The sequence below is a fragment of the Microtus oregoni genome, unplaced genomic scaffold (genome assembly GCF_018167655.1).
Source record: "Microtus oregoni isolate MIOR12 unplaced genomic scaffold, Mior012 000001F_ref0000356, whole genome shotgun sequence".
In the NCBI taxonomy this organism is placed as follows: Eukaryota; Metazoa; Chordata; class Mammalia; order Rodentia; family Cricetidae; genus Microtus; species Microtus oregoni.
The window spans coordinates 9,523,077-9,752,570 of NW_024543060.1; the positions used below are offsets into that span (position 1 = coordinate 9,523,077).

The window sequence follows — 229,494 nt, forward strand, 5'->3', positions numbered from 1 at the left end:
GCAATTCTAAGAAAACCTCTCAGTATTATTAATTTTTTTATTTATGTGTGTTCCACAGTGTTTGTATGGCAGTCAGAGGATCACTTCTGTGAGTTGGTTCTTTCTCTCCTTCCACCATGTGGATCCTGGGGATCAAACTCAACATCAGCCTTAGCCATCTCAGTTTTTAGGAGGAACTGTATTAGAACCATTAAAATGAACCTATGAGTGGAGGTACAGCTGAGTGGCAGAGGACATTCATGCCATGTGTGAGGCATGGGCTCAATCCTGTGTATCACAAACAAACAAACAAACAAAAACCTCACACTCATGGAACTGAAGAGTCCAAAAGTAAATTATTACAGAAGCCAGTCCCACCTGGATCTTAAAAATCATTAGATTAAGTTATTCTCTTGGAAGTTCAAGTTTCCCTCAGAACAGAAGCAGTTTTAGCTACTGCCACCTGAGGTTTTCTTCAACGGTACCAAACAGAAAGGGGAATGAGAAGACATGCTGGAGTTAGTAAAATTACAAGTCTTCAATGAAAGAAATCCCCTCCCCAGACAAGAGAAGGGCTAAGTAGTAGCCTGAGTCAGAAACCCAGGGTTGAGGCTTTCAAGTCCCTTTTTATTAGGGGATAGTCTTCTTTACAGAACAAAGCTTCAACACACACACACACACACACACACACACACACAGACACACACAGACACAGACACACACACACACACACTGACTGACGACAATCAGATCCACGAGGGGAGCGGGGAACAAAACAGAAGTACTTTTTATATATATTGAACATAAATTAAAAGAATTTATAAAATGGTCATCTTTCTTACAGAATAAATGCGGCTGAATTACAAATGCACCTCCAAGTTTAAGTTGTTTGAGTTGTTTCTGTTTCATTTTCAATAATAAATAAATATGATTTGATCGCAGGGTTGGAACTCATCTGTGCTGCACGGGGCTCCAAGTCATTGCAGGGCTTTCTTTCTGTGGTCGCCCCTTCGTGCAGCGTGTGAGTGGACCATCTTCACTGGCCCATCAGGATGGCCACCCTCTCTTCGGGGTGGCATGCGCTCATTAATTCGGTCTAGACCTCGGGCTTCTTCAAAACTCCGGATCTTCTGTGGATATCCTCTGATGGCTGCAGAGAAAAAAAGGGGCGGGGGGAGGAAGTGCTCAGGGAGGTGGCAAAGTTAACAGCTTAGATCAAGTTTCTAAGCACACAGCTATCTCCTAGGAACACACAGGAGGTGGCACAGAGCACATGTCTGGTGACAAGCAACACGTGATTAAATCAGCCTTGTCCACCACCATTGCTTCCATACAGCTCACAGAGCGAAAGAAACCGTCATAGATTAAAAATTCTGGCAAAAATAATCCTGATAAGAAAGATTAGCTCTTAATTAGCCTTCACACATTTGAAATAGTTTCTTAAGAGAAACCTGCTCAGTTCTAGAAAAGGGCGACACCAGGAGAACCCTGCACACCACACAAATGGTTGCTTTAAGCACAAGCATCACCCTGACCACACAGAAGCAACAAGAGAGCTATCTGTTCAAAACAGCTTTTTATCTTTACAGTCAGAACATAGGATAAGATCAGTACAGCTTCTAGATACTGTCAATCTGATTCATCTTTGAAATTTTTTTCTTGTGGTATTGGGGATTGAACCCCAGGCCTCACACACCTTAAGCAAACATTCTACCACTGAGCTATAATTCCAGCCTGACTCAATTTTGAATTGTCAAAGAAATCACCTTATCTAATAAAATCACTAAATCTACAATACAGGTTTATCAATTCCAATGGTATTACTTAAAATGTGTCTCCATAGAAACAAAGATACTTTAGTCTGAATGCAACTTCAGTTCGGTCAACTTCAGAAATGAAGCATCCAAGTTCTACCTATTTTTGCCTCCATGCCTGCTAGCCTTTTGAGTCATTAGGTAACAAAGCATGCCTATCTAATTCTCTTAATAAAGAAAAAATTACTTAAATCATTTGACTTCTGTCATTATACAAAACTGACAGATTTAGAAAGGACATAAACTGTGTGAAGGTCATCTGAGAAACAGGCCGACACGTGGCCACACTGAGGGCCATCCTCTCCTTTTCTGTCACAGTTCTGCAGATACAAGTGAGTCTGGAAATGCTGATGAAGCTTTGTGACTGGCGCATAGACACAGGGGCGTTCCAACAGAGTGACATGACCATACCTTTCTGTGCCTCTGCCGCTTGTACTGTGGCTGCAAGAAGGCAGGAGCAGTGGCATGAAAAATGAAGACAGAGAAAGAGTGAGTGAACCAACAGCAATGCTGCCAGCAGACATCCCAGAGTCCCCCGGCCAGCACACCCACCCATAACTGAAGTCGGTTCTGAGTTAAAAGAAATTAGGGGATTACTGCAAAGAGCTGAAGGAGGGTGTGCACATGAAGTGGGGAGGATCTAACGTTTCCAGCATTTCTGGTGGCACGGGACTGCTGCTCTCTTCATTCGAAACTAGCAGCTGGCTAGTTTATGTCATGTGATCACACATCAAAATGACTTGTCAAATCAGATAATTTAACATCACAACTGTGTTTGGGTTTATAACTGCACAGATCATATCAGGCGAGCTGCTATTGGGTCTTATTTAAAAATCCTTCTTCTTAATGTTTTCAAATGACTGATGTATAATCCAACTGTCCTTAACCTTTTAATAAACAACAGCAATATGGTACCCCTTGGAAAGCTCTGGCATTTGGAAAGGGAGAAAAATAGGTTATAGATGAGATGTTACTTCCAGTCTAGGGGTAAATGACTAGGCACTGATTTGAACTCAAATTCATACACCCATCTGTGATGGAAGTTATGCAGAGGCTCACACTGACACTCCATATATAGCTTCTGTTCTTGTGTAGGAGAGCAGGTCAATTACTAAGAAACCCATCTTCCTTCCCCCTCTCAGCGACAGAAATGGAAGCAATTTAAAACTGACCACCAACAAGGAAACTTCCTCCTGCCTTCTCTATCAGCCAGTGAAACACACAAAAGGTCCAGGGTGCAGCAAGAGAGACTCCATCTCTCCACAGCAATCTTCCCAGGGAAGGGGCAGACCACTGGGAGGCTCTACCTGTCACTACAACAAGGGGGGAGCTGCAAAGCGACCTGCCCTCCCACATCTGCTGGCAACCCAAGTGCTTGGGATGCCCCTGGAAGGCTCCGTTAAAAGCACTCCACATGCATCCTCCCTAACCTCAGATGGCCCAATAAGCCACATAAGTAAATGACAGCAGCTTCTCACAGAGCAGGGCATTGCTCAGGCAGCCGTGAGGACATGGGAGCCAAACCTTTGTCTAAAATTCTATGAATCGTGCTGGCCTATTTAGAGTTTGAATTTCTGTAGTACATAGCAGCATCAAATTTCAAAGAAAAGTATTTTAGATTTGTTTATTTCATATGTATGAAAGTTTTATCTGCATATATGGAGGTCAGAAGAGGGTGTCAGGTCCCCTAGAACTGGATGGAGTTAAGGATGATTGTGAGCCATCGTGTGGGTGCTGGGAACTGAATCCAGGTGCCCTGCAAGGATAACAAGTACTCTTAGTGGTTGAGCCATCTCTACAGGCCTCCAGTATCACATTTTTGGGGTTCTCATAGGACCGTTCTTTTGTATTGGTTATTAGCACAGCAGTCTGTAACAAGGGACGTGGTAAGAAAAAAAAATCATGAAACTGTTAACTAACATACAATTCCTTTTTTTTTTTTTTTTAAGATTTATTTATTTATTAAGTATACAGTGGTCTGCCTGGCCTGCAGGCCAGAAGAGGGCACCAGATCTCATTACAGGTGGTTGTGAACCACCATGTGGTTGTTGGGAATTGAACTCAGGACCTTTGGAAGAGCAGGCAGTGCTCTTAACCACTGAGCCATCTCTCCAGTCCCCTAACATATAATTCCTATATCATAAAATTCAATTGTTTAGAGTGTGTAAGTCAGTATTTAAATTTTGGTTTTTGTTTGTTTTTCGAGACAGAGTTTATCTGTCTAGCCCTAGCTGTCCTGGAACTAGCTATGTAGACTAAACTGGCCTTGAATTCACAGAGATCCTCCTGCCCTTTCTTCCGAGTGCTGTGATTAAAGGCATGTGCCACCATCTGACTTTAGATTTATTTTTATTTATGGGTATGATTGTTTCTCCTGGGAATCAAACCTGGGTCCTCTGCAATAACAGCTTTTAACTGCTGAGCAATCTCTCCAGCCCCTTAAATGTTCCAATTACATTTTTATTTAGTGTGTCTGTGACAGAGAGAGAGAGAGAGAGAGAGAGAGAGAGAGAGAGAAAGTGTGCGTTCACAAGCATGCCACAGCACACATGCGGAGGTTAAAGAGTGCAGGAGGCAGTTCTCTCCTTCCACCATGTGGGACTGAACTCAGGTTATCAAGTTTGGCAGTAAGCATCATTTATTACTCACTGGGTCATCTCACAGGCCCATAAAATATGCACCCTCAACCCAATGGTTGCAGGAGTTTTACACATACAATGTACATATCCACCTCCTCTCACCTTTGTAACTCACTGAATCTATTTAGTGCTGCCGCTTGTGAACATGGCTGTGAAGTCATCCACTGAAGGAAGCATGGTCAACCTAAGGCCACTCCTAAAGAAACGTGCCGGGTTTTGTTGGTTTTAAAGACACTTATCCTCTTTGATTTGTTACTTAGTCATGTGAGATTTTCTGTGAACAGCGCTGATGAGGGGGTTTTGGGGTAATATGGGTAAAAAAGAGAGAGACTTGTTTATATAGCTTCTTTACTTGAAAAGTTTTGAAAATTTACTAATCCACAAAGTTGCTTTAATCTACTTTTTTTTTTTTTTTAGGTTTTTGCTAGATCTCGGAAGAGCAAATCTTTCAAGGGCAGCAAACCAAGGGCAGTAAGAGAATTTTATAGATATGCTAACTTGTAATGTACATGTTTCTTCACACCTTTTTGGACTTGGTTCCAATATATTTTGTGCCTCTTCATTTCTGGTGTGAATCGGTGTTTTAATCAATTTAGGATGACTTCTGAATTTCAGAGCTCATTACTCGTTTACTGATGGACAGAGCTTCTGCTCTGAAGTTAAAGCAACAGGACCAGTGGGTGAGCAACAGCCCATCGTATCAATATAGTACAACTTACTCACTAGCAACAGGTAGGGGAGCTGCTTCTGATTTGGAGCTACCATGATAAAAACCATAGTAAACATCCTTATGTAGTATCCTTTCTGATAGACACGCATACTAATTCCTCTTGGATATTCTTGGTATGGAGTTTCACACTGTGGGTACAAATATGTTTTCCTTTACTGGCAATCAGCTGGTCAAAGTGGTTGAGTCTAGTTATAAGCCCACTAGCCTATATCTAGTCCAGTTCTTCAGAGACACTTGAGCTTGTCGATTTTTTAATTTCAGTCATTCCTATGGGTATATAGTCATATTTCACTAGACTTTACATTTATCTTCCAGATGAGTAACTACGTTAGGCATCTTCATAGATGTTTACTGGCCATCTTGAAATCCTCTTTGGTGAAATAAACTGAAAAGATCATTGGGCTATATTTTAAATTTATTTTTTTCTTATTATTTTTTGTCTATCCTAAAACAAGGCCTTTGTCAGACATAGATAACGCAGAAATATTCTTATGGCGAGCCTTTTTGTTCTCTTATGTACTTTCTTTTTTTTTTAAATATTTATTTATTTATTATGCATACAATATTCTGTCCAGACCTCATTACAGATGGTTGTCAGCCACCATGTGGTTGCTAGGAATTGAACTCAGGACCTTTGGAAAAGCAGGCAATGCTCTTAACCGCTGAGCCATCTCTCCAGCCCCTCTCTTATGTACTTTCATAAGCGTAATTTAATTTTAATAAACTTTACTTTCTTTTAAGGTCAGTACTTTCTGTCTCTTATTAAAGACTCTGCCTACTACAATGCCTATTCTCTACACTTTCTTTTAACTGAGTTTGTTTTAACTTTTGCATTTAAAGGCCAACTACTCTGAAATATTTTGTGTGTGTGTGTGTGTACAGGAAAAAATAAGGGTCAAGATTCATCCTCCCTTAGATAAATATCCATTGCTCTAGCATCAGGTTCTAAATACGTTCACTGATGGCTGGTAATGCGGCAGGCTTTTTGGAAGGGGCACGTTCATACTCACCAGTCTCAATGGTCTGCTTTCCTCCAGAGAGGGCCCCCAAGGGGAGTGTACCTGTGGGAGTGAGGCCCTTGAGGGTTAGCACACTCTCACTCTCCTCCCTGCAAAGGAACATGGAAGCCCTGGTTAATGCCAGGGAGCCTCAGCACAGCCAGGCAGTGACATCTGAAGAAGAGTAACAGAGAGGCAGCAACAGATGAAGACAGGCCCCGACCTGCATCTGACCCAGGGTTTCTGCAAACACTTCAGATGGAAACAGTTAGCCAGGCACTGTTTCCCACATTTTATCCCATTTGACTCAGCTAACAACACTTGACCTAGGACCTATTATAATCTCTAGTTTATAGACAAGGAAACTTAAGACCCAGAGATTAAATCCAAGACAACATAGGTAAGGAAAGCCAGAATTTGAACATGGGGAATCTGGCTCTAAAATCCACATCAAACCTCTACATCTATGCCAGTACCAAATGAATGGTTTCCAAACACTGTTACTTTCCCATGGAAGTTTGGTTCAACCTGCACTCAACCAGAAGTACTACACTCAACCAGAGGACTCGCAGTTCTAGCACCAGACGGCAACCTTAAAAACACCACTCTAAAGCTATCTTCTAACCTACTTTCCAAATGCCTTCAGCCCACAGTGTAATGACAGAACCTTACCGAAGAACCGAAAAGACCCGCGCCATTTTCCCAATGGCTCTGATTTTATTCTTGATGACTTCTTTTCGAACTGAAGTGCTTCCTTAGAAAATACAAAGAACAAGTGAGTTAAAGGGATGTGGTTAACAGGACAGCTTTTTAAAATGCAGGATGGAGTGTCTTTTGTAGTTAAATTAAAGAGAAACCACAACGACAAAAAAGAATCAAAGCCTAATTTTTTTTTTTAAAAAAACAATAACCTGGAGGTGGTGGGGCGTGCCTTTAATTCCAGCACTCGGGAGGCAGAGGCAGGCCATCTCTGTGACAAAGAGAGTTCCAGAACAGCCAGGGCTACACAGAGAAACCCTGTCTTGAAAAAAAAAACAAAACAAAAAATCCCAGGAAGTTGCAAGGAACAAGAGGAACACACCAGAAGATAAGAATTGAAGAATGAATAAAGGGGCCACAAAAAGACACCGAGTCATCTATGGGGGGAGCAGAAAGTTGTGTAGGTCTGAAATGCTGAACACAGTGACTGATGAAACAAAGACACAAAGCTCACAATGACAAGCCGCTACAAGCCACGGTCTCTTTTGAGAAAGCTACGTGCCACCTTTGGATGCAGGTCTGGTCTGCCAAAGGGAGCAGCTGTCCTGAACTCAGGAGGCCGCTTTCATCTCTCATCTCCACCCATCACACCAGTCATTATCTGTTTCTTCGGGATCTGCCAACGACTGTGTCACACAGATTCCCAGGATGGGTAAGGCATTTTAAAAAGCAACACTGAAAAGTTAAGGTAAGACTGTATGGCCTTTTCTTACTTAAGATTTCGGAAATAGCCCAAACATGAAAGGTAAGATCCAGGCGAACACCAGGAGATGGCATCCAAAAGTCAGATGGAGAAACACAGGCTTTCCTCCCTCTCTCCCACCTCCCGATGCTGCTGGATCAAACAACTGGTTCACAGGAACCAGCTGTTCCTACTGAGAGGGAGGGTGGGAAGCCATGTGAAACTGCTCCACTACCAATTCAAAACGACTAGCCAATCAATGGCGGCAGAGCAGACAGCAAGGATTTAGCTCACAGCACATTTCCATTGGATACCTTTCGGACAGCTTGAAATGCAGTGATCTTCACAGAGAAGAGACACCAAGAAATAAGGAGATGGAGACAGACACATGAGAGGAGGGTGCGAGTTCCATGGAAGAGAAGAAAATCGGAGTGAAGTGCACGGAGAGGAGCAGGCTCCATGCGCGCTGATGCAAACTCCTTTTCTGTCCTTTCTTCCATTTCTTAACAATTTAACCGTTCATACCAATTCCCATCAAGTATTATCCAACCTCCCCCATCACGAAAATAACACAAAGATACTATTTGTGGGACAAAACAAAGGACAAAAACAACGGCCAGAACAGTTTGCAGATCTAGCAGGAACACTGCACTGCTGTCTGACATGCTAGCACGTCTCATTTTCAGGAGACATTTTCCTTTTTTTTTTTTTTTTTTTTTTTGATTTTTCGAGTCAGGGTTTCTCCGTAGCTTTTGGTTCCTGTCCTGGAACTAGCTCTTGTAGACCAGGCTGGCCTCGAACTCACAGAGATCCGCCTGCCTCTGCCTCCCGAGTGCTGGGATTAAAGACATTTTCCTTTTTATAGGTGTAAGCCTTCAGGGTTCCACCTTGCTCTCTAAGGCTACTGTCTCCTAAAGACTTTGCTTAGGGACCTGCTGATCCTCGGTATTCACTCACGATTAAGACAGGGAGGGAATCAAAAGCTTTTAGAACTGGGAGAAGGCAACTGATAGCTCCGAGCATTGCATGCTGGGCCTCTGTTAGGGAAACGAGTTCTTGTTGGGTCATTTATGCTCCAGAACTCCTTTAGTTTTAGCGATCAGCCTCAAGACTTGGAGAGGTCACCAGAAGCAAAGGGGATCAACAGCTCTTTCAAAGGTTCTTGCCTATTTCACTTGGGTGAGCTCAGTGTCCCTGCCTGCTCCTCTATTTTCAGTTCTAGCAACTGGTACTGACATTCAGCACCCTCTAATTACTAAATAGGGTGTTAGTGCCTCCAAATAAACTACGTGAATTCACTAATGCATTTAAAGAATAACTTGTTACCTTGCTCCATTCCTAGCCTTAACAGTGGATGCACCTTTCTTTACAGCAGGAAAAGATCTTTGGTTTGTTTTTGTTTGTTTTTTCTAATTAGCTTTTTAAGTTACCACCACATGAAGTAGCAGGTCTCATCCAGGCATGTTTATACATGTGCTGTTACATGTTTTCTAACTTGCCTCCTTCCCCACTGTCTTCCAATGAATTTGTTTTCTCAGCTCCCAAAAGTTCCATCTTTCCCTTTTTATAGGCATATAATTTTTCAGTTTTTTACTATGAAGCACAGTGAGTTTTCTGTACTTTACACTATATGATTTGTTAAGAAGCACATGCCTGTAAGACTCATCACTTAGGGCAGTCACCAATGTTGCTAAAACCCACAGCACCTCCGAGGCCTGCAGCCTCTCCTGTCTAGATGACACCATTCTTTCACTTTTCATGGGGATTTTTTTCTTCCTGCTCTGTGAAAGTTTTACTATGTAGGAATGCATCTATATGCACTATAGTTTTTATTGTTTTTTAGAAACTTCTATTTATCTTCTCTTGGTGTGCACACTCAGCAAGAGGAGATCAGATGACAAATTGCAGGAGTTGTTTCTTTTCTTCCACTATGTGGGTCCCAGGCACTGAACTAAGGTCCTCAGGCCTGGCAGTGGTTTTCAGGTTTGGGATTTCACATAACTGGACAATTAAGTATTGGGGCAGTTGGCTTATTTTATCCAACATTATGTTTGTAAGACTCATTCACTTAGGGGCTGGAGAGATGGCTCAGAGGTTAAGAGCATTGCCTGCTCTTCCAAAGGTCCTGAGTTCAATTCCCAGCAACCACATGGTGGCTCACAACCATCTGTAATGAGGTCTGGTGCCCTCTTCTGGCCTTCAGGCATACACACAGACAGAATACTGTATCCATAATAAATAAATAAATAAATAAATAAATAAATAAATAAATAGACTCATTCACTTATTCACTGTGGCCCATTGTTATTATCACATATGGTTCCACTGCAGCACTATGCTACAATTTTGTTGTTTTGTTTTTGAAACAGTCTCTTTACATAGCCCTGACTGTTCCAGAACTAAGTAGACCAGGCTGGCCTCCAACTAAAAGAGATCTGCCTGCCTCTGCCTCCCAAGTGTTGGGATTAAAGATATGTGGCACCATGCCCATCCACTATGGCACAATTTACCACCTGTACTGCAATGATCATTTGGGTTGTTCTAACATAACCGCATGTGGTGCTCTTGCACGTATTTCAGTGCATCTGTCTTTGCTGCACATAAGCACATTTCTGGTCTCTTCTTAGGATATAAGAATGCTCAGTTCTAGACCATGTGTATTAAAGTGGAATTTAACAGACCTTCTATTAAAGTGGAATCTACCGAATTATACTTTTGTGTATGAACATTCCAATTACTACACGTGCTGGCCAACACTAGACAAGACTCATCTTTAATTCTGGCCAATATGGTAAGTATGAAATATTATCTGTGGTGGTTTGAAAGAAAATGGCCCCCAAAAGAAATGGCACTATTGGGAGATATGGCTTTGGTGGAGTAGGTGAGGTCTTGTTGGAGGAAGGATGTCACTGTGGAGGCGGGCTTTGAGGTCTCATATGCTCAAGTCAGGCCCAGTATCTCACACCACTTCCAGTTGTCTGCAAGATGTGCTCTCAGCTCCTTCTCCAGCACCATTGTCTTCCTGTACATCATCATGTCCCACCACAATAGACTGAACCTCTGAAACTGTATGCCATGCCATTAAATGTTTTCCTTTATAAGAGTTGCCATGGTCATGGTCTCTTCACAGCTACAGAAACCCTAAGATATATGCCATGATTTAATTTGCATTTTTATGATTACTAACATGACTATCTTTTCATATTTTTTGCTAACCATTTGGAAATTCTTTGTGATGTGCCTATTCATACCCCATCATCTTAATTGGTGGTAATCCAGTCTTTTGTCAGTGGGCCATTTGTTGGCTTACTGCAAATATCCTGTCCTTCTGGGCAGCTTGCCTTTTCATATGTTGACAGAGTCTTTGAACAAACAAAAGCATTTATCTTTATTTTATTTTTAAAAGATATTTTGTTTTATGTGTATGAGTGCTACCTGCAGATATGTAGGTGTACCACATGTATACAGTGCCCTCAAAGGCCAGAGGGAGCCTCACATAAGATCTCTGGACCAGAATTGGATCTGGTGGTGGCTGCAACCATGTGGGTATAAGAGCTGCTAGTGTTCTTAATCATTGAACCATCTCTCCAGTTCTAGTTCTTGCTTTTAATTTATCCAATTTATTAATAGTTTTCTGGATGGCTATTTTTTTGCATCCCATTTAAAGAAATTTTCTCATTTCAAGGTTATCAAGTTAATTCTATATTATAAATACTACAAATTTCATTGCTTTGCATTTCATTTCTTAAAACTTTTGTTGTTTGTTAAGAAAGGGACGCTGGGCAGCAATGGTGGCACATGCCTTTAATCCAAGCACTTGGGAGGCAGAGGCAGGCAAATGTTAGTGAGTTCAAGGCCAGCCTGGTCTACAAAGAGAGTACCAGGACAGCCAGGACTGTTACACAGAGAAACCCTGTCTTGAAAAACAAAAAACAAAAAATAACCAAACCAAAAAAACAGTCTTTCTGTGAAGCTCAGGTTAACCTGAAATTCACTACATAAGCCAGGCTGGCCCAGTCCTGAGTGCTGGGATGAGAGGCATTCATCACTAATTGTTCTTATTTATCAGTTTGTTGCTGTGATGGTAGCAAATCTAGATAGCAGCCCAGGAACTCACAGGTGTTAGGAAAGTTCTCCACCCTGGAGCCACATCCTCAGCCTGCTCTACCTTTCATATCTCAATGAAATAGAAAGCCACAAAAACAAGTATTCTGGATATACAAAATAAATTCCACATAGATTTTTTTTTCAAAAGTGGGTGTTCACTAAGTATTAATTTTAATACCATTATTAGCCAGGTATTGCTGGTACACACCTTTAATCCAGAGTTCAAGTCTAGCCTGGTCTATAAAGTGAGTTCTAGGACAGCCAGAGCTACACAGTAAGACCATGTCTTAAAAAAAAAAAGAACAGGAGAGAGAGAGAGAGAGAGAGAGAGAGAGAGAGAGAGAGAGAGACAGTCATTCTACAGTACCACCTCTGATAAAAATCAAGGTTTAATTCTGGATTCTCTAATCTGTTTTAATGCTTATCTACCCTTGAATTAATCATTTTAATCACTGTAGCTTTACAGTAAATCTTGACATCTATAGAGCAAGTGCCCCTATGCTATTCTTTAAACCTTTAGCCATCAAATTTGCTAATTTGTTATCTTATTTTTCAGTCTTATAAATTTCATATTTGACACTTTATCAAATCTGCTACACTTTTCAGTTATCTACCAACATCTTCAACCTGGTCTTTTAAGTACTTAAACCAAGCCAAGGATGGTAGTACACACCTTAATCCCAGGGCTCAGGAGGCTAAGACAAGTCAATCTTAAATTTGTTTTTGTTTGTTTGTTTGTAAGTTTGACCTGATGAAGCCAATGTCTGTATAATCTGGAAGGCCTATTTTTAATTTCTGCTGCTCCTGAAAATTCTTTGAGACAGGACCTCACTGTGTATCCCAGGCTGGCCTGGAATGCACACATACTCATTTGCTTCTGCCTCCTCTGAGTAGAAGAATTAAAGGTATATGCCTTTAATTCCAGGTTTGGCCAGAATTAATTTTTTTAATATTTTATTTATGTGTATAGGTAGTTTGCCTTCATGTTTGTACACCACTCGCAGGCCTTGTGCCCATGAGGAGGTAACAGAAAGTTGTTGAGTCACCATGTAGGCACTGGGTGCTTCTAACTGCTGAACCAGCTCCAGCCCCTGGAAGTTTGTTTTAAAAGATCCTATTTCTGTTACTATTATTGCCCATGCCTGTGTGCTGGGGAAGGTTGTGTCACAGTGTGAACACACAGTCAGAGGACAGCTCCGTGCAGCGGTTCTCTCCCGCCTTTCTTTATGTGGGTTCTGAGGATCCAATCGAGGGCCACAGGCTCCCGAAGCAATCCCTTTTGCCCACTGAGCCAAACTGCCAGCTGTTTCGGGGAATCCTTCCTCTTCCTCATTCTGCTGTTGTATCTCCTTATTTGCTTGGTTATTTCAGTTATGGCCATATACTGTATTGACAGACTGCTTATTAATATCTGACATGCTGCTATCCCAGGGATATTGTCAGAGGTTGGACTTCATGTCAAAAGCTGAAATGATGAAGAAAGACAATATATTTCCTTCTAGTTTATCCTTGCTCTCACAGATACACCCTTCAAGGTCCCAAACTAATGAGTAGAAACTTATGATCATGTACATCCTCCTTGGGAAGTCATAAAACCCATTTTTTTAAGCTTAGCTACACAAGACTATAAAAATTGCTCTTAAACTTTTTACCTCCTCCTTTGAAATTCATGAGTTTTCAAGAAAGAAATGGTCTCAAACACTGGTTCAACTGTCTGTATTTTCTATTCTCATTTTGTAATTTTTTACTTTTTTGCCTGCTTTCATATGGATTTAAAGACTATTCAAGCCAGACGGTGGTGGCAAATGACTTTAATCCTAGCGCCTGGGAGGCAGAGGCAGGTAGATCTTTGAGTCTGAGGCCACTCTGGTCTACAGAGTTCCAGGATGGCCAGGACTACACAGAAAAGCCGTTTCAAAAAACAACTAGCTTTTCCAGCTGTCTTAACAGGCGAGACTAAAGTAGAAATCCTTAGATTGTATTGCTTATTTAAAATCCAAGTTTTCAGACAGTGAGATGGGTTCAGGGGGTAAGGGTTCTTCCCACAAAGATGGATGGAGTCAGAGCCCCAGAACCCATCTGGGGAGAAGAGAGCACCAGCTGCACACTATGCAGTGGTGTGCGGAGGTCAGAAAGCAACTTGTGGGAACCAGTTCTCTTCTGCCATGTGGATCCCGGGAATGGCACTCAGGTCATCAGGCCTGTCAGCAACGGCCTTTCTCAGCAAGCCACCTCACCAGTCCAAGAAGTTTATAATCATTTCCATTTCTACTTAGATTTGCATATCAACTTAATCAAGTAATTTTTTTTACATATTTCATCGTCCCTAACTTAAGCTCTTCTTTTTAAATCTTCTCAAAAGGTCTGGCTCCATTCAACAATCTCCAGTCCAGAAAAGGAACTCACACAAGCTACACTCTATCTGCTCACAATTCCCCATGAAGAATCTAATAAAAATCTGTTTGGGCAGTTGCTCTAGATTCCTAGCAGGCGCTATGCATTCTATACCATCGATGTTTTATATAACAGGTAAGTGAATTGCCTTGGCACAGGTCTGTAAAAAATGTGACTTGGAGGTTTGTGATCATGTGACACTGTATTTCCAGAATCTCCTGTATCCTCAGAAAAAAGTTAGAGCCTGTCTTTCAGATCAAACCACTGACAACACACTAGAAGCACCTGGCTACAAATTAGTTCAAACAGTTCTTCTAAAGGTAACAAATGAATCCACAGTGATAGAAATCATGGGGGAAAAAGCACTTAGCTACACATATAACCAATGTTACTATTCACAAACACAATACAAAGATATCTTACACACCAATATGGGAAGTAAAACGTGCATATAATCCAGTAGAACTAGTAATAAATGAATTGATAATCACAAAATAGAAAAAAAACATGAGGAATAAACACAAGAGAATTGTTTATTAGTTACCATAAAGTATAAATGTTAATAAAAATATGTTGGGGCAAAAAAGAACAAATTAAAAACTAGGGCTAGGGATTCGACTCAGTGGTAAATGCTTGCCTAGTTTGCACAATGTCTGGGTTCTAGTGTTGGCACTGCGAGTGTGTGTGTGTGTGTGTATGTGTGTGTGTGTGTGTGTACGCACACACAAACTGTAACAAGAAAAATAAACAGTACTAGAGGAAGCATGAGAACTATGTATCACAGAGATACAAATTTACATAGCCTTTTAAAAGGCTATCTGTATCAGATTAAGCTTTACATACTAACTGATATACATATGCAGTTTCTAGACATTTAACCTATAAAGAAGAAAACGTTACTCTCAGGTTTACTAATATTGTATTACTTCTTCCATAGCAAATATCAGTAACTGCATCATATTTATTTCTTGTTTGTCTTCCTTATAATACAGTTAATTTATTAAGAACAAGACATAAACAGTATTTGGCACACATCAATCATATAACAAAGACTGACTGTCCATAGAACGTGTAATGATTTATCTATAAGAATTTGAATTCTTTCCCCCTTCCCCCCCGAGACAGGATTTCTCTGTGTAGCCCTGGTTATCCTGGAACTCAATCTGAAGACCAGGCTGGTCTCGAACTCACAGAGATCCACCTGCCTCTGCCTCCTGAGAGATGGGACTAAAGGAATGCACTACCACTGCCTGTAAAAAAATTGTAGCAATTTAAAAAGCTCAAGTTGAAGGGGGAAAAAAAAACTAATATCCAGTAGCATGTGATTGATTAGCACAATGAATGATAACATGAACAACTATGTAACTATGAGAAACTAAACTCCAAAGGGAAATGAGAAATAGATATAAAGACATGACACCATCATGTCACCTCATTTTTGCAAGTGACAAAAATGAAAAGGAAAAAAAAATCTATGCAAAGACAAAGAGAGTTTACACAAACACATTAGCAGACCTCTGGGGTGGCAGAATAATAGTGATTATTTTCTTCCTGTCTGTGAGTCCTACAGTTATCAAACTTTTTCTACAATTAACATAATTCTTTTTAGTGAGACCAAAAAAATTTCAAAATAAATCAATCAAAATTCATTAGTTTCTAGTTTGAATAAGAAGTTTACCTTCTGCGTCGTCATCTGAGATCAGCTCATCATTAGAGCATATGTTGAGAATATTGACCAGCATCTCTGTGACTGTATGACAAGATAGTGCATTTGTACACAGTTAATATTTTTCAAAGGTACATAAATAAAAATACATTAAGTAAATGCTGACAGAAACAACTTATCCTATTATAAATAGCTACGTGAGGAGCATTAAAAGTAGATCATTAGGTTCCGAGAGAACTTATGTCCATACTTGTCTTGGTTAGATGAAAATCTGACAATTCTATCACAGAATTACTTGATTTCATTATTAGATGGCTGTTCAGAACCTTTGGCTCAGTTATGCAAGTAAAAATTTCTTCTCATTTTACAAAGAAGTTACAACAGGCCTATATCCAATAGACTTGTTTTGTTTGTATAGCTCACTGTGTAACTGTTTTATTCTGTACAGCTCACTGTGTAACTGTGTTTTATGTCTATACAGCTCACTGTGTAACTAGGTGTTATGTTTGTACCGTACACTTGTACAGCTATACACATAAAACTCAAAGACAACAAATCCTGTCTAATTCCCTTTAGCATTGTTAATTCATAAAAAAGTAGAATAGTGACCATATTACTTTAATAACTTGATCGCACAGGACAGTTGCTTTAAATTGGTGTTTCAGATAAGAAAACAATAATAGAATACTAATGTCATTTAAAAATCTCTCTGAGAGCTCAGTGGATCAAGGTGTTCCTGTGCAAACCTGGTGACCCAAGTTCAATCCTTAAAACTCATGTAAAGGTGAAAGGAGAGAACCAACACCACAAGTTATCCTCTGCCCGCCACACAAAATCTTCGTAGAAAGAAAACAACAAAATTTAGCGCCCGTTTCTGATAAACTTCAGGAATGTAAAATATCTCGTGGCTGGTCAGGAGAAAGCTGGCGGTGTTCAGATGCATACTGGGATTCTCTTACCTTTTTCTCCAACGAAAGGCAAAGACCATGTGAAAACATCCATGAAATTTGGAAGCCAGTAGGGGTGTGGAGAACAGTTAAACTGCCTGATGTTCATGACATTGTTTTCGTATTTCAACACTGCAGCTAAAAAGTAAAACACAAGACACTTGGGCACAGAGAACCACGGCATAGCAGCTACTGTGCTTTGCCCAGCTGTGGGCTAGTTACAGACTTCAATAACTTATTTCCCATTTGTAAATTCAGGACAAGGTCGGGAGAGCTTGACAAGTTTAAAGAATTGTGCAGGGTTCATTCTCGTGGGGATTATCACAAGGAATAAAGTTACCTGAGGAGTTGACACGGTCAAAACATGGAAGACAATGTGTTTGCTGTACATTAGCTATTAAATAAACCTCAGGTTCAACAAAGAAAAACTTCCCATAATTTCCATTTACTGGCCAAACAGCTGTAATCACCTCTAAGCGCAAATATCACCCATTGAATAGACAGACTTGTTTAGCTAGTCATGAGCCACTGTCAAACCCTCTTATAAACCCTCTAGAAATTTATCAATTCACAGTGGGAGGCTATAAAATTATAAACCTTGAGCAACTTATAATTAATGTTTAAGGATAAAATCTCTCCTCACAGTAAATTTTAAAAATAGCAGTTTCTTGTCAGGCAGTGGTGGCACATGCCTTTAATCCCAACACATGGGAGGCAGAGGCAGATAGATCACAGTGAGTCTGAGGCCAGCCTGGTCTTACAAAGCAAGTGCCAGGACAGCCAGGACTGTTAGAGAAACTCTGTCTTGAGAACAAAAACAAAAAAACAAAAACAAACAAACAAAAAACCTGGCAGTTTCTGCCAGGTGGTGGTAGTGCATGCCTTTGATCACAGCACTAGGGAGGCAGAGGTAGGCAAATTTCTGTGAATTCAAGGTCAGCCTGGTCCACAAAATGAGTTCCAGGGCAGTCAGGACCATTACACAGAGAAATACTGTCTTGAAAAAAATCAAAAACACCAAACAAAACAAACAACAATAAAAAACCCAACAAAGCAAAACAACCAGTTTCTTCTATTCTCAGAATTCTGAGGGTGCCTATGGACACTTAACAGTACCCTGTCACACAGGTGCATGCCTACCTGTACCAAGCTGATTTTCTGTACATTTGTTCTGTTTTTGTTTTTAATCAGCTCTGGCAAAGTTTTATTAAAGAAAAACTTTCCAGGTTTACTTTTCAACCAATCTGTTCTGGCATGCTTCTAATATCAGAATCACTTGGGTTAATGATAGGCAATGTGCAAACTCTGTAGTATTTCCCACATACTGTGTCCAATTTAATGCTATTGCCACTGTAGTGATGGGCACCAGTTTCAGCCAACAAAGCATGGTATTCTATTTCAGATTTCCTAGGCAGTTGGTGAGGATAACCAATTTCATTTTGCCCTGTCAGACTATCTTCAGAGTCTGTTTTTTTTTTGTTGTTGTTGTTTTGTTTTGTTTTTCCGATATAGAGTTTCTCTATAAAGCCTTGGCTGTCCTAGAACTCATTCTGTAGAATAGGTTGGCCTTGAACTCACAGAGATCCAACCTGCCTGTGCCTCCTGAGTGCTGGGATTAAAGATGTGCAGCACCTTCGCCTGGCTAGAGACTTTTTTGTCTTTGCAGCCACCATCTTGCTGCCTCAGATAAGGGACAACACCCAACCAAAAGCTGGGCAATGAGAAAGCCTTCTTTATAGTTTTAAAAGTTCCTAATTCCGCATGAACACATATTCACATGAAAAGTAATAAATAAATGTAAAACATTTTTAAACTTACTGCTAATTAGAAATGCAAATTAGAACAGCACTTTTCATCGGTGAAATTATGAGGAAAAGGTATATGAAGGCCAGGCTGTGGTGGCTCACACCCTTAATCCCAGAACTTGGGAGACAGAGGTAGGCAGATCTCTGAGTTTGAGGTCAGCCTAGTCTACAGAGTGAGTTCCAGGACAGCCAGGGCTACATAGAGAAACCCTATCTCGAAGAAAAGAAACCAAAACAAAAAACAACAACAACTACAACAAAATCAAAAAACACCAAATGTTGAGCCAGGTATAATGATAAATGTCTAAATCCCAGTACTGGGGAGGCCAAAGAAGGATGGTGAGTTTGAGGCTGCCCTGGGCCACACAGCGAGTCCCCATTTTAAAATACCAAACAAAATAAAGTGTCATCAAATGGTAACTATTTTGAGGTAGTATTATTAACTTACACTAACTGTTCTAACATGACTCTGTTATGTTACAGTTTTCCACTATAATCAGTATTTATACACTAAAGATCTCTTAGGAGATGAAGGCCAAGCAGTAATTTGTACTCTAAATTTATTGACCTTTGTTCCAATAAGATATCTTCTTCAAATGTGGTACATTTACACAATGGAGTAAAGAAAAACAATGACATCTTGAAATTTGCAGGCAAATGGATGGAAATAGAAAAAAACCATCCTGAGTGAAGTAACCCAGACCCAGAAAGACAAACATGGTATGTACTCACTCATAAGTAGATATTAGACATAAAGCAAAGGATACCAGCCTATAGTCCACGATCCCAGAGAAGCTGGGGAACAAGGAGGACCCTAAGAGAGACATACATGGATCCCTGGGAAAGGGAAATAGACAAGATCTCCTGAGTAAATTGGGAGCATGGTGGGGGGGGCGGGGGTGGGAAAGGAGGGGAGAGGGAAAGAGAACATGAGGGAATGGGATGGTCAAGTTGGGGGAAGGACAGAGAGCGAGAACAAGGAAAGAGGTATCTTGAAAAAGGGAGCCATTATGGGGTTAGCGAGAAACCTGGCACTAGGGAAATTCCCAGGAATCCACAAGGATAATCCCAGCTAAGAATCTAAGCAATAGTAGAGAGGGTGCCTGAACTGGCCTTCCCCTGTAATCAGATTGATGACTATCTTATTTGTCATCATAGAACCTCATCTAGTAACTGATGGAAACAGATGCAGAGATCCACAGCTAAGCACTGGGCTGAGCTCCCAGAGTTCAGTCAGAGAGGAAGGAGTGATAATGTGAGCAAAGGGGTCAAGACCACGATGGGGAAACCCACAGAAACAGCTGACCCAAGCTAGTAGGAGCTCACTGACTCTAGACTGACAGCTGAGGAACCTGCACAGGACCGAACTAAGCTCTCTGAATGTGGGTGACAGTTGTTGGCTTGGGCACTTTGTGGAGTCACTGGGAGAGGGATCAGGATTTATCCCTACTACATCAACTGGCTTTTTGGAGCCCATTCCCTATGGAAGGATACCTTTACTCAGCCTAGATACAGTGGAGAGGGCCTTGGTCCTGCCTCAACAGACTTTGTTGACTCCCTATGGGAGGCCTTATCCTCTCTGAGGAGTGAATGAGAGGGGGGTGGAGTGTGGAAAAGGTGGGGAGAGTGGGAGAAGGGAGGGGGGAACTGGGATTGGTATGTATAAAAGGTTGTTTTAAAAAAAATAAGAGAGCTCTTCTTCATCTAGATATGGTAGTGCATGCCTATGACCTGTCACTTGGGAGACTGAAGCATGAGGAGATCAATGCTAAGATCTTTCCAAAGCCAAACACATGCTTTACCACAGAGCCACATCTCTACCCAAGACCTTTTTATCTGACTGAAATTTTGTACTTAAGAATAGATGTTGAGGATATGGCCCAGTGGTAGAGTGAGTGCTTCAAAAACACAAGGTCTTGGGTTCAACCCATAGAACCAAAAAATAAAAGTAAGTAAATTAACACAATAAAATAAAACACAAAATTAAACTAGAGCTCATAGTTACTAACAAATTCACATATAAATATTGTTGGGCTTCTTTACCTTTATTGTTATAAACATCGAGGTAATTAGGGGCAGAGAAAATCGTGATGAGTGACGGAAAGCCCGTTGTTTGGCTCTTCCTGTACATTCGGTACCTGGAAAAGACATGGGAGCTCAGGCATCTTCACACTAAAATAAAATCTCTGCGGGGATATGTGAAAATTTTAGCGCAGCTTACCCAGCATCCTGGGCTTCATGGGCTCTGATTATTGATAATAAACTGTTGTTTTGTAAAAATTCACAAACCGCAGGGTAACTGAAAAAGAAAATGAGAATACAGAAGTCCAGAATTCCAGCAGTTAGGTTTTAATAGAAATAAAGGGAAAACCCAATCTCAGAGTTGTTTTAAGATTACAAATACTACAGACTATTGAATTTTTCAAGATTTATTTTATATGTATGAGAGTTTTGCCTGATTGTATGTATGTGTAACTGGTGCCTGCAGAGGCCAAAGGCAGGGGGAAGATCCCCTGGAGCTAGAGTTACAACTATGAGCCAACATGTGGGTGCTGGGAACTAAACCCAGGTCTTCTGGAAGAAGAGTCAGTGCTCTTAATCGCAGAGCCATCTCTCCAGCCCCACCACTGCACTTTAATTAAAAGTCCAGAAATCAATAATTTCTATTTCAATAATACATATTACTATCAAACCTGAAGAGGATACCTTAGAATAGAAACAGTTTACCCATCCTTTAATCTATTTTATTTTAACACTAATGATACAATCAAAACTTTTCTTGGTATTTTGATATAAAAACATACTACAACAGCATGTCTGCATGTGTCTGTATATAGTAAATGCTACAAAATGAGTGCAGACTTTCTTCAATCATCAAACCTTTAGAGAAGTTTTTTTTAAAAGAATCTACTTATAGCTTTATATGTAATATCAACACTAAGATAATACTATGCATGTCTATTTTAGGAGTAGATATTAATATTATAGACCACCATATTCTTTTCTAAAGATTTATTTATTTATGTATTTTATGTATATGAGTGCTCTACTTTCATGTATGCCTGCACAACAGCAGAAGGCATGGGGGTCCCTCTAGAGATGGTTATGAGCCTCCATGGGGTTGCTGAGAATTGAACTCAGGACTTCTGAAAAAGCAGCCAGTGCTCTTCACTGCTGAGCTATCTCTTCAGCCCTAGAATACCATATTCTAATGCTATCTGCATATAATCCTAAAACAGCCTTATTATTTTTACTTTTCTGGATAACAAATAGGAGGAACTGGAGAATATAAAATTATCCTGAGTGTGTAGATGTTAATTACTTATTTTTTTTAAGTTGTTTCTTGAATTAGGACAGTGCTTGCCTAGCATGCACAAAGTCCTGGATTTAACCCCCCCAAACTATATACTAGGGGTGCTACACACACTTATGATCCCAGTGAGACAAAAGAATCACAAGTTCAAGGTCATCTTTTCCTACATAGTAAGTTTGAGACCAGCTTGGGATGGTCTGAAAAAGAAAGGGGGCAACTTTGCTTTTCCCTATGTTCAATGGAAAAAGTTTAATTTTTGGATAAACATTTTCACCATTGTAGGAATAAGTCCAGCCCCTTAGAGGGCGTGTTTGCCTCGGGCGAATGTTTACTTATAAATCAGGCGAGTGTGCCCCTTCTGCTTCCTGTTCTCCGCAGAACCGTGGTACTGTAAGTCTATTTCCCCATTAAAGCTGTATATATTTTTTACAATCTGTCTGCATTCATTTACGCCCGTTACACACCATTGCAGAACAAGAAGTCCCTGCTCCTGTCTGTCATGGAAACAATGGCCTGTCAGCCATTCATAGACTGTGAAGTGGTTTTATGGAGGCTCTAGCAATGAGGTAGGAGGTTATAAAATCTTGGAAAAGCCTAAGACCCAGGAGTCATTCCATGAGGCATTGTTCCTGTAGGCTAAATGTACTTTAAGATTCCTAGGAGCTAGCCAGGTGGTGGTAGCACACACCTGTAATCCCAGCACTTGGGAGGCAGAGGCAGGCGGATCTCAGTGAGTTTGAGGCCAGCCTGGTCTACAAAGCGAGTTCCAGGACTATTACACAGAAAAACCCTGTCTCGAAAAACTAAAAAGATTTCTAGGAACCTTTGGCCACAGTATTTTCATCAACCACTTATGTGTTTCAGATATTCTTTCTGTATAAGGACATTTTATGTAAATATGCTATGGAATCTTTAACATTTAACTTATGGCCAGTAACACAGCTCACACCTGGCAAATCCAGTATAGACCTACTTTCTGTGTAAGTTACATTACCCCATGTGTGCTCACAAACACTGGACAGCACTTTGGCACGGTGCGTGAGTACCACTGCCAACACGGAGACGAACAGCTGACAAAAGTACAAAGATAGGAACAGAATGCAGGACAGGGCTGGAGGGGGAGTTCAGTCATCAAGAGAACCTCCGGCACTCGCCTAAGACCTGGATTTGGTTCTCAGCACCTTCCTCCAAAATTCCAGTTCCAGGGGATCGGATGCCCTTTTCTGGCCTCCATGGACACCAGGCAGACATGGTACATAAACATACATGTGAGCAAAACCACTTATACACATAAAACAAAAGAAATGAAGATCAGGGAAAAAGTCAGAGCGTGTTCTGTTGTTCTGCAGTTTATGTTCATGAGAGCTTGAGAGCTCTGTGAGGACGGACTGGGCAACAGTTATCTCAGGTGAGTGGGGATTCACTGCAATCCCCAAGACAGATTATAGAAAGAGGGTTCTGGGGTGGAAGGCCTAGGTACTGTAAGAGGTGCTGGCAAGTGACCACAGGAACTGTACCAAATGACATTTACCCAATGATGCTAAGTTCTTTTTTTTTTTTTTTTGATGCTAAGTTCTTAAGCAATGTCAAAAGAAGGAAAAGTTAAATTGTTTCACTAAATAAGTCACTAGAAAGGTTGGCAGAGAAGAATACAAAAATATTATTTCAAAAATGTTTAAAGGCAAATAAATCAAGGCTTCTTTTGTATATGCTTACTTCATTTAGTTATTGCATTATCTTAGCCAATCAGCAAATGTTTTAGGGAACAAAATAATTGCATTATTTTTCATGATAGAACACTGGAATTAAAAATAATTTACATTTCAACCTTCCTTTTTTTATTTTTATTTATTTTTTTTGCTTGGCAAACCACACCAAAAGCTCCCATGTGAGCTTTAGGACAATAGCCAATTTCCAGGAAATGTCCTAAGCTTAGATCACAGTGTCCTATTCATTTTTTTTTTTTTTTGAGAGGCAAGGTTTCTCTGCAGTTTTTGGAGGCTATCCTGGAACTAGCTCTTGTAGACCAGGCTAGCTTTGAACTCACAGAGATCCACCTGCCTCTACCTTCTAAGTGCTGGGGTTAAAGGCATGCACCACCACAGCCCAGCCCTATTCATTTTTTTATTTTCATCTACGCCAGACATTCTAAAAGCTGGGGAGCTTCTCACTACATAATAGGATCCCCTGGCCCAGATCTTCAGAATCACACTCTCTGTAGAAAAAGTAAAGTCATCTACAAAGTCTTTCTTTGTAGTCCTTGGTAGGCGTGGCACTTACTATGTAGATCAGTCTAGCCTCTGACTCACAGAGATCTGTATGTCTCTATCTCTCAAGCACTGAGATTAAAGGTTAAAATAAAGCCGCACAAAGATGGAAAATACACAGAGAATCTTGATACTGTATGCTATTATGCTCTCTTTGAATTGTTTGAATGCTGAGGAAGGAGCAACAGCTGCTAAAAGATATTTGTTTATTAATGCTGATGAACTAATCCAACATAGATATTTTGAAAATACTTTGACTTTAAAATTTGGATCTAAGGACATGATGCTTTGGAAAGGAGTTTCTTCTTTTGTTTTCACAGAGGATGAGACCTTGTGGATTGCTTCTATCCCAATATGGTATGATGGACCATGCCCTCCTGAAGCTAGTTACAGGACAGCCAGGGCTACACAGAGAAACCCTGTCTCAAAAAAATTTTTTTTTCATAAAATCAGGGCTGGAGAGATGATTCAGTGGTTGAGAACACTCTCTGTTCCTTCAGTGGACCCAGATTCAGTTTTAGCATCCCACTTGGCTGCCGGCTCCACAACTCCAGTTCTAGGGATCAGACCTCAGAGAGCTCCAGACACACAGGTGGTCCAGAGATGGATATGCAGGTACAACACTTATACACAAAAACTTTTAAAAATATTTTTTAAAATATTAATTTCATAAAATAGATTGTGTATACTCCTCTTGCAGAAGACCCAAGTTCAGTTTGGAGCACCCACATTGGTGGTTCACAACTGCCTATATACCCACAGACATACACACATACCGGCTAGAACCCATTTTCTCAGCGCTCTCCCCTCCAAGGACCGGCTTACCTGAAGAAGTAGGAGCAGCCGCGGACAGTGTTGTGGGTATAATGCTCCAGGGTCTTCTCACTGCCATACTCTTCTGAGGGGTCAGACCAGAGCAGGTCACACACCGGCCCAAAAGCAGGAGGCTCAGTAAACCTATCTAACTAGAAGACACACAAGAGCCAAAAGAGGGGGAAAACATCAGGAAAGCAAAAGGGTTCCTGGAAGCAGACAGGTCAAAAGTCCTCTCTACCTAAGGAATGCACTAACGATGGGGCAGTGAGCCCGAAGGATGGTCCTGGGAGAATGAGTGCTCTGTCATAAAGGTTTGCAGTGTCCTGTTTCTGTCATCTGAGAATCCTGTAGAACAGACCTCCTTCTGTGCTAATCTAGTGCAGCAGGCACTCAACTCAAACGTGAAATCGGCAGCCACAAACTCTTAGAGACTAATTTAATTTCAGTTTAGGAATGCTTGACAGTGATTCTTACACTGTTTACTTTATTTCAAAGGAGAGGTTTTCTTTACCACAGGCTTTTTATTCTTCCCACTCTATGCAGTGGCAACATTTCAATATTTGTTATTAACTTCCATATTTAGTCAATGCTGCTTTAACTTAAAAACAAACACAAAAGCCGGGCGATGGTGGCGCACGCCTTTAATCCCAGCACTCGGGAGGCAGAGGCAGGCGGATCTCTGTGAGTTCGAGACCAGCCTGGTCTACAGAGCTAGTTCCAGGACAGGCTCCGAAGCCACAGAGAAACCCTGTCTCGAAAAACCAAAAAAAAAAAAAAAAAAAAAAAAAAAAAAAAAAAAAAAAAAAAAAAAAAAAACAAACACAAAAATCAAAGAATATAAGTACTTAGGTTTTTTTAAAAATATTTATTTATTTATTATGTATACAATATTATGTCTGTATGTATGTCTGCAGGTCAGAAGAGGGCACCAGACCCCATTACAGATGGTTGTGAGCCACCATGTGGTTGCTGGGAATTGAACTCCAGGACCTTTGGAAGAGCAGGCAATGCTCTTAACCTCTGAGCCATCTCTCCAGCCCCCAGTACTTAGGTTTTGAACAGACGGGAACATCTGAGAGTCAAGAAGAGGGCTTCTGCTGAGTGAGAGGGGAGCTTTTTATCACAATTGACTCAGTTGTTAAATAGCACTGCAAACTTTGTATCTGTGTGAGAACTGAGAGGGTATGAGTGTGAGGAGGCGCCACAAGCAACAGTGCAAGCACACAAGGCTGCTCCTTTTCCCCAATCACAAAGACACAGAATCTTGGAAATAGTCACTGTGTAAATCAAATGGAGCAACCAACCCATACCATTTAGACGTTAAAGTCAATGTATTTCAGAACTGGCAGAGCTTAGAGCACTTATTCAAATTTCCTCATTTTGCAAACACAATGTACTAAATACTAAAGGTTAAGGGATGGTCAAGGACACTTTCGTGTTCCTTGAACACTGGAATATAATTTAAAGTTTTCAAGCTAGGCATGGTGGCATATGTTGAATAATTCTAGCATTTTAGTGGATGAGGCAGGAGAATTGTCTTAGGTTCAAGACTTTACAGAAAGATTCTGTTTAAAACATACAAATAATTTTAAAGTTTCAGAATTATAAAAATAGTATATTTTTAGTCATTAAGATTTAATTTTAAGACCAGCTGGTGGTGGCGCACGCCTTTAATCCCAGCACAGAGACATAGGCAGGTGGATCTCTGAGTTCGATGCCAGCCTGTTCTATAGAGCAAGTTCCAGGACTGCCACAGCTACACTGAGAAATCTTGTCTCAAAAAAAAAAATTAATTTTAAAAAGAGAAAGAAGTAAGAAATACATGTATCTCTGTAGGGCCCTGGTCTCCCTTATTCCTGTGGTGCATTCGCGGGGACAGTTTATGATCAACTAACTAAGCTTCCTGTGTGTTTCTGTGCTATGCCTGCCCTGCCTGGTGGTTAGCTACAGGGCATTCGGCTGATCTCCTTTCGAATGACCCTGGTCTCTCTGTGTCTTCTTTTCAACCTCCAGGCCTTTGCCCGACTCGCGTTCGGTACAGTGGCGCGCGAACTGTACTGAGGGTGTAACACCAAATCGGGTGTTACAATTGGAGGCCCCAGCAAGATGATCATCGGCAACTAGACCCATCTGCGAGATCGGGAAGTAGGGATCCCTGAGAGGTCGCCCTCGGGAAGGCTGGCCAGCAGGTAAGAAATTGTGCGGCGAGGGTGAATTGGTTATGGGTGCAAGTTATTCTGTTCCAGTGTTAAAGGGCCGGTTAACAGGCCAGTTGTTAGGTCTTTTGGAAAATAAAGGCACCGGTATTAAAGTTGAGACAGCACAAGAGATTATTAAGACAGTTTTAGAGTTTAGTCCCTGGTTCCTACATGCAGGGGGTTTTAACATTACTGATTGGGAGCAGGTAAAGGCTGATCTTCAAAATGCACTGAAAGAGCGAGGGCCACAAGAATTCCCCATGGCGATATTTTTACTATGGCGCTTGGTCAGAGATGGTCTTCTCAGTGATGATGTTAAAGTGAAAGAGCAATTAGAGAGTTTAAACAAAACCCTTGAGGAGATTCAGGAAGTAGATTCTGTGAGTTTTGAGGAACAGGAAGTTTTAGGAACAGGAAGTAATAGAAAGGATATAGAAGAAGAAGAAGAATCGCACTGATAAAAAAGAAGTTAGAAAAAGAGGAAAGGAAGGAAGCAAATGGAGATGTCACCATGAGACCTCCTCCGCATAATCCTTGCACTACTGCTTCTGCCCCTATGGACTTAGAGGCAGAAATCCGAGAGATCCGGTACAGGTTAAATAATCTAAGTGGAGAGAAGCAGATTTATCCTGTTGTGGAAAAGATTGATCAGCAGGGACAGAGGGCCAGGCAACATAACCCTCTGGCCTTTAAGGATATTAAGCAGTTAAAAGAAGCAGTTTTGGACTATGGAGCTCATGCTCCTTTCACTGTAGCTTTGTTGGAATCCTTTGCAGAACTCAACCTTATACCCAGTGACTGGATGCAGCTTTGCAGCGCTTGTCTTTCAGGGGGAGATTACTTGTTATGGAGAGGTGAAATGGAGGAAAATTGCAAAAAGACTGCAGGCAAAAATGCTGAAGCAGGTTTCCCCCAGAATAACCTTGACATGTTAACTGGTGAAGGACAATATGCTAGCTTAGAAGCACAGATTGCTTATGATCCTGCAATTTATGCTCAGATAGCTGCAGTAGCCGTTAAAGCTTGGAAAACTTTACCTAACAAAGGATCATGAGAACAGCTTTCTAAGATCCTTCAAGGATCTTCAGAACCTTATTCTGAGTTCATTGACCGCCTTCTACAGGTGGGAAGTCACATTTTTGGGGATGTGGATTCAGCTATGCCAGTCTTTAAAACACCTGGTCTTCGAAAATGCAAACAAGTTCTGTCAGCAAGTTTTAGGCCCCCATAGAGATGGAGAATTTTTTTTTTAAGATTTATTTATTTATTATGTATACAACATTCTTTCCATGTATGTTTGTATGCCAGAAGAGGGCACCAGATCTCATTATAGATGGTTGTGAGCCACCATGTGGTTGCTGGGAATTGAACTCAGGACCTCTGGAAGAGCAATCAGTGCTCTTAACCTCTGAGCCATCTCTCCAGCCCACAGAGATGGAGATTTGAATGACTTTATCCGATTATGCAGAGACATTGATGGCACCCACGTGATGGGCCAGGTCATCGTTTCTGCCCTTAAGAAAGGCCAAGATGGTGCTAGGCCTAGGAATTGTTTTCAATGCAGAAGGTCAGGACACCTCAAAAGGAACTGCCCTGCTGGTAAAGGAGCAATTAATCAGCCTAGAGGAAATCCAGGTGTTTGCCCAAAATGCCAAAAGGGAGTTCACTGGGCCAACGACTGTCACTCTAAGACGGATAGTCAAGGAAATCTTATCCCCAGGTCAAAAAACGGGGGGAGGGGCCTGCCCCGGGCCCCCAAAACATAAGTGTATGGGGCCATGAGCCCCCGTCAGATTCATTCCTCAGAGAAATGCCTCACTGTCAACGACCTTGTACGAGGTAACTCAGGAAGTGCAGGACTAGATCTCTGTACCTCCGCCCGAATAGTATTGACCCCACAAATGGGTGTGCAGACCTTGGGGACTGGAGTATTTGGACCTATCCCAGAGGGTTCAGTAGGTATAGTTTTGGGTAGAAGTAGTTCTGCGCTCAAAGGAATCAAAATTTTACCAGGAATTATAGACTGTGATTATACTGGAGAAATTAAAATTATGATTGAAGCTGGTATGGGAGTCCTTGTCATCCCTCAAGGAGCGAGAATAGCTTAATTAGTGCTTTTGCCCATGTTTCGCTCTACTAATCCTTTCTTTAAACAAGAACGAGGGGACAAGGGATTTGGCTCCACAGGATCCCCTGGAGCTTTTTGGGTTTCTAGTTTAGAGAACCGCCCCACACTCACTTTAACAGTCAATGGGAAAAGGTTCCAAGGCCTTCCTGATACAGGGGCTGATTCTTCAGTGATTGCTAAAAAGCACTGGCCTGCAGCCTGGCCTCTACAACCTTGCAGGGAGTAGGAACAGCCAGTTCTCCAGAGTGCAGTACTCAATATTTAGATTGGGAGGACGAAGAAGGCCATAAGGGGGCTGGAGAGATGGCTCAGAGGTTAAGAGCATTGCCTGCTCTTCCAAAGGTCCTGAGTTCAATTCCCAGCAACCACATGGTGGCTCACAACCATCTGTAATGAGGCCTGGTGCCCTCTTCTGGCCTGCAGTCATACACACAGATAGAATATTGTATAAATAATAAATAAATAAATTTAAAAAAAAAGGCCATAAGGGCATTTTTAAACCATTTGTCCTGGAACACCTTCCTCTTAATTTGTGGGGAAGAGATGTTTTGCAAGCTATGGGAGCAGTTCTGACCACTGAACCTGTGCAGCATATGCTATCGAAGCAGAGCTTTGTCCCTGGTCAGGGTTTGGGCAAAAATCTGCAGGGAGATGTGCAGATTTTAGCAGACAAGAAAATTATACAACAGTCACCTGGACAGCATACAGGGTTAGGAAATTTTTCCTAGGGGCCATTCCATAGCAGCCAGAAAGCATTCCTATAAAATGGAAAACTGAAAAACCTGTTTGGATAGAACAATGGCCCCTGAGTAAAGAGAAATTACAGGCTGCTCGGACTCTAGTCCAGGAACAGCTAGAAGCAGGACACATAGTGCCATCCACTTCTCCCTGGAATACCCCTATCTTTGTTATTAAGAAAAAGTCTGGTAAATGGAGGTTATTGCAAGATCTTAGAGCAGTAAATGATTGCATGGAAATTATGGGGGCAACTCAACCTGTGTTGCCTCAGCCTGTAGGTATTCCTGCAGGATATCATCTTTTAGTTATTGACCTGAAGGATTGTTTTTTCACCATTCCCTTGCATCCAAAAGACTCTGATAAATTTGCTTTCAGTATACCGTCTATAAATTTCAAAGAATCATACAAGCGCTACCAATGGGTAACATTGCCCCAGGGTATGGCCAATAGTTCTGTAATTTGCCAAATGTTTGTGGCACGGGTTATTGCCCCTATAAGGTATAAATATTCTCAACTGTATATAAGTCATTATTTCGATGACATCCTATTAGCTGGACAGGACCCAGAAATAGTCCTTGAGGCTTTTGCTGACTTGCAAGAATGTCTAGCACATGCTGGGTTAGTTATTGCTTTTGAAAAAGTACAACAACAGTTTCCATATCAATACTTGGGGCATCAGCTGTTGCAGACAGGAGTAAAACCGCAGAAAGTTACTCTTCGCCTAGATAAACTACAAACTTTGAATGATTTTCAAAAGTTGCTTGGAGACCTAAATTGGGTCTGGCCCAGTCTGGGAATCCCTACTGGAGACTTAAAACCACTTTTTGACATTCTGCAGGGGAATCCAGACCCAACCTCCTTTCGTGAGTTAACACCTCAAGCAAGGCAATGTATTACTTTAATTGAAGAAAAGCTTGCCTCTGCTCATATTAATTATATTGACTATAGTCAGCCACTGCTGTTGATAATTTTCCCCTCCAAGCATAGTCCTACTGGAGTTTTTTGGCAGCAAGGACCCATCCTGTGGGTGCATGAACATGTGTCACCTGTAAAAATTGTTATCTCATATCCATCAGCTGTGCTACGTGTTATTCAGAAAGGATATAAGCTTAGTTTGCAAACTTTTGGAATGTTACCTGATAAGGTTATTACACCATATACCCAGGCAGAAATAACTTGGTTGCAAAATTTTGCTGAAGATTGGACTTTATTTTTATGCACTAATCCCTGCAAGTTAGACAATCATTATCCTTCTGATAAGTTAGTCACCTTCTTTAAAAGTCATCCGGTATGTTTCCCTAAAATTATTTCTTTGCAGCCTCTGGCAGGGGCACGAAATGTGTTTACTGATGGATCCTCCACTGGGAGAGCTGTAGTAGCCTCCCCTCCTGATTTTGACATTCAGTCTGTTAATACTAACTCTGCTCAGGTGGCTGAATTGGTTGCTGTCTAGATGGCCCTAGAGAAATATGCTGATATTCCATTTAACCTTTTTACTGACAGTCAGTATATAAGCAAAATTCTTGCACCGTTGGAAACTGCAGCTTATATTGCCTCTGTATCTCGAGTCCAGATGCAGTTATTGGCTATTCAAACTTTGCTTTGGGCCCGATCTGTACCCATTTACGTAGGGCATTTGCGGGCTCATACTGACCTCCCTGGTCCTTTGAGTGAGGGAAACGCTTTGGCTGATCAGCTTACTCGTCAAATTTATGTAATGAGTCAGGAATCTTATGAAGCTGCAGAAAAAGCTCATAATCGTTTTCATCTCAGTGCTGGATCTTTAAGATTTCATTTTAAGATATCTCGAGAGCAAGCCACTAATATTGTTAAAAAGTGCTTTCTGTGTACAGAACTTTTAACTGTTCCCCATTTGGGAGTTAATCCTCGTAGGCTTGCCCCTAATCATTTATGGCAAATGGATGTCACCCATGTTCCTTCTTTTGGGCACATGCAATATGTTCACGTAACCGTGAATACATATTCTCATCTCATTTTTGCCTCAGCTCACACAGGAGAAAGATTACGAGATGTTAAAAGTCATTGTCTCGCCGGGCGGTGGTGGCGCACGCCTTTAATCCCAGCACTCGGGAGGCAGAGGCAGGCGGATCTCTGTGAGTTCGAGACCAGCCTGGTCTACAAGAGCTAGTTCCAGGACAGGCTCCAAAACCACAGAGAAACCCTGTCTCGAAAAAACAAAAAAAAAAAAAAAAAAAAAAAGTCATTGTCTCCAGGCTTTTGCCTACATGGGAGTTCCTGAAACTGTTAAGACTGATAATGGACCAGCCTATACTAGCACTGGCTTTGCTAAATTTTGCTCTGAGTTTTCTATTTCTCACAAAACGGGAATACCTTATAATCCTCAAGGACAAGCTATAGTGGAGCGAGCGCATAGTACGCTCAAAGCCTATTTGCATAAAACAAAAAAGGGGGAATATGGTTCCACCCCCAGAGATCATTTATCTTTTATTTTATACATTTTAAATTTTTTGACTGTTGATGCTCAATCTCATACCGCCGCTGACAGGCACTGGCGGCCAGATTCTTCCGGGATGCCTCATGTCAAATGGAAGAATCTATCAGATGGCACCTGGCATGGTCCAGATCCTGTACTGGTGTGGGGAAGAGGGGCTGTTTGTGTTTTCCCGCAGGATGCTGACAATCCAATATGGGTACCTGAGTGGCTGGTGCGTGCTGTGGATTTTCCTGTCCAGAAGCCTGAAGACAGGACAGAGCCGAGAGATCAAAGAGATTCTGGCTTGTCAACTGAAGAGTTGCTGGTTTCCTGAGGAGCTGGCTGCGGTGGTCCGAGTGCCAAGGATTGTTCCTCGCCTGTCTACCCATCTACCCATCCCATGATATCGGCAGCCACAGCTGTTGCTGCCACAGCAGCTAAAGCTGCTGGATTTTCCATTAGTCAATCAGTTGCTTCCTGCTAGCATAAAGGATACTTTCTCAGGGCAGGTTGCAAATGCCGTAGCATTCATATTGAGCTAAATTTACAAATAAATATTACAGTTAATTTTGCTCTTAGTTGTGGTTAAAGACCACTGCTAGATGTTACAGTAATAAGCTTATTGCGGTTATTCACGGACCCTGAGGTGTACTATTTACAAATTGGCTCTTAAAATTATTCTAGTTAGCTATACCAGGGTTATTTTCACCAGCGCTGAGACCTTACTTAAAGGGCTCCAATTTGGGCAGAAATATTAAGGATTGAGCAAGCACAGTCTCTTTAAGGGATGCTTACATGTGCTGGAGCATCATCTTCATGGTTATGATGCCAGAGCCAAAGGCAAGCTCAGGTCAATGTTGCCACGTGGCAAGTCCTCTTAGCTATTGCCCCAGAGAATCTTTCAGCACAAATCTGGCTGAACTCGGTGATGGATGACTAGTGAGCCAAAGACGGAAAAGGCTTTTGGGGGGCTGCCTCAACCTAAGACAGGAAATGTGTTTTGACCTGGATGATTTCCCATGATGGGTAAGGGGTATTGCCTGACGTCCAATGCCACCCAAGACAGGCCTAGTCATAATTTATACAAAAGGGGGACCTGTAGGGCCCTGGTCTCCCTTATTCCTGTGGTGCATTCGCGGGGACAGTTTATGATCAACTAAGCTTCCTGTGTGTTTCTGTGCTATGCCTGCCCTGCCTGGTGGTTAGCTACAGGGCATTCGGCTGATCTCCTTTCGAATGACCCTGGTCTCTCTGTGTCTTCTTTTCAACCTCCAGGCCTTTGCCCGACTCGCGTTCGGTACAGTGGCGCGCGAACTGTACTGAGGGTGTAACACCAAATCGGGTGTTACATATCTCATGTGTTACTAAGAGCTATGCAGCAATGACAAGATCATGGGTAAGTTCTGTTTTTCTACTTTTGATTGTATTTTCTTTTAATTTCAGTTATATTATATTAAATAAATATATATATATATATTTAACTGGCTGGGATAAAGAACAGAAATGTAACAACATCCCCTGTGAAAACAATGAACAATTACTTACTTTCCTTATGTCGTCTAAACAAGTGATTTCAGGTGACATTCCTCCGTGCACACAGAGAAACTGCTGGTTTAAGAGAGCAGCGAGAGGAAGACAGTCGAATGTGTTCATACACGCTTCGTACACCAGTTCTGAATACTTAATCCGACCTACCGAAAGAGGACACAGTCAAAGGATGAACCTTATCACACCCACAGACCCTGAGTCAGAAAGGGAAGCCATTGGTTCCAGGCAAGTCTGAAGATTCCATCCATGAGAACTTCCTTCCATTTCTAAAGTGCGTCTCTGGATTAACTTTCTAGCTCTGTAGCCCTGGGAACCTGAAAGTGCAGCTGGCTGCCAGCTGTCAATTATTAGGCAACATCTTATTTCCTGATGGGAGGCTACAGCTTTGGGCTCCTCTGAGGGTCCTTCTAGGAACCTCAGATTGTGCCAGTAAAGTTTTTATGATCCATGGGCTTCTAGGATAGAGTGGTTCCAGGTCCCTCCTCATGTGGAACTGTCCCCACAGTACTGAGAACTATTTCTGTATCAGAAACCTTTCTGCTCATTTTGTTCTATTCTTCTTAAAAGCTTTATTACTTTTATGTGCATGAATGTTTTTCCTGTGTGTATCCACACATATGCACTGAATACATGCTGGTGCCTCAGGAGACCAGCAGAGGGCACTAGATCCCCTGGAACTGGAGTTGAGGAGAATTGTGAGCTGCTATGTGGGTGCTCGGATCTGAACCTGGGTCCTCTACAACAACAGTTTTAAGCCACTGAGTCATTTCTCCAGCTCTTTCTTTTCTGATCATTACTTTAGAGATGTGTAAGTAAATTATTATTATCCTAGTTTATGTAAAAATGTTTGGATTATTGAACTATTTTGTATTTTTTAATTTATTATTTTGTTGTTGTTTTGAGACAGTTTGTCTGTGTAGTCTTGGTTGTCATGGAACTCCCTCTGTAAACCAAGCTGGCTTCTAACTCAGAGATCCACCTGCCTCTGTCTCCTGAGTGCTGGGATTAAAAGCATGTTCCATCACCGTCTGGTTAATTTTGAACCTTCTTATAGTTACATCCTTACACTGATATTTCAAAAGTAGGTCCAGATGTGAGTATAACATCTGTTTAAAATAAAAGCAAACAAAAAACTTTAATAAATGCTCCTAAAAGCCCAAAGGCAGATTCCCTTTGTTACCAACATCAAAAGAAATTCCTTTAATTAAAAAAGTCCTAACTCTGAGTATAGGTTAAGAACTGAAGGGGCTGGAAAGATGGCTCAATGGTTAAGAGCACTGTCTGCTCTTCCAGAGGTCCTGAGTTCAATTCTCAGCAACCACATAGTGGCTCCAAAACCATCTGTAATGAGATCTGGCGCCCCCCTCTGGCATGCGGGTATACATGAAGGCAGAAAGTTGTATACATTAATAAATAAATAAATTTTTTTTAAAAAAAAAGAGAACTGAAAAGGCACAGGATGTCACGCTGTACACCACCATCTAGTTCTGGTAACTTGCTTTTCACCCTTGCAATGACTTGGGAAAAGTCCTTAGCTTACTTCCAAACAGATGCCAGATCTGGGGAAAGCCATTTTTAAATCAAAACAGGAGCCCAAAATCCAAATTATGTGAACAGAAATTTATGGTGCATTAATATCTGAGTAAAATAAGAATCAATACATTACCTTTTTCTCCTCCTGAGATATTAGACCAGAGACAGTATCTATAACCCTATCTTGCCATATTTTCCTAATTTTATCGAATGTATACATAGCTATAGGTATATAGTGTGTATACATAAACATAGTCACACACACACACACACACACACACACACATATATATATATATTTCAGTGAGCTAAACGCCTTGACCCAGCACAGTGGTCAGATAAATTATCTGTAACCTAACTCTTTCGGTTTGGATTTCAGATCTGTTAGCTTTTAGCTTAGAACCTTGGACAAATGTGTTCATTTCAAGTGCTATGGTTTTCCCAACTATCTAATGGAAGTGATAATCCTTACAATAATGCTGCTTAAGGACTGAAGTGCACATGTAAAGTGTATTCATGCCTGGCACACAATGGCTGTAACTGTGTTAACTGACCACCTTTATAGAATCTCTATGAAGTAGATACCATTTCTATGTTCACTTAAAAGCCGAGGAAGGCAGCTGGAGAGGTGTTCAGCTGTTAAGAGCACTGGATGACCTGGCATAAAACCAGAGTTCAGTCCTCCACACCCACATGTCAGCTCACAACTGTCACAGCTGTCTGTAACCCCAGGTTAATGAAACAGCTCTGGGTCAGCTGCCGTTCAAAAATAAATAAAAACAGCTCTAATATTACATAGCACCCAACAAGTGACAAGAGAACAAGTGATCAGTATTGAAAAGAAGCTCTAGAAGGATGCATGGCTGTAGGAAAGAGATTGTAATGAGAGGTCCACAGGCGAGAAAACATAACACATTTCACTATGTGAAAAGGAAGGAACACAGGGGCTGGAGAGCTGGCTCAGCAGTAAAGGCACTCATTGCTCTTCAGAGGCCCTGGGCTCAGTTCCCAGCACCCATGCGGCGATTCACAACCATCTAAAACTCCAGTTCCAGGGCATCTGATACCCTTTTCCGACCTCTGAGAGCACCAGGCATGTATGTGGTACACAGATATACAAACAAATACAGATATAAATATAAACACAATTAAATAAAAGGGGAGGGCACTGGGCCCAGTGTCCAGAACTGCAAGCATGTTACACATCCTCACAAACTCTTCCTAATCACAGTGCAGGAATTAGAACCCAGGGCCTTGAGAATGTTGGGCAAGTGCTCTACCAAATGGTTACCTCCTCAGCCTGTGAACTTTCAACATGAGGTCTTGCCATGAAGCTCAGGCTGGCTAGAACTAGCAGCCTCCAGAGTGCTGGGATTACTGATGTGCCACCCATTCTTTTTAAGTTTAAATTAAACAGAATCTAAATACCCAAATTTATAATTCCTGAAGGTCAAATTAGCTGACTCAAGAGTTTTATTTTCATGAAAAATTAATGTCTATACTGTAGGCTAAGACTTGTCTAAAATAAAGGAGAACTATCACAACCGCAGGGCCACATTTAAATAAGTTTTCATTGTTGCCAATAATGCAACAGGACAGAACAACATTTTATATGTAATTAAAAGGTCTCATAGCCCAATCTGACCTTAACTCACCTCCTAAGTGCTGGGATTACAGGCCTGCATCACCCATGGCCAGTAGTAAAACAAAATTTTAAAAGAATTCTAGAAAGAGTTTTGAGAGCATTACTTATAAGCCTATCCACCGAGCATTATTTCCTTAATTTTTATTTGCATTCACTAAAGATTCTCCCCGTCTCTGTCTTTCCTCTCTGTCCCCTCCCATCCCCACTAGAGATTTGCCGCTGCCTCCTGTGCTGGGATTAAAGGTGTGCACCATGCCAGGCCAATTGAATTTTCTAGCCTAGCTGAAAAATTCTGAGGGTAAGGTAAACTTCTGTCATTCCTATAAGAGCAGCTTAGTAATTAAAAAGAAAACAAACTACACAGCACTTGACTCTATGGATATGCCATAATCTAACCAGGTCAAACTGCTACTCTAAAATAGTGTTGCAATAAACAGTATTTGTTCTTTTAAAGTCTGTTATAAGAGTACTATTTTCATTAGGAAAGTACAGGAATTTCTGGGACTTGTCAGTAAGCAATCAAAACAAAACAAAACAGTTCATGAAACAACAGACTAATCTGCTTGAGAAATCTGGACCCAGAACTACGAGATGGGATCAATACACAAGGCTTCTTGCTTTCTAAGTACATAACAATAAAAGGACAGTATATAAAAATTAACTGCTGGGCCGGGCGGTGGTGGCACACGCCTTTAATCCCAGCACTCCGGAGTCAGAGGCAGGTGGATCTCTGTGAGTTCAAGGCCAGCCTGGACTACAAGAGCTAGTTCCAGGACAGGAACCAAAAAGCTACGGAGAAACCCTGTCTCGAAAATCCCCCCCCCCCCCAAAAAAATTAACTGTTAGCCAGGCATGATAACACATGCCTGTACTCTCAGGAGGATGAGGCAGAGGCGCACTGAGAGTTTGAGGCCAGCAGGGTAGCCTAATAGGCCCCGATTTTAAAACCACATCTCCCAGCTGAGCAGTGGTGGTGCACACTCAGGAGGCAGAGGCAGGCAGACCTCTGTGAGCCAAGGCCAGCTTTGAACTAACTGGTCTACAGTTAGTTCTAGGACATCCAAGGCCACACAGAGAAACCCTATCTCAAACAAAGCAAAACAAATAAAAAAAGCATCTCTCCCAGCCAAGCAGTGGTGGTGCACACCTTTAATCCCAGAGGCAGGTGGATTTCTGTGAGTTCGAGGCCAGCCTGGTCTACATAGTGAGTTCTAGGACAGTCAGGGCTACACAGAGAAACCCTGTCTCAAAAACAAAACAAAAATTCAATCTCCTGTTATAATTAAGAAAGAGTGTGATGCAGGCCTAGTGACACAGCCTGTAACCCCAACTAGCTAGGAGATACAAGGGCAATCTGGGGAACTTAGACTCTGCCTCAAAGTAAAAAGTAAAAATAGCACTGTTTCAAAAAAAAAGAAAAAAAAGCAAATATTGATATGAGACAAGAAAAGCTTCTGCCCACATTCCTTAAAAAAGCAACAAGCCTGCAGCTGCACGCTCTGCAACTGATGTCACTTAACATTAATTACACGGTTCTGATCCTAAAAGCCTCAGTAGCCCATAGGCAAGATCGGCTTATCAGTGAACACCCAGGAAACACACACATGCTCTTTCCTTATATAGGAATAACATTTATATTTTTATTTTAGTGTGTATGCTTGCTCCAAGATTTATTTGCATCTTGCATGCAGCATTAGAATGAAACGGGAGGTACTATACAGGAGAGTAAGTGACTGGGCTGAAGTATAGCTAGAAGCACACTGAAAACAAATAGAGACACAAGCTAAGAAATGCCGGGCAAAATAAGATGCTTAAAGCATTTCCTGAACCTACTGTTCTATCTTCTAAAGATAGAACCAATTATGGAACCAATTATGCTGATCACAAAAGAAATCTACTTCACTCTCCAGCACCAAAGTCCACAAAAAGAACAAACAAAAACTTTAGCTTAAAAGGGCAAACAGGTGGGGAAATTACAGTAGATGTCCCTTAAAAATCAAACCAAACAAAAAGCCCGAGCCTAGGTCTAATGAATTGCTGTTCTTAGCCTGGGCAATGTAGAGGACTCTCTGTCAAAGTCAAAACCACAACACCACAGCACTCGGAACAGGACATCCACAGGCAATTTTCTTGCCACCCACTTAACTCTAAGTATCAGCAGCTGACTTCCATCAAGTGTATTCCAGGGCCTTTGCCGGTTGTTTCATACATATTTAATTTTCTAGGCAAAAATAGTAATGTTTTAGAGAAACTGCAAAGTATTTCAAAATCTTAAAGGTTAGATGAAGGGGACAAACAGAGAGTGAAGAGTTTTCAGACACTGGCACAGCATTCTTTTATTTCTTTTACACTGTCTATGCACATGCACCTATATACATAATATCAAAATGTGGAGGTCAGAGGACAACTTTCAAGGAATCGATTCTCTGTTTCCTGGGGACTGAACTCGGTCATCAGGCTTAGGAGCAAGTGCTCAGCCATCTCACTGGACCTACAGTCGTTCTTATTCAACTGCATACAGCCGAGTTACTAGAAATGCTTCAAAAACCTATTCATGAGTCAGTGAGATGGCTTAGGGGACACAGCACTGTTGCTGAGCCCACACCTGGATTCAATCCTCAGGACTCACACAGAAAGGAGAGAATCGACTCAAGGGCCTCCACATAAGCCAGGGCATATTCACCCCATGCACATACACAGAATTTAAAAAAAAAAATCAATGTTAAAAAATATTTAATTACAGTGCTGAGGACTGAACTTAGGGCCTTTCACATACTCTACCACTGAAGTATACCCCAGCCTTAAAACACACATACACACACACACACACAAAAAAAAAAAAAAAAACCAATAAAAGCCTTGCCTTCAAGAGCCAGGAGTGGAGGCACACATCTACTCGAGAGACTGACAGATAGCCTGTCTATACAGGGAGTTTGAGGCCATCAAGGACTACATAGCAAGATCACATCTTTAAGAAAGCAAAAAAATTAAAAAGCCCTTCAAATAAAAGTCCCCAACTGAGTAATTTTTAGATTAGCAACTTGAAAAAAATTACAAAAATAGTACATAATGATGGCAAAAAATAATTCAAACAGTACTAGAAAAATATTAAAATAAGACCTTCTGACTCAGCACTTCAGAAGTAAACACTAGTGCCAGTTTCTTCTTCACATAGTGTGCACAGTTAGCAAATGGCTTCTCTAAGCCAACAGCACATCTGGCCCTGCTAAATATGACAAGACATATGTGTGAGCTCACTAACATACAGTCTGCATGATACATTCTGACAAGTCAAAATACCGAGAAAAGGGAATGTATATCTGCGATTTTCACAAATATTGTGAAATTGCTGTCTAAATACTTGACACCAATTCAAATACCTACCAAGAGTAAATCTAAGTTGATAAGTTCCTGGTTATTATGGTCTAATGGTATCTTTATTTCAGAAAGTTTCTGGGGCTGGAATGATCTGAAGATCCTGCATTTGCAAGAGAATTTAGTGTCTGACCAAATCTGTTGTTGTTGAGAGAGCCCAAACTGACCTTGAATTCACCACATAGCCAAGGCTTGCCCTGAATGCCTTATCCTCTTTCCTCCACCTCTCAAGTGCTGGGATTATAGACACGAACACTAAACCTGGCTTACCATTTCCTTTAATAACTCTGACCTTTCCTTTCAGGCTCTCCTGGGAGGAAGGCTGCCATTATAACCACCCCATGTCCAATACAGGACACTACTGGCAACAAGACTCAGTATGAACACACAGTAAAGTGACATGTGGGTGTTGAATAAACTCATTCTCTGATAACAGTGTAGGAGTACCCAATTTTTCTTCTTCGTTTTCTTTTAAACAAGGTCTCACTCTATAGCCCAAGTTGGCTTCAATCTTGGGGTAGTCCTACTGCTTCAGCCTCCCAAGTGTTGAGTTACAGGCGAGAGACACCAAGCCTCACTCACTATTTTTATTTAGAAGGTATGATATTAAGTGAGCATGGCAGCACATGAAACAGCTGAACAGTCCCTGGAGATGCATACTTACATTCCTGTTTGAAGGTGAAGTACTCTGTGAGATGCCTGCATTCATGATTTCCTCGAAGCAGAAACAATGTTCTAGGATAGTTAATCTTTAAACTCCATAAATACAGCACACACTAGGAGACACAAAGGATAATGTTCTTCATGACCACAACAGTACATAAAGACAATTTAACTAAAATGAAATGACGTGCTCTATGGTATAGCTCACTGAAAGTCCCAAACTGAAAAATGCAATCTTCTAGCTTTTGAAAGTTACTCTTAAAGTTGGTAGAATAAGCAGCCTTCATAAAAAATCTCTCCCAAATATTTAAACACTGAGAACTCTCTGGGCAAAGCTACCCACATACATACCAGAGCCCTAAAATCTGCATCACTATTTTACAGTGGAAAAAAATCTAGGACGAGGAACAAGGCAAGATTATTAACTGTCATTCTTCAACATTACAATAAAGGTGTTAGCAATATAATTAGACAAATGAGATCAAGTAAAGGCTTCAGAATGGGTAAGGAAAAATGTAAAGTATCGTTATGTGCAGATGATATAATTGTATAACTGAAGAAAAACAAAAAAACAATGATAAAAGCAGCATAAATAATAGAGCTCAGCAAAATAGGATATAAATTTGAATATATAAATAAACAAGCTTTTATATAAAAGTATGAAATAGAGTAACATAGTATAAAAATTTCATTCAAAGCCGGGCATTGGTGGCACATGCCTTGGCACTTGCCTTTAATCCCAGCACTCAGGAGGCAGATGCAGGTGGATTTCTGTGAGTTCCAGGCCAGCCTGATCTATAGAGCAAGTTCCAGGGCAGCCAGGAATACAGAGATACCCTGTCTCGAAAAACAAAAACAACAAAAAAATAAATTATAAAAAAAAGTTCCATTTAGAACAGCAACAAAAAGGCTAGGGATATAATATAGCTCAGTTGGTAGAATATCTGCTTAGCATGCACAAGGTCCTGAGTTCAAATCCCAGAACCCATAAAAAACAAAACATAATGACCCACACCCATAATACTAGAACTTGAGAGGTGGAAGCAGAAGAATCTGTGAGGAACCAGTAGTTAAGGTCAACCTTGTCTACACAGTAAATTGAAGCAACTCAAGCTATGTGACACATTGTCTCAAAAAAACAAAAACAACAATGTTCTGAGTCAGACATGAAGTACAGACCTCACATTCTTGTACTCAGGCAAAAAGATCATGAATTCAAGGCTAAGTCAGACAACATAAGGAGTTCTAGATCAGCCTGGTTACATAATAAAACCTAAGTTCATTAAAAATAAAATAAAGAAACTGTGTCCTACCATATGCCACAATACAGCAGTATTTTACCACAGTTCAGAAACGGATCCAAGCTCATGGGACAGACATCTACAGTAAAAGTGGCATCTCAGGTCATTGGGTGAAAGCTGTGCATGGCAGCCATGACGGCAATTCCAGCACTGAGTAGACTAAAGAGGAAGACTGCCTTCAATTGGAGGCTAGCCTGTGCTACAGTATACAATCTTGTCTCATAAAAACAAAAATAAAATAAGGTCACTGGGGTAATGATGAGCTTTTAAATAAACGTCTCTGGGGTTGGATGCCATTTCAAAAGAATAAAAACAGCTCTAATATTACATAGCACCCAACAAGTGACAAGAGAACAAGTGATCAGTATTGAAAAGAAGCTCTAGAAGGATGCATGGCTGTAGGAAAGAGATTGTAATGAGAGGTCCACAGGCAAGAAAACATAACACATTTCACTATGTGAAAAGGAAGGAACACAGGGGCTGGAGAGCTGGCTCAGCAGTAAAGGCACTCATTGCTCTTCAGAGGCCCTGGGCTCAGTTCCCAGCACCCATGCGGCGATTCACAACCATGCAGTCCCAGAACATCTGATACCCTCTTCTGACCTCTGGGATACCAGGCACGTACATGGTGTACACATATACATACTGGTCAACACTAACATACATAAAATAAATAGAGCTAAAAACAAAGAAAAAAATTACACAGTAAAGACAATACAGCAAAAACTGACAAAACTACATTATTAACTTAACTCTTGACCCATTTTTAAGTCATGTATTTTCACCAATATGAAAAAATATACACATACTACAACATTGTCATAGCAAAATACTGGCAATAACATATACATACATACACTAAGCAACACCATGATACTATAAAAAAGAATGAGAAAGAACTGTGTAAACTGTTTTGTCTGTCACTGCTATCTCTTATCCATATCACAGACATTATCAAATTCTAAAATCTGAAATACTCCAAAATCTGAAACTCTCTCAGTGCCAACATGATACTTCAAAAGATCTGACTCTGGAGCATTTCAGATTTTACTTCTGGATGAGGGATGCTGCACTGGTAAAGTCTATGCAAATGCTTTGATGCCCAAAAACCTCTGCAATAGAAAACATATCTGTCTCAAGCTTTTCAGATACAAAGACTCAAACTCTATTATGACTCCTACCTGGGGTCTCTCTGCCTGTCCTCAGGCTCTAGCAGTCAGTCACTACATAACAGAGTAATTGTTCTAAGACACAAACATGGCTATGATACTCCCCTCAAAACCCCCAAAACATTAAAATAAGAGCAATTGAAATAACAACCCAGTGGCTTCATAACACATTCAGAACAAACCTAAACGCCCTGCCAGCACCTAACCTCTGCCCGCCTCCCCGCTACATCCCCACATCCCTATGCCTGTTCTCACCACCCCAGCCTTGTTACACTTCCCATTTCTCTACACCAGCTCTCAATATCATTCCAGTTTCTACCCAAAGGTTACTGCTTCTGAAAGTCTTGCCCTGACTGATTCATCTAAATTAGTTGTTCCTATTTCCCTTTATCCTTTTATTCAACTTCATCTTCATGGATAGTAAACAAACAATATGTTCCTGCACCTCAAGAGAAAAATCAAGAACTTAACTTTTAAGGATTTGATTTAAGGAAAAGTCAGATGTGCTATTAAAGATGTATTAATGTGAGGTGACCAGTGGGTAAAAGAGCCTGCTGTCTAAGTCTGGTGACCTGAGTTCAATCTGGAGAATTTACATGAAGGTGAAAGGACATAACAAACTCCATAAAGTTGTTCTCTGACCTCTACAAGTGCACGGTAGCATGCACACACCCCACCCCCATATAGTAATTTTTTAAATTAAAGATATATTCAACAAGACACTAGCTTCAGCAATTTACAGAACAAAATGGAAAATGAGCTTGTACCACTTTCAGTGCAATGATACAAAATCTAGTTAACTGAGCCTGAGAGATAATCCTGGGGGTTAAGGAATTTGCTGCCTAGCCCAACAACCTGAGTTCAATTCTTGGGATCCACAAAGTGGAAAGAACTGATTCCTATAAGTTGTCCTTTGGCCTCTATAGGCATGTATGTAAACACACGTGCACGCGCGCGCCCACACACACACACACCAGGACACAGCCACAAAGCCATTTAACATTCTAGAAGGGAGGACAGACTGTTAAAGTTAAAACCTTCCTTTTTATTTAAACAGAAAAGGGGAAATGGTGTGGGAAGTCCTTCTGGATATGTGTTGCTTTTATTGGCTAATGAAAAAAGAAGCTGCTTTCAACCAATATAGGCTTAGCAGAATATAGCCAGGCTGGAAAAGATATAGAGAAAGTAGGTGGAGTCAGTGAGAAGCCACATAGCCACCACAGGAGACAGTTGCCTCCGCCAGAGCCCACTGAAACTTTGCCAGTAGGCCACGACCTCGTGGTGATGCACAGATTAATGGAGATGGGTTAGTTTACGATATAAGAGCTAGCTAGAAATACGCTTAAGCTATTGGCCAAATAGTACTGCAAATAATATAGTTTCTGTGTGATTGTTTCGGGTCTGAGTGGCCAAGAACAAACAAACAACCTCTGCCTACAGGGACAGATGTGTGGTGATGGTCTTAGCACTGTCACAGAGAGACCAGCCCCTCTCCTGCTATTCATCAGTCTGTGACTCACAGAGGTCTGCTTTTCACCCTTAGTCCCACCACCTCACAGTCACCACAGTCAGGAATTGGCTGCCTCAGGACACACCTCCAAATTTGAAATGATAGGGTGGAATAGATGTCCAAAAGCTTTACCCTGTACCCAAAGCACAGGGAAGGCAAACACAGAAGAAACAGGAGTTCAAAGTCACCTTGGCTTCACAGTGAATTCGAGGCCAGTCTGGACTTTCTGAAATTCTGCATCAAACAAAGTAAAACAAACCTCAAAGTTTTAACTTTTCCAGAGCCTTTTTATATAAGAAAGATGTCCATAAAACAGACAAGCAAACAGAAACAAGAATAGTGCCAGAAAGCTATCTCTATGATGGTGGGTAGAAGAGGCCTTTGCTTGTCCCTTACAGATGGCAGGAAATAGATATGCCTTAACAAGTTCAGACCAACCAGAAGTTGTTCCCCGGCCTGGGATAAAAGCCTTCCTTTCTTGAATCTGAAATTCTCCTTACAATTCCAATTCTACTTTCTGGAGCAAAAAAGGGGTTTTGTTACTAAGGAGGAAGTAGGAAAAGGTGCTAAGCAACCTTCTATAAGCCTATTTATCCAATACTAAAGGAATGTTAAAAAATAAATTATATTTGTGTCATTAATTATACGCCTTTGTAGAAAAATTAATGACAAAATGCTTTTAGCATGAAATTGAATGGAAAAGACTACAAAAGGAATACTCATGATAGTCTAATTTCTTTTTTAAAATGCATACAAGGGACTGGAAAGATGGCTCAGCAGTTAAGAGCACTCTCTTCTCTTACAGAGGACCCAGATTCAGTTCCCAGCCTCCCCATGGTGGCTTACAGCCATCTGTAACTCCAGTCCCAGGGGTCTGACTCCCTCTTCTGGCTTCTGTGGGCATTTACACACACGTAGTACACATACATGTAGGTAAAATAGCCATATACTCATAAATAAATAAAATCTTAAAAAAGGACTTGCAATATTAGAAAATACATATAAAAGATTATAACAACAACCACAAAAAGTTGAGGGTAAGGGAATAGCTCAGTAGTACAGTAGATAGCTGTGGTGTATGAGGGACTGGATTTCCTCTCCAGGTCCAAAAGAAAAATAAAAAATAAAAAGACAGTGGCTTGAGAGACACCGCTCTTCAGAGAACCCAAGTTCATCTTGCAGCTCAAAACTGCCTGTAACTCTGTCTCCAGGGGAATCTGAAACCCTCTTCCACCCCATAGGCACTTGTATACAAGTAGCATAAGCTCCCTCCCTCCCTCTCTCTCATGCACAAAAGCACACAAATTAATTTTTTTAAATAAAATAAAAAATTAGAACATTTTGAATCACGAGTTTATGTGCATTGAGGTATGACATGTACATGTAAGGGGTCAGAATTTTGAGCTGGGTTACAGGCTTTGTGAGCCACCTGACATGGGTGCTGGGAACAGAACTCTGGTCCTCTGCAAGGGCAGTACAAGCTCTGAACCACTAAGTAATTTTTCTAGCTACTAAAATAAAAATTTTAAAGAAAATGCCCTAAAAATAAAAGTCACATAGTGGTTTATGCCTATACTCCCAGCACTTGGGAGGTGGAGACACACACATAACAAGTTTGGGGCTTTGGCTATATAAGATGCTATCTCAAAAAACTTGGAGGGGTGGTAGCTGGAGAGATGGTTCAGCAGTTAAGAGCATTTACTGCTCTTCTAGAGGACCTGGGTTTAGTTTCCAGGACCCACACATGGAGATTCACATCCTCCTTGAACTCCAGCTCCAAGGATCTGACTGCTGTCTCTAGCATCCTTTGCACCAGGCATGCACTTAATTACAGCCAGGCAACATTTATACACATAAAATCCAAGTAAATAGAATCTTAAAAGGAAAACACCTTTTAATTAAATCACCACTGTACCTAAAACTTTCAAGTTATTAAAAAAAAAGTCAATATAAAAACCCATCGCCGGGCGGTGGTGGCGCACGCCTTTAATCCCAGCACTCGGGAGGCAGAGGCAGGCGGATCTCTGTGAGTTCGAGACCAGCCTGGTCTACAAGAGCTAGTTCCAGGACAGGCTCCAAAACCACAGAGAAACCCTGTCTCGAAAAACCAAAAAAAAAAAAAAAAAAAAACCCATCAAATAATGTCAAACACAAACTACAATTTGTTAATATTCATTTATTCACCCAACCAGGTGCCTATTATATATCAGGAGACTATCAGGAGCTCCCTAAAATTCATTTCTATTCTTTTTAATTATGTGTGTATGCCTGTGTATAAGTATAAGCACATGAGGGCAGGTGTTCAAAGAGTTATTTGGATCCCCTGGAGTTGGACTTATAGGCAGTTGTGAGCTGCCTGATGTATGTTGAGAGTCAAACTTGGGTCCTCTACAAAAACATTACATGCTTTTACCCACTAAGCTACCTTACTAGCCCTCTGGGTAAGGTCTTAATATGAAGATTACTACTTCTAATGACAGGAACACTTCTGCTCTACAGAAAGACACGCTCAACAAGGGAACCTTTTGCTAGCTCCTCCAGAGAATATGAATCTTATTCTTTCTGTGTGAAGATGGGGATGCTAGGCAAGTGTTCTAGTGCTGAATGACATCCTCCACTGAATCTTAGTCTTGATTTTATCTCTACAGCCTGCTATGAAGTTGGTACTCAGGAACTTATTGATAAAGGAGGGGAAGAGCATGTAACACAAAGTTTCCTGAAAATGGCATATAGGTGTAGTGATATTTCAATTGTATCCTAATAAATAAAGACTGCCTGAAGATCTCAGAGTAAAACAGTCCCACTGGCCAGCCTTACAGACCAGGTTATGGTAACCTTTAATCCCAGCAGCCACAGTGACACACACCTTTAATTCCAGTAGCCATACTAGTTGCCATAGAAACTGGATGGCGCACGCCTTTAATCCCAGCCCTAGAGAGGATTATAAAATGGGAGGAAACAGCTCTCAACACACAGTCTCATTCTGAGATCCCTGGAGGCAGAATGGCCATTTGAGACTGAGGTCGAGGTAAAAGCCTGGCTGGCTGCTTTGCTTTTTGCATCTTCGGGCTGAACCCCAATTTCTGACCCTGAGTTTTTATTAATCATGTTTCATATAGGCACAAAGCTCATTGTGAATTTTAAAATGTAATTTAGTAATTGTATCAATGAATTGAAACTATTTAAAAACCAGGAATTAGAGCCAGAGGAGGGCATACGCCTGTAGTTCCAGCTATTTGGGAGGCTGAAGCAGAAATTCAACACCAACCTGGTTTACACAGCAAGCTCTAGGAGAGCCAGGCTACAAAGAGAAAACATATCTCAAAAGAAAGAAAAATCCTACTTGGGTAACATAAAGACACCTGCCTCTAAAACAAAACAAAAGCCCAAGGGCTGGGATGTTGCTCAGTGGTAGAATTCATGCTGGGTTTAATCCCCAGCACCTAAATTTTAAAAATAAATTAAAGCTTTAAAAGGCTATTTTTAAACTATATAAATGATAACAATAAATAATTAGAAAATATTTTGTCACATTTAAAATTTTATTTTTTCAAATTATGCATCTATCTGTTCTGTGTGCATGAGACCAGGTGCTGAAAGATGCCAGAAACATCTCCTCTTTCCTAGAGCAAGAGTTAAAGATGGTTGTGATCCACAAGCAGATGTGGGTGCTAGGACCTGAACTCAGGTCCTTTGTAAAAGCAGTCTGTGTTCTTAACGACTGAGCTATCTTCCCAGCCCCAATATTTATGTCTAATACGTTGTTCCAGGGAATAGGGATGTAGCTCAGTTGGTGGAGCATTTCCCTAGCATGCACAAAGTCCAGGGCTCCATCTTCAGTTCTAAGTAAATATCAAGGAAGCACGACACAGAAGGATCAGAAGTTCAAGGTCATCCTCAGCTATACAGCAAGTTTGAGTCTAAGTCACATGAAACACTGCTTAAATAAAAACAAAAACAACAACAAAAATGCATTTCATTAAGTAAAACAATGAATAACTGAAAACATTCTATAGTCTTTCCTTCTGTCTCTTAAATCATTTCATGTTAACAAACCCATAAAGAAAAACCCAGTGTGCCTTTTGAACACCCACCCTTTTGAGATGATGTGCTGGCAATAGGAAGGCTTTCAAGGACAAAGTCTAGAAGCATGACCTCCACTCATCCCAGTACCTAGTTAGAGGACATGTGTGAGTGCCACTGAGCAGCAGGACAAGGCACAGCAGTGAGACGCTAGGCAAACACTGTGCCACCGAACTGCATCCCTAGCTCCTGACACGGCCATTTAACTGAAGAGTAAAATAAAAATAAATAAATAAATAAATAAATATAAAAATACTTTGTTGTTCATTCTTCCTGGGACTTTAGACCTGCCTCTTCTTCGAACACTGGGGTAAGACAGACAAATTATATTTAAGAACAACGCTATGCTGGGATTAAAGGTGTGCATTACCATCACCAGGACAGAGGCAGAATTCTAATACATATTGAGTCTAAATGCTATTAGCAAATGAGATTCTGCATTTAGTTTTTGGATTTTTTTTTCTTTACAGAGAAGCTCATGCAACCCAGGCTGGCATCAAACTCATTTATGTAGCTGAGGATAACTTTGATCTCAGAGGCAGGTGGATCTCTGTCAGTTGGAGGCCAGCTTGGTCTAGAGAGCAAGTTCTATGATGGTCAAGTCTACACAAAGAAACCCTGTCTCAAAAAAACAAAACAAAACAAGAACAAAAACAAACAAAAAAGAATTCTGGCTCTGCAAATTACAAGAAAAATCAAACAAGTTCTTACTTAAATTACTGTTTTTTTAAATGTATAAGGTTAATGATTTAAATAAAATTAGATGGAATGCTACAAAGGAATATATATATATATGATATCTTATTTTCTAAATAATAAAGTTGCTTTTGTAAGAAAATGAACATTTTGGAATCAAATGTGTTGAATTTAGTATAAAGGTTTCTTTGGATTGTTTCTGTTTCTCTCTCCTAGAATGGCAACATTGTAATCTTGAGATATCGAATACCATGTGCAATTTTATGAGAAATAGACTTTACTTGTTGATTGTTACCTATATTTTGTGAAATAATGGCATAACACAAACCTTCAGTATCTGATATCTACCCTTCTCTGTTTTAAGCCAATACCTGTACAGCTGCTGACAGTGAGCAGAGGTGCAGGTGGTCTCTGAGTCCATCGACAGTATATTTAGAGTAACTGTGTTCTTCCTGCCATTAGGTTACATCGCTGCCAAAATGTAAAACGTCATAAATCAAATACTTTAAAAGAGTTTCCTAGAAATAGCTTTACTCTAGATTCCGTAACATTAACATCCTTTTATCAATGAAGTTCTTTTGTGCTCGTTTACCCTCGTTTTGTTTTCTTAATAAAACCTCTCAGTGTGGAATTGCTATCATATGACAAAAGCATTTGTTCAACTATGTTCATAGCAGTATTATTTGTAATAGCCAGAACCTGGAAACAACCTAGATGCCCTTCAATGGAAGAATGGATGAAGAAAGTATGGAATATATACACGCTAGAGTACTACGCTGCGGTAAAAAACAATGACTTCTCGAATTTTGCATGCAAATGGATGGAAATAGAAAACACTATCCTGAGTGAGGTATCCCAGACCCAAAAAGATGAACATGGGATGTACTCACTCATAATTGGTTTCTAACCATAAATAAGGGTCACGGAGTCTACAATAGGTGAATCTAAGGAAGCTAAGTAAGAAGGGGAACCCAAGGAAAAACATATAGTTATCCTCTTGGCTAAGGGAAGTAGACAAAATTGCCGGGGAGAAAATTGGGATCTTGGGGTGGGGTGGGTTGGGGGTAAGGGGAGATGGGGAGAGAAAAGTTAGAAGGGAAGGAGGTCGGGCCTTGGGAAAGCAGGAGGATTGAGATAAAGGAAGGTTGGACAGGGGAGCACGGAACCACAATTCTTAGTTAAGGGAACCACTTTAGGGTTGGCAAGAGACCTGACCCTAGAGGGGCTCCCAGGTGCCCAAGCTGAGGTCCCCAGTTAGTTCCTTGGGCAGTTGAGAATAGGGAACCTGAAATGACCCTATCCTTGAGCAATACTGACGAATATCTTGCATATCATCATAGAACCTTCATCTGGTGATGGATGGAGATAGAGACAGAGACCCACACTGGAGCACTGGACTGAGCTCCCAAAGTCCCAATGAGGAGCAGAAGGAGGGAGAACATGAGCAAAGAAGTCGGGACCACGAGGGATGCACCCACCCACTCCGGACCACGAGGGATGCACCCACCCACTGAGACAGTGGAGCTGATCTATTGAGAGCTCACCAAGACCGGCTGGACTGTGACTGAAAAAGCATGGGATAAAACTGGACTCTCTGAACATGGCGAACAATGAGGGCTGATGAGACGCAAAGGACAATGGCACGGGGGTTTGATCCTACGTAATGTGATGGCTTTGTGGGAGCCCAGCCAGTTTGGATGTTCACCTTCCTAGATATGGACGGAGGTGGGAGGTCCTAGGTCTTACCACAGGGCAGAAAACCCTGACTGCTCTTTGAACTGGAGAGGGAGGGGGAAAGGAGTGGGGGGAGGGGGAGAAGGGTGGGAGGAGGGGGCGTAGGGGGGGAGGAGGGGGAGGGAAATGGGAGGCTGGGAGGAGGTGGAAACTTGTTTTTTTTTTTTCTCCTTTTCTCAATAAAAAAAGAAAAGAAAAAAAAAGAAAAAAAAACTCTCAGAATTTAAAAACAACAACAAAAAAGACCAATGCTATGAGAAGAAGAAGGAGAAAAAGAACCTTTCTCTACCAGGAGCAACCTAGTGCAGCAAAATTCTCACACTGTGAAGAGCACACAGCCTAAGGCACCACAACACTATACAATCTGTGGTCTCATGTTCTTCCTGTATTACAAACTTGACTATGAAGACTTCTTCAAAAGGATCCTTTACTTATAAAGCCACAGATACACATCAAGCCAGGCGGCAGTGGCGCACGCCTTTAATCCCAGCACTTGGGAGGCAGAGGCAGGTGGATCTCTGTGAGTTCAAGACCAGCCTGGTCTACAAGAGCTAGTTCTAGGACAGGCTCCAAAGCTACAGAGAAACCCTGTCTCAAAACCAAAAAAAAACAAAAACAACAACAACAACAACGACAAAAAAACCCCAGATACACATCAAACATGAATGTGCTATAACTGCATGGTACTCAAGTGTTTGAATTAAGGCCTAAAATAATGTTATGTTTACATACAAAAGCATATAATTGTTTTTAATTCTACTCATGTTCCCATCATTTACTTCTTAAATATATAAAGGAATTCAGTTTTTATTAGCTCCACCTCATGTTTTGCCTTCCAAAGAACATACTGTCTGCCATGTGCAACAGGACCAGAAATCACTCCAGTAAGGAACTCCCGATGCCAAGTTCTCAGAGGAAGACAACCTAAAAGTCAACTACAGTCTTATAATTAAGGTTAGCTAATCCAGACACTGTTTAACATGAAGAGTTATGTATGTGCCTTCTATATAGCCCAGACAGCATCTTCAAAGTGGAAAACTTAGCAAATACTTACTTTCAAAATTAGCAAGTTAAAAAAAAGAACAGATTTTTTTAAAAAATAAAACAATTCTCTATTAGTTAAATGTCAAATGTAAGAAAGTGGATAAATTCTACCAGTGTTCACATCTTAAGCTGCTCTCCAGATGGATGGAAAGCAGATCTTAGTAGAAGGTGGTACAATAGGGGAAGAAGAGCCAAGGTAATCTTACCTCTATACTGAAATAGCCTCTGTCCACATAGTCACCCAGAAAGAGGTAGCGAGTAGTACTAGGTGATCCCCCAACTTCAAACAACTTCATCAGGTCAAAGAATTGTCCATGAATATCACCACACACTTCATAAGAAAGACAACAGATAAAAATTATAAATTAGAAGGAAAACGACATTAGAGCAACAGGGACCAAATGTAACTTTTAATTTAATCACTTTGGCTTTTGACTAGACTTCTGTATAATTAGTTAGTCGTACTAAATATTACACAGTTAAGAGTGAACTTTTTTAAAAAAAAGATTTATTTTTAAGTGTGTGTGTGTGTGTGCGTGCACGCGTGCGTGTGCATGTATCTGTCTGTGTGGGGGTATGTACATGAGTACAGGTGTCCACAGAGGCCAGAGGTGGAGGATTCTCCCTATAGCTGGAGTTACAATGGCTGTGAACCACAGAACAGATACTTGGAATGAAAATCTAGTCCTCTGCAAGAATAGTATGTTCTCTTAACCACCAAGCTTGAGCCTCTAATGTTGGTTGTTAAGGAACAAAAGTCATTCTAACCAATGTCTAGACTACTTTTAAAATTCCTAGAAATATTTATTACACTCATTTTAGTTGGCTTTTTGTAATCATTTCTCAGAATAAGTGCAAATCTAAGGGCCCCATATAGGTGCACTTCATACCTGTGACTGGAGCATCCACTTCTATCATAGTCTTCTCTTGCCTCAGGATGGCAGCCCCATCGTTGATTATCTTTAAGGCCACCTCCTCTTCTACCCGGCCCTCTTTGACCAAATGGTTTTTCAAAACATCCATTTTAGGTTTCCCATTCTCAAATACTTCCTTCAAAGTTAGCCGTTGGGTTGGAGGAAAGGGGACAGCTAAAAAGACAAAAAAAAATTTTTTTTAAATATTTAAAGGCACAGATAACAATCAAAAACCTACTTTTAAAAATAAACTAAACCTAATAAGCAATTATAACCTCACAGTATTAGAATGTGAAAAAATTCCAAGATACTACATATCAGAATTGATAATTCTAATTTTAAAATAGTCACAGTTCAAATCATATCCTGTCTATACATTTATTTCAACACACACACACTGAATAAATGAATGGGTGAATAAATGAATGAATGCAACAATATAGGTTTTGATAAAGCAGATGACTGAAGATGTAGCTCAGTTGGTGGAGTTGTTTCCCTTGAACGGACAAAGCCCTGGGTTCAGACCCCCAATATTACATAAAACAGGCTTTGTGGCCCCCACTTGTAATCCCATCACCTGGAATGTGAGGCAGTTGGGACAGAAGTTTGTTGCAGTAGGGCCCACTTGTTTGTCCCGGCCGCCCAGCTAGCTTAGCCCTGAAATAACCACACAGAAACTGTATTAATTAAATTATTGCTTGGCTCATTAGCTCTAACTTCTTACTGGCTAACTCTTACATCTTAATTTAACCCATTTCTATTAATCTGTATATCACCACGAGGTCGTGGCCTACCAGCAAAGTTTTGGCACATCTGACTCTGGCAGCAGCTCCATAGCGTTGTCCTGGCTCTGCCCTTTTTCCTCCCAGCATTTATTTTCCTCTTCCCCGCCTACCTAAGTTCTGTCCTATCAACAGGCCAAGGCAGTTTCTTTATTTATTAATGGTATTCAAGCGTACAGAGGGCAATCCCACATCAGAAGTCAAGGTCATCCTCCTATGCAAAGGAAGTTCAAAGCCAAATTGGGTAATATAGGGCCCTGCAGCCATTTAGTACCCATTCCCAATGTCTGTCCTAACATAGCTTTCAACTCTCAGGTAAAACCTTTGGGCTGCATTAATTTGACAGTCTGCTAGCTTTCACCAACCCCAAAACTAAGAATTTCATTCAGATAACATCTCAGATCTATAATCTTTTTTTTTTCTTTTTGGTTTTTCAACACAGGGTTTCTCTGTAGCTTTGGAGCCTGTCTTTGAACTAGCTCTTGTAGACCAGGCTGGCCTCGAACTCACAGAGATCCACCTGCTTCTGTCTCCTGAGTGCTGGGATTAAAGGCATGTGCCACCACCACCTGGCTATAATCTTGTAACCTGCTAACCCGATGCCTTGATTTTGTAACTTTCTTTTCCGACTCCAAAAAGTCCACATACCTCTTCCACGTGAACACATTATTCAGAGCACAAAGGTTGATTCTATCAATTTGGCAAGACTTAAAATCACTTAGAAGACAGACCTCTCAGTGTATCTGTGCTTCCAGAAGAGACTGAGGGGGTACAGCCCATCCTCAAAGTCAGTGGCACTCTCCAGCAGGAAAGTTAGGATAAAGCGGCCCAAGGAAAAGGTAGTCTGCAGCTGCCTTGCCCACCTGGCTACTGCCACCATCAGATTCCAGCTTCCTCAGCTTCCCAGCACTGTCTCTTCCATTGGTACTACTAAGGCATCTAGCTTCATGGACTGAGCAGCTACTGAGTTCTCAGACTCTCCACCATACACATGGCCAACATCAAGAGGGACCTATTACGTAAATAGGGACCAATAGGAACCTATTACGTAAATCAACCTAATCTCCTTTTATAATATATATTTTGTGTGTGTATACACACACACACACACACACACACATTTTACTGATTCTGTTTTCTATAGAGCCAAGACTATATGAAAATTGGTGCTGAGAAGTGGAGTTGTTACTATGATTACTTGGCCGTGGGGTTTTTAGACCTCAGAACTGGTTTGCAAGAGGAATTTAGAAGAGTTTGGAGCTGTGAGCTACAGAGATCTAGAGTGCTGTATGCTGAGCTTTAATGTGGAATGTGGAAAACCAGAGTGTTGATAGAAATGTAGTCGCTAATATCTCAGCTCTTGAGTTCTCAGAGAGAAACAAGGACTTAAGCAGGAACTGGCACTGGGATAGAGGAGGATACAGTTTCTGGTCACAATACATTCTGGAGGGGAAAAAAAATCTGGTTGCTTTCTTCCTGTGTCCTGAGAACTTTGAGTAAGGATGAATTAAAAGGTAATATACTAGAGCTGGAGAGATGGCTCAATGGTTAAGAACACTTACTGCTCTTGCAGAGAACCTGAGATCAATTCCCAGCACCGACATGGTGGCTCACAACCATCTATAACTCCAGTTCCTGAGGATCTGATGCCTTCATTTGACTTCCAAGGGCACTAGGCATGCATGTGCACATAGACCTTTTTTTTTTAATAAAGGCAATATGCTAAGAATTTTCTAGTGGAGGAAATTCCAAGACAGATTAACATCCAGGCTACTGTTTACTGTTCTTAGATCTACAGTGAGAGAAGAAACATGAAAAAAAATGTGCTGTCTGCTGAGGAAGGAGTGATGTGGGATGCCCTTCTGTATGCTGAATATGTTTTATTGCCACTGGTTAATAACGAAGCTGATTTGGCCAATAGCCAGGCAGAATAGAGTCAGGTGGGAAATCCAGAGATATAGGGAGAAGGGTGAAGACAGAGAGACACTATCCAGTCGCCCAAGGAACAACATGCCAGAGCACCACTGGTAAGACATGGGCTACATAGCGACATGCAGATTAATAGAAATGAGTTGGCTAATTTAGTTGTAAGAGCTAATAAGCCTGAGCTAATAAACAGTTTGTAATTAATATTAAGCCTCAGAGTGGTTATTTTTAAAAGCGGCTGCGGGACCAGGTGGGACAAAAAGCTTCTAGCTACAAAGGAGTATGTTCAAAGTTGCAGATAAGGTGGTGCACACAAAGTAGCTGTAATTACTGTAAGAGATTAGCATCACTAAAGAGAAACCTTACAGTTTGCACTGGGACAACAGGAAAGATACTCAATAGCCCAACTTAGAAAAATAGAAAATCTTTTGAAAGAAGAGGCTGAACCAAGAATGCAGCTGAAGGGGTTCTCCCCTCAAAAACAACCAGAGAAGTGTTTCCCAGTTCAGCCACAAAAGGGCACAGAATCTATGACAGCTGCAGGAGCAGCTGGAGCTGCCAGAAGAACACAGCAGCGCCATCCACACAGTGATGGTTTTGCAGTGAAGCAAACTTCAAGAGTGAGGAGACCTCGAGGCTTACAGCAGAGGGCAGAAAGCTTCTATCACTAGCGGCTTTCCCTCTGCTTCCTAACTGGACAAAATGGGAGCGGCTGCCAGCCACACTTCTGCCCCAGCTCCTGCCGCCACGTCTTCCTGCCGTGGCACACTACATCCTCTACTGGCAGCCGAAATGAACCCTTCCTTCTTAAGTGGCTACTTGTCAGATACCCGGTCACAGCAATGAGAAAAGTCACACAGAAGCAATCTGGATCTTTACTTCTGGACCATGAGCACCATATTTGACTCAGAATCAACTATCTCTTATTTCCTTTGACATGAGAGATGGATTTTATGTTAACAGTGGGCTAATATAGGAAATAAAATAATAACAACAATAATGTAAAGGAGCTATATTGAATAAAAATAAAATACAAAAGTTTTGCAGAAGTTTAGGACAAAGGCCCTGACTTGAAGGTTTACAGCAGAGTAGGTCTGGCCACCTGTCCCCAGATGTCAACTGAAGACAGATCAGTAATGAAAGGCAGACCAGAGCCGTGTTCCATGGCCACATTAGGAAGCGGTCTTATAGAAATGAGGAGGCGCTGTTTGCACAGCTGACAACACAGGCAAACTTGATCAGGGTGGTCTGGTTGGTCATTATCTTGGTCTATCCTGCAAGGTTCTGCGGGCTACAAGGAGGTCTTTACTGCTTGAGGAGGGCAATAAAAAATCTCATCAGGAGATCATTCTTACATAAGAGAGCAGCTTCAGTTCCCTTCACGGGGCAACTGCTCCCATTTAGCACTTACTGGGGTAGTGTCATCAGTGTGATCTGTCTACAAAATTCTAAAATTAAAAAAAAAAGTATCTTAGACGCCTGTGTCTTCATTCTTGTATTTTACAGAGAGGTTAGGTAAATTTAAGACTAATAATAAATTTTATATTAACAGTTTTTAATGTGCGGAGCTGAGCAGGAATCTGACTTGAAGTTTAAGAAAACAAAAAAAGACATACCAAATGAAGTCAGAGATGCCAGCACTTTCTGGCTTTCATTATCAACTGTGCACCTACAATGAAGCGTTGGTGCTTTTTAGCAAAGCCAATCTTTTAAGTCCCTATACAAAGTAGTTCAGATTCAAGAAGCTCAACACTGGTCCACGGGGCTTGGTGGAACATGTGTGAGGCCCTGGATTTGAGTTTCAACATTTAAAAAGTTAGCAAGAACCAGAGTCAGGATGGAGAAAATAGATCCAGAGAGCACTTAGACTGAACACAGTGGAGAGGGCTGGCACTTCTGATACTGTGTGCTCTGGACAATCTGCACAGATCTTTAGTTGTTCAAAATCAAACTGGTCTAAAGAGGAAGACTTTAAGAAATATGAAACCATGGTTTTGAAATAAGATAATTAGGGCAATTTCCTTCGTAAGTTTCCACTAAACACTCTCTCTCTCTCTCTCTCTCTCTCTCTCTCTCATGCCGATAGCTCTGAGCTGAAGCACGACTGTATTGATAAACTTGTTAGTTAATACTTTCCAGCTAGTATGTGTCAGGTCACCTTGAGCCCTCCTCTTTCTTACTTGTTTATTTTGGATTCTGGCCGTGCTGGGGATCAGTTCAAGGCCTTGTCCCTGCTAGACCTTCCTCTACTGATGAGCTACTTTCTCTAGACCTCCAGTTTTGTTTTGTTCTTAATCATCTTTATTTACGTGTGTATCCACTTTGACCCATGTTGAAAATGGTTTTGACAAAACTGACTACAAAGAAATTAAAGTTTTCTTTTGAAAACAGAAATTTTTCTTTATGAAAAGTGTGTATCATAATTTATCCAAACATTTTCTTACTGTTGGATACACTATTTTAAAATTTTTTTACTTATTGTTACAAATTTACATTGCTATGAACATCCTTGCTTCGTTGCTCCTTTTGAAAAGCATCTCTCTCTGTAGCCCAGGCCAGCCTTGAATTCTAGACCATCCTGTTTGAGTCTCCTAAGAGTTTGAGATTCTAGGCCTGGTCCACCACACCCTGCTAACCTCCTTGTATATTTCTGTCCCAAAATCTTTGATTTGTTACCCTTTGATGGGTATTTAAAAGCCAAATATCAATTATTTAATGTAACCTAACAAAATGTTCCCAAATACAATAAAACAATAGCCCCGTATTCTCTCATAGACTATGGACTGTGAATGCAGAAGACACAGCAGGACTGACTGCCTGTCTGTCTCAGTTGACACTGGTCATCCCAAGGCTAGAATCTTCTGAATGCTGCTCACTCACTCATCCAGTATGCCTGTCAGCTGAGGCTCAGTCCGGGTTTTTGATGAGAATACCTGCATGGCCTTTCATGTGACAGAGTTCCAAGGACAAGCATCCAGAAAGAGCAACCCAGAAGGAACAAAAGGAAGCTGTGTGCTTCACACCACAGCCTCATGTGCCACATCACACCATTCCCAACTCAATGTCCCAGTATTCTCAAGCCCACCCGGGTTCAAGAGGAAGAAAAGCAGATTCCAGATATGTGGTCCAACTCTGTGAAAGCCTGAGGCCAGTGGCTGTGGTTCAGAGGAAGATGAGGCCCCCAGTTCAGTCCCCAGTACTGCCTAGCCCTACTCCCAAAGGCTAATCCTTGAGGTTAAATTTTTCTTTTTATAGCCTTTAAATAACTGTGAATATTTACTTTTGGTTTTGATTTTGTTTGGTTGGTTGGTATTTGTTTGGTTTTTGAGTAGCGGTCTCATGACAATATAAGTTTGGAGGTCTGATACTCAATACACAGACCAGGCTAGCTTCAACCTTGCTTTGACTCTCCTGTCTGCCTACACAGTCAGGGATTACCAGCATGCCCAGCTGACAAACAGTGTTCTGTTACAAGAGGTGGAGCCAGACTGATGCACATTCCTGCAGCTGAGCATTAAGTATGCTCAACCATGAGATGCTCCCCCAACCTCACACATACACAAGAAACTAACACTGGCTGCCTTTTTAAATTAAAAGAGAAACCGCAACTTGTACTACACAATGACTCATAAAACAGATAAAGTAAGCACACCAAACCAAATGTGCATCACAGATTACAAGACCCCGGGTGGATCCTTCATGTCCCAGGAGAAAACAAATGAACTCAAAGGGAATTGCAGGAACCAGATTCAACCTAACACTGGAGCTTGCAATGTCTACCAACTCCCTAGCATACACGCACACTAGTTCTACCTAAAACCCGACAGCTGCTACTGTTCTAGCAGCAGCATGCGATGGGTGCCTGCTCCTTTCACCTGGTGGGTGCCTCCCTTTTACAGAGACTCAGTTTCTTCTGGATCTTTCTGATTGTTGAAACATGTAAAGTAAATCTGCTCCCCCCCCCCTTTTAAGATTTTGAGAGAAAAACAACAGGGCAAGCAAACTGTCAATCTCGTCTCTTTTGCTCTCTTCCCTGTGGTTCACGACTCTAGATCAGCATAGACACCCACGCCTTCCTTTATTGTCAGCACTATCAAGACCTTTACCCATGGCCATCACCAAATACAGAATAGTTACTTTTTCAGATATTTGTAAAGGTAAACAATGTAAATCAAATTAAAATTATAAAAATTTAAAAATTATGGACTGGGCTGGGCGGTGGTGGCGCACACCTTTAATCCCAGCACTCAGGAGGCAGAGGCAGGTGGATCTCTGTGAGTTCGAGGCCAGCCTGGTCTACAAGAGCTAGCTCCAGGACAGGCTCCAAAGCTACAGAGAAACCCTGTTTCAAAAAACAAAAACAAACAAACAAACAAAAAAATCAGAAGTAAAGACAGAGAAAGAAAAGAGAAGCCACAAGCTGCTTGAAATCCTCTGGACATACTAAGACTTGCATAACAGACAAATTGAACTAATGCAAGTCCCACTGTGTAGGGCAAGCCACACAAGCTCAAGCACTGTTCTTCAGCATCAGACCCCCAGACTTCTCAACTTTCCTAATGTTGTTATCCTTTAATACAGTTCCTCATGTTGTGGTGACCCTCAACCATAAAATTATTTCCATTGCTACTTCACAACTGTAATTTTGCTGTTATGAATCACAATGTAAATATTTGGTATTCAGTTACCTGCTATGTGACCCCTGTGAAAGGGCTGAGACCCACAGGTTGAGGACCACCACCCCAGACACTCAGGATCCTACTCCACAAACTCATCTGCAACTTCAAGGGAGCTCTTGCAGACTAAAGGCAAAACCACTCCAATCCGATTTTAACCACCCCCGCCCAGACTACTAACTTTACTTCATATAAAAGGTATAAACTCCTTTATACCTTTTACAGACTTCCTGACTCCGCCTTTCAGGGAATGGCATTACTTTCTACAATAAGCTAACCGAATAAAGCTCGTTTTTCACCACCCCGTGTTCTGGGTTTTCTGCAGTGGTGGGCTTTACACTTCTAAGAACACAACAGATGAGAGAGATAAGAATTTTTACTAAATACCTTTTAAAATTATATAAGAATATAGTTATTAATAAGACAAAAAATAGGGCTGAAGAGATGGCTCAGAGGTTAAGAGCACTGACTGCTCTTCCAGAGGTACCGAGTTCATTCCCAGCAACCACTTGGTGGTTCACAACTATCTGTAATAAGATCTGGCGCCCTCTTCTGGCATGCAAGCATACATGGAAGGAATGCTGTATACATAATAAATTAAAAAAAAGACAAAAAGAATAAATAACTTTAGACTCGTATTTCATTCCATTGTAAGTGAATCAATCAACAGTAATGCTACTAATATTCAATCTAGCTGTAATCAGAGTACTGCTGGATGTCCGAAGACAGGAAATTCACTGTTTCTATAAGCTTCAATTATCAAGTAATTCGGGGTGGTAAAGAGCGTGAGATCTGTAACTTACTGGAAGCAAACTGCAGGTCTGGTGAGATGCTCAGTACCTTTCAAGCACAAGGTCCTGAGTCCAGTTCTTAGAGGCCACACTGAAAAGGTGGAGGGCAGAGACAGGTGGATCCCTGGGGCATACTACCCAGCAGGCATGGTCTATGTGGTAAGCTCAGGGCTACTGGGAGAGTCTGTCTCAAAAAGTAAAACCAAAGCTTTATGTGGTGGTGCATGTCTTTAATCCCAGCACTGGGAAACGGGAATGTGGGTCTCTGAGTTTGAGGTCAGCCTGGTCTACAGAGTGAGTTCCAGAATAGCCAGGGCTATATAGAGAGGTGCTACCTCAAAATAGTAATAATGATGATGATGGAGGCTGGAGAGATGGTTCAGTGGTTAAGAGCACTGACTGTTCTTCCATTGGTCCCGAGTTCAATTCCCAACAACCACATGGTGGCTCACAACCATCTGTAATGAGACCTGGTGCCTTCCTTGCCAGCAGTACATTGTATGCTAAATAAATAAATAAATAAATAAATAAATAAATAAATATAATGATGATGATAACAACAATAATAGTGTGTGTGTGTACACATGCACGAGCAGTATGAGATTTAACTGCTGAGTCATCTCTCCTGTTCCCAAAGATTTCTTAAAATCACAGATATTTTATATTGAGCAGGAGATACAGCTCAGTGTTAGAACTCTTGCTTAGCATGTACAGATCCCTGAGTCTGATCCTAGTACCACACAAAACACACACACACACACACACACACACACACACACAGAGAGAGAGAGAGAGAGAGAGAGAGAGAAATGTAAAACTATTTTTTTTTAATTAAGGAGCATCAAAAAATACCACAAACCTCTTCAAATCCCACCAATTAGAATGACCACTGTTAATATACTAGTATATGCATTATTATGTTTGTTACTTGAACATATTGTTTTATAGTCAGTTATGCTGTAGACATATCATCTTTAGTTTAGTAGTAAGCTACTCAAATTTTCTTGTGCAAATAACAATTTATAATCCTGTGGTTTTCAGAGCTGGCATCATCTCTTTAGTTTGCTGCTGTGAGATACTAAAGTGTTGGTTTTATTAATAAGAAACAATGTGTCACCAAGCTAAAAGTGACCAGTGTAGCCTGCTCCCTTCTGAATAATCAATAAGGACTTTGGTATCTTTGGCCTACTTTTCATACATATGGCTAATTTACAGTTCTTTAAATATGGACAACAAAAAATATAGTCACATATTAAAGCTAGCTGGAACCCTGTTATATGTAGTATAAGTGTTTCCCTAAAACATACTCTAAAAGAAAGAATTTCAACCTGGGCAATATTCAAAGCACATCTTACCTTTCTAAAGCAATCTACGTATTATCTCCACAGGAGGGCTGTCTGTCTTTTTCTTTCAGCTAAATTTCTCAGTAGCCTATCATTCCCACAGCCTTGTTTTAACCAAAGTAAATTATCTGCATGAAATCTGCATTAATTTTATAGTATAGCCTCCACAAATACTTTTCAAAATAATTTTTTGCTGTTTAAGGACCTATGTGTCTGATAATAATTTTTTGCACATGTATACACTATCTTTATACAAAGCATTCCCATCACTTCCCAAATCTCTCCTTCTAGTAAGGAATCGTGGTTTACACCTGTAATCCCAGCACCGAGAGGGCTGAGGCAGAAGGCAGAATAATTAGGAAAGCTTTTGGCCAGTCTGGACTAAATAGCAAGACCCTTTCTCAAAAAAAATAAGTAAATGGATAGGGCTGGGGAGATAGATGCAGATGTCTAGATGTCTCAGTGGTTAGGAACACTTTCAGAAGGCCAGAGTTTGGTTCCCAGTACCCATACAGGGAGGTTCACAATTGCTCGAAGGGATCCAGTGCCCTCTTCTGGCTTCCTTGGGTGTGTGCATGTGTCCCAGTGGATACAAATGCTAGCCAGCACACTTGGCCTTTTACAGGAGTGCTGGGAACAATCTCTGGTCCTCGTGTTTACATAGCAATCCTTTATCCACTGAGCCATCTTCCAGCTTCCTACTCCCTAATACATAAATTATTACATTACGTTATGGCATGGGCTGGAATGAAAATAACCTAAGAGATCAGTAAGGTCTAGTGTAAGCAACAACTATATATACAAAACAAGACAAATAGTTCAATGCAAGATGCAAAGTAACAGGGAAGGGCTTATATGTCATAAACCTGAATCCAATCCAATTCTTACAGAAACTAAAATAAAGTTCAGAACTTAAACTATTACTAAATTATTTCCAATATACTTCATATCTGAGTTACACACACAAAAAAAAAAACTGTAAGAAACTTGAAGCTCTAGTTTAAGAGAGAGCCAAGATAAAAATAATTAAACCATTACATTTACCTTTCTGGTGTCGACGTCAGTATGTGAAACAGGCCACAAACTCAATGAACCCTTTGCTATAATAATGGGGCATGTATTCTTCTGCTATTTATTTCCAGACTCACACTATTGACCTCATCAATTTTATTTAAAAGCAACAGATCTGATCAGGCATGGTGGCACACCCTTGTAAGTCCAGGGAGGTGGGGGTGTAAGAATCAGTTCAAGAGCCTCAGCTACTAAGCTAGTTTGGGGCTACCCTGGGCTATGTGAGACTGTCTCAAAACAAACCAAAAAAATGCAGCAAGTTTTGAGGAAATGAGTCCACTGGCCACCAACTAACATCATATTCCTTACTAAGAAGAGCTAGGAAGGGAATGGTGCGTGGGATCACACTCCGTTTTTCGAGACAGGGTTTCTCTGTGGCTTTGGAGCCTGTCCTGGAACTCGCTCTGTAGACCAGGCTGGTCTCGAACTCACAGAGATCCGCCTGCCTCTGCCTCCCGAGTGCTGGGATTAAAGGCGTGCGCCACCATCGCCCGGCTTTTCTTTTTAATATATAGTTTATTTACTATGTGCATTGGTGTTTTGATTACATGGAACCTGTGTGAGAATGTCAGACCCCCTGGGACTGGAGTTTCAGACAGTTGCGGGTGCTGGGAATTGAACCCAGGTCCTCTGAATGAGCAGCCAGTGCTTTTAACTGCTGAGCTATCCCTCCAGTCCCCATACTCCATTTCTTTATGAAGCTTAACCATTACATTCTATCTCCTACACCAGGTGGAAAAACTAACAATTCAATTCCAGCCATCCAGTGTCATCCTTTTAAAAGCTGAAAGATGATACATTACTAACATAAACACTCAATACCTCATAAAGCTACGTTTCTATCCCCAGCCAGGAATGCTGGGTAATAATGATGTTTGTTAAAAGTGAAGTTCTAGAGTCGGGTAGACAATGAGCTAGAAGGGTTGTTAAAGTAAAATCTAAAATCCTAAGGAAAAACACTAGGGAAATAATTACATTAATGTTAAGTAGTTACACTCACTGCGTGGTAGCATGTGACATAAGACTAACACAGGAGTCTCCCCTGAAGAACCTTACATTCTAGTTAAGATAAAACAATTCACATACAACAAAACAGAAAAGCCCATGACCATGTATGATAGAACATGCCTATAATCTCAGCACTTGGGAGGCAGAGGCAAAGGCAGAAGGATCATCTCAAGTTTGAGGCTAACCTGGCCTATGTAGCAAGTTCAAAGTTCCCTACCAAGAGGCTACCTGAAAACAAAAAGACATAACCACAAATGTGAAGCACACACGTGCAGAAGACCACACAGAGCCCCTCAGCACAGAGGCAATGCCACCCCTCGGCAGTCTAGCACGGCCTGTGAGCTGGGAAAAGAAGACTACCCGAGAGCACCTCAGCACAGCAGTCAGTGCCACCATTGGGCAGACTAGGACGGATGGTGAGGGGGAGAGCTGATGGCTGCAGGAGCGCTGGCTGTCGGCAGCACCATGTTCATTTACTATACTATAAGGAAATCTGTTTAGATGTCCTTCAACTCTGACACAAAAGTTAAAAACAGATACACTAGAGGGGAGAAAAGAGAAAATTCTGGACACATGTAATACACTGTACATATGGAGATTTTAAAATTTTTTATTTTCTTTTACACATATGAGTGTTTTGCCAATAGGTGTGCATATGCACTATGGGTGTCCCTGGTGCCTGCAAAGGTCAAAGAGGGAGTTCAATCCCCTGCAACTGGAGCTATGAATGGCTGTAAGCTACCATGCCAGTGCCAGGAATCAGACCTGGGTCCTCTGTAAGAACAGCCAAGACGCTTAACCAGTGAGGCATCTCTCCAGTCCCGATATGAGTATTTAAAATAAACCACTTTTAAAAACAAAATTTGTTATAAAGTGGCACAGCAAAAAATATAAATACCACATACCAACTGTAAAATATAAAATATTCAATTTTTCCATACCCATTTCAAAGTTTTGATTTCATTTTATTTATTTATTTATTTATGTTTTTGACGTAATTTCTCTATGTAGTCCTGGTTTAATTTTATTTTTAATTATATGTATATAGGGGTATAAATGAGTGCAGTCCCCTCAAAGGCACCAGATATCCTGGAGCTGGAGTTATAGACAACTGTAAACTGCCCAATATAAGTGCAGGGAATTGAACCTGGGTCCTTAACCATTAAGCCATCTCTCCAGCCCTCATTTCAATGAAGAGAAACCCCACAATGCTATAAATATATAGCTCAATAAGTCTTCTACTCCTTCTTCCTCCCCACAGGTTAAATAGGACCTTAAAGTGGTATATTCTTCTCATGTGTATATAACTTTGTTACTAATGTATTTTGAATTTTTACACAAATACCTTTTGTAATCTAAATGGTACTACATTATGCATCCTTTTGCAACTTATATTTTTAGACTAACCAGTGCTTTCAAGACTTCTCTGGAATGGGGCCAAGGTGCCCGTGTTTTTCGTCATGGTTTTTACTAACTCCACAGGAAACCCAGCTTTTAACACACCTGCCAGTTTCTGTCACATTACTTCAGTGCTTCCAACTCAGAAGCAAAATTTTTTTTTTTTTAATAATTTTTTTATTAAGAAAAGAAGAAAAAAAACATAAACAAAAAACAAGTTTCCACCTCCTCCCAGCCTCCCATCTCCCTCCCCCTCCTCCCACCCTTCTCCCCCTCCTCCCACCCTTCTACCCCTCCCCCCACTCCTCTCCCCCTCCCTCTCCAGTCCACAGAGCAGTCCAGGTTCCCTGCCCTGTGGCAAGTCCTAGGTCCTCCCCCCTCCGTCCATATCTAGGAAGGTGAACATCCAAACTGGCTAGGCTTCCACAAAGCCAGCACATTAAGTAGGATCAAAACCCCGTGCCATTGTCCTTGGCGTCTCATCAGCCCTCATTGTTCGCCATGTTCAGAGAGTCTGGCTTTATCCCATGCTTTAGCAATCAGGGAAATGCAAATCAAAACAACTTTGAGATATCATCTTACACCTGTCAGAATGGCTAAAGTCAAAAACACCAAGGATAACCTTTGCTGGAGAGGCTGTGGAGGAACGGGTACCCTCATCCATTGCTGGTGGGAATGCCATCTTGTGCAACCACTGTGGAAGTCAGTGTTTCGGTTTCTCAGGAAATTCGGGATCAACTTACCCCTGGACCCAGCAATACCACTCCTGGGAATATACCCAAGAGATGCTCTATCATATGACAAAAGCATTTGTTCAACTATGTTCATAGCAGTATTATTTGTAATAGCCAGAACCTGGAAACAACCTAGATGCCCTTCAAGGGAAGAATGGATGAAGAAAGTATGGAATATATACACGCTAGAGTACTACGCTGCGGTAAAAAACAATGACTTCTCGAATTTTGCAGGCAAATGGATGGAAATAGAAAACACTATCCTGAGTGAGGTGTCCCAGACCCAAAAAGATGAACATGGGATGTACTCGCTCATAATTGGTTTCTAGCCATAATTTAGGGCCACGGAGTCTACAATAGGTGAACCTAAAGAAGCTAAGTAAGAAGGTGAACCCAAGGAAAAACATATAGTTATCCTCTTGGCTAAGGGAAGTAGACCCAATTGCCGGGGAGAAAATTAGGATTTTGGGGGTGGGGTGGGATGGGGGTAAGGGGAGATGGGGAGAGAAAAGGTAGAAGGGAAGGAGGGGGGACTTGGGGAATCAGGAGAATTGGGATAAAGGAAAGGTGGATAGGGGAGCACGGAACCACAATTCTTAGTTAAGGGAACCACTTTAGGGTGAGCAAGAGATTTGACCCTAGAGGGGCTCCCAAGTGCCCAACATGAGGTTCCCAGTTAGTTCCTTGGGTAGCTGAGGACTGGGAACCTGAAATGACCCTATCCGAGAGCAATACTGACGAATATCTTGCATATCATCATAGAACCTTCATCTGGTGATGGATGGAGACAGAGACAGAGACCCACACTGGAGCACTGGACTGAGCTCCCAAGGTCCCAATGAGGAGCAGAAGGAGGGAGAACATGAGCAAAGAAGTCGGGACCACGAGGCGTGCACCCACCCACTGAGACAGTGGAGCTGATCTACTGGGAGCTCACCAAGGCCAGCTGGACTGTGACAGAAGCAAAATTTTAATCAAACCAGACTTACAAAAGACTCAAACTATAAAGCTGAAGTTTTGGTGGAGAAAGGTGTTATTGGTGTCGCTATAAAAAAGAAATAATATAGTAAGTTTTATGTTGATGGTATTGTTGAATAGCATTTTACTGTTTTACATATGCAAATGCCAGGAAAGTCATCTACCACTGAGCTAGGCTCCCAGCCCATTACACATCTTGATTGTGGTGATCTGTAAGCAAGATCATGAGTAAGCAAGGCATATAATGAATATATAGACACACACAACACACACACATGCACATGTACACATACACACACACACACACACACACACACACACACACAAACAGCAGGGGATCATAAAAAAATAACCACCTCTGGATTTATGCCACTCTGTTGTTTAGGATATAGGACTGGGGTGGTGTGTTAAGTTAACACTATGGCAAAGGGGGACTTAGTAGAGGGGTGTGGGGGGTTCTTCTATACATTTTCTTGTAACATTTATGTATAATTATCAAAGTGAAAATTAAATTTAAAACTAAGTTTTTAAACTAAAGTACACTGAGAAAATTCTGCAACCTTTTTGTCATAACTTAAGTGGCTATAATATATACCTAACACAGAAACAGTGTAAGCAGTATAAGCAAATAAAAGTAAAATCTAGTTAGACTGCATCAATGACAAAAGGCCACACTGGAGATGACCACTGTAATCTAAGGTATGAAAGATAAATCTACAAAGCTACTGGCCTATAGGTGGCTATTTTTAGATTACCATATGTTCGTACCTCATGGGACAGGAGGATATGTCTAAATAGCTATCTCTGTTCACCACAAACAACTCCGCTTCGTTTCTATTTTAAGCGGGCAAACCTGCCCTACATTTGCATGCTTGTCTTCTAATCTACTCACCTGTCTTTCCAATCATGAACTAGGAGGCTAGCTTAAATACTGAAAATCACATGTTCTTTTTAGATTCTTACATAACTTACTGAACAAGGAATTGACTGACTTCAGTGACCTGACAGGCATTCTTGGAGACCACTCCCTCTGTTGTGATGCTCACAAAACTCACTGTCAAAGAACAGCTTAGAAGTGGCCCTCCGAGAGCTAATCAATCGGTGACAGTCAACAGAAACAGTAACATTTTTCTAGAAGGCATGAAGAGTATTTATTTCTTAGGAGGCTAAGACAGGAAGATAATGAATTTGAGGCCAGCCTGGGAGACTTAATGAGACTGTATCTCAAAAAGAAATAAAAATAAGAGGAGGGGCTAGAGAGATGGCTCAGTGGTTAAGAATGCATATTGCTCTTACAGAGGACCCAAGTTCTAGGGCCAGCTACTGAGTAGCTTACAACTGTCAACAAATTAAAGCTCCAGGGATCCACTGGCACCTGCACTCACACATGTGCTCTCTCTCTCTCTCTCTCTCTCTCTCTCTCTCTTAAAAATAAATCTTTAAAAAGGAAAGCCATGTTTGAGTGTTACAGTGTTACAGGCGGTGTAGTTATTTAAACAAGGGTGTTTGCACGTCTGAGAACTAGGCTTGCTGGGAGTGATCCCCCATCTTTGTAACTGAATGCCTATCTATACCTCTAGCACTTGAAAGGCAGAGGAGGCAGAAGGCAAGAGGATATCAAGGTCAAGGCCAGCCTGAGACTGCTAGTAAGATCTTGTTTCAAAAAGGCAAAGATAAGAGTCGACAAGATGCTCCGCAGTCAATGCTCGAGCTGCCAAGCCCGAAGCCCTGAGTTCCATCCTTGGGATTCCCACAGTAAGAGAGAACCAAACCCTTCAAGGTTCTGATCTCCAAAAACATGTCCCGGCCTTCCTGTGTGCACCCCCTCCCACCACCACTAGCAAATAAATACACAGATGTAACACTGTTAATTTACTGCAATCACCCTGGTATGCAACACCCATCAAAAGACCCCTCCCGTCTCTATCTCAAACTCTGTACCCTCTGGTCCACAGCTTCCACAGCTCTATAGTGACACCATATTTTCCAGAACAGTGTAGGATGGTCAAAATACCCAACGGGGGTCGAGGGAGGGGGGACAGCTCAGTCAATAAAGTGCTTTGCTTTGGAAATCTCAGTTTGATCCCCAGAATTCATGTAAACCCCTGTGTGTGACTGGTAATCCCAGCACTAAGGAAGCTCTCTAGGGCTCACTAGCAAAGCCAGTCTAGCCTAACTGGGAAGTAGCAGGCCACAGAAAGACATTGTCTCAAAGAAGGATGATATTTCTTTCTCAGGATACCAGAGATTATGCTCTGGCCTCCACATGCATGCAAACCACATCTACATAGACCTTACAAACACATGAGTCTCCACATACAACAAGAACAACATAGTAGTAATAATGATAATATCTTTACACCAGGCAGTGGTGGCCCACACCTTTAATCTCAGTATTTGGGAGGCAGAAGGCAGATCTCAGAATTTGAGGCCAGCCTGGTCTACAGAGCAAGTTCCAAGACAGCCAAAGTTGTCACTAACAATTTTATAATAGCCTTGTATGGCTAACCCCACCTTTATTATGCCAGCCCACCCCACTTTACTTTTAAACAAAGCCTAGCCATCATGTGTCACATACAAATTAAGTCTTATCTTTTGAGCCACTGATCATCATCCAAGTTTAAAAGATTATCAATTTTCAGAGTGTGGGAGCAAACCTTTCATACCAGATGTGATCTAGCTTAGTCATCCACTTTTCCACAGGCATTAGTCATAGGCAGCTCCACGGTTCTAATGTGTTACATTGTGTGGAAGCTATAAGTGCTATACTCCCATGAGTACATTCCAAGCAGTGTTTAAGCTTCTAAATATAACCAAATATGTGTTCAACATAGTAAGAATTCATCAATACTTGTTTATGAATAGACAGATTTCCAAAATTCTATGTATACTACAAAAAAGAACATTTCACCGTTTTTGTACTTAAGTATTTTAAGTTATCTCACATGCCAGTTTCCATAGAACAGTTTTCCTGTCAAAGTTCATCAAGATTTATGATCATCACCCACCTCTGTGCTGGGACCTCAAATATGCTAAGCAAGCTCTACCAATAAACTGCACCCCCAGGCAAAATGAACTTAAAGAATAACTGCCAGCATTTACCAGGTGCCCACAATGGGAACTGTCTTGAGCTATTCACATACACCCTTCTTTAAATTCTAAGGTCAGTTCTAGCTCCTTTTTTTTTTCTTTTCTTTTTTTTTTTTTCTGTTTCAAGACAGGGTTTCTCTGTAGCTTTGGAGCCTGACCTGTAGCTTTGGAGCTCTTGTAGACCAGGCTGACCTCAAACTCACAGAGATTCTCCTGCCTCTGCCTCCCAAGTGCTGGGATTAAAGGCGTGCGCCACCACCGCCCGGCTAGGTCCTAGGTACCTACAATGGGAACTGTCTTAAGCTCTTCACATACACCATTCTTTAAATTCTGAGGTTAGTGCTGGCTCCTATTTTAAATCTACAGCAAGGAGTAATAACTAACAAAATCAGCAGGCTGTAGTGAGCCAAGCACATTCTCTTTCCTACACTGTTATCCACAACTAAGATTCTTATAGTTGCACTAGAACATTTCCTAGGGACCCAACCATATTCTGCTTTAAGGATAAACAATTAGTGTGAAAATATGGGGAGGGGGTGATGGTGGTGGTACTGAACACCAGACCCAGGGTTACATACATACTAAGCAAGCAGTCTACCACTGAACTACAGTGTGCTACATTCAGCATGAAAACACTCCCAGTGTTTGTAAACTGGGGCTAGGGAGAAAGCTCAGTGGTTAAGAGCACTTATTGCTATCGATGAGGACCTGGGTATAGTTGTCTGTACCCACTGAGTGGCTCACAGTGATCTGTGACTCCAGTTCTTTTTTTTTTTTTTTTTTTTTTTTTTTGATTTTTCGAGATAGGGTTTCTCCTTAGCTTTTTTTGGTTCCTGTCCTGGAACTAGCTTTTGTAGACCAGGCTGGCCTTGAACTCACAGAGATCCGCCTGCCTCTGCCTCCTGAGTGCTGGGATTAAAGGCGTGCGCCACCACCGCCCGGCTTGTGACTCCAGTTCTAAGGGATCCAACACCCTCTTTTGGACACACATGGTGCGCACACACACACATGCAGACAAATGCTCATACACATAAAAAGAAATAAATCTTTTTAAAACTTTTGTGGCATTCATAGGAAATAACAAATAACAGCCAGCAATGGTGATGGCAACGGGGGTGGTAAAAGCAACATCTGAATATATATATATATTTAACTGTGCACCTGCCACGGCACTTTGGAGAGTCTATTAATCTTTCCAATTACCCTATAAGTTCTTCATTATCCCTCTTCCAGACAAGCAAACTGCCCAGCCGGTTTGTCCACGGCCATACAGTCACCTACTAAAAGGAAGAATTTGAATACAGGTAAATATGACTTTGAAGTCATGATCTAAAGTCATTTTGCTTTCTTGTTTTTGTTTCTCGAGACAGGGTTTCCTTGTGTAGCCCTGGCTGTCCTAGAACTAGATCTATAGACCAGACTGGCCTTGAACTCAGAGAGATCCTCCTGCCTCTGTCTCCAGAGTGCTGTAATTAAAGGTGTGCGCCACCACCACCTGGCTTAAAGCCATTTTTCTTTTCTTTTTTTTTTATTTATTTATTAAGGATTTCTGCCTCCTCCCCGCAACCGCTTCCCATTTCCCTCCCCCTCCCCCGATCAAGTCCCCCTCCCTCATCTGCTCAAAGAGCAATCAGGGTTCCCTGACCTGTGGGAAGCCCAAGGACCGCCCACCTCTATCCAGGTCTCGTAAGGTGAGCATTCAAACTGCCTAGGCTCCCACAAAGCCAGACCCAAAAAGAGGAACATGGGATGTACTCACTCATATTTGGTTTCTAGCCATAAATAAAGGACATTGAGCTTATAATTCATGTTCCTAGAGAAGCTAAATAAGAAGGTGAATCCAAAGACAAACACATAGGCATCCTCATGAATATTAACCTTCATCAGGCGATGAAAGGAGACAGAGACAGAGACCCACACGGGAGCACCGGACAGAAATCTCAAGGTCCAAATCAGGAGCAGCAGGAGACGGAGCACGAGCAAAGCCATTTTTCTTTACATCCATCTAGTAGAGGATAAACTTATCAGAAGTCCTCTCAGCTGAATCTTGAAAGATAAATGGGCGAGGCAAGTTGTAGAACAAATTCTGCACGGATGCACAACACCCAGGACCCACAAGCAATGGTTAACAGGTTGGAGAAGAGAGATAATGAAGAGGAAGTGGAGAGAGAGGTTGTAGAGGTTTAGCATGCAGGGTGGTACTGTTCACCGACTTAGAACCAATCCTCCAGACAGGAAGTACTCAGGAAAGAGCCCCGGCTTGAGAAGAGTCTTTACATTAGTCACAGGTCTAAACAGCTGGTGTAAAGGGTTACTCAATGAGTAGGAAGAGGTGAGAGGGAGGAAGCAGGCTACTCAGAAATCACAAGTCCAGCTCATCTCATCCCTGGGACTGGCTCTGCCATGAAAGGAGAGTGACTTCAATGACTGTGAGCTTGTCACTTAAGCCAGTGACTAACTGGGTAAGTGGAGTGCTAACAGGACAGGAAATAAGCTTAAAGAATCCTTTCTCCTCTACTCATGAACAGTTTTAGTATCTATCTCAATCATTTGCCCTTCACTGCAGTCTAATAGAATAAAAAAATTACCACTGCATGTCATTTATGTGATATTTTAATATTTTTATTATTATAGATTTTTATTATAGATATCCTTGCTATCCTTCTTAAATTTGTTTTTAGTTTTTAAAATTTTATTTTATGTGTATGATTGTTTTGCCTGTGTGCATATATGTGTGCCACGTGCATGACTGATGCCCACAGAGATCAGAAGCAGGTGCCCTGAAATGGAGTTACAGATGGTCGTGAGCCACCATGTGGGTGCTGGGAACCAAGCCTGGATCCCCCATAAGAGCCACAAGTGCTCATAACTGCTGAGTCACCTCTCCAGCTTCTTATTGGAGTCAGTCAGCTGCCCTTGCACTCACCTCTATCTCTGGCTTCTGCTTTACCTGCCTTCTCTCTCCTCTTTGGTGAACTGCAGATGTTTCTTCAAGCACTGAAACTTGGAAACTGTTATATTCTACAAGTGGCTGTACCATGAGGGTAGGAAGGAGACAGTGAGCCACGTGTTCATTTCCACTAGTCATTTGCAATTAAGTAGTTCCAAAGAAAGACGCCCCAAAATGACTACAAATGGCACAATTAGCTGAATAATTCTCTTACAGATTGTGCATCTAAATATTAAACTTTTTCCAAAAATGTTACCCTAAAGGAAGTGTTCTATTCCTACTACCAAATATGGCCTAAGAAAGGACTTCAATTATCTGACACTTTGAGTCCTTAGTACTTCCCTCTTAACTCATCTGGTAACTTAGAGACTTCATGTGATCCTAAGTTATTAGAGTGGGCACATAGCTCAGTGCCACAGAGCTTGCCCAGCATGTACAAAACTCAAGGCTCCATCTCCAGAGCTGAAAATAAACAAACAAGCAATAATGTTGCTTTGTAGAAAGCTGTACCATCCATCGTCACAACCAATAACATAGGCTAAAGAGAGCGGCTTGTCCCTGCTCAAAAAGGAATTAAATATCTACAATGTCCTTTCGAGTTTTATGCAGAGGTATGATTCCCAATAGCGACAACTTCAAGAGTCTTAGAGTTTGCAGTTAGTAACTACAGCTGCAAAGCAAGCACAAAGCAAACCCTGCTGGCAAGTACAGGTGCATACTAAGTCTTATTTACCTTGAAAATTCATAGATGATGGTTTTCAGGATTGGTATTGTGCTACCCCACTGAAAATTTAAGGAGCCAATAATATGTGTGATTTGTTTTCTTTTTAATTCAAAATTCCCCAGAGATTGAAATGAAGAAGCATATTAAAAGAAGCTGTTCTGAGCATGAAGTTTTTGTTCTTTTCACCTTCCAAATTTCATGATTAGCACGGTTCAGACTACATTTAAAAGAAAAATATACTTAAAAATCCCTCATGACATAAATGAGGAAGACACCAAGAGAAAAAAAAAAAAACTCCAAATAAGAAAAGAAACTTGAAAATTGGAGGGGTGGTAGTGTCAAATGGATATAATTTCATAACTCAGTTATTTGAATTCCTAGATCTCTGCCCCAGATATCAGCATAAAGACCAGTTTGCAGCTTCTGCTTTAGAGGTTCAGAGAAATATGACTTTCAAAGAAGAGAAACAACTGAACACAAGGTACACTGTAGATAGCACCTAATAACACTTAATAAGTTAGTGAAATCCAAAGAGCTTTTAAATATAAAATAAAGCACAGAAGAACTCAGCCACCAAACACTGGACAGTTCTCCTCTTCATCCTTACAGACAGGATTCCACTCATACAAGCTCTGTATTTTGAAACAGGTGTTTCCAGACTAGGGTAAGGTTGTTTCAATTTGTTTTTTACAAGAAAATTCTGTTATATAAATTCTGTTATAATTTCATCTGCTTCCTAACCTTGGCCTTTCTCAACTGCTAATGAATTCTCTCCTAACCAGTTACATGGCTGGAGATCTAGTACGAAGTGGGGTACAACGGCACACACCTGCAGTCACAGCACTTAGGAGGGCGAGGTGGGGAGACTTCAACAATTTGAAGGCCAGGCAGGGCTCCATAGCAAGATCATGGGGCAGGTGGATTGATTATGAAACTGCTCTCAAGCTTCTCAATATTATCTTAAGTTTCCACAATCATTTTGTCATTTATATGATGCAGGCTAGACAAGAAAATGACTATAAATGAGATTATTAATCAGAAACAAGTGTCACTAAAAAAGCAAAAAGTTGGGTGTGACATCAAATGTCTTTGATTGAAACCCTGGAAGGCAGAGGCCAGTCTTGTCCACATAGTGAGTTCCAGTCATGGCTCTACAGTGAGAGCCTGTCTCAATAAATAGACAGATAAATAAATAAAGTTATGATGACAGGCTGGGCTGGAGAAAGGGCTCTTCTGTTAAAGGCTAAGGCTTACAACCAAAGGATAAAATACTAAAGTGAAAACCATTATTTCTGATCCTAACCAAGAAAACCACTAGTACACACACACAAAAGGCAACTCCCCAAATAAGGCCAGAAGCAAGAGCAAAGCAGGTTTTTCTACCTCTTCCGGTTTCTGAGAGGCGCATTCAAAGGACATTTAAAATACAATCACGCCCACCCACCCACTCTTCTTCAAGAGTTGCTCTCACAGAACAATTAAGCAGACTTTAAAGTTAACAGGAAATAACACAACCAAAAATAACGAGTGTGGTGTCGCCTGTGACACAGCTTTGGAGCTGTGAATAAGTGCAGCCCAGCTGGCCAGGCACAAGAGCATCAGGTCAGACCTGGAGCCCAACAACATAGGCCTTTCCTGTTCACATGGCTTGCTTTTCTTTCCTTCTTTCCTCCCTCTCTTTCTTTTTTCTTTCTTTCTTTCTTTTTTTTTTTTAAGATGGGCTCTCAAGCTACCTACACTAGCCTCGGTCTCACTTTGTAGCTGAGAAAGACCTTGAACTCCTGATCCTCTTGCCTCCACCTCCCCGGTGCTGGGATTACTGGCAGGCATCACCGTGCTTGGCCTCATGCCCAATTTTGTTAAAAGCAACTTCAACTATTTTAAACTTCAGAAAAACCAAGAAAAAGTTACCCAGAGCTGGTCGGTGGTGGCGCACACCTTTAATCCCAGCACTCAGGCAGCAGAGGCAGGCGGATCTCTGTGAGTTCGAGGCCAGCCTGGTCTACAAGAGCTAGTTCCAGAACAAGCTCCAAAGCAACACAGAGAAACCGTGTCTCGGAAAACGAAAAGGAAAAAAAGAGAAAAAAAAGTTACCCAGAATCCAACATTGCTGAGGTCAAGTGCTTATGCCAAAGTTATTTTATTTATTGGATTTTGGTTTTTTGAGACAGGGTTTCTCTGTGTAGCCCTGGCTGTCCTGGAATTAACTCTGTAGACCAGGCTGTCCCAGAAATCACAGAGATCTGCCTGCTTCTCCCTCCTGAGGGCTGGGATTAAAGTTGTGTACCACCACAGATCCAGAACACCCAAAACTACATAGAGAGACCCTGTCTTTTTTTTTTTAAAAAAAAAAAAGGCTTAAAGCCGGGCGGTGGTGGCGCACGCCTTTAATCCCAGCACTCGGGAGGCAGAGGCAGGCGGATCTCTGTGAGTTCGAGACCAGCCTGGTCTACAAGAGCTAGTTCCAGGACAGGCTCCAAAACCACAGAGAAACCCTGTCTCGAAAAACCAAAAAAAAAAAAAAAAAAAAAAAAAAAAAAAAAAAAAAGGCTTAAACTAGGTATGAAGTTTACACCTGTAATCCCAGCACTTAAAACTGCAATAAGAGGGTAACCATGAGTTTGCCTGGCTGGACAACAGAAGGAAACACACAGAGAGAAACAGGTCTTGAAGGTATACAGCATGTGGTAATTTGTAATTCTGCTAAAGAACAGGTTTGTATCATATCCTAGACTATGAAGATGGCATTCACTTAGCTGTAAATACACCTAGCAATAAACAGCACCTGCACTTTAACTACCTTTCATTCCACTTCTGCTTAAGAGTCCTTTTAAAGCGTCCTTTATACATTGTGGTGGAAATAACTGGTTCAAAAAGAGATTAGACTTTGAAGGTCTGAGGGTGCCCCTAAGCCTTGTTCAGGCCTCATTTATCCTGACTTGACACGGGATTCAGGTTTAACTGGTTTCCTTGCCGACTTCAGCTGAGAAGCAGGCACATTTTGACAGAGAGCAGTGCTAGAAAGAAAAGACCGGATGAAACACTAAAATGGCAGAGTGGGGAGAAGTCATTCTAATGCAGGAGGAAACTGCCAACACCCTTACACAGTCGACTGCACTGGCCACATGAACAGTACAGTTCAGAAGTTGATGTACGTACGATGACCTTATTCCGTCAGAAAAGGTTGTGTAAGGTGATGTCTGTGTATAAAAAGAGGCATATATCCCCTTCATGGGTTAGATGCTATGAAGATTTACACTAAAATGGTCAGGGCACTCCGGGACTAGTTGTTAAAGGACTAACATCCATTATATGAACAATTGACTTTCCCTACTGACATCAAATTCTAAGGACATAAGTCTCAAAAGTGACATATGTACTGTCCGGCAAGGCAGATAACCAACATTTATGACATTAATACTGCCCTTCTCTCTGTGAGCACTCAGTAGCGCCCCCCCCTTTAAAAATTATCGTTACTAATCTTAGTTTCCTTTCTCCTAATATCAAAATGAAACGGGGGAAGAAGGTATCTTAATAGTTTTTCTCCCACTGTGATGAAACCCACCTCGCCCAGAAACAGCTGGTCTAAGCATATTACCTTCTTAGAAAACAGTGCTTTCGAACCAACTATTAATACAAAGCGAGAAGGAGGGAGGTCTTACAGTCGGACAATAGAAGCATATCGGTGGTTACGTTTGACAGGTTCTCGTGGGTAAAGGGCAGAAACTACACCACAAAACTCCGCAAGATTGAGGAACCAACACTTTTATATTTTCTTCTCATAGTAACAATGAAAATAAGATATAATGGTAGACATCTCAATCAGAGGTTATTATTCACCAAGTCCCTACAGCCAAAGCGAAAACAGAAGACCCACATGTCAAGAAATCTGTCAGCTCCTTTAAACATTATTAAAAAGATTTGTGTTGTTATCACAACTATGTTTCTTTTAGTAAAAGCGGTGACTTGTGATATCTAGAGAGAGTGGGCCAAACGTGCACATTCTACGCACCACACCCCTCAAAAAAAAAAAAATTTAAGGGTTAGGCAAGGAGCTGTCAAAGAGAGAGCTGAGCCTAAGAAAAGGCACGACTGGGGGTGAGTCAAAAGAACTCCCTGCTCACACATCCCCAGACAGCCGTCTCTAGACAGGAGACGAGGAAAAAGGCAATCGGGAGAGAGCGCCTGGATGCTGTTGGGAGTGGATGGCGGGCGCGGTCGCTCTACCCACCTCCCGCTAGGTACCCGTCCAGCAGTCACCGAGGACGCCGGCGGACAGCCGCCCGGTCCTCCCCGCGCCCTGCAGCGCCTCCCGCCGCTGCCTCCATCCCCGCTCCTCGAGTCCCCGAGCCGTCGCCCGGCAAGGGCCGTTCCCCGCGGCGCGCTCGGCACCTTTGATGACGCGCTCGGTCGTGGAGATCTGAGGGCGCCTCTCGGACATGGTCTCCTCCCGGCTCCGGCGGCCCGCACGACGCGAGCCGCCGCCTTCCTCCCCAGCGGGCTGCGCTCGGCGGGCCGGCAGCCACCGTGCCGGGCCCCGGAAGACGGGGCGTCCTCGGACGGCGGCGGCCGCAGCGCTGCTCCCTCTCTGAGGCGGCGCCCGGCGGGGACGACCGCGTCGAGAGCGACGGCGACCGCGTCTGACGGACACAACTAGGGAGACCGCGGCTGCGCGCGCCCGGGGCCCCCGCGTGCGCGCCTCCGCGCTCACAACTTCCCGGCGGCCCCGCGTGCCGCCGCCGCCGCCCTGCGCACGCGCGCCTCTCGGCTTTCCGCGCAGGAAACTCCCTGCCCTAAGTCAGCCTTGCAATGGGCAGATACTCTTTGCCTGCTGCTGGCCATCCTCACCCCGACTTGTAGCGTCTCAAACCAGCCCCTGGGGCAGCTGCGATCTTGGAACCAGGCCGGCGTCCTGACTCTCGAAGGCACCGAGCCTGTGTCGCCTCATCAGAGACAGTCCTGTCTTCTCTGAATGCTTGCCTCCTTACCACTGGGTCCCCACCTACTTTGTGTCCAGAAGAAATTATCCATTCTACCCCGCTCTTCAGATTACTCTCTTCCATTAACTACCACCCCGAACCTTGAAATTCCCTAAGTCAACTTCATGTTTGTTGCAGGCAGCTTGTACTTAGTATCCTAAAGACCTTCACGCCCATCCTAGTTCCAGTCCAGCCCTTGGAAGGACGGGAGGGACTGTTTGTACTTCCAAGAGAAAGCAGCCTCTGGCTTCTAGAACGCTAGTCCAAACCTCCTTGATTAAGGGAATTGACTGATCTTTCCTTACTGGTCACCTGCCTGTCTGGACGCATTTATTCCACCGTGGTACAGTTAACACCGCATCTCCCCATCGTGTGCGCGTGCATATGTGTATGAGTGTGTGGATGCGTGATGTGTTTGCATTTGTGTCTGCTAGTGGGCTTGCCCATAAGAGCGCAGGTGGAGGCCAGAGGTCGAGGTTGGGTGGTCTACAGTGGTCAATAAGTAATCACATGTGGCTATGTAAATTAAAGTAGTTCAGTTTCCTCTGTGTACTAGCCACACTTCAAGTGCTGGCTCCATTATTGTCTGTGATAGGACAGTCCCATCATTGCATAAAGTTGTTTTGTTTTTGTTTGTTTGTTTGTTTGGGGGATTTTGTTTGGTTTGTTATTTGAAACAGGTCCCGAGTCCCTCAGGTTGTCCTGGAACGTGATATGTAGTCAAGAATAATCCTGAACTACTGGTCCTCCTGCCTCCACCTCCCAAGTGCTGGGATTACTGGTATCTACCACCATGCCCAGCCATTGCAGAAAGTTCTACCGACAGCTTCTTGCTAAGAGATTGGAAGATAAAGACTAAGTCTCCCCTAGCCCAGATTTACACAGGGAAAGGCGGTCTGGAGATACGAACTAGAATCAGACCCGGCGGGAGGGTGTGATTACATGAAGTATATGAAAGAAAAAAGAATTTATATAAAATTAAGAAATTATCCTGCATGTAGAGTCTAGCCCTAATGAATGCCAGTAGATGCTGACACCTCATCCTTCCATGTGCGCATTGAAGCCCGGCGATGGTGGCGCACCCCTTTAATCCCAGCACTTGGGAGGCAGAGGCAGGTGGATCTCTGTGAGTTCGAGGCCAGCCTGGTCTACAAGAGCTAGTTCCAGGACAGATGCCAAAGCCACAGAGAAACCCTGTCTCGAAAAAATCCAAAAAAAAAAAACAAAAAAAACCCAAAAAACAAAAACATGTGCGCATTGACCAGCTCTAAGTAAACTTAGCGGTGCAGTGGTGGTGCAGTCCTGCACTTGGGAGGCAGAAGCAGGTGGACCTCTGTGAGTTCGAGGCCAGCCTCATCTACAGAATGAGTTGCAGGACTGCCAGGGATACCCAGAGAAAAACCTTATCTGGAAAAAACAAAAAACAGAAACAAAACAAACAAAATAAACTCAGTCCCACCAGATGTGGTGGTGCACACCTGTAGTCTTAGCACTCGGGCTAGGACCAGGAGTTCAAGATCATTCTGAATACTTAGCAAGGTTGAAGGTAGCCTTGGCTCCGGGAGATCCACTCGCAAGTAGCAACGAGCATTTGACTAGTATAACAAGACCAGAGTTGGAGCCAGAGTGCCCTGAAAACAAACAATAGAACTAAGGATGTGGTTCAGTGGTTGTCTACCATGCAGGCGATCCTAGATTTGATTCACACACACACACACAAACAACTCAGTGGTTTCAGATAAGGATTTCCTAAACACAAAAGTAATTAAAGTAATAAAAGATTACTATGTTTGACTACTTGAAAAAGACAAACATAATTAGAATGCATAAAACAAGAATGTATTTGCATATTATCTGTCAGGATAAATAATTTCCTGTTTAAAAAAAAAAACCATAACGTTGCACCGAAGAACAAGTGTGGAAAAGGGCCAAGGCCAAATGATTCATAATATTTTTAGTCACGACCATGTGCAGCTGTAATCCCAGCACTTGAGAGGTGGAGAGAAGAATCGCCAGAAGTGTGAGGCTCATCTACACAGCAAACTCTAGGTCAGCCAAGGCTACATGGTGAGAGCTTCTCTCAACAACAACAACAAAAATCAAATCAATGAAATAAAGGGTTGGGGAGATACCTCAATGGTTCAGAGAATTTGCTATGCAAGAATGAGGACCTGAGTTCAAATTTCTAGCCCCCACATACAAAAGCTGAGCATGCTACATGTCCCTATAACTCCAACACTGATGGGTGGAGACAGGAAATCCTGAGACTTCACCAACCTACTGGCCTAGCCCTAATGGCAGGCAAGTTCCTGTTCAGAGGGAGACAAGAAAGTGGGGAGTGATAAAGAAAGACATCAAATATCTTCCTTTGGCACCCACAAGTACACATTCATTGTATACACCATACACACACACACATACACCATATGCACACAAAAGAAGAAGAAGAAAAATAAAAATATGTAAAGTACTAAAATGTAAGAATGGGATCTGTTGTGGAATATTATCTTAAGATGTGTTACATTTGTTTATGCTGTAGACTATTTCTTTAATGATGCAAAGATTCTTTTATGCTGTATTTAACTCTGTGAAGCTGTGTTACTTTGCCTGTCTAAAACACCTGAGGTCTAATAAAGACCTGTTCATAGCCGGAAGAGAAAATAAATAGGAGAAATCTGGGGACAGAATAATCATGGAATGAGAAAAAAAGAGGATTCCAGGGGCCAGCCACCCAGCTACACAGCAAGCCATGGAGTAAGAAGTAAAGAAAGGTATATAGAAATAGAGAAAGGTAAAAGCCCAGCGGCAAAAAGTAGACGGGGATAATTTAAATTAAGCTGGCTAGAAACAGGTGAAGCTAAGGCCTGGCATTTATAAGAAAGCCTTCTTTTTTTTTTTTTTTTTTTTTTTTTAGTTTTTCGAGACAGGGTTTCTCTGTGGTTTTTGAGCTGAAAGACCCTCTGGACACCCCCCCCCTCCCAGAACCCGCAGCTGGCCTGCTCCCATGAGAACATCCTGTTCACTTAAGACCCTCAGGACCCTCTCAGGACCTGCAGCTAGCCGGCTCTCATGAGAACATCCCGTTTGCTTAGGGAAACAGGATGCCTATAGTCAGCACATGTGCCCAACTTAGAATATCAGTAATTCACAGAAGAGACAACTCCCCCTATGAAAGATCCCAGCTTGGCTGCTGTAACGTCATTTCACAAAGCTTTTGACGAACGACTGTAAGTGCAGAGTAAGGTCAGGGTCCCTGGCGGCAAAACAGGATATTTATATCCATAGATTCGGACAGGACATCAATTAACAGGATGTCTGTTCCCATACATCTGTGCTGGGAAAAGGAAAAACCCCCTGTGCCCCTTGCCCCATTCCAACTGACCACTAACAATGCATTTGCTTCTGTAATCTGCTTCTGCTGCCCTCTTTCCTATAAAAAGACCTTCCCCCAGTCTGCAGGCGCGCTTGTCTTCCGAAAGACTAAGTCGCCCCAGGTACCTGTGTACTTAAGTACTTAATAAAGCCTCTTGCTATTTGCATCCGAAGAGTGACTCGCTGCTCCTTGGGAGGGTCTCCTCAGCCTGAAAGACTGCCCACCACTGGGGTCTTTCAGAGCCTGTCCTGGCACTAGCTCTTGTAGATCAGGCTGGCCTCGAACTCACAGAGATCCACCTGCCTCTGCCTCCCAAGTGCTGGGATTAAAGGCGTGCACCACCACCGCCCGGCCGGAGAATTTTTTTAAAAAGCAAACAGGACGTTCCCCCGGGAGCAAGCTAGCTGCGGGTTTTAAGGAGAGGGCCTGTAGGGTCTTTCAATATAATCCCAGCACTAGATGACTGAGACAGGGAGGAGTTTAAGGCCAGTGTCAGCCACACCATGAGTTCAAGAACAGTTTTGTCTCAAATCACACAACAAAACAAAAACAAATCAAGGCAAGAGCTTTTATTTCCAGCACATGAAAACAGGAAGACTGCTAGTTCTAGCACAGCCTAAGCCGCACAGTGAAATCCTGTCTCAGACAAATAAGTAGATGATTTATTGAGCTCCGAGCCACCCGGGCCTCTTTCTTAACTACTTTCCGCCTGGGACAAAACTGACAAATACATTTGAAATGACCAAGATTAACATGCAGTTGTTCGTGGTGATGCCTGCCTGCAGTCCCAGCACCTAGAGCAGTGGTTTTCAACCTGTGGGTCGAAGCCCTTAGAAGCCAAATGACCTTTCCACAGGGGTTGAGCATCAGATATCCTACATTATGATTCATAACCGTAGCAGAATTACAGCTGAGAAGTAGCAACAGAATAGTTTTATGCTGGAGGGGTACCACAAGATGAGGCGCTGTATTTAAGGAGTGAAGCATTAGGAAGACTGGGAACTACTGCCCTATAGGCTGAAGCAGGGAGGTCAGGAGGTCAACGCCAGAGCTGTGTGTAGTGAGTATGCATGCTACAGCTTTGGAGAAGGAGACAGGAGGATAAGGAGTTCAAGACCACCCCCAGGTACATGTCGAGAAGTCCAGCCTGGGCTACACTAAATTCTGTCTTAAAAAAGAAAGAAGGAACAAAAAGAAAGGAGGGAAAAAGAGCCTGAGAGCAGACCAAGCTGCACATTGAAACCTCATTTCCAAAACCCAGAAGGGATTCAGGTTTCTCTGGATTTCTATTAATTACCTTACGTTTAGGTTTCCACCTCAGGGCTTGTGAGACTTGGAGAATTCCCATAGGAACTCCCTAATCACTGTATGAATCTTAATTAATGACCTCCCTCTAAGAAATAAATGATTATGAACTCCTTCAATTTCACCAAAGCACAGGGAGTCACTGTTCCTACTGCCCTGTAAAACTAACCTGGCCTCAGTTTCCACGTAAGTGAAGCCATGAATCTCAGCTAAGCGCAGGCCAAAGAATGAGGAACACTGTAGAAGCTAATAAAACAAGCATTTCCGGCGATTTTTTAAAAATGTGCATTTGTGTGTTGTGTGAGGGTGTCAGATCTCCTGGAACTAGAGTTACAGACAGTTGTGAGCTGCCAGGTGGGTGCTGTGAATTGAACCTGGGTCCAGGCAAAGAGCAGTCAGTGCTCTTAACCACTGAGCCATCTCTCCAGTTCCCTAAACAAGCATTTCTAAAAGAGCTTCATTGTAGGGCCCTGGTCTCCCTTATTCCTGGGGTGCATTCGCGGGGACAGTTTATGATCTGCTAACTAAGCTTCCTGTGTGTTTCTGTGTTCTTCCTGCCCCGCCTGGTGGTTAGCTGCAGGGCATTTACTCCATTGTTAATATGGTAATTTCCCACCTACCTGGGCGGAAATCCTTGTGCTGCAGTTAGGTAGATAAGGACTCCCCCAATGCTGAATAAACTGGCATTTGGCTGATCTCCTTTCCAATGACCCTGGTCTCTCTGTGTGTTCTTTTCAATCTCCAGGCCCTTGCTTGACTCGTGTTCGGTACAGTGGCGCGCAAACTGTACCGACGGTGTAACACAAAATCGGGTGTTACACTTCACAGCTATTTTGTAGTGCATAGCCTTTGGTTTGTGTGAAAAGTACTCTGTACTGTGTGGTGTACGCACACATATGTGTGAAAAGTACTCTGTACTGTGTGGTGTACGCACACATATGTGTGAAAAGTACTCTGTACTGTGTGGTGTACGCACACGTATGTGTGAAAAGTACTCTGTACTGTGTGGTGTACGCACACGTATGTGTGAAAAGTACTCTGTACTGTGTGGTGTACGCACACGTATGTGTGAAAAGTACTCTGTACTGTGTGGTGTACGCACACATGTGTGTGAAAAGTACTCTGTACTGTGTGGTGTACGCACACGTATGTGTGAAAAGTACTCTGTACTGTGTGGTGTACGCACACGTGTGTGAAAAGTACTCTGTACTGTGTGGTGTACGCACACATCTTATTCTTAAAAAATATCCCTTGGGGTCCCCCTGCCCCGCAGCAAACTCCGGCGGGTCCCAGCAGTGCCGGGCACCGGTGCACCCGAGCAAGCGACTACAGTCAGCGGCGGTGGCGGCGGGTCAGACATATAAACACAGGAAATAGCCATAAATGTTTATTAAAAAGGGGAAGGGAGAGAGAGAGAGAGAGAGAGAGAGAGAGAGAGAGAGAGAGAGAGAGGAGGAGGAGAGAGAGAGAGAGAGAAGGAGAAAGGCAAAAGCCCCGTGTGAGAGGAAAAGCAGGAAGAGAGCGGGCGGGGCGGAGGTCAGGAGTTAAAAGGAGTGGGCGTGGCTAGGGCAGGGACCAAAAGAACAACAACACATACGTGTGAAAAGTACTCTGTACTGTGTGGCATATGCACACAAGTGTGGGTGCAGGTGCACATATGCAGGTGCACATATGCAGGTGCATATACAGAAGCTATAAAGGACATTGGGTGTCGTTCCCTAACCCTCTCCGCGTGAGGCAGTGTGGATAAAAATGGCCCCCATAGACACATAGGAAGCAGCACTATTAGGAGACACGGCCTTGTTGGAGTAGCTGTTGTTGGAGGCACTGTGATTTGGGGTGGACTCTGAGATCTGAGAGGCTCAAGCCTGGCCACTGTCAGTCTCTTCCTGCTGCCTGCAGATTCGGATGCAGAATTCTCAGCTCCTCTCCAGCACCATGTCTGCCTACGTTCCCGTCATGCTTCCTGCCATGACGAGAATGGACTGAACCTCTGAAACTGTAAGCCAGCTCCAATTAAATGCTTTTCTTTATGAGAGTTGCTGTGGTCATGGTGTCTCTTCACAGCAATAGAAACCCTAAGACAGCACTGTATTCCTTTGGGCCGGAGTCTCTAACTGAACCTGGAGCTATGCTGGCCACCAGCAAGTCCCAGCAATCTCGGGATTTGAATTTAGGCCTTCATGCGTGCACAGCAAGTACTCTGGTTGACTCCTCTCCCTAGTCCTTTGTGTTGTTATTTAACTTTTCTTTAAAAAAAATTCCCAAGGAACAATATGGTTTCTTTTTTAAGTTTAATTTTGTGCTTTCCCCACATCTATGGATTTGAACCCCGTGTGTGCCTGGTACCCAAGAAGGCCCGAGGATGGTGTCAGGTCCCTTGAAACTGGAATTATAAAATGTTGTAAGCTGGTAGTCAAATTCCCATCCTCAGAGCAGCAAGCACTCTAACCACTGAGCTGTCTCTGCAACCCTAATATTATTGTTTGAAGTCAGCAAACAAAGTGATGTTTCTTTAAGGTATCTTCGTAAACATGTATCTTTACATTTTGTTCTAATCCATCTCCCTCGTCCATTTTACTTTTTATTTTGAGGCAGGATCTTCCTTAATTTCCTAGGCTGGCTTTGAATCTACTCCATACCCCAAGCAGGCCTTAAACTTTCAACACTAACTGCCTCGACCTCCTAAGTAGCTTGGATTATAATAAACCCGTGCCCCAAGGTCATGTTAAAATATATATTCTTGGCAATGGTGATGGTGCACGTCTTTAATCCCAGTACTCTGGAGGCAGAGACAGGCAGATCTCTGTGAGTTCAAGGCCAGCCTGATCTATAGAGCGAGTTCTAGGGCAGCCAGGCTACACAAAGAAGAAACCTGTCTTGAAAAGCAAAGAATTGTGCACACACGCGCCTGCATGTATGTGTGTGCAATTAGAAAAATGTGTATGTGGTGTATATATGTGGTGCACATATATGTATATATGTGGGGGGCAGGGCTCACGAGCCCCTGCATGAGTACAGAAGCCAGAAGAGGACATCATAATCTACCTTATTTTTCTGGAGCTTGGATGGCAGCCAACAATGCCCAGTGAGCATGGCCCATGCCAGTAATTCCAGCACTTGGGAGACTGAAGTCAGATACATTAGTGATCTTGAGGCCAGCCTGGGTTACATACCTAAATCTTGTCTTTACAAAAGAGAAAGAAGGAAGGAAGCCAAACCTATTTAGATGGTTCTAAGAAATGAAAAACCGAAGAAAGCTCTTCCAATTGGTAAGCATATATTTTCAGGTTGACATCCTGGCTGTTGTTTCTGGGGTTATGTGAGAACCTTAGCAGCATGTGATCTATTGGTCTTCCTGGGAGAAACCCAGGTATAGGTTTGCTTTCTGTTGCTGAGATAAAATACTGACCAAAAGGAACTAGGGTAGCCAAGTGCGGTGGCACACATCTTTAATCCCAGCATTCCAGAGGCAGAGGGAGGCAGATTTCGGCGAGGTCTACAGAATGAGTTCCAGGCCGGCCACTGTATGGAGGAGCTTTTTTGGCTTACAGGATACAGCTCATCATTGAGGCTAGCCAAGTCAAGAACTCAAGGCCAGAACTTGGAAGCAGAAACTGAAGCAGAGACCACGGAGAAATGCTGCTTACTGGCTTGTCTCCCCACACTTGCTCAGCTACCCTTACGCAGGCCAGGTCCACACACCCAGATATGGCACTGCCCATGGACTGAGTGAGTTAACAATCAGAAAGTGCCCCACAGAAATGCCCATATACCCTGATGGAGGCAATTACTCACCTGAGGGTCTTTGCTCCCAGGTGACTTTGTGTCAAGATGACAAAGCCAATCGTAGAGGACCCTTTTCCTTCCTGTACTGTAGCCTGCCAGCCTAGTCCCACAGCAGTCCATTTTTACGTCTGCAGATATTTCTAACAGCATAAAGCAGATTTGCCATTTTGGCTTCAAAGTCTCAGATGGCAGCTCCCCCTTCTGACATCTACTTCCCTCTGGGGGTTGTTACAGTCAGGGCAGCATGGGCTTCTCATACATCTCCCTGTCCCACTTCCTGCTTCACTAGCCCTTCAGCCTGGGACATCCTTCTCCTAGGCTTTCACGGAGCTACGACTCAAGTCAACTGTCCTCTTCTCTGGACCCTTCCCTGATACCCAGTGTGAGGATCCGAGTTTGAACCCCTAGCACCCTAGTAAATAGCCAGGGTTGCAAGATGTGCCTATAACTCAGGAGTGTGGGGGGACAGGAGCGGGTCACTGGGATTGCTGGCTGCCAGCCCCGCTCCAGGCTCCAGGTTCAATAATGGAGGCCATCTTAAGAAAATAAGGTTGGCCGGGCGATGGTGGCGCACGCCTTTAATCCCAGCACTCGGGAGGCAGAGGCAGGCGGATCTCTGTGAGTTCGAGACCAGCCTGGTCTACAGAGCTAGTTCCAGGACGAGCTCCAAAGCCACAGAGAAACCCTGTCTCGAAAAACCAAAAAAAAAAAAAAAAAAAAAAAAAAAAAAAAGAAAATAAGGTTGACTGTGATGTTCTCTTTGGGCCTCTGTACTCGTGCAGGGATTCATAACACCCCCCCCCCAACACACACACACACACACACACACACACACACACAAAACCAAAAAAAAAAAAACAACAAATAATTAAACCATCATCATACCTAGGAAAGAAAAATCTAAATCCCAGTCCTTCACTGTTCACTCATTTTCAGGACAAGAGGGACCAGATCCAGTCATCCAAAACCAATGAAGCATACACTACTTGGCCTTATGTTATACACTGTGCCTTGGGCCTTGTGTATAGGACACCAGTATCTGGTTTGTGAACCTTAAGGTACAGGGAGCAACAGAGAGGACAGACACGATCAAAGCACACATTACACGCATGTGTCAAAGTGTTTCAACGAAATCCACTGTTTTGTACAAAGAGTAGAGACTAATAAAAAAAGAAAAAGACAGTGGCAGGGCACTTGAAAGAATTTGGGGGAAGACATGATCAAAAAGATTTTTTTCTTCCCTATTAACATCTATAATTAATGACACCCACCCCAATCAAACTCACTACGTCCCTATCATAATTGCTGATCCTCCTCCTCCACCTCCCAAATGCTGCAATGCTGGAATCACAACCTGAACTACATATATCACCAGAAAAAATACATATTTTAAGAGAAAATACCTCGTTTACAATGACTTCTGCAGACGACCTGATGCGTCTGTGAAAACCCAGGTGGACCCAGTTTGTTCCAAACCACAGTGTCCGGAGTATCTATGAGCAAACCGCAGGCACAGAAGTAAACCCCAGAGTCTAGGGAGAGAAGTACTTCTTGGCTTATGATTACCAGGGTCAGAAGACTTCTAGTTATCCCTTAACTGTAACTGATGTGACAACCATCCTGGCCACCTACCTGCTGCCAAGGTCAGAGATTGCCGTTATACCAGAAGAATCTGTTAACTCACTTCCTTCCCAGTGAACCTGGAGAAGGCAATTGGTGAGAGGAGGCTCTGATGTGAAAGAAAACACAGGGCAGGTAGTTCTGGTAAGGGCCTTTGCATCTTTCCCAACTGATGCTGTTTTTACAAACACACACACACAACACATATATACACACAAACACACAATTTCTTTGGGGGTGGCTAGGGCATGGAGACTCTCTCTCTCTCTCTCTCTCTCTCTCTCTCTCTCACACACACACACACACACACACACACTTCTTTGAGATTGGCTAGGGGATGGAGAGTGTTCTGCTCTTGAAAAGGACCCTCAGTTTCTAGCAGCTCACCACCAACTCCAGCTCCAGGGGATGATGCCCTCTTGTGGCCTCCGAGAGCATCTGCATGCACATGTGCAAAACCCCCTCCACATAATTAAAACAAAAATCTTCTAAAACTACTTAAAATTGTATCTGTATGCAGGAGTGTTCTTGCTTGCTTGTATGCATGTGCAGGGCATATAGGCCTGGTGCTGGGTGTCTGCAAAATCCAGAAGAGGGGGTCAGAGCCTTTGAAAACGGAATCACAGATGGCTGAGAACCACCTCGTGGATGCTGGAAAACAAACCAGGATCCTCGCCGGGATGTCCCAAATTGTTATTTACTTGGGTGGGGGGAACTCACATATGCCATCGCACTTTTGTGGAGGTCAGGGGATAACGTTCGGGGGTTGTTTCTTTCCTTCCATCATGTGGGTGCAAGGGTCCTAGCTCAGGTCAACAGGTGTGGAGGCATGCTCTTTACCTTGAGTCATCTCACGGGCACATATACATACATACGTGTGTACATGTACGTGTGTGTGTGTCTAGAAGACACAGGTTGCATGTAACTCAGTGTATTCCAGAAGAATGAAGAAATTGACTTCCAATGGGTATTGTACGGGTCAGCCTGCAGTGTAGCCTAAGCTAGACCACAAAGAGTACGTGCTCTTTAAAACAGACAGGTATTTTGTTTTTCCAATGTGTCCTCCTAGAGTATCTTTGCTATTTCTCAGAATGGATTTTCCTCAAATCAGATCGAAATATCACTGATTAGAAAAGCAGCAATGAAGGAGGAAGCCTAATTAATTACTTTAGAAGACACTTCCAGTTTTAGGGCATTTCCTCCCCTCCCCCAAGGGGCTTAGCTGGCTAAGAGTATTACAAAGAGAGGTCTCCGCTGACAGAGTTAATCATCTTAAAGCCTGTTTACTGCTGTGCCATACACATTGTCTTCTATGCTGTAATCTCACCTCCTTCAAGCATGTTTCTAAATGAACGTGGGCCAGATGAGGAGAAAGCCAAACCACCGCTCAGAAACGCAACCGCGCCGCCGAAAAGAAAAAGAGAACCCTGAACTCACAGATGTATCATTTGGTCCTCTCGTTCATTCTTTCTGCATAGTAGGTGCTTATGTATCAGAAAGCAACTGAAGCCTCCACCCAGGAGTTTGGTGTGCTAACTTCAACCAACAACACAAGTCCTAGAAATGAGCGATGCAAAGAGGAAAACCAAAGCCAGCCCGGGGAAAGTGGTAAGAGCATCTGGAGGAAGAGTCCCAGAGAAGGGGTAGATGCTGGCGCTGTGGCCAACAGCATCTGTGACAGCACCGGCAGATGGGTAGCGAAAAGACCAACACGAATTGGAGAGAGACACAGGTGGCTCACAACCTTTCCTTCGGACCAGGGTCCCAGGGAATCTGATGCTGTCAACCCTCAGGCACTGGGCATGTACGAGATAAACCTGTAAATGTAGACAAAACACCCAAACACGCAGGAAAAAAATTAAAGACCAATATAATTTGTAGATGTTGTCCTAGGATGGGTGGTTTTGCAGAGCCATACTAAGCTCAGAAAAATATGGTTTTCCCTCAGGCAAGGTCAGCTACTGCAACCCAACCAGGCCAGAACAAACCTCGGATAGGCTCTGGCTAAAATCCTAAGGTGTCAGGAAAAAGAGGTTCCACTCGTTACAGAGCCAACTCAGATCCTCTGGATACTGCTAAGAACTCATGACAATTCACACGGTAAGATTTTAAAAAACGATTTATTTACTCTTGAGTGTATTGATGCATACATGCATACCTGCATGTGTATCTGTGTGAGGATGTAGGGTAAGATCCTCTGGAACTGCGTTTAGACTTTGTGAACTGTCATGTGGTTGCTGGTAACTGAACCCAGGGCCTCTGGAAGAGTAGCTAGTGCTCTTAACCGCTGAGCCATCTTTCCAGCCCCTTTACACTGGAAGGTTTATCAGCAAACTATGATGAGATCTGTGTGACCATCAGCATACGAGTCCCCCGGAGGTGTCTCATCCTAAACCTGAGCAGTGTGGCATTTAAACACCGCCTCCTGACCTACACAGAGTAATTATCAAGAAAAACAGCTCCAGCCGGGCGGTGGTGGCGCACGCCTTTAATCCCAGCACTCGGGAGGCAGAGGCAGGAGGATCTCTGTGAGTCCGAGACCAGCCTGGTCTACAAGAGCTAGTTCCAGGACAGGCTCCAAAACCACAGAGAAACCCTGTCTCGAAAAACCAAAAAAAAAGAAAAAAAAAAAAAAGAAAAACAGCTCCTCGCTTTTTAAAAAGGGTCAAGATGACTCAGTAGGTAAGGTTGTTTGTCATCAGGCCTGATGAGTTTAATCCCCAGAAACCACACAGTAGGAGAGAACACCAGCACACACGCCCAGGAATGCATGAGCATGCTCACTCAAACACACATACACACAATGACGGTAGAGAAAAAGCAACATTAAGTGGAGCTCTAGACAAAACTCTATAATAGTCTTTCCTCTTCCCAAGGACTCATCCACAGCTACGCGCTTCGTTCCTAAGCTACACACTTGGCCCAAAGTGAATCTTTTTTTGGGGGGGGGGGTAGGGGGTGGGCGGAGACACACTGGCAGGGGAGGGTTTCCAGTGTTTCTTTACCTAACAGCCCTGGCTATCATGGAACTCACCCTGTAGACCAAGCTGGCCTTGAACTCAGAGATCCACCTGCCTCTGCCTCCTGAGTGCTGGGATTAAAGGTGTGCACCATCACCACCACCTGGCAGTGGATAATTTTTAAAATAAGTGCATCACACATAGGCATCCTCAGGAATATTAACCTTCATCAGGCGATGAAAGGAGACAGAGACAGAGACCCACACGGGAGCACCGGACAGAAATCTCAAGGTCCAAATCAGGAGCAGAAGGAGACGGAGCACGAGCAAGGAACTCAGGACCACGAGGGGTGCACCCACACACTAAGACAATGGGGATGTTCTATTGGGATCTCACCAAGGCCAGCTGGCCTAGGTCTGAAAAAGCATGGGATAAATCCGGACTAGCTGAACATAGCGGACAATGAGGAATACTGAGAATTCAAGAACAATTGCAGTGGGTTTTTGATCCTACTGCACGTACTGGCTTTGTGGGAGCCTAGGCAGTTTGAATGCTCACCTTACGAGACCTGGATAGAGGTGGGCAGTCCTTGGGCTTCCCACAGGTCAGGGAACCCTGATTGCTCTTCGAGCAGATGAGGGGGGGGGACTTGATCGGGGGAGGGGGAGGGAAATGGGAAGCGGTTGTGGGGACGAGGCAGAAATCCTTAATAAATAAATAAATTAAAAAAAAAGTGCATCATATGACATACAAAGTCCCTTCTAAATTCCCATAGCCAAAATGTAAACCAGACCTGGCAAAAGAACCCTTTGTAAATCAGCAACACAAGGGCGCCACCTTGTGTCAAAGATCTTTCCTTACACCCCAGATCTTTAGGCCAAAGACCACACTTGGGACTCTCACCATTTCTTACAGAATATAGCTTTATTTATAGAATCTTACAAATAAAACACTTACAGTCCACATGACATAAGTTATTTTATTTTTTAATTCTTCTCATAACACCTGAGTTATTTTTTTTTAAAAAAACACTGTGATGTAACTGTCAAGGGAACTTCGAATAAAATCCTCTTTCTTTTTGCAAAAGTCACCCAGCTTATCTGCATCTCTTTGGAAGAGGGCTCATTAAAACTGGATCCGAGGCGATCCAAACAGAGAAGCTGCTTAAACCCAGGGTGAACGGTGACTGAAGAACACTCCCCTCGCTGACACCAGACACTAAATATTGGGGGGAGGGTTGGGCGACAGAAGGTACGGTCAGGGATGAGGTGTGAGGTGACAGAACCCTCTAAGGGTGTGACAAACACTTTCCTTGCTAGCCTTAGCAGGAGGCGGAAAACTACGGGCAATAAGGCCAGTGGGGGAAAGTCCGCTAAACAACTCGCCACCCCTTGGACTTCTAATATGCATAAATGCTTAAAACAGCAAGTTCAACATTTGAAAGTCAAAAAAGTTCAGTGGGCACAACTTAAAATGCCGGGCAAATCTGTTGCCAACAGCAACTGATCATCAGCTGGCCTGGAGCAAACCCCCACCATGCCCCTCCTGAGTCTGAGGGATGCGGCCTTCTGCTCTGAAGAGGATTTCCCTTTAAAGTCAGCTGTCTGCACAAGAAAGTTCTCGAGCTCCTGTGACGCTGCATGGCAAGCACCCTCTCTTACATGTAAGGCTCTATTTTTAAGCTCTTCTGAACAAACTAAGCCACCGTCCTCCTTCAGCGTGAGGGGTACTCAAGGAATATCAGCATCTAGGGGGGAGTCTAAAATTTAATTATAATACACAAACATGAACTAAGCAAAGCAGAATCTTTCAATCTTTTTGCGGGGTGGTGGTGCTGGGAATGAAATTCAGGGTGTCTCACACACACACACTAGGCAAAAGTTCTGCTACTGAGCCACACCCTCAGCCCACACATAAAATAGGATTAAGTTTTATGTTTTTATCCTCCTTTTGTATTGCTGACACAAGATCTCACTACATAGCCCAGACTGGCCTGCAATACACTATGAAGCCTGGATTGGTGTAAAACTTGCCTCCTAAGTGCTGAGATCACAGGTGTGAGCCGCCACACCTTGCTCAGGCTTAGACTTTGTCAGTTTCTGTCGGCTCCGGACAGCAGTTGTTGGAAAAATGAAACAGAAAAGACAGAGACTCGTCTTCAAACAGCAACAGCAATGACGGTGACAATAACATAAAATATTAGATTATGACATTGAAGGAATTGGTTCTTTGGTAAAAGTGGACCCTAATCCTACCAGGACTTGGTCCTGACATTTAATCTAGAACCTTAACTGCTGAAGCTTCTCCTTCCTCTCGCCTCTTCTCAAGAGCGGGAGAGACACCCAGCAAATCTCTAAATTTCCCAGTTATGTTGTCAGGATTCCTGGCTTCAAGCATGTTTCCCCAAGAAGAGGAAACATATATATACATATGTTCACACACACATATGTTCCACATATGTGTTCATATATATATATACACGCTGTTTTTAATGGACAGTTTTCCTGCGGTAAGAACAGAAAGACTCAGGCGTTGGCAATGAACCAGTACTGTCAGTCATGTGAGCAATGGCCCCTGGGCTGTTGACGGTGGGCACCACTAAGAAAGGCTCCGGGAGAAAGTGGCTCCCCAAAGTGGCTAAGGAACCCACGTTATCAATATGATAATAATAAATTAATTCACTTAGTGAACCTGGAGATTAGCTCCCCTGGAAGCCAGAGTTCTGAGGAGAGGGCCCCACAGTGTCTGAGGCTGGCCTGTGGCATGAAATGACAAGCAGAACCATCCGTTTTCCTGGGGTAAAAGAAAGCAGTGTACACTCAATTCAACTCAGGATTAATCTGGGGCCAGGGAGGAAGTGGGAGCTAGACAGTGTGCCCTTTAAAACCCACTGGCAGCAGGGACGTCTGCAGCCCTGACCTGAAGGTCTGACCTCAAGGTCTGGAGTTCCTTGGTATACAACTATTATTTCTGCAATTAGCAAGTCCTAAGTTTGGCCAACACGGACTCCATTTCCGGTTATCTTTGTCACAATAAGGCATAAACAACTGCGTCCCGATACTGGGCCAGGTTCTACTTGGCAGACCAGGGGAGATTAAATGTGCAGTTTCCCCTCTAATGCAAACACCTTAAATGTGCTTCTAGTGAGGCATCTAAAAAGTATCTAGAAAAGGAAGCCAAGAGGGTGTGTGTGAAAATCAGGGCAAAATGAATGGGTTTGGTGCAGACCTCGTGCCACTCCAGAGGGAATCCACAGTGGCTCGTCTGGCCGACTCCGTGACATAGACGCTGCACACATCAGCATGCAGCGTCCTAGAGGGGACCAGAGAGCACCAAGGAGACAGTTCTCCCTGTCCCTCAAGGTGAACCCCTGCCTCGTCTGCTCAGCATGCCAGTCTCTTTCAGAGAAGAGTTAACTGCACAGACTGAGAACAAACGAGATTCCTATCTTCTGTCCTTTCTCTGTAAAAACATGTCAAGATGGACCGACTTCAAGCCCAGGGTACACACATTCAGAATCACGGGCTCCAGAGCTGGAAACCACCCTGATCTTTCTAACCACACCATGACTTTTGGCTTTGTTTTTACATTGTAAAAGATTCAACATCTCTCAGTGCTTCCTCCAAGAGAAAGAGACAGACGAGGGTGATCAGAAGGAAGAGAGGCGTGTCCTACACGAGGCATTTCAGTTCCAGAATCATCTATGGAAAGGGTCGGGGAGACGGTTTGAGGCACTACCTAGAGAGTCCCAGGGCAGGACGTTTTGAAATAGCTGACATCTGAATGCAGGCAGGCAGTGTGTGCCAGTTTGTAAAGAACTGCCTCACCCATGATGCCTCATGGATGCTGAGTCCTCAGGCCAGGGACATAAGGCCCAGAGTCCGATGTGCAATGCCACTGGCTCCCCACCGGCAGGGTCCTACCCAATCTGAATCTGCCCTGAATACATGGTGAGGACCAGCATGATGGAGAAGCCGGTCAGGAGGCCAAGATTCTGGATGACAAAGGGGACCAAGAAGCTGTTCTTCCTTTCGTCCTCTTGGCAGACCTCGTTCATCTCCGGGAACTGAGAAAGGAGAGAAAAACGCGAGAGTTACGGTTTCTGCTGTCATCTTACCAATGGCGCCGACTGGAACAAGTTATGGTTCGACTCCACCCCGCCCCCACACCCCAATTTCCGGTGGTGGTGTTTAAGGTTCTGGTGACTTCTCTGGAGGAAGCTAAGTCATTGGGGGCATTATCTTTGGCCGTTCCCTGTAGCTTGACAATGTGGCTGCCAGAAACAAGACCCGAACAATGCCAACACCAACGGCTGTGCCAGCATGGATTGGGGGAAACCTCACAAAGCCCCATAGATGAAGAATTATGGACAATGACTACTCAGAGAGGGAGAATCAGACTTCCCCAGGGATGAGCCCTCTAATCGGATATCAAATGCTCATAATACACACAACACCACTAAATGGACGCAGCAGTTTGTACGTGTTTGTGTGTGTATAATATATAAGTGTTACATATATATAACGTCTCAATAATAATTAGCAAAAAAGAGGCTATGAATTTGAGAGAGGGCAGGGTGGAGAGAACTACACAGGAGGAGCTGGAGGGAGAAGAGGCAAATGATGCCAATATAGTGCTCATGTATGAAACTGTCAAAAAATTTTAAAACTTAAAAAAAAGCCATAGTTTACTATTATTTGTGACAGATTATTGGTGTAGGAGGTTCTTCTGTCTATGTGTTGCTTTCATTGGTTGAATAAAGTAACTGCTTTGGCCTTTTGATAGGGCAGATTTAGGTAGGCAGAGTAGACAGAACAGAATGCTGGGAAGAAGGGGACAGAGAGCCGCCATGGAGCTGCCAGGTCAGACATACTGAAATGTTTCCCGGTAAGCCACGACCTCATGGTGTTATACAGATTATTAGAAATGGGTTAAATCAAGATGTGAGCGTTAGCCAATAAGAGGCTAGACATAATGGGCCAGGCAGTGACTTAATTAATACAATTTCTATGTGATTATTTCAGGTGTAAGTTAACCTGGATGACAAGCAACCCGCTCGCTCCTGTTACAGATTATAAGTAAATTCTTTCTCTTTCACTCTTTCTTTTTGCCTACACATTATGCCTCTTCTACCAAATTTAAATAAGTACCCTGGACTGAGCACAATCAATTTTCCTTAGTGACATGGTAAGAGGGGGACCAAAGTTCTCCCTTTAAAATCCAATGACATGGGCTGGAGAGATGGCTCAGTGGTGAAGAGCACTGGCTGTTCTTCCAGAGGTCCTGAGTTCAATTCCCAGCAACCACACGGTGGTTCACAAGCATCTCTAGTGGGATCTGATGCCCTCTTCTGACATAATGGTATACATGAGGATAGAGCCCTCATATACATAAAATAAGTTAATTAAAACAAAACAAGCAAACAATGACTCACTGGGGTAGTTTACAGCTGTGTACCCAGCACCTGGGCGGCTGGGGCAGGACTGCAATGACTTCCAGGTCAGTCTGGACTGAAAAGAGACTCTTGTTGCAAACACAAAGAACCCTAATGCTACCTTGAAAATGTTGATTCTATCATGTTAGAGTTTTAAAAATTTACTTGATGTGTATAGGTATTTTGCCTTGCACGTCCCTTGGGGGACAGAAGAGGTGGGATCCCCTGGAACTGTGGCTGCAGATGGTTCTGTGTCACTATATATGGAGGCTGGGGATCAGCCAGTGTCGTCTCTCCAGCCCCGAACTGTTACATCTTAAATCAGTGAATCGTGTGGCAGGTGAAAGAGACCTCAATAAAGCTGTTATTAAGAACAAAAATCATGGGCCGGCAAGATGGCCCAGTGTAAAGAAAGAGCACTTACTGCCGAGACCGAGGACCCGAGTTCGACCTCAGGAACCCATAAAGAAAACCAACCCCCGCAAGCTGCTTTCCACAAGAATGAACTTGCACCCATACAAAAATCAACGTAAAAGGAATTAAAAAAAAAAATTCTAATGTGTGCCCTTTCCCTCCTATTCAAGAGTCAATCATAAACCACACGGCACACTTACCATATCCGCAAGAGCAATGTACAAGAACATTCCTCCAGCCAGTGCAAAAATCCAGTTGGCAGAGAAGTGACTTCCAGCCAGGATGCCAAAGGCCAGACCCACGTAGCAGCAGCAAGCAGAAAGGAAGTTGAAGAAGAGAGCCTGCTGGATGCTCATGCCAGCATTGAGCAGGATAACAAAGTCTCCTACAACAGGGATGGGCATAGGAAGGGGGTTGAGTCAGGACACGGAACACCACTGGATGAGACTGCTTCAACTGTGGATGAAGTGTGGGTTAAAAATCACAGACTCAAAGATGGTCCTGGGATGAAGGCACCTTCTCTTCCAACCCTGGCTATGGCCTCCCAGCACGGGAACTGGAAATAATTCATAAAGTTTGGAAAGTACATAAATAACCAGTAGCGGCCTCGTTGCTCCCCACATAGAGGCTGGAAATAACCCACGGGATTTTAAAAGTAGATGGCCAACTAGCAATGGCCTCGTTTCTTTTTTGACTGAGAGAGCATGAAATAAAAATAGCTCCCTTTCTCCTAAGGGGTGGTACACTCAGGAAACAAGACCAAGAGAGGGAGAAGTTAGTCACAAGCCAGTAAATGCCAAAGTTAGGACCCTGAGGTATCGCTGAGTCTTGAGTCCCAGCTTGTAGGTCTTCCTTGGTAAAACTAACACATCCTTACGCTCTGGTTTTTCTATTTCATTCACCTGCCACACTTTAACAGACTCCCAGCTTCTGCAGGAGGACGAGGACATACAATATGATCATCTTCACTGAGTATCCAGAAAGGTGTATAGCACCTGGTAAGTCCCGCATTGGCTTGCTTATGATATCCTAGATGACTCTTATCCCATGAGCTCCATATATTGTGGCTCAGTTTTCTCACCTGTGTAGTGTAGTAGCTGCTCCTGCCTTTCTACACTACAGAGGTGAGAAAAATGAGCCACAATATATGGGGCTCATGGGATAAAAATCTTCCTGTGAAAATCTTCCCCATTCTAAGCTGTACTGTACCCAGCCGTTTTATTTTGGAAGTCAGACGAAACACAGCTGAGGTGAAAGAAGAGACAACAAGGGACAGGACACATGAAGGATGTCGCAGACAAAAATGGAGACAGCTGACCCAAAGGGATAGGGAGTGTGCGCTCACCCAGCTCGTGTGGGAATTCCTCACAAAGAATGGCCACCGACGTGCTGATGCCTTGGAAAACAGACACGGTGAAGGAGGCACCAATAGCCAGGCCATCGATGAAATTGTGGAGACCGTCGCTCAAGGTGATCATCCAAGCCAGGGTACCAATATCAGAGTATCGGACCCCCTTGAGCCAGTAGCAAGCACTCTGAGATGCCTGCAGGTCCTATGAGAAAGCATATCCCAGTGGACTTGAGATGACAGGTGACTCCGGTGAGCCTGACTCATCAAGGCTGTGGCTTCCTAGAGACTGCCCGAGGGGCTGGCCGCTACTGACCTGCACAGACATGGAGCTTACGATGACCTTCTCGTCCGTGCCAGGCGCCTTGCCGTCCAGCTCACTGTTGCAATGCTGAGGAATCATGTGGTCCAGGTCCCCATTCTGCAGCTTCTCCATCACACCCTCCTCCTGGTCCTTCTTGGAAGGCAGAGTCTCAGAGGTAAAATGGTTGTGTCCGTGATGGTGCTAGAGAACGGAAAGGGATCGGTGTCACTGAGCAAACCTCCAGCCCAACACAGCACCCATTCAGAGGAAGCAAGCTAAGGCCGGCCGGGGAAGATCTCAGTCCTACATCCCAAGGAAACTGAGCAGGCCACACGTGGAAATACGGAAAAACGACAAGGACTTCCTATTAGACAAAGAAGTAGTGTCCCAACGCCACTCAATCCAGTGAGGTGACCACTACTTTCAGTACTTAGATTCCTCCTTCAGGATGACCACTTGCATTCAACTCTAACAGGCAGTGACCCCATGCCAGGCACCGGAGGCCTCTTATGGGAGTTACACCAGTCAGTGCTGTTCCTGGATGTATGTTACCAAGCCTCTATACTGGCTTCCACAGAGAGACTGCCGGGCTTACCCTGTAGTGCCTTTATACACTGCGACACCCTGCTGACCCATGTCAGTGTTTTCTGAATTTAGAGTTTCCCCCTAGAACATTCCATCACTACTCCCTGGGCCTCACCTCATTTTTCTGCTTCAGGAGCATCTTCAGGATCTTCTCTGTAAAAAAGAAAAGGTAGAAGCCCCCAAACACCACCGCAGACTTGGAGACATAATTGTCCTGAGGGTTGAAACCAAACGCCTGTGGGCCCAGGAAAAAGAGAGTGAGTCTAAGGAAACAAGTTTGCATCGCTCCCCGTTACCTGCTTACCGAGCTCCCCACTCTAGGAAAGAGGCAGCCTAGGGATCTCTGCTGTCCCGCCAGCAAAAACCTAACCTTGACCTTCCCCGGATCTGCCAGCACTAGCTGGATGGGTTGGGTATTCTCTTCTAATAACAAAAGACAGGCTTGGAACCAGGACCTTATGCATGCTAAGGTCTAACACTCTACCACTGAGTTACATCTCCAGCCCATATATATATGTGTGTTTGTGTGTATGTATGACATAAATCCTATGTTATCATATACACATGATATAAACCATATATACATCCATATGATATATACAATATGTGTGTGTGTGTGTGTGTGTGTGTGTGTGTGTGTGTGTGTGTGTATGTGTTTACAAATGTACATGTGGGTGCCCGAATAGGCCAGAAGAGGGCATCAGGTCACCTGAGCCTGGAGTTGTAGGCAGCTGTGAGCCATGTGTATGCTGGGAACCAAATTCTGGTCCTCTGAAAGAGCAGCAAGCACTCTTAGCTGCTGAGCTATCTCTACAGCCTTGAGCTGGAGAAAAGACACTGCAGGTGACTTTCTACTTTGTTTCTGTTGTTGTTTTGGTCTCTTTTGAGATGGGATCTCATTCCCTAGCCCAGGCTAGCCTCAAACTCACAGCCATCTCCTACCTCAGACTCATAGGTGCAGGGTTATAGACATGCGCTACCAGCCCAACTTGACTTTCCTTCCTTCCTTCTTTTTTTTGACTAGGTGTCACTACGTAGACCAACCAGTCCCAGACTCAGACACCAGCCTGCCCTACTGCCCCAGCGCTGGGAACTGGAGGCTGCTTTTCTCTTTTAATGAGGACACTGCCTTAATTTCTAGCAGTACACACAAGCACTCAGCCATCAAACTCCACATTTAAAGAAAGGCCACTTGCATTTATTTTTTTGCCTCATCCAATGTCCCTGGTTGATCTGCCCAACAATACAACGGGAAGTGGTTTAGCTATGATTGGTAAAAAAGGAAATCCATTTCGGTTCCACAGCAAGAACTGCAGCATTTTCCTGACCACAGAGCCTTGAGAGGACCACAAATCAAAAAAAAAAAAAAAGCAGCTACACCCGTGCAGGCAGGCATCCATCTTGGGGTGGTGTAAAGCTCACACATGCCTGCTGTCTCTGCAGTTCAGGAGGATGAGGTGGGAGGATCCCCTGAGCCAAGGAATTTGAGGCTAGCCTGCCCAACAAAGATTCCATCTCTTTCAAACACAGTAAAAATAGTTTTTCAAAAGAATGAAGTGGAGGGTATGTTTCTTTGAGTTCCTGCTGGAAAGGGGGCAAAGAATCCGTTGACACAGAAGACAGGAGTAACCAGAGACCTGCCCTAAGCCCGGCTCCTGGTTTATGGTGCCAAGCGTGCAGTGGCCTGTTTGTCTCTTCTCTAACAGAGAACAGTCTCAGTAAAAACATCGTTCCCAGCACTCAGGAGGTTGCAGCAGGAAGACAGGACATCTGAGACCATGGAGTGAGGAAAAAACTCCAGCTGAATGGTGGTGGCGCACACCCTTAGTCCCACCATTCGGGAGGCAGAGGTTGGCAGGTCTCTGAGTTTGAGACCAGCCTGGTCTACAGAGTGAGTTACAGAACAGCCAGGGCTACTCAAAGAAACCCCGTCTCAAAAAAAAAAAAAAAAAAAAAAAACAGAAAACAAAAACTAATTAATTAAAAAATGAAAAACCCTCCAGCTCTTTCTGGAACAGGACACAGACAGACGCTGCTCCTCCTGATGGGGAACTCCAAAGGCAAGCCCTTTTCCTTTGGGTGTTTAAAGCCCCTCACTCAGTCCCAACCCTCTAGCACCATCTAAGAAACCTGGAGGGCAAACGCCAAAAGCTCTGCATTCAGGTGAGCTCTCCTGGAGAAGATGTATGGGGGGGGGGGGGGGAGCCCTCTTCTCAGGTCAGGCTCTGTGGGTAAAACAGGACTAGGTATGGCAGATATCACGGCTGCTCCACTAGGAACACAAAGCAATGCTGTGGAAAACAGTGTTTAGAAGCATGTGAAATCGTCTCTTGCCTTTGCTCAGGCCTGTCAGACCACCTACAGTGAGATGCCTTGTGCTTATTATATAATTAGCAGGTCTACTAAATCAGATGGAATGTCTCCGAAGCTTCAATGTCTCCCAGGCTTCAAAACACTGACACCCTTCTCTTCCGTGGAAGATCACCCACATGAAGGTGTCACAGACATTCTGTTTCCGCTGAGTTTCTTCTGGTCTCAAACTCCCTACCAAAGTTTTTGCTGAGACCTGTGGATTCTGTTGTTTTTATGTTTCTTGAACCAAAGACCCACACTGAGAGTCAGAGCTACACTACCTTGCTTTTCTTTAAAATATATATATATATGTTATGTGTATGAGTGTTTTGTCTACGTGAACATATGTGCACCACAAGTGTGCCCGGGGCCTGCAGAGGCCAGAAGAGGTCATCGAACCCTCTGGAACTGGAGTTAGTTTGTAAGCTCTGTGTGGGTGTTGAGGATCAGACTAGAGCCAGGTCTTAACCACTGAGCTGTTTCTCCAGTCCCAAGTGGCACTGGCTTTGCACTCAGTCCCAGCACTTTGGAGGCACTCCTGCTTTTGAGGTCAATCCTTCTGTTTGCCATTATATACAGAGAACAGAGAGGAGAGTGGCTAGTCCCGGGTGTAGGATCCGGAGACAGGAAGGATGAGGATGATATTTCAACCTAGTTCTTCAAGCTCTCCTAGCGCCTGCCTTGGCCCCAGCTTTCCTTTCCAAACAGAAAGGACCTTGGGGGCTAGTCCCTATGCCTTCCGTGTAAGCAGAGGGGCCTCCCCTGTGCCTACTGTCCCCTAGCAGACAGGGGATGCTTTGGGACGAGAGCTGCAGCTTGCCATACCTCGGGGATGAGCTGGAAGAGGGCGTTGGAGTAGAGGGTTCCAATCGCCAAGGCTATGAAGTAGAGCAGCAGCCTCTTGTAAAAAGTCTTCTTCATGAAGGGCACCACGCTGGCCCCCATGAGGGAGCAGAGGGAGATGACGGTAACGCAGAGGATACCGTACCCCCATACTGCCCGCCCACCCAAGACAGGGAGCAAGGCAACCACCATTAGGGAAAGGAGGTGGAGAGGAGAGTGTGGGTATTAATGAAGGGACCCAAAAAGAAAAACCAGAGACAAGTAGGGAGGGAGAGAGAAATGGGAAACTTGTTAGCGATTCGAGTCCGATGCAATTTCCTTTAATCAATGCAGGAGGGTATGAGGAGGAATCTGAGGTGGCCTTGGAACCCTGTGACTACTGCCCCTGCTCCCGATGTGGCCTGGGTCATACCCATCAGTTGGTGTGACCGGAAAACGGCAGAATCACACACCACCCTGTGCTCAGGGCCAGCACAGACTCTGGGCTCAAGGTCTTCTAACAGTACAGAGGCAAATGGAAAGAAAATGTTGGGGGTGTCACTGGCTTTGCTCCTGCATATTTAAGCCATGTCACAGAGGCCCACGTGACACTACCCAGGAATGGTTTGGTTTGTGCAAGATATAACGAAGTCATGTGCAGGGCAGAACAGGTAAGACTTGCTGCCCATCAGATTTGGTTCCTGAGCACTTGTGTTTGTTTCTGTTTGCTTTGGGAGATACTCGGTGTAGAAAGCAGAGTTCCAAGACCAACCCCTCCTAGAAATTTATTTCAAATGCATTTTCCAAGGCGACACACTCCGGGTTGTGAGCACAGCCCTCAGGAAGGACTGGCACAAAACCGTACCAGGATAGCAACCCTCGTGTAACCCGAATGGCGGGACACGGACAATGGCAGGAGCGCCAGCCAAACAGGCAATGAAACAGTTCATTTCAAATCCTTAAAAAACAATTAGTAAATTCAATGAATGGAGCTGAAAAAATAGCCCAAGATGAGGTCTCCCTCGGGAAGAACTTTCTAGATCCACGTGGACTTTTGAAACCGTTAAGGGAGCTGACCTGCTCAGTTCTCCCTCGTGATGAAGGAGGAAGAGGTTGGAGCAGGGCATCTCAGGAGGAGGCTTCCCTGGGTCAGGCTCTTGGTTGAGGAGGGTGGGCTAGCCAATGGCATGAGTTTCTATGAAAGCTTTCCCACGAACCAGGCAGCTAAAAACATACTGTTTCTCCAACAGTAGCACACGACTGGGCTGAAAAGGTGGGTGGGCTGTCAACTTGGGCCTTATTTTTGTAGCTCCTCAGTGATGACAATTGAAAAACAGAATTACTGAACATCTCAAAACAGTGGGGTGAGTTACCAGCAAGCCAGACCTGTCAGGGAAAGATCAAGATGCAAGGTACCAATGGTCGAGCTTCTCTTTATGTATTGCATGTGCTTTTTTCAGTTTGTTTTGTCTTGGTGGGAACAACATATTTGCTAAGTTGCCCCAAAGCTGTGATCCTCCTGCCTCAGATTCCCAAGTGCTGCCACAGTGGCCTTAATTACAAATCGGGCTCAGGCTTTCCGGGCCGGTTCTCTGGAGCCACTGTAACCTCCCTCCCTTTCATCTCGCTCCTCACAGACATTCACCTGGAGTCCACACGTGACCCCTGGATTTCCCTTAGAATACAGGGCCTGCCTTGTACACCGCACCCACAAACTGCAACTGTCCTTTGGACTCCTGAAAGTGAGGGTTCTGGAATGCAGCCCAAACAGATCCCCAAGAAGGGGTACAAGTGTTAAGGACCTTGCATCTGATGTTACCTGAAGAGGCCAGAGGCCAACCTGAATGAACAGAGGCACGAGAGTAGTTATTGGACCCCCTGATATGAAGAGTAAATTCATTTTTGGGAGCAGTTATTGGGTATTTAGAGTACAGAGGGAGAACGCCAGCCAGAGGAGGCTCGGCTGGGGCAGTCCAGGAGGAGTGGACGCGCGCGCCTGTTCTACTGCACCTCTGGGATGAGCTGGAAGAGCGCGTTAGAGAGCAGCGTTCCAATGGACAGGGCGATGAAGTAAGTGAGCACACGGCTGAAAAACGCTTTCTCCGTGCATGGCAGGACCAGGACTCCCAGGAGAGAGGCCAGGTTAATCAGTGAGACACTGAGGAACCCAAAGCCCCACACTGTGGAGGAACAAGAACAGACGAGGGCCTCCATTACTGAGGGCGGGCACTTCCGCTGCTGAGAGCCTTATAGGCACACAGAGATCCAGCAGCCCCTCAGCAAACATCTGGTGACCCCATCTCTTGCTAGGGCAGTCTCAGAAAAATGATCTCAATGCGGCTGTCAGGGCAGCTTGCCTTTTAGAGGAAGAGACTGGAGACCCAACATGGAGGAGTAAGTACCATGACGTAGCCAGTATGTGTACTTATGATGATAACACTTTAGGTCCGGTAGCCCTTGGTGCCTATATAGGACTTTAGAAAGGCTCTCAAGGACTCGGACAGGGTGAATCCACTCTGGCAAAGTGGGCGGTACTAGGAGGAGGGGATAATGAAGTAGCCAAGGAGGTCATAAAGGTTGGCACTCTTATGGTTTAATGAAAACAAAGAGTTTCACATGCTGGCCATGGCCCAATGCCCTGCAGTCAGCCCACCCAGGGTCTGGCGCGCATGTCAATCACCAAACTCAACCATCACTCCATTCCTCTTCCGCTCCTCACTTACCTTCAATGGCGCTAGGCTTCCCCTCCTCTGACTGCTCATTTTCCTCAGTCTCCTGGTTTGGGGAGGTGCAAGCCCGGGAATCCAGCTGCTGGAGGATGGTGGGGCAGAACTCCTGAAACTCACTCATCCCGATCTGAGAGTGCTCGCTGAAATTGTGGGCGGCGAAGAGGTCTCCGGAGCTAAAGCACTGAAACAGAGGAGCGGTGGGTGGAGGGGTTCGGAGACGCTACAAGTCGTGCCCTGGCCTGCTAAGTGGCACCGCACTCAACCCTCGGAGAAACAAGGAGAAAATGGACGCATCCAAACTGCAGTGACTCTGGCAGACTCATCTCCGGGGTGAGATGAGTAAGGAAATCCTACACTTGAGAAGGTGAGCCCGCCTGAACAGCTCAGTGAGATGCTCGCGAGTCATTCAGGCACAGCGTGCCCTCTAGTTCACACCCGGAAGGTCCAGGTCAGTCTTACTGGGGTGGGGTGGCAGTGGAGGACAAGATTCCAATCATGTGACCAGGGCATGGTTTCAGACAAATAGGAATCTATCTGCAAACCCAATACCAAATCTGGCTGCCCTTCACAACAGCCCAAGGAACTATTCTGCTAAACTGCAGATTCTAGAAACTTCTGTTGGGAGTATGGACATGTGATAGTTGGCAATCATAGGCACCCATCGTGACCTTGGGGAGTCTTGGGAGTTGAACTTGTGGCTCACCCCACCCCCTCTCTTTGTGTACCTGTGCAGACCCCTGAGAGCCAGCCCTCTGGGAACACTGACAATATAGGTTTTTAGACCTATAAAGTTTTTTTTTTTTAAATATTTATTTATTTATTACGTATACAATTTCTACATGTATGCCTGCAGGCCAGAAGCAGGCACCAGACCTCATTACAGATGGTTGTGAGCCACCATGTGGTTGCTGGGAATTGAACTCAGGACCTTTGGAAGAGCAGGCAATGCTCTTAACCACTGAGCCATCTCTCCAGCCCCTAGACCTATAAAGTTTAAGTGCTATACTCTATTGACCCCAGAATACTACTGCAGACTCTAAAGCCCATGTGGAACACTCGGCCTCCCCAGGGATGCTGACACTTGTCACGCTCAAGCAACTCTGCATGCATGCTACACAGTACCCCGTCCACTTTCTCCTTTCAAATCCCAGCCTATTCATCCTTCTAGGTGTGGCTTCGGCATACCTCGTATGCACAAGCCCTCAACTGTTCTGGCACCTTCGCTTCTGTCTCACAGACAAACCCTATAATTACAGCGCCGTCCACAAAAATGTGGCATTTTGTTTTCATTCCGGCTAGCTGAGCTTCTCAAGTCAACCATGGTATATGGGTCCCCTGCAGGAGCAGCCGGGGCTCTTAACCATGGAGCCCCCTAACTGTGACTTGTGTTTCTTGCTTCTCAATGCTCTGTCTGGGCCACAAAGCAGAATATAAGGACTTTGCTGGCTGATCCCTATTGGGTCGCCACAAATAGCCCCAGATTCTGTCTGAGTAGCTGTGATAATATGGAAGAACACAGAACCAAGAGCTAAAAGTCCCGGGTTTTAGCTGAGACTACAGACGAGACCAGCAAGAGCCTGCGTCTAGAGTCTCAGTCCCCATACCAGGATGTTTTCATGAAAACAATTCCTCCTGCATCTGAAGGGACTGAGGTGCATTTGGTGTGGTGGGGAACCATAAACTCCGCTGGATGTGCTGTCCTGGGGGGTCAGGGTCTGTGAGCAGTGGCCCGGGTGCAGCTGCACACCCACACGCAGGCAGTCAGGTGGCCTCCCTCACTGGACATACAGAAATGTTGATCCCCACAAAGCTTACTTGTAGAAAGGAGCCTTACCGTGGAGAGGTTCCTGTGTCCTTCCTTGGGCTGAGTAACGTTATCCTGGTCCACTCCCACGTCCAGGTTTTTGAGCAAGGCCTTCAGCTGCGGCAGCGTAAGGCTGTCATTCTCCCCATAGCGTTTCATGAGATCTTCCAGGAAGGAGGTGGCGCTGAGGGGCGGCACGGTAGCAGAGGAGGCCTGAGTCTGGGGGGCAGGTCCCCATATGCCAAACAGCACCAACAGGAGGCAGCTAGGGAGGGTGCGGGGCAGGGGCTTCATGGTGGCCAAGGACACCTAGAAGAACACAAAACCAGGTGAGGGCAAGGTCTCTATCTCTCCCGGTAACACTCAAGTGACTTTCAACTCCTCACCCACGTGCCAAGGACAAGGGTACCCTCCCCTCAGACTCTGAGTAGGATGAACATGGAAGTGTGACGTGGCCTCCCTCTCCAGGTGCTCTCCCTGGCTTTGGAGAAGTCTTTCTTTCGAAGGGGCAAGTGACAAGAAAAAGGACATGCTGGGCACTGGGAACATGCCTCCCATCCTCTAGGAGGAAGAGGCAGGAGGATAGGAGTTCAAGGCCAGTTTCAGCTACACAGTGAGCTTGGGAACCCGTTCCCTGAAAAGGGCGACGTTGCGGTGGAGAGCTTTCTTCAGGTGCCCATGCTCCTGTAAGAAACCCTAATAAAACTCACTGAGTCAAAACTAACACACATACACCCCAAATGGAGAAAGGAGTCCAGTTGGGAAGAGAAAGGGATTCAGCAGGAATGAAACAGAGCGAGTACTGGAGATTGACTATAGTCAGAATGCATTATATACATACATAAAAATGTCTTAATGAAACCCATTACTGTGTATAATTACATACAGTAGCCGGTTTCATTATGCTAATAAAATAATGTGCTAATAAAAATTTATTGTTTTGTGTATTTGGGTATTTTGGCAGCATCTATGTCTATGCACCATGTGCATACCTAGGTGTCCCCAGAGACCAGAGGAAGGGTATCAAATCCCCTGGAACTGAAGTCATGGTCAGCTGTGAGCCCCATGTTGGTGCTGGGTCCTTTGCAAGAGAAGCCAGTGCTCTTAACCATTGAGCTGGCTCTCCAGCCGCTAATAAAAAGTTTTAAAAAGAAGAAAAACAAGCCGGGCGGTGGTGGCGCACGCCTGTAATTCCAGCACTCAGGAGGCAGAGGCAGGCGGATCTCTGTGTGTTCAAGGCCAGCCTGGTCTACAAGAGCTAGTTCCAGGACAGGAACCAAAAGCTAAAAAAAAAAAAAAAAAAAAGAAAGAAAGAAAGAAAGAAAAAAAGAAAAACAGCCAGGAGTGGTAGCACAGGACTTTAATCCCAGTACTCGGGAGACAGAGGTAGGTGGATTTCTATGAGTTTGAGGCCAGCCTGCTCAACAAACTGAACTCCAAGACAGTCAGGACTACACAGAGAAAGCCTGTCTCAAAAATCAAAAAACCTAGAACAAAGAAAACAAAAGAAATGCTTACAACCTCTGTATAATATTGAGAATATATATTTAAAAGTTCAACCTGGGTGTGGCAGCAGGGACTTACAATCCCAGCTCTCAAGAGGCCAAGGCAGGCAAATCACAAGTCTGGGCTACACAGTGAAACTTTTATTAACAGTGCAGAAAAGTTTCCCTAAGGTGCAAGAAAAGCCCTGGTTCTATGTTCAGAACTGCAAAATTCAACATAAAGACCTCATGTTCGAGGGACTAAATCACAGAATTTATCTTATTTCTAAAATTTACATATTTCAGACCTTATCCAGACTTACAGAATTTACTTTAATCAATGCAATTTTAAAAATAATAACAACAAAAAGTTAGGTGTTGGATAGATGGCCTAGTGGTTAAGAGCATTTGCTGATCTTGCAGAGGATCAGGGGTCAGCCCTCAGCACCACAGGGCAGCTTCAGTCTGGTGCCCTCTTCTGGTTTCCATGGGTTTACACTCAGCACACTTAATGTACAAGCGAGCAAACATTCGTACACATAAAATATAAATAACACGAAGCTGGAGAGATGGCTCAGAGGTTAAGAGTACTGGCTACTCTTCCAGAGGACCCTGGTTCAAACCCCAGCACCCACATGGCAGCTCACCACTGTCTATATCTCTGAGTCCAGGGGATCTGACACTCTCACACAGACACACATTTGGGTAAAACACAAATGCATGTAAAATAAAAATAAATTATATATATACATATATATGTATATATCACTTAAAAATAAATTATACATATATATATATATATATATATATATATATATATATATATATATATCACTTAAAACTCAGAGATCCACCTGCCTCTGCCTCCTTCCCGAGTGCTGGGACTAAAGGTGTATGCCACCACAGTCTGGCTATAATAACAAATTTTAAAGCAGAATTATTTCATACAGTTAAAAAAAACTGAGAAGGAAAAAAGGCAAATGAGAGCTGGTTATAATTTTCCTGTTAATCATTTACTTCCCTTAGTACAGTTCTAACTTAATTGGTGACATCAGCAAACACTGGCGATGCCAGCCCAGTAGAATGCTATCACTGGGATGATCTCCGTCCTGGGGAGGGGATCCGGCAGCAGCTGCTCCACCTCTGTCCAAAGGAGCAGAGATGGCTAAGAACCAGGGCTGCCTGAACCCTGACCCTGCTGATTATACACAATGTGATGGTGGGTTAGCCCTTAACCGGAAACATCATAGAACGATCCAGGGCAGATTACCAGGGCCACAGCTTGAATTTCCACACTGTTACCTACAAGAGAAAAGGCACTGAGCAAGTCACTTGGCCTCACCTACCTCCCTTTTCTCATCTGTCAAGGCGGGACCCACCTCACTGGATGACCGCCAAAATTTAAGGACCAAAGTGATGGTGAGGTGTTTTATTAGCCACTAACTACCTGAACTGAGATATCAAAATCTGGCTCTACCAGTTCAGACTGACCTATATTATATAGTGACGCAAAAGGAAAAGGAGAAAGAGGGGCAACCCCTAAAAAAAGGCTTGGCGCTATAGCTCAGCCGCAGAATATGGGCCTCCTATGAACAAGGCCCTGGATGTAATCCCTAACATTGGAAAAGAGGCCGGGTGTGGCTGCGCCTGCCTTAATCCCTTGGGAGGCGGGCGGAGGTAAACGGATCTCTGTGAGTTTGAGGTCAGCCTGGTCTACATCCTGAGTTCCAGGACAGTTGGCGCAAATAGTGAGACCCTGCCTCAAAAAGGAGAGAAAGAGAAGAAGAATGAGAATGAAAGGAAAGAAAAGACAAAAACTAACCAGGTAGAAAACAAAACTCTGGCTATAATCACTCAACGACAAGATTGCTCTCCCAACTTCTACTTTCATCTCAGACACGAACCTGCCAATGAAACTGTCACGGGACCCTGTAACCAATCGAGTTTACATTCAACTAAGACACACAACTCTGGCATCCCTGTCAGCCACACAAGCTTCAACACACCTAAGGGTACTCTGGCTTTAGATCCCACAGATGGGACACAAAAGCTGGGGACCAAAAACAAAAACAAAAAAATCATTCTTCAGTCAGGAGGTAGAAGCAGACAGATTTCTCTGACCTCAAGGCCAGCCTACGCTATACAGCAAGTTCCAGGTCAGCCTGGGTTATAAAGTAAGACCCTGTCTGAAATAAGTAACAAAATAAATAAGAATTTTTTTTTATTTATTTTTTTTTTTTTGGTTTTTCGAGACAGGGTTTCTCTGTGGCTTTGGAGCCTGTCCTGGAACTAGCTCTGTAGACCAGGGTGGTCTCGAACTCACAGAGATCCGCCTGCCTCTGCCTCCCGAGTGCTGGGATTAAAGGCGTGCGCCACCACCGCCCGGCTTAAATAAGAAATTTTTGAGGGTTGCTCTTCGGTGGACTATCCTTTTTGCCATACATCTGGAAGGACCAGACAAGGGCACAAAAGGCAGCCCGCAACTCAGTTCTCTGGATTCACTGACAACCAGGTTAATCTATGCTTTGAGGAGTGGATCTTAGATAAAAATGAGAATAAAACCCACTGCTCAAAGAAGGGCTTTGTCTGCAGGGTGGCACATGCCCCTACTCCCAGGATTTGGGAGACCCGGTAGGAGGACCAGGAGTTAAGGCCAGCCTCAGCTACACAGTGAGCTCAAGGCCAGCCTGGGCTATAAGAGCCCCTTTCTCAACAAAGAAAAATGGAGGGATGGGCTGGAGAGATGGCTCAGAGGTTAAGAGCATTGCCTGCTCTTCCAAAGGCCCTGAGTTCAATTCCCAGCAACCACATGGTGGCTCACAACCATCTGTAATGAGGCCTGGTGCCCTCTTCTGGCCTGCAGGCATACACACAGACAGAATGTTGTATACATAATAAATAAATAAAAATTAAAAAAAAACATTTAAGAAAAATGGAGGGAGGAGGGGAGGTTGCCCATCCAGTCAGTTAGCTGTGAGCTCTTTATTCTCTTCGCTGTCAGCATGAGGGCTGGGTGTGTGAGGGGCGGGGGTCGAAGCAGAGCTGGTAAGGAGAGCTGGTGAGCAGTTAGCCTTTTCCAAGCCGCTCCCTTCAAAGACGCTGGGAAAGGTATCCATCCCTAGGGAGCAGATAAGGAAGCTGGGATCTGGAGGCTAGCAAATGAGATCCGGAGGCAGCAAAGTCAGGAACTGAATTTTTCATGAACTGAAGTCAGGCCTGAATGACATCCAAACCCTGGCATCCAGTGTGGGCTCGGCATGAAGACAGCGCATGCCCAGGATGCCATGGAGAACCAGGGAACTAACTCTGCAGGCCTCCACACCGAGATCTGCCAATTTCTGTCAGCCCCACTGGGGACCCTAGATCCAGGCTGGGGACAGCCAAGGGTGCTATCGAGGCCAGGCTGTCTCACAGGACTCCCACTGCAGAGTCCTAGAGCACTGTTCCTACCTCAAACACCTTTCTCAAGTTTCCCTTCAGCGACTTAAAACACTAAGAAGGAAACAGACGCCCTTCAACAGTGGGCGCCACAGGGTGATGTTACTTTGGCAGCTCCACCCGGATGGGCATTCAGGCAGAGGTTGGCATTTATGATGGATCGGTTTTCTCGTGTCCTAGTGGCCCCTTGATCCCTTCCTATGGCTTTGAGTGCAGCCTGCAATGCTAGAGAACTGGCCCCCTCCGGCTGTGCCAGGACCCAAGCCCGTGTTTCTCCCAGAAAGCTCTTCCCTCGACCGCTGCTGGCATGGCTGCTTCCCTCTCTAGAAAGCACTGCTTTGGGCTTTGCAGGCAAGACTGCCAGGGCTCTGGGGTGCAAGCCAGTACCTGCAGGTAGGAAGACCCAGTGAGCAGAGTTCTATCACCTCGAGCTCATCTCACCAAGAGTAAGGAAGCCTCAGTACAACCGGGGCAGTTAGGAGTCCTTGTCCAGAATTCTAGGAACTGCTGAGGGCCCTACAGACTCAAGTGGCCCTGGCCGTTTAGTACGCATGAAGGGCGCTTTCTGCTCCAGAGATCTGGGTATCTTTCTGTTTGCCCTTTCTTAACTGTTAAGTTATTCTTAGGGGGGAAATGTTTATAAAAGACTTTGAAATTAGCCAGGCATGGTGGCTCACATTTGTAATCTGAGCGCTTGGGAGGCAGAGGCAGGAGATTGCTACTGGATCCATATAACTGAATTCCAGGCCAGCCAGGGCTATGTAGGGATGCGAGCGTGCGAGAGCACGTTCGTGCATGCATGCACACACACACTCATGCACGCACATACACCACAAGACAAAAAGCAAGTAAATTACAAAATCCAGATACCTTGGAGGAAATAAAAGAGACAGAAAACACACACAGCTCTTACCAGAGGCCCTCGCTCTGCGGTCTCAGCCCCACACCTGGCCGAATAGGAGTCACTGCAGTGGTCTAGGGAGCGGAGCCAGAGGCACTAGGAGGACTGGGGCAGAGGGAAGGCTCCAGTGTGTGGCCACCCAGCCCAGGCCCTACCCACTAAAGAGTTCCTCCCCCTCTGACTACTGGGCTCAGGGTCGAAGTGAGTTATCCTACAGCCTCAGGTCAGCTCCAAGCACCAGAGCTCAGCCTCAGGGGAACAAAATAAGTAAGGGAAGTCGACGTGACTGCATCCTAGAATCCTGGAGCAATGTGATGCTTCCCTGCCATCCTCAGGCTCCTAAACTGGAATCCTGCTGACTGTCACCCCCTTGTTAGGTCCAGAAGCACCTACCTTCAGATGGCGGTTCTGCCTGGTCTGTTGGCGCACTACTATGATATTCACTAGGTTCTGTTTTTTCTTGACTTAAGCAAGAGAAGGAAAGCACTTAATTTTTCTTCGAGGTAACTAGATGGTAACTTGCCACAATGCTCAGTCAAGAAGCTGACCACAGAGGAGGAGAGAGTAGAAACCTGAAGGAACCTGGGTGGCCAAGTCTCCCTTCCCTGATCTCACCAGCTGGCCAGGAGATCCACTACCCTGCACCCAGACTCCCGGGAGCACAGCCATAAACACAGAGACACAGCGACAGGGTCCAATACAATCTTGGCCAAGGCAAGAGTGTTTCTGAGGCCACGGAGGTGTACTTATGACCCTTCCCCTCCCAGGTCACATGGAGCACTTCCTAGGTGACCAAGCTGAATTTCAACCTCCTCTAATCTTGTTTATCTCTGAGGACTGGATGCCTGGAGGGCCAGAAGTTCCATTTCAGGTGGGCTAGCCAGAACTGGTTGGTTCTAAGATGGCTGCCAGAGTGACCTCCTGACAACCAGCTTCACTACACTCCCGAGTGTTCACTAGATGACCTCCCAGTTGTCTTAACTCTGACTAGAAAGCACACCGCTCTTCAACTGCACCCCAACTGTGAAAACCTAAATGTTGAGCAAAACTAGGCCATTTCTCACTAAGGTCCCCAAACCCGGCAAGAGACAAACCACCACCATTTTTTTTTTTTTTTGTCCTTTCCAATGGAGGGTTATGGGGAAGTTCCTGGAGGGCTATGGGGAGAAGAAACTGAGACGTGGATAGTCATGTCTCTCCGGCAGAAGGGCTCCAACACACACCGGCTTGGGGATACCTGCCAGTTCCAGGAGACTCCATCTTCCCCTTCCAAAAGAAATGGGAGGTACTCTACCAAAATAGCAGACTGAACCGTGTCTACACTACAGGGAACGTTCTTAAAACCCCAGCGCAGAGGACAGACCCACCCCCCTGCCTCACTTCATCCTCCAGACCCAGAGAGCAGACCCGAACACCCTCTGTGTGCCTGGGGAAGTGGGAAACAAATCAGCCACACCTGGTGGGAAGAAAGAACAGAACATCAGGCAAACACAGGCAGAGCCAAGCAAACAGCACCACACAATTCAAGGAAGACAGTTCTGCCCTTTGCTATAACTGTGAGTCCACCAGACAGCAGCACTTGCGAGAGAGACTGAGGCAGGAGAGCCATGAGTTCTGGGTCAGCCTGGTCTCACTGGTCTCAATAGTTAAACTTTATCTTAAAAAAAAAAAAAAAAGCAAAATAAAATAACACACACACACAAAAAAACCCAAATCATAATACAGGGCCCGGAGAGATAACTCTGTCCCCAGCACTCATGAAAAAGGCAGAGATATGGAGGTAGGGGCTTATGATCTCAGCCACGGAGGCATCCATATCATCTATAACACAGTTCCAAAAAACCCAACACCCTCTCTGGCCTCCACACACTCTTGCACACACATAATGCACATAAATTCACACAGGCAAACACACATCCACATAGAATAAACCTTTAAATTGAAGTGGGGCAAAGGGAAGTCTTGGGAGGTAGCCCAGGCAGATCTGAAATCCATGGTCCTCCTGACTTGCCTCCTAAGAGCAGGAGTATAGATCTACACCACCTGTATAGACGTACACAACCTGTACAGATAACATATACCACCTGTGTAGATGATGTATACCACCTGTATAGATGAAGTACACCACCTATATAGATGACTACACCACGTGTATAGATGACGTACACCACCTGTATAGATGACTACACCACCTGTGTAGATGACGTACACCACCTGTGTAGATGACTACCCCACCTGTATATATGACGTATACCACCTATACAGATGATGTATACCACCTGTACAGATGACATACACCACGTGTATAGATGACGTACACCACGTGTATAGATGACGTACACCACCTGTGTAGATGACGTACACCACCTGTGTAGATGGCATACACCACCTGTGTAGATGACATACACCACCTGTGTAGATGACGTATACCACCTGTGTAGATGACTACCCCACCTGTATATATGACGAATACCACCTGTACAGATGATGTATACCACCTGTACAGATGACGTACACCACGTGTGTAGATGACGTACACCATCTGTATAGATGACGTACACCACCTGTGTAGATGACGTATACCACCTGTGTAGATGACGTACACCACCTGTATAAATGATGCACATACACCACCTGTACAGATGACGTACACCACATGTATAGATGACGTACACCATCTGTGTAGATGACGTATACCACCTGTGTAGATGACGTATACCACCTGTATAGATGACTATACCACGTGTATAGATAATATACACCACCTTGTATAAATGTATACCACCATGCCTGACATGAAGACAACCAGCAATGTCTGCACTATTCTGACAGAAAAGCTCAGGGATGCACACCTCTAATCCCCTCCCACACAGGAAGTAGAAGTAGAAGCAGGAAGAGCAGGAGCTCAGGGCTAGCCTTAGCTACATAGTGAGTTTGAAGCCAGTCTGAGTCTCTCTCTCTCTCTCTCTCTCTCTCTCTCTCTCTCTCTCTCACACACACACACACACACACACACACACACCACACACACAGTGAGTTAGGGGATGCAAAGAAGGAAATAAAGGAGTTCAGGGAGCAAGTGAGTCAACAAAAGCGCTGCCCCCCAAGCCTGGTGTGAAGACCTGAGTTCAACCCCAGAACAGACGTAAAAAAGTTGATCGTTGGGGCTGGAGAGATAGCTTTAGTTAAGGGCGCTTGTTATTCTTGCAGAGGACCTGGATTCCAGTGCCAGCACTCACATGGAGGCTCACAACCGTCTGTAACTCCAGTTCCAGATCCTGGGATCTGTGCCATCCTCAGGCTCCCACAGGCCCCCCATGGTACACATACACACAGTCAAAACACTCATACACATGAAATAAAAATAAATCGTTAGAAAAAATGTTTGAGAGAAGTTGACTATAGTGGGGCCCACTGTAATTGCTGCACTCACGCACCAAAGAGAGGCCGAGACAGGAGAGCCACCCAGCAGCTCACAGGCTGGAACATCCAATATGCAGACCCAGGAGACCCCACCCCAAAACAAGGCAGAAGGGAAAAGCTGCCCTCTGACCTCCACAAATGAGCTGTGGCGCACATTTGCGTACACACACAATAATAAAATTATATTTTTAAAAAAGAGAGCATGCTTACAAAAGCAGAAACTAGGAGCAGAAGAAATCCTTAAAAAAAAAAAGACAATCCAATAATGTAATTAGGGCCGTCAGGGTGTGGGGGAAAGGATATGGGGACAGTATAAGATTTGAAATAGAGCAAGAGTCACTAGGTACTGTCTAACATGAAAACAAGCAATTATAGATGACTCACAAGCAATTAACTCTGCTGAGAGAGAAAAGTGTCTCTTGCAAGTAACATATTTCTCTAAAACTTAATAATTCCCTTTCGTTGACTGCAGTTTCTTTTTCTTCTGAAGCAGTCAAAGCTTTTCCATGGGAGTATTTATGTCTACTTTTCAATATCCATTTATGTATGAACATGCCTGGAATGCTGATGATGTATACTCTTTTCTGTTTGTTGGAGACAGTTCCTTTCTACATAGCTGTGGCTGTCCTGGAGCTCACTTATGAAGACGGACAGGCGGGTCTTCAACTCGCAAAGATCTGTTCTACCTGTGCCTCCGAGTGCTGGGTGAAAAGCCTGCACCACCACAGGCCAGCAAGAGAACGGATTTCCTGAGGCCTGGAGTCGATTTGGTTTTGCTTTGTTCTGCTTCAGCCCATTGATGTGGGGATGCAGCGATGTAAGAAAAAGACAGGGGCATCATCGGGAAGCAAAAGCTGACTTCTCTTCCCTTCCTTTGAAACAGGGTCTCATGCAGTCTAATAGGCCTCAATTTGATGTGTGGCTGAGGCTGACCTCGAACTCCTGATGTTCCTGCCTCTGCCTCCTGAATGCTGGGCTTCTCAGAGCCACATGGATTTATGTAGTACTAGGGATCACACCTAGAGCCTTGAGCATACTCAGCAAGCACTCTGCCAACAGAGCTACATCCCAGCCCAAACTCCCTTCCAAGTACAGCATAAAGCCTAGAACCCTACAGAAACAACCACTGACACCTGGTTACAAGGTTCTTCTATGACCATTCGACTATAATAGCCTCCATATTTAGGGCCAAACTACAAAGATACAGTCACCCTTGTAAGTTTCAGTATCCAAATTAGCTAGTAATTATTCTTTTTCCCATTTCCCCTTTATGGAGCGGAGGGCCACACATATGACAGGCAAATGTTCTCCCCACCAACAGGCTACCACCTCAGCCCAAGCAGCAGCCTTAAAGCCCTATGTTCAGGTAAACACTGTCTCTGGAGTTCAGAGAGCATCAAGGAAAATTGTGGTGGTGTAGACCTGTGATACCAGCTACTCAAGGGATCTGAGGCAGGAGGATGTTAAGTTCAAACAGTGCTTGGCTACAGCGTAAGTTCAAAGACAGCCTAAACAACTCAGCGGGGCCCTGTCTTAAGACACAGGTGAAGTGGTACATGCCTGGAATTCCAAGCATTTAGAAGGCAGAGGCATGAAGGTCGGGGGTTTAGGGGCCAGCCTTAATCATATCCTATATGGAGGCTAGCTTAGGCTACAAGAGATCCTGTCTCACCTCCACTTCCCCCCCAAACAGACTCCCCTGCAAAAGGCTAAAAATGTCCTAGGCTTGACCCCCCTCCCACGTACCACATACTCACACACACAAAGGAGGAAAGGGAAAGAATTGGTAACGACTGAGATAATACATACCTGCAATCCCAGCTGTCAGCAAACTGAAGCAGGAGGATTACTTCGAATACAAGAGTAGCCTAGGCAACAGAAGATCCTGTGAAACAGAAGTAAAAAGAGAGGTTAAACTGACCTGTCTGGGTCCCTGTCCGCTCACTGAATGAGCCCGGTCCAGAGGGCGTGCACACCCACGGCGAGCTTCCTTTCTCCACGTAACACACAGCTTTACTCACCTGGGTCCAGGCATTCAGTGGCCTCCCTTCCATTCCCTCCCACCCAACCACTTTACAGTTCCAGATTCCTGTTCCAGGGCCTGAGCCTCCAGCTATGGTATGCCTAAGGCCACCCAGGGTGGGAGACTTCCACATAGCACAAGAGGCCCAGGGGCCCACCCATTCATCCCAAGAAACTTAAGGTTGCTAAAAGGGGAAGGATGGAAGAATATTAAAAAAAAAAAAAAAGGTCAATGGTAACCCAGAAGCAGAGACCAGAATCAGAACCAGTAGCCTGGAGCTCACCACACAAAGATCTGCTGATCTCCCCTTGTGTGTCAGCACAGCAGAGAAGTTATATGGCCAGAGACCGGTGATCAAGACCTGGGGCAGCTAGATGGACTAGAACAGGAAGGTTTATTTAGCCCTGAGCTGAGCCCGGAATGAGTTTAATGGCAGCCAAACCCAGTGCTGGAGCCAGGAAGGGGGAGGGAAAAGCACACGTCAGGGCTCAGGGGCCACGGGGAAAAGCCAGAACTTCCAAAATTTCTTCAGGCAGGGGAAGAGAAGGAAGGGGCCCAGGGGAGCCGGCCAGTGCTTCCCGCCAAAGCCTGGGCGAGAGCTGCTCCTATTTCCATCACCTATCCATCAACAATTCCCAGACACCGATTGCAAAAGCGTGGCCTGCTGTTCCCTGTTTGCCAGACCACGGTGTCCTACATGCAGCCTCAGTACCGTGGCGCTGGCCCACATCTCACTTCCGGCACCTGCTTAAGCAAAGGCTTCTGGCTTGCTGATCAGGGTCAAATAAAAAGCAACACCTAGTAATTAAATCATAAATGCTTTTTCTCCCAAGCATCTCGATTACCTCTCCTTCCAGGGGGTCACAAACCACTCTTAGCTCTCCAACTATTTTGGACACTATATTTCTTGGTCTTCCAACAAGCCTGCTTAACTAGATTTTTGTTTCTTGAAGGCAAAGTCTAGTACCTCTTTGTCAACATGAGCCTAGCATGGTGCTGGGCACACAAGAGCTAGACGCAGAGAACTTCTGATCAAAGATGAGAAGTTTAACCTCCCGTCTTACCAATGTCTACAAGGCCTCTATAGCCCAACACCCCTGTCTACAGACATTCTACAGCCCTAGATGTCCCCACAGATCATGTGAAGTCAGCTGTTAGGACCATCTACTGTTCCTTCCCCTAAGTCATTCTCTTATCGTAAACTCGCTACACACACACACACAAGCACAAATGTACAAATGTTTGTCTTTTATTTTTCAGAATGGGTTTTGCTATGTAACCCTAGCAGGCCTGTTACTTAACATGCGGGTAGGCACCATCACAATGGGTACTTCAATTACGATAAGTAAACTAGAAGCCAGCTTGTGCTTATCAAATCTAAAACAGTTCTGGCCCAGCCCACAACAGCTCCCAAAAGAGAAGAAAAATAAGGAGTTCGAGCCCAGCTTCAGCTACATAGCAAGCCTGGGCTACGTTAGATTGTCTCCATTAATAAAGAAATCAAAAGCAAGGACAACGAAGTTCATTCATTCAAGAAACGGTCACTTCCTGTCTATGACCAAGGATTCTGTGAGTCCCTGGGATGCAAAGGACAGCAGGTACCTTCCCTCACACAGCGGGGAAGGTAAATAAACCCTGGACAAGAAACTTAGCAGTACAGCAAAACCAAGGACAGCAGGCAGCTCAAAGGTTCCCTGGCCAAACTGAGCCAACGGATTCCACCCAGGCTATGAAACGGCCTGGAGACTCATCAGAAGAGATGAAGACACGGGCTCTCGGCTGAGCTCCCAGGCCTACTCCCGAGATCGTGTTGCTGAGCTACGCTGCAAAGGGACTGCTACTCAGGCATCTGATAGTTATGGCATTAAGACATCCCTGCCAGGGCACCATTCCAGTGACACAGATGTCCTCGAGCCTGGCCCATGGAAGGGAAAGCTCAGCCTCTTCCCACAAAACCGTTACACATGTGATGAGCACATCTAACTGGCAGAGTCTGAGTCACACAGGGAATTTTAGCACAGACTATCTTAGTAGTCTGGCTTTGTTTTCATAGGCAATGCTAAGGCCCTAACCCAGAGCTTTCTGCATGTTAGTTAGCACTCTACCAATGAACTACGCTCCCAGGCCATGAATGTGTATTTTTATACATTTATAACAGAAGTCATCTGGTGTCAGAAGGCTCCCCTAAAGGAAAGTGCAGCACCCCAGAACTTGTGAAAGAAAGCTGGAGAGGGGCGGTAGAACAGTTCATGAAGCTGTAGCCATACTTAGGGACTCAGTGAAGATGGAGCAGCTAGAATTTGAAATCCATCGTGGCTAGATACACCACAGGTCACATAGGGGAGAGGATTAAGGGCTATAAATACAGGCCTTGAAGGATTCAAGAGAACATCTGGTTGAGTTGTGTGGGAATCAAACTCAGAGTCCCGGGCACACTAGGCGAGCGTCCTGCCACTCAGCTACACCGCAGCACCTGCTTTTGTTTGCCTTGCTTATCTGCACCCTCACACTGTAGCCCAGGTTGGCTTGGAGCTCACTATGTCACCTAGGAACCCCTGGCGACCCTCCTGCCTCAACCATCAAAGAGCTGGGAGCATGGGCATGAGCTACTAGGCCTGGTATTCATATGCTTTTAATATATCTGCCCGGCTGCATCATGGAGAGTGGGCAGAAGGTAGGCAGAAGGGGAGCAGGAGATTCAACAATGGGCTCTCACAGAGCGGTCAGGTCAAAACAGAACCAGTTTGGTCTGAAGGGCAAAAGTTCTTTGTGTTGGCTTCAGACTCAGCCAACCGGGCTATTATTCAGAGCTCATAATTCTGCAAGTGGAATTAGAAAAGAGACCACCCCAAAATTCAGGCTAAGACAAGTCAGCTCAACCCTCCTGCTGCAGCAGGTAGGCAATTTAAGAAGCATGCACTCTGGCTCTGCTTACTGCACACCCCGAGGGCCTTTGTTAGTACCGCTTGGTAAATGGCTAAGACTACCTGCCCCAGCACCCCTTCCCCAAGCCCCTCCAGACTTGCAAGCTAGCTCAAGCCCACGTCCTCCTCAAAGGCTCTAGCTGGCCAGTCTCCATAGGTGAAATAGCCTGGCATCCCATCATTAGCTGAAGGAAGTGTGTGTTTTTAAGTGTATGATCTTCACCTGAGAACCTGCTGGAAGGGCAAATTCTCAGCACCTCCAGGTAAACCGGAAACTCGCTTAGCCCAGAAATGTGGGTTTTCCTTCAGGCTCTCTGGCAAAGTTCCTGGACTCTACAGCCTAAGGTTTGCCACTCCACTTCCATGAAAACCAAAGGGGCAATAAAAAGGACCACATGGCCCTTTCCACCCAATATCCAGCCCTTCCTGATTGGCCACTGCTTGCCGCTCAGCACCTGGATACTCTGCACTCATGAGATAGGGTTACTGAAGAAAGTAAAGAAAAATGGTTATTTCCAAACTGGGAAGAAGGCAGCAGAGAGAGACAGAAATGTCAGTCCCAAATCCTAAATCTTCTCCCACTTACCCAATCTCTTACATAGCATACTCTCTGGCCAAGGTCATAGCCAGGCAGTCACTGATTACTAAACGTAAGGCTTTTCCACATCCTCTGCTTCCTCCTCTCTGTGGGACCACAAACCAAAGCATCCTGCTTCCTAAGATCCCAGGCACCAAACAGAAACCAACCCAGCCTACTGACCCTCACTCTAGCCGCTTGGACCCTCCTTCCTGACGTCCCTGCCTGGCTTTGTCTCATAAGCCCCTGCACTCCTCTGGCTCCATCCTGCCTTCCACCTTCAGCTGCTGCTATTCTTTCCTGGGCTCTGGTCTCCAACCAGAACATCACACACGAGGCTGGACAGATGGCTCAGAGGTTACCAGCACTGGCTGCTCTTCCAGAGGTCCTGAGTTCAATTCCCAGCACCCACATGGTGGCTCTCAACCATCCATAACGAGATTTGGTGCCCTCTTCTGGTGTGCAAATGTACATGAAGAATATCACACAACCCACCACCCACCTCACCCCTGCACCTTCTAGGCCAACCCCTCTGGACTCAAAAGCCTGATGAAGCCATCAGAAGGCTACAGGTGCATGCTTGCCCCATCCAGAAGGTGAGGAGGAATGAGGGGGTCCTGCAGAAATTCTGTCTCTACTCCATTCTGGTGTTCCCCAGCACCGCCTCTCCCCAGCCAGACCCCTTCTCACCTTCCTCTTTGTCTCAAGGTCATGGCGCTGAGAATGACAGGCTTACATTTTAGGTTAACTGCCGTGGCTGTTTCTTAACAGTCGTCCAGGAGGCTGGCAGGACCTTCACTGAGTACTTGCATATAAAGGAAAAGGCTTCTATACTCTGGCATAACCTCACCCTCCCTAGGCACCACAGGAAGTTTAGACTTCACCGTGGAAGCACTGGGTGAGGTCACGAGGAACAAGAGAATCTGCACAGTAGCATCTTCTAGAAGCTCCCTGTGTTGAAGGGGGGCAAAGGAAACCATGACTCTGGTCCCATCCTGCCCCCCTCCCCCACCCCCGTCCTGACCAGAACTCTGCAGAGAAGCTGTCAAGTTCAAGCACAGATGGATTCCAGAGCAAAAGCAAGCAAGGTTCTGGTTCATCTCACAGGAAGCCACAGATCAGTACTTGCTATAGATGGAGGCCACTTGCGCAAAGCCGCTGACACACTGCCATCTCCAGGCGATAGAGTACAGAACTGAGTTCCCGAGCAGGGGAGCTATTTATGCACGGATTTCCACCCCCTCCCCGACCTCCCACAAACTGCTTGCCTATTAAAAAGGGATCAACATTCTAGCCAGACTTAAAAGCTTACCCTTTCTAGTCAACACTCACCTGAGCTCCAGTTTAGGTCATTTTCAAACACAGAGACGAAAGAAATAGGCATTAAAACAGTTCTAGGTGCTGGAGAGACAGCCTAGTTGGTAAATGCTGGCCTGGCAAGCATAAGAACCTGAATTCAGTACCTAGAACAAATGTAGAAAGAGCCTGGATGTGGGGGCGTGTGCTACAGAGGTGGGGAAGGTGGGTCCCCGAGGCCCACTGACCAGCAGGGTAGACTACTTGAGAACCTTTCTGAAAAACAAAAGGAGGGAGAGAGGGAAGGAGGGAGGAAGTTAGAGAGGGAGGGTGGAAGGGAGGAAAAGAAAGAGGGAGGGAGAGAGGGAAGGGAAAGAAAGGAAAGGAAGGAAAGACCAAAGGCTGGAAATGGCTCAGTGGTTAAGAGTGTACACTGCTTTGCAGAGGAACAGAATTCTGCTCCCAGGACCCACATTGCGCAGTTAAAAATTGCTCATCACTCCAGCTCCAGGGTGTCTAGCACCTTCTTCTGGTCTCCGTGGGTACCTAAACTCCCATGTACATACACACATATACACATAATTAAAAATAAATAAAATCAGCCAGGTGGTGGAGGTGGCACTTGGGACGCAGAGGCAGGTGGATCTCTGTGAGTTCAAGGCCAGCCTGGTCTACAAAAGGAATTCGAGGGCAGCCAGAGCTGCTACACAGAGAGACCCTCTCTTAAAAAAGTGTGGGCAACACTTAGGTAACAACATCCCAGGTTGTCCCCTGGCCTCCCACACAGCTGCACGCAAATACACACTATAATGCGCACACACAGACAACACACAAAGAAACTAATTATAGAAGCGCCATTCATCAAAAGCCCTGGAGACAACCCAAGGGCCCCTGAGAAGGTAGGTAGGAAACCTCCAGGAGCTTCTCAGGAAGGAACTGGATGTGAGTGAGTGCACACAGGGAGCTTTTAACACGTGCCCACTGACCGTGCAGTTTGTAAGAGACCCCTTCTAGGAAGACCTGCAGAGCCTGTCTGAGTCTGGAACACTGCTCTGGAAACTTCTGGTGCCAAGAGCCCAACTAAGTTTTCATAGTAACGCCAAGGAGCAGGAGGAATTGGAGAAGAAACGTTGAGGTGTTTGTTTTTGAAAGATCTCTGACCTGGCCTTCCACTGGGCACCCACCCGGCTACCATCAGAGTTCTCTCTTCTTAACAGTGTGACAAATACACGCAGACATTAATTTAATCAAAGGGGTATTTCACCAGGCTGGTCACATAATGTTCTTGGCTTTAACCCAGGTAATGTTCTCTCAGCAAAACTGAATGAAAGTCTAACCTTTTCCTGGGCTTTAAAAGCTACTGTGTTGAGCCAGGCATAGCAGCTCGTGCCTTTAATCCCAGCATTCAAGAGGCAGAGATAGGTGGATCTCTGAGTTCGAGGCCAGCCTGGTCTACACAGTGAGCTCCAGGACACCAGAGCTATGTAGTGAGACCCTGTCTCCAAAAAAGAAAAACAACACAAAATAAAACAAAATAGGAAATGGGGGAAAAGATAGGTAAGTCCCTCCCTTCCCCACATCTCTGAGAACCAAGTGCCCAGAGTGGCAGCCACCTGATAATCTCACCAAAAATAACATTTTACTTTTCCCCATGGTACAGGACGTATAAGAGGAGCCCCACAGGCCGTTTCTAGAATTCCTCAGCTGCTCATGGAAACTCTGAGTCTCGTCACCATTAAGCACACCTCAGATGTGCACGCTACATGGCATTGCTGGGGGAGGGGCTACAGTGGCTGCCCAGAAGAGGGAGGGGACGATAATCAAGGCCATAGCTTCACATACCACACACAGAAGGCAGCTCACCCGTGGTCAAGGTCTCTGTCATGGGTCTGCTGGATGTCAGAGGGTGTCAGAGAGGGAGGAGCAGAAAAGAGAAACACGGAGACTTTGTTCCCAGGGCTGGACAGGCTGTCCCATGGGGCATTTTGGTCAGCTGCCCGGGGCCCGGGGGAGTGGGGTGACTGTACTTTTTGCACCTTTCTGGGAAAGGGGATGGGAATAGTCATGGCTTGCTGCCCTGGAAACCACCCAGGGACCTGGTTATCCTGAGAACTTGCCCAGCCTGCCACATGCAAAGTGTTCCAACACTGGGGAAATGGCACTGGGATACCCAAAGGCTAGAGATGTTCCATAGGCCAGGGATGTCAGGGCATGAGACCAATCCTCAGGGAACAGAGCCAGCCTCCCCAGAGGCCACCGAGGCTGCAACTAAAATTCCAAGCTTTGTACTTTGTTCTCCAAGAAAACTAGTGTTTCTCTGGGCTGGCAAGGGGACCCTCCAACTTCCAGGAAAGGCCAGAGAAAGCATCCATAGGACAGGGCTCTCCTGACTGGCAGAACAATTTGAGTTTCCAGTTAAAAAACAAAACAAAACAAAAACAAAAACAAAGAAACACACAGCTAGCTAGGGCCAGCCAGCCACCCTCCCTAACAGGTCTCCATTCCGCAGTCCCTACGCCTCACCCCAGCAAGACTCGTTCACAAACCATAGGAGCTAAAAAAGGGTCTTACCAGAGTGGATGGAAAGGAGAGTGCGATCCAAGAACAAGTTAGCAGAGGCCACACTTAACAAATAATTAAATTTTAGTTTGGTAACATGAATTGGACCTATGGTCTGTGCATGCCAGGCAAGCACTAACCACCATGTTATGCTCCCAGACCTCTTCTTATTTTTGAAGACACTGCCTCCTTAAGTGGCCTGGAGTGGGATTACATGCCTGTGCCATCAGGCCCAGAAACAAATACTGGATCAGGGGTTAAGTAGCACTTCTTCAAAAGTCTCATAGAGACTCCTGCCTCCACCTCCTGGGATGACAGGCATGTGGCCTCACAAATGCGGGGCAAGCACACTACCACTGGGCCATTATTTGCAGCCCTTTGCGTCGTTTGCAGACGTTTATTTTTGCGTCTATGTGTGTGTGGATCTATGTACCACAGTGCAAACTGGAGCGTTCGCTCTCCTTCCACCCTGTGTGTTCCAGAGATCCAGCTTGGGTTATCACATCAAAGGCAAGTGTCTCTCTATCCGTTCACTGGCCTTGCATTCTATTTATTTTTTGACTCTCAGTTATGGCCAAACATTCTTAGGTTTGCAAACAGTTATGCTTTTGTTTTCCCAACTGCCTACTACTACTCCCCTTTCTTCGTTTTGCTGAAATACAAGCATCTTTTTCTTGGTGCTTAAGTTCATTGCTGAGACTGGAGAACGACCCATTGTTTGTTTTTTGTTTTTTCCTGCTTTCCCAGAGGACTGGTGTTCAGTTCCCAGCACCCATGTTGAGCGGCTCACAACTATCTGTAACTCCAGGTGAATGGGATCTGGCACCCTCTGCTAGCCTCTACAGGCACTTGGGTGCATCTCTCTCTCTCTCTCTTTCTCTCTCTCACTTGGGTGCACCTATCTCTCTCTCTCTCTCTCTCTCTCTCTCTCTCTCTCTCGCACAGACTTGATGTTTAAAGAATATGTACCCCTTATTCCAGGAAAAAAAAAGATCTCATTGTATATTAACCTTTAGTCACATGTTCAAATGTTTTCCCAGTTATTTCCTTGTTAATTTTGCTCAACTGGAATTGGCGGCATAATAGTCTATCTTTTTATGTATTTGTTTTCATGTACATGTGTGTGCTTGTATGAGTTCATGTGCACTACATGCATGCAGCAGCCCATGGAGGGTACTGCGGCCCTTGGAACAGGAGCTGCACGCAGTTCCCAGCCACCATGTGTGCTGGGAATCAAACCCGGGTCCTGTACAGGAGCAGCCAGTGCTTCTAATCACGAGGCCATCTTTCAAGCTCCTGGAGACACAATAATCAAACAGAGGTCAAAATACAATTTCTCGCCGGGCGGTGGTGGCGCACGCCTTTAATCCCAGCACTTGGGAGGCAGAGGAAGGCGGATCTCTGTGAGTTCGAGACCAGCCTGGTCTACAAGAGCTAGTTCCAGGACAGGCTCAAAAACCACAGAGAAACCCTGTCTCGAAAAACCAAAAATAAATAAAATAAATAAATAATACAATTTCTCCTAAAGTTTCTGCTTTTTCTAGCACAATTAAAAGAACATTCCCCAAGCTAGGCAGAGTGGCATACACCTGTAACCTCAGTCCTGGGGAGCAGAAAGCGGGAAGGCCACCAAGTCGGGGCTACTCTATCTAGTCTGCACGGCAGCACAGCAAGTTCCGGGCCAACCAGGGCTACAGAGAGACGACTCAAGAAAAGAAATAAAGAACAGCCACAAGACCTTCCTACTACGTAATTTATAGACATGTGCACTTGAGTTTCTTGCATGTAAAAACTTCAGCCTCTAAAGAGAATCTAATTTTTTTTTCTTAATAAATAGTTGGTTACACCAATATTGCTAGAGTACAGTTTATCTCCTTTCTAAAGCTCAACGTGGAGTTCAGGGCCTGAGAATTAGGGTCCTGGGGACCAAACTCAAGCCATCAGGTCTGATGTCCAGTGTGTTTACCCACCGAGCCGTCTGGTCAGCTCCTCAACTTTTTTTTTCTTTTTTTTCTTTGGCTGTCCTGGAACTCACTATGTAAGCCAGGTTGGCCTCAAACTCACAGAGATCCACCTGCCTATGGGATTAAAGGCGTGTACCACCACAGCCTTTTAAGTTTTATTTTGAGATATGACATAAGGTCTTGCTTGCTTATTAAGGCCCTAGATTGAATCCGCAGCACCAACCCAAACAAACAGACAAGTCACAATGTGCCAAAGACAAGCAGTCTCAGGGTACAACAGCAAGGTTTGTTACCATGAAAGTAATCTGTGTAATAACATATATACAAAGGTTAAGAGTTAGCAGGCGCTGGGCCAGCGAGATGGCTCAATGGGTACAAGGGCTTGCGACCCAAACTAGGCGACCTGGGTTCAATGCCTGGTGCCCACATCAATGGGTAAATGGCAAATGATCTCTGGTCTCCACGTATGTGTCCCCGTCAAGCATATACATATAAAATAATGCTTAGTAAAAAGAAGACTTAAGAGTGGTCTGAGCCACACAGACCTCTGCCTGAGTCCTGATTCTACATTATCAGCCTTAAGGATCTAAAGGAAGACACAAGCCAATGGGACTTAGTTACCTCATAGAGAAAAGCAAAGGTCGTAACAGCCCCTCCCTCAGGGCAGCTGAGAAAAGGGAGATATAGTGCCTGCTATACAGAAACCACCCAAAAATGTTAGAGACAGAATGAAGTGGACCAGAGAAACAAAGAAGGCTTGGAGGTAGATTTTGGAGCTAGAGCACTCAAGAGGCCCCTCAGCGCCAGCCCTGCTCTTTCTTCAGGGACACCCTGCACTCTATAGCCGCTGGTACTGCAGAGCATCTGATCCACAAGGCCAGGTCTTCAGACCCAGGAGGCAGGGGGCCTAGGGCTGGGCTCTGAGCCAGAGCATCCAGGCCAGCATTCTGCTTCAGGGCGGAACAGAAGTATACTCCTCCCTCCTCTTTACAAAGCCTATCTCCTTGCATTCTAAGACAAACGGTACCCCCAAAACACCTCTATCTGAAACCTCAGAACGTGCTCTGAGTGGGGAGGGCTCTGTTGATGAGGTCAGGCCAGGATCTTAAGAGGACACTATTAGCTGGGCGGTGGTGGTGCACGCCTTTAATCCCAGCACTCGGGAGGCAGAGGCAGGCGGATCTCTGTGAGTTCGAGGCCAACCTGGTCTACAAGAGCTAGTTCCAGGACAGGAACCAAAAAGCTACGGAGAAACCCTGTCTCAAAAATTCAAAAAAAAAAAAAAAAAGAGGACACTATTGTGATATCTGGATGGGCCCTAAATCTAATGACTTGTCTCCTCAGAGAGGAGATGGGGGAAGACAGATACGCGTAGAATTTGGGGAGGCTGTATGGAGGACGGAAACACAGGCTGGGATAGTGTGGCCATAAGCTAGGAAACACCAAACGCCCCCACCCACAGTCCCCCTGCCCCGCAGAAATTGGAAAGGGCAGGAGGACTCTTCCAAGAGCTGCTGGAGCAGCATCCCATCCACACTTGACTGGAGGCGGACACCTAGGAAGCAAGAGTGGTGGATGTATTCGCCAGTGTGCGGGAAGTGGAGTTAGGAGAATCAGGAGTTCAAAGTCATCCTCGGCCACATAGTGAGTTCGAGGACAGACTGGGCTACAGGAAACCCTGCCCCAAAAGTAAAAAGGGAGAGAAAGAGCAGGGCATGTACCTCCATCGGTAGAGTGTTTGCCTAAGATAAACAAAACTGTGGCTTCAATCTCCAAAGCAGGGGTGAAAGCAGGAGGATCAGAAATTCAAGGTTTGAGGTCAGCCTATGATACCTGAGAACCTGTCTCAAAACAGAAACAAAAATAAGAGATAGAAGAAAATGGGGGGAGGGGGCGAATTTAGGAACTGAAAGTGATCTCTGGCGAGTAGCCAGGAGGAGAATCCATCCTACATCTATCTATGAGGGGCTGACTTCTTCCCAACCTTGAAAGCCAGCCTTCTGGAAAAGAACTATGGTTGGCTCCTCAATTTTAGCTCTGTAGGACCCTCAGCAAAGAAGCCAATTGATCAATTGCCTAAACTGGCCAACAGAGATGGGTAATCACAAAACAGGGGGCTGTTTTAAGACCTATCTGGATGGCACTACCATGCTTGTCTGTTTTCACAGACAACACCACACACTTCCATATCCTAGAGTTATGATGGCAGACCCAAGCTGCAGCAGGTCTCTGAGCCCCTCCCTATTCTGGAACTTCCATTAGCCCATCCTACCGACAATGTTAAGCACAGGATAGCCCATCCTACCGACAATGTTAAGCACAGGATAGCCCATCCTACCGACAATGTTAAGCACAGGGCCACAGGAACAGAGGGGTAGGGGACCTGACTATGGCTGTTATGCTCTCACCCAAGTGGCTATTCCGCCCTTTTAACAGTATGTTCTGTGAGATAAATTTTGAAGCTGTTAACAAGACTGTTGCTTAGGACAGACGCGAAGCCAGGCAAGTGTCACATGCCTACAAACCCAGCACTGGGGACACTGAGGCAGTAAGATCTCTGGGTCTGAGACCAGCCTGGGTTAAACAGAGACCCCCCATCTCAAAAGACAGATGGGGACTGGGGAGATGGTGCTGCAGGTAAGAGCGTTGGCTCCAAGCCTGATGACCTGAGTTCCAACTTCAGAACCCGGAAGGGAAGGCGAGAACCGGTTCTGGCCAGTTGTTCTCTGACCTCTCTCTGCACAGGTGTGTGCCTAAGCACACACAGTCAATCAATGTAAAAAGAAAAAATTTTAAAGACACATGTGGCAGTTGCTTACTATCTTTATGCCTAAGCCTGTCCACTTTTCTGAGTTAGAACTCAAAAGTGTGTGTGTGTGTGTGTGTGTGTGCATTCCTTTTCTATTTTCTAGCTCTTCTTTGGATACCAGCCAAAATCTAGGCAAACTTGGCCTAAAAAGTCAGGCTGTTTTTTTCTGAAGATCCTCCCGAAAGGTGTCCCACAGCTGTTTGTAAATCTCCATAGCTGAAATGGCTGAAGACGCGAGCTTCTTCCTCTTCTTCATCCCCTTCCTTTCAGCAGGTAAAAGTTCTGTAGCTCAGCTGTCCGGTTTTCTCTCAAGCCCTAATAAAATGGTCCTTGAGCTTCGGAAGGAAGGACGGACGAAGGGATGGATGGAGGAGGGGAGAGAGGGAGGGGTGGCAGGAAGAGGAGTGCAGAGGTGTGAGGGCAGGGGCGGGCAGTCAGAAGGGAGGGTGTCGGCGGCATTCACTCTGTCCTGATGCCACTGTAGGTAGGCATGTCCGTGTTAGGCAGGGACACTGACTTCTACCTCCAGATTTTATCATCAGGAAGGTTACTGCAGTCAAATGCAAAGTGCACAGAAGGATGAGCTTAGGTCAGTGTCAGGAACAGGAGCACAATCAGCAGACAACCTACGACCCACCAGCCTGACAAGGGCGGACAGCTTTGCACTGTTGAAGAAGAAAGTTACAAACAGGGGAAAGACTTCAAAACTAAAGAGAATTTATGGCGCTAGGCTGAAATAAGAGGGTCAGAAAATACAGAGGAGCTGGGACGTAGTTCACGCAGCACACATGGAGCCTTGGGTTAAAGCCCAGGCCTGAGGAAACCAGCTGCCTGTATTCCCAGCAAGAGCAGAAGTTCAAGGTCATCCTCAAATACAGAGCAAGTTAATGGCAGCCTTGGCCATAGGAGACCCTGCTCAAGATTTTCTAAATCAGCCCAGTGGTGGTGGCAGTGCACACCTTGAATCCCAGCACTTGGAGGCAGAGGTCAGCCTGGTCTACAAGAGCTAGTTCCAGGACACAGAGAAACGCTATCTTGAAAAACCAAAAAAATAAATAAAAAAGATTTTCTAAATCATACAACACACACAGAGGATAGCTCAGTATCATACACTGCCCATCTTTTCTGCTAAAAGGGTTCAGAAACAAAGATAACCCCAGTAGTGACTAACAACACTTCTAACAAACAGACTTTTTCATCTCTCTACTTCTCTGGAGAAGCGGTTGATTCGAGGGCTGAAGAGGGAAATGAGAAGATGAACGAGGATTATTCTGTGACATTAAAAAATTGCTGGGGGAGGGGGAGAAAGGGGCACAAAAGGTGACAAGATGACAAGGAAGCTCTTAATTAAGACGGCCACTGCGGGGGCAGGGATAGACACAGCTCCTCAGAGAGCACTGGCCTCGCACAGATGAGGCCTGGGTTAAGCTGACAATACCACAAAAGGCAGGAGGGAACGGGAAGGGTGAGTCATAAATAAAGCCCAGGAGATCCTGACCATAGAAGACAAGCTAACCCAAGAGGAGGGTCAGTTCCTCCTTTCAGCAGAATCTCAACTAAGAAATGCAGCGGGAGAGAGGTGAACACTGTGACCACAGACAAGATCCACAGTGGGATGCTACAACCAGCAGGCGACAGTACCGGGAGAAACAGGATTGCCTGCAGTGACGGGGAAGGCAGGAACTTTACTAAGTGAGCTGTAGCACCCACCAATTTAACCTGATCTGGGCTCAGCAGCAAGGGCTCTGTGTGGGCATGGTACCAGCCCGTGTCCTGGGCCTCAGCCCAGGATGCCCACAGAGCAGAAGGTCTTTCCTTGGGAAGATCTGACCAGGCTCCATGCCACCTCTCCTCTGTCCTTCCTAGGGAGGTAAAGGAGAACCTAGATGCATGATGGTCCCTATCCTGGGACCGAGTCATGATAACTCACTGGAGGGCAAAAAAAGATCACTCAAGTAAGAACATTAGCCTGCAAGCCTCACATCTGGAGTTCAAGTCCAGAACCCCCATAAAAAAAAAAAATCCCCGATACCTGGTGAGTGTGTGAGGGCACGCATCTGTAATCCTAGCACTCCTGCGGTAAAATGGGAGACAGAGATGGGGGACCACCCAGAAGCTTGCAGGACAGCTAGCCTGGAGTATGCAACATGGGCAGCAACAAAACAAAACAAAAAAGACCTTGCCTGCACAGGTGGAAAGAACAACCCTAAAGTTGTCCCCTGACATCCCTGTCCCCTTGGACACACTGTAGCAACACACACATACACACTGAATGCTCATTATGAAACTCTAAACAGCAACATCAGCATTCAGTACAGTCTAGGAAAGATCAGGGAACCTAAGTCAGAGACTGAACAACTCGGTGTGATGTGGGCGGCACATCAGACCCTGACCACAGAAAAAAGATAGTAGTGTAGGCACTGTTGCATATTAAAAAGGCTTACGGTCTATAAATGCTGTGTCAATATTTGATTTCCTGCTCTTGGTAAATGAAGCCCCGGGAAAGGAAATCTATTCCTACAACTCTTTAGTACATCTAAAGTCAATAGCAAAAGTTTAAAATAACAGCTGGGTATGGTGGCTCACCTTGTATTCCCAGCATTCGGAAGGATCACTGTAAATTCAAGACCAGCTGGACTATGTAGGAGTTTAAGGCATAAGGCCCTGTCTCAGAAGGAAACGAAAAGACCCGTAACTCCGTCTTCAGGAGATCTGACACCTCCTCTGGCCTCCACCTTCACCTCCACAAGCACACGCATAAATTAAAAAAAAAATTCCAAAAAAGTAAATAAAATGAAGTGTAATGGGAAATGCCCAATACATAGTGGTGTGTAACTCCAGGTCAAGGGGAAATCCTGCGCCCTCTTCTGGTCTCTGTGAACACTGCATGAAAGTGGCACACAGACATCCGTGCAGGAAAACCATTCATACACATCAAATTAATTTTTCTTTCATTTTGTTTTCTTGAGACAGGGTTTCTCTGTGTAAGAGTCCTAGCTATCCCAAAACTCGCTCTGTAGACCAGGCTGCCCTCGAACTCACAGAGATCTGCCTGCCTCAGTCTCCCAAATGCTGGGATTAAAGACATGCATCACCACCGCCAGGCTAAAATTAAATTTTTTAAACTATGAAAATGAATAACCTACACCAGTTACAGAAGTAAAAATAAAGAATTACAAATTTAAATTAGGCATTACCTAAAAGAAATAGGATTCTAAATACAGTTTGTAAATGTCACTTTTCAAATGAGTGTTAACAGCTCTATCTACTAACCTTTTGCATAGGCTGTATTTAACCACTTGCGTAGGACATCCACTTCACAAAACTTATTCTATACTGACATGCTTAGGAAGTGCCACTTGTGTGCAAAGGTATTCCTTTTTTTCTTGTTGTTGTTTTTTGTTTTTTAGAGACAGGGTTTCTCTATAGCTTTGGAGCCTGTCCTGGCACTAGCTCTTGTAGACCAGGCTGGCCTCGAACTCACAGAGATCCGCCTGCCTCTGCCTCCCGAGTGCTGGGATTAAAGGCGTGCGCCACCACCGCCTGGCTGCAAAGGTATTCCTTGCAGCCCAGTATGTACTGGAAAAATGATGACAACCGGGGGTTTAACACAGATGTAGAAGAGGACAGCACTGTTACCATGGAACTACACGGCTGTAACAGAGAGTGTAAGCACACAGGGCTGAATCAACGGTGAGGTACTAATAACAGCCGCTAGGACGGTGGCAGGCAATGTCCCAAACACTGGCCAAGATCATTCACTTTAAGAAGGCAGGGTGGGGGAACGGGATGATGAATTCGTTCACTCTTGACGGTTCTGATCTCTGAACTACACGATTATAGAGTGAAAATTACTTCACGAAGAAAACAAAGAGGACCGTCTATGCAAATCACTCGCAGAACACTGCAGAGCATACACAAGGCCACGGGTTCTGGCCCCAGCAACACAAACCAAGGAAAACAAGGGTTCACAGGTGGCACCTTCTCTCTCACACCCCAATTACCTCCACTTCCTCTCTCTCTGCCGGGAAGTCCCGCCTATACCTTCTGCCTAGTTAGTGACCAGCCGGCTTTTTATTACACCAATCAAAGCAATACGTCGCCACACAGTGGACAAATATCCCATGACACATAGGTGTGATTCTCATATACAACTTCCAATCAGGGGACTAAACCCAAAGGGGTCATGTTGGTGTCGGGGGCAAAGTGTTAGCCTAGCACAGTAGGAGAAGGTGGACCTAAGTGAGTACGAACACATACAGGTTTATTTATATTTATTTATATATATAATATTTATTTACATTTACATATATATATATATATTTACATTTACTTGTGTGCTTGTGTACACGCAACCACAAGGCAGAGGACAACTTTAGAGAGCTGGTCCTCTCCTTACATCAGGTGGGTCCTGGGAGTCCAACTCTGATGCTGAGCCTAACTGCAAGCCCGTTTACCTGCTGAACCATCACCCCACAGCACCCCCACCATCCCTTTTTGAAAGTTATACCTTCAAGCTTTTAGAAGAAAATGAACTCCTAAAACTTTTTATTGACCTGGTCTGTCCTGTTCGACTTTTTATTGACCTGGGCTGTCCTGTGGCCTCTACTCGTGCAGAGGCACGAGTGCCCATGGACATACATATGCCCACAAAGTAAATAAATCATGTGATTTAAAAACAAAACAACAAACAAACAAACAAACAAACACTTGTGGTATTAAGGGATGAAACCCAGGACCTTGTACATGTAGGCAAGTGTTCTAGCACTGAGCAACACTCCGCCTCCCTCATTTTTTTATGAAATAATTAAGAAATAATAAAAGCAGCTGGGCTGTGGTGGCACAGGCCTTTAGTCCCAGCGCTCAGGGGGCAGAGGCAAGTGGAGCTCTAGGAGTTCGAGGCCAACATAGTTTACAGAGCGAATCCTAGCACAGCCATGACTGTAACACAGAGAAACCCTGTCTCAAAAACCCATAATAATAATAATGACAATAATAATACACTCTACGCATAGCTACACTGACTATATATTCTAAACCCTTAATTCAAAAAACTTTTAATGAACGTTTTTATAATAATACAGAACGCCCCAAGAGAATGTCTAGGGGGTCAACCATAATAAAAGTAGAAGCATCACTGTATCCCACTAAACCCTAGGCTCTCTCTCCTGGGCCTGTACCGGCAGAAAGTTAGAAGGCTTGTGGAGCGCAGAGCTCTGGTTGCCACGGCTAGCTAGGTGTGGGGGAATCCCCTGGAAGGTGACTTACATTACTGCCAGGCCCTCTAGCCTGGTATAAATCGGAAGGCCCAGTAGAGGGCTCTGCTTCCCTATCTGGGCTGGTCCCAAGCAAGGGCCCTCTCTGGAGACTATGGCAATTGGGGTTTGGAGTTCCTGTGATGGACAAGCATGGGGCCCAACTGGCAATTGTCCTAAGTTAACAGACTCTGGACTTCTTATCACCTGGCATTCTGCCAGCCGCCAGCCTGGAGGTCAGAGAAGGCCCACTGTAGACTCTAGGGGGGTGGGGGTGTTCGCATGACCTGCTCCTCTTTCCCTGCTCTCTTGGGACCCTCTCTTTGTCCAGAATCTGCTTCCCCAAACCTCTCTTGGGACCCTCTCTTTGTCCAGAATCTACTTCCCCAAACAAACTACTAGGGTGGAAGCAGAAACCCCTCCCTCCCTTGGTCCATCCAATATACTGAGCAATAACTGACCCTCTCCCAGTGTTTCAAGGAAAACACAAGACTATCGGTAAATTCACCATACTTAAAGGGTGAGGTACACTTCTTTGGTATTCCCCAATAAGTCTCTGCCACTCACAAGCAATGTCACTCAGGGACACTAATTAACCTCTCTGGGTCACTCCAGATAACATGCCAGACTGTGGCTCTGCAAAGTGGCAGTGTTACTTTCCTCAGGTATTAAATGGTACAGGGAGAACAGAACTGGTAGGGTTGGGGGATTCTGGGGTGGGGGGAGCAATGCAATACATTCCACCCTGTAGGGGTTAGCTTGGGGTGCAGGGAAGAGGAAGCAGGTAGAAAATCTTTGAAACCAGCACCCACCCTGGGACTGACAAGTATCACACACACACACACACACACACACACACACACACACACAGAGGCGCTGCGGGGGGGTTGGGGTGGAGTCCTGCCTAGCCATCACTAAACCCTGACCAGGGATAGACTCAAGGCAGAAAAACACCCATCTCCCCTAAGATTGCCCAATGGATCTGTGAGCTAATTCCCGGCAGGCCACAGAAAAGCAGTCTCCCTAGGAGGACAAGGGACACTTTCTTCCCTGCTAAGGAGGAGACAATTCACCTTATGTCTGGGTTCCCAGCATCCTTACAACCTAGCCTACTTAAGAGGCTGAGACTCTAAACCCACAAAATGGTGGAGCTACTAAGGCGTCAGCCACATTCCAGACGTGACCACAGGGTTCCACCAGCCAGTGAGAACAGACTCACTGTTGAAGGGAGACGCGTGGTGCTGGGATGCGTGCGTGCAAATAGAGAACTCAGCTCCAAAGCCTGGAGAGCTCTGCCACTGTGCATTCTCTAAACTACCCCACCTGAATTCTTCACCTGAAAGGCAGAGCGGGCCTTCTGCCGGCACCCACCAGAGGCCTCTAAAGGGTGCAAACCAAGTGCTGTACAAGGGACCTAGGTCTTTGGGTGGCATCAACTCTTGGTTTACAATAGCACGCTGGATCCCCGGGAGCCTGTAATTCTCCTCCTCTTGTCTAAATGAAAGACCAATTGCATACTCGCCTCACCCCTCAAGGTAGTTGGTGGTTTAGCCAATTTCTGGGCTCTGTTATCCCCGTATCTGGGCCTCTACACTGTCCAGGTGAACAACTAGAAGACAGACACAGTGAATGGCAAAGTGTTCTGGCCTGGTTTTTCTGAAAGAGCCATATCCTGGGTCAGTTCAGTGCCTCTGGTCACACCAATAAAAGTCACATGAAGAGGACCCATACTCCATCTCCTGACTTGCACCACTGGCAAAGAGGTCAAGTGAAGTCACCAATGGAAAAGGGACTTTCAATTCTACTTGTTGAAAGTTGTGATTCCGGCCGTTCCTCTGGCTGCTTGGCCAAGGAAGCATGTTGGAACCCTTCAGTGTTTAAGGTTTGTTTTAATAGGTAAGGGTTACGGAATTGTACACATTTTGGAAAAACAATTTAGGTTGGCCTCAGTACTAACCCAAACCCTCCCCCAAAGTTGCAGACCATGTTCACAGAGGTCAGGGTGGCTACTCTGGGGCCAGTTTCCACCATCTCCTAAAATCAACACCCCCAACAAGTAATAATGTATCCTAATGACCAGGGGCTAGCTGGGTAAAAAGGGCTAATGTCACTCCTCCAAATCCAGAGGTTGCTTCAGGAAGAGGTAGGTGTTCTGCCAAAGTTGCTCCTGCCCCCACCCTTCCATTTAGGCCACAGGAAAGCACTCTGTCCCTCACCAAACCAAACTCAGAGTCATCTTGTACACACAGGCCACATAACTCTTTGGACAGTCCGATCAGTTTGGAATCTAGATTCTTAAAGCTGAACCACAACCTAGAGGTGCTCTGACCCCACCTCAGTAAAACAAGTTGAATCTGGACGGCTATATTGACCATAGCCCTAAAACTTCAAGAGGGAGCAGCCGGTAACCACACCACCTAATTTGGGCAGCCCCAACCTAAACTGGAAAATCAGCGCGGTGCCTCCCTTGCGGTTCTCCATTCCAGCACAACCCAATAAGAAGAATCAGGCATCACTCTTCAGTAGGAGGGTAGCCTGGCAGGGGGCAGGGAGGAAAGTGCACACTGGTTCCTGGAAGGCAAGGTCCAGACACCAGAGCCCCATGCGAGCAGCCGCCACCGCAGAGCATCCGATCTGCCCATCTATTCCGCTTCCTCTGCGCTCTGTGTCCCCGGGCTCTAGAAAGCCCATCTCAGCCTTTCCGCGCAGCTATCGACCTCTCCGGCGCCCTTCTCTGGCTCACACATCTCAGGCCCTCCAGCCGAAGGGACAGCGCTGTGACCTCCTTCCTCTCGCCATCGTGGCACGGCGATCAGGTGCCATTAGAACCGGGTTCAGTGAGTGCGTGGCCTCCCGAAAGGATCCCGGTCCTCGGGGTGCCTGTGTCCCCAACCCCCATCCGGTATACCCCCAGCCCGGAGGTGCCCGAGTTCCCATCCTGTGTGAACCCGCTCAGTCCTCACCTGCAGTCTTCCAGCCGGCAGTCGGGCCCACGCAGCCTCACTATCCAGGCCCCGGGGCAGCCGGCGACACAGCTACTGAGTGGGTGCGTCCCCGCCGACAGCCACGCGCCCCCTCTCTGCGTCCGGCCCCCGCCGCGTGCGCATGCCCGACCATATACCCCGCGCGCGTCACCGCTGGGCCCGCCCCCGCCTGCTGCCCCGCCCCACTCCCCCGGGCCTGCCACGTGGGGCGGTCACCGAGCAGCGCCCAGTCACCCGGGTCAACCTGGTCCTCTACCGCTATGCATCCCAGGCTCGCATCCTACCTCTCGCGGCCTCATCCACCCTTCCTCTCGAATTCCATCCTTGACTCACAGAGGCCCTGCAGGCTCCTCCATTCTCTGGAAATCTTCCATCTGTCCTTTTGTGCCCTTTGTGAGAAACAGCCTGGCCTCTACCCTGAAGTAAAGTGCCCTTCTCTTGGTAGGTCTATGTGTTTTAACACTGCTGATGAATCTAAGAATGTTCTTTAAGCAGGATGGAGCCAGTCCATAGACTGTTTTTCCTTTGTATGTCCTAGCCAACCAAAAGGACCAAAATGTCTTGTCACAATCCAAATAAAAGATTATATTCACATTTTAGATTTTTGCATCACTTGCTCGCAGTAATCAGAGTCCTAAGGAGCCAATTAAGCCTTGGGTTATGTTTGAGTAATGTCTTAGGAGGGAGTCTCTTCCGCTCTAGGAAAGGCCTATTGTGTTAGATATCGAATCTTGGACATGCAAATTTCTTGAGAAAAATAAACCACCCACCAAACTCATTGTTCTATTCAGCTGGACGTTGTTAGGATTATTTCCTCTATAGTTTAACCAGATGTCACCTGGGGCTTAGAGAGCCAGTGGAAGTTCTTTAAATGGCATTGGAGCCAGTGAGTACCCATGCTTCCTGTTCTAGCTCAGGCAAAAGTGCCCAGCTGCCTGCGACTATCTCTAGATTTGTGCAGTGGAGAGATTGGCATTAGGGAAAGTTCCCGCAAGAAGGAAGGAATAGGAAAGGAGCCCAACGTTCCTAGAATAGGTGGCAGGAAGGACTCAGTGCTCAGTGGCAACTTGCTCTCCGGGGCTGGCTAGAGAAGAAGGAAAAAAACCACTCAAGTGGGCCGGTGGGTGGGGTAAGAGCCAGTCCTGGTGGTACAGACCTATAATCTGAGCTACTTTGGAGGCAGGAGGATCTCAAGTTCGAGGCCAGCTGGGACAATTTTGTGAGACCCCCTTTTCAAAATAAAAGGTAAAAGGGGGACTGGGTACATGTTGGTCCAGTGCATGCCTAAGCCCGCGGCGTGAAGCCCGTGGGTTCAAGAACAGCAAAACCAGGTCTTGTAATTCAGCACTTAAGAAGTGGGGACAGAAGGATTACCAGTTTAAAGTCACCCTTTGGTCCTATTATGAGTTTGAGGCCATGCCTGAGCTGCCTGAGACCCTCTCAGTAAACTGATGAATGCCTTGCCCAGCCCAGCATATACAAAGATTTACTGAGACCAGTCCGAGTCTTCTGCTCACTCTGTTTTTCTAAAATTCAGTTATCTTCACTCTGTAATTACCGTGATCCAGCGGGTAGAGGGGAGAGCTAAGACAACCCTCTCATTTTCTTTCCGAGTGACTTGGAGGTAATGATAGCTCTTGAAGAATTTCCTCCAGAGCCCCTTCAACTCTGTAATAACACTGAGTATTTGTCTTGGTTAAACTTACAGTGTTTTTCAGACATTATGTCATCCACTTGGGGCTCCAAAGTGCAATAGGCTGTCAGGAAAGGTCAGTCCCCCACCAGGCCCTTCCTCGAAGGAGTATATAAAAACAATGAGAAGCCCACCTAGAGATCAGATACTTCAAATACACAGAGCTCTGAATAGGAGGAGCCCATAAATACACATCCCACAGGATTCCAGGCGAGGTGTCTACTACAGCTTGCACTAAGCAACTGTCAAAGCTTACACTATACCCAGAGACCATAGCAGGAAGTTGAACGGGAAGTCTCAAAGTAATGCCAGCACTTGGTCAGCAAAGAGGATCAAGGGTTCAAGGCCAGTTCAGCTCCGTAGTGAGAGGCCAACCTGGGTTACAAGAGATGCTGTCTCCAAACAAACAAACAAATAAGCAAATGAAAGTACTAGCGGGAAAGAGGCTGGACGAACACCCCATCTCTGGACCTAGCTGTGTGGCATTGTCACTTGTTTGTAGAACTGTCAAAGTCCATGGGGGCAACTGGAGGAGTTGATAAGCTATCTCAAGCTGATAAGCTATACACCAGAGAAATACAATTAATCATTAACATGGCTAAAAATCAAAAGGTCCTAAGTCTCTGCCTCCGCCCCCACACACATTTCTTCAGGAGGCAGATCCTGATTAGACTACGTACCCAGACTAGGTCCTACCTTGTCCACGACAGTTTGGACCTGTGTGGCCAGTGTCCCACCTCCCTTACTGTACGGTCACCTTTTCCTTCTCATCCCCTTCCCACTTGCCTTCCTCTTAGTAAGTTTCTTGATTGTTTTGAAGTATATTTGATCTATTCTTTCAGACTTTTTGGAAACCCGTATTTAAAAAAAAAAAAAGCACTTGGTGATCTGACCCCTTCTTCTGGTCTCCACAGGCACTGCACACTCATGGTACACTTCCAGGCATGAAGGCAAATCACTCATATATTAAAATAAAGGAAAAATAATAATATAGTGCCACAATTCCAGTATAAATAATATACCAAGCAAAAATTTAATAAAACAGGGTCTAAGAGTATAGCCCTTTGGTAGAACACTTGCCTAGCATGCTTGAGGCCTTGGGTTCAATCTCCAGGACCATAAAACAAAGGACCAGGCACAATGGCCCATGCCTTGAACCCCAGCACTCAGGAGGCAAAAGAAGTCTCTATGACTTCACAGCTAGTGACAAACCCACTAAATTTTTGTGACCATTACTGGCTTGTAATCTACAGAATTAATATGATTTATGGAACTTGGATTTTTTTTCCCTTGAAAGCATTTCACTTCTAATACAAGCTTTTTATCTTTTTATTACATGTATCTATTAGTATATGTATGTGTTTGTACATACGTGGGCATCATGACACGTGTGTGGAGGTCAGAGGACAACTTTCATGCTATTGGTTTCCTCCTTCCTCCATGTGGGTCTCGGGAATCGAACTCTGGTAGTTAGGCTTGGAAGCAGGTGCCTCTGAGGTGTCTTGTTGAGACCCAAAGTATTTATTTCTATCCCTAATCTTAGACCTTAACCCGCCTTGATTATAAGAGATTTCAATCTGAACCTGAACCCCATAATATAGCAGCCTGCACATAACAGATTCTCTATAAATATTTGTTAGCCTGGCTAGCAGCTCCCTCAAAGTTGCATGTTGGGCAATATTTAAGGGAACTGAACACAAGAAACTGACATGGTCATGGCCCTGTCAACATATGCAGACAGATTTTCCATAGGAGAGGTGATGGAATAGCTCTGCGCAAGAAGCCAAAGAAACGAGACACCCATCTTGTAGTGTGGAGGGGTGGGGCTGAAGACTCAGAAAGCCACAGTCCAGTGAGTCAACTGTGTTGACAAGATGGACAGGGGATGAGCAGGGCAGCCAAGATTCTTCATCCTTCCCGTCAGTTTTGGACCATGTTGGTTTGGCTAAGTGTCTATAGCTTTTCTCCGGACAGTTATCAATTCCTGGGGTGGAGAGGCGATTTGGGGTGAGGATTTTTCTGACTTTTTTTCTTTGTTCTAGTAGGCCTTAACACATTTAAGAGGATCAGAGAAAATATGAAGGTGTCCCTCACCCCAAAATCAGACTGAAGGACCCAAGGGCCCATGTGTTAATACCCTACGCGGCTAGGCAAAGCTCAGATGATGGCCAGTGGCCTCAGCTGTGAATCACATATGAGCTTCTGACCCAGTCAGATAAAAAGACAACTGGGAGAATACTTGGCTCCAGAGTAATTATCATTGGGAATTCTAATAATACAAATATTACCAGTATTCCATAACCTTTTTCTCCCTGCTTTTGGTAACTTGATTCTTCTTACTGTTTGTTTTATATTTATTTCATGTGTCTGAGTATTTTTGCTTGCATGTATTTATATATGCACCACATACATATCTGGTACCTGCAGAGGTCAAAAGAGGGTACTGAATCCCCTGGAACAGGAGTTACAGAAGGTTGTGAGCTTATGGGTGCTAGCAACCCAAACCAGATCCTCTGCAGAGGCAGCCGGTGTTCCTAATCTTCAAGACGTCTCCCTAACTCCCTTAAATGTAATTCTACATTTATTTAGTGTATGGAGAGATGCTGCAGCAAATATGTGGAGGCCAGAATGCAACTGACCGGAAACCAGTTCTCTCCTTCCACCCTGTGAGTGCAGGGACAAAGTCGGACTGTGAGCCTGGCGGCAAACGCCTCCGTGTACTGAGCCATCTCATCGGTCAACCCTTCTTTCTACACCAGTCCAGGTAAAGGGCTACCCACTTTGTTACTCTTTTCAAACAGACAACTTACGGCTTTGTTCACTTTTCTCTGTTATTTTGTCTTCTATTAATTTCTGCTCTGTCCTTTATTTTTAAATGATTAGGTGGCACACACCTAAATGTTCAGCTCACTGGGCAGCTAAGGAAGAAGGACCATTTACGTTGAAGTGTTCAAGACCAGCTTGGTAAATGTAGTGAGACCTCCATTTCAAAAATTAAAAAAAAAATATATACACACTGTGACACATGTTTCTCCCTGCCTCCCTACATATAATAAATAAATGTAATTTTAAAAACCTTTTTAATGGTAGAGAAGGCACTTGGAAGTGAGCTTACTGGCTCCCCTTGAGCTGACAGCACCTGGTAAAACAAACAGTTCAAGCACATACACAAAACTCCAGTGCCTTACTGTCTGATCCCCAGGCTGCTCAGGGGCGGGGGTAGGGGACCCCTGGCTACCAAAGGTGCTGCCCCCGACATGCTGAGTAACAGATGAATAACGCTAACTTTTGCTTCTCTCTGAAGGGAAAGCATTATAGCCTTTTAATAAACAAACCACAGTCTTTCAGACACAACTACACACATAGACGGTTTTTATTTTACACCACAGGACTCAACTGCTTGGCACTGAAACTGAAAAACAAGGCAAGAACATCACATATAGAAAGTACAGACATTCTGACATTACCACTAAGAATCTCTGCTACCTAAAGAGAAAAGGAATGCTAGGGACAGAAACGTCTAAGGACAAACTCAAAATACTTCCAAAGAAATCAGAAAGTGGAATTTGTTCAGCTAAAGACCCATTTTTTCAGTCTGTTCTGTTTAATTCTGTGGCTTTTATATTTCAGGTCTCAGCCTAGCCTTGGTCATAGACTCCAAATAAAACCAGGGGTGCATTTGAGAACCACAATGCTCATCTCTCCCCAGTCTCTGGGTGCTGCAGTAAGCTAAAGGTTTTCTCGGTGTCCTCTTCAAATCTGGGAGCTGGCACGTGCTTGGCAAGCACTCTAACACTGACCGCCCGCACGTTCCTCTTCAGGGCTCCATGCTGAAGCCCTTCTTGGTCACACTGTCATTTAAAGTAAGTATTTCTGCCCAGTCCCCTATCACCCATCCATCACACCAAAACACAGATACAAACAAATTTGAAAAGGTTAAGTAAAATCAGCTTTTAAAACCCAGTAAAAAGATGATCCACTTAAGCCTCAAGAAATGGGAAGATTCTGAAACAGAAGGAAAAAAAAAAAACACAGAAAACCAATGCTTTCCCAAAACACTGACGCCCAAGGGCCCAAGGACAACTTCCTCCTTGTCTCACTCAGGTGAGAGTGTCACATTTGTCCAAGCCAACTCTGGGAAGCCTGAACCTGGATTTTGAAAAAATTCTAAGCAACATCAGTCAACAGCTAGAAGAGACCCTTGCGAAATCTCATTTGCAGACATTTGCAGAGAAAACCTACACTTCATCTAGAATGTTCCTAGTTCCGCTGAGTCCTTCCCATGTATTCTGATTGAATTTACTGAAGATCAGTCACAAGAGCAAAGGTGTGTGCGTGTGCACGCATGCATCTGTCAGGAGCTGAAAGCTCCAGAAGAGCAGCTCTGGCTGGACTCTTAGGAAGTCAGGATAGCTGCACTCACATCCCTGGGACAAGTAGGTTCAAGGGCATGACTGTGCTTTACGCTGGCTTAACTACATGTCTTTCACACATGCATACAACTGCACTCTCTGAAACACTATGCTGCACAGGGCTTTCTATAGCCTTCCCCAGCTGCCAAAATAAAGTAATACTCTCATTTAGATGTCTGCAATGACTTCATTCCTATCACTCCTGGCACCAGAAATAGGATGACCCTGTAGGCGTGACCTCCAGGTATAACTAATGATCACACTGCCTTGAGGGGCTAGTTTTTCTGTCTTATTTGGTAGGAGGATTGCTGAGAACTGGACTTGGATTTTACATGCTGAGAACATGCTTTATCGCTGACCTGTCCCCCAGGCCCTAGAAGCTCCTGATGCCATGCTCCGCACAGGAGCAGGACTGCTGACACCACTTTGCTCTACAAAGGCAGCAAGGCAGCCTGTAGCTGGACTTAGAAACCTGCTTCCTTGACATCAGAGTTTGGTTTTGTTGTGGGCTTTGGGGGATGAGGGTTTATTTTTGATTTTTGAGACAGGGTCCCACTCTGTAACCTTGGCTAGCCTGGAACTCACCATGTAGCCCAAGTTGGCCTTGAACTAACGATCCTTCTGCTTCAGTCTATCAAGTACTGGGAGAACAGACATGCACCACCATACTCTACTGTAGTATCAGGGTTAAAAGAAGAACAGATATCTAATTCTACAAGGATGGAGAAAGAGAAAATGCCAACATAAACCCCACTGCCGTTTCTGTTGATGCTGTGAGAGGGAGCTGAGTTGGAGTCCAGTTGCTCCTTGTAGCTAGTGTCCATGCTGCCACTTACAGGAAGAACAGGTTCTCACACAGCTGGATGGCTGGTTCATGATGTAAAATCTGTCCAGACAGGAAAGCTAGCTTGTGGGCATACTTGCAAGGAGCTGGTACTCGGATAGTACCAGGCCAATTCCAGTACATGTGGCAGAGTTTGAAAGTCAACCTAAAGTTAGGATGAAAATGTGTTCTTTAACACCGTTGCCTTCACCTAGGGGCGGGCAGGGGGCTCACTCTCTAGGGGATACCACACACAGCACACCAACAACAAACTGGGGGATTCTGGGAAACCTAATGCCATTTTCAGGAATTGGTTTTATATTGGTTTATCTGGTTTGGTTTGGGGGTACAGGCTCTCAACTATCTAGTCTAGGCTGGCTAGTCCAGGTTGTCCTTTAGTTGCCAGTGAACTTCTTGCCTCAGCCTCTCAAGTGCTGGAATTACCTATCTTTCCATCTAGCTGTCTGGTGAGCTTTTTGAGACAAGGTCTTGTTAGATAGTTGGGACTGGCCTGTAACTAATTATGTCCTTCAGGCTGGTGATTCTAGGTGACTTTCTGGCTTCAGCCTCCTGGGTGACAAAAGTATAAGCTTGTGTGACCACATGCAGCTGGGGAAGTCTGCTAAAATACAAATGCCAGTAGCATGTAGTGTGCCCTGCGATCTCTGCTACTTAGAAGGCTGTTAGGAGCATAACTTGAGCTGAAGAGTTTGAGACCAACGTGGGCAACTTAGAAGACCATTTTTCTAAAATAAATTAAGTAAATACCAACACTTGATAATACAGGAGTAAGGGCTGCAGGCACCCACATTTCCTTAAAGCTCTTCAAGTGATTTTAATATAAATCACTCCTCAAAAAGCTAACTAATATTATGAAGATCTGGGAGAGTCAAGGGGTGAAATACTGGTAGCTGGCTCAGTTGGTAAAGTGCTTACGGTACAAACTATGAGGACCAGAACTCAGCTCTCAGCAACCACATGGTGTGTGTTTGTGATCACAATACCAGAGACAGAGACCTTGTCTAACTGGAGTGCTAGATCCCAGTGAAAGATACTGTCTCAAAAATCAAGGTAGACAGCTGCTTAGAACAGATACTTGACAGTGACCTCAGCCTCTAGACCCATGCATGCCCACGTACAACACACACACACACACACACACACACACACACACACAAGGAATAAGTTATCTTGAGGTACAGTGATTAATGATTTAGCTGTTAGTTGGGGTAAACAGTGAGAACAAGTATATTTCTGACAGGCTCACCTCTGCATGTGATCAGGGCTCAGATTTGCAGTGTTCAGGACACAGATGTAGTGTGTAGGTATGCCACAGCCCTGCCGCACATGATGGGCAAGAAGGTAGAAATCCACCCTAGCAAAGAAAGAGCACCAACTGCTGAGATAACTGACGGCATTTTGAAGATCCCTGTAGCCCTATCATACAGGACTCAGGAAGGAAAAGGACAGTCAATTACATGAAAGGACAATGAGTATGCGTGTGCACACATGTGTGTATGTGTGTGTGGGGGGGCTCATGGATATAATATCAGCCCTGGAGGATGAGAAGGAAGTCAGCCATGTGTTGAGATCAGCCTGGGAAAGGAGTATGTGTGTGTGTCTACGTATCTGTTGGGAGGGGAGGACCTCATGGATATAACCTCATATAATCTCAGTCCTGGGGAGGATGAGAAGGAGGCCAGCCATCTCTTGAGAGAAGCTTAGGCTACATAGAAAATTTAGGGGATGCAGTATGGGCTACATGAGACCCTATCTCAAAAAGAAGAAAGAAAAAAGTTTTTTACTAAGAAGTAAAAGCCTTGCTATTTAAAAAAAAAAAACAACGGGTTTTAGCTGGGTGCTGGTGGCACATACCTTTAATCCCAGCACTCAAGAGGCAGAAACAAGCGGATCTCTGTGAGTTCGAGCCCAACATGGTCTACAGAGCAGGTTCCAGGACAGCTAGGACAATACAGAGAAACCCTGTCTCAAAAAAAAATTTTTTTTGTGGGAGGTGGTGGCGCACGCCTTTAATCCCAGCACTCAGGAGGCAGAGGCAGGCGGATCTCTGTGAGTTCCAGGCCAGCCTGGAGTGAGTTCCAGGACAACTAGGGCTGTTTCACATTACACAGAGAAACCCTGTCTTGAAAAAAAAAATTTTTTTAGGGCTCTGAACACAGCTTTGTGATGGAGTGCTTGTCTAGCATTCATGAGGCACAAGGTTTAACCCCCAGTAACAAAATGAGTATGTGCACGTGTACTTGTGTGTGTGCACGCATATGTGTGTTTGTGGTTGACGCCACCACTGAGCTCAGTCAAAGCTTGCTTTCTTCAGCACTCGAAAGTGAGGATTCCATTCCATGACTCTCCAGGAATATTTGAACCAGGTTAATTTCTCCAGCTTATTCCTCCTCGACTGAGGACCCCCATTTTGTCTACTTACCACTCACAGCTGGTTATGGTATGATCGACCACAGTCCCAGGGGAGGGTGTCACAAAGTGATCGGGGGCAGCAAGGTAGAGATTAGTGCTGATTTTCTTCTGCACCACGAACACCACCATCTTGGGGTGGTAGTTCTCAAAGGCTTCAAAGCACTTCTGCAGCTGAGGAATCTCATAGTTGGCAACCGTCTTCAGCTGCCCATCGGACACTCCATCTCGGTACACCACGATCTTCTCTGGGAGACAGTGGTTCACCTGAAATGACACCTGGAGGAGGTGACTTTTGGCTCAAGGATCACAGTGAAAAGCTCACACCCATTGTGCAGGCTGGAGACTTGGCAGCTGAGCCCACACCCATTGTGCAGGCTGCAGACTTGGTAGCTGGGCCCTATAGCAAGTTAGCCCAAAGCACATGACTGCCAACCATGCCATTTTCCAGATTTGCTCACAGTAGCAAACGGTCTTGATACAGCTGAGGTGCTAGAAAATGTGAAACAAGACCCGGCCATTGTGAGGCACGTGCTCACAGCTTGCCCTCAAACAGAGGGGACACCGTTAAAAGGTAATGGAAGGAGGCTGACATGGTTACACAAGCCAGCAATGGCAGCATTTCATAGGCTGAGACAGGAGGATCACCATGAGTTCCAGGGCACCTGGACCATAGGGTGAAATCTTGTCTCTGGAAAAAAGGAGGGAGGGAGGGAAGGAAGGAGGAAGCAAGGACTCAAATTTTTTACAAAGATAATGGCCAGAATAGGTGAGTCAGTGTTTATCTGACCTGGATTTAATGCTGACAACCTATCTGGAAAAGAACCCGGAAGTGTTAAAGGAAGGTCTAATGCATGACTACACTCAGGTTTTGACATGTAAGTAGCACCCCAAGTTGCTGAGAAGTTGCAGGTCCTTCAGTAATGTCCCATGAGCAGCAGAATGTCGGACCCACTGACAACACAGTAATGTTAGACCCACTGACAACCAACACAGTAATGTCCCATGAGCTGCAGAATGTCGGACCCACTGATAACCAATACAGCAGCAGCCCTGTGGGATCAGCTCTCAGAGTGCATTCAGGTCCATTTTAAGTTAGAAATCCCCTTGAAAGTGATCTGCTCGACTTCAGTTCTAACTACAGTTTAATGTAGGTTCTTGTCCCTTAAGAGGTAAGTCTTGAGTAAAGCTTAAATATTCATTACATTCTGTAAGGATGACTCTACAAAGAAAACCTTATCTCAGAAAAAAAAACTTTCCAAAAATTATCTCACTAAGCATGGTGGCTTATGTTTGCAATCCTAGCTCTCAAACATGCATGGCAGGAAGACGGCTGTGAATCTGAGGCCAGCCTGGGCTACACAATAAACTACAGGTTAGCATGAGATGTGAGATAAAAGCTGGTCTCGAATTCCTCCCTCCACACAGCTTTTTAAGAGTTTTCATCCAGTGCTTCAAACTGGGTGTGTGATGGTACATGCCTTTAACCCCAGCACTCCAAAGGCAGTGACAGGTGAATCTCTGTTAGTTCAAGACCAAGTTGCCTACATAGTGAGTTCCAGGTCAGCCAGGACTATATAATGAGACTGTTTCAAAAAAAAATGTTTTTAATCAATGTTCCCCTTTTCTGAGAAACCTCAACTATTCCAACATTTACAAACATCTTTACAATCACTGGAGCTCCTATCCCTGTTTGAGCTAAGTTTTTTCTGCCTCACATCTCCCCCTCCCCTTCTTCTTTATTATGACAGGACCTCAGTCCCCTCCTCCCTCCCAGTATCAGACAGTCTTGTACACAGAGTGACTTGAAGGTCTCCAGGCCCTAGGGTGTCTCAGCCCCAGAAGGCCAGCATTCAGAGATGGATGAGTGTTAGAGCTGTCCATTCTCTGTAGATCTGGGTTTCATGCTGTTCCAAGTCTCTGCCCACTAAATAACAGCAGCAGTCTCTCCAGTCATAACCACAGTGTTTCCAGATGCTGCCCCAGCTGCGAACTGTGACTTTAGCCACCAAGCACACAAAAGGCTCAGCCACACTCAGAAGCCAATGCCCTGTGGTAAAAGAGAAGGTGACTCGGGGTGCAGATGTGGCTTTACACATAAGCAACAGAAAGAAGACATGGGACTTGGGGGCACTGCTGAGTCTGACCCAATGCTTCTTAGCTATGGCTTCAAATACTGTTTCCCGTTGAAAACTCAAGTAAAACAATCACCTTGCCACATTCTCAAGGGGGAGGGAAAGAAGCTACATGCACATATTTATGTAAACACACTGGTTGGGGAACTGACTGAGTGGGTAAAGGACTTATTGAACAAGCACAATCCCAGGGCCCACATAAAAAGCCAGGTGTGCCGGGTGGTGGCGGCGCACTCCTTTAATCCCAGCACTCGGGAGGCAGAGGCAGGCGGATCTCTGTGAGTTCAAGGCCAGCCTGGTCTACAAGAGCTAGTTCCAGGACAGGAACCAAAGCTATAGAAAAACCCTGTCTTGAAAAACAAAACAAAACAAAACAAGTGACATGCAGCAGCCTTGGGGAGCAGAGACAGGAGGAGAATCCCAGAGACTCACAGACCAGCCATGCAGCTCTGGGTTCCATTAGCATCTCTGTCTCAAAAATAATCTAGAGAGTGGTGAAGATATGCACATACACCACACATGCCAGTATATATTTAACATATGTGCACACATACATACATATATGTATGTGTATACATATATATGTATATATATATATGTATATATATATATATATATAGAGAGAGAGAGAGAGAGAGAGACTATAGAGGCTGGATATGGTGATAATGTCTATAATTCTAGCATTAACAATGCTGAGGATTGTGAATTTAAGTCCAGTCTGCATTACACAGCCTAAGATCCTGTTTCAAACTAATTTTTGTTGTCACAGTTCAGACCAAGCCAGGTCAAGAAAACACTTGGAACACAGAGAAAGAACATAATGAAGGGAGTGGGGTGGGAAAGTGGAAATCTAATTCACCTCAAGTGTTTTTTACCACCTCAGCATTCAGCCTGTGCCAATCTGTTAGTGAGTGCTTGGCACCAGACTATGTCAGTTTCTGATGTGGGATGTCCTTTTGTCTATGTATTGCTCTTATTGGTTAATGAATAAAGTTATTTTGGCCTATGGCAGGGCAGAATATAGCCAGGCTGGAAGAGATATATAGAGAATGTAGGCAGAGTCAAGGAAATGCCATGTAGCTGCCAAAGGGGAACACTTTGGAACCTTACCAGTAGGCCACAACCTCAATGATACATAGATTAACAGAAATGAGTTAAGATGTAAGAGTTAGTTAATAAGAAGCCTGAGCTAATAGGTCAAACAATGTTATAATTAATATAGTTTCTGTGTGATTATTTGGTGTGCGAAGTCCTTCTGTATATGTGTTGCTTTCATTGGTTAATGAATAAAGAAACTGCATTGGCCTGTGATGGGGCAGAGTAGAGCTAGGCGGGAGGGGGACTAAACTGAATGCTGGGAGAAAGAAGATGGAGTCAGGAAAAGCCATGTAGTCCTGACAGAGACAGACGCCAGATGGAACCTTACCGGTAAGCCACAGCCACGGGGCGATACACAGATTAATAGAAATGGGTTAAACTAAGATGTAAGAGATAGCCAATAAGAAGCTAAAGCTAATAGGCCAAGCAGTGATTTAATTAATACAGTTTCTGTGTGATTATTTCAGGGCTGAGTAGCCAGAAACAAACAAGTGACCTCCAACAGCAAGTGGCACCCAACGTGTTCGACTATATCCACATAAAACCTGAGAAAGCTTGGGTCTAGGCAGCCAGGAAATGAACAAGCAGCCTCCATTTACAAGTTTCTAGCACAACTAAAAGGCCAGCTGCCCACTGTGGGCTTACACCTAGTTAATGCCTTTTAAAAAGGGGGTAAAGTCTTTAAAGAGACAAGAGTACAGAGAGAGATTAAAAGAAATAAAGAAAAATGAAAAATTCACAGAGAGTTTGGATTCTGTATATTATTGTGTTTTCTTTAAATTTTTTGACTGTGAAGGATATGATGCTTTGGAAAAGAAGTTCTTCTGTTTTCACAGAGGATGAGACCCTGTGGACTGTTTCTATCCCAATATGGTATGATAGACCACGCCATCCTGAAAGGTCACCGTGAACAACTTCAAAAAATTACTTCACTCAACTGATGACTGAGATGAACCTAGCATACAGGTTATACAATGAAAGACCTAATTAACAGCGCCCCATACAGCAGGAAGAAGTTTGGAGAGAAATAACTGTGTCCATATTCCCATTGTTTATAAATGTTCCTTTACATTTAAAGGGGGATATGATATAGATATGAATAATTTACATTGATATAACTTTTGCTTCATTGATATAAATTTAAGGTTAATTTTGTTATATGTATATGTATTTCTGATCTTGATTAAGGTCTTATGATTGTGTAGTTCATTTAAAAATGTAATGTATAATTAGAAAATATAGGTTGTTAATGGATAATCATCAATAATAGTCAAGCTTGTAGTCATGTTAGTCAGATTTTCTAGATATATAGAGATATATTTCGGTTAGATAAGCATTTTTCATATCTTTCAAAGACTACAGAATATGGCATTTAATGTTTTAATAACTTAGGGCTTTTCATGACAATGAGACATGTCTGTTCCTGGCAGCATCAATCTACTTCAAGAGGAAGATGGGCATCGAAGAGACTCCTTATGGAGTTTGATAGCCATTTGGGCAAGAAACTGCTCCTGCCTGAACTGTTGCATAAACTGGACATGAAGAACCTGCAGAGAGTGGACTGATGAACTTGCCTAAAGGTGTTCAGGGTTCCTGATTCATGAAAGACTCTGTGAGACATTCTACAGAATACAGAAGAAAGTGACTGAACTGTCTTTGAAATTTCCTGCTTCATGGAAAAGTCTGCTGGATACTATGGGCCGGAAGGCCAAGGATGGATGCCCCAACAGTACAGAAGAACTTTGGGTGACTGTCTATGCAGCGAGATATCTCTGTCATTTCTAGAGTTTTGGAAGTTGCTTATTTCTTGCTTACTTAGGTAATTTTATATCCTTCTAGAGTCTTTGATGGAGTTGAAGAATAGATAGTTATAGTTATTGTTTTCCTTTGTTATAAAAAATAAAATAGATATAAATAATGTAACTGTAATTCTTGCTTGATAACTGTTTTGTTATATGTAATTTTACTATGTTAAAGTGAAAGCCTTGTTTGTTTGTTTAAATAGGAAAGGGGAAATGGTGTAGGAGGTCCTTCTGTATTTGTGTTGATTTCATTGGTTGAATAAAGAAGCTGCCTTGGCAGCTGGACATGAGTACCATGAACTGGACATGCCAGGCAGGGGATTCTCAGGATGGGCTCTGTGGGAAACTTCTCTTCTTTCCTGCTAGAGATCAAACCAGGGGAGCACTCTGTCACCGAGCTTCGTCCCCAGAATATCCCAACACGTTTTCATGAGAAATTCTGACATAAATTATGACAGCATTTTGCAGAGTGACTAATGTGTGCTGTTGCAGCAGCCTGTATTATCTCTCCAACTCGTAAGGCAGGTATGATGGCCATTTGCAAACATAAAAAAAAAAAACTGGTCTCACTCAGACTTCAGCAGTCCCTTTCATTTGAAATGCCTCTATGCTAATATGCATTGAACATAGTAGAGTTTTTGTGTGTATGACAGGGTCTCATGTAGCCCAAGCTGGTTTCAAATTCTGTATGTAGCTGAGCATGATTTTCAACTTCTCATCTGCCTAGATTCCAGCTTATGGTTTTAACTTAATACATTTCCTTTCTTCTCTCCTCCCCTCCCTTTTCTTCCTTTCTTCCTTCTTCACTAGTAGGAACTGAACCCAGGACTACGTGCTAGGGGCGTATTCTACTACTGAGTTAGGTGCCTGGCCTTCTATTTACTTTCTGAAACACAAGCTCACCGACCTGTCCAGCATGGCCTTGAATTCACACAATAACCCAGGCAGACCAGGACTCTCAGTCGTCCTACTGCCTCACCGTCTGAGTGCTGGGATTACAGTCACGCATCACTATATCTGCTCTCTTCTGTCTTCTTAGCACTGAGTAAGCTTTCATTGTCTGGGCGTGCCAGTCATTTATACATTCACCCACCAAAGAGCACTCTGGCTGCTTTCAGGTCTCAGCAAGCACGAGTAAGCATCCAGGTAGTTTACTGTGGGATCCTAAGTTTTCAACTTGTTTGGGAAAATATTGAAGAGCAGGATTCCGGGATTCTGGGGTAAGGTCATGTTTGGTTCTGTAGCGGCAAACTGAGTATTCTGATGGCTCTGGACACCAGCATCTGTTATTCCCGGTATCCGGACTCTGCCATTGCCACGGCTATAGCAGGTTGTTGGTTTGCTGTGTAAGGCTCTAGGGGCACAGCTGACATCTTTCCACATGCTTACTTGACATGTGCTGACATTCCTTCATGGCAGTGCTGGTCTTTTGTGGACTTCAGAGGGAAGTGCAGTGAGACAAGGCTTTTCTACATATGTAGCCAAGCCTTGGCTGGCCTGATATTATGTAGCCAAGCCTTGGCTGGCCTGATATTATGTAGCCAAGGCTGGCCTCAAAGCCAAGCAAAATCCTTTTACCATAGCACCATGTACTAGAATTCCGGTGTGTACTACCACTTCCTCCACTCCTGGAGAGAAAGACATCCAACTCACGACACAGCCCTCTTGCCTCTGCCTCCAAGTGCTAAATTGCAGATTGTAGGCATGAACCACCACAGCAGGCCATTTTGCTTTATTTATTTATGTATCTATTTATTTGAGGCATGATCTCTCTATGTAGCTCAGATTAGCCTCAAACTGTGGAAGGACTTGCCTCAGTATCATGAGTATTGGAATCACAGCTATGAGCCACTGATGACTTATACAAAACACAAAAGTAGCTGGCTGGGCTTTGCATCTTTAGAAAGAATCATATTATTTTGTCAATTATATGCATGTATCTATGTGTCAATGTTTATTATTTTAGATGCCTACAGAGGCCAAAGAATTCAGCTCCCCTGGACCTGGAGTTACAGGTAATTGTGAGCCACCCGATCAAGGTGCTGGGAACCAAACTTGGGACCTTGGGTCCTCTGCAAGAGCAGTGTGGACTCTTGACTACTGAGCCATCTCTCTTGTCCCTGGGTCTTATACTTTAAGCATAGGTGTGTGAGGCACTGCAAGCCAACCTTTGTGAAGTAAAGGCTGTGCAAAGCTTATTATTACTTTTTACATGTTTAAGGCCAACTGCTCCAGCAGCATTTGTTGAAAGACACCAGTTTCCCACTGACTTGCACCCATTCCTTCAGCAAAGGTTAGACAACTATACTTGTGTGGCATATTTCCAGGCTGTTCTTTTCCCTTAATGCTCTGTTTACCTTCCCATGAGTATCACACAGTACTGATCACCATGGCTTCATGCTCAAGTGTTTAAGCTCTGGAGCATCAGTCTTCAGACCATCCTTAGGCATGTGGTAGCTAGCCTGTGTCTTTGGACTCTCCACATAAATCTGAGAATGACTTTGCTGATGTTCACCAAAGAACTTGCTGACATTCCATTGACTCTGTGTTATAGCTGGGAAGAACAGAAACCTTGATGATATCAAGCCTACCAATTAATAAAGAATTATTTTTATTTCTTCATCAGTTTAATAGTTTTCCACATGTGGATCTTACAATGATTTTTTTTTTTTAGGTAGGGTTTCCCTATGTTGCTCTGGCTGGCCTGGAATGCACTATATAGGCCAGGTTAGCCTTCAATTCATAGAGATCTGCCTGCCTCTGTGTTCCAAATGCTGGAATTAGAGGCCACATCTTTAAACACCATAGTCAGATTAAAATTCCAGCCTGTCAGTTGCTCACAGCAAAAATCAAATTTAATACTAAACATTTTTTAGATTTATTTTTTATATATGAACACTTATCTGCATATATGTATGTTCACCATGTCTGTGCTGCCTGGTGCCCTCAGAAGAGAATGTCAGATTCCCTAGAACTGGAGAGAGATGGTTGTAAACCACCAAGTGGGAACCGAACCTGGTCTTTTGCAAGAGCAACAAGTGCTCTTAACCACTGAGATATCTCTCCAGCCCCAACAGTTTCCTTTCTTATAGAATTGAACTTCAAACAAAACCACACACATCATTGCCATTCAAGACTAAAAGTGAAAACATTTAAGAGGAATAAACTTCCAGCTTCCTTTCTTTACTGCATTAGTTGGGACGTCTAGTATGAAGCATCAATAGACAGAAACCGGAAGGACAGGAAGCTACCTCTGTTTGCAATAAACATGCTTATTGCTGTATAACCACCAGGTGAGTTTACTAAACTATGCAAGACTAGTTCAGGAGACTTCTATGTGATAAAAAAAAAAAAATCTTACCCAAGTCCTCCATGAAAACCCTCTCCAACTAGTGACATCACACTTACGAGAAACAAAGCAGCTGCTTCCCCTCTAAGACGAAGACTAAAGTAGTGGCTTCCTCATGACTGTTTTTACCAAGAACCACACACTGGGTGGCTCCAACAACAGACAGTTGTTATCTTATGGTTCTGAAATTTGCAAGATGAAATCAAGATGTAAGTAGTGGGTTGAAGAGGTAACTCAGTGGGTAGAGAGCTGACCTAGCATACACGAATCCCACGTCTGAGGGCCAGCACTGCATGACGTACGTGTGGTGGGGCACTCTTAGAATCCCTGAACTCGGGAGGTAGAGGCAAAGAAATCAGAAACTCAACATCATCCTTAGCTACATAGTGAGTTTGAGGCCAGCCTGGAATATATGAGACCCCTTCTGCTGTTGCTATTGTTTTAAGATAGATTTTAAGATAGGTTTAAATAGCCCTGGCTGTCCTAGATCTCACTCTGTAGACCTGGCTGACTTCTAACTCTGAGATCTGCCTGCCCCTGCCTCCTAAGGGCTAGGATTAAAGGATGTGTGACACTATGCCTAGCTTCCTCTGAAGGCCCTACAGAAGAGCCCATTTGGGACCCCTCACGCTTCCAGTCGCTGCAGCTACAGCACTGGAACCTTTGCATCTGTCTGCAGCTCTGTTTCCTCAGTGGGAGTACAGAGTGTGACCATCTGTCCCTGCTCTTTCACATGGTGTTCTGGCTGCGCTGCATCCAACTGTCCCTCTCACAATAGCAGGCATAGCTAAATGCACTGGGGCATATCAGAACTTTTGTCTGAGACAAGAGGATTGCAATTCATGGCCAGCATGGGATGTGGGGCGTTTGAGATCAACCCGAGTTACACAGAGAGATCCTGTTTTCCATACCCTACACCCACAGTCACAGAATAGCAGCCAGTGAGTCAGGACCCACACTAACCCAGCTTTGGCTCAACACTCTCAGTCCTGGGATTATGGGCATGCCTACCTCAACATACATCTTTATAATAAAATGTAACACAAAATGTCTTGTACTCTTCCTCTTAATTCAAAGATTTAACACTGGAACATTGTTTACTTCTTCCTAGTGATGAGCTGAGATGCCGCTGCTGGCACAGATTCCAGAGTAGACTCCCCACAGATATCCAATCTGACACTGTATGGATGCAGATGTAGTCACTTAAATTTACCACTGTGTCCATTACTTTTACTGTTGCTTACTCCTTTAACTATTTGTCTTTTTCCTGTGAAAAACGTTATCTTTGCAGTTTACTTCAGTGTAATCTGATGACGACAGCATCTCCACTTCTCAATTCCCTTCATGTCTTTCACCTTCATTACTGGACGTCACTTTCGGTGGACATTACATCCAGTGCTGGCGGTCACTGTCTTTCAGCACTTTGAAGTCATCACTTTATATCTTATAGCTGCACTGTTTCTGCTGACAAGTTACCTTTAATCCATTAAAAATATAACCTCTTCTTTGATCTCCCAATTTATGTCTATTTTTTATAATTTGTTTAACTGTATCTTTGCACATATATACATAAACACATAAACACGCTCACACACACACACACATTTTTATCTCCTGGGATCTGCAGGACTGTGTGTGTGTAAGAGACACAGAGACAGAGAGAGACAGACAGACACAAGGACTCACCAGGCAGTGCAGGCTAGCCTTGAACTCAGGACTGCCCTGCATCTGCCTCCTGTGCTGAAATTACAGTGCACCACTGCACCTGCCTGCTTGTTGGACTCTGAATCAACGATCTGACATCCTCTCTGTCATAGGACACTCTTCTCCACTGTCTTTTCGGATACTGCCTTGGTCCTTATGTTTCTTTGTTGCCTTGTATATCTTAAAACACACTATTTTAACATACACAATGGGGTGGGGGAGACAGTATGGAGTTAAATACAAAATACAAGCCAGGTGGTGGTGGCACACACCTCAGGAGGTGGAAGCAGGCGGATCTCTAAATTCAAGGCCAGCCTGGTCTACAGAGCAAGTTCCAGCACAGCCAGAACTGCACGGAGAAACCTGTCTTTAAACAAAACTACACATAGAAATACGTATCTTGGGGGGGGTGGGGAAGGGGGGAAAAAAGGAAAAAAAATACGTATCTGTTGGTTTCCCTGTTTTTGTAGCTCTTGCATCTCCGTGCTTTAGTCTGATTACATCCTCCTGACCTTTCTTCAGCTGTCTTTAAACCACTGTTACCCGCTGTTTTGGATGGTAACATCCCTGTCCACCCCCAGGAACTTTCTAAGCTGACACGCTGCCCTGAAGTCTCAGAATGTGACAGTTTTTTAGACAATAACACAAACAACACAGAGGTAAGAATGTGTGAAAATCCATTTACAGGACAAAGGAAGACACCAGAAGAAATCAACCCCACTGTCAGCTTTACCTCAAAGCTCTTGCCTCAAGAATTAGGCGGAAATACCCGTCATTCTTCTAGCGCTTCACCCATGGTTTTTTTTGTTGTTGTTGTTTTTTTTTGTTTTTTGTTTTGTTTTGTTTTTTTGCTTTTCCGAGACAGGGTTTCTCTGTGGCTTTGGAGCCTGTCCTGGAACTAGCTGTTGTAGACCAGGCTGGCCTCGAACTCACAGAGATCCACCTGCCTCTGCCTCCTGAGTGCTGGGATTAAAGGCGTGCGCCACCATCCCCGGCCACCCACGGTGCTTTTTACAGCATCCTTAAGACACTAGCACACCTACCTATGGGGTGTGCAGTCTCAATTACTGCGGTTTTCCCTTCTACAAACTGCAGATTTCATAGTTTTCAGTGCACTGTTCAAATTCTTAATGCTTTTTTAAAAATCTAAGTTGCTTTTATTTATTCATTCATTATATTTTTTTAATATTGATTTATTGTGGAGGGGATGCATGGGATGCATGTTACATATTGTGTGCATGTATGTGTGCATGTGAAAGAAGTTGTAGGATAGATTCTCTTCTACCATGTAGGACCAGGGATCAAACTCAGGAAGATCAGGCTTATGGGCAAGCACCTTTACGCACTCAGACACATACTGTCCCTCATCTGTTTATTGAGTCTCAGCCTCTGGAGAAGCTGAGATAACGGAAGTGTATCACCACATGCAGGATATCTGATGGATTACGGGAATCTTCTATGAGTTACTCAGTTTTTTTTCTCATTTTCTCTCCCCACACACTGGTTGGCTGCTCTCTGGGATGGCGTCACTTCCTGCCGAGGACTTTAGTATTCATTTCTGCTAAGGCAGCAGTCACAGCAGACCCATCCACATAGAGTGATAAAATAAGACATTTGTCTCCATTTTTTTTTTTTTTTTTTGCTTTAAGCTTGGTAATATTTAGGATTCGCATCCCAAAGAGTAGGAAATATATATACGCAGGACAAGCATGATGGGAACTGAGGTGGGGGGCTTGGCTTTAATTTTGTCTCTTGGAGACTTTCTCTAATGCTGAGTAATTCTGCAACCTCTTAGGTGCATGTCTTTAGGGTAAAGCCACCCAAAGCTACCCTCATTTCTCTGCATTTCAGTTGTTTTGTTTTCATCTCCACTTCCTTATTTTTCTTCTTTAATTAGCTCTTTAATTAAACTGAAGCAGACTGGACATCATGACTCGCATCTGTAATTCGAACCCAGATTAACAGTGACTTCCAGAATAGCCTAAGCTATAATATCAGACCTCAGCTCTAAAAGCAAACAACAGCAAATAAGGAGAATGGGCCTCTGTGTGTTCCTTTTTCAAAACAAAGCCAAGCACAATGCTCACAATAAGCGAGCAGATCATGTGGGCTCTGGAGGAACTTCCCTTTAAAGGAAACTGGAGAACATCACTATCTTGGATCAGCAGATAAAATTCAAATGTGATTTATAATCCATTCGAAGGGACTCTGATTAACTTACTTTAGTGCTTTCCTGCACCCACCTGCAGCCTTGGCCCTCTGGTGACTGATAATCAGCGGTCACCACAGGATGGAGAGAAGAGGCTCACAAATCTGAAGAAACCCTTGAAGTTGGGTTTGGTGGTACACACTTGTCATCCCAGGACTTAGGCAGTTAAAGCAGAATAATCACAGACAGAGACTGTAGCCTGGGCCACACAGTGAACACAAAGCCAGTGCAAGCCTCACAGCAAGTCTGCCCATTCATTAGCTATAAAGCTATGTGAACAGAGGCATCACAGGCTGCATACAAGCCAGACTACAGACATTATAGAGTGCAATCAATCAAAAGGGCAATTTATCAGCCCACCACACCCACGTAAGCATCCCAGTGAACTTCTGGTGAACTTCTGGATCCAAGGCTCAGGTCACGGTTGGCAGCTCTCCGCACGCCTTATCATATCCTGGTGCCAGGAACCCAAGTGTTCTGCCTTCACAGGGAGAGAACCACTGATGTTCCCTATATAGGACTTTCTGACTTGAACGGAGCATTTCTTCTCCTAGCTGTCCTACATCTCTATTCTTTTCCTAAAACAAACCCCAAAGACAGATATAGCGGCTTTTAGTGAGTTCTGGATCCCTTAAGCAAACTATCAACCAGGAGCGAGATTTGGGGATCCACCCAAACTTCCAACTGGTAGGCCTTCTGAATGGGGTAAGATTAGGTAAACTTCATTGTTTGGCCCTAGATTCTTTTATCAACAATGACATTTCTGAAATTAACATTTGCTAGAAAAGACATAAGAAGTCGGAGACTCCCACCTAGAAAACCAGAAAAGGTGAGCCTAAACAGATGAGAGGAAACCAGGAATGGATGGAGAGAAAGGCATTCCCAAGCTGAATATGGTGGCGTCTGTGATGCAGAGGCAGGTGGGTTTCTAGGAGTTCAAGACCAGTATGGTCTAGAAATGGAGTTCCAGGACAGCCAAGGCTACATAGAGAGACCTTGTCTCAAAAAACAAAAAGCAAACCAAAACAAAAAAAAATCCAGTGAGAATCTGGGAATATAGCTCAAAAGTAAAGCATTTCCTTAGCATGTGCAAGGCCCTGAGTCTGCTCCCACACATCACCAAACAGAGGAGGATAGGTAATGACAGACAACAAACTCCAGTTATCAAGATGTGATAACTAGTAGACGGTACATGATGGAGGACTTTGGGAGAAGAACACAAACCAACATTTTGTTTGGGAGGGAACAGCAAGGAGAAAACAGAAAGTGTCCCAGAAGTCATCTCGGAGTTAGGTCCAGAAGACAGAGTTTTCGAGGAAACAGTAGTAAGAAAAGAAATAACAGAGCTTGTTGATAAATTCCCACATCATTTGGATCTTCTTAGACACAGAAGTCCTATTGTCTAACACATGCAGGACACTGCACGGATCTTAATTTCATAAAGAAACAAGGTGGAGGTGCAGAGAATGACTTCAGTCACATACAATCCGAAGTTCCCTGTGGTCTACCCTACACCAACACACCATTGGCTTGACTGCTGCCTTTGATGTCCCGGCCAGCGGGAAACTCAGAACCTTACTTGCTCACTCCTTTAATCCCTCGTATCAGCTTAATGACAGCAACTCCCCATGGGTAGCATTCTTTGAAATTATGAGACGTGATTTACAGTGATGCTTTTGTTCTAAACCAAAACGAATCAGCAGCTAATGATAGTAATAAACAGTTGAGTAAATTAATAAGTTTTAACTCTGACATTTACTGCCAACTCATCTAGCAAGGGCATGGGAATTACCTCTGCAGGCCCCATGGTCAACCAGGCACATCTTTATTTTGAGACAAAGTTTCTCTGTGTAGCTTTGGAGCCTGTTCTGAAACTCACTCTGTAGACCAGAATTCACAGAGATCTTCCTGCCTTTGACTCCCAAATGCTGGGATTAAAGACGCGCACCACCACCACCCAGCTTGCCAGGTAGATTTTAATTTACCACACCGAGGTGCCGAGTTGGTTTCTGTAGCTGTTCTACAGAAGCCTGAAACGGGGCACTGAGCTCTCTAATGGACCACAGTTCAGAATCACCTTTCATTTCCTCCTGCCATGCCAGATATCTGCTCAGAGCTTAAAAATAGAAATCAAACTTAAAAATGTGGAAATGTTAGGATTTCTGGTCTCCTCACCTCATAGTACTTTTTCAAGGAGCCCACCAGGCAGAGCTTCAGGCTGTCCACAATTTCCTGATGTGGCATCTGGAACACCACCCTCGAATACCACTTGGTGAGTGTGCTAAGCAGGTGCAGGGGAAAGGAGAGACAAAGAGAAAAGGCAGTGAGCAGTCACTCAACAGGAGACCTGCAGTCTGCTGTTCACACACAAGGCTCCTTTTGAGTCAACTCAAAACATATCTACCTGTCAAATGCATTTGTGGGGTCAGTACAAGCCTAACAACCTGAATTCAATATCCACACCCATGTGGAGGTGGAAGGGATAACTGACTCCATCACGGGGTGGCCTCCAGCCTCCAAAAATGTGCCACACCCCCAATACCACACACACACAAATAATAATTAATACTAATTATTATTGTTACTAAACAGAATAAAGAGATTGGGAGATACATGTAAACCATTATTTAGAATTTTTCACAAAACTTTCATAATGTATGTGATTATGGGTACTTATCACAAACTGCTTCCAACAGAAAAGGGTGACAACTTGCTAACAACCAGCACAGGATTATTTAGTGAGAACACAGTGGTCGGCCAGTTCAGTGCAGAACAGAGCTAAAGAGAGTTCATCATATTGATGTGGGAAATATCCAAATTACAGTTTATGTGCATAAAATAAAATGATGGGCTGAGTGGGTGTGGCTCACTGGCAGAGCACTTGCCTAGCATGTGTAGGACCGTGGGTTCCATATCTGGCACTACATACACAAATCCAAACTGATAAAGACTGTGCACGGTAATCGCCCATTTATATAAACAAATACACATATGTATCTAATATTTTAGAAAATTACATCATCTAGTGATGTGACCTCCTCAATCTGTAAACATATGATCCATGATGTTCATTCGATAAAACTGCTTAAGGACCACACAACCTATGCTTCACAAGCATGCACAAGAGCGTGAGGGTCTATCTGCAGCAAGCCTTGTGACAGTTAGTGAAGGATGGACATTAGGAGCGCATGCTTTCTAAATTTCTACAGATATGCGCACTGAGCACAACTGATTTTCATAATTATAACAAATAATAAAACCACTTCAGGGGCTAGAGAAATGGCTCAGCAGTTAAGAGCACTAGCTGCTCTTCCAGAGGTCCTGAGTTCAATTCCCAGCAACCATAAGCTCACAACCATCTGTAATGGGATCTGATTCTCTCTTTGGTATCTGTGAAGACAGGACACTCATATACATTAAATAAATATTTTAGAAACAACTTCATTGGGGGTTGGGGAGATGGCTCAGTTGGTAAAGTGCTTGCTGCACAAGCATCAGGATCTAGTTTGAGCCCCAATACTCTTGTAGAAACTGGGCATAGTGGTATGTACCAGTAATCACAGACATAGGGGCAAATCTGAAGAGCTAGAAGAAAATCTGAACAACTTGTACGCCAGGCAATTTAGAAGAATTGTCAAGCTCCAGGTTCAGTGAGAGAGATCCTGTGGGGGGCTGGAGGGATGGCGCAGCAGTGAAGAGCACTGGCTGCTCTTCTGGAGGACCTGGGTTTGGTTCCCAGCACCCACATAGCGACTCACAGCTCTAACTCCAGTTCCGCGGGATCTTATGCCCTCTTCTGGCCTCCTTGGTACCAGGCATGCATGTGGTACAAAAACATTCAGGCAGGCAAAATACCCATACACATGGAAAGAGAAAAAAATGGGACAGTGGACAGTCTTTGAAAAAGACATTTGAGCCTGGTGTGATGCCCATGTCTTTAATCCCAACACTTGGAGGCAGAGGCAGGTAAATCTCCGTGAGTTTGAGGCCAATCTGTCTACACAGTGAGTTATAGGACTACACAGAATCTATCTCAAAAAAAAAAAAAAGACAACTGATGTTGACCTTTGGCATGTGAACCTCACACACACACACACACACCCCTTCACCAATAACAATTCTATTTCTAAAAAAGCTAATAACACAGGTGCTGGCAGCCTCTGTCCTTGCAAGGGCTGCAGAGTACAGGGAGCAGGTCTGTGTCTAATAAGTGTGGCAATCACATAAATACAGATATTAGAGACCAGAGGAAGGAACTTATTGTTTCTTATACTATGATACAAGAGTGCCCAAAAATCATCTGATGGATTTATAATAAGACCAGGCATCACATTGAGGTAGCTAATACTAAAATAGCTAAGATTATTGCTTACAGATTTATGCTGGCAACGAAGCCAACCACAGAGCGCATGCCTCTGCTGGGGTCATGGTACACATCCATCCCAATCACCATTAACTGTTTCTAGGGTTGAAAAACAAAAAGACAAAAGCAAAAGTTCAAACCCAAACAATCCATTGCTCTATCTTTATTATCTCAACTTCAAAGCAAATTCCCTTATAATTTATATTGAAAACAAGTTCTATAAAAGAAACAAAGACTGCAATCAACTTGACATTATCTAAACAAAGAAAAACAAGTCAGATCTAGACCAGGTCAGCAAGTATTTTCAATCAGAGGACAAATGAGTAATCTTCAGACTTTAGGAGTTGAGAGTCCCCTAGGAACCTTGTAACTCTGCCTTTTGAGTGGTAAACAGATGCAGCCAATGCCATGTATTCCAGTCAAAGTGTACTTAAAGTACTGGGGCCTGGAGAAAGATAACTTTCACAGGTCAAAAATGTTGATCTTAACTTTTCAACACTTCAAAACATAAAGTGCATGCTTAGTTTCTGGTCTGTCTAGTAACATGCAGCAGCTAGTGGACCTGAGCCCACACTGAGAACAGAAGGATGACAAGATGGAAGGATGGGAAAGAGTCAGACACAGAACAGACACTCACCAATGGAATATCCACTCCCCAGAGCTCACCCCCCAGTTTACAGTTCATCTGAAGTAAAATTTTCTGAGCCACACTCCGAAGTCTGGTGGGTTGACCAATGGTTCGGACATTGATGACCTATAGTGACAGGATCAGAAGATCATCAGTCTCGTAGGAAATATTAACAATTCTAAAGCACTAACATCTCTGGCTCCATGCCCTTCCCCTGTCCCTTCTAACAAGGAAACTGAAATCAGAAGATGCTCAACTCCCTCCCTTGGAATGGTGCAGGATTTGTGTATAGCCGCCCCACACCCTTCTATACACCCAGATCACCATTACTTTTAGGCTGAATGTAATCACTATGTAAATGGTTGCTATCCTGTGTTGCTTAGGGAATAAGCACAGGGGTTTTCCTTAGGAGTCTGATGAGCTCAGTAGAGGTGTAATTTTCTTTTAGAATGTTTTAAACTATGTGTGGTGAATCAGCTGATACAGAATCCACGGATAGGCCAGGCATGGTGGCATGCTTGTAATTCCAGTACTTTGTGTATGTGTTAGGGAGGTAGGCAGAAGCAGGAGAGAGAGGAATTCAAAGTCATCTTTGTGTACACAGAGAGTATGAGACTGTCTCAAAAGACCATGAATACTGAGACTGAATATACTATTTAGGAGACTTGAATTAGCATGACTGTTAATTCGGATTCTTGGACCACTTGGCATATATGCACATAACCCACAATGAACATTCAAAAACATACTAAAACTTTCACCTTATTAAGAGTGTCATTTTCATAGCTCCCTAGAGAAAAATATCTTCCCTTCTCAGAGTGAAGCCCACACATCCAGGCTTGGTCATGGGGAAGCCCCCTGGGGATTGTAAGAAGCAGAAAGAGCCCCCTACTGTTGCTAGCTCATTCTGATCGGAACCTGGCAGCATACAGCTCTCTTTCCCCATTATGGCCTCCAGTGGCTATGTCAGCTTCCAGAGCTCACCTGTGAGGGTACTGGGGATTGCACACAGCATAGCTTCTTGATGGCCCCATAGAGATCATCCCGTGTGCCCATGATGATGCAAACGACCATTTGTATCTTCCCCTGGAGGAAAGAAGCATACATGGTCAGGCTCTGATTGCTCTGGGGACTTTCATGTGACACAGATATGGTAGACAAGGAACTGAAACATAGCTGGTGGACATTCCAACCAGAAACATCCTCTGAATCTCAGGGCTGCTGTTCATGGATAGGACAGTAATACATTACTTACACCTAGAGCTAGCCATGACTACTACTGTTTATTGACTAGGAGGCTTCGGATTCTAGAAAAGGGCTAGGCTGGGAAGGATGCTAGGGTTCTATGACTACTGCTCTAACTTCCCTCAATGACTTTTCTGTGCTCTCCAGTCAACTAAGCAATGTGTCAGACCACAGGACTTCAGCTGAGGAAGCATGGCACATAGCACCACACAGAAGTATGCAGAGCCAAGTGCAGAGGGAACGAAGCCAAGTCCACAGTAGCTAGTCCTTGCTTTCTGTCTAGGGAAAACAGACCCTGCCAGCAACAGACCTGGTAGGAGTCTCTATCTCCCAAGACCCTTAGTCAACATCAAAACAGAGGACCTTTCAAGTGGCTGATGCTCCAACTCTAGGACTGACCTACCCAAAACAATTCAACTCACCAGACTCTTGGGCTCATGGGATAATTACTGCCAATGACGTTTCTTCTCCCGCCATCCTCTCCTTGTCTTCCTCCTCTACTTACAAAGAGCTAGAGAGATGGCTTAGTGGTTAAGAGCACTTGCTGCTCTTGCAGAGGACCTGGGTTCAATGGCAGCTCACAACAGTCTGCAACTCCAGTTCCATAGTCATAGTTTATTTGTATTTTAATAAATAAAGCTTGCAACTAGAGGCCAGGGAGTGGTAGCGTGCACCTTTAATCCAAAGACTCGGGAGACAGAGGCAGATGTGTAGTGATGAGGCAAGCAGGATTGCTTTTCGTCCCACCTGGCTCCCACATGCCTTGGAAATAACACAGGAACTGTATTCATTTAAACACTGCCTGGCCCATTAGTTCTAACCTCTTATTGGCTAGCTCTTACATAGGTTAGACTCATCCCGGTAAGCCACAATCAAGTGGCGATACAGATTATTAGAAAAGGGTTGAATCAATATGTGAGATCTGGCCAATAAGAGGTTAGAACTTAGGACTTTTCACGACTATGAGACATGTCTGTTCCTGGCAGCACCAATCTACTTCAAGAGGAAGATGGGCATCGAAGAGGCTCCTTATGGAGTTGGTTAGCCATTCGAGCAAGAAACTGCTCTTGCCTGGACTGTTGCATAAACTAGACACAAAGAACCCACAGAGAGAGGACTGCTGAACTTGCCTAAAGGTGAGATGGTCTTTCGGGGTTCCTGATTCATGAAAGAGTCTGCGAGACATTCTGCAGGACACAGCAGAAAGTGACTGAACTGTCTTTGAAATTTCTTGCTTCATGGAAATATCTGCTAGATACTATGGGCCTGAAGGCCAAAGATAGATGCCCCAATGGTACAGAAGAACTTTAGGTGACTGTCCAGGCAGCGAGATGTCTCTGTCATTTCTAGAGTTTTGGAAGTTGCTTACTTCTTGTTTACTTAGGTAATATATCCTTCTGGAGTCTTTGATGAAGGTAAAGAATAGATAGATAGTTATAGTTTTCCTTAGTTATGATAAAAGATAAAATAGATATAAATATTGTAACTGTAATTCTTGTTTGATAACTGTTTTGTTATATGTAATTTTACTATGTTAAAGTTAAAGCCTTTCTTTTTTGTTTAAACAGAAAAAGGGGAAATGGTGTAGGAGGGTATCTGTCCCAGGCAGCTGGGAGCTGGGCTGCGGAAAGAGGCCCGCCGCTCCTTTTACTACATAGATGGATCTCTGTGAGTTCAAGGCTACCCTGGGCTATACAAGATTGATCCAGAAACAGATTCAGGTGGTGGTGGTTCACACCTTTAATTCCAGCACTAGGGATGTGGAGACATGAGGGATATGATTGGGTGGAGAGAGGAATATAAAGGGGAAGAAACAGGAACTCACTGGAGTATGGAGTCTGAGGTTTGGTGGAGACACAGTGCAGTCTAGGCAGTCTGAGGATCGCCCCTTTGGTCTGAGCACCAATAGAGGTAAAAGATCTCTCTAGTGGCTGCTCTGCTTCTCTGATCTTCAGCTTTAACCCCTATATCTGACTCTGGACCAACTAGAACTCATGCTTCACAATTCTAGGGGATCTGGGACCCCTCTTTTAGCATCCTCAGGTGACAGGCATACATATTGTAGACAGACATGCATACAGGCAAGACACTCATATACATAAAATTGAAAAATATGTTTATTTACAAAGAGATAAAAAGGCAGAGTCTGAAAGCTGGGATGGGAGTGCCCAGGTCCAGTGTTCTAGTCAGTTATCAGGATCAGTTAATGTGTCTAAGGTCAAGTTCATCACCAGGGCAATTTGCCTCCTGGGCCAGATCATTACAGTTGTTACAACTCAGAACTGAATCCAGAAGCCAGCACGTGGCCCCAGCAGCTGGTTTCTGAGCACAACATGTTCTACAGATAATGAACTAAGGCAGCTGCTCTTTCAGCCAGTTTCATATGGAAACGGCTCGAGAGGGAGCACACAGCAGCACAGGAAAAGCCAACACAGAACGAGAAATGAAAATAACCAAAGGGCTTGAAGAAAATGAGAAGGACACGGGCTCCTGGGCATCACTAACAGACTGACAACCTAGATTATTTAAGATTAAGCATTGTAAGTTTACTCCAGTGAAGTTACTGCATTACCTCAACTCCCAGCAGGGACTGAATGGTCCTGATGTAGGTCTCTATTCTGTCATCTTTCAGTTCAACCCAGGCTGGGGGGCTTATGCGCATGCCAATGGGGCCAGCTATCTTCTCCAACATGTTAACCAGTTCTCTGGCCTGGTCCATTGCTCTCTTTGGGTAAAAAAGTGCCCAGAAATGCATGGGAATCTAGGAACAAGAACACGATGTATTTAGACTGTGGAGATATTACTACAGAGAGTAAGTGACTCTGCACTCCCTCTGCTTGAGTCCCTCTGCCTTACATAATTCCTATCATTCTCACAGACTTATAAACTGTCATATAACAGAATACTATACAACAATAAAAAGGAAGATCTACGAACACATCCAACAATATGCATGAAACTCGTGAACACAAGACTAAAGAAAGCAGTCAGACCTCAGACTATTCACTTTTTGATTTATATATATATATATGCATTACATATATATATACATATATATATTACAAACAAAAAGAATATATGCTTTTGACAACTTCAGACAGTTGTTATTTCCAGGAAACGGGGGTGGCAATAACCAAGAAATATGGTGAGAGGGCTAAATGTACCTATAAATTTGTTTCTCAGCTCTTGGTATTGGTTATATAGGTCTGTTTAATTTGTAAAAATCAAGTTATGCACTTCTAAGTGTGCTTTTTCTTTAACCATGCTGTATTTCTTTCTTCTTTTTCTGGTGCTGTTTTTTTAATATAGGGTATTTTGGGTAGCCTTAGCTGTCCTGGAACTCACTCTAAAGACCACACTAGCCTCAAACTTAAGAGATCCTTCTGCCTCTGCCTGCCAAGTATTACAGCTGTATTTCAACAAAAGCTCTAAATTCAATGTTTTCTATATATGGCCACAAAGACGAAGTTGGTCGAAAACATTCAGAAATAATTGTCTACTATTTTATACTCTGAGGCAAATAACTAACACTGAGTTGTCTCTTGGGGGAGCCCTGCTTTAATTTGATTTCTTTCATGGATAAAAATAATCCTGTGAATTCTCAGGGGCAAAGAGGAAAGGAGAAGGAAAAGGAAGAGCAGGAGATGGGCTGACACCAGACAAATCCCCATGGTAACATATTTCCTTCTCTTCAGTCTGTGGTCAGACAGGGCTTCCCTCCAGCCCCACTCAGCTAGAAGGGCTTGCTCAGGAGCCACTCAGAGTGGTTCAGATAGTATTTTCTCTCAAAGAGAGCACAGATCACCCACCCATTCCCACACTCTGGGGAATACTGATTCTCCAGCACCTCAGAAATCACTCACAGTCAGAATGGAAGCATCTCTGGTCACTTCCTTAACCCAGTTCAGGTCCTCAGACGTGACAAATGAAGTGTTCCTTAAGTTAATCCTCTCCATTGGTAGAAGTCGACCTTCGATCTACACAGAGAATAAAGTACCTCTGACATGGAGGCAGCCACAGACCTCAGAAAATACTGGTACTATTGCCTCTGAAGCCTGTTCAGCTCCACACACACTTGACCTGCTACAGCCCCACCCCTGTCCATTTCTCTCTTTGACAGTCTTGCTGGCCTCCAACTTGCAACTTGGTAGGGCAGAGAGTCAATGCTAGAAAGGCCGTCACCAGAGCCTGAGGCGCTTATCATGTGGCCTCTGTACTGTGCCTCCAGAGTGCCCAAAACCTAGGCTGTTAGGTTTGATAGCAGTGACTTTACCTGCTGGCTTCACTGACATCATTTTCTAATAAACATTTTCTTGTATGTATGTCATAATATGTATGCAAGTGTGTTTTTGAGCGTGTACATTCGTGTGCTGCATGTGCATGTTTGTGTGTGTGTGTGTGTGTGTGTGTGTGTGTGTGTGTTTGATTGTGTAGGCCAGGGATTCACATCAGGTGTTTTCCTCTATTGCTCTCTGCCTTATTTTTGAGACAGCCTGTCTCCCAAAGCCCAGATTGTCTAGACTGGCTGGTCAGTGAGCACTGGGACTCCGCCTGCCTGTACACTGTGCCCACCTGGTGTGATGTGGCACAGATCCACAGCACCAGGCATATCTTTTTATGTGGTGTTAGGGACTGAGGACCTGGAACTGAGGTTCTCATGCTTTGTGGTATGGCAACCTAAGTTTGGTCCCCAGGTCCCTGTGGTGGGAGGAAAGACCCTACTCCTGTAAGCAGTCCTCTGCCCTCCACATGCATGCTGTGAGATACTCCTGTGTACACACACAAAACAAATAAAATGCAACCAAAAATTTTTTTTTCAAGACATCGTTTGTCTGTATAGCTTGGCTGTACTGGAACACACTCTGTAGAACTGAGTTCAATTCCCAGCACGCACATGGTGACTCAGAACCATCTATAATGGGATCTGAGTCCCTTTTCTGTCCTGCAGACACACGAGAATACATAATAAATACATCTTTTTTTTTGGTTTTTCAAGACAGGGTTTCTCTGTAGCTTTGGTGCCTGTCCCGGAACTAGCTCTTGTAGACCAGGCTGGCCTCGAACTCCCAGAGATCCACCTGCCTCTGCCTCCTGAGTGCTGGGCTTAAAGGCGTGCACCACCACCGCCCGGCTTAATAAATACATCTTTCAAAAAATTTAAAAAACATTTAAAAAGAAAACAGAAGAAAGGCACAGAACTCTTTAAAATAATTTAGGTGAGGATTCAATCTCTAGCACCTAAGAAAAACACCCTAAAAAATTTAAAAGAGGCTGAGTTTGATCCCGAAATCATACAAGGCAGAAAGAGAGAACACATAAACAAAATATAAATAAACAAAAAACAAAAATGAAATGAAATGAAGAGCAAAGCAAAGCCCCACAGGGGACAGGGAGGCCACCCTCTCCCTCCCAGCTCCAGGCCCTGCTCTGGGCAGATGCCACACAAGCACCTGCACACAAGCACCTGCACACAAGCACCTGCACACAAGCACCTCCACACAAGCACCTCCACACATGCGCCTGCACACATGCACCTGCACACAAGCACCTCCACACATGCACCTGCACACAAGCACCTCCACACAAGCACCTGCACACAAGCACCTCCACACACATGCACCTGCACACAAGCACCTCCACACATGCACCTGCACACAAGCACCTCCACACACATGCACCTGCACACAAGCACCTCCACACATGCACCTCCGCTCACCTTGTGCACATCCTTCTGCAGACTGAGCCCCCAGCGGGTCAGCTCGTTGTTGGCTGTATCGTTTTGTGAAATTCTCTGCATTAGGCATTCCAAAGCACTGTGGTGCTGTTTGGGGCTCAGGTTAATCTGCTGAGTCAAGTCCTACACAGAATTAAAAAGAAAATAGCAAGTTCTAGGCATTACTCCTCTAGCAGGAGGCTAAATGAAACCCAGTGGCATGAAATGTTCCCGTGAGCAATCGCATGCTCAGGGAAATCAGTGGAAAACGTCAAATATAGCCAAGGACTCTTGTAAATACTCCTGAGGAATGTGAATGAGGTACATGGAGAAAATTCAGCAACAAAATTAACAACTTTCGGAAGTCCCTGTCTGTCTCTCTTGCTGAGCCATGGTGACACGCACCTTTAAAACCAGCACTCAGGAGGCAGAAGCGAGTGGATCTCCTGGTTTGAGGCTAGCCTGGTCTAAATAGCAAGACCCTGTTTCAATTTTTTTAAGATACTGACTCTGCTCCATGACATCTGATTTCTTTTGCAAGGCATCTTCGAATTTAAAATTCCTAAGAGAGTCTATGAACAGGAATGAAGGAGGCTTAATTACATCTATTTAAAATCTGGGGAAGAAGTAGGGGGAAGGGCTGGGGTAGAGAGCCCCATGTTTATGCTAGGGTCAAATACAACAGGACAGTGAACCACACTCAGGATCCCACTTTGTCTTTGTGTATTAGAAAGTCAGCACCAGGGCTGGAGAGATGGCTCAGCGGTTAAGAGCACTGACTGCTCTTCCAGAGGTTCAATTCCCAGCAACCACATGGTGACTCACAACCACCTGTAATGAGATCTGGTGCCCTCTTCTGGCCTGAAGGCATGCATGCAGACAGAACACTGTATATGTAATAATAAATAATTTTTTAAAAAAAGTCAGCAAGGTTTCCCACCCCCACCACTTGCCACAGTATTGCCACATTATAGGTGCTTTGAGAGAAACTCAACAGGTCAGGAATCTAAATCATGTAAGAGTTCTTGGTGCTTCTGAGGCTCATGGACCATGCAGCTGCTGTTCAGAGCCTCCGGGGCTGTCCAGATATCACAGGGATCATAAAGTCATTAGGGGTTGGGTGTTGCTGGGAGGAAGCTTTGACCTGCACAGTACAGTCAGAGCTGAAAGTAAACATGAAAGAAATCTTTCACAGGGCCTTTCTGCTTCTTTAGGCTCTCTGTAATGCTACTCAAAAATCTTACAAAGTCTGTGGGTTTGGGACAGTCCAGAAAAGCAAGGAGGCAGAGGACAGCTGGGCCATCTCTGCTGGTCGGTGCTGAGCTGATGCTCCCAGGACCTGAGCTTCACTTCTCATCTCCCCATTCGCTGGCTTTGGCTTCGTTCTCCTCCATGCTGGCACAGAAACTGATGACCCAGAGAACACTACGGTAACGTGGTGCTCTCAAGGAGTCTCGTTACAGTTACATAACCAGTCAGCTATCACCGGCAGACTGGGGAGATGAGGACAGGGCTGTCATTTTCACTTAGAATCCAGGACCTGCACTGTTCTAAGACCTCCAAAGCTTGGATCTGGTGGTAAAGAATGTGGATAAGATTCTACAGGAAGGAAAACTGGAGCCCAGAGGAAGGCTCGCCTAGGGAGTCAGAGCTAGTAAGGATACTATCCCAAAGGTGTCTTCTCAAAGTAGGCACTTCCCCCAAACAGTAGGTACCCCCCAAACAGCAAACGTCCAACCTTCATGGCCCTGAAGTCCTTCTTCATCTTTTCAGGGATCCCCGTCATGAAGGAGAGCTCAGGCAATAGCAGGATTTCCCCCTTCAGCAGCTGAGACAAGAAAACAGGAAAATGAGGGACAGAGATGGCACCCTGGGGCCCACTGGAGGTGGGTGCAGGTCTGCACTGATACACCTGCCACCGAGGAACTTTCATAAAATCCCAGGGGAGAGAACAAGAGAACAGGAAACACCACATGTAGTCTACCCTTAGTGTCCTCTGTCACAATGTCCTCTTCATGGCCGCAGCTGTTTAGGTGAGGGAAAGTAGGGGGAGGTTGGCCCTACTGAGCCTCAGGACAACGGCAAGACGGCTTGTCAAGCTCAGTGCTTCCTGCTCTGAGGCTCCTCAGCTGAAGAAGTGAGGCCAGAGAGACAACTCTGCAGTTAAAAACACTGGCTGCTTTTGCAGAGGAATGAGGTTTGGGTCCCAGAACCCACACAATGTCTCACGACCATCTGAAACATCTCAGACACCTTCTCTGACCTCAGTGAGCTTCGGGCATGCATGTGGTGCAGAGACATACAGGCAGACAGAAATAAATCTAGATGTTTCTTTTTTTTTTTTTTTTTTTTTGGTTTTTTTCGAGACAGGGTTTCTCTGTGGCTTTGGAGCCTGTCCTGGAACCTGGAACTAGCTCTGTAGACCAGGCTGGTCTCGAACTCACAGAGATCCGCCTGCCTCTGCCTCCCGAGTGCTGGGATTAAAGGCGTGCGCCACCATCGCCCGGCTTTAGATGTTTCTTAATTAAAAAAAAATAGATCAAGGGGCTGGAGAGATGGCTCAGCGGTTAAGAGCATTGCCTGCTCTTCCAAAGGTCCTGAGTTCAATTCCCAGCAACCACATGGTGGCTCACAACCATCTGAAATGAGGTCTGGTGCCCTCTTCTGGCCTTCAGGCATACATGCAGAAAGAATATTGTATACACAATAAATAAATTAAAAAAAAATTGATCAAGAACAGTATCAAGGCAATTCTCTGGGCCCTTCTCCTGTTAAATCTACAGATTTGAATCTGAATCTACAGATTTGCTTGTGTTTTTTTAAAGATTCATTCTTATTATTTTAATTATGTTTATGTGTGTAATGGAGTATACACACATGAATGCAAGTGCCTAGAGCTCAGAGGTGTCAGATTCCTTGGAGCTGGAGTTATAGGTAGTTCTAAGATGCCTGATGTGGGTGTTGGGAATTGAACTCAGGTCCTGAGGAAGAGCACTTATGTTCTTAATCACTGAGCCATCTCCCCAACCCCCATAAACTCAACATTTTCTTTCTTTCTTTCTTTCTTTCTTTCTTTCTTTCTTTACTGAGGCAGAGTCTCACTACAGAGCTCTGATTGGCCTGGAACTCATGATGTAGACCAGGTTGGCCTTCAACTCAAGAAATCTGTCTGTCTCCTAAGTGCTGGGATTACAGGCATGTTCTACCATGTCCAAATCAGAGTTTTAATCTCTTTCTCTTTTTAAGAGTGTTTAGTGTGCGTGTGTGTGTGTGTGTGTGTGTGTGTACACCTGGGTACCACAGAGGCCAGAAGAGGGCTTCAGATCCCCTGGAACTAGGTTCATAGACAATTGTGAGCTGTCATGTGGGTGATGAGAATGGAACCCAGGTCCTTTTGAAGAAGAGTCAGTGCTCTTAACCCCTCTATCATATCTCCAGCCCCAGAATTTCCATCTTTATTTATACAAAATTCTCCTTAATGCCTTTAACCTAATTGTTCATTTTGGTAGTCAGCTCCTCCTGATGTGGCCTAGCAACTCTGACTAGAGGAAACATAAAGCCAGGCCCAGTGAGCCCCCCACACTGCAGACCTGCAGACACGCCTGTGAGTGCACACATATGAAGTGGCCAACAGGACAGAGAACTATCACTCACTGTGCCGTGGTTATTCTGTCTCTCACTGGGCCTGTGGATGAGCAGTGGCTGGTCGTCTTCCTTGACTGTAATCCCGTAGTTTTTGCTGGAGTAAGAGAGTAAGAAACAGTGTCACCCCTCCCTGCAGCTCCGGCCAATGCTGCTACAGCTTACAACAGGCACAGGGCCCTCAGAGAATCCATCAGAAACTGATCATAGTAGACTTAAGTGGAAGAGGCAGGCTACAGTTCCCTTGCTAGTAGACGAAAAACAGAAGCTGTAAGCCCAGGAGAGAAGCATGTGAAATATCATCATGCTAAAGGGCTCGGACAATAAAAGTCTACTAATTAAAGAGCTGAATTCTACTTCTCTCACCAGACAAAAATCAACAAGAGAAATACAATTCACAGCCCAAAATTCACTTATGTAGTTATTGCCAAAAGAACCTACTGTAAAGGCAACACATTCAGGCCAGACCCCACAGACAAGCTCACTGGGTCTCGGGAGTATTACTAGTTTACGGATCTGTAAGTGTCTGTACCCTGCTATTAACAGTACTCAATAACCCAGAGACTGGAAGAGCACATCACACCCCCACCCTCAAACCCAAGCGAGCCTCTTGTACCTGTAGTACTCCAGGAATGTGATCTCCTTCCCATCAGACATCACAAAGCTGTCTTTAGGGGTCTTGTTCCAGTCCACATCATCGATACGGTAGGTGCGGTTGTTGTAGCGGGTGATGACAATACTGCCAACCAGGAGCTTGCTGCACTCGTCCTGGAAGTGCTCCTTGTTCTGCTGGTAGATAGCATGCCTTGGGGAGAGGCAAGAGGCTTTGCATGGCATCCGTACACTCAGTCAGGGTCATAGGAAAAGGGCTGGGGGTGCCAAAATAATGAGGGAGGGCCTACGGACTGATCACAGCTTTTACTCCTTATTAGTCACAGTCATGATGTGAGTCACCTACCTTTTTCATTTTAGTACTTATTGTTATTGTTTTAATTATGTGCATGTGGTGTGTGTGTGTGTCTGCAGGTGAGCATGTGCACATGACTGAAAGTGCCAGAGAAGACGGGCAGCATCAGCTGGGGCAAGTGCTCTTAGCCACTAGGCCATCTCTCTAGTCAACCCCAACTCACTTCCTCTTTGGGAAACATGGTTTCACTATAATGTAGCCTTGGCTGGCTTGGAATTTACTATGTAGGCCAGGATGGACTTGAACTCACAGAGATTTGCTTACCTCTACCCTTTGGAGTCTAAAGGTGTCAACCACACTCAGGTAACTGTTGGTTTATTAACTGAGGTTCCCCAAAGAAAAGTCACTTGCATTGTTAAAAAAAAAAATGCTCACACCTTTAATCCCAGGATTCAGGAGGGAGAGGCAGGTCGATCTCTGAGTTTGGCCAGCCTGGTCTAGAGTGAGTTGCAAGACAGCCAGAACTGTTGCACAGAGAAACCCTGTCTGAAAAAACAAACAAAACAAAAACAAACCAAAAATTGAGACCAGAAAGCTAGCTCCGTGGTTTAGAGCACATGATCTCACAGAGGACCAGTTTCAGCTCCCAGCGTGTAACATGGAGGCTCACATGTAACCATCTGTAACTCCAATCCCAGCAGATCTGATTCTCTTCGGGACTCTGTGGGCACAGAGACACCTGTGGCACACACATGTAAGTACACACAGGCAAAACACCCATATACATAAAATTTTAAATTTTAATTAAATACTCATGACCTCCAACTAAAACTAAGAGTGGAAAGTTCTGTAATTTGTCCATAATTTTTATTTTAAACCACAAGCTAAACCATAAGTGTTGGGCCTAAAGAACCATGACTAAGTGGTTCAGAGCACAGAACATCTCTGTCCCACAGCTTTGTAAGGTTGCTCTGCTCACAGAGACGCCCTTCTTTGATGTGTGCTCATGGGGCAAAAGGGTTTGTGGCTACTTCTAGTGAACTTTAAATTACTGTTTTAATCTGCTTTTTCATGCCAATCTAAAGCAAAGTGGCAACGTGGTGATGCCAGTCACCCTGCACAGCGCCTCCTGGGCCGAGGGTGCTCATATTTCATTACAATCAATAAAGCACCCACAGAGGGCTGAGGGGACAGAGCGATAATGAGCCACCCTGAGGTTATCACCTACAAAAAGTTCAAAATCCTGGCCTTTTCATACCTAAAACCACACACACACACACCCCACGCACATTTATCAGAACAACTTTTATATACAAAAAATATGGATAATTTAAAATCTAAAAACAAAACAACAACAAAAAAACGCCATGAGATGCCTTGGTGAGTGAAGGCACTTGCTACCGGATCCCCAGGAACCACATGGGTGGAAAGAGAAAACTGACTTCTGTAAGTTGCCCTCTGACTTCCATATACACTCTGAGCACAGGCATACACGGGAACACATGCAAGTAAACAAGCAAACAAACACACACACATATAAAATGTAATTAAAGGCAAATAAATTAATGAAAAAATAAATGGTTTTTATCTTTATCAAACTGAAAGTTTTTATGTGCCAAAGAGTTCTACGAAAAATAAGGCAACTGGGCCAGGAGTAGTGGTATACATCTTTAGTCCTATCAGGAAGGAGGCAAAGGCAGGCAGATCTCTGTGAGTTCCAAGGCCAACACTGTAAGTTCCAGACCAGTCAGGGCTACATAACCAGATCCTGTTTCACAAGAAAGAGGGAGGGTAGAAGGAGGGAGGGAAGAAAGGTGCTGGCTAGTCTTATCTGAAAGGAGAGAACCTCAAATGTGAACATGCCTCCATAAGATTCAGTTGTAAGGCATTTTCTTTTTTTTCTTTTTTGGTTTTTCAAGACAAAGGGTTTCTCTGTGTATCCCTGGCTGTCTTAGAACACACTCTATAGTCCAGGTTGGCCTACAGAGATCCTATAGAGGCCCACCTACCTCTGCCTCCTGAGTGCAGGAATTAAAGGCATGAGCCACAACTCCCAGCTGTAAGGCATTTTCTCAATTAGTGATCAATGTAGAAAAGCCCAGCTCATTGTGGGTAGGGCCATCCCTGGGCTGGTGGTCCTGGGTTCTATAACAAAGCAGGCTGAGCAGGTCATGAAGAGCAAGCCAGTAAGGAACAGCCCTCTATGGTCTCTGCATCAGCTTCTGACTCCAGGTTCCTGCCCTGTTTGAGATCCTGACTTCCTTTGATGGTGAACAGTGCTGTGTAAGTGTGTAAGTGATGTGTAAACCCCTTTCCTTCCCACGTTGCTTTGGTCGTGGCCCTTCATCACAGCAATAAAACCCTAACCAAGATAGGAAAGACAACGCACATGAAAGAAAATATCCTGCATTGTGTATCTGATAGGCTATCTGTATCTAAAATACACAAACCTTACAACTAAAAAAGGCATTTTAGAGCCAGGCAGTGGTGATGCACACCTTTAATCCCAGCTCTTGGGAGGCAGAGGCAGGTGAACTCTGTAAACTCCAGGCCAGCCTGGTCTACAGAGCAAGTTCGAGGACAGACTCCAAAGCTACACAGAGAAACTCTGATTCGGAAAAAAAAAAAAAAAAAAAAAAAAAAAGGAGCACTGAAGAAATCACTCCATGGTTAAGAACACTGGCTGTTCTTCCAGAGGACCCAAGTTCAATTCCCAGTATGTACATGGCAGATCACAGCTGTCTATAATATAACTCCATACAAACATACATATGGGCAAAACACCAATGCATGTGAACTATAATAAATAAAAAATTTTAAAGTACATTTTAAAATGGGCCAAAGATCTAAATATTTCACCAAGATACACAAACGGCCAAAAAGGTGCAGGAAAAGCTGCTCAATATCACTGGTCATAAGGGAACTGTGGTCAAAGCCATAGCGAGACTCACTTACATACAAAGGGGGTTAGGTCACAAACAGATGGCAAGTGAAGCTGCAGGTAAGGAGCCTTTGACCACCACTGGCGGGGACATAAGTGCTGTGGAATATTAGTTTAAGATGTGTGACATTCATTTATGCTGTGGATGTTTGTTAAATGATGCAAAGATGTGTTGCATTCTTTTATGCCGCATTTGTTTAATTCTGTGGAGCTGTGTTACTTTGACTGCTATAACACTTGATTGGCCTAATAAAGAGCTGGGTAGGAAGAGAGAAAAAAAATTGGGTTGGCATGCAGAGGGAATAAATAAGAGAAATCTAGGGAAAAGAATGAAGAATGAGAAAAGAAGGAGAGGAGGATGCCAGGGGCTAGCCACCAAGCCACACATCCAGCCATGGAGTAAAAAAAGAAGATATATAGAATAACAAAAAGTAAAAAGTCCAGAGGCAAAAATGTAAAGAGAAATGGGAAAATTTAAGTTAGACAAGCTGTCTAGGAACAAGACAAGCTAAGGACAGGCGTTCATAAGTAAGAATAAGTCCCTGTGAATTTATTTGGGAGCTGGATGGTGGGCCCCCAAACAGTCAAAAAACCAACAATACATAAGTAATGTTCATCTGTTCTTGGGCTAAATAAAGACTTAAAATAGAGCACATGGAAATGGCAACACACACACCAAGATCTGGACATGCAAGCTCATAGCCAAACAGTGAACACAACAAGCATCCCTCAAATAGCTCAGTGAGGTGACTTAGCAGGGAAGGGCTCCTGCTGCCCAGCCTATTGACCTGAGCTTGATCCTTGGGACCCATGTAAAAGTGGAAGGAGAGAACCAACACCAAAAAATTGTCCTCTGACCTCCAAACCCAAGCAGCAGACACACCTGCAAACATGCAGCATGCACACACACACATTAGTAAATAAAACATTTAAAGATCACTTTTTTAAAAAAAGAAAATACTTGGGGTTAGAGAGATCAGTGGTTTTCTAGAGGACCAGAGTTCAGCATTCATGCTGTATAGCTCACAATCTTCTAACTTCTGGTCTCCCTTGTACACATACACAGCATATACTCATACATACATAATAAAAATATTTTAAAAAGGAAAATATAGAATACCAATATGGTAGAATATTGTTCCATGCAAAAAAAAGAACGCTGTCTCATGTTTATAACATGGATGGATCTTGAAAGCATACCAAGACACAGAATATTATGCATAATATACTTTTTCATATGAAATGTTTGTAATAGACAGAAAACAAATTAGTGTGTTAGGATTACAAATCTGAGGCCAACACGGGCAAAATCCTGTCTCAATCAGTGGAAAAAAAGAAACGGGGAGAGAGGGAGGAAAGAGAGAGAGTGAACAGAGTGATGGTTTCTGTAGGTCTCATGGAAAAGAAGGACACTGATGGCCAACGGGTGTGGGCTTCTCTATGCAATGACGAACACGTCCTAAAACTGTCTGCACCGACAGTATACAGCACTAGATACACTAACAGTCACAGAGCAGCACCCTCCAAGGAAGTATATTTCATAGTTTGTATCTCAATAAGCTGTTTAATAAGATCACACTGGGGCCAGCTAGATGGCTCAGTGGGTAAAGACACTTGCTACCAAATCTGAAGACCTGAGCTGGATTCTTGATCCTCAAGGTGGAGAAAACCTATTCTTACAAATTCTCCTCTGACCTTCACACAGGTACATATACATACACACAAACAGATGTAAGAAAAATCATACACAAGCTGGAACATAGCTCAGTGCTGGGATGCTAGCTTACCATGCATGAGGCCTTGGGATCTGTCTCCAGTCACAGAAAAGATCAGACATATACCTATTATCTCAGTCTTTGTGGGTCAGGAATTGAGGTGGTCTAGCAAGGCAGTTCTTAACAAGGTTCCAAGCCAGCTGTAGACACTTCAAGGCTGAGCAGAAAAAAGGCGCATCTCTAACATGACGGAAGTGAGCCACTCTATGGGGCTGCCCTGCAACGCGGCCTCTGGCTTCTGCCTGGGTCTTCCCCAAGGACCCTGAGATAGCCCACCACAGACAGGAAGCACAGTCTTCCTACTCTACCCTCCTGCACACTCTGTCACTAAGATGGGTGGGAAAGCCCAACCAACACTGCAGAGCAGAGGCCTGCACAAGGACCACACAGACCCCACCATTATTAGGAACGGAGGAGGAGCCTCTCCTTGACCAAACTCTAGCTGGGCTCTTCCTCTCCAGGCTTCCATTTTCACCACTGCACTAGACTTTAGCAAGAATCTGGCTCAATCAATTTAGCTTGAATTCCAACCTTGATATCTGATTGCTTTCCATGCATATCTGATCAAACCCTTCATTCCCATCCATCATCCCCACCCATCCAGGTGATGTGCTAGGCCTGCCACTGCAAGAATACTCTTCTGGCTAGACACCCTCCCTCTCTGCAGGGCTTCCCTGTTGGTAACCCCTTCTGCTCTCCCCTATGCCGTTACTGTTTTAGACATTCCCTGTTGGTAACCCCTTCTGCTCTCCCCTATGCCGTTACTGTTTTAGACATTCCCTGTTGGTAACCCCTTCTGCTTTCCCACTACACCGTTACTGTTTTAGACATTCCCACTTCCCAAGTGGATGTGTTGGTATGCGCCTGTAGTGCCAGCCACCTCGGGGGCTACCCAACGAGGAGTTTCTGTTTTGTTTTGGAGACAGGGTTTCTCTGTGTTGCCCTGTCCTGGAACTCACTCCGTAGACCAGGTTATGAATGTCCTCGAACTCAGAGATCTGCCATGCCTCTGCCTCCCACGTCCAGGGATTAAAGGTGTGCGACACCACTGCCTGCTCCAACCGAGAGTTTGAGACTAGCCTAGCAGCATAGCAAAAGCCCTCCTAGAACAATCAATCCCCTTTTGCCCGTGGTCTTCATGGCTGAATCCACCCCTCTCACCAATGGTCCTCGCTCAGTCCACCTTACCCTTTCTGAACAAGTGTCACATCTCTTTTCTTTAACAGAAACCAAACTGGATAAACTATAGCAAAACTTCTGAAAAGACGAAAATTAAGGACAATTTAAAAAACAATTGTATGGCTCAGCAGCTGGCAGGTAAAAGCATTGGCTGCTCTTACAGAGGTCCTGAGTTCAATTCCCAGCAACCACACGGTGGCTCTCAACCATCCCTAAGGAGGTTGGGTGCCCTCTTCTGGCCTGCAGGCATACATGCAGGCAGAACACTATATACATAATAAATAAATAAATCTTTCAAAAAAAAAACCAATTGTAACACAGGCAGCTGACTTTTGAATACAAACCATGTAAGCTAGAAGATAATGGAATAAAGACTAAACGTTAGAATATCTACCAAGTGCAGAATTTTAGTTTAAAAAGCAAAATAAACATCTAAATTGTCATCAGCAAATCCTAAACGAAATGACATACTCTAAGTATTATTTCAGGCAAAAGGAAAACTATTAGAAAGAATCCTAAAATTACAGGAAGGAACATAGAACAAGCAATATTTCAGGAGACTACACTGAGAAACCTGAAGGAAACTGGCAGTCAAAATTCCATCATGGAGAACAAGGGGCCCCCAGAGATTGATAGGAAGTTAAAGGTTGCTAGTGGGGAGGAGCTAGCGAGGTCCCACCCCTCTCTGAGGATCCGATGGCTGCTGGGTGACGGGAAAGCAGTTTCTTTAATGACACCGGAACAACCCTACGCTGTTGAGTCACAAAAATATGCCCAGCAAAAGAGTGCACAGCGTTAGCTCTGAGACCTGACAGGCAGAAGCACCAGGAAGTAGGTGGGGGTAGCCCAGCCAAGCCAACCGGCACCAGTACTCAGCAGACACTGAAGATGGTCCTGAAGTCCATTAAATCAATTACTGAGATTGTAGCAGCAGCAGGTAACACTGAACCCACGGGGTAAACCTATTTGTTCGCTACTATTTAGAAGCAGTGAGGTTATTCCTGAGTAATGAAAAAAAATCTACTATTTCTAAAGACTGAGCTGTTCTGACCTCTGGGAAAATAGCTTCTCTTTGGCCATTTCCTGGGTCTGTAATAACATAAAGAGTTCTGAGGATGAAAGTGGTCATGCCAGTAGCAGGGTCCCCCGAATGCCACAGATCTAGAGTTGACTGGCTTTGTACTGTAATCATACTAGAAGCCAACCCAGACCACAGTGAGTTCCAGTACAAAAAAAAAAAAAAAAAACAAAAACAAAACAAACAAACAAAAAAATACCCCAACCCATCACCTCAGCCTCTGTGTGACATATGAGGGTGATACCAGGCACAAGACTTAAAAACAGGGCCCAGAAGAACCAGTTTGATCTCGTCCACCCAAGAGATCCAACTTCTTGGAGAACAGCAGATGCCCATCTCACTAGACTTCAGGAGACAGCACATCCCTTCCACTCTCTGTTCTGTTTTCTGAGACAGGATCTCACACTGTAGCTCAGGCTGATCTGGAACCCTCTACATAGCCCAGGCCAGGCTTGAACTTGAGGTGATCCTCTTGCTCAGCCCTGGGGGAGTCACCATACCAGACTTTGGTTCTTTTAATACATTTTATGATTAAAAGTCCCCACAGAGGGGTAAGTGGAGGGAATGGGAGGAGAGGAAGGAGTAGAAACTTGGATTGGTATGTATAATGAAAAAAAGATAGTTTGTTTCTTTTAAAAAAAATTTTAAAAAAGTCCCCACAGAGCAGAGTCAGAAAGCAATTGCGGGCTGGAGAGATGGCTCAGCAGTTAAGAGCATTGCCTGTTCTTCCAAAAGGTCCTGAGTTCAATTCCCAGCAACCACATGGTGGCTCAACAACCATCTGTAATGAGGTCTGGTGCCCTCTTCTGGTCTGCACTGCAAGCATACATGCAGACAGAATATTGTATACATAATAAATAAATAAATATTAAAAAATAAATAAAAAAAAGAAAGTAATTGCATGTTATAGGTGGATCATTCACTCACATGACATCCAGCACAGAATCATTCCGAATGACTTTATGAGAGACATCAGCAAGTAGGAAGAGCCCTCCATCTGTCCTCCGAATGCTGGCTGCATAGCCAGGCCAGATCTGCAACCTAACGAAAGAAGTGTTCCAAGAGCATCAGGGCCACAGAATTCCATGCCCCAATTAGACACAATACTCATACTGTCCTTTCCAATAATAATAAGGAAGCCCTGGGGGGAAATGTAATCAAGTCAGTTATCAGTACAAATTTACTAAAAACACAAACAAAAAGATTTAGTTGATTAAATTGTGGTTAGCATCATAAAATACGGGTGAAGTTTTTGTCCTAAGTATAGTGGGCAATATGAAAAGTTTCCAGAACATTCAAAACTGAAGGAGGAAAAAAACAAATCACCTACCTATGTTGCTGTAGCACCATGGCACTGGTAGGGTCGTAGAAGTTTCTCCCTACAAGCTTCATATCCAAAAGTTTCATTACCCTGAAATAAATGTGAGGGTGAGTTTCCTTTCTCCTCCTCCGAACTGGGGGTGAAACTCGGAGCTTTACAATCGCTAGGCAAGCACTCACCACCGAGCCGCATCCCAGGCCTAATAGAAAAAGCTCTTTCGGTCTTAGCTATGGCCTCCTCTACAAACCTGAAGGTGCAGAGAAGTTTTTGTGTTTTGCATAATGTAGCTTATGTTTAGAATGATCTTGCTATAGAAACGCAAAGCTAGCAAGGCAGTCATCTGGAGTTTGAACAAATGGTTGAAGGCTCTCTCAGTGCCCAACTCACCAAACACAAGGCTATTTCCCAGCCTAACTGCGTTACTGTTCACCATGAACTAAAGAGAATGCAAGTAAACTAGTTTCCAAATTTGTGAACAGCCCACCAAGGGGACCGTGTTTGTTCCAGTTCGCTTTAAGTTCTGTTTCATTAAATAAGAGGTAGTTTGGGATTAACACCTGTGCAAAACTGAAAGCCTCTAAAAAAAAAAAAAGATAAACAATTGTAAGCTATGCATATTTTTTAAAGCCTAGAAAATATCTGCCAGCAAATATGTTTGCACTCTGAGAAGTCTCTTCACCCATAACCCTATTAAATAAACAATATTGACATCTGTTTTGGCTGAATATGGTTGCTCATGCCTGTAATCCCATTAGGGAAGCTGAGGCAGAAGGATCAGGATGGGCTATCCTCAGCTATTTATCAAGTCTGAGACTAGCCTGAGTTACATGAAATCCTACCTTAAAGCAAACATCTGGTCTGAAAATTCCTAAAACTAATCCAAAGGAATCCATTTGCCTACTCAGCTACCCACACGCCTAATTGCAGGGATCCAAATCTGACCTATCGAGTGAGAGATAACTTTTGAATGAGTTGATGCTAAGGTCACCCATTAAGTGCTTCCAAGGCCACCCACAGACACCGTGTGGCACCATCCACACTTCCTGGGGAGCCACACTCCAAGCACGGTGAACTAGAGGCGCGGGCTGCAGCAGCTTCCTTACCGCCGGAAAACAACATTGTAGAAAGGAATGCACAGGTCAGAGCAGGGCTCCAGGATCTTCGTCAGCTGGATCCTAATGCTGATCTCGGCATCGTCCGTTTTCCTCTGGCTTTTTAACTCAACAACCTAACAAATATGTACAAGGAACAAGAAGTTACAGACATGAAGTCTTAGCCCTAACTTACTGAGTTCTACAGCTCAAAATGTAGTTTCAACTTCCCCCTCACTCTGCAGCCTGTGCTGGCAAAATCAGTGTGACAATAAATAGATAAACAAAAATAAATAAAATTCAAAGTTGAAATTTTAAATCTTTATTTTTTCACTGTATGCGGGTGCCCAAGGAGGTCAGAAGGTGGCGCTGAGTTCCCTGGTATTAGAAGGATGATCAAGAGCCACCCAGTACCGGTGCTAGGAACCAAACCTGGGTTCTCTGCAGGAGAATCAAGGCTCTTCACTGCCTAGCTATCACTCCAGGCCCTGATGTTGAAAATTTGAGTGATTCTTTGCCACAGAGGTCAAAGTTTCTTACCACTCCACCTATGTGAAAGGTCACTTCTTAAATTTAAGTGGGGGATCTCTGCTGTGTCCTGCAGAAGTCTACCTTCTGTCTAAAAATGGGAAGGAGCAAGTCAAATGTCCAAGGGGTCTGTACTTCACCACTATTAGAACCATCAGAGCACACGGGAGTTTCACCCACACCACAATCTCCACTAGGTCTCACTTGTTGAAGCTTGACAGGAAGATAGAGAATAGATCCATCAAAAGCAGTGACGTTTCCCGTGACAGTCTGATGGTCCTTCAGCATGCCAAACCTCATACTTTTGCACTCCACGTTAGGGCTGCAAAACAACAAAAGAGGATTTTAGTTCAAATTGAATCTTATTACAGCTGTGTAGTAAGTCTATTATTTTAAGAAGCAGTTTTTTGTAACTACGACTCCACCTAGTGGTCACAGTTATAATTACACAGCTGATTAAAACAATGAGGCAAGGATACCTGCTTGGATAGAAACATTAGATATTGTACATCTACCAGGCTTGGAGTGTATACCTGCTGTTTAGCTACATGAGAGGCTCAGGCAGGAGGATCATCAGTTTAAGACCTCTCTGAACAACAGAGAGAGATCTGGACTGAAGGAAAACAAAACCAACACTAACTCATAATTTTCGCTAGCTAGCTTCACGTTTCATGTACTCCCTTCTAGACTTCAGGGCAGGGTCAGAACACTAAGGGCCATGCTGTAAGTATCTAAGACTTTACAGGAACATACGACCATGCATCTCTGCTGTCCTAATACACAATCAGACACAGCATAGAAACTCCTGAGCGTGGCAAAGCCCCAATGAAAGTTCACTTTAAAACAAGCTGTGGGCCAGACCTGACCTTGGGCTGACTGTGGTTCGCCAATCACTGCTGTCTTCAGAGGCACACGTTTTTAAAGTGTTGTTTCCTTTTAAGTGTTTAACGTCTTTCTTCAGGATTTATTTTTACATATGTGTATATGCATGTATCTGTGTGTGCCAGAAGAGGGGAGCAGTTCCCTAGAGCTGGAGCTACAGGAGGGTTGTGAGCCACCTGATACAGATGCTAGTAACTGCAAGAGCAGCCAAGTTCCTGTCGTTGTCGTGGTGGTGGGGTTTGTTTTGGTTTTTATTTCTGAACATTTCTCTAGCCTTTTGTTTTTATTTTTTTGTTGAGACAGGGTCTATGTAGACCAGGCTGGTCTTGAACTCAAAGAGATCCACCTGCCTCTGCCTCTGCCTCTGAAATGCTGAGATTAAAGACATATCCTGCCATAAAGTTGGGGGTTTTTTTTGTTTTGTTTTTTTGTTTTTTTGTTTTTCGAGACAGGGTTTCTCTGTGGCTTTGGAGCCTGTCCTGGAACTAGCTCTGTAGACAAGGCTGGTCTCGAACTCACAGAGATCCACCTGCCTCTGCCTCCCGAGTGCTGGGATTGAAGGCGTACGCCACCATTGCCCGGCCATAAAGTGTTTTTAAAAGTTATATTTTAATCATTTTTCATACATGGCAACTTCAACTTTTCATTAATGTACTGTAACAAACTGGCAGCTGGCCGGGCGGTGGTGGCGCACGCCTTTAAACCCAGCACTCGGGAGGCAGAGGCAGGCGGATCTCTGTGAGTTCGAGGCCAGCCTGGTCTACAGAGCTAGTTCCAGGACAGGAACCAAAAGCTACGGAGAAACCCTGTCTCGAAAAATCAAAAAAAAAAAAAACTGGCAGCTGGGCGGTGGAGGCACATGCCTTTAATCCCAGATGACCACGGAGGTCAGAAGAGGGCATTGGATCCCCTGGAACTGATGTTACTGATGTTAGTGTCTCTATGTGGGTACTGAGAACCAAATCTTGACCTTCTGTAAGAACAGCAAGTGCTCTTAACTATCGATCCTTCTCTCTGGCCCCTTATAATACTTAATAAATTTGTATATAAACCGTGCGGTGGTGGCACACGCCTTTAATCCCAGCACTCGGGAGGCAGAGGCAGGTGGATCTCTGTGAGTTCGAGGCCAGCCTGGTCTACAAGAGCTAGTTCCGGGACAGGCACCAAAGCTACTGAGAAACCCTGTCTTGGAAAAAAAAACAAGTAAATAAATAAATTTGTATATAAATTTACAAATTTTCCTGGTGTGTAATTTTCTACTTACGGCATCAAGTCCACATTCAAAAAATTTCAGATTCTGGAGGACTTCAGGTTTGGGGTTTTCAGATGAGGACAATCAACCTACACTTAGAGCAACATCCTGACATTGGCCTTGCTGTCCCTAGTCTGTGAGAAAGCTTAGGAGACCAGTGCACAGCAGCATTTTCCACGTTATCAGTATCTCTCAGCTACCCCACATCACCTTCACGCTGTGGCGGCAAAAGTCCCTAGTGCTAGAGATTGTTGTTTGATGTTTTATTCTTTTGGCTTTTTGAGGGGTCCACCACCCAGCTCCCAAATAAATCATACACAGAGGTTTATTCTTAGTTTTGAATGCTCAGTCTTAGCCTGGTTTGTTTCCTGCCACATTTTCTTATCTTAATATCCTAACCCTTTTGCCTCTGGGCTTTTTCCTTTTTTTACTTCTGTAGATCTTACTTCCACTCTCACTGAGAGCACAGCTGAGGAGACGGCTTAATTTGTCAAGTTCTGACCTTGCAAATACAAGGATCGGCACTCAACAACCCCACCCGAAACCCATGTAAAAATACAGGGCAGGATGGCATCATCTAGATTTTTGGTTTGGTTTTTTTCTTTTCTTTCTTTCTTTCTTTCTTTCTTTTTTTTTTTGTTTGTCTGTTTTTTTCGAGAGAAGGTTTCTCTGTAGCTTTGGAGCCTGTCCTGGAACTAGCTCTTGTAGACCAGGCTGGCCTCAAACTCACAGAGATCCGCCTGCCTCTGCCTCCCAAGTGCTGGGATTAAAGGTGTGCGCCACCACTGCCCAGCGACATCACCTTGTTTATGAACCGTACATGTATAGTACCTGTGGAGGCCAGCAGAGAGTGTTTATATACAGTGCAATTCTGGTCCTCTGGAAGAACAGACAGTGGGTTTAACCACTGAACCATCTCTTCAGCCTCCATGGCATGTTCTTGTGTCCCCACAAACAAGAGGATCTCTGGGGTCTACTGGTCACCCAGTCTGGCCTAGTTCAGTCCAATGAAAGACCTTGTTTTGAAAGGTGTGAATGACATTCCTGAAGATAACACCTGAGGTTTTTTTCTGGACTTCACATGTGACCACTTGAATACATGTACATACGTATATAAAAACCGAACACTATGTATGATCCAGTAACCCATTTACATATATAGATCTAAAAGATATACAATCATTTCAAATCAACATCTACATACAAACCTAGATTTACTTTAGAAATTTCCCAATAGCCATGACATAGTCATCAGCACATGGATACAGAAAATGTGAAATACACACTAAAGTTCCTTCCCATATCCTTTACTGTTCTTCTGAAAGTTCCATGCATGTATATAATGAACTTCAGTAGTTTTCACACTATTACCCTATCCTCTCCTCCCTCTTCAGATAAAGCCATTCTTCCTAAGAAGTACTGAACTTGGGCAGAGACCCCCTGGCTTGACTGCCAGAATTCCAGGTAGACCACCCACCCTCAGACTCTCTTGGTATTTCCAGCCCTGTCCCCAATGTCCTCTCCTCTCTTCATCACCATGCCCCTGCCCCCGACTCAGGCAGAGACCCCCTGCTCAACCATGCTAGTCAGCAGAAGTCCAAGTAGGCCACTTTGAGATTCCATCTTACACCTGTCAGAATAGCTAAGATCAATAACATAAGTGACAGCGCATGCTAGCAAGAATGTAGAGCAAGGGGAACACCCCTCCATTGCTGGTGGGAGTGTAAATTTGGACAGCAACTATGGAAATCAATATGGCAGTTCCTCAGAAAATTAGGAATCAATCTACCTCAAGACCCAGCTATACCACTCTTGGGCATATACCTAAAGGATGTTCCATCCTGCCAAGGACGCTTGCTCAACTATGTTCATAGCAGCTTTATTTATAATAGCCAGAAAGTGGAAACAATCTAGATGTCCCTTAACCAAAGAATGGCTAAAGAAAATGTGGCAGCCAGATAATAGTGGCCCATGCCTTCAATCCAAGTCCTCAGAAGGCAGAGGCATGTGAATCTCTGAATTTGAATCCAGCCTGGTCTACAGAGTGAGTTCCAAAACAGCCAGGATTGTTAACAGAGGGAAACCTTGCCTCAAAACCACAAACAAATGAAACAAAGAGAAAAGAAAGAAAATGTAGTATATTTACACAATAGAGTATTACTCAGCTGTTAAAAATGACATCACAAAATTTGCAGGCAAATGGATGGAACCAGAAAACATCATCCTGAGTTAGGTAACCCAGACCCAGAAAGACAAACATGGTATGTACTCACTCATAAGGAGGGATTTGTTGTTAAATAAATGATAATTATGCTATAATCCACAGACCCAGAGACGCTAAGTAACAAGGAGGGGTCTAGCGGGCACAGAAGGATCTCCCTGGGAAGGGGAAATAGATTTGTGGGTTGCCTGACAGGGGGTGGGGACAGGAATAGGAGAGATCAGGTGGGGTAGGATGGAGGGAGGGAGAACATATGGGAAAACAAAACTGGAACTGGGAGGGTATTTGGGGGACAATGTGGAAACCTAGTGCAGTGAAAACTCCGGAATCTATGAAGGGTGACCCTAGCAAGGCCTCCTGGTAATAAAGGATATGGAGCCGGAACTGGCCATCTTCTGTAACCAGGCAAGGCTCCAAGTGGTGGGACTGGGACACCAACCTAGCGACAAAACCTTCGACCTATAATTTGTCCTGCCCATAAGATGTGCTAGGGCAATGGTGGGGCAGAACTAACTTGCGGGGGTGGCCCACCAATGACTGGTGAAATCTGCAGTCCACACCAGAAGAGGGAGCCCATGCCTGACACTGCCTGCGTGACCAGGAACTGGAGGCTGGATAGCCCAGAGACCCAGGGTAGAATCAAACACGATTGGAGCCGGGCGGTGGTGGCGCATGCCTTTAATCCCAGCACTCGGGAGGCAGAGGCAGGCGGATCTCTGTGAGTTCGAGGCCAGCCTGGTCTACAAGAGCTAGTTCCAGGACAAGAACCAAAAGCTACGGAGAAACCCTGTCTCGAAAAATAAAAAAAAAAAAAAAAAAAAAAAAAAAAAACACGATTGGAAAAAAAATCAAAAAATTCCTAAAGATGCTCTGCCACACTCATAGACGGATGTCTAACCCAGGTGTCATCAGAGGTTTCCTCCAGCAGCCAGTGGAAGCAGTTTCAAGAGACCCACGCCAAACATTAGGCGGAGAAAGAGCCCAGGTTGGAGGTCTCCATAGGGTTCCTCCCCTTGAAGCATGGGAACCTCATGGAAGTGAGGGAGGAGGCACTGTAAAAGAGGGGTCCAGGAGGCAGTTCTCAGAATCAACTAAGCAGGGCTCACAGGGGCCCACAGAGACTGAAGCAGCTATCATGTCTGGGTCTGCACAAGGTCCTCTGCATAAATGTTATTGTTGTTGACCTGGTGTCTCTGTGGGACCGACAGTGGGAGTGGCGGTGTCTCTGACTCTTCCGCCTGCTTTTAGGACCCTTTTCCTCATACCCAGTCTTGATATGAGGGTTTGTGCCCAGTCTTTTTTAAAAAAATCACAATACAAAGTAAATAAATAAATAAAACTAGTAAGGCTTTTCTGAACGCAATTAGGAAAAAAAAAAAGTTCCCCCTCTGACTTTCATGTATTTTTAAATTTTTATTTTATTTTTATTATATGTGTCTGTGCACATATTATTGTTTTTATTAAATGTGTGTGTCTGGTCCCTGGGGATACCAGGAAAGAGTGTCAGATCCCCTGGAACTGGAGTTACAGCTGGTTATGAGTCACCATGTGGGTTCTGGGAATTGAATCCCAGGTCCTCTGGAAGAGCAGACAGTGCTCTGAACTTTGGAGCCATCTCTCCAGCCCCTGGCCTTAGTGTCTTTGTGTATGACCCACTGAGTTTCACTAAGGTTGCTTGTATGATACTAGTTACTACAATACAGGCAACTTTTAAAGACTACACTAGTGAAGAAAATTATACCAGTTCCCAACAACCATCAACTACCACTGTCTGTCAGCAGGGACAGGGCCTCATCAGCCCCTCCTCCATCCATGAGAAAATGTTAGCAGCCGCAGGGAATTCACAGATGCAATGGTTATGCCCTGCTGAGAGTCTGTGCTTTGTCTTCTTAGCGGCACATTTTCTATCCACAGCTCTTAGCCTTCTCTCCATTCCTTTTCCACAATGCTATATGAGGTTTGGTGGGAGGGATATAATTACTCCACTTAGAACTGAGCACTTCACAATCATTTAATTCTTAATACTCTGACCAGTTACAATCTCTGTAGGAACTCACTATGTAGCCAGACTGGCCTTGAATGAAGGACAATTCTGCTTTGGCCTCCAAGTTCTGGAATCACCATAGTGTTGCCCACACCTCACTTCTATAGTTGTGAAAAGGAACTCTGTCATTTGCAGTATGGAAGGAGCCTGTAAGACATTATCTTAAGAGAAATTGGCCAATTACTAGCTCTCACTTACAGAGAGAGATGGCTCAGTGGTTAAGAGCACACACTGCAGCTGGTGGTGGCGGTGCATACCTTTAATCCCAGCACTCAGGAGGCAGAGGCCCACAGCTGCCTGTAACTCCAGCTCCAGGTGGATCTGACACCTCTGACCTCCTTGTACACCTGCACACATGTGCACATACCCATGCACAGACACATAAATACACATAGTTTAAAATCCTTTTTAAAGATCTCACTTATAGGGCTGGAGAGATGGCTCAGAGGTTAAAAGCATTGCCTGCTCTTCCAAAGGTCCTGAGTTCAATTCCCAGCAACCACATGGTGGCTCACAACCATCTGTAATGAGGTCTGGTGCCCTCTTCTGGCCTGCAGGCATACACACAGACAGAATATAATAAAGAAAGAAAGAAAGAAAAAAAAAGAAGAAAGATCTCACTTACAAGTGGCATCTAAAAACAGAAAAACCAAACTCATACAGAACAGAATAATGGTGAGATGAGGAACAAGAGATGCCATCAAGGCAGCTGTGCTCTGTGACATGGGAGAGTGAGCTTCAGTGAGTGACCATAACTTCTAATACGCTGCTCAGAGGGACTTGATTGTTCTCCCCGCAAGTAGGTGGTGTCCCAGGTCAGGGGGTGTCACGATGTGTGCATACAGGAAAGCATTAGGGTCAGCTCCAGTTACAGTAACTGTAAGAAAAGTGCAGGTCTCCACCCTCACATTTCCTTCACATGTATTTCAAAACAGCTGTTTTTCATGATTCCAGCCAATGACCTCTAGAGAAAGGCTTTCCTATAATTTTATGAAGAGAACATAAACTACTAGGAACCATTATGCTTAAAAAGTAAGAAAAAAGTCTTAAAATGTTGCTATAAAATTAAAAATTTTTCCTTTGATTTCAAACCGAGTTTATTTTATTTTTTAGATTTATTTTTATGACTTTTAATCATCTGTATGTGTCTGTGTGTGGGTGTGGTGTCAGGTCCATCTGGAACTGGCATTACAGCTGGTTGTGAGCTGCCCAATAAGGGAGCTGGGAGCCAAGCTCAGGCCCTCTGCAAGAGCAGCACATATTCTTTTTTTTTTTAAAATTTATTTATTTATTGTATATATAATATTCTGTCTGTGTGCATGTCTGCAGGCCAGAAGAGGGCACCAGACCTCTTTAAAGATGGTTGTAAGCCACCATGTGGTTGCTGGGAATTGAACTCAGGACCTTTGGAAGAGCAGGCAATGCTCTTAACCACTGAGCCATCTCTCCAGCCCAGCAGCACATATTCTTAACCACTGAGCATCTCAATCCCACACCCTTGAGTTTAACCCTGGACTGTCACTGGAGAGATATGAAATGTCGATTATGATAATGTCTATATAAGAGGATCCAGGTTTTGTGAGTTATGGAACTTATACAAGTAGCAGGAATTTAAGACAAGGATAAAAAATTAGATGAGCCACGATCATGGAAGGACGCTGGATGCTACTCAGTAGCAGAGCACTGCCTAGCATGTGTGAGGCCCTGGGTCCAAGCGTTAGGACAGCCAGAGAAACAGGAAAGGCTAAAGGAGGAGCCTGTGCAGATCACAGCCCCTGAGCTTACAGTCCATCACTTCCACTTTAAATCCATGTCTAACCTCAGACCACAAAACTGTGCCTATGAAATCAAAGCCTGAATTGGGAAAAGAGCTAAAGAACACACACATACTAACTCTGAACTTCCTCCCAGAAACTTGAGTGCAGGCTTAGTGCATGGGGAACAGTCAGTGAGGAGCAGTTCAGACGAGTACCGACTTACCTCCAGACCATCCCTGTCCTCTAGAAAGTGCACAAGGGAGAAAAACAGCTGCACAAACCTGAAAGTCACATGATACTGATAAACTGCTTCATTATGACACTGGATTTTGATGAGGTTCAGTCCCAAAGACTGGGGTGTTCCTTTTGATCCTTGCTTGACCAAAATCTCTCTGGAACAGAAGGAAAGAAAAAAAGATAAAGAAAGAAGAAAAAAAGCACAAGCCAGGCATGAGAATAAACAACTTAGTTCCATCTACTCAGGAGGCTAAAGCAGAAGATCCCTTGAGGCCAGAAGTTCAAAGCCAGCCAGCTGGGACTACGACACACACACACACACACACACACACACACACACAGCATATACCCCAATAACCAACTGACCGGTCCCCATCAACAAGGAAAAGAGTGGGAAAAGAATTCTTCCCATTCCACTTACAGCTACACAAACTGGGAATCAAGGTATACAAGTGCAGCCACATCAAATTACACGGTAAAGTCATCCAGGCTGCCCTGCAAATAGGGCTAAAATAACCAAGGCCAGCTCTCTAGGGACAAAGAATTACTTCCAGAGAGATAGATGAGAGGCTGCTAATACTCCTCCTAGGTGACATCCTTATCTTCAACATGACAGCAAACAGTCAGTGTCATGTGGAAGGCAAGTGACAGGCCATGCGTCTGCTCACCGGAACACCCAACTGTTTATAGTCACAGGTAAACCCATCACTTCTTCAGGAATCTCTTTGCCTATCTCCCCTCGGTCAAAAGGCAAACACACTCCAACCTGTATCAGCCCAGATGAACGTGGACTCACAGGACAGCATCCACACTGATACCCAGCAGGCTGAGTGCAGGCTGCAGAAGCACCTCTGCCTCCACCATGCCTCCTCTAGAGCAGAAGGTGATCGGAACTCACTTTTCCTTTCGTTCCATAGTCAGGACTGGAAGGGGATCTGCAGGGTGCATTGGGGTCGGAGACAGAGTTAGAGGCTGTGGCAGCCGAGGGGGATCCCGAGCACTAAGGCCAAAGGCGCTGGGAGGTTTGTCCACTCCTCTGCCTATACTGCTGCCTGCTCTTCCCAGTGGCAACAAGGAAACATCAGAGCTGCCTCTTCCCAGCATTCTGAAATGAAGAAGAGGCAAATCAGGGCTTTCCTGGCTAGACAATCCACTCAAGTATACCATTCATTTCATTTTAAAAACTGGCTGTGATTTTATTACTGAACATGATTTGGTGGCGTGCAGCACAACACAGGGAAGCCCCCAGAAGTGCAGGACCCACCATGCGTCCAGGGGATCACTACTAGGGTATATTTGACCTCACAGCCATCAATGACGGGCCGCTTCTCAGTTATCAGGTCTTCAAATTCATTTGCATTAAACTTAGTGAAGCGTGGATCTTCTTTGAGGTATGGGTCTTCTGGCGGCCAGAGAACTTGAACTTGGCTCTACACAGGGCCTCAACAAGTTCCTTATTCAGCAGTTTGGTGTGAATGGACATGATGACCTGGCCAGTGTGAAGCCTGGCCACAACCCTAGGGCTTCTCATAGACACATACCTGTCTAGAGCCTAGACTGGGGACAGTACTAAGATCAGAGACATGAACAGCCTCCACAAAACTGTTTCCAAGGTCCCTTGAGCAACCAGGTCAGCAACACGGTACACACACTCCCAAGGAAGCTGTGGTGCAACCACTGCTACTGAGGACCCAAGGTGAGCCTTAGGATTCTCTTAAAATAGAGACCCGCTCATTATCCACTCTTCATATGCCCTGTCAAAGCCACCTTTCTAGGTAGAATTAAGGGGAATGTGACTCATATTTTACCATCAGGGGACCTTCTGAAGAGGCAAAAGAAGCTGTGGTTCCCAGTGGGAACTACTCTCCCTTCCCAATGGCTTCCTGGATGAGCGGCCACCAACTATTCCCAGGAAATACCCACCTTGGAACCCATCTTGGGAATGCTCATCTAGATGGTAACACGCCTAGCCCAGAGCCTCTCTTTACACCCTACATGTGAGATTATGGGACAAAGTGGCTTGACCTACCTACTCCAACCAACTGAAGCCTCTGCCAGCTTGCTGTCCCCAGCTGCCAGCACTGAAGGATCAGGCAAAGCGGAATGGGGTTCTTCTCTGTCTTTGAGAACCATGTTAGCGGAAAAGCCTCGACCTAGAACGCCTCTGCCTGCAAGAGCCAAACGTCAGCTGTTACTATGAGCTGAGCATGTCGCACACGTAGGTTTCTGAAGGCAAACCATGTGGACACAAGAGCCAAATCTCACCGGCCTCCGTCACACACGAACCAAGTGACACATATGCCTCTGCACTTCCAGTTGACTTCTACATACCTAGAGAAGGCACGTCTCGTTTTGAAGGGCTCCGGAAGGACGTATCAAGGCCCATGCCGCGGAACATGGACACCAGACCCACAGACTCCTAGGGAAAGGTAATTAGTAAGATTATCCTAAGAAATGGATTGGAACCCTAGAAACAACAGCTTTCTAAAAAAAATCGCCTTCTCCAAATTCTATCCGTGTTATAGGAATAAGAGATATCAGCTGGTGAGATGGCTCAGAGAATCAAAGTGCCTACTGTCAAGCCTGGGACCCACATGGAGGAAGCAGAGAACCACTCGTGACAGTTGTCCCCTGACCATCACACCTGCTCTGTCACATGTGCCTGTGTATACACATACCACGCATCTACACACAAAACAAATGCAAGTTAAAAAAAACTTTTTTAAAAAAGGATAAAGTTCTTCATAAAAAATTTCAACACTTCTCATCACCTCTTAGTAGACTTTAAAGTAAATGTAGTTGAGTTAAAAACTATGAATTTAGGGGGCTGGAGAGTTGGCTGTGCAGTTAGAGCACTGGCTGCTCTTCCAGAAGATCCAGGTTCGATTCCCAGCACCCATGTGGTAGCAGAGGATCCAAAGCCCTCTTTTGCCTCCACAGGCACCCGGTGTGCATGTGGTGCACAGACATACATGCAGACTAAACACCCATACACGTTAAGAAATACATTTTTTAAAAAGTCTATGAATTTGGCTAGGCTTGGTGGCACACACCTTTAACCCTAGCGCTCAGGAGGCAGAGGCAGATGGATTTCTGTGAGTTTCAGGCCAGCCTGGTCTACACAGTGAATTCGCAGGACAGTCAAGGCTATACAGAGAAAGCCTATTTCAACAACAGTAAAAACAACAACAAAAAAAATGATGGACAGTGTAAGAAAATACTACAAAATACTTGTCTGCTTTTCCAGGTTTTTAATATTTATTTACTTATTTTGAGGTATGATCACACTATGCAGTCCTTGCTGACCTGGAACTCACTGCATAAACTGGGGTGCCTCAAACTCACAGAAATCCACCTGCCTCTGCCTCCTAAGTACTATGATTAAAGGCATGTACTATTCACTCAGTTACTTGATATTTTAAATTTTATATGCATGACTGGTTTGCCTGCATGTATGTGTGTGCACTATGTGTGTGCTTGGTGCCTGTGGAGGTCAGCAGAAGGCATCAGACTTCATCCTAACGGCATTACAAACTGTTAAGAGCCAACATGGGAATGAAGAGTAACAAGTGCTCTTAACTGCTGAGCCACCTCTTCAGCCCTGGCTTTTTGCTTGTTTGTTTGATTCGTTTTATTATTAAATTTCAATTTATTGCCAGGCGGTGGTGGCGCACGCCTTTAATCCCAGCACTTGGGAGGCAGAGGCAGGTGGATCTCTGTGAGTTCGAGGCCAGCCTGGTCTACAACAGCTAGTTCCAGGACAGGCTCCAAAGCTACAGAGAAACCCTGTCTCGAAAAAAAATAAATAAATAAATTTCAATTTATTTAATTTAAAAATTAAAAACATTTTCTATCTCTGTGAATTAGTGTGACTATGGACATAGGTGTGTGCCACGGTGGGTATATGTGAGCTGGAGGACAACCTCAGGAAGAGGCCCTTGCCTTCCACCTTGAGACCAGTCTCTTGTTGCTTGTTTGCTGGTGCATACCCCAGGTTAGCTCATCTGGGAGCGTCTCTGGATTCTGCCATCTCCACTTCCCAGATCCCTGTCAGAGTCATGGGATTACAGGCAAGGGTCACATACATAACTGTGCCACTGTGCCCAGCTTTTCCATGGGTGCTGGAGATATTGTATACATAATAAATAAATAAATAAATAAATAAATATAAAAAAAATCACCATAGAATTGAGAAATTAAATCTGCTCACACTACAGCAGCAATAGCAAGGATCCTCTTTATCTTCAAGGAAGTTTTATCCAGGGATTTTTGAAAGGAACAAACTAAACAACTATTACCTTGGAGGCAAGATTGCTGTTAGTACTACAGAGCTAATCAGAGTAGAATTTGAACACTCAGAAGCAGCAACAGGTTGTGTTTGAACTTCTCATTTATATATGAAAGGATGAAAAAAAATGAAGAAAAGAGAGGACCTAAGCTAGAAACCAACCCAAGGCACCCACGTCCATCTAGTGTTTATTTCAGGCACTTTCTCTAGGACCTGAATTGCACAAGATGCTCTCTACTTGCCAAAAACAAACAAAAAATAAAAATAACAGCCCTTGATTTTACAGAAAGTATCCTATTTCCTAAGCCCTCTGAAGTAGTCTTACCTTTTGTACTGGCTGGAGCTGTGGACTGGATTCCTCTGGCTTTCTAAACACAAGGCCTCTGCCTGGAGGTCCTTCCCTACCCCAGCCTGAGTCCAAAGGTCTAGGAGTCTGGGGCCAACAGCCTGGCATCCGAACACACTGAGATGGATGAACAGGGGTGGGCCCCCTGAACAATGGCCGGACAGGATCCATTGAGAGACTGTAGAAATGGCTGCCGTTTCTGTTCTGATTACCTGCCAGCATTTTCAAAGGATTAGAGATATACCATCTGTTGTAAATAGAAGCTTTTCTGCTGAGAGTTGAGAGATGTACTAATCTATGGCTGTAATAAGTCTTCAGGAGTCAGTTTAATACTATGTCCACTAAGCAGAATAACAGTAACGAGATTCTACCCTAAGACCTAGGACCTGTCTAGTTACAAGTTCTTGGCCCGACAATGATGCCAGGACTTTCATCTTGTGCAGTGAGACTTATATACAATCAGAAAGTGGACAGTTACTGCTCAAGCCATACCGACTCCCTGCATGGAGACAGCAGGTGGGCACGAAGTCCTAGCCAAGGAGCTACTGGCAATTGATAGCTGGACGGTGGGGAGCCTTATCAGTACAGCATCTAGTAAACTGGCCATGCTCCAGAAAAAGGCCACATCCAGGAGAATATGGGCTGCACAAATTAGATTTTATGGATGTTTTTTTTTTAAAAAAAAAAAAAAACAACAACAAAAAACAGAACACAAAGTTGGGCCGGTAGGGAAGGGGAGTGGATCTGGGAAGAATCTGGGGAGGGATGAGTACAATCCTAACACTTAAGTGTAACATTCTCAAAGAACTAATAAAGGTTTTTAAATTCCCCCTGCTTGCCTTTTCTTTCCTTCAAAACAGGTCAGATAGATCAGTGACAGGTCCAGTCTCCTATAACAGATTCACTCTAAAGGTTTTTTTTTTTAATTAAAAAACATTTTTTTTTCTTGCCGGTGGTAATGAACACCTTCAATCCCAGACTCTGGAGGCAGAGGCAGGCAAATTTCTGTGAGTTTGTGGCCAGCCTGATCTATAGTGAGTTCCAGAACAGCAAGGGATACAGAGAAAAACCCTGTCTCAAAAAACAAAGTATTCGGGCAGTGGTGGCGCACGCCTTTAATCCCAGCACTCGGGAGGCAGAGGCAGGCGGATCTCTGTGAGTTCAAGACCAGCCTGGTCTACAAGAGCTAGTTCCAGGACAGGCTCCACAAAAACCACAGAGAAACCCTGTCTCACAAAAAAAAAAAAAAAAGTATTTTTTTTAGAAGCAGGGTCTTGCTATGTAGCCCTACCTGCCTTTCAACTCTTGACAATACTCGTGCCTCAAGCTCCCAAGTGCTGGCATAACAGGCATGGACCACCACACCTGTCTTATTTATAAGACAGGGTCTTGCTGTGTAGCTCAGGCAGGCTTTGAACTTGCATTCTTTCTGTGTGCTGGGATTATAGGAATAAGCTCCCACGTCCCATCAAGACTCCTAGTGGAGCTAAGAACAACATTCTAAGCACCTCCCACTAACCAAAGTCCTCCTTGAACTTCTCTACCTAAACAGCCTCTCTGGAAACTGTCCATCAACTAACCACCTACTGTAGAAAGGAACAAGGTTTTATGTATGGGTGTGGTTTGCTGTAGCTGACACCACCATACGATAAAATGACTGTCAACAAATACTTACAGCTTTTGTTTTGCTTTCTCCTTTAACCAAGGCCTTGTCCTTGTGCCCCCCCCCCCCATACACACACACAATCTATAGCTGTGTTCTACTCTACTCTTTTGGGTTTAGTTGCTTTTCTGAATCTTTATCCAGTTTTTTTTTTTTTTTCTTTCAAACACCAGCAAGCAGGACTGAGGTCCCCAAGGAACAAAAGCTTCCTGCTCTGAGCCTGTACTACCTGCTCACTCTCACAGGTTCCATTAAATGCCTTCCCTCCCCAGCTCCCTAGTGATGAGCCGGAGCCTATCTCAAATCCATCAGGCCTCTTCAGAATCATTTTATGGTTTTCAGATTTCAAGACTCACTCTGTAAAAGGTTTCTTTCATTGGCCTGACCTGCTCCTGATCCTTGAAGAATCTTTTTTCTCTCTTCCTTTATTCCCCTCTTGTGCTGGGGATCAAAGCCAAGGCCTTATGCATTCATTAGACCACTGAGTTACACTCCGCAATCTCAGAAATCTCTTCTGAGCTTTTGAAAACCTGCCTGCACTATTAGCTACAGAGAAACCCAACCACACGAAGAAAGAAGATGGACACTCAACTAATTCCTCAGTGTTGGTCCAGATGAAAGTAGCTTAAGGGCTTCCAAAAGCCTTTGAACTAAAGCACTGCCTCTTGCACTACAAAAGCCACTAAGGCTTTCTTTCCCGTCTCAACGACTACCACAGTTCTATCCTTTGGTTGCTAAACCTGCTCCTCAGAAGCTGGTACTTTTTGCCACACCACCCTAGCCCTACCTAAGACTCTAGAAGTCAGTTGTCTAACCGGTACATGCGAAGCTGTAAACAAACCTCTGGGATCCTTTTTACCCTCCTAATATTACATTTACAGATTCGGACTTCTCCTCCTGAAGGGCCTTCCTTCTAGTGGGTTTCCTCACTGGGTTGGCTCTCAAGCACTGGCCAGTGAAGGGTCCCCAACCAGTCCTATCTTCTTCCGCTTCTCCATGCATGCCCTTTGGGTTGGACCACTAGGCCTCGGGCCTAACCTGAGGCCAAGCCCGTCACAGCGAAACCCACCCAGGGTCCACAATAGCAAAATACCTTTTCTACCAACAGGATTGTGGCCAGCCGAGTCTGGCCTAGCTTTCTCTTTAGAGCTTGTGTCACTGAACCCCAAGCGAGTGTCCTTCCTCCTCGAGCCACTTCTTTTCCCTCCTATTCCAAGCCCTGCGTTCCTCCCGCACACTCGGCCTGGAATAACGAATTCCAGTCCACCCTGCCCCCCTCCGCCCACGCCACCTCGTGCTTATGGGGGAGGGGCGTGGGGTAGGAGACAACCCAAGGGGAGGGCCCTGGCTGAGAGCACTCTGCTCACCACCAGGCGCATGAGCAATGCCCCTCACGCCTGCGCCATGCCCTCCTGGCTGTTCACACCTGATTCTCATCCTCTCACCTGGCCTCGAGTCGTCAGGACCCTGAAGCACCCTGCCTTAGAAGAACACCGCCTTCACCACCCCACCCGCCACTTTAAATGAGCCACGTGCCCCAGTCCCGATTTTTGGATCTCCCCAGCCCAGAAGCTCAGCCCATTGGCCAGACAACGAGCCACTCCGAAGGCTTCCCCACCTCATTGGCTCGCCCTTTCAAGGAGCCTAGCTGTGTGGAAGCTGATCCCCCCCACACACACCCAAAGAAAACGGTGGTAGAAGTCACGGGAGTAGTTTCAAAGTGTGTTGAGGGCGTGGGTGGCCCTGAGTCCCTTTCGGTGGGCTGCTCCTGTAACAAATTTAGTTAATAGGTTCATGTTGACGGTGACCTGCTCTGTCCTGGCAGTTTAAAGGTTATAAGATACAGTGGTAAATAACAAAGCTTGCTATAGGGCTGTAGCTCTGTGGTAGAGCACTGGCCCTGCCCGGGCTTGCACCAAAGCCACCACAGTGGGGGGAGGTGGGGTGGGAAAGAAACGCTCCAACCCTAATGAAATCCCAGATCCCTGTCCTGTTTGGAACACTGACCGAAGCTTGCATGAAAGATTCACTCAGTGAACATTGAAACAGTCGCTTAGGGAAAGGATTCAGAGTCTCTCGGATGAAGAGCACACCTCGTCATAACCTGACACAAGCAGCTTTCCTTAGCTTTTCGGTGTTGAACCAAGAGTACATGGCTTCCGTACAGTGCTTCCAAGTAATCTGTACACCACGAGTACCGTTTCACCAAAGGAAAAATCTAGATCTTAGTGTTGGTTGGAGATAAAAATGGGAAGCATTTGGAACCATCAGCATCTGTTGGGATTCTTTTCAGAGCTAAGCAACATCTCTTGCCTTTTATATTCCCTGCTGAGACACTCAACTTGTCAACAAACATGACATCTCTAGGAGAGCAATTTCTAAAACACACGCACAAATACAGCACTTGTCTCCTGCATGCAAGGCCTGTGGCTACAATCCCCAGCACTCCCCCCCTCCAAAAAAAATAACTCTTATAAAGCACACACTATCTTACCAGGCGCATGCCCACAGATAGGGTGGGAGTGCATGAGGCAAGAATATATTTAATTGCAATCATTCTACAATGAAATACAAATAAAATATCCCATTTGTCCCCATAAATAAAAAAGTGACTGATTTGCCGAAAGAGTATACATGTATTGTCTGAGATAAGTATTTTGAGTTAAATGACAGATGATATATCTTTTTTTAACTCAGAAAAGTCATAACTCCACCAGGCTCTAGAACCTAGGGATGAAAACCGGTCCATAAGTATACATGGTACAAGTTTTCCTGGTTTCAAATACTGTGGCCCTGTAAGAACCACGGAGTCTGACTTTACTGTTGTTCTTCAGAGAATAAAATCACAAAGCCACAGCAAGACTGAGCACATGGAATTACATTACCCTGCTGGCCCAGGAAGGACAGGGAGGATTCCATTTAAAGTAGATGTATGACTTCAATATCTTAGGCAGAAGTAAATATAAATCTTCCCAGGAGAAACACACCCACAGCCAGGTCCCCAAAGCACCCACATAAAAGATGTTAACAAATATGAGTCCATACAAGAGAATAAAAATATAAAACATTGAGAGACAAAAGCAGCATCCCTAACTGGGCAAGAGTTGAACAGAGCAACCTGGGTGTGTGTGGTACCACATGGCAGCAATCCTTACACACAGAGCTTCAGTTCAAGGCTAGTATGGGCTAGACAGCCAGACATTGCCTTTAAAATAAAAGTAAAAGAAACCCTATTTGGGGCCAGCAAGCTGACTCATCTGGTAAAGGCACCTGCAGCCAGCCTGATGACCCAAGTTCAATCACCAGAACCCAGAAGGTGAAACCAGAGCTGGAGAGACAGCTCCTCCAGAGGATACAACACCCTCTTCTGGTCCTTCTAGTCTTCTTGGAAACTGCACGCATATGGTACACGGACATACATGCGGGCAAAGCATAAAATGTGTGTGTGTGTGTGTGGGGGTTAATGATGGAAGGTAAGAAAAGACTCCTGAAGGTGGTTCTCTGACTTTTGCACGCCCCACCATGATGGGTGCTCATCCGCATGCACACATAAATAGATGCAACACATCTTAAACATCTTTTCACCACAAAGAAGAGGTGGAGGAAGAAGAAATGTAAATGGTAAGCCAGAATGCCCTGCCCTAATGTGGCCCAGCTTACCCACTCTATTAAAGGCCTGAACAGAACCAAAAGGCTGAATTACCCCTAACAGTCTGACCTCTCCCTTTAAGAGACAAGCCCTACCCACCTCCCCACACCTTCCCATCTGCTGAGGCAGGCAGATCTTCCTTCTGCTTCCAGCCTGAGTTCTTTTCTTTTTCATCCCTCTCCCAAAAAGGCAGCTTCTGCCTCTCTCCCTTCTTCCCCCATCTCCTCTCCCCCATCCTCTCTCTCTCTCTCTCTCTCTCTCTCAATTCTTTCTCTCTCTCTGCTCTTCCCCCTTCTCTCTTCCCTTCTATAACCCACTAAATAAATATCCAACCTCACTCTGCATGGCACATGCCTATCCGTCTCTGTCTCTCATCTGCCATGTGGCTCCCTGCCTGGGACCCACTGGCCCTCGTGGCCCGTGGGCCTCTCAGGGAACCACAGCATTTACCACCACAGCTCCTTGTGGCCTGCTGCCCACTGTCGCCACTCAGGGACCTGCAGTGTTTTATTTTTTAGCATAACATCCCCTATTAAAAATTTTCTCCTGTTAAACAGTCTTCAAACTGGGGTGTAGTGTGAATTCTAGTTGGTCTTAATAATAAAAACCCGGAGTTAGATATTGGGGTAAATACTGAAAGATCAGAGAAGTAAGGAAAGGAGCCAGCCCCTAGAGAGACTTTTTACCCTAACCGAATCCTCAGACCAAAGTGGGCAAGAGTCTGTCTCCACGAATCCTCTGAGCTCCTGTCTCTTCCCACCTAGAAAGACAGCTCATAAAGGGTCTGACTTCATTAATAGGAGGTAAATATGCTGATGGATTCATAATCCAACAGCCCTACTGGGAGGTGCTGGAGGCTTAGGAGAGAGAACCTAGTTGGAAGAAGTTGGCCATTGGGTGTGTGTCTTGGAGCTGGAAAGAAGATTCTGCAGTTAAGAGCACTTGTTTCACTTGCAGAGAACTCTGATTTGATTCCTAGCACCTACACATGTCACAATTTTCTGTAACTCCAATTCCAGGGGATCTGTCATCCTCTTCTGGACTCCTTAAGTACCAGACAAGCACTTAGTGCACTTACATACATGCAGACCAAATACTCATACACAGAGAGTAAGTAAATATTTTAAAGATAAGAAAGGTATACCTTCTTCTAGTCCCTTCCTGTCTCTGAGTGGTCATCTTGGCTCCACTACACCATTTCACCGTGACATTCTCCCGAACTACACATTCACAAACAACGGAGTCAATTGACCTGGACTGTGATCTTTAAGTTCCTTTCAGCTGTTTCTACTGAATACTTGTATTGGCAATGAAAGCTCACATGAAAAAGCCCAAGGGCCTCATGCTGTGCCGTGTCTCCCTTACCAAGAGACAGTTTATGTATTTATTTGATCTCATGTATTTTAGACTGGCCTTGATCTTGAGGCTAACCTTGAATTTCTGATTCTCCTACTCTACCTCCGGAGTGCAGGGATTATAGGCGTGTACTATCACAGTTTACAAAGTGCTGGGAATCAAAACCAGGGCTTTGTTCATGCAAGTGTCCCATCGGTTGAGCAACATCCACAGCCCATCTCCCCCTTTTTTATTTTGGATTTTTATAGAGTTGCATTGTATCCAAAACCAGCCTGGAACTCACTATATAGCCCAGACTAGCCTTCAACTTGAAGCAATTCTCCTGCCTCAGTCTCCTGAATGCTTGGATTACAGGTGTATGCCTGGTTGACAGTTTTACATTTTTTTTCTTTTCAAGACAGCGTTTCCCAGCAGCTAAGAAGCCAGTCCTGGAACTTGCTCTGTAGACCAGGTTGGCCTTGCAGAGATCCGCCTGCCTCTGGAGTGTGCCACCACCATCTGGCTGACAGTTTAACTTTTATTAGTTGTGGTTGGTTGAGTGCAGTAGCAGTTTTTGCATGTCAAACATGGATCGGTCCTTTAACTCCTGACGTGTCTAGGACACAAAGAATCTGAGTAGCAAAGGTGACAGCCTGGGAGGTACAGCTTCAGCCCATGCCAATTCCAGTCGGTTTCATTAGAGAATGAACCTTCACTCTGGGCATTGACATGATTGACCCAACTGGTTCTATCAGCTTTGTTTCTGTTTCATGGTTCCAAAACGGGAAATCTCTAACCTGCCAGTCTGTAGTTTTCCAAATGGTAGACCAAACAGGTAGGCTTTGTCAACTGTTGGAGTCAGTAAAAATAGTATTGGCCACTGCTAGGAGAACAGCTTTGAGTTCTGTCCACTGAGTGGAGCAAATGAATCCATTTTCCATTCCACACATCTGGTGAGAATGCTGCCATAACAGCCCCTGGAACATCGCTGGTTTCAGTTTAGCAAACATCAGTGAACCAGGGTCTGGCATATAAGGAAACCTCTGTGAACTGGGAGCTTCATGAGCCAATACCTTTGCTTTGGGCTGTGGAGCAGAGGGTAAGTTTTACCAAAGGGACAAATGCTGTCCCTCCTCCCAGGCCCCCATATCGACAGGGCTGAATGTCAGGCCAGTGTACTACATACACTGTAGGACTGTGGGGTACAAAGCTGGCTAGGTCCTTGCTAGACATTGAATTAGTTAGCCCACCTCAAAAGGGGAGGATCTGTCATGAGGCCTTGATGGGTACGAGTTGGGACACTCTGGCAGTATATATGTGTGTGCATATGCCATGGCAAGTGTGTAGAGGTGGGAGAGCTACACAATTGAATCTTTCTCCTTCTACCATGAAGACAGGTCCCACCCAGGGATTAAACTTAGACACGAGGCTGGACAACTGGTCCTCTACCCACTGAGACACATCACCACCCCACCCCAGGTGTTCAATTTCAATGAGAACCTAGGAGCAACCTTAAGAGTTGTTTTCAAAAGGGTTATGTCAGCTGGGTGTGGCAGTGCATGCCTCTAATCCCAGCTGAGGCAATGTACGGAAGATCAGGGGTTCAAGACCAGCTTCTTCTACATGGGAAGTTCAAAGAAAATCTGAGCTACATGAAAAAAAAAAAACTACTCGTTTCAAAAGACAAAAAAAAAGATATGTTATTCTCATCATAGGAGCAGCAAATCCCAACCCTACTACAGAACACTACCCTAAGGTGGCTACTCCCCTTTAATCATGCTACAATAGCAAAGGGCCAACCAAAGATTCAGTTATCTCACGGCAACCATTTGGGTTGTGGGGTCCCAAAGGTGCAAGCACAAGTCTATAGGAAGCAATCTCCACCTGTCATGATTCCTTTGACGTTTATGAGTACATCTGACACATTAACGGAAGAGTACCGTTTGTACACCCACAAGGGAAAGCCATAAAACACTAAGCGGAACCTGACCAAAGCCCAATCCACAGGGTTGGCCTGGTTCTTTCTTCTTTCTGGAAGAGGGAGGGACCTTACAGTTGGGTCAGTTTTCTCACGCGTTTGCTTAAAAATGTGGGTATTGACTAGAACACTGCAATTTGCACATAAGAGTTGTCTTGATTCTTTCAACCAGAACTTACTGGCTGCCTGCTATGTGTAAGGCTGTGTGTGATGTAAAATATCACGTATGCACAGCATCATCTGTGCTCTACTGTCACAGTCGAGTGGGAAGAGTAGATAGAGTGGAGTATCACGGGGAGACAAAGGCTCTATAGGTAAGGGAAGCAAAAGCATCAGAAATGCGAGCAAAAAGCACCAGAAATGTGAGTTTTCTTTTTGTCCTTTTTGAGATAAAGCCTTGCTGGGTAGCCTAGATTGACCTGGAACTGTGTAGCACAGGCTAGCCTCAAGCTCATACCCTGGCTGTAGCATCATCAGTGCTGGCAACAAGGGCAGAGCACCACACTTGAGTTTGCTAATTTATAGAGCATGGCCGGTAGTCTCAGAGAACCAGAGGATTTCATAAGCAAGACCTAGAAACATCTGGGGCAAGGTGAGTTCAGACCTGGGGAAAGAAATGGGGGGAAAAGGTACAGCCTACCCGCTGTGTGACATGGCGTCAAGGTCTGTGCGGCTGAAGTGAAATAACTCGGGGGACTGGGAAAGGATGCAGAAATCCTAGGAGGGTTCCATGCTGTTTTATGATTATGAATAGACTGGTTTAATAAGAACTTGCTAATCACGAATGAGTGTCTGCCACTGGAGCCTATCTATCTGGTACCCAATAAATTCTTTACTTTCATTGCCATTGAAAAGCAACATGGGGTGGGGGGTGCTGGAGAGATGGCTCAGAGGTTTAGAGCACTGACTGCTCTTCCAGAGGTCCTGAGTTCAACTCCCAGCAACCACATGGTGGCTCACAACTGTCTGGTGCCCTCTTCTGTCCTGCAGGCAAAATGCAGACAGAATCTGTATACATAATAAATAAAAAAGTATTTTTAAAAAATTAATTTTTTTAAAAAAGAAAAGCAACGTGGTAGGGGGAGCGGGACTGGAGAGATGGCACAGAGATGAAGAACGATTATTCTTGCAGTAAATCTCGGTTTCGTTCCTAGCACCCATGTGATGGCTCACAACCATCCATAACTCAAGGAAATCAGATGTCTTCTTCTGACCTCCACAGACACCAGGCAGACATACATTTTAAAAAATTAAAAGCAAATCAGGAAGCTGGGTAAAAGTGCTCGCTGCACTTGATGACCTAGAACCCATGTTAAAGGCAACAGCAAGGTCGGGCTGCGGTGGTGCACGCCTTTAATTCCAGCACTCAGGAAGCACGGGCAGGTAGATCTCTGTGAGTTTGAGGCCAGCCTGGTCTACAAATCGCGTTCCAGAACAGCCAAGGGTACCCAAAGAAACTCTTTCTTGAGAAACCAAGCGGGAGGAGAGGAGCAGGGTAGAAAGTTCAGAGTTTCTCAAAGTTGTCTTCTGACCTCTACATGTTTGAACCCCCAACTCACATAAAGTAATCCTTTTAATTAAAAAGCTATAGTAATAACATTCTTTGAAAAAATTAAGTAAAATAAACCTAGAGAGGACAAGTGATTTTTTTTCCTCCCCAAGGTTACTTGTGGAGTTGAAACCAATCCCAAGCCTGACTGAAGTCTACAGCCACTTACACAAAGAAATGAACAAGTCTATCATTCTCTCTGTTTCTAACACACTATATGTACACACAGATGCAGGTAGTAATACATTTGCATTCATTTGCACCCTTGTATGAACTGCCTTCCCACCCCCCGTTAATTGCGCACATTTGCTGGTAGAAATGGAGGCTTCGCTTCAGAGGCTCAGCCAAGACAGCAGACTTGCCTCGCTTCCCAGCCTTGTAGTGATGAGCTCTCCTCCAACTTGTGCGTCTGGAACCTCGACAGGTGGTGAGAACTGACTGTCGAAAGCGACACTCTTAAGGCATTTCAAATGGTGACGTGAGGACGAAGATGTTCCAGGCTCTTGTTGGAAGACTCAAGGAACTCAAAAGGTTTCTGCCCGCCGGGCGATGGTGGCGCACGCCTTTAATCCCAGCACTCGGGAGGCAGAGGCAGGCGGATCTCTGTGAGTTCGAGACCAGCCTGGTCTACAGAGCTAGTTCCAGGACAGGCTCCAAAGCCACAGAGAAACCCTGTCTCGAAAAACCAAAAAAAAAAAAAGTTTCTGCCCATGGTTGCTGTGCATCCTTAATTAAAGCACTCAGGAGGCTGACGCAGGGTTAAAAGTTTGAGGCCAGCCTGAGCTATATAGAGAAATTGTCTCGATTAAAAACAAAAAAAAACCAAAAAAACAAAAAATTAAAAACAAAAAAACCTCTCAAAGAATTTGTGCAAAATAGCAAACATCTAAAGACACAAGGTCATTGGGTTACTCCCAAAAAAGGAGGAGGGTTTTGAGTCACAACAGAGAGGATCCCATAGAGATTCACTCAAGGACAGTACATCAGCTATTTAAAAGCACAAAGGGCTGGAGTCCAGAGCTGCCTTCGACCAGACAGGATATCCATGGCACACACTCCCAAGGAACCCTTCTTCCCGTTTTCTATGAACACTAATCCCATGACCCAACAGAACGGATGAGCTTTGGTTCCAGGACAATGGGGCCACTAAAGATTCAATCTCTTCACATAACTGGCTGGGCAGCCTGAGAAGCTCTGTAGGAAAAGTCCCAGAGGTGCTCAATAAGCCACAGACTAGAGAAGGAGAAAGGAAAGGGAGACTACAAGAAAAAATACCCTTAGATTCTAGGGCCACCTGGCAGTCCTGAGTCTGGGGTTCATCAGTATAGATGCTACATGCTAAGACATCAGTTTGTCTTAAAGTCTCAAGCAAAGGAAAAGGAAACTAACATTTATTGAGCGTATATGTGTGTATAGTATATGTATGCTTGGTTTTGAGCAAGGAGTTCTCAGCTACAATATTCCATCTGATCCTCACGTTTGTCACCAACTTGAAAATGCCTCAGGCCTACTGACAAGGAAGAAATGTTCTTCAAGGCACCACACACAGCACAGCAGCAACTAGAGCAGTAGGAACCAGGCAGGACATGCTGGCAGCACATCCAGCGGTGCTAGGAGGCAGAAGGGGGCGTCTCAAACGCCAAGCTTCTAAAGCAGGAGGTCACCCATCAAGGGTCAGTCCCGATCCCACCAAGGTTTTTTTGTTGTTTGTTGTTATTTTAAGCACTACTGAATGTAATGTTGTGCAAATTCTGTGGCCAGATGTTTCTTTTGAGAAACACCTGTATGGAAGTTAGTCTATTGGCCACTTACTGCAGGAGAATAAGCCTCAACCCCCCTCATTATCTAAAGGCCTCTGAGGTTGTCAGAAGGGGCCTCTAACTTCTTCCAACAGACCCTCCAGGAGGAAGCAGGTGGCTAAGACATTAAGCGATGACAGGTACAGAAGAGCTGACTCAAACATTCACCACATCAGCCTGGGGCGGGAATGGGATGCAAAGTAAGCATGAACAAGGGCTGGACGGTGTGGCTCAGTGGTAGTGCACTCGTCTAGCATGCTCCAGGTCCCAGCACCAAAGACTAAAAAAATTTAAAAAGTTAGTAAACCGGGCGATGGTGGCGCACGCCTTTAATCCCAGCACTTGGGAGGCAGAGGCAGGTGGATCTCTGTGAGTTCGAGACCAGCCTGGTCTACAGAGCTAGTTCCAGGACAGGCTCCAAAGCCACAGAGAAACCCTGTCTCGAAAAACAAAAACAAAACAAAACAAAAGTTAGTGAGTCACAGCAGCAGGGGTATGCGCAGAACCAGCTACTTCTACAGAGTATAATGTTCATTTGGTTGGAAAAAGACTCAAGCAAAGGAAATGGAAACTAACATTTATTGAGTACATATATATACATATAATGTATTCCTGGTCTTGTGCAAGGAGTTCTCAACTACAAGATTCCATTTGATCCTCACACCAACCCTGTGAGGTAGGTATGATCCTCATGTTTGTCAGATGAGGAATATGAGGCTCAGAAAGGTCAGGTAATTTGTCCAAAAACACAGAACCAGAAACCAGTGAGCTGGAACCGAGTCCTAAGTCTCAAACTCTATCCCTATTCTTTCCTACCTCCTTCCCATCCCTGAAGCCCATGGTTCCCCCAACAAGAAGCCTGCCCCATCCTACCTTGGGAGAATGCAGTTAGTTGTGGGGATTAAGACATAAATAAAAATAAATAGCAGGGTCAAGTCCCCAGCAGCGAGGATGTACCTTCCATACTTGTGCTGTGGAGAGGTCACTGTGCCATTCACAGTTGCTGGGGTACGGGGTGCGGCACGGGCCCTAGCGGGGGAAACTGGAACTACAGCTGCCAAAGGCTGCAGTGGGTGGGCTAAACAGGTCCCTTCTGGGCTGCATGGATTTGAGAACAAAACGTCTGGAGCAGGCAGCAGCCGTGGGCACAGTCACCACCCTCCTCCATCTGCTCATTTCACCGGTGTTTGTGATCCAAGAGGGATTCAAAATCGGGAGAACATACAAGTTTGTGCTTCACATGTCCCAGGACGGTCATCTCTCCTGTCCTGCTGTCTCCAAGGCCCACAGACACCAGTTCCTGCCATTCAACAGAGACATCAGTGAGAACCACACACCCAAGTCAGCCCTCAGTCCTGTGACCCCAGTGTTCCCCTCACTGCTTCAAGCTGTGAATACTACTCAAAGCCTCTCCCTGGCCCACAAGGGTCGCACCTGCAGGAAAGAGCAGGTTGTTCCCATGGTCACATCCAGGGTCACCTTGCCCAGGAGGAGCTGCACCTTCCCTGATTTTCGGATGAGCAGCTTGCCCACTTGACCCTCTGTCAGGTCAGCCAAGGTACAAGCGTTCTCTGCCAGCCTGACTTCCTATGGAGAGAAGCAGGAGAAAGACACAGGTGACAACTTTCGTGAATGAACCCCCGTACTGTTCCCCAGAAAGGCACCAGCAACAAAGGCCAGAAACAAGGGCCATGCCCTGGAACTATCAACCCGGACTCTCCCAGAACTTGCTGCTGAACATACCCGGTCTTTTTCCTGCTTTATGACTACCATCTGTCCATCTTCGCCCTGCACCTCCGTCTTGATAGGCTTGACATCCTGGGTGGGTGGCTGCCCAGGAAGGGTATCAGGCAGCTGAAGGAACAGCAGCTCTTCATCCTTGGTGAGGCTCAATTCCCTGAGCAGCTCTGCAACAGACACGTCCTTTGGGAGAGCAGGGGTCTTCCTGACTGCTTTGGGAGGGGCCTTCGCCTTGGCATCCTCTTCCTCATCCCGTGGCTCCTCTTTCACTGCCCAAAGTGAAATAAAAAAAAAAAAAAAAGACATTAAGTAGTCAACCACCAAGCCAGCTCACTGTTCTCAACCCTTCACACACGAGTTCTACCGTGGCTCAGCCAGGAAGCTGGCGATGTTATAAACAGGAGCAAGAAAGAAATTCAAGAGCTGTGTGACTTCTCTAAAATGGAAAAGCTGAGGCCAAGTGTGCTGATATACAAAGACATGTGAACTCCGAGGAGAGGTTCTGTGCCTATACTTTTGAGTGGGAATGAAATTGGTGAGCAGCAGCCTTGGAGGCCATGTGAGAGCTTCTGGGGAGCTAGAAACACAAGGAGCTGACACAGGATACCTTTTACAGAAGGCACATCCACTTCCATGTCTTCTTCCTTGGGGCCAGCTGAAAAAGGCTTAACATCTGGCTCTTCACTCTCCTCCTTGAAAAGCCACCCTGAATGAGCCAGTGGCAGCTGCACTGGCATGTTCCGTTTGTCATTCTTTAGCCCTGGGTCATCGATGAACTGCCAAAGAGTTGAAGTCACATAGAATGTCAGCACATATGCCCAGGTCACAGTCCACTTCAGGACCCACCTCTCTTTGCTTTCTATTTGAGTGAAACCAAAAGTTTGAGGACATCAGCAAGCCCTGCACCCCCTGACCTGGCTCCCTATATGCCTTCTCTAGCAACTACAAAGAAGCCTGTCGTTGTGGAAAATTACTTTATCTGTGCTAGAATGTGTTGCATTTGTTTATGTAGCAGAATATTTGTTTAACTATGTAAAGATGTGTTCCTTTGCCTGCCTAAGACACCTGATTGGTCTAATAAAAAGCTGAATGGCCAATAGCTAGGCAGTAGAGGGTAGGCGGGGTTAGTGGGTAGAAAGAATAAGTAGGAGGAGGAATCTAGGCTTGGGAGAGAAGAGAATGAGGAGAGAGAGGAAGACGCCAGCGAGGCATGGAGGAAAAGTAGGACATACAGAATGAAAAAAGATAAAAAGCCTCAAAGTAAAATGTAGATGAAGAGAAACATGCTGATATAAGTTATAAGAGCTAGCTGGGCGGAGGTGGCGCACACCTGTAATCCCAGCACTCAGGAGACAGAGGCAGGCGGATCTCTGTGAGTTTGAGGCCAATCTGGTCTACAGAGTGAGTCCCAGGACAGCCAGTGATACACAGAGAAACTGTGTAGGGGGTGGAGTGGGGTGGGGTGAGGTTATAAGAGCTAATGGGACAAGCCTAAACTAAGGTAGAATGTTCATAATACTAAGCATCCGTCCTTGTCATGATTTGGGGGCTGATGGTCCAGGAAATCCTGTTACACCTGTCCCCCAGGCTCCTGGTACCTACATCATCCTTCTCCAGCATACGCAGGATCTGTTTGGTCTCTTCGTCTGTTTCTCTCTTCTCTTTTTTGATGTTGATGATATGGGAAGGGCCCATGTCTGACATATCCACTGTCTTATCCCAGTTCCCTGTGGAAAACCATTCTGTTCACTAGGGATAAATAAGGAAGACAGAGACAGCAAGGAAAACCAAAATGGGATGGAGAATTCCACTGCTTTGCCTTCTCAGGCAGTCTGAACTGAAATCTAGAATGGATCCCTTTTGGGTACCTTTTTTCTTCATCATCTCTGCAGGGCCCTGCTCAAAGATAGAATGGGACTGGATCACTTCTGGGCGGCCACGTCCCCGTCCATGACCCTCCCGTTGGCGGTCTCTATCACGTTCACGCTTTTCCTTCTTCATGGCTACTTCTTCCTTTGGCCTGGAAAAGAGAACAGATAAAAAACTACCCCATTTCCTACAACATCACGAGAAGCAGAAGCCAGTCCTTTGCTGGAGCTTTGACTTCATTCACAAGGCAGAGCTTTTCATTCCCTTTACTTTACCTTCCTGTTAAAAAGGTGGGATTTTTGTTTTGTTTTCCATTGCCTGGACACAGAAAGGCTGGGACAGAGACGGAAGGACAAGTGCGGAAGAGTCTAGCCCCACCTTAGCAGTACTAGAAGAGCTGGGACCTCCTGGATGGATGGTCAGCCCCTGAAGTTCCCCTTTCCTTTCCTCCACTTCCCTTTCTTCCCTCAGGTACTGTCACGTGTTCACTGCCATACCATAGGCGCAAAAGTGAAAGAATCACCTGACCATGGACTAAAATCCCCAAAACTTGGAGGTCCAAAATAAAATTTCCCTCTCTATAAGTTGATTACCTCAGGTATTTATTACAATTTAAAAAAAAAAGGAAAAAACCTCTAAATCAAAGTACCTTAGAGCCAGGCATGGAGGTACACACCTTAATCCCAGCACTCAGGAGGCAGAAGCAAGAGGATCTCTGTGAGTTCTAGGCCAGCCTGGTCTGCAGAGTGATTTCCAGGAAATGCACAGAGACCCTGTCTCCATTAGTGAATAAGCTAATGGTGTAAATTACAATTTCTGAGCCACACACCTAATTGCTTCCCCCAGTCCACAGCAACACAGGGTAAGCTACTTACTCTTCTTTGATCTTCCGACCGATGATATTGGGGGTGAAGGTTTTCTGGAAAGGAGAAAACAACAGCATTTCAAAGTGCTATACGGACCAGTCAGTTTCACCGGGAAACAATTCTGGGAAGGCTTAGCAAGACAGATCAGTCAGCAGACGGATGTCATGGGTAGACTATTAGCAGAAATACCCAAGACAAAACTCAGGAGCTTTATTCTTGGATCATTCTGCTCTTTCCTTTCAGAGCTACGCATCATATCTCACTTACATACATACTGGAAGAGGACACAGAGCAGCTAAGGTCATGCCTTCAAGTCATCACATACTAGATTATTAGTTTCAGTATTGGCATCCAGAGTTCTGAACACTCAAACTTCAAGTAAAGCTCATGGCTGCCTGACTTTCATGGTATTTCTAAAGGTGTTCAAAATATAAGAAGCACTTTTTAACACCCTGGATTAACTAGGCTCCCTGCCTTTTAATTGCATGTGAAGCCGTCTCAGTATCTTATACCAGCACCTAGACTTGAAGGTCTCGCTAGAGGTTGACATACCATCAGGGACACTGTGGGCCCTACAAGACCATCAGGAGTTGCATCCCTAAGGCCTGGAAGGTATTTAGGTTTCTGTGCAAACAAGCTCGCAGGTACCTTCTTGACTCCGCCAAGGGTGAGGTCCCGGGAGCGGATGGAGGGAAGGCGGCCAGGCGTAAGCGGGGGTGCGGGTCGCCGGCCGATCAGCCCCCGACCCCCTGAGAGAAGGGGTCGCGGCCCTCCAGGATTGCTGGGCTCGCCAGTGGCGTTTCCTTCCGACATGGTGCCTGGAGGAAAACAGGCAACCAAGTGACTCCAAGGGAGGGACGCGCAGACCCTGGGCGGAACCCCACCCACGTAGCCTCCCACCCCCCCCACCCCCCGTCCGTGCGTCGCTCTCGCTGCGCCGCAGCTCCTCCCGGTCCCACGTGGCGAGGCTCCCCGAAGCGCCCCACCTCTAGCTTTGGACTCGCCACATGCCCTCTTCCCCGGACCGTCTGACGCACCTGCGTTGAGACTCCACGCCGAGTGTCACGACTTCACCTCCGACACGACCCGCCACGGGCACCTGCTCGCCCCGCCAGGCGGAAGTCTGCGTGGCAGGGACCGGGCGCCGCCATCTTGCCCTGGGGCGGAAGTGACATCAAAGGGGCGGGACCAGACCATAGTATTTATCCGACGGCGCCTCGCTGCCCTCCGCCTTCTCTTCCCGGTTCTTCCCGGAGTCGGGAAAAGCTGGGTTGAGAGGGCGAAAAAAAGGATAAAGGGGTGGAAAGTGAGCTACGCTGGGACGGGACTCGTGGGGGTGTGTCTCGACCCCCTGGCAGGGAGTGGGGGCGTGGTCCTCAGGGTCCGTGGTGGTGCTCCAAGGTCGCCTACCTGTTCGTGTGGAGTTCCCCGCAGCTTAGCCTCTAGGAGCCCTGGGGTCGCCGGTCGGGAGGGGGCTGGGGACACAGGGAGTAACCTCAGACCGAGGCTGCCTGCACCTTTGCGTTGACCTTGGAGTTGCCACTGTACCTCCAGGCCTTGTCCTTTACTCGCCAGCGCCTTCCCTGTCTGTCCGGTGGGTCCTGGGGTGTGTCACCCTTAACGCTGCTGGGCAGAGCAGCCAGTAGCTCTTCTCACTTGCCTGGGCTCATGACTGCTTGATCAAAGTCTGGGAAGTCTGGAACTGTAGTTTGCTTTTTAAGTGGGAGGTGTTGTTACTTTTGGGGGAGGGGGATTGGTTGTTCGCTCATTTTAAAACGACCCTACTGTGTAACCCTATCTAATCTGGATTTTAAGTAGACCAGGCTGGTCTCGAACTCATAGGAATCCTGTCTCTTTGCCCCCTCAGTGCTGAGATTTACAGGTGGTGGCGCAAGCTGTTAATCCCAGCACTCAGGAGGCAGAGGCAGGCGTATCTCTTCGTGAGTTCGATGCCAGTCTAGTCTACTAGAACTAGTTCTAGGACAAGGCTCCAAAGCTACAGAGAAACCCTGTCTCGAAAAACAAAAACAGGTGTGCACCACCAATCCAAGCTGAAAAAACTTTTATGGTAAGGCATGGTTGTAATTTAATCTGAAGAAAAATGTTCTTTAATGTTACACCCTACCGACCCCCAATACGAATAAAAACTGTAGCAACGTTATGTAGTTCTTTGGAAGGAAACTATTCCTGCTAGAATTCCATAAACTGCTAGTATTATAATATTTGTGAGGTACTGTCATATTGTGCCACAAGACTGTATCCTTTGTTTTTTTTTTTTTTTTTTTTTTTTTGGTTTTTCGAGACAGGGTTTCTCTGTGGTTTTGGAGCCTGTCCTGGAACTAGCTCTTGTAGACCAGGCTGGTCTCGAACTCACAGAGATCCGCCTGCCTCTGCCTCCCGAGTGCTGGGATTAAAGGCGTGCGCCACCACCGCCCGGCTTGTATCCTTTGTTTTATAAATGACTTTATTTCCTGATTGGGCACTTCATTTATATGGGTATTTCCTTGTAAATAACTGTAGTGTACATTTGATACATTCCACTTTTTGTTAAATTTTCTTTTAGATTATATCCCTAAGAAAGAGATGTATGTTTTAAAAGTAAGTTTTGAGGTCATACATATGCAGTTATTTTTTTTAAAAAAAAAGGAAAGAATAAATGATTTGGAGAGCCAGGCATGTTGGTGCATGCCTGTAAACCCAGCACTTGGGAGGCGAAAGCAGGCGTGTCCCTGTGAGTTCAATCCAGCTAGGACTACAAAATGAGATCCTGTTTCATTTGATGGTGATTATGATTGATGACAGCGATGACAATGATGCAGCAGAGACCTCAAGTTCTGTTTCCTTTGTTCCCCCCAATAGCACATCAAAACCGGAATACTGACATTTTTATAGTCACAGTACAAGACATTTTCTTTCTTTTTTCTTCTTTCTTTTTTTGTTTTTTGTTTGTTTGTTTGTTTTGTTTTTTGAGACAAGGTTTTGCTGTAGTTTTGGAGCCTGCCCTGACACTAGCACTTGTAGACCAGGCTAGCCCCAAACTCAAGAGATCCACCTGCCTCTGCTTCCTGGGTGCTAGGATTAAAAGGCATGCGCCAGCCGGGCAGTGGTGGCGCACACCTTTAATCCCAGCACTCAGGAGGCAGAGGCAGGCGGATCTCTGAGTTCGAGGCCAGCCTGGTCTAGAAGAGCTAGTTCCAGGACAGGAACCAAAAAAAGCTACGGAGAAACCCTGTCTCGAAAATCAAAATAAATAAATAAATAAATGGCATGCGCCACCACCACCCAGGGACATTTTCAACACTACAGGTATCCCTGTAGCTGCCCTTTCATATAAAACCTCCTTTACTAATGAGCCTTCTCTGCCCCCACTCCTCCCACCACTAATCTGGTCTCTATTTTTTTGTCTTTTGGTTTTTCTAGACAGGGTTTCTCTGTGTATCCCTGACTGTCCTGGAACTTGCTCTGTAGACCAGGCTGGCCTCGAAGTCAGAGATCTGTCTGCCTCTGCCTCCCCATGCTAGCCTTAAAGGAATGCTGCCATTCTTTAGACTTAGCTTTGCTTTTGTGGCTACTTTTTTATCCCCATAATTCTGTGGCTGTTACCCAAGTGGCATGTATCATTGGCTTGTTCCCTTTTCTGCTGAATATCTGTGGTTTATTTAGCCTGTCCTTTGAAAAACATCTAGATTGTTCACTTTGTGGATATTATGAATAAAGTTGCTGTGAACAAAGTGCAACATTTTGTGTAAGTACTACTTTTCATTTCTCTGGAAGGAGTTCACCTGTTGATTTGTATGACTGTATGATTAATTTGGGGGGAAAAACAAAAACTGGCTTCCACAGTGGCTAGACTCTTTTTGGTGACTATTTTGTGGCTCATCAATCGATACTACTAAATCGCTTTCTAGAAGTATTTGCACTAGAGGGCTGGAGAGATGCCCTTGTGACTAAAAGCCCTTGTTTTTGTTCCCAGCTCCTACACAATGGCTCACAGCTGTCCATAACTTTAGTTTCAGGTGATTTAGTGCTCTCTTTTGGCCACTGGGGCTACCAGGCAAGCTCATAGTATACATGCATACATGTGAGCAAAAATACTCATACACATAGAATGAGAACAAATAAGTCCGTTTTTTCAAAGTACTGTACTAGCTGGGTGGTGGTCATGGCGCACACCTTTAATCCCAGCATTCTGGAGGCAAAGGCAGGTGGATCTCTGTGAGTCTGAGGCCAAGTCTACAGAGTTGAGTTCCAGGACAACCAGGACTGTTACATGGAGAAACCCTGTCTGGAAAAACAAAAAAGTACTGTGTTAAGATGTATCACTATTAAAAATGTTAAGAATAACATAGGGGAGGGGCTCATGGATCCCCCTCCTCTCTGAGGACTTTCCAAGTAGTTAAAAGTTGACGGGAAGAAAGGCAAGATGTGGGGAATCATTGGTAAGATGCTCATGTTCCCTTAAACAGCCCTAATGAAGCTCATAGAATCATGGACAGAAATACCGAAAAGTAGAAAGTAGAATGGTATCTAGCTCAGAAGAGGATTAGCAAGATAGTGTACTGTTTAGTTTTCTATTAACTTGGCAAAGCTAGAGTCATCGGAGAGGAGTGAGCCTCAATTGAGAAAATGCCTCTCTAAGGTTGGGCTATAGGCAAGCCTGTAGATCATCTTCTTAATTAGTGATTGATAAAGGAGGGCCCAGCCCAGTGTGGGTGGTGCCATCCCTGGGCTGGTGGTCCTGGCTGAGAAAGAAAGCACGCTGAGTAAGCCATGGAGAACAAGCCAGTAAGCAGCATCCCTCCAGGGCTTCAGCATCAGCTCCTGCCTCCAGGATCCTGCCCTGCTTAAGTTCCTGTCCTGACTTCCTTTGATGGTGAACTGTGATGTGGAATTGTAAGCTGAATAAACCCCTTCCTCCCTGTTTCTTTGGTTATGTGTTTTTACCACAGCAATAGTTAACCTAAGACAAACGGGGTGACATGAAAGAGGATAAGGGACAAATGAATATGATCAAAATCTATGGTCAATTCTCTTGCAATGTTTATGGAATTTCTAGAAAGAAGACTTAAATCAGGTATTTCACATACTGTTTATTTGTTTATACAGGGTCTTCTATTTCCTGATCTCTAATTTGTTGCCATGGTCACGGTGTCTTTTCACAGCAACAGAAACCCTAAGACAGCATCTAAAACCCAGGTCCACATCCAAACTGTTAGAAAGCAGCCCCATTTTACTAAGTGGCAACTATGTCCCTCTAGTTGTTACATCAAAAATCTGTTCCCAACCCCACAGCGAGGATTAAAACCAGTGCCCCAGGCATGCTAGCCAGGGTGTATGTATCTCTGCAATCCCCTTGACTCTCTTCTTTCATAGACTCCCTTACTACGTCAGCTTTTCTAGATTTTTCCAGAATCTTACCACTTTCTGGTGCAGGCCACTTTTGGTGACTCTTTTTATTACAATAACTCCCTGCCTGGACTCCCTTCCAGATGGGCCTCCTGGTCTAGTCTCAACAGCACAAGTTACACAGTCCCATCAGGTCACATCTGTGGGTAAACTTCCCAGTGGATCCCTGTTTCAGGGTGGCCTTCCTGGCCCAGCATAATCTGGTTAAACACCCACATTCTTGGGCCTCCACTCCCGAATTTCTCACTGACTGTTCCTGCTACGCCAGGCCCAGCTGGGAGATACCTAGCCGGCTTCTGCTTCAGGGTTCCCGCTGCTTAGAATGCGCCTTCCCCTTTATAATGCTGCATGGGTCCCTCCCTCCCTCGAGTCAGCTTCCCCGTCACTTTCACGTAGACGCCTTCTCTGGTGGCCTTACTTAAAACTGCCAAACAAAACAAAACAAAAAAGCCTTCCCCTGACTCCTATTTCCTGACTTATTTTTCTCTGTCATAACCCCAGTAGACTGTAGTGTCTGCTTGTTAATGTGTCTGCCGCCTTCCTACCAGGAAACAAGCCCTATGAGAAGAATTTCTTGGAGGTTAGGTGGCTGTCCAGCGTCTATTCTTCCTGCCTCAAATAGTGCCTGATATATAATGAGTGTCCAATAGATCTTTTAAACGGAATGAATGACTTCCAGTTTGTGCTGAGGCCATGGAGCAAGCCAGGCTGTGAGTTGAAACATAAAGGTGAATTGTTTCTAGGAGGTAAATTCAACTCTGACACCATTCACATAAATGCCATTTCGGGCCTAGGGCGGGTGCAGGTGAGTAGAGTCATTGCCTGGCCTATACAAGTCCTTGGTTTGAGTCTCCGGAATCACAGAAATAAACACATAAATACATAAATGCTATTTTTGAGTTAGAGTTTCATATTTTATCTCTCTGACTCGAAATACTAGGACCAAGCCTAGGACCTCATATGTGGTGCCAGTAGGTTTGACTGGTAGTGGTGGTGTGTGATCCTAAAATATAACTACAACTTGCTGTACGTTACTTTATGTATACGTTTTCAAGACTGATCATTTATTTAGTTGTTGTTGTTATTGTTTGTTTGTTCTGAGGCCGAGTCTCTCTATGGAACCCTCGCTGTCCTGGAACTCTTTATGTAGACCAGGCTGGCCTCAAACTCAATCTGCCTCTGCTTCCCAAGTGCTGGGACTAAAGGTGTGCAGTAGCCACACCTGAACTTGGCCATTTGATATTGAATAACAGATTGGCGTGTTCTTCCCTGGGTAAGACTATTTCTACTTCTCCCACTGTTCCTTACTTGTCTCTAGTTCTTTGTCTGGGGTTGGAGCCTCGTGGACTTTCCCTTTTCTGTGTTAGCATGTCTATTGATGTCACCTTTGTTCAGATCATGTTTAGGCAGCCATGCTGGTGAGACTGAATGGATGTAGCTTCTCTGACTTTCCTAGAAGACAAAACCTCACAGACAACTCCCTATTCCTCTGGCTCTTGCGGTCTTCCTGCCCACTCTTCTACAACGGTCCCTGCATCTAAATCTCAGGCACAAGAGTTATGTTGTGGATGTATCCACTGTTATTGAGCTCCACACCTGTATTTTGATCAGTTGTGGGCTTCTAAGTGGTCCCCATCTATTGCAGAGAGAAATTATCTTGATGAGGGATGAGTACCACACTTATCTGTAGATGCTAGAATAAGTAAGTAGAATTTAGTTAGGGATTAAGCTGGTTTAGTAAATTGGTCGTTGTAGATTTCCTCCAAGATCCATGACAAGAGTCCATAATCACTAACTCCAAATCGTTTCCAGTACCAGGCATTGTTTTCCTCTTATTGAGCAGGTCTTAGATCCAATTAGTGAGCTTTTGCTCACCTCCAAAAAATGGTGTCAACTACTGCACCCTTAGGGTTATTGTGCCAAACTGATCCTTGTTCTTCATAGCTGAGAGGGAGTGTTGGCTGCCTCCCTCCTTTGGAAGCTTGTATGGCCTTCTGATACCATGAAGGCCAGTTCTCAGGGAGGAGACTTTCAGGACAGATACAGCCTAGGTCATCTGGGTCCTGCGTCCAAACTGCATGGTGTCATCAGCGGTAGGGATTTATCTTTCCAGAACGTCTTAGTCAATGTTCTACTGCTGTGAAGAGACACCATGACCCCTGCGACTCTTATAAAGGAAAATGTTTAATTGGGGCTGGCTTACAGTTTCTCAAGTTTAGTCCATTATCAGCATGGTGACAGACGCTGCTGGGGAAGGAGCTGTCAGAACAAGGACAGCAGCAAGAGAGAGTCACCAGGCCTCAGTTAGGCTTTTAAAAGCTCAAAGCCCAAACCCCAGTGACACACTTCCTCCACCAAGGCCACACCTTTTGAAGCAGTACCACTCTCTGCCGACTGACTAACCATTCAAATACATGAGCCTATGGGGGCCATTCTTATGCAAACCATTACAGAGGCAGGGGTTGTTTTTGTAAGTTGTCTTGATGGGCAACAAATGTGATCTTCCAGCCTCAGTCTTCCTAGCAGCTGTTCCCCTAGGCCCAGCTCATCACTGTTCTTTATTAAGTATGAAAAGTGTAAGCACTGAGAGTGGCAGGATATCTAAATGCAGTCTCAAACACTGAAAGTAGGTAGGCAGGGGAAACCCGTGCAGTGCTCACAGACACCCTTTCTCCTTAGGGCTGTCTCACTGTAAGCACAAACTGAATGAACAAGGGGCTTTGTGGATGTGTGTACTTTGTTGGCTTATGGGCTCTCCACACTCAGCTTACCTAGAAAGAAAATCTATACATTTTGATTTTATAAAGCACACAGGCGGTATTGAGACCGTAAGCTTGGGGCTGGCTACATGACTCAGCAGTTAAGACCTCTTTCTGTTCTTGCAGAGAACCCAGGTTCAGTTCCCAACACATACATGGTGGCTCTCAACCACTTGTAGATATGCATGTGGAGCACATACATACATGCAAACAAAACACTCAAAGTAAGTACATTGTAGTAATAGGGGCAGCGGGGCTGCGTTCCCAGCACCCCGGCAGCCTGGCTAGCCTATGCTCCGAAATAACAACACACAAACTGTATTCATTTAATCACTGCTTGGCCCATTTCTATCTAGCCCTTACTGGCTAATTCTGATATCCCGATCAACCCATTTCTAATAAACTGTAGCACCGGTCTTACCAGGAAGATTCTAGCCTATGTCCATCCTGGGTCGGAGCTTCATAGCATGCGTCTGCCTGGGAGCAGGGCATGGCGTCTCTCTCTCTGAGGTGTCTGCTCCCGAGAGGAGAGCTGTGGAGTCTGAGCTCACTTCCTCTTCCTCCCAGCGTTCTGTTCTGTTTACTCCACCCACCTAAAAGTTGGCCTCTCAAGGGGCCTAGGCAGTTTCTTTATTCCTTAACCAATGAAATCAAAAGATTGATATATGAAGTAATAAGGGCGGCGGCGGGGCTGCGTCCCCAACACCCCAGCCGCCTGCCCGGCTAGCTTATGCCTTGAAATAATTACACAGACACTGTATTCTTTTAAGCACTACTTGGCCCTTTAGCTCTAGCACTTACAGGCTAATTCTCACATCCCGATCAACCCATCTCTAATAATCTGTGAGAACCGATCTTACCGGGAAGATTCTAGCCTATGTCCATCCTGGGTCGGAGCTTCATCCCGGGAGCGGGGCATGGCGTCTCTCTCAGGCGTCTGCTCCCGAGAGGAAAGCTGTCGAGACTGAGCTCACTTCCTCTTCCTCCCAGCGTCCTGTTCTGCCTACTCCTCCCACCTATCTTTCAACCAATAAAATGGGCCAAGGCAGTTCCTTTACTAGCCAATGACCTTCCTCCATCAGATATATGACACTCCCACATCAGTATATCTAATTTGTTTTTGAGACAGGCTCTTTCTAGAGTATATCAGATTCTGTATTTGCTACCCATCTCTATGAGGTAAAATATAGACTTTGCGTTCAGATCTGAAATTGAATATGCCTTTTCTAACTCTGGGGCTGGGCATCCTTTCCATTTCCCTTTCGATTATGAGACTGATGAATCAACCTCTCAAGCCTGCCTTCCAAATCACATGTCTGGCACTGTGTCTTGGTGCTTAATACGTGTCTTTGTTATTGTTGCAGTCTTGGCTTAGGTATAATGTTTAATGTGGAAACTTACAACAAGGCACGATGTAGAAGAAAATAGCTCATTAGAGCTCCACGAGCCCAGCTTTAATTATTCACCCTTGTTTTATCTCAATCACCACCCACCAAGATTACTTTGAAATAAACCATTTATAGTATGTTATTCATTTATAAATATCACAATATACATTTCTGAAGAATAAGGGCTTTAAAAAATATCTACAAACTGCAGAGCTGGCGAGATGGCTCAGAGGTTAGGAGCATTTGTTGCTCTTGGGAGGACCTGGCTTCGGTTTCCAGCATCCACCTGGCTGCTCAGAACCACCAGGAACTCCAGTTCCAGGGGATTGAATGCCCTCCCTTGCAGCAATAGCACTGAAGACACACAGTGCACAGACATGCATACAGAAAAACAAGTACAGAAAATAAAAATCTTTAAAAAAAATAACTGAAATGTTATCATCAAACCAGTGATTCCTAAATATTACCAAATGTCCAGATAAGAAGTGGTGGCGCATGCCTTTAATCCCAGCACTCAGGAGCCAGAGGCAGGTGGATCTCTTGAGTTTGAGGCCAGGCTGGTCTACAGAATGAGTTCTAGGACCGGCAAAGCTATACAGAGAAACCCTGTCTCAAAAAACCAAACCAAACGAACAAAAAAAATTAATTTTCTCAGCCAAAAGAAATGTAAAGTCCTTATTCTTTAGAAACATTAAAGGCGGTAGCACACACCTTTAATCCCAGAACTAGGGAGGCAGAGGCAGATGGAGTCCAGTCTGATCTACAGAGAGTTCCAGGACAGCCAGGGCTACACAGAGAAACCCTGTTTCAAAAAAACAAAACTAAAAAATGTCAGTCTCTCCAACTGTCACATAAGTGGGTTGTTTTGTTTGAGTAATGATTTTTAATTTTTTTTAATTTAATGTGCATTGGTGTTTTGCCTGCATGTATGTATGAGAGTGTCATATTTCCTGGAACTGGAATGACAGACAATTGTGAGCTGCCACATGGGTGCTGAGTCCTCTAGAAGAACAGCCAGTTTTCCTACCTGCTGAGCCATCTCTCCAGTCTCTTGGGTAGTTAGTGGTTTTGCTTTGTATGCTTTGGTTTGGTTCTTTTTGGGGGGTAAGGGTGGTTACAGTGACATGTTCTCAGGCTGCCCTGGAACTCAAGACAATTGCTTTGTCTTAGTCTAAGTGCTAGAGGTATGAGCCACCACATCTGGCTGATATTTTTATAGTTTTTCAAGACAGGGTTTCGCTGTAGCTTTGGAACTAGCTGTTGTAGACCAGGCTGGCCTCAAACTCACAGAGATCCTCCTGCCTCTGCCTCCCGAGTGCTGGGATTAAAGGTGTGTGCCACCACCGCCCTGCTCTGGTTGATCTTTTTAAAAATAATTTGTTAAAACTCAAGTCCAAATGGATCAAAGACCTCAACATAAAACCAACCACACTGAACCACACAGAAAAGAAAGTGGGAAATTGCCTTGAACACATTGACACAAGAGACCACTTCCTAAATATAACTCCAGTAGTACAGACACTTAAAACAATAATTAATAAATGGGAACTCCTGAAATTGGGAAGCTTCTGTAAAGCAAAGGACACAGCCAACAAGACAAAACAGCAGCCTACAGAATGGGAAAAGATCTTCACCAACTCCACAGAGGACTGATACTCAATATACAAAGAACTCAAGAAACTAGACATCAAACGAACAAATAATCCAACAGAGACCTAAACAGAGAACTCTCAATAGACAAACCTCAAATGGACAAGAGACACTTAAGGAAAAGCTCAACATGATTAGCCATCAGAGAAATACAAATCAAAACAACTCTGAGAT

At 44.5% G+C, this 229,494-nt stretch overlaps 4 protein-coding genes across 9 annotated transcripts; all 4 read right to left on the reverse strand.

Annotated features, from left to right (window-relative positions):
* Window positions 1-772: 772 nt before the first annotated feature.
* Ppp3cc (protein phosphatase 3 catalytic subunit gamma) lies at window positions 773-79,822 on the reverse strand. Of its 2 annotated transcripts, XM_041672982.1 has the most exons (15): window positions 79,514-79,822; window positions 53,627-53,824; window positions 52,943-53,067; window positions 41,201-41,312; window positions 33,981-34,126; window positions 24,926-25,065; window positions 20,742-20,819; window positions 20,564-20,658; window positions 16,728-16,853; window positions 15,781-15,852; window positions 7,916-7,942; window positions 6,833-6,914; window positions 6,173-6,270; window positions 2,205-2,234; window positions 773-1,129 (listed from the first exon to the last, which is right to left on the reverse strand). In XM_041672982.1, exons 1-15 carry the CDS (start codon window positions 79,560-79,562, stop codon window positions 957-959), a joined length of 1,551 nt encoding a protein of 516 aa, XP_041528916.1. In that variant the 5' UTR covers window positions 79,563-79,822; the 3' UTR covers window positions 773-956. The 2 variants fall into 2 exon arrangements, with proteins under 2 accessions (XP_041528916.1, XP_041528926.1); XM_041672992.1 differs by lacking the exon at window positions 7,916-7,942 and having other exon boundaries at window positions 79,514-79,806.
* Window positions 79,823-94,055: 14,233 nt separating this feature from the next.
* Slc39a14 (solute carrier family 39 member 14) lies at window positions 94,056-140,682 on the reverse strand. 4 transcript variants are annotated; one of them, XM_041669129.1, is made up of 10 exons: window positions 140,556-140,682; window positions 119,995-120,070; window positions 108,970-109,248; window positions 107,130-107,316; window positions 104,410-104,579; window positions 101,348-101,467; window positions 100,660-100,848; window positions 100,341-100,548; window positions 99,196-99,380; window positions 94,056-97,213 (listed from the first exon to the last, which is right to left on the reverse strand). In XM_041669129.1, exons 3-10 carry the CDS (start codon window positions 109,231-109,233, stop codon window positions 97,067-97,069), a joined length of 1,470 nt encoding a protein of 489 aa, XP_041525063.1. In that variant the 5' UTR covers window positions 109,234-109,248; window positions 119,995-120,070; window positions 140,556-140,682; the 3' UTR covers window positions 94,056-97,066. The 4 variants fall into 4 exon arrangements, with proteins under 4 accessions (XP_041525063.1, XP_041525071.1, XP_041525089.1 ...); XM_041669137.1 differs by lacking the exon at window positions 104,410-104,579 and adding an exon at window positions 106,417-106,586; XM_041669155.1 differs by lacking the exon at window positions 140,556-140,682 and adding an exon at window positions 124,400-124,469.
* A 6,831-nt stretch (window positions 140,683-147,513) lies between these two features.
* Window positions 147,514-201,849, reverse strand: Piwil2 (piwi like RNA-mediated gene silencing 2). 2 transcript variants are annotated; one of them, XM_041675313.1, is made up of 22 exons: window positions 201,649-201,849; window positions 199,367-199,454; window positions 199,065-199,203; window positions 197,934-198,140; window positions 197,080-197,190; window positions 188,847-188,964; window positions 188,127-188,251; window positions 187,033-187,113; window positions 186,630-186,743; window positions 178,439-178,627; window positions 177,835-177,919; window positions 175,919-176,008; window positions 174,184-174,324; window positions 172,331-172,444; window positions 171,040-171,228; window positions 168,207-168,308; window positions 167,232-167,348; window positions 166,605-166,693; window positions 164,407-164,512; window positions 149,948-150,201; window positions 148,772-148,879; window positions 147,514-147,670 (listed from the first exon to the last, which is right to left on the reverse strand). In XM_041675313.1, the coding sequence occupies exons 1-22, from the start codon at window positions 201,838-201,840 to the stop codon at window positions 147,514-147,516; spliced, it is 2,916 nt and encodes a 971-aa protein (XP_041531247.1). In that variant the 5' UTR covers window positions 201,841-201,849. The 2 variants fall into 2 exon arrangements, with proteins under 2 accessions (XP_041531247.1, XP_041531246.1); XM_041675312.1 differs by lacking the exon at window positions 148,772-148,879 and having other exon boundaries at window positions 201,649-201,840.
* A 12,363-nt stretch (window positions 201,850-214,212) lies between these two features.
* Polr3d (RNA polymerase III subunit D) lies at window positions 214,213-219,279 on the reverse strand. The gene is made up of 9 exons (XM_041670258.1): window positions 219,155-219,279; window positions 218,766-218,935; window positions 218,127-218,170; window positions 217,251-217,402; window positions 216,985-217,109; window positions 215,990-216,158; window positions 215,386-215,651; window positions 215,077-215,229; window positions 214,213-214,942 (listed from the first exon to the last, which is right to left on the reverse strand). The coding sequence occupies exons 2-9, from the start codon at window positions 218,928-218,930 to the stop codon at window positions 214,820-214,822; spliced, it is 1,197 nt and encodes a 398-aa protein (XP_041526192.1). The 5' UTR covers window positions 218,931-218,935; window positions 219,155-219,279; the 3' UTR covers window positions 214,213-214,819.
* Between the last annotated feature and the right edge of the window lie 10,215 nt (window positions 219,280-229,494).

Coding starts and splice junctions, on each gene's coding strand:
- Piwil2 (XM_041675313.1), bottom strand. CDS start 201,840: ATGGATCCTGTCCGGCCATTGTTCAGGGGGCCCACCCCTGTTCATCCA. Junction 197,191..197,933: donor ACTATGGAACGAAAGGAAAA/GTGAGTTCCGAT, acceptor CTTCTGTTCCAG/AGAGATTTTGGTCAAGCAAG. Junction 171,229..172,330: donor GAGATGCTTCCATTCTGACT/GTGAGTGATTTC, acceptor TCTTGTTCCTAG/ATTCCCATGCATTTCTGGGC.
- Polr3d (XM_041670258.1), bottom strand. CDS start 218,930: ATGTCGGAAGGAAACGCCACTGGCGAGCCCAGCAATCCTGGAGGGCCG. Junction 216,159..216,984: donor GTATGCTGGAGAAGGATGAT/GTAGGTACCAGG, acceptor ACTCTTTGGCAG/TTCATCGATGACCCAGGGCT. Junction 214,943..215,076: donor CAACCTGCTCTTTCCTGCAG/GTGCGACCCTTG, acceptor GTTGAATGGCAG/GAACTGGTGTCTGTGGGCCT.
- Ppp3cc (XM_041672982.1), bottom strand. CDS start 79,562: ATGTCCGAGAGGCGCCCTCAGATCTCCACGACCGAGCGCGTCATCAAA. Junction 15,853..16,727: donor GCCTTTCGTTGGAGAAAAAG/GTAAGAGAATCC, acceptor CTTGTCATACAG/TCACAGAGATGCTGGTCAAT. Junction 6,271..6,832: donor CGGGTCTTTTCGGTTCTTCG/GTAAGGTTCTGT, acceptor GTTCCTTTGCAG/GGAGGAGAGTGAGAGTGTGC.
- Slc39a14 (XM_041669129.1), bottom strand. CDS start 109,233: ATGAAGCCCCTGCCCCGCACCCTCCCTAGCTGCCTCCTGTTGGTGCTG. Junction 107,317..108,969: donor GACACAGGAACCTCTCCACG/GTAAGGCTCCTT, acceptor CCTCTGTTTCAG/TGCTTTAGCTCCGGAGACCT. Junction 100,549..100,659: donor TAAGCTCCATGTCTGTGCAG/GTCAGTAGCGGC, acceptor GCTTTCTCATAG/GACCTGCAGGCATCTCAGAG.